Raw genomic sequence first — 286,785 nt, 5'->3', positions numbered from 1 at the left:
GTTTTGTCTGCTGTCCACACATGTAGCAACGCTTACCTCCTGGCTACCTGTAAGAGCTCGCATCCAGTTTAAGACTCTGGTGCTAGCCTACAGGGCAGTGAAAGGAACAGCTCCTTCCTATCTGCAGGCCATGGTCAAGCCCTACACCTCCGCCCGACCACTTGGCTCTGCTGCCTCGGGGCGACTGGTTGCCCCGTCGCTCAGAGGTCCTGGCGGCCGATCGACCCGGTCACGGCTGTTTTCTGTCCTGGCCCCACGGTGGTGGAATGAACTTCCCACTGACGTCAGGACAGCAGAGTCGCTGCCCATCTTTCGGCGCAGGCTGAAAACCCACCTCTTCAGGAAGTGCTACCCTGAGCCTTCCACTTAGCGCTTATTGTTTTCATACTAGCTTGTTGCACTTATTGTATTCGTATTACTTATAGCACTTACTGTTTTTCTTGTTTCTGCACTGTACTTTGGCTCTGAGTTATGCTCTGCTTCATGCTCTTAGATGCTTGTTTGGAAAAGGAAATGTACTTATGACTTCTGGTGACTAGTAGTTCTTTTGATTACCAATGTTGAATGCACTTATTGTAAGTCGCTTTGGATAAAAGCGTCTGCTAAATGACTGTAATGTAATGTAATGTCCAAGATCAAATTTATTTTCTACATTAAGATCTGCTGTAGCTATCTGCACTACACCGATGATAATAACAAAGGAAAAAAAAAAGAAAATAACAAGCAGTGTTAATCAAGGACATTGGGGGTGTTTTTCTCCCCACGTTCATTTCTCCTGCATATTTCTATTTAGCATTAGAACTTTAAGAAAAAACAAATAAGATGAAGGACAAGGACATGGAAAGAAAATGAAAGGAGATAAATAGACCAAGAGTACGTTTTGTTTAAATCAATGTATTATTGTTATGAATGCTTTTCTTTCTTTCTTTTTTCTTTCTTTTAGCTGTTGTCATTCCTCTCTTGAACCAGGAGCGGGACAAGGCCATCGCTGTCTTACTGGTGAGTTCTTTCATTCAAGGACATGCAATATGGTAATAAGTTAATAAACCAAAGTAACAAAAGTCTACAGTCTGCAGTCTACAATGTTACCTCCTCCCTTATGAAAGGTAGATATTTACAGTTGAATAACATACGTGTATTCATTTATTTGTATTTAACATTCACAAATTACACAACAAAAACACAGAGGCAGCACAAACTGCAACAGTCATGGTCATGAACTGAACTGTAATGAAATGTCTGTGTGTGTGTTGTAGGTGGGCTGTAATCCACTATCTGATCAGGATGAACTGCATCTTAACATGCTGGAGAAACATGTAAGCTCTCTCTTTCTCTGTCTTTCATGATCAAAAATATGAATTAAAAAAATTAATAAAAAGCTTGGTAACAGTATCTGACTAACTGGAAGAGTTTGCTTTGTATTTAGCTAACAAACAGATTTTGGCACAGGGCCTTTATCAGCGTGTTGTTAGAAAAAGGGTAAAGCACAGCCAGTATATACTCTACAAGAAGGCATCATTTTTGTTGATAATTCATTGAGAACTAAACGTATAGATGGCCGGCCTCTGAAAGAGGCTGCACTCACAGAACATACAGCAATTACACAACAAAACAATTATCACAAAGTCACAAAAATGTCATCACAGAAGCAAGTTAGAATTTAAGCACACAGTGCAAGAATTACAAAACTCTCTTTTATTAAATAACTAAACTATTGCCCCCCAGTTGTAAATTTATGACATTGCAAAAAGTTAATGTTAACATCAGTCCTAGAAAAACCTTATCAATGTTTTATCTCAGCAATAATGTGTGTTTTGCATTCATTATCCTGTGTAAGACAGGTGATGTTTACTTCCATGGCCTTTCCACTCATTTTTGTCGGTTCTCTGAAGGACCAGACGAAAGCATCAGACAGTATTTAGTCTGATGATTTACTCTCCAAAATTTACTTTCAACTCAACATACTTTGGTGCTTGTGTGTGTGTTTCTGCACACATGCATGTCGTCACAGGCCTCAGTGGCGTGTGCGCGAGTCCAGGCTGTTCAGACGTCCTACCAGAGGCCTCCTCTCAGTCCCTCTCCCATACAGTCCCACAATGCACTGCTGCACCTCAACGTCTCAGACCAGGACTACTGCGAACTGGACCGCAACATTCTGCAACTCTGTGGTATGCACACACAAATGGTTAACAACATTCATGAAGGCATATTAAATAAACCACCTCCTCCACTCTCTCTCATACATTTTATATTTCCTACACCTCGTGTATACAAACACAAAACTGTGAGGCAAACACAATCACACACAATCACACAGACAGTCACACTGGTATATTTGAGGTGAGGTATGTTAATGGGGCTCTTTGAATTTAGATGGACTTCGTCAGTTGCACAAGGAACGTGTGACAGCCCCTGTGTGAAAAGACTGTTTGAAATCTCATGCATAATGGAAGTGGACTTGCTAATGCTGTTCTTGTGCACATACACATTCATCAACATTGTTTTCTTCCTGGTAATTGTTAGCAAATTTGAGTTGGCTTCATTCTCCTCAGTTTTTTTATGTCCAGCCTCAGCTTCACCTTTCTGCTTCTCTGTCCAGCTCCTTTCTTCTGTCTTCATCTGGAGTCCAGGCAGCCCTCGTTCCCCTGTCTTGTCTTCATTATTAGTCCCTCTGTTGGCTGGTTCCCGTTCACCCTTCCCCGACCTCGCTGTCTCCATGCATCCCTCCCTGGATTGCTTTCTGTCTTGCGTACATGCTCTGCATTCCCCCGTCTTCCTTAACGCCAATCTGCCCTTGCTCCTCTGGTTTTTACTCCCATCACTCTCTCTCTCTCCATCTTCTCTTTCAGGTGAGCTCTTTGACCTCGATGCAGCCTCTCTCCAGCTCAAAGTCATCAATTATGTAAGTGGTTGAGATCTTCTATGCTCCCTTGTGCACACACAGAGTTAATGATGTACAGTACATGCAAAACATGAAATCCTTCCCTTCTTGCTGTCATTACCGGTACCACAAGCTTTTTATCACACAATAGTCTCCCCATACTATGCCCCCTCCATATATATATGAGAGGCTTTCTGTAAAAAGGAGGGAGGCAGAGGGAGAGGTGTAATGATGTATTGCAGTGAGGGAAAAGCTTTAGTTGAGAGAAAAGACAGAAAGAGGAGTTATCAGCTGTACAGTATGTGCAGAAACCTGACAACAATGTAAATGCATGGAATTATTCACCGATAAAGAAAACATGAGATAGAGAGGAATAAAGCTAGAGAGAGGACAGAGATCTGAAGGTTATACTGCATCAAAGGGACAAAGTTACAGCTACAGAGAACCTTAATGGATGTACGCACATACTTGAGATTCTTATACTACTTATTGAGCATGAAGGACTTTTTTTGAATTTTTTATAACAAGTTTTGGTAAAGCAGAGCAATTTATATCAGACTTTGTCTCCATATCAAAAATCAAGGACTTAAGATTCATTGATTTCAGCGAGGATTTGCTGAACATCTTTTGGTCAAAATAAGCAATTTGAAAATGTAATCTTGGACATATTTTGACATTTTGACTTTATTCTGACATTTTATAGACCAAACGATTAATTGATTAACCTAGAAAATAATCAGCAGAAACATCGGCAGAATTATTATTACTTCACTAGCACTTGCACTTACGTACCCAATTTACGTAATGTCCAGGAAGATTCAGGAGTTTCAGGTATTCAAAATACATTTCATTTTTAGTGTTTTAATTATCAAACAACAGATAAGACTTTTAAAAATGCATCATAAAGAAAACTAATGTGAAAATCTGATGTTACAAATACCCATCCAAGCTAAAGAACTAAAAGTAGTATGTAATGTAATGTAATGTAATGTAGTTAAAATATTGACCCTTTATCTTGAATTATTGCTTAATGAAATGAACTCTGGTGCATAATCAGAGGCTTTCTTTCACCCTCTTTTAATTTTTCTTGTCATTTCCCTTTAACAAGGACCTCATTTACTGTCAGCAGCAGTGATTTGTGTCCTCTTGCAGCAGAAAACATAGATACCTTTTGATGCATGGGGACATAAACTCCTTTATGAAAACTGGTTTAAAGCAATCGGCTCCTTTTTAAAAATCTGGGTATTTTTCTGTGAAAAGGGTGAAATCTAAACAGCTATCACCTACCTGACCTTTCCTGCTACCTTGACTCTGCAGAACTAGTTCCATAGCATTGAACAACACTGCAGCAGAAGTGCACCCTGCATTTAAAACGTTGGAAGTGTTGCCTCTAAACCTGAATTTGTAGTATTTGTCCTGCATCTGAAGGAAGGGTGGGGGGGAGAGAAGTTGTGATGGTGCAAAAGGCTGCAGGGGTTTTAAAATGTATTTTGAATCAAACATGATTTGTTTCGCCTGTTTATTGTTACCGTTGTAAAAGGGGGTGAGAGGGAGGAGAGGCGGGAGGAAAGGGAGCGGGAGATTGTTGCTTCTGAGGAATCGTCAGTTTGTTGGGAAGTGCTTAGGGCAGCTCTCATGAGATTAACTGTATTTGGGAAAAAAGGGGGTGGAGGGGTTCATTATTATGTGTGGGTGCAGCGACTTGCTTTGTGTGTGTGTGTGTGTGTCTGTGTGTGATTTGTGCAGTTTGTGTGCATGTTGACTGCTTACGTGTGTGTCTGGGGGGCGAGTGTGTTGGCATCTGCTGTTGTATATATCCCTTTCCTGCTTGTTCTCTATCCAGCTCTGTGGATTACAGAGAAGAATGATGTGTGAGGAAACGCAGGTCTTTTGACTGTGTGGGTGTGTGATCATGTATATGCTTGTGTACTAACAGTATTTGTGTCATCGTGCACAGGTGTGTGTGTGTGTGTGTGTGTGTGTGTGTGTGTGTGTGTGTGTGTGTGTGTGTGTGTGTGTGTTCCCACCTCAGCGGGAATTTTGGTCTATGAATGAATGTTTCTCATCTCAAATAACAGCAGAAAATTGGTTGCGACTCTGCAGGTGTTGAGCACACAGCAGAGGCGCAGAGTGCATACACACTCCTTCTTTTAGACACACACAGACACCTATATGTGACTGTGTCTCTGTGTTTATGGGATTTCATATTCAAAGAATGATCTTGTGCTAAAATTCCAGCATGTTAATGTATTTTCTGTTATTTGAATGTTTAGATCACTTCTTAAAAGATGACCATGAGTAAAACAATGCAATATTAATGGGAATATATGACAAGAAATGTAAAGCTGTAAATAAATCCTCTCTCAAAATCTCTAAATTCATTCAAACATTTTTTATTTTTCTGTATATAATAGAAATGAGTCTTTATTCACAATTTGATGCTGCTGCAGAACAATGAAGACAACCTTGAATTCTTGCCCCACCCTAGCCCCAGTCATTTTCCACCATCCACTGACTTCTTATCTTATCTTCACACTTCGACTTCGCTCCAGAACATCTTGAATTGAGGCCTTAAAAACAATCTGACGGAGTCTGATAAAGAGAGCTTTTTTTGTGATTGAATTTGTGTTTGTGTTCTCCTTCAGCTGCAGCAGCAGACTCACTCGCAGTGTTGTTGTTTGCTACTGGTGTCCGAGGACAACCACCAGCTTTTCTGCCAGGTACACACATACACACACACACACACAAATAAATGCCATCTACCATCTTAGCAGGACTCAATTAAATAAGCTGTGACTTTTGAACTCTGTGACTTTTAGGTAGTTGGAGACAAAGTCCTGGAGGAGGAGATCAGCTTCCCGGTGAGACCAACAAATACAATAATTTATTCCTATGAAAAGTCATTTATTTATTCTGTCATTATTTACATTTATTGGTCTGTTCATGTTCTTTGTTCCCTGTTAAGTACACCGTGCCTTCATTCAGTCAACGTTCATTCATTCACTTGTGGTTCTTACACTAGGTGGTACACCAAGTTCTGTTTAAGGGGGCTTTGATTTCATTTTCAATAGGGATATTTTTAACAAAGTGTAGAAGCCCAGAATGTAGGTCTCTTTGATTGACACAATAGAATAAACATAAAATATTATATTATATTATATTTCATATAATAATGACATTTAACAGGCTTTCCATTACGGTGTGAATAGGCCTTGTATCCCAAGCCAAATGATTTGTGAAATCTTAAGAGTAGTTAGTGTAAAGAGATATTAGGTCACAAAAAACACACTTTAGATTTGTGCTTTAACAAGCCAGGGGACGGACTTCTCTCAGAATAAAAACCTTTATTTATATATTTTAGTTGTAAAATAATCTCCAGGGATCTCATCAGTTCTGCTTTCCTCCTGTCTCTTCCTCATCATACATTTTTTCTTTATCTCTCTTCTTTTCTCTCCTCTGTTCAGCTGATGTTTGGACGCTTTGGTCAGGTTGTCGAGAAGAAGAAGTCAATTACACTTCAGGACATCAGTGCTGTAAGGAGACATTTTCTTTCTCATCTATTCATCTATCTATTCAGCCTTTATATTCAACAGATTTTTTTCTGCCTCTCTTCCCCTCAGGAGGAGCGTAGGCAGCTGTCCAGCATGCTGGGCTGTGAAATCTCCTCCATGCTTTGTGTACCAGTGGCCAGCAGGGCCACCGGTCAGGTGGTGGCACTAGCGTGCGCCTTCAACAAACAGGGTGGGCAGAGGTATGTATGTGAAAGACTGTGTTCAAACTGACAGCTATCATGAACCATTTTCCTTTTTGTGATCATAAGTCTGTTTTAACCTCTTAGCTTACCTTTAAAATCACTATAACTTAGGGACAGATGGGTTACTGCTGAAGTATATTTAAAATGCTGGGATGTAAGTCTGAGATGACTTGGCTTTTCCTAATTCCTGAAGCACTGACTCATGGTAGAGACAAAGATTTATCTGACAGCGGCTTACAGTAATTTTGGGATGGGTAGGCCTGATTGGTTGAGCTCAACAGCTCAGATTTGTTAAGTTTTTAGAAGTGAACAGTTTGCTGCTGTTTCCACTGAAACCAGCAGAATGTGCTGCATGCTCCCTCAGGAACGGATGCCTTCACTTTGGAGCTTGTGTCAAATCGCAGTCTGGCTGTGTGTGTGTGTGTGTGTGTGTGTGTGTGTGTGTGTGTGTGTGTGTGTGTGTGTGTGTGTGTGTGTGTGTGTGTGTGTGACGATGCAGATGGCTTTGTGATGATCTAGAGTCAGGTCATGAGTCTAACAGCGGGTGGCTTGGCTGCCTGGTTTGGCACCATGTTTTGGCATGCATTTGTCTGTGTGTGTGCGTGCATGTGTGTGTGTGTGTGTGTGTGTGTGTGTGTGTGTGTGATGCTGCCTGGAGCTATGGTGCATGCTATCTCCTGAATACAGAAGTCTGTAAAAACGTCCTCCAGCTGTGTCTGTTTGTGTGTTTGTTAAAGAAACAATCTGGTAGTGTGAGGAAAGTTTTTTTAGTTTTAGTTTCTTTCTATCTATCTATCTATCTATCTATCTATCTATCTATCTATCTATCTATCTATCTATCTATCTATCTATCTATCTATCCAGCTATCCATCTATCCATCATCCATCCATCCATCCATCTGTCAGGCAGCATGTCTCTACTTATGTTTAAGTGCTGGGAGATTAATGTGTTTTATATCTTTTTATTCCCCGAAACAGACTTCACTCATATGCTTGCACTCATACAGTACAACCCCTCTCCTCTGCATGCTCTCTCTCTCTCTCTCTCTCTCTCTCTCTCTCTCTCTCTCTCTCTCTCTCTCTCTCTCTCTGAAGACTAAGATAGATGAGAGGGGATCATGTCCTATAATTTCTCCCTCTGCCAGTGGCACTGATGACAGAGCTGGCATCTCATTACCATAGTAACAGCAGCAGGATTATAGTCGCAACTGTGCACAAAATGTGATAAATCTATCCTTTGCTTCATCCTGATTTTAGTAGAGGCATATATCACAAAGATGCATCCCCTCATCATATAGATTGCATATTCATAAGCAGTTTTTTGGAACTTGGAACTTGTTCACATGTTGTGACACCAGGTCTATAACTCAGTTTTGGTGCTGGGTAGCAGATAAGAACACTACACAAAAATAATGACCCTGCACCCCAAAAGCAGCAGTCTAACAATTCTTAGACTTAATATTCAACATATATATATATTTCTAATATTAAGTTGGCAGCAATGTTAGGAAGGCCGTATTAGTTAGATGTTGGATTTATTTCTGAGGCAGAGTCTCATACTGAAGCTTTCTTTGCTGTGTGCGTCCAAATTAGACTCCTGCTGGTTTTCATTCTAGCTGCAGAAATTTAGACTTCTTTCTATCTAGACTACAAAAAACCAGCTGGTACAACAGAAGATGATTTTCCAGCCTGATTTACTAGAATGAAGAGTCATAAAACTATGAACTTAATTACCCTTAAATTGAGCTTCTCCGTGCTTTTTCTAGGCTTGGGTCAAATCCTGCCTCCCTTGCTAGGATAGGCAAATAAAGCCCTTGAGCAACACACCGCTCAGGACATCAACAGAATAACGTGCCACTGCCCCCTGTAGGCAAAGCGAGAAAACTGCAAGCAATTACCAGCATCACCATGGTCACTGCAGATAATTTCATTAATCAGTCTTCATTTGCCTGCTTAATGCTGCCAAGGATGGTGACACTCACATTCACCACCTGCAGGAAATCAGAGTTTGATTTGTTTGTTTGTTTTTTTCATGTGGTTTTAGTCAATAACTCTGCATCGTGCCTCTGTTGTAGGGCTGCAACTAATCATTATTTTCATTATCAATTAAAACCGAATTTCCCAATCAACCCATTTATTGTTTGATCTATATAATGCAGTGGTGGAAGAAGTCTTGAGATCTTTAAACTACTTAGTAAAGTAAAGTACAAACTAAAGTGCAGCAAAACTTGTTTTAACTGTCAAGAGTAAAAGTACTCAAAATTATGCAAAATGGCTCAAGAGAGACATTTATCATAATGTTTTATTGGAATTTTACTTTTCATGAATAGTATAATTTCTAAATGTGTAATTTTAACAGATGTATATACTGTTGTTTAGTTTAATCTATAACAATGCACAATTCATAAACTGATACTTTTTTACATATAAAATCTTTTAATTATTTTAGTTTACATTTTTAGTTTACAGTGATATAAAACAGAAAATGCAGCAAATCCCCATTATTGAGAAGCCAGAACCAGGGAATGATTCATCCATTCAGATCAGATTAGTTGCAGATTGATTTTTAAGACAATCAACTAAACAATTAATTTACCTTTTACTGTGTGTGTGTGTGTGTGTGTGTGTGTGTGTGTGTGTGTGTGTGTGTGTGTGTGTGTGTGTGTGTGTGTGTGTGTGTGTTGCCTTGTCCGCTGCAGACACACAGAGGCAGATGAACATGCAATCCAGCACTGTTTCTGCTACACTTCAACGGTCCTCACTTCAACGTTGGCCTTCCAGAAAGAACAGAAACTCAAAGTGGAGTGCCAGGTATGCTGCACTAGCCCACACACATACTCACTCGTACACACACTCTCACACATATTGCAACATAAATATGCTTGAAGTTAAAGAGCTTTGCTTGTCGTTTTTTCCACACAGGCGCTTTTACAAGTGGCCAAGAATCTTTTCACACACTTGGGTAAGTTCTGCCTGTCTGTGAAAAAAGAATGTCGGAGTACAATTTGCGTTAATGGCCGATATTTAAGTGATCACCTAGTGAAACGAATGGCGCAGGTAATTGAATGAGTTATTACCAAAAAGGTGATTACACCCAGGACCATAACCGTAAAATGAGAAGGGCATTAAGTGATGGCTCCACCTCTCTATCGTCTAATTACACTGAGTCATTTAGATTTTAATCTAACAGTAAGCACCAACTGCAGAATAAGTCATTGATGATTCATCGTGATTGCAGGTGCAAAGAATTGATCCACTGGTAGAGCAAATTGCCCTCTCACTGTACCAAACCGCTGATTATAGAAGCTCTTATCATCTTGTACAGCTAATCCACAGCAACTCACTGCATAATCTCTGTTTCCGTCTATCTGGGCTTTGCTGTTATTCGTTTAATTTCCTCTGTTTTCCCTTTTGATCCCCCCCCACTCTCTCTCTCTCTCTCTCTCTCTCTCTCTCTCTAATTCTTTCAGATGATGTATCAGTGCTGTTACAGGAAATTATAGTGGAGGCCAGGAACCTCAGTGATGCAGAGATGTAAGCCCTCTGATTCATCTTCAAAGGGATGTTTCAATGTGTGTTTGAAATAGAGTGTGTTCAGTGTGGATGTCTTTATCTCCATTTGAAAAGGCTATCTTGGCAATTTGTTCTTAACCGACTTGCCGCTTTTAATTAAAGTTGCAAAATGACCTGAAATGAAATGAGATAAAAAACATTCTAATTTTCTCTGCTTTGCTTCGCTCCCCATCAGCCCTCTAACTCAGTCTGTCTCTCTTTCTCTCTCCTTCTCTCTCCTTTCTTTCTCCAGTTGTTCAGTGTTCTTGCTGGATACTTGCAGTCATGAGTTGGTAGCGAAGGTGTTTGACGGAGGCGTGGTTAGTGATGAGGAGGTACGACAGGCGAGCATTCAGTTGCACATACACATGCACACACACACACACACACACACACACACACACACACACACACACAGACAGATGTCTGTGTCTGGAGTCTTTACTGTGACCTTTTTGAGGAGAGATTTCATGTCTTTATTAAAGAGCTGACAGTAAAGACAGGCAGGAAACGATGGGAGAGAGAAATGGAATGACATTCAACAAAGGTCCCCATCCAGACTAGAATGCAGGACGTTGTAATTACAACATCAGCATCATCTCGGTTGCATTCGTTATGCTCTTGCCCCACATATCCTGTCTGACTCTGCTGTCAACAATCAATTAAAAACAAGTGTAAAAGAATAATAGTGTCTCTAGTTTACATAACCAATTGTGTGTGTGTGTGTGTGTGTGTGTGTGTGTGTGTGTGTGTGTGTGTGTGTGTGTGTGTGTGTGTGTGTGTGTGTGTGTGTGTTGGCGTGTGTGTGAGTGCAGAAGGAGTTTCGTATTCCAGCAGATCAGGGTATTGCAGGTCACGTGGCGACCACAGGTCAGATCTTGAACATAAAGGACGCCTACTCCCATCCTCTTTTCTACCGCGGTGTGGACGACAGCACCGGCTTCAAGACTCGCAACATCCTCTGCTTCCCCATCAAAGATGAAAACAATGGTACTAGCAGCAATGACTTACACTCACACACAAACAACACACAAGTTATTTCATTCAACATAAACAAAAAGTCATAACTTTCTTTTTTTGACAAAACTTTGTTTGTAAAGCACCCCTCATGCAGGTTAGTGCAATTCACAGGTGACAGAAATATTAAGCAATGACACAAATTGGAGACTAGATTAGACTCATTAAAAGTGAAAATATACAAACCATGAAATAGATAAAAGACAAAAACAAGAAAACAATAATAAAAGATATAAAGATATAAGTAATTTGTAATTAAGTGTTTTATGGCCATTCTCTATTTAGTCAAGGTGTCAAGTTTAAGGATATTCCACGTTCAGCTTTCAGCAGACTGTTTCAGCAGCTCGGAGCGTAAAACGTTGTTCCTACTGTACTTAAATACAATGTGGAGACATCTGCTATCTGTAAAGGGAGGTGACCAGCTGTCCCTGTAGAGTCCAGTAATGCACTGATAATGCAATAGCGAGGCTACCAATAATATAATAACGAACCAGATTTAGTTTCATTGCACTATTGGTAGTTGCTCCTCCAGTATCCTGTACAGCATGTACCTACTCTTCCTCTTTCCTTTTAAAAACAAAGCTGTTTCCACACATGTGCTCTCTCAGAATAGCACAAAGAGTTGTTACATCACATCCTTTTCTCCTAAATGTTACAGTGCATAGAGTGCAGATTGAAGAGGTAACCATCCTCAGCGTGTTCCATACTTAGAAATTGCATTACTTTGATGCTGCTCCCTACTTCTTGCTGTATCCAAGCAGAAAAACTTCTGTGATTTGTCTCTATATAGAAAACTGTCAGGTTAAGAGTTTGAATTCAAAATCTTTTTATGTGCAATTAGGTTCACCTTCAGTGTGAAATTAATTTAAGTTAGCAGCCCTATTTGATTCAACGTCTGTTCTGCACCTCAGACTGGTGCATTCCGTTCCTCATTTTCCGTCCGTCCTTGACTCACATCTTCCACTCTCTATTTTTCTCCACCATCAATTTTCTCTATTTTCCTTCTTCAACTCATTGCCTCCCTCAATGTCTCACCTTCCTTTTCCTTTCTCCATCTTTACTTCTGTCCTCTTCCCCTTTCTCTAAACCCTCCATCTTCTAGAGGTGATTGGGGTGGCTGAGTTGGTGAATAAAATGAACGGGCCGTGGTTCAACCGCTTCGACGAGGACCTGGCCACGGCCTTCTCCATCTACTGTGGTATCAGCATCGCCCATGTAAGTCTCTACCTGCTGAAATAACTGACTCTCTGTAACCATTTCATTTTCTGACTCTGTCAGTTTGCAGTGTATTTATTAAGTTCTGCCACAACACCAGTCAAAACACCACTAGTTTTTTATACAGAGAATCAAATAAGCCAAACTATAAACCAAGCATATTAAGCATAAAGTACATAAACTACACAGTTGCTAGATAAACATAATCAGTTGCAAATTAATGAACAGCTTGAACGTCTCACTTTACAATAGAAGACGGCTTCTATCACTTTCACTTATTATCTGTTAGCAGCAATAAAAAAGTGTGAAACATTATAAGGGAATAAATGCAGCATGTTTTAAGCTACGCATTCATCTTCATACTCACTGTAAACAATCTAATGTCCTTAACTCTTGAATGCAATGTATAATAATGCAATCCCTGCAAATTCCATGCACCGTAATAAGTTTGACTGCATGAGAGGAATGAAATAACGTTTAGAATATAAGTTAAAGTGTATCCATCCTTAGTCTCTACGTAACGTAGATCTTGTTTTAGTGCTGTCAGAAAGATCGATCCTGTCTGGCAAAATGTGATCCGTTCAGTGGGAGCAAAATACTCAGTCAAGCCTCAAGGGAAATTTAAAGACATCCAGTCTGTGATGGAACTGAGTGGCTTTTATGGTGTAGTTCATAGGCAGTGTATGACTGCTGCAAACCCATTGACACACATTCAGCTACACTAGTGTATATAGCTCATGAAGACGATGATGAAGATAGGCTGTTGTGTTATATTGTCAAGGTTTTTATTGTTGACATTGATTTTAAATCTATCAGAACCTTCACAACCCAGTGGTAATAATCTCACATTAACAGGTTGGTTTTTTTAATTTGCTGCAAAACAATGCGATGATCCAACTTTGTCATCATATTTCTCATCACTGCAGCAACTCTCACCTTTACAAGATCGCAGTAGAAATATTGATTAAAAATGATTTTACTGTATTTTTTTATCCCGCCTCTAAGAATACCATCAATCAAGAATCAAGCAGTCTTGCGATCGATTAAGTAATAATATGGATTTACAGTTGATTTAACATAATGTACCTTAAGAAAGGCACTGTAATGAAGATGGAGTTCAAGCAGAGACCATAGATTAAGGAATGAAGGAAGGAAAAGAGGTGCAGATACAGAAAGTAGAGCTGTGGTGATATTTTATGCATCATTTCCGATTCACCTTCATATTAAGCACCTCTTGCAGCATGTGACTTTTGAAGGACTGCAGGTCACTATAGGAATTTTATCTCTAAACTGTAAAGATATTTGATTGGAAAAAATAATTGCCTTCTAGGCAGCTCGTTAATCATTTAAACAGGACAACATGCATTATTTATCAATGCTCACTGTAAATCACGATGTGTACAGTATGCTATGGGTTGGGACAAAAATGGGTCCAGCAGGATGATCTGTAATAAGCAGACGATATTGTTGCAAATTATTTATCCCTGTTTTGAAATCAAGCTCTGTTGGATGCCAAAGAACGAACACCATCTCAGCCTCCTTAGTTATCTTTTTTAAATATATAGAAAAATAAGGCGACTGTTCTACTACTGGTCTAGTAACTGAACTGTACATCATATAGTAGCCAGTTATATGTGAAAATAAATAAACTGCGTAATGCTACTATAATATGATGTTTGTTTCTCTAGTCTCTGCTCTACAAGAGAGTCCATGAAGCTCAGTTCAGGTCCCACCTGGCCAATGAGATGATGATGTACCATATGAAGGTAACATCACATTTGTACATCTCACTCACTCTCGCACTCAGACGCATTGTATTTACTGACACTGTCCATATTATTTACTCAATATGATTCAGTATGTGTATGTTGCAGGTGTCAGAGGAAGAGGTGACTAAGCTGCTGGTAACGGGGGTTGAACCCGTGATGGAGATCCACCCCTGCTTTGCCGAATTCACGTACACGCCTCGCTCCCTACCTGACGACAACACGCCATTGGTAAGAGACAAGTGAGAAAGAGAGAGACTGAGGGGGGATTAGAGACACAGAGTGGAGGATGCCAAACAGAAAAAAAAAATTAACTGATCCTGTTGTGTGTGTCTGCAGTGCATCCTCAGCATGTTTGAAGACATGGGTTTCATCAACACATACAAGATTGACGTGAATACTCTCGCCAGGTCTGACAAATCCATCAATTCATGTACTGAATATAAGAGCCTGTGTGTATGAATGTGTCCTCCAGTTACTTTAAGTAGTCTGCATTGATGAATAGTTTCTGATTTGCTGTTCATTTTTCACTCTTCCTACCTGTGATTTAATTATTTTATCACTCTGTCGAATCCTTTTCCATGATCACATTCTTGTCAGCTGCTTTATAGTGCGTTGGAGTAAATGGTTCTAGTAACAAAACTGACAAGATATTGGTCTGGGAAAATTAATTGAGTTTGTCAAATTATTCTTTAGCTTGTGGATGGGTGGGTTGGTAGGGACAATTTATGGTGCTACTTCTTCAGCATCGCAGCATTGAAATAAAGAAACAGAACAGAACCGCTGCATAGCTTATAAAGAAATAACTCAATTATATATTGGAAAATCACTTGATTACGTGCTATAAGCAGCATTCGTTGCATGCTGTGTTGTAGATGATAATCAAACTGTTTGGTGTCAGGTTCTGTCTGATGGTGAAGAAAGGCTACAGGGACCCTCCCTACCACAACTGGATGCACGCCTTCTCTGTCTCACACTTCTGCTACCTGCTCTACAAAAACCTAGGGCTGTCCAACTACCTCGAGTACGTACATAACACTTATCCCTCCAGGGACACAAGTAGCCAAACGTTTAGTTGTTTCTAACCTTAATCCTCCTTCTTTCCTCTCTTTTTAGGGATATAGAGATTCTAGCTCTCTTTGTCTCCTGTATGTGCCATGACCTGGACCACCGTGGCACCAACAATTCTTTCCAAGTCGTCTCAGTAAGAGCACAAATTATGTTTATTTATCTGCTTTATTTGTTTTCTTATTCAGCCTTTATTGATACAGGATAGTCCTATTGAGATTTTAAATCTGTTGTCCAATGGACAGCTGGACAAGACTTAAAATCAAAACAGCAAAAAGTTAAAAAAACAACAACACAAATTCAGACTTAACAGTAACAGACTTAAAACAAATAGCAAATTGCATCAACCAATTGATTAGCAGTGTCATTTAGTAACATGTACATTCAGTGTTCCTTCATCCTGTTTTTATAATCTTTCATTCTTATAAAAGAATTTAGTTCAAAGTGTCTCTGTAGCTCACACCAAGATGAGGGTGCAAAAACTTTTAAATCACTTTTGTGATGTTCACGGTAGAACCAGCCTCGGAATAAAAGCCTGTTGCTGTTCATCAAGTCGTTGTTCGTCTGGTGCATAATTACAATACAGAAACATTACAACTTTCACCATAAACGATGCAGGCTCGAGAAATGACTAATTTGTCCGCATGTTTTAGGCATCAGAAAAGAACATAGATAAGGAGGCAGTTTGTGCCTGACAAAGAAAAATGTACCAATATTCCATTCTATGGTTGTATAAGGAGGACAAACCAACTTTCTCATTCAAACTGCAATGGTGTGTATGGAAACCTGAATCATAGACAAATAGTAAAGCAGCATAATATACTGAATCTAACATTTTCAAAGAAGACTCATTCATTATTAGAGAGAATAAGCCTCCCGAATAGAGTGTAGTAGAGCAGCACTGCTCTGCACTGTAAAAAGCAGACAATAAACTGACTTTTACATGCTCAGGATGGAGAATATCAATATTAGCTCATAGTGATATCAGAGTCTGTGTTTCTCCCCATCTGTGAATTTGCCCCAGTGAGACACTAGATGTCATTTTGATTAGAAGCATGTTCCTCTGCTCCACTATAATCATCTATAATCACTATAACCCTCCAGCACCTAAATGACACACACTCCAACTCTCGTTATGCAACAAAGGTCATAACGAGTACGGTTTAAGAGAAGGGTTTTACAGGATAATGTTTCATTTGAATCAATATAATGTGTACTTAATAAGGATTGTTTTTCATTTGTTTGTTTGTTTCTATTTTCAGCAATCTGTGCTGGCTGCTCTATACAGCTCAGAGGGATCTGTGATGGAGGTAAACTAGCAACCAGTTACGTCACATCACAGGGATGTGGGAGAGCAGACTGGAAATCTATCATAGCTATAACAACATCAGGGATCTGTGCACCCTCCACTGTAGTTCTGTTTAGTTCTGCCATAAGTAATACTAATACTATACTATTGAATTATTATCACTGAGGTCATAATTAAAGGTTGTGTTGTACTGGATGTTGTTGTTTCTATTTTTTTGTCCCCTCTGAATATTATGCAGTCCACACCACCGCTAAATATGACATCAATGCTAATGAGTGCATTATAATTTGCAGCATGTAGAATTTAACTTTTGTAGACTGAAAAATATAATTTTCTTATATTTATTTATTTGTTCCTTCCTTGTTAGTGATCTTCATTGTGTGATCTACTAATGTTGTTTTTTACTGGTGCGACACCTAGTGGCCAAATTCAAACTTATATTCCTCGCAGCAGTGATGAGGCACTGGGACACATAAATTGGCTTTGCTTGTTACATTACGACATGACTCAGCATTCCTTTAGAAGCTGCATTTTCAAATACCGCTCTGCTTTATTTGCCATGACAGAGACATCACTTTGCCCAGGCCATCGCCATTCTGAACACTCACGGCTGCAACATCTTCGATAAGTTCAACAGGAAGGTAAGATATAGAAAGACATTCACACAGTACAAATTGTCTCTCACTTTTCATTTACATTTACTTCATTCTGCTTTCCCCCCAAAAAAAATGTTTTAATGTTTTTTTAGGACTACACACGCATGCTGGATTTGATTAGAGATGTCATTCTGGCGACAGACCTGGCTCACCACCTTCGCATTTTCAAGGACTTGCAGAAGATGGCTGATGGTACGTATGCAACAGTAGTTCAGTATGCACAGCCACATCTCTACTTTTGCTTGAAACTCACAACCCCGAACAGCAGAGGGAGGCTTGGAAAGCATTTTGTAGGTTTGCAGGTAAGTTTCTGTTCATTTTTTTTGGCTAAATAATCACTGACAAATATACAGGCTGTACAATTTCCTCTGCTGGCTCCTTTTCACAGCAACACACAAAAGCCACATTCTGACTCTAGATTTTCATTATTTCCTAACTTATTTTTCAGAGATCTGAGTTCAAATTTCTAGCATTCATCACTGACATTCTTAGAAATCCTCTTTTTTATTGAACTCTTAACCCTTTTGAAGAGACAGTTGCTTTTCTCTTTTCTTATATAAAATAATTGGCTGTAACCTACTGCCCAGCGATTTGTTTCGCCTGAATGCAACCAATTATAGGTTATCCTGAGTGGATGTCTCCTCAGTGGAATCAATTGTGTGCTGTAGTTTGAGAAATTAAAGGACATTATAAGCTTTTAAATGAGTTAGTGATTGCCTTGCACCACAGAGTGTGTAACTCGTCAATCACGGACAAAAATTGTTTGAACAAACACAGAATGGAAATTTGCAGTGTTAACGTTAATTTTAACATAATTTCTTCTTACACAAACTGCTGGTCCCTGACATACAGCTGTGGCTTCTGATCATCAATATCTACTATCACATAGTAACAGTCCATTTTGCTTTACAATGCAATGAGTTAAAAAAAAAAATTTAAATGAGAATATTAATCAGTTAAATGTGTTAATCTGAAATTGTACAGTGGTGTGAAGTTGTCAAGAGTCATCAACACTGGTTTTCCTCAGATCTTCACAAAGTTCTGTTTTACTGCCAATGTAAGTGTGTAATTTCAGTTTAGAAAGAGTAATTATTTCTGCCTGTGTTTGTTTCAGACGGATACAACAAAAAAAACCGCAACCATCGCTCTATGCTGCTGTGCCTGTTGATGACATCGTGTGACCTGTCGGACCAAACCAAGGGCTGGAAAACCACACGCAAGATTGCTGTCAGTTCATAGTCTACACCAATATCTATACTTTACATTATAACTTTACATATGTAACCACACATTTAACTAAATGTGTTTAGTTTTAAGTTGGGGAATAATGAACAATATATGAATCGGCACACATATATTTAGGTCTTAGTCCTGTGAACAGCCTTGTTTGGGGTTTGTGCGACACCCTTTGACTAGTATACTGTGTACAATCATGTAAGTATGTCTCAGTATCGCAGTCCAATTACCCTAGTAATGTGAACAAGTATTAATATTTATATTGAGTAATTAGTGTAGCACACATTGCACACTGCATTTAAAAAAAGATTTGATATGAGGTAGTGAAAGGACTTCAGTTTCAGACAGTTTATACACTGTCTCTATTAGTTGACATGCAGTAGCGAGACGTTTCTCCAGAGTGTTGTAGCAACTCCTATTTTCAGCTGCGCATTCCTAAAGATGTTCAATTACCAATGACTATACACTAAAACTGACCCCTTTCTTAGACAATAAAGATGATGGGATTCTTATCTGATAGTTGGAAGCAACCTCTCAATCTATATTCTATTATGTTCATGCACTGCATTTTAGGATTATGTTTAATCTTGGTTTGCCCCCTTTTCAGCACCAAACCCCCTGAACCATGTCCTAAATCTTACACCCTAAATCTCCAAACACCTACAGCAAATTCACTGTAATCCTTTCTCCCAAATCAGAAAAACACATTTCTGTGTAATACATGGCCTGGCTTATATTGGTCTCAGTTGGTACATTATTTTCTCACTGGTCAGAAAATGCTGGAGGATTAATGGCAATCACATCAAATACTGAAATGTCATAAAGGGGTATGACGTTACATCATTCTTGTGATTCAGCATTGTCAAATTACAGTAATAGTTGCAAATATGAGAAACTAAAAACACAGACAGGTTGGCATCAAATATGGAATTATGGTATTAGATAGTAGATTGTAACATTCCATTTTTAAATTTCTTAAATGAAAATCCAAAGATCTGAACTGACAGTTGGTTTGTCCAAAAAATATGCCTTTACGGAATATTTGAAATTATATTTAATTTTTGTTGTGTGACATTACATAAATAAGTGAGCTGTATTTTAAGTAAAGCTTAATCAGTGTCACTGTGAATATGAAACCTTATGAGCAATAACAGGTGTCTGTCTGTTTGTGTCCACAGGAGCTGATTTATAAAGAGTTCTTCTCTCAAGGAGATCTGGTATGTGTCAGTGTACGCTGGCTGTTAAATGGCATCTGAAATTATTTAAGTGGCTGAAGTGTGTGTGTGTGTGTGTGTGTGTGTGTGTGTGTGTGTGTGTGTGTGTGTGTGTGTGTGTGTGTGTGTGTGTGTCATTTCACTCAATAGAGTGCTTATCACGCATGTCTGTCTGTATTGTGTGTTTGTGCAGGAAAAAGCCATGGGGAACAGACCCAGTGAGATGATGGACAGAGAGAAAGCGTACATCCCCGAACTACAGATAAGCTTCATGGAACATATCGCCATGCCCATTTACAAGTGCGTACAAAGAGCTGAAACATTAGTACTGAACACAGGGAGAGAGTTGAACATTGTCAAGGAATCGCCTATCTCCAATCTCCTATCTATCAACTTTTAACTGCTTGTATTGTATTTAGTATATTTAGATTTTTATCATTTAAGACTGCTCTAATCTATATTTTTCATATCAACAATGGCTCAAATGACTAATGTGTAAGGGTTGTTTGCAGTTACAAACAGAGAAAATCACCAGATTCCCTCAGCTGTAAAGAGTATTTCAGCATCTTTCAGCTCATTGTTTTGGTTTAATTTACTGTTTTGATTGGGCTCTCATCGGCTGCATTTGTGGCTATAGCAGGCTGCTGTCTTCAGACAAAAAAAAGCCCTAATAAACTCACTGTACACTACCCAGTAGCCAGAACAGTATCAAACAGCAGACAGACAGTTAGCAACAAGTTGGTGAACATAGTGGAGCATTTAGCGGCCAGATATTTAACTCAAGGAGCAAAATAGAGCTAAAAAGAGAGTGAATATCGGTCTGACATTCAGTCAGGTGGCCAGAAACATGACTCCAAATGAACATCATTGTCTGCTTGGTAGGCAGTTGTTTTTTAACATATTTGCAATATTAACTTTTTAAGGTTAATGTTGTGTTTGCACCCTGTTCCAACAAATCAGTTATTACAGATTAACAAAATGACATGCTGTACACTATGGAACACTGTTGAAGACAAAACATGCAAGACATTGGAATAAAATAAATGAAGTCAAAAGAATATATTATTAAAATATTATTTTTACTTAAATTTGAGCAAATTCTCAAGCTGGCACATTGGAGATCTCTCATTGTAAAGTAATCACGTGGAAACCTTATCTTGACAAAGTATCACGATAACTTCTAACTTTCCACTGCCGTCTGTCCTTTCAGGCTCTTGTCTGAGCTGATACCTGGGGCCACTGAGCTGTACGAGAGAGTGGCGGCAAACCGGGAGCAGTGGACCAAAGTGTCCCACAAGTTCTCCATCCGTGGGTTGCCCAGCAACAACAGCCTAGACTTCCTGGACCAGGAGTACGAGCTGCTGCAGTCCCAGGGTGCTTTCGGAAGCGACGACCACTGCCTCAATGGCTGCCTTGACGATGCAGAAGGAGGAAGGGGTCAGTGACATCAGCGGGGCTGCTGGCGGTTTCTTGAAGTTTTCCGTGGTCCAATAAGAGGTCGATGATACCTTTTTAGCGACCTAAGAGGGAGGGATCTCTCTGCTGTCAATCACTTAGATGCTTAGCAGGCCATGCAGAAGGGACAGGACAAAGTTTCAAACTAACTGAATCCGACAATGGATTGAAACGAGTGGATCCATCTGAGCCGGTTCAGTGATTAGATGCCACATGTTACTTGTGTCTCCAGTTCAGGAAAGCAGAAGGTAGTGACTTTTTCAGCAGCTATACTGGGAAAAAAAAGTTTTTAACCACAAGTTACAAGTTCATTCATACAGTACTGATCCTGATTACGATTGTAAAAACACACACACACACACACACACACACACACACACAAATGTACATGCACATACTGTTTAGACACACAACAGAGAGAGGAAAAAAACAATTCTTATGGAAAAAAGACTACTTCAACTTCATGTAACAGTGAGATAAAGTGCTATTTACTTTCTGTAAAATGTTTCATAAAAGCTTATATTGATTTCAATGGCTCAGCTTTGTTCACACACAAGCAGCTGCCATAGTCCCTCATCTGATGCTTTTGAATGCATGCTATATGGACACCTCATGTATTATTCCTTTTATCTTCGTCAGTGTTGGTTTCTCCACGGCTAAGAAATCAATGCGGTCCATTTTTATACCATCGTGACAGATTTTTGTATTTGGCTCTTCAAAAATATATTTGATTAATTCCTCGTTGTACAAGGGAGATTTAGTTAATTTACTTACACAGCCTTATAATCCTTGTGTGTATTTATTTACTTGTCCTCATTTTTGGGGAAGTTTAAGGGACAAATTGACAATCACTGATCAATTAGTCACAGATCCCTGGCCATAATACCCCCCTCCATGCATAAAACATTAAAAACACACGCCCGGTGCATATAAGCTGCTTGTCACTGCATCAAGTATGCATCTAAACCTCGAACAAAGGTCGCTCATGACCTAAAACGCACCCCCAATTTATATTTCTCTGCCATCCTTCCTACTACCTTCCACCGTTATCACTTCCTTTTACTTTTTAGATTTCTGATTTCATCATAAACCACTTTAGATAGAGAGCAACCGAAGCCCTTTAAAAGATCCATCTCATCTGTTAGTGTAAATGTGCCAGAGTAGAGCGTGTTATATGGAGTGTGTCATTGAGTGTGTCATATGGATCTGCCTTATTGCGCATCTTTGCTGCCTTTCTTAGAGCTTTTAATATATGAAAATTGAAATAAAGAGTCTGTTTAGTACGTATGTTGTATATTTGTTATAGACATAGTTTGAGTATCAATGTGGTGAATGAATGTTCACAATGCTCAAAAGATGTATATTTGTGAAATACCTGTGTGAAGACCTCAGATGTCATGTTCACTTCTTTCTATTTTAAGTTATATAAACAACCACCAGTGGATAATAGGTAGACACAACATATTTTTTTTTTTTAGTTCTCGATGCACCCAAAAATAGTTTTAAAGAAGGAACTAGAGATGTAGCCATCATAGAAATGACTCAGTCCTGACAGCACCAACAGTTCACTATTGCTGCACCCCAAAGGAAAGTAAAATTAGAGTTAAGTTCTCAGATTGTACCTCATATTAAAATAAAAGGGGGTGGGAGGGGCGCATTGGGTGTTGTGTTACAATATGCCATGTTCAGTTTTACTTTAGAGGAAATGCTGCAGAGCTGAATAAGGTAACCAAGGAATAGTTACACGAAGAGAAGCTTCTGTAATAGACAGGATGTAGGCTGTGTGGAGGGATGAGAGTGAGTGAACAAATGAGTGGATGGATGAGTGGGTGAGTACATGAGACAGAGAGAGAGAGAGAGACAGAGAGAGAGAGAAAGGACTGGAGGTAGTTGCGATCAAGAGGGGAATGTTCAGTATAACCGCTCTTTACAAAGCTGGTGTTGATAGTGAGGATGCAGACACACACCTCAAGGGATCTTGCTAGAATTTCTTCAATCGATAATGAAAATATTGCAATCATAGTATTTAAATATACAATTGTTCTTGACAGGGTCTCATGAGGCTGAGTGCTACCCAAATAACCTTCCTCCTTGATGAAAAAATGGTTTGATGTTTGTGTTATACCTACATCGGGATATGCATCGGTGATCTGCCTTCGTCTGCTTCATGGACTGATTATTTTTTACAATAAATTTCTTAAAGGGCGTACAGATATGTTTGTAGACTCTCTCTATTTCTCCAGCTCTTTCTGTCACATGTGATTTCCCCACTTATATTACTTTTAAACCACTGTTTCATATGTACCTGCCTTTTTCATGTGCAAAATGATATGTCTGCCTCTGTTACGTAAATACCTATGCCTCTTGTTAAATTATTATAAGGTCTGAGTTTCCAAAGACATTTAAGTGTTAGATCACAATGTTTCCATGGGGAAAAAATTAGAATGGCTGTGACAATTTTTAATCTAAACTGCTTTTGACAGTCCAGACCGAGGACAGTTGTCTATACTGAGTGTGTATCTGTCCCTTTATGTTTGTTTTAGAGAGTCAGGGTTAAATGTGCCAAGCAAACATTTTATACTTCCTGGCCAAGCTGCAAGGCGAAAAACAGGCATACCTTAAATTAGTTTTGTTCTCTAATGTTGGAGGAAAGTTGAGGGCTGCGTTCGTATAAAACTTTTCTGATACATCATGACTGGTCTGAAATTGCGACTCATTCAGGAAGTATGAATTCAATCTATTTCCCATCATCACAGAACAGCGGGACTCTAACCTGTGATGTAACATCATTGTAATGAAAGATCACCTGTGACATAATCATTAAAAGTGGCAAAAATATATTTGCTGTAAATATCAAAGTTTTAAAAAACAGATATGTTACTTGATTGTCATTACTACAATGGGAAGTATTTCAATTCTGTAATGTATTTAAAGTGGTTGCATTCTCTTTTTTTCATACCATTTTTGAACAACCCCAAGCTTAGACCTTTAGATAGAGGAGATGAAAGAAAACCATATGTGTATTAAGGTTATACATGTGATACTCTACAACAGATAAGAGCCCAAATTAATCTGAAATGTATACATGATGCTTATACTGAAGACTAAATCCTGTCATTTGTTAATTATTATTTTTTTGTTGAGTTCTGAGTGCTGGTGGTCTTGTTCTTCTTCAGATGTAATGAACAAGGACGTTATGGATGAAATGTTGAGATCTTTTCTTTCTTTCTTGGAATAAATCTGGTGAAAGGCTTCTTGGTTGCTGTTTCTAAAAGTGCACACAACACACCATATAATGTAGCATCACCATACTCTGCAGACTGATTTATCACAGTGGCATCTCTCTTGATCCTGTAGGCCTATCTCACATACTGATACTGTATAAGCATGGCCACATTAACACACTGAGGGCCCTGGGGAAAAAATCTACTACAGTCCACTGCTCACTCCTCCGTACAGCAAACAGCAAAATCTCCTCTCCACATTCTTCTGCATGTAGCACATGTGCATGTAGACATGCCCATATTATAATTTGCCAATAATATAATATATTAAAGTTAATAAACCAAATAACTGATGTTAAATTAATAAATCAAACAGAATTTTGTTTGGAAATATGCATCACTTAATAATTTGACACAGGTCCTTTAATAGGGCTTTAAACCCATCTGTATTTAATCAAATTAACCCAGTTGAATTGTGGAAAACCTTGATAAAAACAAAGTTATTTTAATTAAGAGCATTACATTTGGCATCTCAATTGAAATCAGATTGAAGGTATTCCAGTTTGTTAGAGAACCTTTAAATTATCTGTGGGAGTAATATTTGATTCATGAATCTGAGAGGAGGGACAAACGTATACATACTTGCATACAGAGTCATACAAGTGCATATTGCACCAATAACACCACATATATTAGAAATACAAAAAGCAGAATAGTTAACACTGTACATCCCCTAAAAAGCAAATGACTCCCTAACATACAGTAGAATGAAAGAGTCCTAATCTGCCGAGAGGTGCAGCTGAAGAGTTTATCGAGCTGGTGCAAAGACTCAGACAGCACATCATAGCTCAAACCAACCCAAGCTCACCAAATGAAGCTGGAACAAAGAAAACTCAAAACAAGACACAAGTAAATCACAGTGGTAAATGATCTGACCGCAGTAGATTGGAATAGAATAGAACAGAATGCAGAATCAGAAACTATTTTAGTTTACAATATGCACATGCAGTAACACTGACAGGGGCCAGTGTTTCTACTACACTATAAGTACAATGTGGGTAGTTGATGGGGGTGGAGATAATTTTAAGCACAGAATACACAAAAACAATGCATCTTATTTTATGTCATCATATGCTTTATATGTTAAATCTTAACCTCAAAAGTACCAGTTAAATGTAGAGTTACAAGCACAATATTTCCCTTTACTAGCTCTGTAGTTGAGTATAAGTATAAGTAGCTAAAATGGAAGTACTCAAGGAAATAAAAAATGAAGTACAGATACTCGAGTAATTACACTTAGTTACTCTCCATTTCATCAAGCTATTATTATGTATTTACTACTTTTATTTGTAAAGTAACAACAAGATTACTTCCTCCAATAGACTCTACTTCCAGTACAGAATAGACAACTATTTAATAAATCTACTATCAATAAATATGTGATCATGTAAATTATTCATAAGTAGTGTAAGCACAGGTGCAAGTAAAACTGAGAAAATGTTCCACATCATAACTCTCTCGCGGTACTTGGAGTGCGTGAGCTCTGCGCAATGAGAACTGCAGGTAATCCGCCACTGCTGTATGAACAACTATCGGATTTGGCGTTTAGCTGTCAACAATAAACTTGCGGTGTTGCTGGGACGCGGAGCTACGAGGTCGAGTGAAAGCTCGTCGGCCGCTCCATAAACCAGTAGTCACCCCCCGTCACCTCCCTGGAAAATACTTTCATGTGAATACAGAGCCCACGGACGGAAGGCAACCATGTCCAATCTCAGCAAAAGCGGCACCAAGAAGGACACCAAAATGAGGATACGGGCCTTTCCTGTAAGTGCACACCGCAGTAGGTGCTCTGTCTGCCCGACAGGCGGTGACTCGATCACCGTGGTCTGGGCTGCTGGCTAGCTGCTAGCAGGCTAACCAGCTGAGCAGCAGAGATATGACTTGTCTATCCGTAAACAAAGTGCAGCAGTCAGATGTGGTCAAGTCGTCCCCACTCGTGGTCATTTGGTTAGGTGGCTGTTCTGTCATGTTGCCAACAAAGTGGGAAGTTTTATTAATCATTGTCTTTAACGTTTAACTGCCTCACAACTACCCCAAAATGTTAGCTAGCAGATCTGTCGCCATAGCCGATTGCTAACTTTAGCACTGACTCTTGACACTTGTTGTTTTGACTGTTTTTTGGGTTCTTTCTGTATCGCATGCATGACTTCTTCGCCACTGAGCTTTACATTTAGCTTGACTTTTGTGCAATAAATTGTGCCATCATCTAAATTCCCAACTGTGTGCAAGAACAAACGGCGACGTTCACCACAGCTGTAGATGGAGGCTTGGGGAAACAAATTGAATAACCCATCGTTAGTTCTGGATTGCATTAATGAGCTGGATCGGTAGTAGATGCAAGTCTCGTTTCTGTCGTTAACTCGGTGTCACAATTGTGATTTTAGGATTCCTCTCCCCGTCCACCTGGCACTCCCTTTGTCTGCAAGTCACTGATAGACCTCATTTATGAACTGACCTCATTCTGCTTTAATTGAAATTTCAGTCCATCAGTGACTGGCTTGAGTGAGGCTGTTCACCAACCAGATACTTGTTTTCTTACTCCTCTATGAGTCATTTTAGTCCTTTTTTAATTTGTGTGACAGTGACAGTGGCCACATATGTGTTTGTGTTAACACAGAGGACCTTTAGGAGCCCATGTGAAGCCTGTTGAATGTGGCCTAGTCCTGACAGATTTGCTGGTGGAGCAGCATCCCGACATGCATGTGTTTGGGCTTGCCTGCTGAGAAGGAGCACACATTGTTCCTCCTCACTAGCTGTTTGCCCTTATTAAGTTTTCTCCTTTGGGGCCAACATGTCTTTGCTATTAGGTAGTCCCTCTGGGACGACCACAAGAACTTCTTAAGTTTAAAGCTTATTTGTAATTCTAATGATGCACCACAGCTTCGTACTCTGCAGAAATGTTTACACGCTGTCTGTGGTGGCTGGCAAAGTAGAAATTGTGCTCCTGCAACACTTGTTCATCGGCAAATACCAGCTTTTTAAATCCCATTTTAAAAAAAACATAGAAAATTAAAGTTACAATATGTTTCAGTGTGCATAAGAAGCAAATAAGGACTGTACGGTCTCATGCCTCATCTAGAAATGTTTGTAGTTAGTGGATACGACAATACAGAACCTCAATTGAGTAAATATTTAATACTAACTGACCTATATAACAAAAAAAAGGGCCTTCTCATAGTGTATAGATATTGGCATATATCCCTTTAATGTTACACCAACTAAACTACACAGGTGGGAATCTATCTGCGTTGTGATGCTTTATTTAGTAACAAGATCCTTGGTTCTAAGTGTTGGTCTTCTGATATGAGTTGTCTTATTCAACCTATTACCGGCTACCTTTTGCAGATGACCATGGATGAGAAGTATGTCAACAATATCTGGGACCTTCTAAAGAATGCCATCCAGGAGATTCAGAGGAAGAACAACAGCGGCCTGAGCTTCGAGGAGCTGTACAGGAATGCCTACACGATGGTGCTTCACAAACACGGAGAGAAGCTGTACACGGGCCTGCGGGAGGTCGTCACCGAGCACCTTATCAACAAAGTAAGAGTTGCACAGGTTGCATGCATTTGCAGAAACATCAGGATATTTTAGATTTTGAGATTACACAGACAAGGTAATTACTCAGGTTGTAAACATGTTAGTAGTTCTGCAAACTCCCCTTAAAATCCCTTTACTCAGCAAGCAAATGTGCTCCATCAAAGGACATTATAACGCACAGAGAGGTGCACCTCTTCAGCTTGGTTAATTTGTCAGACACTTGAAGTCAAGTGGTGAGACATTGATTGCAAATTGAGCTAAAACATGCTTTATGCCCCTACTTTTGTTTAAAGTATTTGCGACTGCCATTTCACTCAAGTGTGTACTAGATAATTATCGGTACATACTTGTCTTTAGTACGAGATCCTGCTGTGAAAATCTAAGACTAGATCTCTATTTAGAAATGCTGAAATTATAGTTGATACACTAACAGTTTGAGTAACAAAGATAATTGACACGTAGATAGTTACTACAGTAAAAGATAAAGTCAAATTTGAATCAGTTTTTGATTGAAATATGGAATTAAAGTTAAAGTAGCCTACCTTTGCTAAACACAATCTGTCATAGGCTTCATATTAAGATTCATAATACTGCTTAGTCTGCGCATCATCCTTGCAAAACTAAGGTAGTGCCAGAGAACATGAGTTACCATTCACGACCAGCCTTGTAAGGAAGTTTGGGAATTCAATTTCAGAGGTTATTACTCTCGTCTTGTGTGATGGGAGGTTCCCCGTTTCTGTGACTGGCCAGGAAAGTCGCCAGATTTATGGATCGGGTCCTTGAGTTGTAATGTTGGGTTTCAGCTGCACAAGGCTGGTCGTTTGCCTTGTGAAGAAATCCATTTCAAATTCTTGCTGATAAGTTAGAGAACCCTTCAGTGAATGTTGTTCCCAAGCTGTCATTTGTTTTTTTGTTGCACATAATTGGTACCAAATTACGCTCGGCAATGATATCAGTGTACGCTGAGCAGATACCCAATGAGCAGTATTTCAGCGGCCTGCTGTTGAACAGCAGCCAGGTGGTTTAACAGCTTAATTGAACGTACATTCTCAACTTGGCAGGTTTAGTGAATTAAGAAGTCAGGGAACGTCAACTCACGGCAGTTCAAAGACGAGAGAGCCGACAGCCCAGTGTGTTTTTATTATCTACTAATGATCCAGATATCAGTTTCAAAGAAAGACGGTAGTAATGGTTTGCATGCAGACTAAAAATCTACAAACTTATCTCAGACACTGCAACCGAACAATGACAACTTTATGATGTACTGTGAACCTGTTCCTATGTGACAGTCACTCTACTTAGAGTTTGGTTAAACAAAATTGTCTTAGGTTTTATAAATGCATTAAGAATTCTTGAGTGAAGGATTTGGGGATGAGAAATCTCTTCGAACAATAACACCGAGTGTGCACTCTCAGCTCAGGCCTTTTTGCAGTGGTCCATCACATCCGTCTGAATATCATATCATTATTAATATCAGAATCCAATTTGCCAGGTAGGTTTTCATATCCAAGAATTATTGAATAATATGATGGACCAGCAGCTTTAGAAATTGTCAGAACAGATGAACATATCTTATCCGCGCAAAGCAGTTTCTAAGTAAATCACGAGTGTGCATAATGAGTCTTTGATTTAAAGGCATATTCAGATTCATGGGTTCTGGGTTGGCGTTCACCTCGCACCTCAGCATTTGATCTGGCTGTGAGTAAAGAGGAGTTGGTGAGCCTGTGAGGGTTGATCATGTGCATTAGTAAGAGCAGAGGTGATCATTTATCATCTGTCTAGAAGGAGAAAACGAGGAGGTCGGTGTGCCCTTAAGAATCTCACTCTACAGAGACTCTCTCAATGCTGAGTCACACTGCAGTTTGACTATTATCAAGCTGTTGTATGCCTGACTAGTGGAGAAAAGATATTAAAGGAGCAGCAAATTAAAAGACTGCATCAACGAGATATCCCAAAACTTAAGTGTCAGCTTAATACAAGAGCGTTCTTTCTCTTCACCAAGGAGTTTTCAAGTTGTTTGTTGTTGTGCTCAGGCATTGTGTCTGTAGACTAACACTGCAGAACTCGGTGAGGTATGTTCACCTCATTCATGTGCGTTTGTTTCCCCCAAAGGTACGAGAAGATGTCCTGAACTCCCTGAACAATAACTTCCTTCAGACCCTAAATCAGGCCTGGAATGACCATCAAACAGCTATGGTGATGATCAGAGACATCCTGATGTACATGGTGAGTAGCTGATGTTCACACGGCTTAAAAATGTCACACATCCGTGAGGAGAACACGACAGGCTTACACAAATGAATACTAATCATCATTTTAGAAAAACTTGTAGATTTAAAGTAGTAAAACACAGTTATTGGCTGAGATACAACTATGAAAACAACAATACATGCTTTACAATTTGCCTTTATTCTATAAAATGCTTAAGTATTGGTTCTGTGATTTTAATCAGCAACTGTAACATTGCCATAATGGCTTCTGATTTGGAGGCAACGAGTCAAATATGACAAATGACAACCTGTGACATGATTAACCTGTGTTCAAACAAACTGAAGAGAACATGTCTATGCAGGACTGTTGTCAAACTGTGTGGAAATACACTGGTTACATATCAACACAGAACCGTATATGTATTTGAAAATGAACCTGAAACTGTTTTAAAGTTTTTGTATTCAGTTAAACAGCAGTTGAGCTTTAAGGGAGGACACAGAAACACATTTAATGTTGTTTAAAGTTGAGGGGAAGATGCATGTATTCAAGGTTGTCCTTTGTGTTTGTTTGTCTCACAGGATCGGGTGTACGTACAGCAGAACAATGTAGAGAATGTCTACAACCTGGGTCTTATCATCTTTAGGGATCAAGTGGTTCGTTACGGCTGCATCAGAGACCACCTCCGACAGACCCTGCTGGACATGATCGCACGCGAGAGGAAAGGGGAGGTGGTGGACAGGTAGCCGGAGACTCACAGACAGGCTTCATAGCATGATGGCCTAACTTATTGCTAGTTATGTTGACGAGTTGATTTTAATTTTAAACAATGCATAAACAATAACAGAGCTATCAATTACATTTGTGTGTGGCTCGGTCAAACTGACAGGGTCTCTGTAGATGCAGATTTTAGGAAAATGCTGCATATTATACCTTTCAGCATTGCATTAATTTTATTTCTAATTGTGCCTTCAACTGTTGGTCTGCCTCTCCCTCTCCACTAGGGGGGCCATTAGAAATGCCTGCCAGATGTTGATGATCCTCGGCCTTGAAGGGAGGTCTGTTTATGAAGAAGACTTTGAGGCTCCGTTCTTAGAAATGTCTGCAGAATTTTTCCAGGTTAGTGAGAGAACATAATTCCTCCTGACACGTCATTGTTCATTTTTTATTTGGATCCCAATTATTTTGGCTACAGCTTCCTTTTCTGGGGTCCGTATAATTGAAAGGATTAACAACACAATTTAAATATACACTGTAGTATAAGTAGGACAGACTGTTGTGAAAAATGTTTTCTTTTAAACTTAGATGGAGAGCCAAAAGTTCCTCGCAGAAAACAGTGCCAGTGTGTACATAAAGAAGGTTGAAGCCAGAATCAATGAGGAGATCGAGCGGGTGATGCACTGCCTGGATAAATCTACAGAAGAGCCCATCGTCAAGGTGGTGGAACGTGAGCTCATCTCCAAACACATGAAGACGATCGTAGAGATGGAGAACTCTGGCCTGGTCCACATGCTCAAAAACGGCAAGACAGACGGTGAGAAAGCTGCTTATGCTTCACGCCTTTTGGCATTTGTAGTTGGTCATTTATTTCAATTCAAAATCCCCAATGCTCTTTAATGTACTGTGTTACTGTCACTTGCAAGAGACGTATATTTTCCTGGATCAGTAATGCAGTCACAATGCTCCCCTTTCTCATGTCACAGACAATACAAGGAATGTACTTTTTGAGTATTACATTTAGACGAAACTGGGACTGTAGTGCCGTAGCTTCAGAAAATATTTTCACACGAGTACTCAGAGGTGTTTTAGTTTACTCCGCACAAATAAGCCTCCTTGTCAGCTCCTCAGTCCTTCTCAGTTGGTAGAAATATATTCCTAACGTGTGTGTATTCGTGCATATCCATCACAGATTTGGCGTGCATGTACAAGCTGTTCAGCAGGGTTCCCAATGGGCTGAAGACCATGTGTGAGTGTATGAGCTCGTATCTGCGGGAGCAAGGAAAGGCCCTGGTATCAGAGGAGGGAGAGGGGAAGAACCCCGTAGACTACATCCAGGTAAGACGATGGAGCGTCAGGAGATTAGGGCGCAGGGATGTTATCGCTCGGTCTTGTGAATCTGCAGGAATATGTTGAAAAATTTTCAATTATTTTGCCGCAGTTCTGATGTCCCTAGCGCTCTGTTGAAGCACACTATAACCTTCTACCGCATATATTTTAGGTGAATGAGAGAGACCTAACCTTGTTAGAGCTCATGCAGTAATTTCCACTGGCTCTGGCACACCATTGCGTGCAGAGCTCTGACCATAATGTACTTCCATAGTCTCCCAGCAGAGGATAACTGCTGCGACTCCTTGCGTTTGTGGCCACAAGCCATCATGGTCTCTGACCACACTGTACTGAAAAACACGTGAGGTCATTCAGGCCGCTAGAGAGAAGGCACTTCATTCTAAAGTCTTGTTATTTTCATCTTGCAGTGTTTTTAAAGCTCCTGTGTGAAACTGTTTACGTTGTCTGCGGTTCCACTCCTACGTACCTGTTGTTGCTCTCGTCTAAACGACAGCAGCCAGACTTTTTGTTTTTAATGAGACCGAAGCTGTAATAGCTGCGTTAAGCTACTCTAAGCTGCTGTAATATCCATAATCATCCTTGTCTCCTTTCCTACAGGGTTTGCTGGACCTGAAGTCACGTTTTGACCGTTTCCTCCAGGAGTCCTTCAATAATGACCGGCTCTTCAAGCAAACCATTGCAGGCGACTTTGAGTACTTCCTTAACCTCAACTCTCGCTCGCCCGAGTACCTCTCGCTCTTCATCGATGACAAACTGAAGAAAGGAGTAAAAGGGGTAAGTCCTCTAATGCAGGGCATCGCACTTACTTTTTACATTGGTTGCACCGGCCCCCCGTGAATTACTGATATCTGTCAAGGTTGTGGCGTTGCTCAAGGAGAACAGGGCGCGGTTTCACACTCACACTCGCACTCGCGCACACACACACACACACACACACACACACACACACACACACACACACACACACACACACACACACACTCACTCACTCACTCACTCACTCACTCACTCACTCACTCACTCTCTCTCTCTCTCTCTCTCTCTCTCTCTCTCTCTCTCTCTCTCTCTCTCTCTCTCTCTCTCTCTCTCTCTCTCTCGCTCGCTCGCTCGCTCGCTCGCTCGCTCGCTCGCTCGCTCTCGCTCTCGCTCTCGCTCGCTCTCACTCTCACACACAGACCTGCCAAATGTCAGGCGGACCGGTGCAACCAGTGAAAATGTTTAGTCGCACTTGACATATTTTTGGCCACACTCTGGAGACCTTCTTTAATGGACACATGCTCTTATTTTAAGACACAACACAGATGTTTCTGTCCTGCTTATTCAGGATTGTATACCACACTGCAACCTAATGCCAAACCATGTACCACCCAAACAAGCAATGCTATTATTGGCATATTATTTATTATAAGTAGGGAATATCCTAATCATTTTGTAATGTGTAACCCGCTGAAATAACTTGCTGTGTATCCAAGGGGGTTAATCAGATTATTGACTGTTTTATGACCATCCTATGTAATCTGCATCTTCTTTTTTTTTTTTTGTCCAGTTGACAGAGCAGGAGGTGGAGTCCATACTGGACAAGGCCATGGTGCTGTTCCGCTTCATGCAGGAGAAGGACGTGTTTGAGAGGTACTACAAGCAGCACCTCGCACGCAGGCTGCTCACCAACAAGAGTGTCTCTGATGACTCTGAGAAGAACATGATCTCAAAGCTCAAGGTGAGCGGGCATAACCACGTTCTGTCGAGTACAATCATGAGATTTCTGTCACGATTCTGCATGAATGAAAAACCTGCAGCCTCTAGATGAGAACTGGTTCTCTATGAAACTTAGAAATTCTGTGATCTTGCCTACAGGTATAGAGGTGTATGAACCCCTATGTTAGGGACTGCTATGATTAACTAAATGTGATCCTTCTTCTGGTCTCTGTTGCTCAGACTGAGTGCGGCTGTCAGTTCACCTCTAAACTGGAGGGCATGTTCCGGGATATGAGCATCTCCAACACCACCATGGATGAGTTTAGACAACATCTACAGACAACTGGGGTAAGGAGACACTGCACGCCACAACTCATTCTGTCAAAATAATGAGCCAGTCTGTGCGAGGCTGCTTGACTGACTGAGCATTGCTGCGTTGCTCAGTTACATAAGAACAATTATGCACCAAACTATCCGTATCCTTGGAATACATGGGGCTAATTTCTGTCTCTGTCACCAGAGCCTCTTTCACTGTATCTGATTGTTATTGTAGTTTGCTTAAGCACACAGTATTTATCTGAGCACGTTTTTCCTCAGTCTACAGCTGAAAGTCCTTTTAAACTTATTTTTACTAATTCATCTAAATTATTGTCTCGTGAAATTAAGAGGTTTTGATTGGATGCAACACTGTGATCCGTTTCAGATAAACAGCACATGCACCTTTTTTGTGTCATCAGTTAGTTGTTATTTTTTGACTAATTAGGTTATGTCTTTTTTTCTATCTGTTTCTAACCTCATTGCACCAATAATAATCAGTGAGCTTCAGTGTGTGATTACATCAGCGTAGACTTGATTGTGCGTCTTGTGTTTTTCTAACTTCAGGTGTCACTTGGTGGGGTGGATCTCACTGTGAGAGTCCTGACCACAGGGTATTGGCCAACACAATCAGCAACACCAAAGTGCAACATCCCACCTTCACCGCGACATGCATTTGAAGTCTTTAGAAGGTCAGTTGTACATTTAGGAGTTAATTGCTCTTATGTGTGAATGGTTTCATAACAGCACTTTGTTTTTAGACGAGTGGTTTTTGAAATGTGTGATCCAAAAGGAAGGGTCTTACTCGGCCACATTGTGTTTTCTTACAATTGGAAGCTGACCAGAGTAACAACTCTCTTCAGTTCCTGACCATTTCTTTGCAATATAAGCTTGTGTGTATTCCTAGAAATAGAATCATCATATTTCTGTATTGCTGTATTGTTATGGTCTTCTCCCCGGGCCTGTTACAGAACACTTAAGTTGGATTCATTATGCTACATTGGCTGTTTTGAGAGGTTAACCCGGAGTGACTCCCCTCTGCTTGTAGGTTTTATCTCGGTAAGCACAGCGGCAGACAACTCACACTGCAGCACCATATGGGCTCTGCGGACCTAAACGCCACCTTCTACGGTCCCATCAAAAAGGTACGTGCCACTTTTCAAATGTAACATCAGCACATTTCTAAAATACTGCATGCTGTGACTATGCCATAGAACAGATTACGGATATTGTTGATGGGACAGTGTATGTGTTTTACAATCACAAAATGTCATGTGAATGCACAATGAAAAAATAAAACAAGGTAACTTAGTTTGCAATGCATTGTCAATGGGGCAGTCTCATTTTTCCAAAGGTTTGTTTCCAACAGTTGGAGGTCTGAACATGTTTTTCTAAAAAGTGTTTTTCCTTTTCATAGTGTAAGTGGTACTTTTTAAATGTACTGCTAAAAATATCTTTTAAAATTGTTGCTCAAAAAGTAATGGACACAGCTAAATGTTATTAATTATTGTAAAAAGAACTCTATTTTACTGAAAATGCAAAACTGTGAAGTAATTGGCGCTCGTAGACATTTTTATTTAAGCAAAAGGGAAATTTACTATCTACTTTCAGCAACAGAAAACCTGCTTTCTTGTGGAAGCGGATTTTGAATCCTATTTTTAGATTTTGATCTTTTGCCCGAACATATCAAAAGGAGGACGGGTCAGAGGTTGGCGTGGGAGGAGCCCAGGTTACCGGCTCCAACACCAGGAAGCACATCCTGCAGGTCTCCACTTTTCAGATGACCATCCTCATGCTTTTCAACAACAGAGACAAATCCATCTTTGAGGTACACAATTTGACACCATACTGCCCGACGCAGTCTAACAGTGTGTTACGGTCCACTAGTTTGATGAAAACAATTAACCGTGCCAAGAAAGACAAACATCCTGTAGTATGATAGTGGACAATATCAGTAGGAAAAGGCACTTCTAATACAAGTTTCCGATTCCTGCTTTCCTCTCTCTGTTATGCCTTGCTTAATATTTTATCGTGATCCCGAACGTGATCCTTCAACCCTGTAGGAGATCCAGCAGGAGACGGACATCCCAGAAAGGGAGCTGGTGCGAGCGCTGCAGTCTCTGGCTTGTGGGAAGCCCACTCAGAGAGTACTCACCAAGGAGCCCAAGTCCAAGGAGATCGAGAATGGCCACGTGTTTACAGTTAATGACCAGTTTACCTCCAAACTTCACCGGGTCAAGATCCAGACAGGTACACAAAATCAAGACTTAAAGTAGCAGGCCCCTTGTACCGCACGCCAAAAATGTAAAACAACTGAAAATAATACCTTTCACCTCAGTCAAATTATTTAATTCATTTGGGAAAAGTATATGTATACCTTCAGTCACAGTACTTGTCTTTTGCATTTATTTTCCTTTTGTTATGCACCACCCTAGTGGCTGCTAAACAAGGGGAGTCGGACCCCGAGAGGAAGGAGACGCGACAGAAAGTGGACGATGACAGGAAGCATGAGATCGAAGCTGCCATTGTTCGCATCATGAAGTCCAGAAAGAAGATGCAGCACAATGTTCTAGTAGCAGAGGTCAGTCAGCTGAACTGGTTGCATTTGCAAATACGAGTAGTGATGATGATGATGGTGACAGGATGAAAAGTACGGTGTACTGATTTGTTATTGTTTTTGGTTTCTCCACAGGTCACGCAGCAGCTGCGTGCACGATTCCTTCCTAGTCCCGTAGTCATCAAGAAGCGCATTGAAGGACTCATTGAGAGGGAATATTTGGCACGAACACCGGAGGACCGCAAAGTGTACACTTATGTAGCATAAAACACGTGAATTCAATGAAAGCTAACACCGAGTTGAGAGAAACTGAGAGCCTTGTTTTTTTGTGGACTGCTATGCGTTTGAATGAACTTGGAAGTGCTTTCATCATTGATTCTGGGAAACACTGGGAAGCTTAACTTTTCTTCCATTAAAAATGTGTAAAGAGGAGAAAAAAAGGTGCAAGAGATGGTGAAGTTTTCTAGGTATATTAGATTTCTTCGGCTGAGAGAAATGAAAGGAGGGGATCTAGTTTTGTACAAAATCATGTTTCTTGTGGCCTTTGGAGAGAATTGGATGAGCCTGTTTGCCAATTAACTACGTGCTGTAGAGAACGAGCTGAAACATGTTAGAGCAAACATGCAGCTACATGGAGACCAAGAAAACATTTGAATTCACTCCCCTGTTTTAAATGTCGATGTCAATGTGTTATGTTTTTGTTTTTTTTGTGGCACATTGATGGCTGTTCGTGTTAACAAAGACACTCTTGGCCTTTTTTCCTCCTAGAGGATTTTAAATTTAAAGAAGAGGACAACGTGTTAATTGGTACAGACCTGGTTTACAACAGCAGTGAAAGACATTTTGAGTACTGGAGACAACATGAAGAGTGCTTCATTTATGTTGAAAATCTGTCTGTTTTTTGAGGTTGTTTTAATGTCTGATAAGAATTAGGTGCACCTATATTTAATGCCATTTTCCATATTTGGGCCAGGTCTGTACTAGTGGTTAGAGAGATCAAGAGCTGTAGCTTCACAGCATGCTTTTATCTAATGGATCAGTCGGGGGAATAAGACGCATAAAAGCTCCATGAATGGCGTTTGGTCTCTCATGACACATTTTTCACTTCAGGCCTGCTGTGTGATCGGCCAAAAAAACCTATCTCCTCTCTTTGAATGGAAGGTTCCTTGTGGTGCAGCTTTCAAAGAGATCTTTTGGATTTTTGGACCGGTGGAGCCAGTCTAGCACCATGTTCTAATGTGTACAAATTGTAAAATAATTATTGTACTCACTGCAAAGGTGGAATGTACAGGGCCTTGTTTTCATCATAGTAAATGTAGAATAAAAAAAATGAAGGGGTGGGTTTTTCTTTTCTTTCTTTTCTTTTTACATCTTTCATGTGAACGCCTTGGAAAAAGTCAGAAGTACTTGCCTCTCTAACCATAATTAAAGCTAAGTTTAGGCTTCAGAAGGAACTTTCTAGGTCTCTGAAGTACATTGTTTACTACAGTATTTTGAGATGGAAGTGCAACGTTTTCTTTTTCTTTCAAGAAAATCAAACCCAGTTAAAATGTGTAGTTTTATTGAAACTGTTTTAAGAGAGGTGTGGATTCAACGGTCTGTTCTGTTTGGAGGCTGTAGTCTGTTGTTGAATTGTATAATATTATAATGAGATGTGTTTCTAATATCTACCCTCTGATATAAAATGTGTACAGAATTTTAGAAACGACACAAGCGCCACAAACTGCAGCCTTTAAAATGGCCGTAAAGTCAAATCAACACCGTTCTAAAACAGAGATAAAAAATCAATATAAATAGACAAAATGTGTAATATACCCATGAAACTTAAAATAATGCTCTTCTTTTTCAGTTTATTTTAGGTCATTTTTGTCAGCTCAATTAAACCAAAGTCTCTGACCAGCTGGTCTGAATCGACAGGCAAAGACTGAAATTATGAAATTAAAAATTGCTGAAATTAAACAAAAAATGACCTGCAATAAACGATTTTACTGTGAAAAGATGCATGATGAAATAAAACTTAATTATAATGAGTTAGGATTTAAACATGTATAGAGTTAGTTCACAGTGTCACGGTTAAATTTCACATTATATCTATTTATTTCATGTGTTGGTGATTTGATTAACATTGAACACTTGTGAGTCTTCATACATTAAGGTAGGATGTATTTTATCGGGACTGCATCAAGTTTCTGATGGACTGTATATGCACCATGTGACTTATAAACTGGTGAGTGAGTGTCTTTCACAGGACTTGTCAAAACGCGGTGTGCTCCAAAAGCGAGTTTAACCCTCTTAACAAGGTATTAACAAAACAATGTCTTTAATTGTCAGGGTTTAGAGAGCCTGCCCTCCATACGTCCCCTGCACGTTTTAAATCTGCCCAGCCCTTCTGGACTGCCTCCTTTGTCTTCCTATGTTGTTAGACGCATGCCATCTGCTCCATGTTATTACATATGCGGCTTTAGACCGACAGCAGCACACATCTCCTGGGTCCCTTTCGCCCAGACTTCAGCCTCCTGGATGTAGCCCAGCATGCATCTCCACTTGTTTGTTTTGTCCTACTAAATATCCAGTGTCTTTATTTTTAACATAACGGTGTATGGTTGCTCCCTGACGTCAGCGTCCCAGCAAAAGACCCCCCCCCCTTCTTCTTCTTCTTCTTCTTCTTCTTCTTCTTCTTCTTTTACTGGAACAGACTGTGGAAAGAAATCAAACGCGATGCTTCTCTTCACCCTCAGTCCTCCGCACTGCTGCAAACACCGCGCAAACTTTCTGTGCAGATGGCTCGACCACATGTGAAGGAAGGCCTAGCAGCTTCTTCTGGACGATGTTTAGAAGAGTGTCGCTATTAAAGAGGTCCGACCATGAAAACGTGGACTCCGGAGATGAAACTGAGTGAGTCAACTTGTTTGTGTCAGCAGCGTTAAGCTAACGATGCTAACGTTAGCTGTAGCTGCAGCCACAATGGAAACTCAGACAGTAAATCGTACAGAGGGTATCATTTCAAACCAGCAACTAAACTGTGGTTTTTAGCCTCTTAGCACGTTACTACAGGTGTTTATAACTGTTGTCCTCTTTAAGATGTTGTCTCCTAAATTTGTTTGTTGTCATGGTGACCAAAGGTGGCTTCTTTTCCAAACCAACCGCCACAAGATGGAGACAGATGTTTGTCTTTTCCTCCAGCCAAATGTACACCTGAATTAATCACTTACTGTGTACTTCTTTATTTTGTGTTTTCTTCATTCAGATCTGACTGCAGCAGGATGTCATCATCTGGCAGTAAGTATTCATTCACTCATACAGAAGTTTAAGAGGCACTGCTGTAATTTAAAGCGGTCAGGAGACTCACAAGGGACAGATTTATTATAAGAACGGTCACAATTGATACAGCAGAGGCTTGCTAGAGCAATTTGATCGTTATTAAGACTTACCATGCATTTCAAACTTCATTCCACCACCAGCTCAGAAATAGTATGTTATATCACATTTCTAATGTGGGTAATTACTAAATATTATGTAGAAAATAAACCCTGTCTGCAGTTTATGGTCTACTAGTGTTGATGAGACAGGTGTTGAGACACACGCTAGAATAATGACCTCTCCATTTCCAAACACTGATTGTTTTGGCACTGAACTAAACACTAAACCACTAAAGACCTTCTGGAATTTGACGGTTGTAATGTGACTACCTTTGTTTTGACGAGCTGAGTCGTACTCCCCCATCACAAGGAAACTAATCTTGATGTGTGAAATCGGAGGACCTCCTTTAACTACGAGGCATTTGTTGTGGTTTCTACTTAAACATCTGTGCTGCCTGGGTTTAGCACTTGCAAGTTTGCACCTGTCTGAGCTATCTTTGTACACTTATATGCAGTGTGTGTGTGTGTGTGTGTGTGTGTGTGTGTGTGTGTGTGTGTGTGTGTGTGTGTGTGTGACCGTGACCCCAGTTCAGTACATGACCAGTCGGGTCAGGCAGCAGCAGCGGCAGCAGCAGCTCCTGCTGATGAACTTACATCTGCTGGCCAACCCTGGAGACTCACTGCTGCTGCAGCACACCCTGGATCGCCTCCTACGCTGGCTCTGCCCAAGTCTCCGTATCTTTCATGTGTCAGAGAGGGCCGCCCCATTCAGAAGTTACACCCGCCTCTGTTCTGTGTCAGGTAATGATCCTCCGTGTGCTGTCTTGAATTTATTATACTTACATCTTGTTATATAAGTCGGTATTTAATTGATAGGGATGCCAATCTCTGTTGTGCCCGTACAACCTCATTGCACATTGTGCGTAAATAGGAAAATAATCATTTCCATATGTAAGTACAAGACAACCCCCTCAAATGTTGTACTCTTAACTCAATACACCATTTACTCTGTATTTGGAGTAAACATGCAATCCCACAGCGAGCTTCCCATTACTAGAATCTGTTTTTATTTTAGCTTGATTGAGAATAACCTTTTTCCAAAAATGTCTCAGGCTACCCTTCTGTGGCCATCACCTTCTTCCTCCACGAGGCCTATGGAGAGGAGCGAATCCTCAAAGTGCTGGACTTCTTTCAGCGTCCGCCCTGGCAGTACCACCACACTGAGACCTGCGGCAGCCGACCCGGAGGGATCTACATCACCTCCAGCAGCTCTCCAGCCAATGCCATGTTGCGGCCCTACCTCCTGCCCAGCAGAGACTTCTATAGTTTGGGTGCAGGCATGCCTGTGTGGGGGGTTCGACCGGTCCACTGTGGAGGAGAAATACTCCGTGTGACACTGTACAGTGGATACGACAACTACGAGGATGCCGTGCGGCTCTATGAGACAGTGCTGCAGCGACAGGCAGAGGAGCAAAAGACGGGCTTCTGCTGGTTCACTCTCCACACAGGTACGTCTTAAAAGGGTTGTTTTTTTCTTATTTGTATAGTGTTTAAAGCAAGAAAAAATGTAAGCTATTAATCTCAACAAGTGCAGCTTTAAGGCTCAGCTTTTTTATCATGATAAGAAGAAATGCAAAGAGGCAAGTGACACATAATGACTTGTTTTCCACACAGAGCCCGGGCTGTGCCTGCAGCTGGCTTTAAAACAGTTGTCACCAGGGTCTCGGGTGGAGCCGTGCAGCTCCGCTGTACTGCAGTTTAGTGTGGAAGAAATTGGCCAACTCGTCCCTCTGTTGCCCAACCCCTGTACCCCCATAAGCACCACACGCTGGCAGACAGAAGACTTGGATGGCAACAAGATTCTCTTCCAGGTAAGTGCAAATAGAACTTTGAATTAGTTTACGTCATAATTATCTCACAACATAGAGAGTCCAACGAGAAGGATCTCTGTTCTGCTAAAATGTTTTTCGCAGAACGGAAAGTTTTGTACACAATATGCAGCAGGACAGGTTGCTTGAGGGAATAACTTGTTTGCTTTGGAGGGAAAGCATCAGTTGTTTGTGAAGTGAATGAATGTTTCTGTTGCCTTTCAGTTTTGTGTTATTTGTTTGACAAACCGATGATTATTTAACCTGGAATGAATCAAAGAGAAGCTTTTCTTCCATTCACAGTTATCTCACGGTAAACTAAGAGAGAAACATTTAAGAAGAACATAAAAAAATATATACATCAGTTAGTGAGTTGCATGTACAACTTTATTTTCATTATGCAAATCACACTTTATATGATTTGCATGTGATACAAACCCCATTTTGTTGCCAGATGTTGTCCAAGCACTTAGAACACATCAGTGTGAATATAATTGAAACAGATGTTGTACTATTTCTTGCTTCACAATGAGAAATAATGCAACATCTGTTTAGATGTCTATGGAAGTAGATAATAGAAAGAGAACATATTACAAGATCTATGTGAGGATTTGATATTGGAAAGTTAATTTTCACTGAGGATTTGAGATTAGATGTATTTGTCCAAATACAATTATGTACCAAATGACAAAGAGTAGAGCAAGTCATGGAAAAATCATGATATGTGAATGGCTGCTTTTCTTCCCTTGTGTCACAAGTCTTATTGATTAATGCCAGCATCACATCTCAGGTTTAGGTTTTTAACAATGTCACATAACACAAACCTGATGAGACACAGCCCAACAAAGTTAGACATGTTTAAAAAAACTTTTTTAGCCAAAAGACCAGAATTCTTCATCCTGTTCACACAAAAGATGAATCAACTGTTTAGGTTACTTCATGACCTCAGAACAAAGAGATCAAGCTTTCAATTGGTATTAAAATCATTGATTTAGACCAATCTCATAAGATAAAACCGCACCAGTTCAATAATAGAAATGGAAAAATACTTTTCATTCTTCCTGTGATGATGAAATCCAAAAGCCATGTGGTTGCTGTCTGTCACCGAACCAACTCAAAGCTGTCAGAGTAGCCATATGTAAGATGCGCGTATGTTAATTCTCTCAAAGTCACTTAACTTGATTTAAATCTCTGTAGTCCTGTTGTAAATCATAATCCCCCTCCTTCTGTCCTTCTGTCCTTCTTCAGGTGAAAACCCCGGCTCAACCTCAGCGACCTCTGACCTGTGCTTTCCCCCTGATCTGCCCCAGCGTTTCCCCTCGAGGAATGCAGCTCAGGAGCTCGGGACAGGCCCACAGCCTGTCGCCCTGCAGCCTCACCACTCCCCTGCTCTGGCAAACACACCGGCAAGGTAAGTGCTCAGAAGGGCAAGCTGTGTTCACATTGTCTAAAATATTTCACGGTGTCTGCGGGGTATTCAAAAGTTGATAAATCAATTAAGCAACGATTAAGGCCCTTAAAAAGTATTAAAAAGTCTCAAATGCCATCGAGGGATCACATTTTGTAGCTCGTTTTCTCTATATATTTGTATTTGTAGAGGTTGTATGCCAAAGCTTGTGTGAATTTAATAATTGCGTATGTGCGTAGTGGAATTCTGTTTAATTTATTTATGGAATCATGCTAGATCTGAAGTAATCTGAAAAGGACAACTGTTGACTGACTGACTGCTACTTGATAACTTTACGCCCGTGTGTTAAGCTACCTAGAAATGCCAGTGTTTGGAGTACAAGGAGTTTTGAACCATGGCTGAGGCACGTCTTTGGAAATATCCACGAGGCATAATGTTGTGTGTCGGACCAGAGATGCACTTTTTAAAAAACTATACTATAAAACATCATCGCGATGATGTCTCAAGACATATTTATTAATTATTTACTTATAGCGGACAGACTTTACACATTGTTTCACAATTCAGGACAAAATCAAAAGATCATTACCAGGGAAATAATGGATCGTATGTCAACAAAAGGAATAATAAAATACATCAATTCATCAGGTCAAGTTAAAACATGTGCCTGTGATTCAAATTTTCCAGTTGACTGCAAAGATAACATTTTATGTGTCTTTGGTTGTCAACAGGCCACAGGCCGCGCAGTGACTCTCTCCTTGAGAAGCTTCATGGAGGAGGCGGTGGAGCAGAGAGCCAGGGATCAGGAAGCTGCTGTAGCACCCCTCCAGGTAGCTCCTGTTACTCATCACAGCGCAGCAGCCCTGCACCACCCTCAACTACCAACCACCCTGACTCTCCTCTACGCCCCTCCATCACCCGTTCTCTCTCCTATCTCCTTCTGGAAGAGGAGGAGGAGGAGGAGGAGCCAGAAACCAACGTAGACACAGGAGTCCCCGTCTCACTGAAGTCTGACACGCCAGTCAAAATCATTGCTCGCTCTTCTTCCACGGACCTTTTGATGAATCTCCACTCTGAGAGACCTGCAGCTGTTGGGGCTTCAGCTGTTGAGGGTCTGGCCAAGGAGCTGATTGAATGTCTGCCACGGACACACATGCACCCTCAGGTCGCCTCCAGGACATGGGGCTCCGCTGGATGTGCAGATGCAGCCAGGAAGGGCTGTGGCAGCAGGACTGTGGCAGCAGGACAAAGTCCCTCCAAAGGGCCTTTTGTGGAGAACAGGACTACTGCTGAGCTGCTGTCGGCACGCACAAACAACGAGGAGCCAGTCGATGAGTTCTTCATCTAAATGCCTGCTAATACGTCACATGCTGGGGTAATAATAATATAACATATCACATGGAGGACTGCAACAGATGATAAACCTGTTAAAGTGGTTCTGAAGCTATGCAGGAGGACACAGCTGTGTAGTCTGGCTAAAGACAAGTCCTCTGGAGTACAGAAGAAACCAAAGTTCAGCTGCAGGTGACACTTTCCACTCAGAAATGACTTAAAATGGTTTGATTTGTCACATAAGTTTCTACAATATACAGTACAATTGTTTAAACAACAGAGCTGCCAAGAGAGCAGTGCAGGTAATAATATTCTTGAATGTTTCAATGACTTCTATATTTTGATCCAACTACTTATTTGTGCAGCTATTGTGCTAAAATGTAGCTCTGTGAAAAGCACAACATGAAGGAAAAGTACCACAGTCAGAGTTCAGATTAGGTTTCTGTCACATTACTAGGAGAGCTAATGTTTTACTGCTCGATGCCTTTGAAACAGATGATGATCTCAGCCTGAAGGATCTCTTTAATGTCGCTGAAATCTGATTTAGTGTGATTGCTCTCCACAGTGCAGCACTGTCAGTCTGTCACAGGCTTGGCATAGTGAAAGTATAGACTAGCAGCTTTTGATTAAATTTGTTTAAATGCACTTCAAATGATCTTTATTCGTGTGTTGAAATGTACTAGACCTCGGCCCAATTACTGTATTGAAGAGGACAACATTTATCCTCAGCTAGTTAACAGGATTTTCTAAATAACTACTTAAAGAGAACATTTAGACGTTTACAAAAAAACCTTGTAAAATATGTTTTTTTAATAATAATTTAACCATTAGTATGTAAGGTGTCTTAAACAGCCCAAACGTGTCCTGTGACCTAAGAAATGTTAATTACTGTAAGGCTATAAGCTGAGGGATCAGCAGACGGAAACATTTGAGTTCAAACCGTGTATTGAACTGGTTACAACAGATGGCAGTCAAACACACAACAGTTTTGCACAGTGCACATGATCATTGTTGTGATTATAGCTGTTTAGAGACCGGTCTGACAAAAGATGATTATTATTGTGAGGAGGGGACTGTTTCATGAAACATTTAATGAACTTGTACACAGATTACTTGACATCTTCTACATTTATAAAACTTTCAATCTTGGCCATGAACCTTCTGAATTTAACCCACTCACATATAAACCTGAATCTGGCATTCACTGGTGCATTATAGCCAAATCAAATGCATATGATTTAAGGTTATACAGCATGAGCTGCTCCCGTTGAGCTGTTCATTGGTCAACAGGATGCTGCAGGTGTGCAGGGCAGCTAGCCGTTGTTAATGTTTTTAAGGGTTTACTGTAAATGAGAGTAACTGGCAAAAAGACACGCATGCTCAGTCAGGAAGCATCAACTGTGAGTGTCCTTAGTGTGTAAAATGTTGACGGCTTAGTATTAAAAGATACATTAATAAACCATCTTTCTGTTGTGCTCAGATTATGAAGGCTTTGCTGTGTGTTCTGACATGTTTCCACATGATGACAAGTGTTATAATGCCAGTGTCAAAATGAATTATCTGTAGGATTAGTAAACTCTGCTGTGAGCTGAGTAATCAATGATCTGCATTAGTCTGACAGACGGCTGCTCTGCCTGCAGTCATGGAAAAATCCCATGCAAAGTGAATACTGTGATCGGATGAAAAGGTCAGAAGTGAATGATCGATGTCACCAATTTATAACTACAGTTTTGTCAAACTATTGTTGGCCTTCAGTCACAAACTAGATCGAATTTCGTGTTTTATTTGAATTTCAGTGATAAAGACTTAGGCAACAGAACCATAAACCTTAAGTAAGTAACTAGTCATTTCTACAATTTGTTACATAGTTAGTGATACTGCAGAAGAGATGACGCATACCTTTGGATTTCACTGTCAGTGTGCAAAAACAGAGGCTTTTAAAAGCATTGTTCCAACAAAGAAAGGAGCCTGGTCTGCTTAATTAGTGCCCAGTCCTTTCATTATAGTACCTCTATTAATGAGGCTATAATTGTACATCCTTGTACTACAGAAATATTCATTCCTCTGAAGTATACATACTACATATGCTTCAATATGTATAAACCAAGTGGGTTTGTTTTTGGCGTGAGTTTACTGAGCTATGCTCACATTGCAACATATAAACTCAATGTGCTTTAGGGTGTAAAAGCTATAGCACCTTTACAATGTAGTATGTACATCAACACATTACACATTATCTAAAGCGTACAGCGCCCTCTGCTGGTCAAAGAATGTTGTTGCTCAAACTTTTATGACTGACTGTTTTTATGACTTGTTATGACATACGATACTCAGACTTTTTTATGAATGTTTATCACATACTATACTATGACTTTGTCATACTTTACTATTTGTTTTTATGACATACTATACAATTACGTTTTTATGACTTTTTATGAAGAACTATACTATGATTCTTTGTGAGTGACATTTTATGACTGTATGACATACTGTACTATGAATTGTATTGACAAACTATACTATGACTTTTTTATGACTTTATTTGACATGCTACATTGACTTTTTTCAACTTGCTATACTATGACTTTTATGATTGTTTTCAACATGCTATCTTTTACTTTTTTATGACTTATTTCAAAATGCTATACTTTGACTTTTTTATTGCCTTTTCCGACATTTTATTCTGACTCTTTTTGACATGCTATATTATGACTTTTTTGTGACTTTTTTTGACAAACTATACTGTGACTTTTTTCCACATGCTATATACTATGACTTTTTCTGACTTTTTTCGACATGCTATACTATGACTTTTTAATACTTTTTTAGACATTGTATTCTGACTTTTTTTTGACATGCTATACTATGACTTTTTATTGACTTTTTTCGACAAACTATACTATGACTTTTTTGACAAACTATACTATGACTTTTTTGACAAACTATACTATGACTTTTTTTGACAAACTATACTATGACTTTTTTCGACATGCTATACTATGACTTTTTAAGACTTTTTTTCGACAAACTATATTCAACATGCTATACTATGACTTTTTTCGACATGCTATACTATGACTTTTTAAGACTTTTTTTCGACAAACTATATTCAACATGCTATACTATGACATTTTTCGATATGATATACTGACTTTTTCGACATGCTATACTTTGACAACATTTTGAAAACAGACATGGAGAATATGAGATGGATGATGGAGTCATATGACTATGACTTTTTTATAACTTTTTTTGACAAACTATTCTATTCATTTTTTACTTTTTTCAAAAAGATAACTTTATGCAAAGGTCCCTTTACGCCCGTGTGTTAAGCTACCTAGAAATTACTTTTTTCGACATGCTATACTATGACTTTTTAGACTTTTTTAGACATTTTATTCTGACTTTTTTTAGACAAACTATACTATGACTTTTTCGACATGCTATACTTTGACTTTTTAAGACTTTTTTTTGACATGCTATACTATGACTTTTTTATTACTTTTTTGACAAACTACACTATTACTTTTGTATTATGTTTTTCGACATGCTACACTATGACTTTTTATTGACTTTTTTCAATATGTTATACTGACTTTTTCGACATGCTGTACTATGACTTTTTAATACTTTTTTAGACATTTTATTCTGACTTTTTTCGACAAACTATACTATGACTTTTTCGACATACTATACTTCGACTTTTTAAGACTTTTTTTCGACATGCTATTCTATGAGTTTTTAAGACTTTTTTCGACATGTTACACTATGACTTTTTATTGACTTTTTTCGAGATGTTACACTATGACTTTTTAAGACTTTTTTCGACATGTTATACTATGACTTTTTATTGACTTTTTTCGAGATGTTACACTATGACTTTTTAAGACTTTTTTCGACATGTTATACTATGACTTTTTATTGACTTTTTTCGAGATGTTACACTATGACTTTTTAAGACTTTTTTTCGACAAACTATACAATGACTTTTTTGACATGCTATACTATGACTTTTTTCGACATGCTATACTTCGACTTTTTAAGACTTTTTTTCGACATGTATCCTATGACTTTTTAAGACTTTTTTCGACATTTTATTCTGACTTTTTTCGACAAACTATACTATGACTTTTTCAACATGCTATACTTTGACTTTTTAAGACATGTTATACTATGACTTTTTAAAGACTTTTTTTCGACAAACTATAATATGACTTTTTAAGACTTTTTTCGACAAACTATACTATGACTTTTTCGACATGCTATATACTATGACTTTTTAAGACTTTTTTCGACATTTTATTCTGACTTTTTTCGACATGTTATACTGACTTTTTCGACATGCTATACTATGACTTTTATGATTTTTTCGACATGCTATACTATGACTTTTATGATTTTTTCGACATGCTATACTATGACTTTTATGATTTTTTCGACATGCTATACTATGACTTTTATGATTTTTTCGACATGCTATACTGTGACTTTTATGATTTTTTCGACATGCTATACTGTGACTTTTTTAAGACTTTTTTCAACATGTTATATTATACTATGACGTTTTTATGGGTTTTTTCACGACGTAGTATATCATGACTTTTGTCTATACTGTGACTTTTCATGTCATGTGATACAGTGACTTTTTGTGACTTTTTCTTGACATACTTTATTGTGAATTTGAATCACTTACTAAATTATCACTTTTTTATGACATACTTTATCTATTTTTCTGACTTACTATACCATGTTTTTTATTACATACTATACTATAACTGTTTATGGCATACTATTCTATTACTTTTATGAATTTTTCTTGCATACTATACTGTGACGCTATTTAATATTTCTTTATACATATTACTTGTTACATTATATACAATACTTTCCCTTTGCAAATGTTCACGAAAAAAATATATTCTACACACTTGTTAGACTTTAAGAATACACATAATGTAGTATGTTGAGTCACACTGAAAGTTACAAGAAAACACAGTTAACCTTTTAATATTTAAATTGAACAGTTGGAAAGTTTTTACAAGACATGTAGCTGTATTACTATGCAGTTTATTGAAGTGATCAGATCAGAGGCTTCTACAGAAGTGTTTCATATACATTTTCCAGCCCATAGGCCTTTCTTTAGCTCCCAATACTGTCATTAAAAATGTATTAAGAAAACATCAGTCTTATCCTGCAAAATCACCTGCAATTTACCCACCCAAAGGTTATGAAACTGCTTTCTCAAGTCACTTTGAATTGATACTATACAAAGAAACAACACTGATTTCAAGCTGAGTAAAATACAACAGCAAATCTTGTTTTTTCCTTGAATGTCTTTGCATTTTTCCTATTTGGATAGCCAGGTATTAGACAGTAAAGGGGGAGAGAGAGGGGACGACATGCAGCAAAGGGCTGGGGGTCAAATTCAAACCTCGGGCCACAACGGTAAGGACTCAGCCTTTGTACATGGTGAGCACTGGTAGCTCACCAGGTACACCAGGCACTTAAATATCAAAGGTTTCTAATTGCCCACTCCTCCCATCTCCTTCTGGAATAGGAGGAGGAGGAGCCAGAAACCAACGTAGACACAGGAGTCCCCATCTCACTGAAGTCTGATACGGCAGTCAAAATCATTGCTTGCTCTACGGACGTTTTGATGAATCTCCACTCTGAGAGACCTGCAGCTGTTGAGGGTCTGGCCAAGGAGCTGATTGAATGTCTGCCACGGACACACATACACCCTCATGTGCAGATGCAGCCAGGAAGGGCTGTGGCAGCAGGACTGTGGCAGCAGGACAAAGTCCCTCCAAAGGGCCTTTTGTGGAGAACAGGACTACTGCTGAGCTGCTGTCGGCACGCACAAACAACGAGGAGCCAGTCGATGAGTTCTTCATCTAAATGCCTGCTAATATGTCACATGCTGGGGTAATAATAATATAACATATCACATGGAGGACTGCAACAGAGGTTGGACAAGATGATAAACCTGTTAAAGTGGTTCTGAAGCTATGCAGGAGGACACAGCTGTGTAGTCTGGCTAAAGACAAGTCCTCTGGAGTACAGAAGAAACCAAAGTTCAGCTGCAGGTGACACTTTCCACTCAGAAATGACTTAAAATGGTTTGATTTGTCACATAAGTGTCTACAATATACAGTACAATTGTTTAAACAGAGCTGCCAACAGAGCGGTACAAAGTGAGTAATATTTCAAACAGTGCAGGTAATAATATTCTTGAATGTTTAAATGACTTCTATATTTAGATCCAACTACTTATTTGTGCAGCTATTGTGCTAAAATATAGCTCTGTGAAAAGCACAACATGAAGAAAAAGTGTCGCTGTCAGAGTACTTAATGCCAGTTTAGGTTTCTGTCACATTACTCAACTATGCAAGCTAATGTTTTACTGCTTGATGCCTTTGAAACAGATGATCTCAGCGTGAAGGATCTCTTTAATGTCACTGAAATCTGATTTAGTCGGATTGCTGTAGAGAAAAAAAAAATGGTTTTAAAAGCATTGTTCAAACCAAAAAAACTGTTTGGTCTGCTTACTTAAGAGTGCCCAGTCCTTTCATTATCTTACCTGTATTAATGAGGCTAGAATTGTACATCCATGTACATTAATATTCATTGCTTCACAGAATAAATACTATTTGTGCTTTAAAATGTAAAAAAACAAGGGGGTCTATTTTAGTTGAATCCCTTCATGGAGTTTGCTGAGCTATGCTCACATTGCAACATATAAACTCAATGTGGGTTTAGGGTGAAAAAGCTACGGCACCTTTACATTATAGTATGTACGTCAACAAATTGCACATTATCTGAGGCTTACAGCGCCCTCTGCTGGTCAAAGAATATTGTTGCTCTGAGGAGAGTCTCTACAACCAGTCCAGCTCAGATCCTTGGCCCACTGGCCCTCTCTGGTGACTCGAACCTTGACCGGGTCAAATCTCCAGAATTGCTGCTCTCTGAACAGGTAGAGGCGTCCGTCGGGACGGGTCAGCGCCCCATTGGTCCCCTGTGGCACACCCGTCCAGTCTGTCAGCCTGCGAGGGTAGTAGGGCTCTTGGTGCAGGGTTTTGAGGTTCAGCACAGAGTAACGGGAGCCCTTGAAGAGGACCATGTGACCCAGAGGAGCGTAGTAGAAGACACAGTCAGGGTGTCGAGGCAGCCCCAACTCACTGCTCTTCCTGGGAAAGCCCTGGTCCAGCACACTGCCTGAGTAGCGCCACATTCGCTTCCCTGCACCATGAGACGAGGAGAAAAATGCAAAGTTACAAATTCTATGATTCAAAAATAATAAAAATGTGCTGTTAAAATCATCTGCAAAGTACCATCATATTATATTTGATAATAGTGGCTCCACAAATTCATCCAACATGTCACATTTCACACGACATCATACTGTGACACAGGTCAAACTGATTTGGCCACTTGCTCTCTAAAAGACAACAATTCTAAGATTTTTATTAAAATACAAAAATGGACAGAGAAAATTAAGGAGATAATAAGCATACTAACAACAATGTCCTAGCTTCTGTATTTTGCATAAAACTGTTTTGCATCCAGCAGATAGGTGAATCTAGATAACTGTCAGGTTTTTGGCTATTAGCAGGAAAGATACACTTCAAACAAGTTCTCACCTTTAACACAAAGGTGAATCTACTTTAAGATGACAGCTGTGGCTTCAGTGCGGTATACTCTTTAAATAGCACTTTCCTATTTAAAGGCCAAATAGCATCTATTTTGGGAGCTTTAACAGACTTGTGAAGTTAGGCAGTAGCTTAGGGAATGTCTTTAAAAGGAAGTGTGAGAATCCCATTAATGAGTTGAGTGAAGCAGTACCTTTAAAAAAATACCACTTGGAGTCCAGCGGGGAGAAGGCAGCAGCCTCGATGGCCGGAGGAAGGTCAGACCAGCGATGACGGAGAGGCAGCGGGCCGCTCACACCGCCTTCAGCCGACACTGTCCAGTACACACTGCCCCGAAACACCAGCACTGTCTCATTCTGGTCTGTACAATATATATGTACCACATTAAGTTCAATCTTGACCTTTTACTGACAAGCAATACTGTACATTTTTATGGCATATGATACTAGGGCTTTTTTATGACATTTCAATATTTTTTATTACATTCTAAACTATGGCTTTTTCTATGGCATTTTATGGCAAACGTATGACATTTGTATGATTTCTTTATGACACACTGTATTATTAATTCTTCATGTTGTACTATACAATGAATTCTAATGTCATAGTGTGTTATTCATTGTTTATGGCATACTATACTATGCCATTTTATGATATTTGAACAGCATTCTTCATAATAAACCTTGCCTTGGGTTAGTCACGCAATTCATTCCCTTGTGCTTTGACCATGTCTATGTGAATTATGTTGCATTGATACAGTGGTCCAAGGAGTTATCACAAACTATGAATGTTTAGTTGTGATATCTTACATTCAATGTATAGTATATACAATATAAACTGCATCGCTGATGTAAACGGTTAGAACTCAAAGTGGTGATGAGGTCTTACGATGTATTTTAAGGGTATTGCGTCATGTATCACAGCGTATAAAGACTCTGAGATGTGGTTGAAAGTTTCGGATAAAAATCTGGCAAGTGAACATTGATTTAAGACTTTTCTCAAAGAATAAACTGGTGCAGAAAACTTGTTTTAGAAAGATAAATATGATAACAGGAATCTCTTCTGTTTCTGCAAGAGTTTTCAGCTTTTTGAAGATCCACCAATAGCCACAGTCAGGAAGGATATGGCTGAATGTTACATTCAACTTCTATTTCTCTCTGACCTCACCCATGGTGATGGCATCAAAGACACCCTGGCAGTAGAGAGGCTGCCCTGTGGTCTTATGCCCGTTGTGAAGCTCTGTGAACTCCCACTCCTGCAGAGCGGCGTGCAAAACTTGGCCTTGCAGCCTCACCGGGCGATCACCTGACGGCTTACCTGAGGGCAAAAACAAAGCAACAACACTGTGAACCTAAAAGGCTTCAGACAAGGCCATGAAATGAGAATCCACATACTGGCATAATCACTTTGAGTAGGGTTGTTGTCCATCCACCTGTGCTTAAATTTCCCAGGCATAGTTTGTTATTTAAAACCTACAGTGACCAAAAAAAACTGTGAGGACAGACAGTCTAATTTCTCAAGCATGTCAACAGCAATTTAAGTATTTCCTAAATTGGACAGCATGGGAACAATTGGAAAGACAAACAGTGAAGACCTCCTAAAACAGGACTTGGATAATGTTAACATCTAAATTGTCCTTTACGGGATGTGGCTTAGTTGATGTACACTGATGGATGACATTGTACTGCACAGGAAATAAACAATGGACTGTAGATAGAGCGCACACTGGAACCTCAAAAGTACTGTGTTAGCACAAATAAAATCTTTTTTTTGCCTGTACAGCCTAATATTGCAGATTTCTGGCACATGAGATGAAAAGAATAAAGAAAGACTCAAACAGGACAAAAGGAAAAAGAACAACATACCAATGTATGTAAACGATGGTGCTTAGACATGATTACAGTCATTTTGTTTGCAAGGAGTTGAACAAACATTTGTGTAGGAGGTGGATAAAATCAGCACACCCAAGAACAGGAGGAAGACGGCAGGAAAATAGACATACACACACCAGAGTGGATAACACATGAATAGCTGTGTAGCAGTGTGTGTGTGTGTGTGTGTGTGTGTGTGTGTGTGTGTGTGTGTGTGTGTGTGTGTGTGTGTGTGTGGAGCAGTGTGTTGTAAGATAAAGGCTGGTTGTCTGACTTCACCTCCCTCCTTATGCTGTTTACATTCATCAGTGGTGGAAGAAGAATTCAGATATTTTGCTGAAGCAAAAGTATTACAACTTAAAAAAAAGTCTCTCTCTCTCTCTCTCTCTCTCTCTCTATCTCACACACACACACACACACACACACACACACACACACACACAACCAGATATACTCACATTGCCCACAGCTCATATCTTTAAGCAGATGTAGTGTTTTTCATGACGCCTACAGACCTGTCAGTTTTAGTTTCCTATGTATCTGGAGTTGCATGACTTTTATGTGGGAGCAGCTGCAGTCTGCAGAAATGACTGCCACAGGGTGGAAATCAGGATGATAAGCAAACATGTCTGAAGCATGTTTCATTTTGCTAAACTGAGCAGAAGGATCCTGGACAACTTCTTGTCAAGCATCTAAAAAAAGGTTATCAGAGTAAGCTGCCAATGATTCTTTCTTTAAAGACCGATAAGCAAACATTTACAGGTTTAGCCTTCAGTATAAAAGCAAAACACATAGAGCTCAAAGAGCACCTAAAAACTAATCATCTGTTCTAACTGCCATTCTAACTGCCATTCATTAATTCAATGGTAGTATATGGTCACATAGATAAATGGCATTAAGTGCAACAGTTATTGAGTGTAACTGAGCTGAAAATGGAAATGTGTGTCTGAGGCAGCAGAGTGGTGAGTTGCGGTTGTTTTAATCCAGAGTGAATGAGGGAGGCCCTGAGGAATAAAGGCTGGCAAATACCATTTTAGGAAGCTGAAGCCAGAATATCACCAGAGGCAAAGCAGATGGGAAATATCCTCAAATATTAAATACAGAAAGAGGAATCTGGACCCGGCCTGCCTGCAAGCTTCTGTTGATCTCAATCTCAAGTTCTGAGTTAAATTATCCAAATGATTGTGGGACTGTCCTGCAGAAATGCAAACATTCCTGCAGCATTCGGTGTGTTCACTGGCCCTTTGCAGCTGTTCTACACCTCATTTCAGAGTCAAAGCAGTGTAAGCACGTGATGCACTATTTGCATCTTGAACATTCAGCACACCATCACAGAGGAGGTCAAGTAGTGGCAGAAGATACTTTAAAGACAATGTTCTTGTGCAACTGCTGCGGGGAAATCAGCCCCTTTGCTGCAGAGAGGGCACAAGTAATAGAAGAGCTCTGCACATGTGGAAACCTGCCTCACACATGCCAGAAGGAACAACATGTTCAAAGTAAACAGAAACTATTACATTAGTCATGCACACAGATGTATGTAACACTCCACATTCTGCAGCTACCGCAGCAACCTATTACAACAGTGCCGACAAAGCTGTGTGTGTGTGTGTGTGTGTGTGTGTGTGTGTGTGTGTTTCAGGGCAGAGTGTTATTATGACGATCACACCACCTCTGCTACCCTCAGTCCAAACCTACTTTTCCAAGCGGCTGAGAGGCCACAGAGCTGCAACTGATAGAACAAACTCATCGTGCTGTTAGGGACAAGCTCAACTAAAAGCACATAGAGGGTGTTGTTTCAACTCCTTGTGTTTGCCAAGAACACAATACAAAAATAATAATCTGCTCTTTCTTTTTCCATTCTATAGAGAAACCTTTAAGTAATCTCACTTGTAATCACATTCATTGCTGGGAGCTTTGTTTCACGAGAAAGACAAACAGACAGAAAGACACTACTCGGAAACTACATGAAGATAGCTTTCTGGATCCAAAACTGTTAAGGTGATTTTTTTTGTCAAATCTAGGTTTTAATAAACTCAGTGAACTCTCAACAGCTCTACTGTTCTACTCATTCTCATTCTGTGTCTGCAGCTGGTGGCCTTCAGGCTGCCTCTTTGGCCTTTTCACAGATCAGTGCCACGACTCCCGCTTTAATGGGCAGCAGAGTAAAAATTACTCTACTCCTACGATTCCTCAAAGACAACTGGTTTCATAACAAGTCAGTAATTCATGTAAGTGGTTCTCTGTATTTCAATAATAGTCTATTCTAAACTGCAACCTCAATTCACCATCTTTAACCCAGCCGTCCTGAGGCCAGGCAGTGAAGCATTTGTCATCTGTCCACTAAAGCGTTTGCCCCCCCCCCCAACCCTTTGGAAAGGCGGTAAAATATCTCTCTGTCTGGTGAAGGTGCTACGTTTAACACTCCTCTCTCTATTCCACAAATAAATCATTTCCCTTGAGTTGAGCTGTTAAGCTTCTTTTGGCATCTTAGAAATGTTTGAATCTGGACAAGAATTTAAAGTTCAACATTATTGGACAATGCTTGTCCACACAGCATGAGTTTCTAACAATGAACCCACAAGTAGGATCTGCGCCATGAAGAGGTATCATCTCACCGTACAGCTGCTGCACTGCGATGATGTCGTCCCAGCTCAGCACCAGGCTGCGGCCGAGTTTCCTGTAGTACGGCGACATTAAGGCGTGACGGACGGGGGAGTGCTCCAGTCCCAGAGTGTGCCCGATCTCGTGGGCGGTCACCATGAACAGGTTGTGTCCCTTGTGTCCGTTTAGCGTCCACCTCTCAGCCATGTCAAAGTGGGCTTCCCCCCTGCGAGGCAGGAAGGCGTGAGCCAGAGTTCCTCCTGAAAGTCAAAAAGGAGAGGAACAGTGAGAGGCAGTGTGTTGTACAGTATCAGAGTACAGTGTTTGACCAAAATAAATACATTATCAACTGCTGAGTGGTGACTTGAGTAGGTCACTGCTCAGTTGTTGACTAGTTGGTTTATTTTCATTGTTTAGTATTATTTGACAGTGTACAATCAAATATCAGTGAAATTAGTTGATTATCTGGAACCACTATTAATAACACTCTAAATCAGTAGGACAACACAACAGGGTGCAAGATTATCAGTGTAGAAAATAAGAAAACTTCTGATTAATTGGAATTTTATCTTGTCTTTTTTTTCTAGTAAAATATTGTAGTTTTATGTCCAAGCTGCAATATTTTTTTCTGTTAAACTGTGGCCTCAATCAGAAGAAAGACACGTTTTTAAAAGGTTGAGAAATAAAATATACATACATGAATACATGTTTTCTATTTTATTCTTTTCCATATTTTATGGATCAGAAATCATTATATTCAAAGATAAACAAAAACATTCAGTCTTTGAATGTTTTTATGGATCAGAAATCATATTCAAACATAAACAAAAACTCTAGGCAAACATCAAAGCCACATAATCGTGATGTCACGTGACAGCACGATTATGTGGCTTTGATGTTTGCCTAGAGTCTAAATTAAAACCTATAGTAGATTAGTCCTCATAAGCATTTGAGAGTAGCAGAAGCGATGCAGAGTTCACTGAACAGAACCATGGAGCAGAACCAGAGTGAAATGCAAATTGATTCCAAGGAACCTGCAATGAATTTCTACCTGCGTTCACTAGAGGAGCAAGTGAGATGCCAACTATTGGACAGCAAGGCGACTTTCATTGAAACACAAACTAAGGACAGGGTCCTCCTGGATATCGATGAAGACTGTCTCCAGTATTTCCTCGATGCTCTCCAGGAATACAAAGAAGGAGATGAGCATAAGAGGATATGTGGCCTGAAAGCCCAGCTGCGTGAAGCTCAGGCAAAACAAGTCCAAACTCCATCCATGGACACTGAGCTTCTGAAATCCCAGCTGGAAAAGACCAGGACGAAGCTGCTAAACGCTCAGAGCGAGCTTAAGCAGCAGACATCCACTATCAAGGCCGCACTTTCTAAGGCTGAGGAGGAGCTGAGAAATGGAAAGATTCAATGGCAAGAGGAGAAGTCTTCCCTCACAGAGCAGATGGAAAAGAACAGAAGATGCCTGGAAGTTCTTCACACACATAGTAAGCCGGCTCAGCGGGCAATAGAGAGAGCCCGGGCGAGATTCGAGACCAACAGGATCAAAACCGCCCTGGAAAAGGCAGAACATCTGTTGAAAGCTGAGCGTCTCCGTTTTCAGAAACATTTATCTGTCACGGCACAGCTGCAAGAGCATGCCCAGGAGAAGCAGGCAGCTGCTCTTGAATCACTGGAGAAGGAAGCTCAAAAGATGTCCACCAGAAACCAGCGGTCCCAAGCCCAGCTGGTGGAGCAGATATCGACGACCGACTGGGTCAAAACAGCCCTCAAAAAGGCAGAAGATCTGCTCAATACTGAGCGTCTCCTTTGGAAGCAGGAGAGGTCTTCCCTCCTTCAGGTCAGTGGAGAAATCCAGCAGACTCTGCAGGAAAAGAAAGAGGAGCTGCAGATGACCGAGTCCTTGTTGAAGGCCCAGCTGAAAGATCTCGAGAGCCAGCTCACCTTAAAGCAGAAGAAGAAGAAGAAATGGTACAAAGTCTTCTGATGCCTGGCTCCCCATTTTAGTGTTCAAGACTTGTGAAGGGAGTTCACAAGAACCAACGCTTCTGCACTTGTGAAGGGAGTTCACAAGACTCAACGCTTCTGCACTTGTGAAGGGAGTTCACAAGACTCAACGCTTCTGCACTTGTGAAGGGAGTTCACAAGACTCAACGCTTCTGCACTTGTGAAGGGAGTTCACAAGACTCAACGCTTCTGCACTTGTGAAGGGAGTTCACAAGACTCAACGCTTCTGCACTTGTGAAGAGAGTTCACAAGACTCAACGCTTCTGCACTTGTGAAGGGAGTTCACAAGACTCAACGCTTCTGCACTTGTGAAGAGATTTCACAAGACTCAACGCACTTAGTGTGTTTTACACTTCTGTCCATCTAGGAATCCCTCCTCTCTCAGGTTTCTTCCTCTTTTCTCCTTGTTAAAGGAGTTTTTTGAGGGAGTTTTTCCTGTTTCAAAGTGAGGGTTACAATAAATTCCTAAAAGTTATGTCATGCTTGTAAGTCTGTTTGTTCTTTCTAATTCTATGTTATACTACTGTCATGTTTAAAAATAAATGTTGATGTATGAATTCAGGGACAATCCCTGCCTGAAAATATACGGTAAGTTGGCTCAACTGTTTTAACGTTAAACATGTTGGTCCAAATATAGTGTCTGTAGTCTGGAGTTACATGTTGGTCATCTAAAGACAACAATTCAATCACAAACACCTGAACATTTCTTTATGCAACATTTTGCTGGTTTAATACGAGTCTAAAGTGGCTTAAGAACTTAAGGCAAGAAGGTTCATTTAATGTCACAGCACTGCTTTGCAAACGCTTCATGATGAAGCGACTTCAACGTCATAAGGCTTTCCTTACTAAATTTGAGACTGATCTGGTCAACTGGCTAGGAGGAGTAAATAAAAGTATGAAATGTGACATTTCCTTTTGCCAGTAGGTGGCGCTATGAGTTATTGAACATTTTTGGCATTGATATATGCTCATTCTTGAATTAGCATCATGCATATGTAATTTTTTGCAGATTTAATAATGCACCTTGGAGTTATAACAACTTTATTGTTCATGCCGAATGAGGCAAAATGGCCGCCACGCCACGTCAAGGTTCTTCCATGAAAACTCATGAATTTGATCACAAAGGCCTGAAGAGCATCCTGACCAAATTTGAGGTTGATCCCAAAAAGTGCGAACTTTTGATGATGTAGATCCAATAATGATTCAGAGCAAATTTGGTATCAGTCGAAATCAGCGTGTAGGAGAAGTTAGCAAAAATGTGTTTTTCACAAAATTCAAAATGGCGGAAAATCTAAGTAGGCGGAGCTTAAAGCTCTGAGAGGCTTTTTTTAGATCTAGCTGAGGTGGACATGTGTGTCAACGTTGTCGCTTGCTCGGGCCCTAATTATAGAATATTTAGTGCTGGGCAATGATTCATTTTTTTTAATCTACATCAGGGGTCACTAATAGGCGGACCGCGGTCCGGATCCGGACCCAGACGCCGTTGCATCCGGACCCTGGACCTAAAACCGATAGATTATTGAGAATTATTACATTTTGACGGGGCGCCTATATTGAAATGATTGTTAGCTATGCACCATTTCCTCTAAAATCTAATCTGAAGTTAGACAAATTGTCTCATGAATGCGATTTGAAGTTAGCTCATGCATGTGATTTTGAAGGGCTTTAATTTTGAAATGCTACATCAGAATGTCCTGGTTCTCTCTGACTAACACCTTGAGATGGTCTGCTATTAACCTGAGGTGAAATGATTTTGTAACTATGCACCATTTCCTCTTAAGATGCACATTTTTTGAAAGTTTTCAGTTATGTTGTTATTATGTCTTTAATCCAGCCTTTATTTTACTTGAAATGAGAAAAACATTTATTTACGTATTTCTATGTATTATTTATAATCCATCCAGTTCAATTTGAAAACTGAGAATAATAATTGTTAAAATATAATTGATGTACACTTTCTTTATTTGATTTAACAGAGACGTTACTACTACTACTAGGCTTCTTGAATATATATATAAAAATATACATATATAAATATACATATATATATATATATATATATATATATAAATATACATATATATATATATATATATATATATATATATATACACACACATACATACATACCACACTAAATAGCGCAAGTTAGATATTATTGTAATGTTCCGGACCTTTGCACGAGGAGATTTTCTCAATCTGGACCTTTTGGAATTTTAATTGAATACCCCTGTTCTATTCTATTTTAAACCCTATTTATGTGTCTCTATATTTTGTTATCTTGTCTTATTGTCTTTTAATGTACATAAAGCACACAGGACTTGCCTTGTAGGGGCAAGGTGTGTTACTATTGTGTTATTCTGGTCAGTGCAGTGTGTCCCCAAACTATTATCTTAATCCGGTTTATTCACAGTAATCCGGTTATTGTGAAAACACAAACAGCAATACTTGTTCAGCTTAATGTAATCAGGAAGTTGGGATCAGGATCTCATTTACAAGAGAAGTCTAAAGGGCAAATTACATACACAAGATCATGCCACAAAACAATCATCACACACACATACACACACACACACACACACACACACTGATTTAAAGTATGGATCAGATAGTCAGATCCGTGATGACTTGACTCAGTGTGTGGTTGTCCCTGACCTGGTCCGTCGAAGGCATTGCTGGCCCCGTCGTTGTGGTCTCCCTTGTAAAATGCCAGTCGGATGTCTGCGGGGCCTTCGGCAGCCTCCTGGAACACCAGGCCCGACACGTTGCTCCACAGCTGGAAGGCAGCGCGCACCGCCAGTCGCATGGAGCCCAGAGACAGGTGGCGAGGCCAATTCACTATCTGGTAGGTCAGGTGACGTTTGTACCACTTCTCAGCTGGACAATACATAAACACAGAGAGAGAAAGAGGAACAGATGTATGAGACAGGCAGGCATGAAGCTCACAATCGTATTTATCACAGACTTACAGCCAGTGTAAGCTCAAATCACACATTAATAAAAAGTGTTTCTGTGAGCAAAAAAAACCCCTGTTTGTCAATAAAAAACTATTTATTGTAATAATCCAACACAAATGAGTTATGAGAGCTACGCATCTGAATGGCATGGGACAAATGTAACAACTTTAACCCTTTTCCACCGTAGCCATATTCTATTGGACTCATATAAAATATTAGTTTGTGTGACTGAATCTGGCTCATTGTTTTGTTGTTGAATGTGAAATCAGACACTACGTATGTTCACATTAGTGAACATACTTAGCTTTAAATTTGAGGGAATTGTTAGATTTTTCCTTCCGGTGCCACCACACCTTGTAGAGGGCTGAAAATGTTTGTTGGCACTCACAAAAGCAGAACTGTAGGCAGGAGTCCATGCAAGAAATGAGTTAACAGTTATGTCAATACAACACAGGCCAAACGCAAAGCCTGACAAGTTCAAACATAACTAATTCAAATTCATGAAAAGAAGAGGGAAATCAAGTGTAAAACCTGCAGCCTCAGCAAGCTGCCACCTCGCCCACTGGCCTTCCCAGTCTCATCTTACTTGAACCAACGGCTTTTCAAATTTCTGTTACTGAGATCGCATCTGACAAAGTCCTTCAAACAAATAAATACACACTGCAATTTGTTTTCATCCAACTAATTCGTCTGTTTCCTATCTGTTTGTTTGCAAGCTTGTTTGAATTCATACCTGGTGTTTCTACTGGTTTTGTTACTGACATTTAAGGTGGCTTTGAAAAAAGGTTTCACAAACAATTCATATTATTATTACCTACTGTAATAGCTATCTATGTATTTACATCTTGCATATCCGTATTATAAATTTGGATGCCAGACATCCCATGTTCAACTGTGAGGCTTTGAAGTAGAGTCTCTCTACATCCAAAATGATAGGATGTTAACCACATCAGCACACAGCTGGGTAAACTAACAAGCACTCTGAATACACTCTTGACTAAACAATTGACTTCAACACATGTCTGTGGTTTCTCAGCTTAGATATAATTACACGTGCCGCAAACTTCAGAATCTCACATTCGTTTAGGGAGAGATGGAAGTGTGGAGTTAAATTCAGCCGTTCTTTAATTTACAAAAACGCTAATCTCTTTGTATATGAATAGGATTACTGAATGTAGCAATCTGACGACAAAGCAAACATAACAGCAAACAATGCAACACAACAAACGAACAAAGAGGCACCTCACAGGAAACAATCATTAGATAATATGAACCTTCGAGGGAAGGCAGCTGGAGACGCTGGACTGTCCAAGTCCAAGAGTGGACTGTCCATGTCCAAGAGTGGACTGTGGTGATGAAAGAGTTGGTGAACACAAGAGGATAAGAGGCATTTTAAGAAGTACAGTTCGCTGTAATAATCATCTAAATCATCTCCAAAAATACCGAACCCATTTCATATTTTCTGATCTTCTGGTCCTCTAACTTTTTCTTATTGGCAAGAGATCAAAGCTCTGGAGATAATGAAAATATTTGGAATAGAGGATTTTAGCTCTTTTGTTACATTTTACCCAGGCAAAATCCCAAATAAACGTAAAATTCAGTCTGAATATCTCTTTAAAATAATTATATTTTAAATCATATATATATATATATTAATTCCGTTGAAATGGCCTTATGCAAAGTGAACAAACAACACATACAATTGCTCCAACAAGGACAACAACATATATATATATATATATATATATATATATATATATATATATATATATATATATATATATAGTTGATGTTTTTCAGTATTTTATATATATTGTTCTTATCAAAGTCTCAAGGTTTCGAGTCAAAAAAAGGAGATCTCTACAAAAGGTGAAGTGGCAATAACTCTTACAAAACCAGGGTACTGCCCTTTAAAAGTATTTGTACTTGTATTTGTAAGAGGGTTCAAGAGAGGGTGAGACACAGAGTGCTAGAATCAAACGCAATAGAAGTACCCTGTGTGCTAGGGCTTTACAAAGTTACACATACTTTCACATTTGGGGTTTAACTAGAGAGTGGCAAGACAAATCAAGCACACTTACAGTTGTCAAAATATTTAAAGATGCGGTCGGTGTATGTTTTCCCCGATGTGGAGGCCAACTGCAAGTGGGAGGTCTGCAAATACTTCTGCTCACTAATACACGGAGGCAGTCAGGTTTGAGAATGTGGACCCTTGAGTTATTTAGATGCCGTTTGTGCTGAGTTGAATTATACACAGCAGAAAGTCATGTGAAAGATGAGAGCGATATACAAAAGGTATGCACTGCATACTGTGAACCTCAACAGCTCCCTGGAGGAAGGAAAATATTTGGATATCTGGAGCCATTAAGACATGGCGATGACATCAATGTGTGTTTCTGTTTGTGTAAACACACAAACAGAAGTTGTGCTTCAGCAGTAAACTCAACACAAGTCTTGGTGTAAACTTGATCCTTGGTATTTTTGTTGCAACGCTTCACAGAAATGTTAGATAATAAAAGTGAAAGCAGCAGAACACTACAACTGTATGGGAGTGAATAACAATCATTCCATTGATTTGCATTCATTCAAGGAAAAATACTTTGCCTACGCCAACCAGTCAAATTGCAATTTACATCCATATCTGTCCAAAATGTCATGAGATCATCACTTTATCCCATTACACATTTATGCAAAATTGTCATAATTAGCCTATCACAGTGACCCTGACCTTTGACCAAGAAATTCCCTCAAGCAGTCCTGAGATATCGCTTTCACAAAAATGGGACGCATGTTGTCTATAGACAGACAGATGGGTGGACATTCCAAAAACATAACGCCTTTGGCCACAGCTACTAAAAAAAAGGGTGCAAGAAGGTAAGAATTGAACCTCAGAAGTAATTTCCCTGCCGTGACAACATGCATTCTCCTTTTAAAGTCAGATCTTTATACATAAGTGCATATCTGGGACACTGGATGAACTATATGCATTTGGCTTGCTCCCACATGATGTGTGTAAATCTGTATTCTCAGCAGAGCTCAGGCGCCTTCTCTCCATCCCAGACTGCCGCAGAGTAAGAGGTCCCCGAGGACTGCAGGGAAGCCAGGAAGTCAGATACACAGGACATTCCCCGACTTCCCTTATGGAAGCAATTATCATGATACACTCTATAGCAGCGGTGTGGGGAGGGAGGGTTATCACAGACATTAGGAAGTGACTGAGATCATCTGATAGCCAGAGTTATTGTTTGTAGAGGTGCAGAAAGATTTTGTTTGGTACTGGTGTACGCTTGGAGGTTGTTTAACGCAGCTAAATGCTAAAGTCAGCACACTAACATGCCCACCATGAGAATGAAAACCAGTTTGGGTCAAACAGGTTCACCATCTTAGCGTTTCAGCAATTACTAATCAAGCAATCGTGAGCAAAACCCTGAGCTCCAATCTGTGCATTCTGCTGAAATAGTGTAAAATTACAGTAATTGACGTTGTTGTGAAATGGCTAACAGTTGGTTAACAGTTTCCAGGCCAGGGCACAGAATCCAAAAGTGCACATGTAAAACAAACACACACACACCTATCACACTTCTAGCGCTTATCTTGGACATGGGTGGTGGAATGTCAGCTCTGTAAATATCAGTGGGAACGACCATCAGATACCAACACAAGTCAAGGTTTGTTTTACGGTTCCAGCAAGCTCAGAGGCGATCATGTTCACACAAAACAAAATCAAATCACACCACAGCTGAGAGTGAATAAACAAAGCAGCCCATCAGACTCATCTCTGCAGGCTGGGTTTAGCAGCAGGTGTCAGCTATCAATGTCAAACAGCGCCAAGAGTTAGCATTAGGTTTTTGTCAAAGTGATCACAATTCATTCAGAGAATGTCTGTACCAAATGTCATTGAATCCATCCAATTACTGTCAAAACATTTCACACACAACAACAAATGGCGCTAGAGGAAAAGTCCGGGATCGCTCAAGTCAGAAAGATTCATTCCAACAAGGGCTGCACACAAGTAATTAAAAGTGGGTTCACTGGCATGTGTCTGAATCCGTTTGACCAAATGCTCTATCCAAACATTAAACTCTTCGGTAAGATTTCTTCAAACCACGTGCAGAAACATATCTGCTGCAACTGTAGCACAACGCAAACTATTGTTTGAGTACATGGCGGTGGTTACACAGCCTTACTGTAGTCACAATGAAGTCATTACATTGCTAAACTAGATCAGTGGACATATGAAACCAGAACTGAAAGAGATTTTACCTGAGAGTGTAAAATGATCTTCCACCTAACTCTTTGGGTAATAACAATACTGCCACATGTCATATGAGTCATGTCTGGGTCTAAAATAATGGCAGAGAGTTGTTTTCTTAATCAAGAACAGGCTGTAATCCATCCAAGACAGTCAGTCAGCAAGATATTTACTCATTCATCCAGGAAGATTTCTGGCCATTTAAATAGTCAGCCAGCCGGGCAAACAACACAATTCCACCCAGTCAGTTGTGGATGTGTTTACCAGAAGGAACGTTTCAGGTACCGACATGAAGAGGCAGCAGCAAACATCAGCCACCGCTGCATTCCCCGAACATTAGCCAACCTCGTCAGTGACAGAAAGGAATGCAGAGGCTTCACACATCATGAGGCCGGAGGCAAAAGTAGAGGCAGAGGGAGAAGAAAACCTCCTACTCCTGGGGTTGTCACCAAGGACTACTGCTGCTGCTGCTGCTGCGCATTCACAAATGACTGTGAGGAATGACATAAGTCATTAAAGACACAAATGTATAGTGTTAAAATGGAGCCTTTAAGTTTATAAAAGGACAAAAATGCAGTGTATACCAAATAATAATTATTTTCTTTTGAGACATCCAGCTAACGTCCCCAAATTCACAAATACCCTGAGCCATATGGCTTCAACAACCCCAACTGATCCCCATGCATGTGAAGGCAAAATAAATGCAACATCTATAGGGTAAAAAAAAATCCATTTTAGTTTAAAGACTTTGCCTCAGCTCCACTCAAAGTCTCCCACACGTTTATAAAACAGGGGAGAAACTATACCTGTTAGTAATTGTCAAATATTTCTGTAAGATAGGAGGGGACCTCAATTACCCCATGGAGTCTGCAAGAAATCTGGCAGTGCCCAGCTGCACTCTTAACTACTTAAAGCCAGTTTAAATTGCACACCAATGAATGCTTTTATTGCTGAGTTTAGAAGAACATTTGTAGAATCTCTAATAAGAGCCTCACTAATTCTTGAAAGGAATTTAGAGGAACTATCAAACTACACAGACACGAAACTGGTCAAAACTGTAGTATTTCTAGTGCACAGCTTGGAAATATTGAGGATTGTTCTTAAACAAACTTGAGTGGTCTTTTGGACTCAAGGGATTCTCATACTTTCTCAAAACCACGGTGGAGCACGCAACTTGTAAAATAAAGATTTTCAACCAGCAAAGATGATGTAAGAGATACTTTGACTTGCGTAATTGCAGGTATAAGCAGGAAACATCCAGGCTGACGCGTGCAACATCAGACATTCCGCCAGCTTTAATTATACCCTCAGCTCTATTTAGTGCTTTCGTTTATTGGGTCAGACCCTCCCAGTTAACTGTCTTCAAGACCACTCCTCAACAGGACACACAAACCTACACATACAGGACAACAGGGATGCAAAAAGCCAAACATTTTCCGTGGGAAATTAAACTTGGGATTTTTGGAAATTGTGCACGATTTTAATATAAAATGTTATGCTTTAACTGTGAAAATACACATACCAGGTCCAACGGCATGTTTTGATTTAAAGATGCCCTTTTAATTGAATTGTAACCATGCACTGCATTCGACTATCCTCCAGATCCCACCAACGTCAGCTTCCTCCGAATGTCAGTGGTCTTTGTTTGGGAATACTAAAACCAAATCACAAGTGGTGGCCATTAGGGCAAACTCGAGCCATCGACACAGAGCCATCCTTAACTAGCTTGAATAGTGAAGATGAGTGTGACATTGAGGAAAAAATGTTTTGGAGATGGGGGACTTGGGAATGTTTTGTTGTTGCTGTTCAGTGACAGCTAAATCACAATGTTGAATTGTTGCCATTTTAATCACGTTAGTTCCCATGAATTCCTGTTAATTCCGATGGAAAGATTCCACCTTGAAATTTCTCAGCGTTTTGCCCTGCAGGACAATGAATGATGTCACAGTTTCCAATGTTCAGTTTGGTCTTCCATGCACATAAAACATACATGCTGCTATGCTCTCTCACGATACTCAAAAACAAACATGGTGTCTCACACGTGTACATGTTTCACACAATACCTTGCGTAGCAGAGCGCTTCCTGCGGTGCCGTGGTCGCCTGAGAGCGCCGCCCTTTCCGGTGAAGATGGCATTTACTCTCTGAATCCAGATCTGCTGGCTGCCCTCATCCGACACCCCACATCGGGGCTCCGCCATCTGCCTCAGGGTGACGCTGTCAAGCTCGCCTGTGACAGGAAGCCGGGAAAGCCACTGGAACTCACTGCAGAGAGAGGAAATGTTTGCATGATTCTCTTCAGGCAAGTTTAGAAAAGTTTAACACATTGTTCATAATGCTTCTGTCATGTGATTGCCTAGGGTCATGAAGTCATGGTCAGTTTTTTAAAATACAGGAACAATGGTTCAAGAATTTCATAAACTATTTAGAACCATTTATCATTTCAGTGTCTCAATCACACATGACACTTTACATGTTTGTCAATCACACACAGTTTACTACCCAACACTCAGCACAAGCAAAGCTTTTCAATCAGTTTTCATCATTGTACAGTCAGTATTTTGGCCAGAGGGCGAGGTTCTTGGCATTCCTGGGTGGTTCAGAGAGGGTTCAGGAGAGGTCTCTTCCCGTGCAGAAGTGAGGGTGTGTTTTACTGCACTGCACTGGCGTTCAGCTCCGGGGCTCTTCCCACACCGAGCTCACCCTTCCCCCTGATGAACGCACTGAGCAGCAGCTAGCTGTGGTTCGCAAAATGTTGAGGAAAAATATGCATCACTTTGTTCTGAAATCCAATCACATACATTTGACCACCTACCAGATAGCTGACTGCATCTCTACTGCATTGTGGATGTGGTTGTCCTGATGGAGGTAGCCGTACTTTTCCAGAAAAACCTGCAACAGTCGATGTAAAACTTGTTAACACTACTTCAGAAATGCTACAACTAAACACAAAAAAAAAACTTTCTGATTATTATTTTGCACCCAAGATCCCCTCTGTATAAAAAAAACGTGATTATTTCACAGTAACACTTTGCCTCTCATAAGTACCCACGCTGGTAAATCCCCAGAGAGGCAAACCTCCTCAGGAGGGAAAGGAACAAATCATATATAGTGTTAAGATAATTTTCCATTCATACTGTAACTGCTGTAGGTTGTCAAGGCGGATGTATAGATCTGGACCACCCATAAGAGAGAAACCCCTGAGGTGTCCCAGAAAATTCATAGTTATTATTTCTCAAGCATCTCATGCAAACATGCAAGCCGAGAATACTTCAGCGCCTATAAAATAGTGTGAAAAATGAACCAACTGGGTGCATGACAAAAGATGTTGCTGCGTTGCGGTTGAGAGTAGCCTTGTTGATTTAATATTACGATCTCTCATATGGATGTAGCCGGTTTCGTGTTCAGACAACAGCAGGCACAGCTATGATTACAGATGTGGTGAAGGTGGGATAGAAATTAAAATTGAGAAGACAGATGTACTCCAGTAAACAGGAAAGTGCAAAAATGTCCCTTTGTCCCATTAGAGATACTGAAACATGCCAGAAGGCTTTTTATGTTGGAGCAAGAGAAAAGTCTGGGAAACACATGTAACAGCCTAACATTATATGCTCTGTAAGGATGGCCAACGAAGACAGCTGGCAAATTAAACTAGTGCAGTTTAAACCACACTATGGCAATTAAATGGTAAAACCCCAAAGCACCCTCAGACACAAACTGTTGTACTGGGCTTGGTCTTTTTCTGTCACCATATGCAGCACATTAACTTTTAATGTAGACAATAAAGTAAACATGTAGCAGTTGTCAGTATATTTAACTCAAGTAGATTCACAATAGAAAAGTAAAATTAATCCAATGTAGTGTAATACTAAAAGGCCTTGGTCTAATTTTTAATAGACATATCCCAGAGTTCAACCCTTTAAACAAAAAAGATTATATATATATATATATATATATATATATATATATATATATATATATATATAGCTTCATTTTCATCTAGGGTCTGACCAACCACTGCTGTCTGAAATATCTAGAGAAGGATTAAAAGGTTCCCTTTGCCACAAACTGAGCTTGCACAATTGATGGATACAATGAGCATAATGCATTAGTTAGCATCACGTTTTACACATGGGCTATGCATATAAACAATATTCGTTCCCTTTGTCAGAAGTAATTTTACAGTCAAAGACATGTACAGTTTATGTTAGACCTGGCTTATGTTTGAGGTTAATCAGACCGCACAGGGATTTAAAACTTTCATAACGTAAGTCTAAATAGGCTTATTGAGGACTTAGGTCAACAGTCATCTCCAACTATAGACTAAGCACATGAAAATAAATTATTTTGTCTCAACCCCAAACAGTTCAAAATCATGTTTATAGGCAATTTTCATAAAATTAGTACAAATCATTAAGTAGAAAGGCGATAAAACTGTATTCGAGCTGTTTAAGAGGGACAATAACGCAAACATTAGGATGAATTCCAGCATGACACATTTCCCTATAAGCTTTGTTTTTATACACGGATCGCAAAAAAGTAAAGAAAACTCTTTATTCAGCGATAAATATCTTACTACCAAACACCATTAGATCTAAAGACAGGAGTACCCCAGGGTCCGAGACCAGCGGTGCTCCTCCGGCAGTCTGAGCGGTGATGAGGGAGGTCACAGTCAGGATCCAGGCTGCCCTCATGTCCCGTCCAGCTCCACTCCGATCCGGAGGTCGGCGGCTCATTGCGGGACAACCACACTAATCAATACACCGCTACACGCATTTCTGTGGAGTCGCAAATACTTTCTTTCCCCATTGTTGGACGTCCTCACTGTCTACCTAAGAGCATGCTGCTGCTCGCCTGACATCTCCATCACCGCGAGGAGTGACGGAGCCTATTCGTGCCCCGTAGTGTTACAGGAGGAGGGCCAGCACCGCCCCTCTCTGCCCGCCTGCAGAAACACCAGCTTCTCTTCATGTATATAATAGTGCACTTTATAGATTGCTTTTTTTAATGTCTGACTGGATAAAATAATTAATATTGCAAATTATGGGAATAAACTCACAAAGCACAGAGAAAAGATCAGTCTTTTAATATCATTATGGGGAAAAAAAAAAAAAAAAAAAAAAAAAAGAACCCAAGTAAAACATGTAATCCGTTCATACAAAAACAAAAAGATATGAAGTCTACCTCACAATAACATCTGCAACTAGAATCTGAGAGGAAATTAAAAAGATGTACAAAGAAATAAAACAAAAAGCAGAGGGAAAAAAAACAAACCCAAAAAAACAAAACAAAAAACTTTTTTGACCACATGCCAATCAGCCTCAAAGTCCCTATACAGTAGCCCAACACATCCACTCCTCTTCGCTCACATGAGCCGTAATAGTTGGGATGCACTGGCTACAGAAAGCACAAATCAGACTGTCTGATTGCCGGTCCTCCCCCCCCCCCCAATTTCCCCCAAACTAAACCCTCCCTCCATGGTGAACTCGGGGGCTGGGATGGTTTCCATCTGCTCAACACCTAGTATGGCCGTTCTCTTCTGTCGTCTCTACGGTCACCTCTGTAGGGGAAAGACAAATATGTCAGTTACTAGCTGAATGTTTTAGAAAAGACCACCATCCTCTTTGTCATTGAATTAACAGTCCCCATCTAAACAAAGATGAAGGTGAGCCTTTGCCCTTTAAATCTGTAATGGAGAACATCATTTGCAGTCAAACAGCAAACTGTCCTTCCTCTCACAACCCTCGATTAACGCAGCACTTCACCTTCAGTGGGCAGCAATATATCAATTTGAAATACCCAAGACCCTCAAAGGACACAAACACAGGAAGTGAAGGGTGTAGCATGAATATTTAGATACTAGACACGTTTACAACTTGGCTTCTTATTAAGCAAGGAGTTAGAATGGCTTTGATTTAACAGCCTTGGTGCCAAGATGAAGCTACCAAATTTGGTAAAAGAAAAAAAATAAGGTATAGTCTATTTGGTCAGGATGAACAATAAAAGTAATCAGATTTTAGTGTGTTGTTGATTGACACCATTCCTCTAAAAGAACAAAATTGAAACCGTTACATTTCAAGGAAAAGATTCCTGCGAGTATAGTATACAGTTTACTATGAATGTATAGTACATACAGTATGTAGTGTGAAACTGAGACAAAGCACATCTGTAACCAAACTACAGATTCAGTATTTGTCCATTAATCTCAGGCAGAATGCGCCCTCTTGTGGTCGTATAATTAAACTACATTAATAAAGACCCACAGATCATTCAGGGATCCTCTTGCAGAAGGACAACTTGCATATAAAATGTAGAAAATACAAAAAAAAATATAAAACAAAAAGGATTTCACGAACCTTCCTCCCATTTTATATCCTCCTCCGAATCCACCGCCGCCGCCTCCTCCGTAGCCTCCACGGTCTCCCCCACGGAATCCTCCACGACCTCTGAAGCCTCCACCTCTGTCACTGCCATAACCACCTCTTCCTCCACGATCTGCAAACAATCACAACCATCATGTCAATAAAACATGGGGAAGATATTGGCGGGTAAAACAAAGCACTGGACAGACATGCTGGTGATATGTTGTACATGCAAATAGGCAAAGCAGCTTTTCTGGTGTAAAACTTTGAATTTACAAGTAATTTAGTTTTATTTTCAATGATGAGCAGATAGAAGGGAAGCTCTGGGACAATTTTTTGTCATTAGTTCTCACCTCCACCACCATCTCCTGGTTTTGGGGTGCCACACTTGTTACACTCTTGCCGCCGTGCAAAATTCATGTTGCCACAAGAGCTGAGGACAGAAATCAGACAGACATAATATAAATAGAAATTCTACTTCACAATGGGGCCAAATGAGCTCTTCTGATGTATACGAATATCTCTAAAACTTGCATAAAAAGCCTACAAACCTGTTGGGACAGGGCCAGTCACCTCCCTTGATGTCAAAGCTTGGTCCTCCTCCACCGCCGCGACCTCTGAAACCTGAAACCGACAAACAATTGGTCAAAATCTAAACACAAGCACTTCCATTTTGAAAGTAGATATTTGACAATTTGAGCCCTGGATCAGCTCGATCAATGCCCACCTCCTCCTCCGCCTCGTCCTCCTCCTCCCCTGCCTCCTCCACTTCCACCTCCTCTCTGTGTAAACTCAGCTCTGCGGGTGGCAAATGATACTTTGATGGGTTTGCCATTGAACTCCTTGCCTAATATGAGAAGACAGCATAGCACCAGTTAGAGCGACACCGACTGGTACGAGTACACGATAAGAGACATTTCAAAAAAGGTACGACTGTTGTCTTACCGTCAAACCAGTCAATAGCAGCTTTGGCAGAGGGCGGGTCATCAAATGACACTGTACATTCTCCCTTTGGACGACCGGTGCCCTTGTCAGTGTAGATGTTGATCATCAGCAGGCCAGTTTTCTTGTTCACCTAAAACCACAAAATGAACACAGGATTCTGTGACACCCGCTTAGACTCGATGCCACGTATTCAGGCAGGAACACTCAACTGAATCTTAATGCGACTGATTAAGAGTCACAACAATCCAAAAGGAACAACCATCAGTTACCGAATTGTCATTTAGACGTGACAACTTGTGTCGATTTGCGTAAAAAAACAACAACAAATGTCACATTTAAGCAACCGACTAGAGAAATAAGAAAAAGTAGTAGAACAGACATTAGCTGTCTAATGAAGCCTCCAGTCATTCATATGCATGTTTCTGTGTAATTAATTGACAACATGCACTCAGGGACTGATTCAATACCTTGATGATACCAATTTGCTTAAAGTAGTCGCCGATTTCCTGAACGGTGGCCTCTTCTGCCAGTCCCTGAACAAAAATGGTGTTGTTGTCAGAGTTGTCCTGCTCACCAGCTGTGGAAGAGATCAATGGAGAGAAGACGGCAGCCATTATTATAGTGGAGTAATTATATTTGGACATCTACACTGTCCATCACACAATCACATCTAACACTGTTAAGGGGGAGACATATTGCTCTAAGAGTCTCACCTGGTTCATCCCTTGAGTCGAAGTCTCGAGAGCCTGTAAAACAGAGGAGAGTGTGGAAGAGAACACTTGAGTACGGAATTTAAACCAGTTGCTCTGTTTCACACAAATCACTATTAACTTTATCCCTACCAATGCATAATGATAAAGAAAATTTAACAATGTCCATGTTTACAGCTCTCTGATGGGTGTTTTCATACCGTTGCATCACATACCAACACCGTGCAACAAGAACAGAATTGTTCTGAATTTCTTTTGGGGGGAGGGGGGGGCTTACACCAGAAATGAAAACAACCAAAAAGTCTCCAGTATTAGACTGTTTTCCTTCTTCGTCCTGGGAACACCTCTGTCATTTACTATCAGCCCTCGTCTTCATGCAACAATACCATTATTTTACAACTCAGGCTCCATGTTGTTTACCATATCTGAAGTCTTTAAGAGAAACCCTGCTAGGAAGAGGTGGACTCCCTTTGGGATCTGGACATGAAAATGGTGGCATTCACCGAGTTTTTTTTTTTAATCCCCCCTTTTCCTTTCGCTAACTCAACTTCTTTCCTCCCCCACCGACACAGTTCTGATGCTCGTCACTTACCACCGTAATTTTTGTAGCCACCACGGTCACCACCTCTGCAGAGGAAAAATTGGAGATATGATGGATTTTTCCTTTGTCCCAACTGAGAGCTCAAAGCTCCCCTACATCCCCATCAGTATGCACTCCTGCCAGGGTGTGCGACTATGGTGGAAATGTCTCAAACGAGGAATGCGTTAGTCTTAGACAATTGGAGATCAATTAACAGACGACTAGGCAGCTCTGATTGAACAATCAGGTAGATGAGTGAAGACAATCACCACATCTGGATCACCATTTACAATAAATTTGGAACTTTTTACATGACCGGATTGGATGATAAGAGCCAGAAAAACAGCCAGTTGTATTTATTTTTTTTACATGAGAAGCCAAATTCGTGTGAAGAGCAACTGATAAGCAATCTTCCACTGAGTGCGTTTATGAGATCCTTTAACTGAGGTCCAAGTTTTAGTTCAATCACTCTGAACACCTGTAGTATAAAATGTAGATCCATGTTAACACAACACACATGTTCTCCATTGTCATATATACAACACTTGAATGAAACCTGTTGAATGTGAAGCAGCTGAAGCTGTGGCTCTAGGTCTACGGGCATGTTTCAGTCGGGTTGCCGTTCAAAAACTATCAAGCGCTCCTCAGAGCACACGAAACACCAAAATTAAGTTTCTGGCAATTGAAAAAGTATGTGTTAAAATAATAATAATAATAAAAAAAAGTCCTTATATATACACACACACACACACACACACACAAATATGTAGAACAAATACCAAAGTCGGTCTAAAAAAACCAAATGTATAAAACGTATATATTTCTTCCCTCCTCAGACACATGAGCAGATGGGCACCTTGGCTAGAATCCCTTCTAAACTGAGACGCGCCACTTTTGCAGGTCCTAAAAATGGGGAAAGCCAAAGTATCATCGTATGCATCCAAGTGTGGAGAACAAGTTTTTCCATATACAGGAGAGTTCTTATTTTCACATCTTAATGGACGATGTGCTGCAGCATTGTTCTGTTCAGGTTAGAGCTTTTAAGTTCTTTCAATAAGCAAATATTTTGCTTGATATCATACAGCCTCTAAAAATGACACATGGTGTCTCTTTCTGGTTGATGTAAAATCACGGACAAAACCTGTCCCAATGTCTGGTATATGATGTGGTTGTATATCCGGGTCTGTGGTGCCTAGGGTCGCAAAATTCTGGGGAACATTTAAGGTGGAAACTTTCCATGGGAATTAACAGTTTAGGCTGAATTTACCATATCATAAGTACACATAATTAGTTTGTCAAATAAGACTAGCAATGTGTCAAAAACATACAATGTGAAAGCCAACAGATGGTCTGTGTGATAAGTGAACAACTAATTCATAAAAGAAATGTTTCACAATAAAGAATGAATAGAATTAAAGTAATTCAAACTCCTCAATTAGCATGCTTAATCAAGCTACACCCCACACGGTAACCGCTAGCTAGCAAAAACTAGCAGCAGGTTTCATGAGGCTACCATTGGCTGGTTAATTGAAACATGAAAAATATATATTCACCCCAGTAATATAATAAAACTTGCATAAAAGCATGTGGTCCTTTGGATCAGACAGTGTAGTACTGTGGCCTTCACATGTGATAGGCGCACGTTTAATCCCCATTTAATGGAATGCTGGCCAATTATCTGTACATGAGGTGAAGACTGTGCTGCTGAATTGCTGCCCAAAGTGCCAATCTTAATTTTCCTTGAAAATTGACCGTTACAAATCTATTTGGGCAGACATGTTCAGTTTCCATTCATTTACTTAAACCCCAAAGAGAACGAGTAGATTCTCAGTGGGAACAACTCATCCCTAAATAACCTCTTGTGTGATTAGGTATCATAACACCAGCACATCTCTTGTGTAAAACCTTCAGGTGAATCCGGTTTTGAAAAAATAAATCTATAGATTCAAGCTCTTAAAGCCCAATGCAGAGGGGTGGTAAATATTATAGTAATGTTAACTGACAACTTGGATGAATCAGGTTTTAAAAAAATATATATATATATAATTTGCTATAGTTTGGGGATCTGAACCACAATGAGTGATGAAAATCATCTATTGGGATGGTTTGTAGTTGATGAGTGACGATGTGTTGAGTGACAAAAAGTCATGTCTCATATTTCACAGTGTATAGCGGTACCTTGGGGGCAGTGGCACTATGCAACTTACCCCATACCAGGAGGTCCTCCGCCACGGTCGTAGCCACCACTGCGGTCGTATCCTCCACTGCGGTCGTAGCTACCACGGTCGTAGCCGCCACGGCCTCGGCCTCTGAAGCCCCCGCCTCCTTCGGAACGATCTCCTTGGTCACGTCCAAACCTCCCACCCTGACCACCTTCCTCACCTGGTGTATAGAGAGATTCATTGAGTGATTAGCCAACCAGACAGAGTGTGGGCTACAAGTATTCAAATGCCAGTTATCTTCACCTTCACTCCATCTACCATAGCTGGCACCGCTACTGGCACCGCTACCGCCGCCGCTACCACCTCGTGGCCCCTGGCCACCATAGGAGCTCTGCTGTCCATAGCTGTCTCCTCCTTGACCCTGGCTAGCATAGGAACCTTGCTGCCCCTGAGAAGAAGACGACGACTTGTCGCCATACCTTGAAAGGGTTTTTAGCAAAAACCATTACAGTTAGCACCACAGAGATGCCAAATATTTGAATCCATCAATGCGGCTTTAAGCGGCTAAGACAAGCAAGACAAGCAGCTGTAAATTAAAAGTGGAGCAGTAAAAGATAACATTAATTGTCAATACAATTCAACTTAATTGCAAAGTTTATAGACTGGTTTAATAGGCTGGCATTTCAGCTTCAAAAGTGTAACATTATACTGTATAGTTAAATGATGCACTACTTTGTCATTTTTAGAATACTTACATCTTAGCTAACAAAGTCATTTAGAGGCAAAAGAATGACAGCAACTCATGCTCATACTTCACAGAAAAATCACAGAACTGATATAAATTAAAGAGGTCTCTGAACAATGTGATAGTAGTGTCTTACCCAGCTGATGCCTGTCCGTAATTCTCATAGCTTTGTGGCGCAGACTGGCTATAACCCTCTGTCGAAAGAAAAATTCACAAAATTGAGAAACATCAATATGTCTTTCAAAACAATGTATTGTTTAATATCTCCAGCAAAAACACTTTCTGTTTTGGAGGCAATAATCTCAACTAGGTTGGTCTAATGAAAACGATGTTGCCAAACTACCAGTCATTGCTGTTCTGTAAATTGCTTCCATTGAATACCCTGCATACTATACCTTGTGTTGCTGCGGCTGGCTGTCCATAACCACTGTAACTCTGTCCCCCATAAGAGCCACTGCCATTTCCTTGTCCATAACCCTGTACAACAGAAGGTTAGACGGGTTATAATCAGCCAGTTAAAACTGAATTATAACTCTTGCAGCCAACTGTCTGATAGTAAGGGTCTTACCTGTCCACTCTGCTGACCAGCATATGACCCGTAGCTATAAACAGATAAAAGATGTTACTTTCGGTTTTGGATGCACTCTTTCACGAGCCTTTCGGTTTTATGCGTTAGGCTTTGAATACCAATGAGTTAAATAATTTGTTTACACATAGAAAATGCAATGTAACGCTCGTTTTACATTAGCGCAACGTACCTTTGTGAGCCACCGTAGCCTGAATCTGAAAGGGAAATAAAACAATGGAGTAACGTTAATATTTACGTTAAGCAACGTTATTAAAGCTTCGCCGGAAGACTTATTGTTTTTGAAAGACAAATAGCATAATATCAAAGTGAAAAACGTTATGTAGCACTACTAACGTGAGCGTGAACGCCATTAGGGCGGTTATGTTACCAACAGGCCTGTCACCACGCCAATCCAGTAAAAAAAAATGGCGGTCAAAGTGGTACAGGCTTGGGCTAACACTTGAAGCGAGACAAACAACCATGGATTTGTAAATGTAGTTCAATCCTCGGCACAGTTTGCTTTAAAACAGACTGTTAGGCGCGACATTGTCAACTTTATAATAAAAGTACATTCACTCAAGTGCCCTAAATGCGTCTCGTTCAGCAGTAAAACAATAGTGTCGGTATAAACAAAGGCACACTCACGCTCGCTAGCAGACACACAGAGCTAACAGCTAGCTCTAGCTAGCCCCAACAAGGCCCTGCTCAGGAAGTGGTGTTGCCTTATAATGTTACTGCCCTCACGGCACAATCATGGGTACAAAATAATAAGTAAAGTGTGATTACAAATCAAGCACCGTATTGAGAAAGGGGGAGAAAGTTTACTCAAACACCTCGTAAAGCTATTTTTGTTCTGCTAATGAAAGATGAGTCATTTTCCAGGAGATAGACGGAGCCCATTTTTCTGGCCTCGCGGTCGTCCGATAATTTAGCTCCAATGCTATTCGACTTACTTTTCACTATCTAGCTACAAAAAAAATAATTAAAAGACATGTTAACTTACCAGTGGCCATTCTGTGACGTTGTATATGTAGTTAAAAATACAATGAAATCTGTTTCTTCTGACTAGTTGCTAAAAACCCTGGTTGACATCTACGCAGCGCCACAGAATTGAGCTGTACACTGCGACACTTCCCCCTTAATGCAGCTTCTTCTTCTTCCTGTTTGGACAGACTTCTCGTATTCAAAGCTAAATAAAAACACCGCCGCCTAGTGTTAAAAGGCTACAATACAATACACCATGGCTTAGAACGGCAGTTTGCCTACTCTTGTATTAGTTTAAAAACGAAATAATACATACTGAGAATAAAGGGATTAAGGAGCATATTGGTTTCTGCAAGTGTCAGCCCACAATTAACATTGATAAACATTAACCACAAGGCAGAATGAAAGTTATTGTGCATACTTCAGCTACTTGGACATTTAATTGAAACGTAATCAGTCAACATTAGCAATATTAGTTCCACCTGTGCTCTTCTTGCTATGAAAGGTTTATGGACACATATTGATTGTACTGTAAAGTCTAACTTTATGGACAACGTGTCTTATGCTAGAACTTTGTCTCAGATGCAAACATAATCTACAAGTGGTGCAGACCTGTCGTAGGAGTCATATGCACCTAGTCTGCTATTATCCAAGTCTAAGTTTTTCTAATAGATTGTATAATTCATTAACTAAGAGAAAGTGACTTTTTGTAACTCAGAACAGGATTTATCATATCAGTCCTTAGAACAGATTTTGTTCAGATAACTTAAACATAAAGACCATCACACCTCACTGCTACCCTGTGTAAATTTAATCTATCAACATTACTACATCGAGAGAATTAATGTGATGGAGCTGTCTGACAACAAATGGCTAAAAGAGGTAAATATATTCATGAAGTTAAACCTCTTTGAATCACAAAAAAAGTCATTGACCCAACAAATTATTCCAATTTTATTCATAAAAATATGCATGCCTTGATAAAATCAAACTAATACATTATAAAGAGGAATGACAACAACTGACTGTAAGCATGGAAGAAATAAAAACTGTTAAAAAGGCAGTGAAGCATCAGGGTTTAGTTGCTAACTAAATACATAAGGCAAAGGTAAAAAGGCACAGGCTGCACTTCAACTGGTTGGCTGAACTCCTCAAACTCCCCATATTCACAAAAAAGGACTGAGACACACCAAATGTTTTGATATGTCTGGTCATCTTCTCCATGTAGTGGTGCATATGTGATTGGACAAGATAAAATAAAAAAATACATATAACAATTGAGCAGAGGTGGTTGTCATATAGTGTTATTGCCACAATACACAATCCCATTTCATACTCCTCTGCCGTCAGATGCATATCAAATAAACAACCGCCATTTGGGCCAGATCTGGTTTAAAGCACAATATTTAAACATTTTACAAATATTACAAGGTACTTAGATTAATTTGCATCATGATTAAATGCATGCTATAGTGGGAAATAAAAAGCACGTAATCTCACGTTTTTTATCTGTAAATGATCTTCCCCTTTGCATCACTGTTTGTGCCTCTTAAAAGGTTACTGTGACTGATAACATTAACAGCAACGTATGCATAACTTACGTGCATAACATAAGCAAAATCCCTTGTCAAAAGATAAATGCATACTAGTGATTACAATTTATACATCTTGTCTAGAAGATTCAATGTATTTTAAGTACATTCTAAAGTATTAAAAGATCGTCTGCATCCTTCACACTGCACCAGGAAACACACAATGCTTCATATATTCACTTAGACACACGCATGATCCGATATTATTTGCTGTGGTGTTACGTCTATAATCTGTTAATCAATTAGATGAAAGTTACAAATATCGATGGTAAACTGTATGAGCTTTCGCCATTTTCAAAGTAAATATTCATGTTCTCAGTGGAATTATAGTGTAGACCCAGAGTTGGGGGCGCAGTGAGTCCCCGTAGCACTCCGAGTAGTCATCAGCTGCTTATAAAGTTAAAAAGCTGCTTCGATTGATTCATCAATATAAAAACTGAATTTAAAAAAAAATCTGAAATGAGGATGACTCTTTGCTGCAGATGGGGTAACCGTTGTTGGGTGTGAAACTCCAGTGAGGACTCCAGCACACACAGGCTGGTGGTCCAGACACATTATGTAGTACCCTTTACAAAATACAGATTGAATTTGCTGAGTGTGTTTACTAACAAAAGCTGCTGAGGTAGTGTTTGCCTCATGATCTTCTGCTACCTGTAGCTCCCATGAACCAGGGTGATGAACACATGTTTAATGTTTATATATTCAGTCCTGATAAAACAAGACGCACAATAAAAAAAAAAAAAACACATTTGCACAACTGAGTAGTGAGGCTGGGTCTGAAGCTCTTTAACTCCAGACATCTTGCGAGTAGCGTCCCTTGGTCATCAGTTTCTTGATGTAATCTGTGGCCTGTGTGCGCGTCATGCCTCCCAGTTCTTCTCCTATCTCGTAGAGGGCCGCCTGCACATCATGAGCCATGTTCTTTGCATCCCTAAATCAAGAAAGAGATCGCTTTAGATGTCTGGACGTCTTTGTGTAATTTTCCATATTATATATATTTCTTGTTTGTCCATCTACTGGATGATTTTTCCCTTTAAATTAAAAAGTTGATCATTAGCCACTAGCCAGCAATAATGTTCACCTTAAACATGGTGGAAGTTATTTGCTATTGATTCATGAATGATGGCAGTATAAACTAATTCTCACTATTCCACTAGGAGGTGCCAAAGATAATGTGTTTCCATAGTTCAGCATTTGTTTTACCTCCTGTATACAGTCCTTTATATCAAATGGTCACACATTATTAGTGTACCAAATACTATTCAATTCAGTATTCTTTTTTTAAAACATAAACACAATGTGAAAGTTCAGTCTTTTTGAATACGTGTTATTTAATGTAAATCTTTTGCTGGTCAAACGTGTTACTTACCCGCAGACGTAGATATGAGCGTTGTCTGAGTGAATCAGCTTCCAGAGGTGCTCCTTATTTGCCTTCACTAAATGCTGCACGTACACCTTTATTTTGGAAAATGGAAAGAGGAAACATTGTTCATATGTGCATCACATGGTCGAAAAGTTCCACACACACACACACACGGATAAATAAGTAACAAAAGGGTTTAACAACACACAGACATTAATTATATGTCGTGATATTAGATTTTCACCACACAATTATCATGTAACAATATTGTCACCATGTCCATAGAAAATAGAAAAACAAATAATGCTAGGAGTCAAATTAAACTTCAAGTGTAGGAAGGTGGAGAGAGTCTATAACCAGAACTGAGTATTTAAAAAGATTTAAGAGGCGCTGGATTATTTACCCAATATTATATTATGTGTGTTAACATGATAGCAGTATTTCATTTTTATATAGCACAGTTATGGTCAATACCAGTATATTTTCATAGACATTGCATGGCAGCTTGCCGCAGGCTGTACTACTCTGTTTTTCAGAGTAACAACACTAACAACGGTGAGGTAGATGGCCGTACCTTTTGATCCTGGTCTCTGGAGAAGGCAACATTGAGCTGTGTTAGAACTCCATTCTTCTCTGCTTCCTCCAGCTCCTCCTGGTAGAGATAATCCTCGTTCTTATGTCTGCAGCCGAAATACATCACCGTCTCTCCAACCTCTTTTCCTATAAACAAAACAAAGGATATTTTATGCGCGCTATTTATTCAATTCAGGCTCTTCCACTGAGGTTTTTAAAAATATCTCTCATCTCATCTTCAACCGCTTATCCGGGATCGGGTCGCGGGGGCAACAGCTCCAGCAGGGGACCCCAAACTTCCCTTTCCCGGGCCACATCAGCCAGCTCTGACTGGGGGATCCCGAGGCGCTCCCAGGCCAGTTTGGAGATATAGTCCCTCCACCTGGCCCTGGGCCTCCCTCGGGGTCTCCTCCCAGCTGGTCGTGCCTGGAACACCTCCCTAGGGAGGCGCCCAGGTGGCATCCTTACCAGATGCCCGAACCACCTCAACTGGCTCCTTTCCACGCAAAGGAGCAGCTACTCTACTCCGAGTCCCTCACGGAAGACCGAACTTCTCACCCTATCTCTAAGGGAGATGCCAGCCACCCTCCTGAGGAAACCCATTTCGGCCGCTTGTGCCCGCGATCTAATTCTTTCGGTCATGATCCAGTCCACATGACCATAGGTGAGGGTAGGAACGAAGATTGCCCGGTAGATAGAGAGCTTTGCCTTGCGGCTCAGCTCTCTTTTCGTCACAACGGTGCGGTAGAGCGACTGCAATACCGCCCCAGCTGCTCCGATTCTACGGCCAATCTCACGTTCCATTGTTCCCTCACTCGCGAACAAGACCCCAAGGTACTTGAACTCCTTCACTTGGGGTAAGGACTCATTCCCTACCCGGAGTGGGCAATCCACCGGTTTCCTGCTGAGAACCATGGCCTCAGATTTAGAGGTGCTGATCCTCATCCCAACCGCTTCACACTCGGCTGCAAACCGATCCAGTAAGTGCTGGAGGTCACAGCCCGATGAAGACATCAGGACCACATCATCAGCAAACAGCAGCGATGCAATCCTCAGCCCACCGAACTGTAAACACTCCTCCCCACGACTACGCCTCGATATCCTGTCTATGAATACCACAAACAGGATTGGTGACAAAGCGCAGCCCTGGCGGAGGTCAACCCTCACCAGAAACGAGTCTGACTTACTGCCGAGAACCCGGACACAGCTCTCGCTTTGGGCGTACAGGGATTGGATGGCCCCCAGAAGTGGCCCCCTCACCCCATACTCTCGCAGCACCTCCCACAGTATCTCCCGGGGGACCCGGTCATACGCCTTCTCCAGGTCCACAAAACACATGTAGACCGGATGGGCGTATTCCCAAGCCCCCTCCAGGATCCTTGCAAGAGTGAAGAAATGGTCCGTTGTTCCACGGCCAGGACGGAATCCACATTGTTCTTCTTCAATCCGAGGTTCGACTATCGGCCGAACCCTCCTTTCCAGCACCTTGGAGTAGACTTTACCAGGGAGGCTGAGTAGTGTGATACCGCGGTAATTGGCACACACCCTCTGGTCCCCCTTTTTGAACAGGGGAACCACCACCCCGGTCTGCCACTCCCTAGGCACCATCCCAGACCTCCACACAATGTTGAAGAGACGTGTCATCCAAGACAGCCCCTCCACACCCAGTGCCTTCAGCATTTCTGGACGGATCTCATCAATCCCTGGGGCTTTGCCACTGTGGAGTTGTTTGACTACCTCAGTGACTTCCACCAGGGAAATTGATGATGCTCCTCCATCAGCCTCCAGCTCTGCCTCTACAACAGAGGGCGTATTAGGCGGATTCAGGAGTTCCTCAAAGTGCTCCTTCCACCGCCCGATTACCCCCTCAGTTGAAGTCAACAGAGTCCCATCCTTACTGTATACAGCTTTGATGTTTCCCCGTTTCCCCCTCCTGAGGTTCCAGATGGTTTTCCAGAAACACCTTGGTGCCGACCGAAAGTCCTTCTCCATGGCTACTCCGAACTCCTCCCACACCCGCTGCTTTGCCTCCTTCACGACAGCAGCTGTAGCCCTTCGGGTCTGTCGGTACCTTGCAACTGCCTCAGGAGTCCTCTGGGATAACATATCCCGGAAGGCCTCTTTCTTCAGTCGGACGGCTTCCCTGACCACCGGTGTCCACGGTGTTCAAGGGTTACCGCCCCTTGAGGCACCTAAGACCTTGAGACCACAGCTCACCGCCGTAGCTTTGGCAATAGAAGCTTTGAACATCGTCCATTCCTGTTCGATGCCCCCAACCTCCACAGGGATGCTAGAAAAGCTCCACCGGAGGTGTGAGTTGAAGATCTCCCGGACAGGGGCCTCCTCCAGACGTTCCCAGTTTGCCTGCACTACCCGTTTGGGCTTACCAGGTCTGTCCAGAGTTTTCCCCCACCCTCTGACCCAACTCACAACCAGATGGTGATCAGTTGACAGCTCCGCCCCTCTCTTCACCCGAGTGTCCAAAACATATGGCCTCAGATCCGATGATACGATAACAAAATCGATCATCGACCTTCCGCCTAGGGTGCTCTGGTACCACGTACACTTATGAACATCCTTATGCTCGAACATGGTGTTCGTTATGGACAATCCATGACTAGCACAGAAGTCCAACAGCAAACGACCGCTCGGATTTAGATCAGGGAGGCCGTTCCTCCCAATCACGCCTCTCCAGGTATCCCCATCATTGCCCACATGCACGTTGAAATCCCCCAGCAGAACTATGGAGTCCCCCACTGGAGCCCCATACAGGACTCCAGTCAGTGTCTCTAGGAAGGCCGAATACTCTGAACTGTTGTTTGGTGCATATGCACAGACAACAGTCAGAGTTTTCCCCCCCATAACCCGCAGGTGTAGGGAGGCGACCCTCTTGTCCACCGAGGTAAACTCAGACGCAGCGGCACTCAGCCGGGGATTTGTGAGTATACCCACACCCGCCTGGCGCCTCACACCCTGGGCAACTCCAGAGAAGAAAAGAGTCCAACCCCTATCCAGGAGTACAGTTCCAGACCCGATGCAGTGCGTAGAGGTAAGCCTACTGTTTTTTCATTGGGGTTTTTGAACCATTCTTAGTCTGGCCCTTCGCCTGAGACCAATTTGCCATGGGAGACCCTACCAGGAGCTCTAGGGTCCAGACAATTACTTAATTTATATTTAAAAATATAAATTAAGTAATTCTCAGACCGGACTGCACACACATTTATGATGATTTATAAGCATTCTTACCATCTCACAAACACAACCATATGTGGCGGTCTTTGCCCTCATCGTTCTATACTTGTGGAGACATGAGGTTGTGAAAAAGGCCAGACAACATTCAACCACACACACACACACAGTGACTATAAATACCTTGTTGTTTGAGCCAGGCTCTCTCTTGGATGAAGCCCATGAAGGGAGCGATTCCTGTCCCAGGGCCGATCATGATCACTGGGTTGGTGGCCTTGAAGGGCAGGCGGAACTGAGACTTGCGGATGAACATGGGAACGGTGGACTTGTGGCCGTTGTCAGTGACCAGTTTGTTCTTCAGCCAGTTGGTGGCAACTCCCTTGTTGACGCGGCCAGTCGGGGTCTCGTACTCCACCACCACAGCACAGATGTGGATGCTGTTGGGGTGAACCTACAGAACGCGGTAGAGTTACCAACAGCCCTCTGCTTTAATTCTCAGATCTGAGCAAAACTTTTTTTGCTTCTTTGCTGCTAACACCCTTTTGTAAAAGAACAAATTTGTGACAAAAGTTAAAAAGGATATAACTCTGCCTGTCATGGGTGATTTACCAGGGAATTACCTTTGAGGAGGAGGCAATAGAATAATAGCGAGCCTGGAGACGAGGCAGCAGCTCACACAGGTGGTCAACGGGAGGCCTCAAAGAAGGCATATCCTCCAGGATAGCTAGGATGTTTCTACTGGCGCCCAACACCCAACTCTGGTAGAGACCCTGTAGAGACACGGCAACAGAAAGACAATAACATGAAGCATACGAGGTGGGAAAGGGGCATCAATAACATACAGAGATGAGATGTAACTGTAGATGTGTTTCTATAATGTCAACTAGATAACAACTGAATTTCGGTTTGGTGTAAAACATTATTCCAACACCAATTAATCGTTTCCATCTGGCACTGACCTTGCCCTCGGCTGAGGAAGAGGCCATCTTGCGCATGTTCTCCTGGTCTTTGGGGTCGGAGGCGTACTGTGCCAGCTCATAGAGGACGTTGGTGCGAGGGGAGTTTGTGATGTCCAGGTAGTGAGTGAGGGCTGTGCGGTAGGTGGTGGGGCAGGGGAAAGGGTGCTTCTTGTTGGACTCCTCTGCAAAATAAACAAAGAAAATGTTTGTTTTTTTATAACATAAATGTTTAATAAAAGCTTAAAAATCAACACTATAGATCAACTTACTGTTCTAATTAATCTGAGGATTAAATGCTTTCTATGTTTGTAGAGCTTCCCGTCACCTTGACCGTTACATTATTCATTTCAACAATGTGTGAAACATAAGGATGGTTACTTACTGTTTTTCTTGTTGTAGTACTACACTGTGTGTCTATTAAAAGCAGGCTTTAATTCATTTTGATTAGAGCTCACAAAACACATGTCTACACAGGGAGTTACAGAGTGATAACCTCATATTGTGTACAAAGTAATTTATCATGAAGCCCTTACTGTAGTTGTCATGTTCAATAATGTTAATAAACACTGAACGGGAGCTGCATCAACTATCAATTCTGGCACTAAAAGTACATTGATAACCTTCATGACGACAGGAAATTAAGTTTAATTTATAACAAAAGTCAACAACTTATATTACAGCAATAATACTCTATTGCAGTAATGTAACTCCATACAATGCATCCGCTGCAAGTCTAGATATCAAGGGAGGTTTTCGTGAGAGGGTTTCAGGGACGAGTCAGTAAAGTCAACGTGCTTCAGGCTTTCAATGCCATACCATCAAGGTTGTTAAGAGAGATAACCGCATCAAGGTCCACTCCAAGGACTTGTCCCAGCTTGTTCACCAGTGCAGAGTCATTTGTGGGGAAAACGGCAACGTGGTCTCCCGACTCGTATCTGAAATCACAGAGTGACAAATTCAGACTTTGACCTGTATTCATAAATGGACCATGAGCTTTTTTTAATTTAGTCAAAAGGGAGTTAGCTATAGACACATCCAACCGTTCTTACCTGATCTTGGAGCCCGTTATGTCTAGTTCCAGGTGCATGAGATGTCTATCACCGGCTTTGTTGAGTCTGCGGTTGACAGTGACTGGAGCCAGGAACGGGTTTTTCGAATCAAAGGGCCTGTAAATAGAAGAGAAACACTTATATGTAAAAAGGCACTTTCAAAAAGGGTTGAACATAGAGATCACAAGAGAGATGTAACATCTAAAAAAGAAAAGATCTATCACTTTATAAATAAATAATTAATGTTTGATATAAAAAAAAAAGGCTGCGGATATATGTTTCCAGTGTCCACTAGGGGGCAGAAAGCTAAATTTCTTAGAAAGTGAACTCTGGTAAACTTGGTTAAACATGTGGGTGAAATGCGAGCAGTGACTGAGCACAAAGGACTTTCATGATGAATGAGTTGTGGTCGTCAGCAGCATCTTTGCTGAAGTACTTACGGCTTTTGGACCTCAAAACTCTTCAGGCGACCAATCTCTCCAGAGTACACTTTGTTCATGTTGAGATCGGTGTGCTCCTTCAGCTCGTACTGACGAATGCTGTGAGGGAAAATAACATTTCAGTGTCTTCAGACGCTGCACACATACCTGTACATACTGAAATCAGTTTGATTCCTAGTGAAATAAAATGATGTGAAGATGACAGACTTGTTCTTGTTTAGGATGAAGCATGCCCACTTAAAACACTTAATATTCTTGGCATTTGTTCTTGGGGTTAATCATAAATCGGATATGTCCTGATTTATATAATCAGTCTTAGTCAAGATATGGATGTTTAAAAAAAAGAACAAACAAAAAGACTTTGGGTGGAGTACAATTTTAAAACCAGGCCCATGTGAAGCTGATCTTGTTGAGTTGTATTTGGTAATCACAGTGCAGATCACCTCGTAACTTCAGTCTGTGATTCAGGGTTAATACGTAAAACAATCAATGTATATTGTCACTCTGCTTATTTGACCAGCTGTTTTCATCATGGTACGATGTAATATGATGACAGGATCGTCTCATTTCAAACGTTAGAAGATGAGTGATTGTGTAGATGAAATACCAGATTATGTTAAAAATCAAGTATTGTTCAAGGATTATATTTATAATCTTGAAAACAAAATTAAGTATTTTCCAAATTTTTCAAGACTTTGTACAAAACCTTGTGATTATTTTCTTTTCTAAACCTCAGCTGAAGGAACATGGTCAACCTGAAAATATGGCTACCTTATCTTATAAAATAGACCCTATGTGCAAACTAACTTTTATCTAAAGAAGGCAATATATCATGTAACATTTACTTCAGAGCACATAAATTAGTGTCCTGCCATCATCTGTTTAATGTTCCCGGCTTTAAGACGGTCCAGAAAGAGCGGATAAAGACAACTAAAAGACAGAAGGGGACAAACTATGGTAAGTGAAAAGAAGAAAAACTTGAAAGGTGAAAATGTCTGTGAATGAACCTTGAATCATCTCCTAAGGCTTCAACTCCAAAGTGTTCACAGACGGCCGGCCAGAACTGCTCTCTCCATGAAACGAAGTCCTCTTCCAGACTGAAAGACAAACCCAGGAACAGTCAGCAGCGAAAGACATCGAAATACAACTTTATTCAACAAATTAGACTTCTTATTTACAATATTAACATGTAATTTTCACATACTGTATATAAAACTCGAGAATGATGACTGTCATTTTTGACATTTTTTTTCTTCTAATTATTCAGTTGACTTCACTGTTAAGATTCAATATTTATTGTGTACAAAAGAACACGGACATGTTGGTTCGGCAGCCTACCGCGTACTTACAGGTCCACAGCCCGTTATTTGAGCTGCACCGAACACCTTTACGCTCAGAAATGTTTAGTCATCGTTTCCTTTTTGGCACTTACTTGCCATCATCGTCTCCTAAACCGAGGTCAAAGATGCGCTTAGCCCCGAGTTCTTCCAGCCTTTTGTCAACGTATTTTCCCATTGCATTGTAGTGTTCATACGTCTTGTTGCCCAAAGCAAATACCTGGAGACAGAACAGGGCACAGAGACAAACCATCAGTGTGCACTTGGCTTAATCTTAACGCAAACAAAGAGTTAATCTGAAAACTGAAAAGCACGTGAATGTTCATCAAGTTTTTGTCAGGCAATTAACTCTACTTAAATACAGAATGAAAACAACGTGGCATACCGAATAATGTCTGACAAGAGACTCCAAAAAATCTCTGTGACTATAATGTATATAGTGGCTCCAACACAGACCAGAGACAATAGATGAAATACAGCAGGAAGGACGCGACGGTGCCTTGAATTTCCCACAGTCAAGTTCTTCACTAGAATGAGGCCAGAGGCTCTGCACCCCAACAATGACACACACACACACGCACAGACGGCAAGAATAGCTGCTGCAAAGCTGTAGCTAATGGGGATCTAAATAAACTTAAACAGACAACACACAAAGCCCTTTCTTTCACACAAAGGCCGACCCAGCTCATGCTAGTGAAGCCTGTGTGCTGTACGTCAGCGAGGCAAACTGACATAGCGTGACTCACTAAATAAATGGGTTGTGATCCAAACTGACACGAAACAGTACCTCAAGGAAAATATCAAAGGGAAATCATTTGTATTATCATAGTGCAGGGGTTTGGTAGGGAGCTAAACAGAAGTTATTCAGTAAATGTGCACATTGAAAAACGTGGTCACTCATTATAAGTCACATCAACTGAACTTGTGATTTTAAAATGAGTAAACACAGTAAGTCAATCAATAGACCATTCATCAGCATCAACTATTAATAGTTCAGTGATTTGTAATGCCACATGTTGAATGGTTTCTCAGTTGTGAGCAATAAATGATTTCTGGTCCTGGATTACTGTAAACTAAATATTTTTGTTGTATTGGGTTTGTTTGATTTGGGCTTGATGACATCACACTGGGCTCTAGGATATTGTGACGAGCATTTTTCCCTGTGTTCTGATGTCGTATGGACCAAACGATAAATTGAGGAGAAACTAAAAGGATGGATTAATTGACGATTTAAATAATCGTGAGCTGCAGAACAGAGTGTAACACAATGTTTGTACGGTCATTGGCATCATGCATGCTACTGTCCCCTTAGTGGTTTGTGTTGTGCTTATTACATTGTTAACCTAACGCCATCACGTTTATGCACCACCAACGACAACATAATAACTATACAATCACATTTTATGACAATTTAGACAACTCTCAGAGTTCTTGTGAGCTTGTAAGTATTAAAAAGACATAACTTGAGCATTAAGACTCACTGTGTAGGTTAGTCCGGAGAGATCTTCGTCATCGTTTTCCTGCAGCCAGTCGTAGAAGTCCTGGGCGTTATCTGTTGGGTCTCCTTCACCATAGGTGGCCATGCAAAATATGGCGAGGGCGTTTTTAATTTCAGACAGACGGGCCAGCTCCCCCTGGAACATGATGAGACATAATAATAATCAGAGGCAGTGAGCTCTGAAGAACTAATCATTTTAAGGAAGTTAGTCTTCAATATTTGACTGACTGCCTCAATAACTGCCCTGTCAGCAAACAAGTTATTACAAATGACTAACAAATCAAAGTACAGCATTTATGCTTATCCTGGTTCTCAAAGCGGTGTTACCGCACATTCTTGGATGAAGTCATCATGTTTTGCACTTTGAATAACTGGGACTGAAATAACTTGATTATTATGATCCAAGCGTCTTCATGGACTCAATTGCCTGGACATGTTTAAGTACAGCAGAGTGAATGTATAATCAGAAGATCATTATTATTATAAACTCGTATTTGGCTCGGTTACAATCTGCCATGGTTTGTGTATTATGTCATTATCATGGTTACAGATTATAACCACTGAGGTTTAATGATTGCTTTGCCAAAGTAACACAGAAAGAACTCTGTTCATTTTAAAAAGCCGAAGTCTGAGTGTTGTTCCACTGATGCTAAGTACCATTTCATACTCCTCTGGATCGGCAGCCATTCCTTTCATGCCGTAGCGCTGAGCGTCTTTGGACAGTCTGTTAGCGAATTCCTCTCCTGTGCCCGTCTGGGAGCCGTAGAACACGATGATGTTCTTGCCCTGGTAACACATTGACATTCACTTGCATTTGTGCAATTACATTTGCACGTAATTTACCAAAATATATATTTAAAATGCACTTTCTCCCACATCCTGAAATGCTGCATTGCCATCTATAGTGACAGGGAGATGATTGTAGCACAACCCAAACTGCATAATAATATGTAATAAATAACTTCACATGACTTGAACTTAACACACAGAGAAAAAAGACATTTCTCTGACATAAATCTTATCTTTTCACAAACAAACAGCTCCATCTGTGAATGCATTTGTAAAGAATCCCGAAATACTTTCCCTTGCCTACAGTGTTGCCATGATAATTCATAACAAAGAAAACCAGAGACTAAATTAAAGGGCACTGTGGACCATTACCATGGTATCTGAAGTATTTGCTGCAAAAACCACATGATTCAAAACCAAAGTCTTTTCTCAAGGCTGGCTCATAAACTGTGAACCATCAAAGTCAAAACTGTGTTTCTAAATCTAGAACTGCATACAGTATTATCACATAAGCAGAGAAGACCATCATAGTGATCGTATAAGTGATCAACTAAATGAAGTTAGCATTATATTCTTCATCCGCTGAGCAGGAAGAGGTTAAATTTACTAAAACACGACCATCAACAGGTTTTTACTGGGGAACAACATTTCAATACTATTTAAAGTTGTACATTTTCAAGTCCAGATGGCTCAAAGTCTTCTTTTAAAACCCTCAGTAATGTTTTAAAACAACAGCAACAAAACTGCTTCTGGAGAACAACTCTATGATGGAAACATGAGACATTTAACATCGAACACAACTGAAGCAGAAGTGATGGGAAGGGCTAAGTAACATCACTCACTGTTTTCTTCATTTTCTCGATGAAACTGGTCTCTCTTGTGGTGGGTGCTCTGGGGGAAAAAAACAGGTTTGACTTGTTATTAAGTAATAATTGGGCTTAAAAAAAACACAAAGAGACAACTTTTACCTACTAGCAATAACCCTGTTCACAATCAGTTGTGGGACATTAAATGGGAGGGACCAGCTTGAATGTTGTGTTTCCAAACCGCAACCCACAAATCCTAATCTTTATTGTAAACATGGTTTAATTAAGCTCAACTTCTTTCACCAAAGATATACATTCTGTGTCCGCAAAGGGTCCGTGTGATGTACATTTTGTGATCTGCGTAGGGTGTTCTCGTAGACTGTGTGCAGATCTACTGCGCATGTGTGGAACGCGTCCTCCGAGCGGACAGTAACAGAAATACTATACGTCCATCGTGTCCATGTTCATGTCCGTTTGGGAGTATAGCCGAGACTTCTAAGTAAAAGGCTCACAAACAAACAATAGATTAGAACTGGTTGATAAGTGAACATCATCAGTCACTGACTTATAGGGAACTGCACTGTCAAGGCCATATGATCATATTAATCAGAATTGTAAATAATGTTGGCCAAGTTGATGATTCTAAGCAAACTTTCATTAAAAAAAAAAAATGGGGAAAAAAAGTTACTTAAGTTTTTGTTTTAAGCATGTGAAGGGTTTTGTCTGATGTAACATTTCATTAAAGCATGGATTTGTATTTTTATATTTTTTTCCATAATTTGATATACAGTAATCATTTCTAATTAATATTATCATAAATGCAAATTATTGATTTAAACAGTCAGCATCTAAATAAACTCTTGGGCAATGTGGACTTATTGTCTAGTTATCGTTAGTGTTATTCTTACAACGGCAGGAGTAGCAGGGCAGTGACTCAGCAACCGTACAAGCATGAGTCATACTGACTGTGTGTACAGTAAGCATACCAGTAACATTAGGACATCAAAGTGTAACGTGGTTTATACTTTGTTATTACTACTGGCTACACCTCATGGAAATTCAAAATCTGGATTCAGGTTCATCCAGGGAGTAATTAACGGACGGAAACAGATCAAAACAACATGTGCAAACACACTGTGTGAATAAAAGAGGGACACAGGAAGCAAAATCTATTATTGAGCCTAATTAAAGGCAACGCCGCTTCATTCAGCATCAAAGGTCCAGCTGCAAATCTGTCTGCACCGAAAAAAGGAATACAGCTACACATAACTACAAGCAGAGGTAGAATATGTTTTCAGATTTTCCACATCTGAAAGCAACAAAGCTGAGGGAGAGCCATAAAAGCTGCGAGAAATAGAAACAATAAATGTATTTGCGATATCTGACCTCTGCACACCTCTTTTCTGTGGATTCTTTAGGTTGTAAATGCACTTAATTAATGTGTTTTAGTAGCAGGCATGATGCCCAACACGCCAAAATTATGGGCCCCAGTGGTTAATAGGGACTGCACTCTGAAGCGAGGCGTAAATTCCAGATTACAATTTAAAACAGGCCTTTGGCCCCAAGCTGAAGCATTCCTGAGAGCTTTAGCGGGCTTTTTCTGAGAGGTTATCAGCTGAGAGCTTCAGACTAATCCGCCCCACAGACACTCAAGCGGGAGGATCGTCTGAGCATCGTTAGAAAAATAGCCAGTCAGGTAACGAGAGCTCACAATCTTCAGTATCTTAACAATGTGTTAACAAATGCAATGCATCTTGAGCTTGTGTCAAATTAAACAAGAAGTGCATACAGCAAAAGATAGGCCTTTTGGATTGATTTCTCCATCTGTGTAACTCTGAATAAAAACTAATATTTAATGATATTCTGGGACATGGACGATCATCATTTCCCCATATTATAAAAAGTTGTGTTACTTAAATTAATCAAGGAAAATATACAGGAAAAAAAGCACGTAACATTCTGACAAACAAAAACGGGGAACAAATCGTAGTTGACGTGGAACTTCAGTTGCCTCTTCATCAATAATATTACAACAATATTTGAAGTAGACAAAGTTGGCTTTGCATATCATGTGTTTTTAATGTCAGGATTTCTAAAACAGAAATAAAGTAATCCTCTGAGACAGCCAGTTCGGCTCTGATAACACGCACATGGCTCATAATCTTGAACACCTTTTCCTACTAATGCATTAGTGGTTTTCATTATTACTGTTTGAACAATTTACAGCTTAGTCCAAATAGTTCAGAGCTCATCATCTGTATATGCTGTCAGAATAAACTTTCCATTCATTCCTCCATCCAGGAAGTAAAACCTTTTCAAACAAGCACGCTGAGTGAATTCAGTCTTCATCTGCAAACCAGTGACATGTTCTTCATTTTGCAATCTGACCCCAGTAGAATTAAACAAGCCTGAAAATGAATGTGCAACACAACAGTAACTGAGTGCACAGTGTTTGAGGAGCTTGTGGAAAAGAGCGGAAAAAAACGGAGACCCAATAATCATATTATGTTTGGAGTAAAACAGATTTGATGACTATCTTTTACATAACTCACTGGGAACATCATGCTCATCTGTGCTAGAAACAAGCAAATTACACTGTGTAGAGCTAAATCTGGAACCAAGCCACAAGTTGCACACTTAACAAAACCCTTACAAGGTGTCATTTAAAAAAGTACGCGCCCTCCTGTGATCTGTGCCATCACACTAAACAATAGCTGGTGGCAGGAGCAGTGAATCAAACACTTCACTCACCTCTCAGCAGCATCTCTCCTGTCCTCTGGCAGGGAGAAGACACAGCCCATGGCATGCAGCCCTGTAGCTTACCACCGGCAAGGCCACGCCGGGAACCGCCACGCTCAAAATCAAAAAGCAGGACGTCAACACTCCAAAACCACAGGAGGGGGAAAAATAAAAAAACAGTCCAGAAAGCGCGGCCGGACTCTCGCAGGTTCAGAAGAGCTGCTTAGCCTTCACCCTCAGAGGCTCCAGCACAATCTGAACTCTGCCTCTTCCTGTGCTGCTCTCTGAAACCAGCAGCGTCTGTTCTTCGCACACACACACACACACACACACACACACACACACACACACACACACACACACACACACACACACACACACACACACACACACACACACACACACACACACACACACACACACACACACACACGCACACACACACACACGCACAGCCCGACAAGCCCCGTCAGTGTCTGGCAACCGCTGAGGACACAATGGTGGGAAACTGACTTTCCCATAAAATGTAGTCGAGCTGCAGACCCACACACTTTTGACTCACACAAAAAAAAACACACACAATGAAACACTCTCGGGGCTGAAAATGCCTTCCCTCCTCATCTCCGCCCCCTTTCCTCTCCGGTCTGAAAGGTGTTGGGAACGAAAAAGTCTACAAGATCCATTCCGAGTATTTGGCCGGTTATCAGAGCAACTCTCTCCGTGGACCATTGAAGGGGGGGGGGCTGTAAATGGTAGATTTTCTGAAGTATCCCCCGCCCCCATCTCACTGGAGGAGAGAGGGGAATGTCATTGCTATGGCAACCTCATTTATCATAAAAGGATTCTATTTGTGACATGGCCTTTCACCAATGGCAGAGCAGAGCAGCTCAGCCCACACACACACACACACACACACACAAAAAAGAAAAACAGGGGAGTGGGGAAAGAAGAATGAAAAAAAGCAACTCAGGGCAAAGAAAGGGTTGCTTGTCTTTTGCCTCAACTTTCCACCTTTGAGGAGGACTCACAAAAGCAGCTTGGCTCGCCCTCCTCGTTCGCTCTCCAGGGAACTTTCAAAATGGGTTCGGAGCCAAAAACAAAAGCACAGGAAAGACATGGAAGACTACGCCCCCTTCATAACAGTTAGGTAATCACTGCTCCCTATAAGGGGAGGGGAGACCAGCTCCGTGTTCTCTTCCTGTATTCCCGCCTTCAACAGATGCACACTCTTCCTAAATCGAAACGTGCTCCACAGGGGTCTCCCCCACCCCCCCCACACCACACTCGTTCAAGCAAACCTCCTGTTTCCACACAAATGGTCAGGATCTCCCCCCACTTGGACGCCAACACTGTCTCCATTCACAGAACCACGCAAGACCTCAGCCACACAGCGAGTGAGGCTGCCGCTGGCCCGAGGCTTTACTCCGGTGACCAAAGAAACTGTGTTGTGGGTGGGGAGGGACTTAAAAAGTGGCCAGTGGAAGGAGGGTCCGCTGCAATTAAGCCAAGCCTCCAATCCCTCCACGCAGTGATGAGTAAGCCCGTCGCTATTTTTACATAATCGCCTGGTTATTTGAGTTGCCCCGAGATCTTTTTACATTATCGTTAGATTCACAGATTGAAATACCATGTGGGTACGTAGTGCTCCAGTGTTATGCCGCCTAACACACACTCAATACGCAAGACTTCATAGTTTGAAGGCAAGGCAACTTGGCTATAGATACTTTGCACACACTTCACCGAGGGTAATATTGTTTATAAGGCCACTCACATAACTACACAACAACAACACAACTATACCCTGCAGCAAAATCTACACCTGGGCTGGACCGGGGCTCAGCATTAATCCAGGTTGACACGATCTGCATTGGATCAAATTACCCAAAAGCGTAATTTTACGTCCACAAACAGAAGTTGAATCTTTTTTCTTTTTTTTCTATTGGTGAAGCAATGAGACAAAAAAAATACATTTAGTGAGATAAACATGGAAGACAGACACCGACAATAGCATAAAGCAGTTACGATGACGTAGGTAATGAAATGATAAGAGTCCGGGAGTACAGATTCAATTAGATTGGGTTACGTAGGGTGTGTGTGTGCGTGTAGTTGTGTGTGTGTACGTTTGTAAAGGAGGCAACAGCATATGTCCGAGTAGTCTATGAGATGTGTGGCGGAAAGACAAAATCTGGCTCTTTGTGCAACCTGTTGCGGCTCTGGTTGTATCACTGATAGCGTAAAATCCTTTTCTGGGAAAATTGGAAAGTGGGAAATAATTTTTCTTAAGATTTTAGAGAACTGAGCTGATATCTCTCAGTGGATGTCTGCACACCACCTGGAGCTAAAACCTTGACAAGCATCTAAGCTGCTCTCCCGTCTGTGACCTCTCCGTCGCCATTAAAAACTCTGTGCTGTTCCAGATTTCGACTCCGCTCCTGCAGATTATTTCTCCATAACATCAGGAGGACACGTCCAATCCTCACCCAGTAGGAGGTGCAGGTTCTGGTGCAGGTTCTGGTCCAGGCTCTTGGCATCTTGCTCCTACGCTACTGTAACTTACTACTGGATAATGCGTCTGCATGTGCAATCTGAATCCAGAATGCAGCAGCCCGGCAGGTCTTCAACCTTCCCAAGTTCTCAGACATTACTCCGCTCCTCGGCACTGTCTCCCAGTGACTGCTTGAACCTGATTCAAGACACTGGTACTTGTGAATGGCTCAAGCCAATCCTACATCTAGGCCATCGTTAGACCATACACCCCAGCCCGTCCACTACGCTCTGCTACTGCCACTCGGCACTCACTCCGGATAGCAAACAGTCACGACTGTTTGCTATCCGCGCTCCAAAATAGTGGAACAAACTCCCCATTGACATCAGGACAGCAGAAATGCAAGAAGTCATCCGTCACAGGCCAAACAAATACAAATACAAAAAAATGTGTCCTGCCTCCCAGCCCCAGTCTGCTGATTAAACTTTGAAGATAAAATCAAGTGCCCTTCTACATTACTGAACTGTCCTGAACTTTTTTTTCTCTGGATAAGATTGGCCTACACAACAGTTTCAGAACAAGCTATCTAAAATTTAAACAATTGAAAGTCCTTTGCAAACAATGAATAATTTCGCTGAATAGCCACTGAAACGAATAACGTGGATTGCGGTCTACTCGCAAAGCCAAACACAACAGCACCGTTGTGAGACATCAAACGAACAATAGAACACAATTAAATCGTTATAATTTGTATAATTAATCGTGACAACCAGAGTTATGAGGGAAGGGAACAGGCACCCGCGTCAGAGAGAGAGGGAGATCAGATACGTTAAGTAACAGAGATGTTGATAAAGAGCAAGGAGAGCGAAACAAAGGTCGCTACTAGTGGAACATTTACAAGCTTTGACCCGTGCACTCTCACACACTTGTTTCAGGGTCTGGAGGAGCTGAGATCAACAGAGTCTAGATATAAAGGTAGCAACATATTTTGTTATAATAATAGTATGTATCATTATGATTATATAATAACAAATATTTCATGAATCAAAACCAGGATTGATCAAACTCTGAACAGAATATACAGTACAGTGATCAGAATCTGTTAAATCTACACAATCCATAAGATAAATAAAGCATGATCTAAAACATACACACTCTTACCATTAACTTAAGGGCTTCAACTTATTTATTTACCTTGCAGAAGCCTTCGTTTTTGTTTTTTTTAAACTATAGAATCTAATGGTATACTGTGATGGATACTCACGGCGTGTCGAGCTTCTTGAATTCGGGGATGGGCTCGGGCTTCTTGCGGGACACGAACCAGTATACAACGAGGCCGACGATCAGAGAGAAGAGGAAGAGGTCCAGGTTGCTGAAAAGAGGCTCCTCTTCATCAGCCATTGCCTCGGTGTGGGCGGCGGTCTCAGCGTCCATGTCTGTCATGTTGACCCTCTACATAGGGACGGGACAAACAGCGTTAGAACCATTATGTTATAATGACTAAGCAGGCTGTAATTAAAAAAAATCTGTATTCTAAAATCAGTGTCAGTTCAACAAACTGTTGGCTCCGGCATGAAACTGGTTAAAATGCTGCACAGAACCATATGATTGCTAACATATGGGAGCAGTATTCCACATGCCATACCCTACAGTGATGGCTTTTGTGCATGCATTATTGGACAATCGGCTCGATACATACTAAATCATCCTAACCCACTGCTTTCGACACAAAATGACTTTCTGGTCACGTATCCACGACAGCAGCTCTTTACACACGGAGCACAAAAAGCACGTCGTGTTCAGAGCTCTCAAGTTTCAACTTGGTTCAAGGAGTGAAAACAATGGGATTGGAGTTTCTCCCAATTCCCGTAGGCCGGCGAGTCTGCAACTAAATGACAGTTTGATCGACACAGCCGTGAACTCAGAACACACTCGCTCAATACAGCACTTCAACTATGACGCACTGAGGTGCCAAGTAGGTGCATAAGTTACTGCAATACCTGTTTGTGACGCTATTGTCAGATTACAGTCGGGTTTGTACTCCCTAGTTTTGTGATAGCGGATACCAATAGATAATTAAAAGTTAAAAAAAAGTCTGATAATGCAAAAGTGAAAAAAAAGTCTGATAATGCATTGGCTGATGTTCATATTTGTTTGCATAGGCCCAAATAACTTAAAACATTTGAGTTATGATAGCTTCAATTTGGTTATCAAAGACCAAAATATGTACTAAAGAGAACATTTTACAGTCGCAGAGCTAAAACTATCTACACACATCATTCTGGTATAGGAGGAAAAAAAACACTATGTCTTGTTTGTTTTTCTTTAAACCAATTACAATCTAGATTTGGGAGTGCTGCTATTATTATTGAACAGCGGCCAGCCCAGTGTAGAGGCCGTAAAGAAGAGGTAAAGAGGCATTAGACATGCAACAAGAGCCCCCAGCTGGAATCTAACAAGTAACTTAACCATTTGCGGTGCATTTGGATTGCATTGTATTCTACTGAAAGGGTGCATTTTGTCCACCACAATTCTATCAACGAGGATATAATACATATTGTTGTAATAAAATTAAGTCTGATCATCCAGGAGTTAAGGTAACAGCCACAAACACATACAACTACACAAAGAATATGCATGAATCATTTAAATAGTATCATTGCCTCCTGTCTGTTGCGGTAGAGTATGTTGACTACTTTACACAGTGATCTCCCCACAGAGTCAATTAGCAGCCCAATAATGAGAACACAAGTCCTCCTGTCTCAAGTTAAACGTGTCATATATGTATAAAAATAGCAGCTACAACACAGCAAAATAACTAATTATTTCAACCATTAAGAGCTTAATTACTGATTCTAATTGTTTACTGTTGATTTCACACACAGTGGTGAAGGATAACAAGCAGTGTCCCGGGTATAGCCACACAAACCCTTAATAACACAATGTGTATACTGTATATTTCAATAGCTGTTGCCACTGGGAGGTTTGAATGACCAATGAAATCAGACATGGACGAGGTTCACAGGAGTTCATCCTAACAATTCCCCCTCAACTCTTCTCCTTTAAGCAAATAATTATGCAACACTCAAAAATCACGTAAGAGGCACCGGTTTCCCAAAGCGTTAAAGAAAGTTCCACGTGCAATGTAGACACCTGCTTAATTTCTTTAAATTGAGGAATATCCGATTTTGCTAGTTTAGAAAATTAACGACGGCTGTCAAGTAAAACGAGGTAGTTTAATAAGATAACCAGCGGTAGAGAGACATAGGGCCCTGTCTACTGCCTGGACTGAAAACATACACTGTGAACAAAATGACAGCTCGATGAGGAGACTAAAAAGTGTTGTGTAAAACATGACGTGTGCAAAGATTGGTGTTTTTTTAAAAAGGAAAGAAAAACCACTTGCTCCAAGGAGATATAAGTTTCCGTAACAAGGAGTCAGCGCTTCTCTTCAGATACTGTTCCACTGACAAACATGAACTGTAGATTAAGTTTCTAGTTTTGGTGTAAATCTATTCACACTGCCGTGTAATCCCCACAGACTGCCACAGACTAAAGTCGATGCAGAACCAGTAAGATTGGTGAGTTTGGTGCAGTTCTTACCTTCGCCTCCCCTCTTTGTGTCAGGCTCGCACTGCGTCCAACACGGAAGGAAACTTTCCGCCATATAGGATTAAACCAACTCAACCCGGGCGGCGGGGGTGGACTCCCGCACTTCTAACGCCAATAATTTTAATCTAGAAATGGTCAAATGTATTGATACACTGCAGATGTTTGTCTTTTAAAAATACAGTTATGTCTATATTGTCTGCTTGAGTAAAATGTGTTTAATCATCAATTTTACTGACTACGTAATTCAATTTGGATCGGTCTGTACAGGCATTACCTAACACCGCTGAGCGCACGTTACGCGCATTGAGACTGAAACGTTGATACGGAAGTTATACATTCACGGGCGCAGCAGGCCATGGGTCATGGTTGTGTAATTCAAACAGCAGACGTGTGTATCCTCGACAGACTGAAGGGCAGATCCATCAAAAGTGTCCTGCGCTACTTAAAGGGTGTTTTGTGCACAGTTCCACATAGCCCAACAACCTGTGAGGGGTTTCTACCTACATAATAATATGTCAGTAATAAAAATGCAATAGCATACGGTAATACAACATTGACAGGGGCCATTATGCAAAAGTGTTACTTTTACTTTTTATAGTTCAAGTACAGTTTGTTGCTAAGACGCCTGTACTAGGTCTATTTAATGGGGTACATTTATAGCCATGGTATAGCTAATTTTTCTTAAGTATATAAGCTTCTAAATGCTTCTTCAACCACTGCCTATCAGCATTATAATATTTGTTATTAACATTGTCATTACTTTAGACTGCCTGGCAGTTATTACAATGAATCAACTTTTTATAAGATCATCACAGGTATTGTACAATATGCAAAATAATTTGTTATTGCTTTCAGGGTAAAATATATAATATTTCCGCCTGCAATGTAGTAAAAGTAAAAATGTAAAAGTATAAAGTAACAATAAATGTAAATACTCAAGTAATGTACAATACAACACAGGGAGGAAAGAAATGTCCAATGTTACATAATGAGATAGAATGAGATTTACTTTTCAATCCCTGCAGGGAAACTCAGAATTGACACGTCCAACTCAACCACATAAAAGGCTTGAGAAAAAAAGGACTAAGGGGCATTAATCAAACATATTCAAACAAATGCACAAGCACATACTTTGTTGTACCTACAAACAGATTCACAGAGGCTTGTTAAAAGAAATACTTTATTGGAGGGTACTTTTATTACTTTCATTTCACTAAAAGATAAGAACATGGAGATTTTGTGGAGCATAATTCAACCTTTAATGGGGTTTGAATAGATATAAAATATTGTCTTTACATTTATTTTACATGTTTTGTAATGATATTTAAGACTGATAATGAGTTGGTTATAATAGCACAGCAAATAATGTTTATACCAGCAGGAATGATAATGTGAGTTCTTAATTTGGATCATTTGAGACATTTTGTAGACATGATGTTGATGTTTGTTGTTGATGTTTGTTGTTGATGTTTGTTGTCATAGTAGGCTGTCACAGACTCTTTGGTTTCTGATTCCTGCTCTTGACCTTGTGACGGACCACAGCCACAGTGGTGAAGAAGTTTCCCATGAACAGAATGAGGAAGCAGAGACCACACATCAAGACCTGGCATCACAAGGAACAGAGAGAACAATGAGTAAGCATAACAGCTTTCATTAATCATCATTTCCTTAATATAAGCTGGGGATCAGATGGCCATGCAATTCCATTCAAAACCCATTAGAATGTAACACTAGGCTGTCAATGTCTTTGATAAAAAAAAGTGAGCACACGGCTCTAGCCATGCAGGTAATAAGATAATAAGTAAGCAGGGTAGATTATAGATGACTAGAAAGCAAATCTTGAATAATATACAAGCAGGTAAAAGGTGAAATTAGAAAAACTTGTGAGAACACTGACCTGCCATTCTTTACAGTCTGCGAGCTGAGACATTCTGAAGAGAGAGATGCTATTGAAGAGCTGCCAGAACTGCAAGACAAAACAGGAGGACTTCAGATTTAAGTGTTTGTAAGAAAGTGAATGTATATACTTTGGTGTGCAAGCACAGACACGCTAAAGCTTAAGGTATCATTCAGATCACCAAAAACCTTAACATTGTCTCAAATCATGCCCAAAAGTGCTGAATAATATCAAGTCTACAATGATATCAGCATTTTCTTTTAACTGTGTTTCAGTTCTGTTATCCAGTTTAAACCATGACAAAGCATGATTTTTAAGCAGTGCGTAGAGGAAATTTCTCAAGTTCAATTGTGAATCAGAATGTACTCACATGACCAAAAAACAGGAAGGGCAACAGGAAAGTCAGCCCTTTCCACATCCACGACTGAAATCCCTCTAAAAGCACAATTAAAATACCGGTAGAGTTCAAATTATTATCTGTTTATTACAACAGTGACAATAAGAAGCTCCAGACATGCCTGATGGAGCATCTCTGTCTCTCAAAAGTTAAAATCGTCACTAAATTATTTAATTATGATGTGCAGGCTGAGTGAGCCTGTATTCTGTGTCCTTGGTGCGTCAGTGTCTCTCACCCACGGTCAGATCCATGTTGTGTCTTTCTCCCAGGGCTCGTAGCCTGTACAGACATCCGCTCTGATAATAGCACTGCAGACACTGAACAAAACCTGTGAGTTACAGATGAAAGAAACACGCATCAGGCTTTAATTTGATTCTGAAAGGTTTGAACCACGAATGCTTTTTAAGTATTTTGACCTTACTTTGATACAAAGAGTAGGCAAGGAACTGGTTCCTGAATATCTTGTACAGGTTCCCATCTGGCCTTATAGGTGTGAAAAGGAAAACATGTGTTATTATATAGCAAGCATTGTATGAATTATATTTTCTGAATGTAGAGTTTCATTGTTTCTTAATCTGTTTTTATCTTCCTGTACTCACCATGTCAACATTACACCGGACAAAAAAGCTGAGATGTAGTGATGGAAAACCCACCAGCCCTTGATTCTATAATGCAGGATACATTTTAATTAGATATTAAGATTTAATGTTTTACACTTTGTTTAACTTACTTGCTTTAATCACATTTTCTTGAACAATAATGAATAATTACCTTTAATAATGTAAAAAAAATGAAAGTTCAGAGAGCTACCATTATGTTTATTTATGACAAATGTGTCATTATTTTGTTAGGATGGTTGAAAGAGCTGACCTGGAGCCGTTGGCGATGAGAATACTTTCCCTGATTGTTAGTGTACAATAGTACCACACCAGCAGGAAATTGAGGATTGCATCAAGAAATCTAAAATCAGGCATAAAGGACAAGAACTGGATTAAGACAGTAAACGCGGCGTCTGACGTCCTTTTAATAAACTCATTGTAGCTGACAAGGCTGGAGCAGCTGTGATGTGATGACTCTTACCTGTAGCTCACAAAGAAATAGCATATGAAGGAGAACAGCAGCAGGATGACTGTGAGGTACAGCTTGAACTTCTCGTATTCATCTTTGTAGGCAAATCTGACAAGGACGTGATAAATGCAGTAAACAGGACACGGCTTTAATGAATCAGCTGGAAATGTTTGATTTAGGGAAATAAAGCGTTGATGTTAGCGTTGATAGTCACGTCTTACTTTGACTGCTTACTGAGATGAGTGACATTCACATTTCCAAGAACCAGACTGAGGTACAAACTGAAATATGAAGCAATCATATTATTTTTCTTATGTACTTACTGATATTTAATGTTCGATCTGTTTTTATGATATCAACTTGTATTTCAAAAAAAGAAGTCGTCACCCGTTTTTATTGGGAAGGAAAGCTTCCATTTCAAAGAAAGCATTTGGTCGCGTCTTTATCTTCTCATTTATTTCATCCAAGGTCTTGGCATCTTCCTCTGATGGTTCTTTGCTGCATCTGATGGATGTTGTAAGTGCACAACAAGACATGTTTGTTTGTGTGTGGTTGTTGAACTGAGAGGGGTCCACTTTGTACATATCAGTAAGCCTTTCTTTCATGAATTCGTATGAGTGTAAACTTACTTTTTCACGAGGTGGGACACCTCCTTCAGTCTGCTGCACTGACTGGAAATGGAGGAAGAGCAGTTTTTTTGTAGTTTGGAAATTTCCTCCAATTTCTGTAAGTACAGTCTGTGTGTCTCCTGGATGAGTAGAACTTGGAGTTACATCAAGAACCAAAGAAAATGTACATCACAAGGAGCATTTAAACATTTATTTTATCTGGAGCACAAGGTATTCTACATGAATTTACTGACATATGGCAGTTTCACAAGAGAGGTTTTAACAATCATGTGAAATGATTTAGTAAAACAACACCAAGCATACATTACGTTGAGCATGATTTTTTACAACTGCGCTATGAGCATAATCTGACACTGTCATCTGATTTTGGTCCGATCCTTACCAGAAGTTGTTGATACTCTTCTTCCAGACATTTCCACTCCTCCAGAACGACTCTTAAATCTTGAGGCATTTTGTGAACACTTTATCTTTCATACTACTCTGACAGCAGAGACCCAGACCCACTTAAAATAATACCGTTAAGCTTTAAAATAGTTTAGCAACCAAGAAATGGCGTGCACATAATGCCATGTTGAAGTGTGTCTCACATCCCAATGGACGGTTTATTGCATGAAGTGAACTTTGACTGGTAGAAGTGTGCAAGATTTTGACTTGGACATTGTTCTGTGGAACTTCTCCAGTTATTACATTGTTCAGTTATCACTCACAGAGCCAAAGGTGATATGTATTGTTAACTATATTACAATTCAAGTACTAAAGGTCTGTATTTTTGCCATTGCAATGGTTCACCCAGCTTCCTGTAATTAGACTGTGCTTTTGTGCAGTTTTATCTTCATGTTATTTTTTCCGCTCACACAGCTGCACATGAGCAGCGTCTGGTGGATGAAAGGAATAAATCAGTGATAAACTCACTTTACCATAGAGACTGGTGTGGAGGGTAAATGTTTTGGCTGTTGTAATTTGATGGCACAAATGATAAATTGGTGGAAACAATCAATATATTTTAATAGTTTACTATGAAAATGCTATGTGTTTATTTTTATTGTAAAACCTGCACATATAATAGACTGAGAGTAGTCAATCATCAATATATGCTTTTGCTTACATGTGATGTATCATCAGACACACAAGTTTAAGAAAAACAAACAGTATTTTATTCGGTGGAAAACATTTGTCGAAATGCCGCCTTTATTCTGAAATATTTGGGCGGAAATGACATCGTTTTTGCCCCGTTGAGGGAGCACAGTCTTGCGCATGCGCTCGCAGGTGACAGCGGCCGGTGAATGTTTTGACAGAGACAGCTGTGGTGTCGGAGAGAGGGGTGAGGGTGATCCGTTTATCCTCATACACAACAGCTCGCTGTACAGACTCCTGGACACCAGCTCACTCACACTGGTTTTTACTCAGGTTAGTCAACACAAAGAAAGAAAAGGAAACCAAAATAACTTGATGAAAAAGGTATGATTAATCTCGTGTGCTCGGTCCCAGCTCAGCTAACGTTAGCCACACTTAGCTAGAACGCTATCGTCAGTAAACTGGTTATTGAAAGTTAACCTGTTGTTGCAACTGTGTATTGAGAAATAATGTCCTTAATGTTATGTAGTCAATATATTGTTTTAATTTAAATCATTTATCCAACAAAGGAAGCTCAAACTGTCACAATAACAAGTAGACACTGACAAGAAAAGCTGAAATGTAAAATATTAAAAATGTTATCTAATACTTGAGAGGTGCAAACTAGTCTTGTATCTCACAAAGAGCATATCTGGTTAGTTGACACAAATAATGTATTGTAATTTTGATAATTGGTGAATAATTCTCCATAATTTGTAAAGTATGAATTATTATAGGTACAGTTCTCAGATATAAATCTCTATTTATATCAATATAAATGTAATACCTTGGGGCTTTGGCTGTTGGTCAGGGTTAGCAGCCTTAACACTTAAGTCATTTTATTTAGTGATTATTTAATTGGGGGGAAAGTGAGTGTATTAAAACTGACGATATTAACTTTGAGTGGGTTGTGTTTCCAGACGACCGATAGGAGATGTGTGCTGCTGTGTACGTCCTGTCGACGATAACGGGCTACGTGCTCACCTCTGCCCTGCTGCTCAAATGCCCAAATCTATTGCACCGGAAGAAGCGAGAGACTTTTTGCAGCAGGCACATATCCCATCGCGGAGGTGAGTCTGTGTGACACTCACTCTGATTTCAGCATTCATCATGTTCCCAAAATTCCCTTACAATAAAGTTGGTGCATGGCAAATTTATCGCCAGTTCCTCACAAAACTTATTTTTCAACAGTCAGTATTATTCAGGAAGTGATTTTGTATATGAAGATGTTTAATTTTCATCTTATGCCTCATACTCATGTCTGTGCCAATTCAACTGTCAGCGGCTACAATTTTATTTTGTATTTTGTCTGTATATTATCATCATAATCATGTTTGGACATAGTTTAACTTACGAGTATAAGTAATGTGTATTTTACTTTTATCACTTAATAAGTAAGAATAGGCCTATTGTTCAGTGATTGGCTACGTTACCCACCTCTAGTTAGGCTGTTACCATTTTGTTAATAGATTTATTTGCATGGTTTTGGTTATAATGCAATGTATTTATTACTGTGCTTCAATCAGACAGTTTTTTTTGTTTATTGTGGAATGCTAACACACAGAAAACACTGTACCACGCTGAGTGTTTTTACTTCTTTCATTGCAGGAGCCGGTGAAAACCTGGAAAACACCATGGCAGCTTTCAAGCAGTGAGAATAAACCTTACTCACAATGACAAAGTTCTTTCTTTGTCTTTTGTGTGCATCTGTGAAACATAACTGGTGCTTGTGCATGTGATTGTGGTTAGTTTGTGACATCTGAGCTGTGTTTGTGACCACGGTCTGTTGTGTCTCGAGATAATGGTTCATGTCAAAGCCTCAGATGATAAACTGCTGCGGTTGTTTCTGATCGATTTGGTCATGGATTGGGAGGTTGAACTGCTCTGTGGTTTTTATTGAACGTGTACGTGATAGAAGTGGATGGAGTGATGACTACAGTATGTGTACTGTGTGTTGGTCCATGCAGCGCCGTGGATGTTGGCACAGACATGCTGGAGTTGGACTGCCACCTGACGAAAGATGAAGAGGTAGTGGTGTCACATGATGCCAGCTTGCAGAGGGCCTCTGGCATCAACGCCCACATCTCCAACATGTGCTACACTGTGAGTTACTCCTCCCCAATATCCCCTAATTTCCATATCTGACAGAGAAATAACTACACTTAACTAATTTGTAACCTCTCTATGTCCCTTTTGACATGGTTGGCAACCTACAAAAAGGAAACTGTTAATAATTGTGATTCTGACATTATTAAAACATGGAAAAAGTTAGTAGCATCTCTTTCTATGCGCTAGTCTTGACATGTAACAGTTGTCTTTGTGTCAAGACTTCTGTGAATGACGTAACAGCATTGATGGATTGTGTGCAAGGTCCACACCATGTCACCTGATATGTCACGTGACAAACTTTTACCTGATTAAAATAATCCGATCCAGCAGAAATGCTTGGTGAGTCAGCGGATTATTGCTGATCACCCAGGATTTCCGTGTTCTGTGTTAGACATCTTTGACAGCCCACACTTCTAATGGACTATGAAACTTTTCTTGGAGAGGCCTTATGTAATTTGACACCATAATTATAATTGTGTAACTGTAGGGTTGGGTTCACAGCGTCATTGCTCTTTGGCATTGTAGAACAAGAGAAGCACAGAGAACTTTAGGTTACTCATGCGTTGACGTGTCCTTGCCTTCCTCTCTCTTTTTATATTGACCGTGATAAATGTGTCATCGTCCCACCTCTAGATAGGACCTGACCCTACAGACTCAGTCTATGGGCTGTATTTCTTGTCTGTTAACCACTGAGGACTCTGTGCTCTTTGCAGGAGCTCCCTCCATACCTCCGCAAGCTGGGTGTGACTTTTCAGAGAGGTGAGCATCACATATCAATGACTGGTTTAATTACTACAAGGCTAGCACACAACCCACATACAGATGCATATCCGCAACTTCAGCCATCAATAAATATGTTTATTTGAGGTTTGCCAATTCACTAGTAAAAATGGATTAATTAACTTATTAACTAAGTTTACTTTTGATGGATAACTGTTGAACACGGTTGAAATGATGAAAACACTTGTCCTTGTCTGTGCAGAGTGTTTCTGTGAGGGGGGAGAGGACAAACGCATCCCTCTTCTCAGGGACGTCTTTGATGCATTTCCCAATACCCCCGTCAACATTGACATCAAGGTCAACAACGACATGCTCATCAAGAAGGTGTGTGTGTGTGTGTGTGTGTGTGTGTGTGTGTGTGTGTGTGTGTGTGTGTGTGTGTGTGTGTGTGTGTGTGTGTGTGTGTGTGTGTGTCCTATTTTTTTCTTTTGGTACTTAACCCTCGTATAAAACAGCTGTCCTGTTTTTAATCTATCTTTTAGTTTGTCATTTTTCCATGTCTTGTTTATTAAACAGCTATTGCTATTCACAGAATCTGTGCTGTTTTTTTGTTGTCCTGAAAGAAGAAGCAATAGTTGTTACATCATTGTCATATATCAAAAGTTGCTGACGCTGAAACTTACTTTGCAGGTCTCTGAGCTGGTGGTTAAGTATGACAGAGAGCATCTGACGGTCTGGGGCAACGCCAGCAACAAGATTGTAAAGAAGTGTTACAAAGAGGTACATTTACATTAAATGCAAAGTTCACTTTACCTTCAGTACAGTCATTTCAGGGAGACAATCTTCCTTAAACACTTCTACCAGTAATAGTATTATTTCATCATCTAGTAGACCTTACACTGGCATGGATTAGGTGCCACAGAAAGAAAGAACTGTGCTCTTTACAATACAACTACTGAATTGGTTTCAGACTGTAGGCGTTTCACTGTTGAGTACATTTTAAACATCACTTATTATCACCAGTGAATTGACCTTAACTCATAATTGTTTTTGTTTTTTTGCAGAACCCACGTATTCCAGTGTTGTTCAGCCTTCCCAGAGTCTTGCAGCTGTTAGGCCTCTTCTACACCGGCCTTCTGCCTTTCGTTCCCCTCAAGGAGCAGTTTCTGGAGATCCCCATGCCCTCTATTATCACCAAGTAGGTAGACACGCATACAAATACAATCTGGAAGGAAATTAAAAAAGAGATGCACATATATAAAAAAAAAAAGTTCTGGGAGAGGTCAACAGCATGCATCAACCTTCAGTAACACTGTACTGTCAGCATGCTGGTTATTGTGCAACACAACACAGATACAGCTCCTCTACAGTCCTAGTTTGTTGTGAGTAATAACACTACACTCTACCTGAGGGGATCAGTATACAAGTACACAGCAATTTATAGCAGTAGGTCAGTAGGTTAAGTTCACAGGGGTACGAATTATTTCCTCTTTTAATGTTGCTTAAGTTCTTTTAAGTTATAGTTCTCTATACGACAGAGTTTAAGAAGATCAAACTAGAATTCTGCCCCAAACTCTTAAACATTAACAGGAACAAACTTACTTTTTAAGTTTTTGAGCAGCTGTTAGATATAAGAAAAACTTGTACACACATACTACCACAACTCACTAGTTTAAAATCTTACCCTAAAAGGTTAACTTGACATTGGAAACATTTCTCCAGCTCATAGTTCTCAAAATGCTACAATTTAATCTCCAATTATAGTTAAAAAATGTACTTGAATGTGGAATTGAGCTTACGGATCCATTATGGACACTGGAAACAGCTTGACACAAAAAAATGAGCTCAAGGTCTATTTACTTGGACATTTTGTGACCTTTCAGCCACATTGTGGCCTTCATCTGCAAATAGACACATCACCACATTAGACACCAGGGACAAACCCTGAGCTGAGATGGGGGGGGTTACCACATGACCTTAAAGTTTCATATATGCGCCAACTCTATCTGCTGAGGAAGGCTGAAAGCTCTGAGGTCTCATTTATAACTGTTGCGTACGTACAAAACGGGGTCTGAAAGACGCCACTTCCCACGCAAACGTTGCGATCTATAAAAACAAACTTGACGGGAGAATGTGCTCACCTGTACATCATTACAGGTATAATGACAGTGAAACCAGCAGTGGTCTCTGTGCTTGTACTAGTGAGCCATAAACTATAAGCACATTTCAATTATAAAAGATATAAACCGACTAAAACCTCAAATCTAATTTTGCCTAATATTTCATCAGCGCTGTCAGGTCCTTGCACTTAGAATAGTTTGTAAGGAGTAGTTTGTTCTTCATGTGTATCCACTACACTGTTCACTGGTTGTGTCCTTTCTGTCTCTATCTGGGCCACGATGCTGTGTGAAAGATGATCTTGCTCACTAATGAAGTCATTGCAATAAAAACATTCACAGCCTTTCCCTGTGAGAGCGTGATCTCGGGCATAGAGCCGATTATACGGGACATTCATTAAGGATTAAGTGATTTCCTTCATTACACTTCTGTTAAGGCCACTACAGTATTTATGTTGCAATGAATACTAGCTTTATACAACACAATGTAACTCCCTGACACTTTCTTCTGTGTGATCTTGCAGAGTGAAGGATCCCAACAGATTAACAAGGAGTCAGCGGATCATCACCTGGCTGGCAGACACGTAAGTCACTAATTTGTCTGAATATTTGAAACCCCTCTGTCCTCTTTATTGTAATGTCAGAGTGGCTGAATCTATGGGTGTTTATATTTCACACTTTATATCTGCATACTTTATATCTGTGCTTTTTCATTCACTCTCATTGCATGTATGTCTCTCTCTTGAACACTATATTTGTGACATTGGGAAGAATTCTGATAACTCATTACAAAATAATACATACATGACTGCGTGACAAGGATTAATGTGAAACCTTTAAAATTGTGCAACTAAACCTCTCTCTAGCTTTGCTATACTTGCAGTTTTCCCTGAAGATGAGTATTTATTTTTTCTCTCTCTTGCAGTTTGCTGATGAGGAAAGCTCTGTTTGATCATTTAACTGCCAGGGGAATACAGGTAAAGCTGCTGTTATGTATCTTCTAGAGTATTCCTCATAAAAGAGAAAAACCTCTATATCTATCTATATATATATGTATATATGTATATGTGGATGATTGACTATGCAGAGCATGCACATTGCGTAGGAATAATAATGTGAGCAGTGGCCACTATTAAGTCAATTAATCATAGTGTTTTTCTCAGTGAGCTCCAGACATTTTTGCTCCCGTTATAGGAGGATTACTTTCAGTGTCTCCAGTGTTGATATGTGCATAGTTAAGACCAACTAGGGACATATTCAGAATTGTGGCAATATTAAGTCACTTTCCCTGTATTATTTTTTCGTCCAAAAATAACTGCAAAACTTTCCAGAGGAGAAAAATGAGCCCGTCTGCATGCCGATAGCTGTTTGTGGAAGTTGTTGCAGTGTTATGCTTGTAGTTAAGAGCAGTTACTGGGAAATGTCCAGGCTTCCTGCAGGTTCAGAAATAGGCTAGAGTGGCTGCTAACACTGCTCTTAAGAGTACAGACGCATTCTTTAACCTTCGCTGTGTGATGCGTATGTGTTTTTAACCGAGTCCTGCTTCTGGCTTTAGGTGTACATTTGGGTTCTGAACGACGAGGAGGACTTCCAGAGGGCGTTTGACTTGGGAGCCACAGGAGTTATGACAGATTTTCCCAGCAGGCTTAAAGACTTCTTGGACAGGAATGGTATTCCTAAGCCCCAGTGACACGGCAAAATCTGCCTCACCATTCAACCTGACTGACCTGCCAAACAACCCCCCCCACCCCATGTGCACCCACTTCCACTGCATGCATTCCAGCGGGGCTCCTTTCACATTGTGTTTCACAGCTCTGTACGCTGCACTGGCTCGAGGAACCAGTACTGGTGACAAAAACCTCTGTATTTTCAATCACATAAAATACTCTTAAAGGACACACACACAGGTTCTTTGTTGCACACATGACAGTGCACACAGTAACCACATGATCTTTTCAAAAGGTGGTAAACTCAAAACTCATAGCATATCTATCGAGGGATTGCCTCCACATGGCTCTCACGACGTCTGGGTACTTTGATAACCGGCAGTCTAATCATTTTTGCTTCATGCGCCCCATGCTGTGCCCAGTTCTCTTTTTTTTCATCCATGGTGGTGACAGCGTTATCAGATTACACACTAGCACTCACATGCACCAAACGTACACACGCAGCAGGACCGGCTAAGTAAACAAAGCACAGAGAAGCTCGGATACAACACACACGGAGGGAGAGGACTTTACTTTCTGCTCAGGATGCCATTATTAGACTATTTCTTTACATAGAAAATAGTTGTTTGATGCTTTATTAATGCTCTGAATTTCAAATTCAGCACTTTTAATTATATCTATAAAATGGGACAAAATTGCCATTGAAATAGCAGCCTTGAATTTCATAATAGATTGTCTTTCAAATTGAAAATATATAAGTTTTAAAGATTTTTTTTATGCAATATTACTGCGCTAGTTAACACCAGCAGATGCAGTTTGGTGTGAATTTGCCAGCAGCTTTACAACGTTTAGGTCAGATTTTTACATGCAGTAATACACTTCAGAGATTTTTTTTTTGAATGTGCTAGAACATATAAAACATTGCTACTTGTCATAAATACCAGCGTGCAGACAAGTCCTCGGCTACATCGGGTTTCAAAGAAGCAGTGTGAGGACTGAGTGTTGTGTCACTGCTCCAAGTTGACAATTCAAACTGTGGAGTTGTCTGTAAATACAAAAAAACACTGTTTTATATGGTGTTTTTTAAAGACTATGTTGTATGTTTATGTGTATTTGGTTAGTCTCTACATGCTCCTCTGAATCAAGTGAAATGACTGAAACTGATTGAGTTTATCCATTAATGAATCTAAGAGAGACATTTTGCACAAAATGAAACTTTTTTTGTTTCATTATACTAATGAGTCGTACCGTTTTCTACTGTGTTCTGTGATCGTAAACAGAATGAAACTTAGTATTTAAGACATATGATCATTTTTAATGTATGGGCTTTAAAAAGTCAAAAACTTTAATACATGTTGATGGATGCCACTGATGTTCTGTTATCCAGACTTGTGACCACACATTGAGGGTCTATGATGAATGTAGTATCGGTTGAATGTTCAGTATTTTACAGGAAAACAGTGTTGCTGTTTGATTTTCTTTAGTTTGTTGTTGGGCATTTTGTTTAGTTGTTCGTCTGATATTATGTTTTGAGAACACCTGTACATCCAAAATCATTGTGATCTACCAATCATATTACAGATCTTGCATTAGTGAATATTTTTGATGCCATTATCTGTGCTGTACTCAGTGTGCATTTGTGTTGCATGTCTCAATTAATATATTTGTTAATCTTTGACAGAACCAATTAAAATGCCTTTTCCTACAAGGAGTATGCCGTTTGATTTAATGAGATTATCAATGTCAATAAACAAAAATACATGACAAAACAATGACAATGTATATGGATAAATAGTTGATAACCATAGACTGACAGGAGGTGGCGCTGTAGACTAAGGATTTAAGAAGTTTTCCCTGTAGCGGGAAAGTTAATGAGGCTCGACATGTTTGGTTACATAAAAACCATCCAAGCAGACATTTTTACAAGAACCAGTGAGGTCTTTCTGCTCTTCCCCCTGGTTGATTCATAAAACTAACAGTAACGTGTACTAGTAGTGTACATTCATGGAGAATTTAGTTTAAAGAAAATAAATAATTCCAGTAATATTTGTCACTAGCTTCCTCCCTCAACCTCCTCGACCAATAAGCTCAGTGTTGCTATGCCCTATCAGTGTGCTGATTGGCTGATACAGCTGTCAATTACTCACCAAGTCAACGGCCAGTGAGATTTTTGCCAAAGATCAGTCAACTCGGCCGTCAAGATTTCTCCCGTCCTCCGGAATGTCCGCTGTCGTGTTAACAATAACGTTGTTTTTACTCTGTTAAAGTTACCAATTGAAGTGCTCCACACCGTTTGATTTCATTAAAAAGCTGTATTGTGATGGTCAGCAACCGTAAGAAATTCGAACTTTTCTTGGAGGTAGGCCCAGTTGTTATAGTAGGCCTAACTGTCTTGTATAGCTAGCTAACTTCTGGGATAACGTTACAACTTGTAAGAGGCGTTTGTCAAAACTCAACAGCATAAAAAGTCTGAGATAATAAAAAACAACATATTGCAAATATATGTTTACATAATTTTACAGCATTTATTCATCTAGTAAGCAACAATTGCTAAATGTAAACAACTGTCACATTCATATTAATTATGCGTAACACAGTGTTTTTAAATACAATATTAGCAACGTATCACAACAGTATAAGTAACAGACCACTAATCACGTTGCTAAACGTCTCAATGAAACATACACAAACCAGACAATGGTCAGAAACCTAAGAAAATAAGCCATCCTTCCTGTATAGCGGTTGTTCTACGAACACGGAAGTTAGTTGGAGGGAACCCTCTTGCTCCGGCTGGCCGTTTCATCACTCTCTTCTAGCTGGCTCTTCTAAACTCTGCTGGGCATCATTGCGCGTCAAAACATTGCGTCTCTGCAGGACTTGCCAGGGCCGGAGAGAAGAGGAAATTTGCCTGGGAAAGGAATGCGAAAGGCGGTTTAGGATTGGCACTGCCACGAGGAAAACGAGGAGGTGCGACATTTTATGAGCTACGTTGAGAACCGTTTTTCTTCCCTTCAAAGGTAAAATAATTTCCTCTGCGTTATTTTTCAGTGTGGTGCATTTGTTGTTATACGCACACAGCCCATCCAATAGCCTACTTTTTAACCGAGACAACTTTTAACATGCACCCACACGTGCTGTAATATCACAATAACAACACAAGTTTATAGCTTGTATTCTGCGAACAACATGTATTACATGACCGTGATGTGTAGTTATCATGCCTGGACCTTCTTATATACACAGTCTATGGCCTGGGCTGATGTTTTCTTCGTGAATTGGATGCTCAGGTCTACTCTGCAGTGAAGCTACAGTATCTAGTGGTTATTATTAGGGTCACATGCTGTTTATGGTGGCAGCCCTGAATGTATGCGCCATCATCCCCGTGCGCGCGCTTGCTCGTGATGGTGCACGTCAGCGGTGATCAATGCGGGTTATCGTGTAATACGCACATTGTGATCATAAACTCTGACGACAATCACCTGGTTCTCATCGATCTGCAAAAGTCATTGTAGATGTTAGAGCTTTTCAGAGTGGGTGATGTGTGTGTGGGTGCGTGTGTGTATGTGTGTGCAAGCGTGTGTGTGTGTTTTCAGCATTGCTGAGCTGAGGCATCCCCGCCATCTGTGCTGCGTGTGGTGGCTGAAGTTCTGCCCCAGATGAAGTGCGCCACTGCTTACGACCTGATTCAATAAACACACATACACACCCACACACCCACACACACACCCACACACCCACCCACACACACACACACACACACACAGAGTAAACCTTAAGCCATCCTGTTTTGTGTATTTATTGATGGGTTAGCCCACGTGACATCATCCATGCTATACAAGTCAATGACAGTTAGGCCAGCAGGTGGAAATGCTTCATCCCACCCCTAAAAAACACTACTAAATAAAGTCCATGTGAGACAGTTTAAGAAGAGACACTGTTATCAAGTTGCAACCTTTGCACTGATCTATTTTTACTGCAAAGCCTGCATGCAGATAGTTATTGATCATGTGAGGAGTCATGATCAATATTAGAGCGTTGCAGGCCTTGAAAAGTAATCCTTCACAGAAAGGACTTATATACATAAACATGAACACATGTACAATGTGTTGTGCTAACATTTCGACAGGTCTGAGTCACTTTGTCCTATCATTCACTTTGTTGTTTTGTCACCTTTAATCACTACTTTCACAGTTCATCATCAGATAGCCACACACAGAAATTCAACAGGAATTATCAGTACGAACAAACCAGAAAATTAGCATTTAAAGAGTTTCTCTTGGACAAACTCTGCAAGGAAATACACAAGTACAAGTGTCTAAAGTACCTGAGAACAAGCTACAAAATAGAGACAGACAGAAGAATGTGAGTAAAGACCAGCCATAGCAACAGTAACCAGGCACATACACCTGGGATGCCGGAGCATCGCTTCATCAGTGAGATTTGATATGGTTGGGGGGGCAGAGAGGAGTTTTTTCCTCCTCTAGTCAGTGATGTCATGCTGCTGTCGGCTGTTGGCCTCGGCGTAAGACTGAATGGAGAGCAGGAAGAAAGTACATGAAGTACAGAAATCGTGTCGGTGCAGCTTGTGGGCAGCAGCGTAGGGCGAACACAGCTCATCCATTACTGAAGGGACACACACTGCTTCTTCCCTCTTCCTCTCTCCGTTTGTTTAATTCCCTCCTTGTCCCCATCTGACTCTCACCCCCCCTGTATCCCTGTCTTTCTCCTGCTCTCGATCATTGTCAGAAGTAGCATCAGCAGCGGCAGCATCAGTGCGTTACATAACAAAGGTTTTTTTGTTGGGATACAAGGGCCCTTTTGGCTGTTGAGACTCGTGGCGCGTAGCCTTTTGTGATGACACCCAGAAATGACCAGAATGGACAGCTCGGTGACCTCAAACGACCCGCGGCAGAACTGATGAATGGACAGAGTGACGGCAGAAAAAATAAATATACAAGCAGGCCGAGAGGCACAGAGGCAGACGGAGAGAATAAACTGATAAAAGATGGACAAACACATACAAACAGGTTATACAGACAGTTTTACTAAACTTTCCTGCTGTTGAAGCCCGTCTGAATTGCTGTGCCCAGTTCCTCTCGTCATCTGATCATTTATGCAATTTGTTTTTCTGTCAAACTTTGTTTTTGTGTGAAGAGCAGATCCTGATCGACTCTTTGCGTCAGCGTATTACAGCTCGTCAGCATCCTTGTTCCCACAAACAATGTTGCATAGCAAAATGAGTTTCAAGCACGTCCACCCACCAACATGAGTGACTAAATGTTTTGAAATGTCAAACAGCATCATAGTGCAGCCTTGTCCAGATCCAGGATAGTTTCATCTGTTTAATGTGGTAAAAGCCTTTATCTGCTTCTTCTTGTATTTTATGGTTGTTGCCGTTCTCGTCTTTACAGTTACTTATTTCCTTATTAAGTTTTTTCAACGTTGCAGCTCATTAACTTGAAAATGTCAGCAAATACCTAAAGCCCAGGTACCGGGACCAAAAAAGTCACATCGATGTATCTCAATTTCTAGGGCTGCAATCAACGATCAGTTAATATGCTTATTATTCTCACGGTTAATTGCTTAATTGTTTGCCCTATAGAACACAGACATTAGAGACTAAATGCTTGTCACATGTTCCCAGAGCCCAAGTTGAGTCTTGTGTTCAAGTGTTTTGTTTGGGTTTTGGCTGACCAACAGTCCAAAACCCAAAGATATTCAGTTTACAACAATGAGGAGGAACTAATGCATGACAATTTTTGCTTGAAAAAGTATTAAATAACTGATTATCAAAACAGTGCATCACGCAGCGACTATATGACAATGCATTTTTAATTAAGTGTGTGCAGCAAGATGTTGGAGATGTTCTTCCAGTCTGTTGTGGCCAGCGCACTGTACTTCTCCGTGGTCTGCTGGGGGAGCAGCATTGGAGCCGGAGACACCAACAGACTTAAACTGGTTAAGAAGGCCGGCTCCATCATTGGCTGCAAACTGGACAATCTGGAACAGGTGGTGGAGAGGAGGACACTGAAGAAACTATCATCCATATTGGATAACCAGGACCACCCTCTCCACCACCTACTGCAGGGACAGACTCATCCAGCTCCGGATGAGTCTGAACTTACTCTGTTGTTGTTGTTTGTTTAAATCTGTGCACTACTGTATAGTTAGTTAATTTAATATTATTGTATATATTGTGCATTTTTTACTCAATATTTTGTCACTTTGATTGCTTACCTGTATCATAATGCTACTGTAGCAAACAAATTCCCCCTTGCAGGATTAATAAAAGTATCTATCTATCTAAGAGGTATCATCTGTTTTCATCCAAAGCCATTGACATGCACTGGCCCACTGTTGTTATGGCTGTAATCAAGTGTCTCTTCAGAGACCGACTGCAGATAATACACAGAGAGAACCCCACATGGATTATGTATGACCTACAAGAAGATGTGCAACACGTGCACGACTTTAATCCAGCACGGCTTTTTCCAGAGCCCATGGTTTGAGTAAACATCTCGCCTCTCAGCTGTGGCCGACAGGTTCTCATCTATACATCACATTTTAGAAATTTAGCCGCTACATTAATCCTGTGTGACTTGTTGCAAATGCAGGGGTAGAGGCTTAAATGAAGAAATTCCATTAATTCTAATTAAATTAGAAGCTTAAATTCCTAGATTACCTACAATACTTAAGACTAATTACTAAGCTATAAATCAGGCAGCTTTGTGCAAATGTAAGTGATTGTCTTGATTGACCAGCCGTCAGACAAAACTGACCAACTGACAAAACTGAATATATTCAGTTTACTGTCATAAAAGACTTATAAAATCAGCAATTATTCACTTTTAAAAAGCTGGGCCTTGTAAAATATTCCACAGTAGCCAAATATAAAAAAGTGGCAAAAGTCTCAAATTATGTCAGTAAATTGTCAATGTGTCAGTTTTGTAGGGCAGTTCTCAATATTTTTGAACTGATCTCAGAGGACTGGATCCTACATAAACTTCTTCCTTGTCCTCAGTCCTGAAATGACCGAAAGGATGAAACACGCTTTGGGTTGGACACCAGTGTGTGTGTGTGTGTGTGTGTGTGTGTGTGTGTGTGGGGTCACTCCGACAACTGTACTGAGCGTGTCTTTGTGCCCCTTACCCACGCCGCTGGCATCGTGTCAGAGGAGAGAAAACAAGGGCACGTCTCACTGCCTTATTTATTTATTTATATCCCCCGGTCCTTCGCATCAGCACTGGAGCCTTCATCAGCCTCCGACACGAACAACAATCATATTGCAGGGCGGTAAAGTAAAGAGGCCTCTCTCTCTCTTCTCTTGTTTGTTCTGAAGTCACAGAGGCCTCCTGCTCCCATTCAGTATTTTATTAGTTTTTCCAGATGGCTCAGTAAAGACAGACAGGAAGGAAAGGAGACAGAATGGGACGGCCTATTGTGAAGGTGATGAAACAACTCCAGGTATTACAGAATTTTATAGAGCCATAGTCTTCTGAACTATAGAAGTTATTGGTTTTGTTTATTTGAAATGGTCATGTCTTTATATTTTACTGTGTTACAGTCATCTAATGTAGAAAGAATAGTAGCTGAAATAGATAGTAAAAAGGTGCATATATTGTTTCAGTGAGGCTCATCGCAGCTTTATGAAAAGTAGCACTGGGGAGTAGAGCGAGATTACATTTTGCGGTTGATAGGTTGTGTTTAGCACCAGAGCTACAGGGCTGAAACCGCAACTAAAGTTGCATTAAGCAATAAAACCACAAAGATTAAATCTGCAGCACAAGGTAAAGAGCACAGGCCCCTAACCACCTCCTGTACAGTTAGTCAAAACATACTCCTGTCCTCCTGGCCCCGAGCCTCTGGGATGGGTTCCCGGGCCAGCTCAGTAATCTTGTCAGTCACCAGGGCACACCAGCAGAAGTATTTTAAGGGCTCGGTCTATTTGGATATCATGGAGTGAGCGGAGCACGATCCTCGTCGTTGTGCTACGCTAAGCAGATTATCTCCGCAGCCTCACAGACTTAAACACTGAGTGTGGGCTATAGTGTGGCTGCCTGTGTGTTGCTGCAGAGACCCTAGTAAGTGCAGAATAGTTTGACAACAAGCTACAGCTGGGATTGCCTTCATTATTAATGTTCTGCCACATCAGTTCATTCATTTATGGTTTGGTCTGTAAAAAGCCCCAAAAAATAGAGAAAATTGCCCACTATATTTTTACCAGAGTGCAATTTGTCATCTAAAAATGTCCGGCCAACAGTCCAAAACCTAAATGTGTTCAATTAACAATGATATGTTACAGGAAAGCAGCAAATCGTCATATTTGAGAAGCTGGAACTATGACGGCTGAGACTAAAATCCAGCCACACTAGCACCTCAGTGAGGCTGCACTTACAGCGATGCATTGAGCTAAATGCTGAACGTCAGCATGCTTACATGCACACAATCAACATGCTAATGTGTATAATGCAGGGATAATGTTTGCCATGTTCAACATCTTAGTTAGCGTGTTAGCATGCTAACATTTGCTTATCAGTACTAAACACAAAGTAATGCTGAGGATGGGAATGTCATTCGTTTTTCAGGTATTTGATTTGAAAAAGAAATACCTGCAAATACCTGCGTTGGAAAATTTTACTTTCGTCTCGATGGTGGCACTAGAGGAAAAGTTAGTGGATCGCCAAGTCAGGATTCATCCTCTGGGCACCATGAATGTCTGTACGAAGCTTTACGGCAATTCATCCGGTAGCTGTTGAGATATTTCGGTCGAGGGCAGACTGACATTGTCATCCCTAGAACCATGCCACTAGCATGGCTAAGAAAATGACTAACTAAGCAATTATCGTAACAGTTACCTCTTGATTTCTTTTGTCTGTCCCTGCTTCGATAGCCCAAACTGTCCTCTCGACCAACTAGGACTCATATTTGGCCTCTAGAAGAAGCGATGTCCTGTGTGGTGGATGCCTGTACCTGTACCATGTTTGTATCTCATCTCATAAAAAGTAGAACTTCTTCAGTGTTTTATGCTTGCAACTGAAATGTGTAATGTAGTGTCTCAGCGTGGAACACAGGCTCATTAATTATGCATCACTTCACATCATAGCTCTTTGAGGTTTAACAGTTTCAAAGACGCGAGCAGGTCGGAGACTTCTCTGAACACACAGAGCAGACTGTAATCCCATCAGCAGTTACACACCTGTGGCTCAGTTTACAACATCAGTTTAAGGAAGCAGCTGTTACACAACCGTGTAACCATTAGCTGCTCCTCTACCCTCCTCTGTGTGCAGGTGTTCGCCTCCCAACCCGCCGCCCACCACGGCCCTCACCTGTGTGTTGCGGTGCTTCCCTTGTGAGCCGACCTGGGCTGGCAGTCCCTTCTTGCACCGCCCGCCAACTCCGCCCATGGTCAGAATGACGCGCTCCAAGACCTTCCAGGCATACCTGCCGAGCTGCCACCGGACCTACAGCTGCATCCACTGCCGAGCTCACCTGGCCAACCACGACGAGCTCATCTCCAAGGTAAGCTGCTCCGGTGGCTTGACTCATCTTACCAACAGTGGCTGTTCCTGGAAACCATTAGGACAGTACTTTAACTCAAGTTTGTGTTTTTAGACAAAACAAGAATATTCAACGAATAGTTTTTGCCTATTCAATTTCGTAGCACAGTCAATAATACAGAGCAAAATTGACGAGGATTAACACCCATTAAATGACAAGCATGGCAGATTAAAAAAGAGGCTCAGCGGATGAGGATTTAGCAAAAACAAACACCTGTATGTCTGCATCAGCCGGCGCCACGCTATTGCGGTGGATGGATTATGTTATAAACTGGTTAGTGAAGAGGATTATGAATGCACTCTCACTTTATCAACATGTGATAATGAAAACACTGCTCACCTGTGCTCAAAGGCCTTCTGTCGGTCGCAACACATCTGCACGATAGAAACCCGTTTAACGTTACCGTTCAATAGTAGCTTTCATGTTGTGCAAAATAACTGCCTGCAAGGGAATAACTCCATCGCAACTGGTAAAGCTACTTATGCATTATCTTATTATACAAGAGCTTCCATTAAAGTAAAGGCCCGTCTCAAATGAACATGTGGGTATTTTATCTCTCTTATTTGACTCAAGCATTATGGCAATATAACAGCATGCTTATGTAATTGTATAGTTACCACACTGTATGAAAGGGCTCATTCTTGTTTCAGCCTTTTCTTCTTTGTCTCATCTCGTCTCTGCAGTCGTTCCAGGGGAGCCAAGGCAGAGCCTACCTGTTCAACTCAGTGTGAGTATCCCTCTCTTGTTGCATTTCAACCCACCTGGTTCACGTTATGTGTTTCGAAAAACTCTCCTGCAGGCTGGACTTAAGACAGGAGACCAGTGTTCTAACTCTGTTGTTTTAAAATAGGTTAAAAAAAATGCACATTGTTTGTTTCACACAGTAGCTGTGTTGTATTTGAAGCCTCGGTGTAGCCAGCCTGTGCCTCGGAGTCATTATCAGCCGAAATTGAGTGTGAAAATTAGGCTGTTTGAATCTATGCTTCCTGGCCTGGCGCCCATCGGTATGCACTGTGTGAGTGGGTGTGAGGCAGTGACTCACTCCGAGTACATCATACAGTACATGCAACTGAGCCACTTGAGCTACTTGCACAATACTTATTTGGAACTTTTGTTTCTTTGTCTCCAATTCCTTCCTCTCTACTGTCCTCTCCACAAACTCCCCCTCCCCTCCCTCCATCCATCCCTCCCTCAGGGTGAATGTCGGCTGTGGCCCTGCAGAAGAGAGGGTTCTGCTCACAGGCCTGCATGCTGTCGCAGATATCTACTGTGAGAACTGCAAGACCACCCTGGGCTGGAAATACGTAAGTGTCCTTGGCTGATTTTGATGCACAAGCACCGCAAACTGCATCCAAGGGTAGAGGACGATAAATTGGGGAGGTTGTTATTATAGCACACCCTAATTTTATTTGCACCGCAATTATTTTTGGACCTCCTCTTCTCTCGGGGTCAACGCAGTGTTACTGCTGTGTGGGCTGAATTAATTATGAGATATGAAGGAGAAGTCTTTATTTACCATATGTGACTTGATTAGTTTGGAATGTTTTGTGGAAGTGAAAAATATCAGCATCTCATTCCTCACTCAAACACGAAGATCAATGTAGAATTTCTAGGTGTTAATAATGGTAATTAAACATTTAGACACTGTTAGACAGTGTAGTTGATTTGAACCGTTTCAGAGTTAAGCTAACATTTATATTTACTCTGTAGCTCGGCTTATATCAGAGCCACACAGTCAAAGTCTCTGTAAAGCTGTGATATAGCATTACAAAATACACGTGCAGGATGTATTTAGTACAGGTGGTATTTTATGTCTCATGTCAGGGTGAACTTAACAGCATCCACACACGTTAGCCGTCCTCATATATCAACGGAGCTGTGCATGTGCAGCTGTCACTGGTGAACCCCGTCCGCGTGGAGGTGAGAGTTTACACTATAGGGCACATGACTGTATCCTTAAGGAGTTAGCACACACACAAACAGTGTCCTTGTTGTTGGACTTCTCAGAAGCCTCCATTGACTAGCAATGACTCTCAGCCTAACATCCCTTATGCCGCCTGGTATAAACACCTGGCAAACCAGTTTTAAAAGTAGAAACTTTTCTGGGTAGTTTCTATTCCTGTCAGGACCCCACAAGGCAGAAAAAAAACAGAGGTCACATGCATGCACAAGCACAGACACAAGATAGGACTTAATGGAGGGTCTCCATTAATATCAGTTGCAGCGGTATTGATTTTCCTCAGTCGTCAGAGTTCTATTGAGAGGCTTGACCTACTGCACTTCTAAATTAAGCAATCTGATAACGTGCCTCTGCAGCGCTAAGCCAAAATAGCCAAAGACAAAGCAAGACACAAACGCTCCACAGTGAAAGAACATTTGTCAGCCGACTCCAGCTTTCAACAGAGGCCTAAAATGAGTGGGTGGCTTTTGAACAGAGGGTTGTTAATGGACTTGGACACAAAGCAGAAGTTGTCATTTTCTTTAATTCTTATGGCATTGATTAGCAGCTCTGCTAAAAGAGTTTTCAAAACTCAAGCTGTGTCAAAATTATCCCTATAATACAGTGTTTTTTAAAAGGATGTGCTAATAATAGCAAAAAGCGTATCTTAACCTCTTTTCTTAACCTCAATGGTTCCAAAAAGGTATTTTCAAGCTTGCGGCTTGGGTTTAGTGCTTGCTGCCATCATTTTAAGTTACTGGGGCCAGAAATATCCAAATTTGGAGATATGTGAGGTGGAACTGGAACACGCTGTGGTAAGATTAGCAAGCAGCAGCCACCGCAGCTGAGCGTGATCAAGTGACCACCATGAGAGACATCTGTTAGTCAAAAACACTCCCAACACTTTCCTCACACAAGTCTTTTGGAACAGCACTAGTAAAAATCACCATAAAGGCACGTAATAGAAGAAGGAACGTTAGCTATTGTGATAGTCTACAGCAATGTTAACAGCTCTGTGAGGCTGCTGTACTTCGGCACAGCCTTGCTTCATGCTAACGTAATCATGCTAAAATGTTCTCATGACAATGCTAACATACTCATGTTAAGCAGATAGAATGTTTACAATATTTTCCATCTTAGTTTTGCTTGTTCGCATGCTAATATTTGCTATTTAGACTAAACACTAAGTTCAAACAGCTGAGTTTGATGAGAATGTCATTAGTTTTGCAGGTATTTAGCCATAAACCAAAGTATTAGCCATTGGAGAAATTTACAAACTTACACAAGTAGCCTTGGTGGATGCCACCAGGCCTCACTGATCTTGAAGATTTTAATTTCAATAAATGTCTGTTAAGACACTATTGCCCGGCCTACATGCCCAGGGGAAAAAAAACGCTGTATTACAGTTTATATCCAAAAAAAACTTGAGGCTCAAATATCAACGAAAACAAAAACTCTAAGCAAAACTTTCACTGGGTTTAAAAGTATCTCAAAAAAGCCCAGCTAATGACTGTTGCAATCATGCTTTTCAAATGATTGACATTTGGATTACACACCTAACATTAGAAATGCATGTTACTGCTCACAGAAATAGAGCAGACTCTACATCTACGTTAGCTATTGCGAGGCTCAAACCTGTGGCCGCCAGCTTAAGGTATGACAATCCAGCCCGGTCAGAGACTTGGTTCTGCAGGCTCTTCTGCAGTGTTTAGTGACTGACAGTTATATAACCAGCTTCCAGAGAGCTAGCAGCAGAGACAGGCCAGGACTGAGTCAAGGATTTTCATATACGGCTGTAAGGGCCGTCATGAGCAGGGATTTTTCAAATGCACCTTGTGTCTGTTTCTAGCTATCCTACTCTCTGTCAAATACATGAACATGTTATTGTTCTCCGTCTGGCTGTCATTTTAATTAAATCTCTCCTGTCCTCTGCCACACCCTCCAGGAACATGCCTTTGAGAGCAGTCAGAAGTATAAAGAGGGCAAGTTCATCATCGAGCTGGCCCACATGATCAAGGACAACGGCTGGGACTGAGGGACGAGCAACCGGGACACCACTGCAACAGAGGAGAGGGAGGGGGGGGCTGGATGACTCGATGGATGGATGAATGGAAGGGGAGGGGGGGGTGGGGGTGGGTGGGGGGTCATGTGTGTTGGGTGAGTGTGTGACTTTGGTTTGGCTGATTTACCATTAACCTCTGTAACTCTCTGCCCATCCCTCCCTAACACGACTCTTGATGTATGCACGCACACACAAACACACACGTCAAGGTCCCAGACATCCCAGCTTGACAGAGAGGCAGACAGGCCGGCTTGTACGCAGCTAGCAGGACTAGGTGACTGGCCTGCAAGATGTCTCATTATCACGTTGTTTTTTTTACTGAAATGTTATTCGGTTGCTCCTCAAACACTCCTCTATACCTGCTAGGAGACATCTTCATTGTGTGAAATATTCCACCTTGCCGACTAAAAATGTTTAAACCCGTCATTCAGTGGAAATTTAGCCAGGAGGAGGGTGGTTAGGCTGCCCTGGCGGTGTTCATTGGCCTCGGTTGAAGATCTGACGGGCATTCACTCCGTCATCAGCTTGAATCAGATGACCTAAGATGATTATAGCAAATCCAGCTGATCGCCGCCATGCCAGCTGGGCCAGTGATGAAGCCTGGCGCTGAGGCACGGAGGCCCGAGCACATGGGTGTTGGGATGTGGGGCGGGGGTGGGTGAAGGGATTGCCGCCCATCAGGCCGCTCTCTCAACGTGGTGGGGAGGGGAGGATCCCGATCCAGTTATGCAAAGGATTTGATGGCTTCTGGCTTGGATTCACTCCATGTCTTGCCAGTGATGCAGCTCAGGAATGGGCCGAGAGTGAAAGAGATACAGACAGACAGCCACCAGCTTGTCCTAAAAACCTCACAGGAATTTGCCCTCGTGGCAGCAAAGCAGCCCTGGGTTTTATTCCTCCTATGATACAACAAGTTGTGTAAAATGATCCGCTGATCATCCCCCGTGGAGGTCTGGTGTCGGCAGACGCGTCCACCTTTGTTATTTGGCCAGACAGAATTACACAACATAAGCGTGTTTCAGGTGAACAACTTTGGCTGGGACTCCCAAAAGGTTTGCGAGCACTGTGAGCATCTTTCTGCTGTTGGAAGCCGATGAGGCTGTGCAGGCTTGGGGGAGGAGGAGGGGACAGCTAGTGATCGGTCAGATACAAACAAGCCCTGCTATCGTGCAAATAACATTGTGATTTGAAGAAACTGACAAACAAATGGTCAAAGCACGACTGGTCTCATGGTAAAGAAATCAATAGAGAAAGTAATTTGTTACTGAAGTTACGAGGTATATACATAACCACAGAGGTCTGTACTGTAGATGCATATGTATAAAAGGTTTCACTCTTGGACTCTCTTTCAGTCTGGGATGGCTGCTGTTTAACTGCTGTTACACTGATCTTCACTAACTGGCCCTCACCAAACATAACACACCTACTGGGCAACAATATGAAGCAATGCACTAGATAGACCCACTCGCTTATTCTTTTGTTCCTTTAAGCATCGACACGTTATCTTCTTCGGTTTTGTCCCAGTGTTAGATATTGTTTCTTCCGCCTCAGTTCTCCTAAATACTCCCCATTCATCCTTTGAGTTATGACACCTGGAGCTAACATTTGAGGTAACATTAATGGGAAGCATTGCTCAGGTACCTTCATGCTACCTTTCCTTCGTAATGTGCTGGATGTGTTATTATTCTCTGATGGAAATGTATTAGTTTCAAATGAGAGAATCCATCCCGTGGGAATGCAACGTTAACGCATGCATGAAGTGAAACAAGTGTTCTGACCAGTTTTGTGCTCGGTCCTCGTCACATTTTTTGTGAAAAGAACATTTTGTGTGTACCAGAGTTGCAATGAAACCTTGTGCTGTGATACAACAAATCATCAGATCCGCCTCAGTCCATTTGAGCTGTGAGGTCTTTTAAAACGTGATTCTGGTTTAGAGTCAAGTCAAATTAGTTGCCCCGTTTGTCACACATAGTTGCCCGTTGTTGCGAACACTGCTCTAGAAGTTGCCCTGTATATGTTGAGTGCTGTGCAAGACTCTCCGGTTACAACCAAACCTAAACAGATGAACTCTCAGCAGCTGATCGCTCAGTCGGAGGCTGCAACATTAAACCCCGCACAACCAAAGAACCCACCCATCAACAATAAATTGACCAAACAAAAAATCTAATTTTGCTTGGGCAAAGTGTTGCGAAACAAGGGGTTGTGTATAGCTGAAAGCCAAGGTTGTTGGTAGCCTTTCTCTGTGATATATATAATGTATTATGATTTTGTAAACAAAAGATCTTAATATATGAATATATTCTATTTACTGTATTCACCATGAGGATCACCATTCTCGTCAACCTCTGTGCTACAGACTGTAAATAGTGTTAATGTATTGTGTTTTATCTATGATCCATACGATGAACGAATGAATATGATTTAGGTCATGTCATGCTTTCTTTCTGGTACCCCACATTGGCTGTACGATACTACTTTTTTACTGAAAATGTTTCAATTTAATGTCTTTTGTAAAGGAGGATGCTGATGTTGACTATATATCATTGGATCTTCATCTAATAAAATGCACCTTGATATCTGTATGGACTACAGTGTTTGTTTCTTCTCACACAACCTTAAATCTCAAAGTGTTGAGCACTTTAAAGGAGCTCTTAAATGATGCACCTTAATTATTAAATTTGGCGATTCACCCACAAGTGATATTTTGAAAGAAATGTTTAAATCTTGAGCTGACATTTTCTGAAGCGTTCATCGTTAGACCATCCCTGCTCAGTAAGCTCCCCCGCCTTTTAACCTTTTCTGTTACCAATTTAAACCATCTTAAACCAAATTTAAGATTATTCTGTTGACATTTTATTTTCTTATGCTGCAATTTTAGCTTTGCTTAACGGTGACCACAAGTGACAATAAGGGGTATCATTCTAAATGCTAAAATCTTAAAGGCCCTTAGCCAAACTGTGCAGAATTTAAGATTAAGCCACTGTTATTTTTAAGTGGCATTGTAAACTTGATAGTTAAGACGGAGCATCTAAATTGATTTTCTCGGGAACAGTAAATAAATTAGCTGACCCATTTTCAAGTTCATGTGAATTTTTTCCACGCTGTCCCCCACTTCACTGTAGTTACAGCGTTTCGGCTTTGTAGGACTGTGGCCTAATGTCTATCTAAAGTTAGTTAATAATAGCTCCAATAAGCTATATAAGCTACCATAAGTAGGGGTGGAGCATCAAAGCCCAGTGTTTTGAACTGAGAGTTTGTTTTCTTGCTTATAAATTATTTGTTTCATCTGTGAGAGCAATGTGTTTTAACAGATATATTGTCTTGATCTAAAAGCGTGTGCAAGATTGGAGAACAGAGATCAAATGGTCTGTGACATAAATAACTCATGGGGACCTTAAAAAGGTGAATGTTTTCTTTTTGCTGAGGACAATCACATTCTTCCTGAAAGCCACTATTAATAACAGCGATGATGAGAAAAATGAGGCGTTCACAGTAATTACGAGGTGGATGTTTGTGTGAATTGACCAGGCATCCCCAGATAGTGTGGGCACAAAGCCTGCTACGACTGAACCGCCATATCCGATGGTGACATTTCATTGTCCCCATGGCAACAAGTGCATCATCTGTTACGAATATGGAAAAATCAACATCAGCAGCAGCCGCTTCGTTTCGCCTCCATAAGGATGATGCTCATGGTGTGTGCGTGCAGAGGAGGGTTATGGGTGTAAGAGTCACCTTTTAGTCTTGCATTAATCAAGCTTCTCGTCATGCTTACTTTCCTCCTCCTTCCTCCCCTCCCTCCCTTCTCCTAACTCCCACTCCACTCCTCTCCACTCTCGTATCTTGCTTTCCATTTATCTTCCATTATCATCCTTTAGCCCCTCCCCTCCTCCCCCTGTCCTCCCCCTGTCCTCCCCTGTAGTGTTGTTTCCAATGATCCTCCTGGGCTGATTTCCCTCTCACTGTCCGACTTGGCTAACCCACTCCAAATCTCACTGCAGCAGATGGTGCTATGTTTGCATTGGGTGAGGTCTCCTAGCAACCCCGTCACTTTCTCCCTCTCTCTCCCTTTTTCCTAAAGCAGAGCCGTGGAGGAGTTGGGGTCTGCCATGCCCACCCCTCCTCTGTCTCTTTGATTGACCTGACGCCTCTCGGTGTTGATGTCTATGTTTACGTCCGTCTCTCTCTCTCTCTCTCGGATACTAAAGTAGGGCAGAGGCTGTCTGTCTGGATTACTATACATGTGTAATGATTAAATTTGATGTGCAAAATGGGCAAAGCAGGACAAACAACAACCAACGTGATTTGTCCCCTGATGCGACCTAGATTTGTTACAGATGTTCACATATGTTGCGACGGCAGGGAAAGATCACATCTGTGCCACGCTGGGTTTAAAGCTCACATTCATGGCATTTCTAGCTGCCAATTGTAGGTTTAGGTTTTTTCTTTATCTTCCCAGCATCTGACACTTAAAAAGGAGATCATTACCATCCTGGGAGACATGCTGATGAAAACACAGCATCAGGTCTGCATGTAGAGACATGCAACGCTGTAGATACAGTCTGCCCCCCACACACACGCACGCACAGCTGCACTTTACAAAGACAGGAGGGCAAATAAGGACACGCTTGAATCCTTACATGGCATTGGTTCTTGTGCTTTCATGCTACCTCTGGCCTGCAGACACACACACACACATTATTGTAACTGTATACATAGAAGGACCCTAAATATAGCTCTAAACTCTACTTCATTGGCTTATCTCAGGTTTTCAATTAAGGGAATGTAGTAGGATCCACAGCACAAAAGATGAAAAAAAATATATAAACATGTGAAAAAAGTTAATGTGAGATTAATTAAGGTCCCTTTACATGTAATACTATAATAGTACTGACAAATACATTAACTTTTAACTTTAAAAAGTTAATGTGAGATTAATTAAGGACCATTTACATGTAATACTATAATAGTACTGACAAATACATCAACTTTTAACTTACAGTAAGACAAGTGAATACTATAGTGTTGTACATTGTGTCTTTTATCTTTAACGCCGCCACCAACCCCCTTAAAATTATCTAAAAATCAAGATAAAATCTTAAAGGGATAGTTAGTTAAGAAAATCAAAATCACTCGTGTGTATGTTAAATATGAGGCTGGTTAGCTTAGCTTAGCATTAAGACCGGAAACAGGTGGAAACAGCCAGCCTCGCTCTGTCAAAAGGTAACAAAACACTACATTACTAATAAATACATTATATTTAATTTGTTTAATCTATACAAAAACTTAAGTGTAAAAATAACAATAAGCCTTTTTTTTCCAGGGAGTGGTGTGCAAAACCATTTCTTGGCCAGTAACTTCCTGGGGTCTCCATTCACATTTTTCCACTTTGTTTTTTGTGCAGATTAAGAAAATAAAATATAAACATGTTAACTGGTGAGCTTTAGAGCTGCTGGCTCCAGCAGTGTCATATTTTCTGCACAGGTTTGAAAGTGGTATTCACAATCTCACCCAACTCTCTTCATGAAAGTGAAAAAGCATATATCCCTAAATAGATATAGTTACTTTATTAATCCCACAAAGGGACATTTTTAATACATTTTATTTTTATTCCTTTAAACCGTTTCTGCTTGTATTTTCATAAGGTCCTCGCTAACACAGAAGTTCAGGAGCACACTCACACAGAAGTCTGTTTAAAGTCTAATGGCTGACAGAGTGATCATCCATCATGCACAGACAAACAAGCACTCTCTCTCTCTCTCTCTCTCTCTCTCTCTCTCTCTCTCACACACTCACACACTCACACACTCACACACTCACACACACACACACACACACACACACACACACACACACACACACACACACACACACACACACACACACACACACACACAGAGGGTTAAAAACAACACAAACGGCAGCCACAGGCCATGCAATGATGCGGGCTGTCCCTGATTAATTGCTTTAATTTACTTTTCCAGCTGCATCACTGAGACAACACAAACGCTTGATCATTCTCCTTGAAGTCTGTTGACTCGTAGCACAAGAGCAACACCCCGCTGCTTCATGAGAGCGCTGGACATCTTTTTTGTGTGTATTTTCGTTAAATAAAAAAGTGCCATCTCACTTCTAAAAGCTTGTGTTGTTGGCTACACCTAAGTGGCACCAGATATCGATGATCATTACGAAGCATCCCCGAGGGATCTTCTGCACCAGCGTTTAAAATCTGCCTTTGTGGCTCTTTCTTCTTTTTGAGGGGAATCATTGGCCCCTGAGGGAAGCAAAGTGCCCCCTGTTTGTTTGCTTACTCGGGTAGAAGTACCCACAGGCCCCGGCGGAGAGAGGGGAAGGCTTTTTTTCCCCCTCACCCTGTGACCTCATATCTATATCAAGCACTCAAAAGCAGGCCGAGGCCAGCCTCGCTAGAGAGCAATGTGCAAGGCCAGCACAAAACAATGCATTCAAAACGGCCCTGTGTGATGACACTTTGCTGTTCAGATAAACCCTCCCATAAAAAGTAAGAGCGATGCTTTCACAACACAAGGCTTGTTCCTTTTAGGTGAATTTGTCTGCAGCTTGGCTCATTACATGCTCAGGATCCACCTCTCTAATAAGAGATTCCCCCCAATGACCACTCAGGACAGAAGCTGCAGGATGTGTTTTTGTGTGTCCAAGAGCTTTTCAAGCTAATCTGTATAAAGAAAGCTTGTGCACACGTGGGGAACAAATGATCGATACAGAAGTGATTTTTCTTTTCTTTTCCAAGAATCAAGGTATTACCCCAGAAAACTATCCTCTAAATTTAGCGGGAAACGGATGCTGAAGAAAAGGTAATTCATTCTAATCAAAACATCCCCACCTCAATCCAGTCTAAGTCAGCAGTAATTCTGCATTAGTGAAATGGTTCTGTATAGTTAAGCTGTGTTAATTGGGATGAAAGTCCAATTTATTTCCAGTTAGTAAGCCTAAGAAGATGAATAAAACTAAAGTGCACAGTGAAACAATGTGGGATTGAACACAATCACATTTTATCTCTGTACCTGTAATCCATCCACATTGTGCAGCGGCTATCAAGTAGAAAATAATGCTTTAAAGACAGGAGGTTTATACCTATAACATAACGTAGTTTGAGGAAACTATAATACAATTGGTGGGATTTTTTTGTGTGTGCAATTTTAAGTATTTAAAGCCTATTTCTTTTCTTGTTTAAGGTAATTTGTAAAGTTTAATTTTTCTTGATTCCAGTGCAGCAATCTCCTTTTCTTTTCTTGTTCAAAATACAGATACTAATTTCTGGAAATGTCTTGGAAAACAAGTAGATTTTGAATGGAAACAGATTGAAATGATCTTAATGCAATTACAGATTAGTTTTCACTTTTGACGAAAATATAATTTTTAGGACCTAATTATGAGCAGAAAGGACTTGAGAGGATGGAGATTCATTTGCCCTTTAATTATATTTTGGTCTGCAGAGATCAATAAAATCAAATCTGGGATACATGATGGCCTTGAAAGGAAGAATTAATAAAACACATTAATGAAATAAATGAACAAATGTGAACCTTCAAAGAGACAAAAAAAAAAATAAGGAAGTAGAGTAAAAACTAATTTTAGGAAACATTTTGTAGGTTTCCTGTAAGGCTAATTTTAGATTGTCATATCATGTCAACAACAAATTAAAATGCTTTGGATCACACAATGTTTCACAGCCCTCTATATGATGTATTTATTGTTTCAGCAGCAAAGAACAACAAGTTAACAGGTTCAAAATTAACCTCCTGTGCAGCCGACTATAGGTTCATTTCTGTCCACACGACTGACTCTGAACAATCAGCCTGTACCCGTCAGTGAACCTGCTGATTCAAAGCAGATGCATGTGAGGCTGGTGGGTCCCTGCTGGACTCATGTTGGAGAGCAGAGGGGAGACGAACGCAGACGCTGCTGCAGCTGCCAGGAGACCTGCTGTAAGGCCGAGCTCAGGACTGCAGAGACTATAAATAGCTCAGCTCAGCCGTTCACAGGCACCACCCACCACATTACCCATGTGGCAAAACAACAGCACAGAGCAAAACAACACCACTGCATATACTGTACTACAGTTAAAGAAGAGCAGAGGCAGCCTGCTCACTGTGGCCATGAAGTGATAAAGAAACTGACAGAAACTGAAGATTAGGGCAAATCCTTCAGGCTGGAGAATTAAGACCAATATGTAGAATGTATTTTGTCGGTTGTGCTTCACTCTTCATTGACATTTCCCAATTTTCTCAGCCAAATGTCACTTTGACATCAGAAAGAATTCCTCGTAGTCAGTTTGACAAAAGAGCAGAGCATGGAACGTCTTAACTGATAAAATGTAAGAGGATGTTATCAGTTGTGATAATATATATAATTAATTAAATGACGTAAAATGGACTGTAAAAAGAAGTATAAAGATAAGCTTTTGTTTCTCCACCAACCGGTTGATTACATTAATAAATACTTTATTATACTCTTCAATGAATTTCCAATGTGTTTGTGATGACAGGCTGCAGCGTCGCTGTTTGAACTCTCAGCAAGCTAACGCTAACAAAGTTAGGAAAATACGGATAATAAAGTATGAAATTACTGCTACTGAAATCCATAGTTGTAATTAATTTGAATGAATTATAGATTTCATTAACTCATTGGTAGTAAAGTATTTTTTTTTTTTTTTTTTTACAATTTAAGGTTAAAAAGGAAAAGCATACAGCTTTATATTTCTTTTTATTTGTATAAAGCAACTTTCTGTCAGGTAGATATTACTCCACATTATATCTTTACATAGTAAATGCTTATTTGCTACTATAGTAATGCTCCGAATATAATTTATAGAATCTCAAACGTTACCTTCAACCTCAACCGACTGATTAGACATCAAACAAACTGATTGAAAACACCTGTGTGCCTTTTAAAACACTCCTGAATAGTTTTTGTATACGTGTTGAAATTGGACATCTATCTAAACAGACCCAACCTACTTCTACTTCTCTACCAAACCAGGAAGTTAATAAACATGAATTGCACTCACCTGCCAACTGCCTGAGCGCCTCTAGATAAGGGAAGGAACATTTGATTAATCCTCAAAAATCATACATCACTGTAATTAACTACCCGAATCTCTGCAGCAACAGTTCCGCCTTGTTGTTGAAACACTGTTACCTTACTGGATTTTCTAAACTTCAGCTGTTTTGCACGTTTATGGCTCTCGCTGGTGGTTAACGAGAAACACCTGGTCTGCCTGTACCTGACAGCAGGAGTGGCTCGTTAACTGCCAGGAAGTCCTGCAGGACAATCTGAAGTTATTGATGGATTAAAGTGTGCCAAAATACAATACAATGTTCTAAATATATCTTCTTGAGTTTTCTGTTTCCTGTTAAATAAAAAATAAATAAAAATGCAGTCTTGCACTGCAGATACGAGGGAATAAGACTCTTATCAGAAGATGTGGTTGATCCTGGAGCAGCTCAGATTAGGGATTTCTGTAATCTCAGCACAGTGGTTTCAAATTAGGCTGATTTATTTGCTCCTTGCCTCTAACATGTCTGTGCTTTGGGGGTATTTTGTGTCGTAAACATCTACTGCTGGACGAGCAGGCAGGTTGGAGTTAAATCACAACTTTCTGCAAAGTCAATTTTTCCCTGTCTCTAATTTTACAATATCTTTTTTGGAAATTTAATGGAAACAATGCGAGCACTTTGAACTGCATGAGTCAATGCTTTTACTGGAAAAGAATCTTGCCCACCCAAAAAATCAATTAGGTGCATTAGGATTTTAGCTCTGCTCTGATGTAAGGTTAAAAGAGTTATCGAGCCACTTATCTTGCTCAGGCACACACAAACATCTTATTATATCAGCACTAAAAACATTTGCATTAATGACATGAACGTACATATTATCTCCTGCAAAAAAAGCTGAACTGCAACGTCTATTAATTAAAAAACAGTGGCTGAAGTAATTTATCAATCAGCGATTATGTAATATCCATCTTTTCCAAGAATAATACCGTGTAGAGGAAAACATCAGGTGAAAGGGCAGAGACATAACAGTGCTCTCAACTAGCTGACGTAACTCGTTTCCTCTTCACTAATTACATTTCATGATAGCAGACTGTAGCCGACTTGTCTGACACCATAAGAACCACAGTCATATCTAGGTCTGTATTATTGAGTTGAAATATTTATTTTAAAAACTGAAAAAATAAAAACAAACCCACCAACATAGTTTTAGTATATCATACAAAGACATATTTCAATGTTGCTATGTGAGTATTTGTTTCTCTTTGACTACAGTGTGAGGCAGTTTGAAAGGCTGGCTGAGCTGGTAGGACTACAGACACAGACCCAAGAGAGAGGAGACAGAGAGAGAGAGAGAGAGACAGGTTAATTAAGAATATTTGGGCAAAAATACAACCAAACAACCCTCAAGGTGCATTCAATTCATCTTTCTAGACACTTGAAATACTGTATAAAATGTCTTTTTTTGTTTTACATTCCAATTTTTTATGAAAACAGCTACCCAGGTGTGGAAGAAGTGACAGAACACAGCTAAAATCATTATTAAATACAGAGACACCTGGACCCAACAGTAATGCAATTAACACTTGCTGTTTGTTTAACCTGCTTGGGGCAGCAGATAGGTGGTTTCAAATGCGAAAATGTTTTCAAAGTCTCTCTTCTGAAGCACCCATCTGCTTCTGCAAGTGGTTTAAAACTAGTTTTTAAGAATTATTGGCAAATACTATTTGACCAGTGTCTGTTAAATAAACCAGTGTCACAACCTCTTTTTTTTTTTCTTTTTTTTTCGATACACAGCTGAAGCAGAGCATCAAAACAAAGTATGTTAAGACACAGAGAGAGACAAAGAGAATCATCATGGTCGTCATCAAACAGGAAGAAGAAATCAAACGGATGCCTACTCATCTCATGGTTTGCACAAAGGCATGATCAGTCTGCTCACAGTCCACTGGCAACAAGTTAAAAGTCAGTCCATCAGTCTCAGTAGGAACTTCTGTTAAATAACAACATCTCTCTCCTGTGGCTAGCAAGTGCACCATTCCTAATTCAATTAAACTGAATCCTTACATGGAGAGATGCAAAAAAAAAAAAAAAAAAAAAAGTAATGCTATTGAATGCTTTTTAGATTAAACAAAAGCGAAAGATTATTTCCAACAAAAGAAGGCTTGTAGTTTATATACACAGCTACTTGGTCTTTCGGAAGCTATTGAAAACACTGCAGTCACCGTGTGCTGCACACTTTCAGAGTCCATTGTGGTCCTGGCAATGCAGACTGTTAGTTAGTGAAGGATGTATAAAACTGCAGTCCTGCAGGGTTGAAGAGGCAGGATCATGTTGATCAACCAGATACAACATTTCATGAATGATGGTGTAAGTGTCCTGACGTCCGAATCAGAATTTCAAACTTTTTAGGATTTCCTTTTGTTGCTACTGCAGATTTTTCTCTGGCCAAGAGGGGCAGTCCTTTCTTCTAAAAAACCCTCAGTGGTTTTTCATCCTCGCCGTGGTCCTGCTGGCACTACGTCTCCGGGAAGTAATCGAGTGAACGACTTGGATAGCCGTCTACCAGAAGACGACACGGTTAGCAGTCCATTATGTGACTGGATCCCAGCTGCACCTCCACAGCTGCTGCTTCTGTTTAAGTGGCCGATGTTTGTATGCACCAATAAGGGTCTTAAACTTTGTTTAGCCGCTGTTGCTTTAACTGCTGTTGCTTTAACTGCTGTTGCTTATTTTTGTATATAAAAAGGAAGTTTGCCTCCCTCTACCTCCTTTAATACCTTTAACCGATATAAAAAAGGGGAAATGACAAAAATGACCCCACGTCTCTAGAGTTTGAGCAACAACTTTCTCTCTCATCAGTCCTTCCCACGATGCACCGCTACCTCCGACGATGTAGCATGAGGTAGTTGGCAGTCTCAAAGATCACAGGGAGAAGACTGTTGAGAGAAAAAAAATGTCCTTTTCTGAAAGTACTCCTGATTTTGGAGCAGATTTAAGAGTTTCCATGCAAGCGTCCGTTAAAAGAAAAAGAGAAGAAAAAAAAAAAATAGTGTCGGCTCGAGTAAACAGTCACGGTCGTTAATGGTAGAGAGGTGAAAGGCAGAAAGTCCAGTGAACCAGGCAGTGAAGCGGTGTGGACTTGATAAGGTGATAACTCACAGTGAGGAAAGAACAGCAAGAAACTAGGGAGGAAGATTAAGATAGATAGACGGCCTTACAAGCTCACAACACTTGTTTTAGGAAGAGAGCAGGCATGCCATCTATGTTACACAGAGACATGATTTGGGGAATGGGGAGGGGCAAGAACAGTCCTTCTTACTGCTGAGAGTTTGGCCCTTGTGCAGTGCATCCTGGGATGTCTTGAGTAGAACTTGTGCTCTTTGCGTCTCCATTGTGACTCCTCGACGGAGTGCCGTTATTAAAAAAACGGGCAAGAAAAAGACAATAAATACTCCGTAGAACGGATCCACTTCACTTTGACAGCGTTTCATCCAACACAGTCCTGGAGGAGAGGCATGGCATGGAGGGGTGTGACACCATGAAGTCGGGCACTCCCCCTCCCCCAAACCTTCCACTCCTCACATCTATTGGTTCCTCCCTTCAACGCCTCCCCGTCGCTGAACCCTTGGACATGGGTGAAGAAGCAGGTTTAGAAAAAGAAGCACCTTTCATTTTGGCTTCGATAACAAAGAGAGAGAGAGAGAGAGATAAGAAAACAAGGAGGAAAGAGGGTGAAAAGTGTATAAATAGAAAGAGGCAGACAGAAGCTGGTCTTCTGGTAGAGGAGGGGGACGACAGCGCTGGCAGGTCTCAACCTGTGCCGATTGAGAAAGAGATGGATTAATGTTACTTGATTTTACTACAGTATTTGGGGGTGTATTTAAACTATAGTGGTTGTCCTCTGCCTTACCCTCTTCTTGCTCGCCCCAGCCCTCCGCTACTCCGGCCAACTCGTAATGTTTCTTCCTCAGCTCGCCGAGACGCTCGCGCTCCTTCTGCAGACGAGTCTCCAGCTCCAGAACCAGGACCTGAGGAAACACAGACACGAGCAGACGACAAACACACTCATTTCCCGCAAACCATGAAATACCTCCTTGTTTTTATGAGTCACATACAGACAATAGTTGCATGGAGACAGAATAGGAAGGAAGAAATATGTTTTTTTTCTTGGGTCTCATGCAAGACACTTGATGATCTTACTCCTCTTTTCCTTATGATTTGATTTTTATATACAATTATTATATTTTTTAATATAAACACAAAACTGTAATCCAGACGTAATTAAGTAAGTCTGATTTGGTGATTATTATATTGTGTTTCTCCAAATTCTCTTGTGTCTGTGCTTTCCAAAGCCCAGTTAAACCATCATTATTCACTCAGGTTTTTAGTTAAGACACTTCAAATAGAGGGACTCGTGTGTGTGAGCAGGTCCAAACCTTTCTGTGTTTTTCTTTCAGTGTCGGGGGAAGAGGAGCCACAACACAGAGTGAAGTGTTCATATGGGCACTCTCAATGAACGGAGAACAATACACCTTTTAGTCTGATGTGGAAACTTTAGACATAAACTCACATATCATCCGTCCTGATAGATTATTAAATATTGAATTCCTAAAATAGGATTTCCTCATGTTGTGGGCTCAATGGGAGAGAGAATGTTCCTTGCACTTAGCACTTTCCTGGAGTGAAGTTACTTTTGCTTCCCTACATAATTTAAAGCATATTTTTAAGACTCTCAACTCAGCTTTGGGGCTTATTAAGGTCGATATATTTGCTGTATTCTGCTGCTTACCTGTGCGTCCATCTCTTGTCGTTTGATCTGGGTGAGAGTCATGCTGGAGAAGTCCATTGTATCTGCACACAAAGAACAAATTATGTTCAAACACCCAGAGTTTTTCTTACAACTTGTAGCTTTGAACTCCCTAAAAACAATTGGACATTTTGTGTTATGATCAAATAAAGCCTAAACGTACAACACTGCGGACCAAACAATCCTATCTTCCTCACCTTTCTCTTCAATCTGGGACTTCCCAGACTTGGTGGAGGCCACGACCGCTGCGGTGGCCTGTGTGACGCCCCGGGACGCCTTCTGCAGGCGGTGCAGGTTGGCGCTGTCCTTGTCTGCTTTCACCTGGAGAGGGAAAACAGCAGCAATTCAAGAGACATGAGATCTACAACATTGGACCTCTGCTGATAGCTCTATTCCTCTGTTAGCTACCATTTAGACACTGGCAGAATAAAACAATGTGCATTCTTTGCTCACCTTAGAGGCAGCCACTAGCTGTGCTGTGCTGGCAGCTATTTCATGTGAACACACCATCAACTCCTCAAACTTCCCTTTGCCCTGCACCACCAGATCAGCAGCATCCCTGGAACGACACCGTGTGGAGGTTAACACCACTTTGTTCACAGCACAGTAGGAACCACCTGATTTATGAAGGACCTTCCAGGCTTAAGACATGATTTACTGTCTTGTTTGTTCTTCAGTTATTTCCTCGTAAAGGTCACCTCTTTCATTCTTCAGCACATTTAAGACTCACAACACTTTTATACTCTGTAAGAAGGAGACACTCAGGAGGGAGGACTGATACTTACACCATGACCGTGGCGCCCCATCCCACTGCTTTGGAGGCAGAGATCAGGCCCTCAGTCCAGCGGGAGTTCTTGGCATAAAATTCCTTCATGGAGGCTGCCCCCTGGTGGACAAAGGAGGAAATAATAAAATATATGTTTCATGAGACACATTTTAAACTCTCAGGGGCAGGTAATTTCTTAATTTAATCAATTATACATTTTTCTACAACATAGTGAAAAAAGCCGTTTCTCAGTCAAAATTGTTTGACCAACATTCCAAAAAATGTATTTAGTTTACTCCAATTGCAATACAGTGCAATCAAATATTACACGTTGAAATAAATGCAGCCAGCTTTTGTTGAGACTGTAAGGAGTGGCTATTGTTATTCTAGGTCAAAATATTTTTTTCCACCGTTATAAATTCTGTTTTTTTTAATTAGAAAAAAGTAAACAGTACACATTATTTATATATATATATATATATATATATATATATATATATATATATATATATATATATATATATATATATATATATATATATACACACACACACACTATACAATACTGTATCATACTATTCTATATTACATTTTATATTCTGCTCTACTGCTGCATTATTATGTTTGTATAATATAGTATATATTATATTATTAGTATTACTATGATTACATTATACCTTTAAAGTGTATCTTAAACCTCATACTATACTACACTATATCATACTATACCATGTTAATATCATATCATATACTATAGTGTATTTCTATTAATATTAGACACGCTGTATGATTACATGGCTCAAGTATCATTACTTAATCATAGTATATTCTGATGTACACCGTTTACATATATGGTAGACCTGCAGTGATTAATCTTACCGTGTCACTTTATCTTGTAACTTGTCGATTTAACTTGTCAATACCTTGCAAGTTTGTCTTTAATTGCTCTTGTTCAATCTTGTATTGTTTTGTATAGTTTCTACTTTTATATTACTTGTATATTCCTCATACTATATCCAGTCTTATGTTTTACTTATTACTCTATTTATTTGTAATTCAAGTAAAATTAAATATTGTTTGTTGAATCATAAACATTTGTGAATATGAACTGTATCTATTACAAGACTATAAAGCTGAATATTTTAAATCGTTTGATGTTGATGTTGGGATTAGAGAAATGATGCTGAATATTTGATAGTGTGAAATCTGTTAATAATATGACCCACATCTCATTCTCCCTGTTGAAATGCAGAAGAAGAAGAAACTCACTCTGCCACTCTCCACGATGTCCTTTTGCAGATTTTTGGAAGACAAAACAAGCTGCTTGATCGCCTGCATCAGCTCTGTGCAGGAGGCCAAAATCCTGCAGGGGGCGACAGAGCAGAGGAAACAAACACTGACTCACTGACACATTTTGAAGGATGGTGCTCACTACAGAAAGAAACAAGCTTCCTCACTATTTGGAAATACCAGTTAGTTTCCCCACCGTCTAATTATTGCATGATCAATGCACCACTGACCAAACTTGTCAACGTATTATTTGAAGCTGCGGTGGTTGTTTGTCTCTTTTCATAATTATCTCTCACAGCAGCACTGGTGCAGTAGTTACTGAGAAAACAACTGTTTTTTTACATTAATAATTAAGTCAGAGAAATAAAGAGCGCAGAAAACTAAAGATTCATTGGCTTCATTTGCACACAAAGAGAATAATTACACAGACTGGATAAATAAAGATGAAAAGATACAAACCCAACTACTTGATGACACGCACACTTACGTATGAGACAAAAGCAGCAAAATCTAAAACTTACAACTGAACATAACATTGGGTGGTTTAGTGAAGATTTATGTGCATGCAACACAAATCACTCTGAAGTTTGGAGCTCCAAGCTTCTGCACAATAACGTGATCAAGAGATTTCTGAACCTTCTGGAGCCGTTCGTTGCAACGTATAAATAAACCAATGAGGTGTAGGACATCTATGATATGATAACAATTTGTGGAGCTGCTCCGGTGAAAAAGAAATGACATTACCAGTACTAAACCAACAGAATACACACTGAAGAAAACTAATTATAGGTTTGCATGGATGAAAAACTGCAGACAAACATTATGTGCCACACCGGCTTCAGACTTCACAGTTTGCATTGGCTTTGTGGCAGAACTGATCAAATTCTTTGCACGTCAGCCCTGAATGTGTGACCGTCTGCAACTTCACTGAAACATTGTGTAACTGTTGCGCTGCCTTTCTCTAAAAGCATCTCTATTTCCTTTTCCAGTTCATTGTCATTGTTGGAAACCATTACATCTTGTGGTCAGCTCTTTCACAAACATAACAGGAGGCTGGGCTTACTGTATCCATCTATAACAGAGGAATCGCTTCCTCAATCTTCAAATCTTTTTTGTCTTTAACCACAGAGGTGGGTGTTGTTCTGGCTACTGATACAAGTTTACGGTTAAGTTATGGTTAATACAAATGGAGAGAAGAGAAACTAAGATAAAGTCCTAGAAAGAAGAAAGATTTGTTTGTGGGTCAATTGTAGCTCTATTTCAGGAAAATGTCATGTAAGCGTAAAGAGTTTGATCTTTTTGTAAAATGTCTTGCTCGCTCCCGAATCTCATTTAGATGGAATACTCTTTAAGTATTCAGTTCATTTGAGGTGACAGTTTGCGATTATTGTGACGGCAAAAAGTGATTTCAGTCTGAAGCAGTGCATTACCTCTCATTGACTTCCATCTTGATTCCTGTATCAACCGCTCGAGAATTGTTGAGCATTTCCTGTTGGGATCCACAGAGGCACAAGGGACACAACAAAAAAAAGACACTTTGAAGTTAATTCTGCTGGACAGTGAAACAAGAGACAATGTTTTCACACAGCTTACAAAGAGCCGCCCTCTCACTCTCACACACACACACACACACACACACACACACACACACAGCAAGTGCATTTATGCATTTAAATACAAAAACATCTGCCACCAGATGACCACAGCTAAACACACACACACACACACACACACACACACACACACACACACACACACACACACACACACACACACACACACACACACACACACACACACACACACACACACACAAACCTCTATTCTGGCAGCCGCCGACTCCACAGCAGCGGAAGTGGCAGCCATTTCCTGCTCCACTAGATCTCCCAGCTCCCCCTGCTGTAGCTCCAAACCCCGAGGACGCAGTTTCTGACCGAAAGACAGAACAAGAGAGACTGAAGTCAGGATCAAAGCAAACAAATGGAACCCTTTCATCACGGTCTAGATTCAATGAAACTCATTTATGTTTTCCTCAGACAGAAACTCTAGGGACACATTGTCCCATTTTATGTTGACTGAGTGCAAACATTGGTTTGTATGTATGAAGTATGGACCTCTGCAGTGGCCAGGATGGCCTCCAGAGCCGCCCTCAGCTTGCCATTGTCAGCTGCAGACAGGCTGCTCTGCTGCTTCATCTGGCCCAGCAGAGCCAGAGCTTCAGCTCCGCATGCCTTCACGCTCTCTGACAGGGCTGATGGGGACAGAGAGAGGTAGGATGCATGGCATTAAAATAAAAAAAAACAATTTGTGGAGATGCTCCAGTGAGAAAGAAATGACATTACCTGTATTAAACCTACAGAATACACACTGAAGAAAACTAATTATAGGTTTGCGTGAAGTAAAACAGCAGAAAATCACTACGTGCCACAATGGCATTGTCTATTAAAATACCATGTTATGTCTTCTGTAAACTCTGATGTGTAACGATGCCACTAGTGGCTGCAGCTGCAGAGTTAATTATTCTGACATCCCTTCAGGCAAAGTGTCAACTAACAGCTGAAACAGCCACTCAGATGAGAGGACAAGGAGAAACCAAAACTACCTCTACAGCAGCAAACTGTACTTTCACATGCTTCATTCAAATGTTTCGGTACAGTATGGACAGACACAGGGTTTTCAGATCCACAGTTCGAAACCAGTTTTAATTCCATGTTGTCATTTTTTTGTTGCAGTAATAAGACTGCTGGCCTTAGCTTTAATTATATTTAGGCATGTTTAGACTCGTCTAAGCTGCTAACTATCTACAAAGAGAGCTAAATCCTGCAGACATTACTGCTGAATGAAGTCAGCACCGTTGTTTTGTCCATGCAGAATTTGGCTGTTCAGATATAGACTGATACAAGGCATAACCAGAAGATTACACACTAACATTAATGTTTATCCCAGCAAATTATAGAGACAATAGTCTTAACTTAAATCGCCCAACCTTACTTTATATACCTAACACATGAGGAGGTATGAACTACTTACAGACATGTCAGAACGTGTACATGTCTGGGCCCACAGATAATATCAGGAGTGAAGTGGAGAGTGCAATTTCTATCTCTGTCTCACACACACACACACACACACACACACACACACACACACACACACACACACACACACACACACACACACACACACTTACCATCAGCTTGCTCCACGGGCACCATGTGGGAGGTGGCACTACCCTGAACGATGGTGTCGCCCACCAGGTGGCCACACTGGGTCACTACTCGTACCAGCTCAGATACACCTGGACGAACAAATCATTTGAAATCACACCTGCCTCAGTTAACATAACTTCGGTCACTTTACATCACTATTTTATCTTGTTTGATGTTTTCACTTATAATACACTCAGGTTTTTACTAGTATTTATACATGATTATGGTTGGAATGATTTCTTAAAAACTTGAACAAAGAAGTGAACATTGTTTATCACAACTGAGCATTTAGGAGGGACGCTAGCAAGCTAATAGCATATACGCTAGTAGCTAGCAAACAGCTATTGCTAGCTATAGTATACAGTATAGTATAGAATACAGTATATCACCTTAAAATACAGAGATACGTATTTTCTATTAAGGAATTAGCTTTGAAATGACAATTGTTTTTCCTCTTATTATAACACACTAGTACAGCTACCACCTTGTGTCGGCTTTGGCTCTACCTGGCAGCCTGCTCTGTTTTTATGATTCATGTATTAAGGCCCACACATACACCTGTTGTACATCCTCACCAGTGTTTCCACTAATGTACAGACTCTCTCTCTGCTTCATTGACACTTACCCTCACTTACTCCTTAATTATGTCGCACATAAATCATTAAAATTTGTATATTAGTACAGAAAGTGGTGATATCAAATAGTTCCCTGCAAAGCTTCCCGCAGCTTCAACTTGAGCTAATCAGCCAAAACAACGGAGAACACCTGTGTGTGTGTGCAGGGGTGCTAATAATGCTAATTTTAGGGTGTGTGTTTGATAACGACGGTCTTCATGACAATGTTGAGAAGTGAAAGAATGTATAAAAAAGGCATTTACTAGCTTCTTACATATCTTTAGCTCTAATGCTTACCTTTACAAAACTAAACTCTCACCTGTGTTGTCAGCCAGGAAGGCCTCTCTGGCAGAATGAAGTCGGTCCATACAGTCTAAAGAGGCCTGACATCTGGATGCTAGGTAGTCTGTGGAGATAAATAAAAAGAAGAGAGACATGGGAGTTAAGATGTAAACATGTGAGCGTGCACACAAACATCACTACACACAGTGCTAATTAGCATCCCCTCACAGCTGCTCTGACCTGCGGAGCTGGTGCAGCTGATGTGCGCTGGGTCGTCTATCTGAGCCAGCGAATCCTGGATGATCTTCTCTGCCTCCTCCACAGCTCCCTGCAGGCTGGACCAGCGAGCTGCAACCAGCTGGCTCTCCAACGCCTGCTCTCTGCTCTCCTGTGGGCGCAAATACACACAAGACACACACGGTTGAACTTATCAGACAAGCCTTTATTAGCAATGCCAGAAGGTCCAAATGTGAAAATGAATAAGACGTTCATTGACGTGCTGGGTCCTTCACTTGCAACCAAAACATCTGCTTGATTTATTACAGCTAATTAAGAAAGTTAATTGATAAAAAAAAGATTTGTCACAATTCGTCACCTTCTCATTGAGCTGATTCTGCAGGGCTTCTGCCGTCTTCACCCCGCTCTCCCTCTCAGTCGCCAACGAGCTCTGGACTCGCTCTAGCTCCTCCCCGTGGACCGCGAGCTCCGCCTCCACCTTCGACAAGGACTGCACCAGCTCCGCCTTCTCAGACTCCAGGGCGACCAGCTGAGTGCTGAGCACCTCACTCGACTATGTGGACGGATAAAAGATGGAGGGATACAAAAAAGGAGATGATTACGAGGAACAATGAATCCACAGGAAGACATGGTTAGGATAATATGTAGCCGACATGACATTTCAGGATGTGGTTTTAAAAAAACACTTCATCTTCGGCCACTGATAATAACAATATTGCCTCCATTTAAGTTTGCGGAGAGGCGTACTGTCTCCAGAGAGGTTTAGGTTGAGGTTAAGTTTACAATCAAAAGAACACTGGCAAGCTGTGGTTGTGCAACTTGGCTGCAATGCAACAAACAAACTGTGGCAACAGAGTGAAGAGTTACAACGGATCCTGTGTACTGGAAGTTTGTGAAATTACATTTTTTGAGCTATTAACTAGTTAAATACACAGTGGCGAGTGCATAGTAAGAAAAACAAGTGTGAGACTTACAGCCTGAGTCCCAGCAGGTCCGACAGAAAGCGAGAAATGTAGAGAGATGAAGAAGAAACAACATTAAGAATAGGGATGCAGGAGCTAGCGAAAGCTGAAGGAATGTGACAGGAGCGATAAAACGTGGGCTGTGTGTGAAGAGGACTATGGAGATTAGAGAGATGATGGAGGAGTAGGAGGACAGAAAGAGTGACAGAGTTGATAAGAAGTGGCAACAAAAGTGGGACGTCATGAGTGGGAGGCAGAGACGGATGAGAGGTACGCTGCACGTGCAGAAAAACATCAGGAATGGTAAGGCAAAGGGAGTCAAGAGCAATCAGTGGAGTTGTGAGGGTTAAAAGCATGAATTCATGGCTTACTGAACTGTCACTCCCCTTATTATCCCATTCAAAATATTCCTACAGATACATTTTTGCCAGCGGGAGTATACTGAAGCAAGGAAACCAAGCACAAGCAGTTGTTTGGACAAGATTTTACGGCTTGTGCGTTTTCATTCTGGTCTCTTCTTTTTAAAGAAATGCCTTTTCGTTGCCTGTTACAAACATCAACTTGGCTTCTCAGCTCTGCAGAGATGACAAACACAGGCCGAAAGAGGATCAACAGGAAGAGCAGAGGATGAAATCTATAGTGCTGCTGTTTAAACAACTTCCTCACGAAGAGGGGAGATGACATAACAAATGACAAAAAAACTGAAATGGAGGGAGTGACAGTCGTCTTACAGATGAAAGACGAGTTGGGATAATGTGAAAATGTTATCGATATAGAGCATTTCACTTTGGAGCAGGATCTGTTCTCACCAGTTGTAGTCAGGAGGATTTACAATGTGAACAGCCCGATACAGGTTACAGACTGGTATATATTATAGCCTGCGCTTAACTGTTCTTGGTTCAGGTTTCAGAAAACGGGTCCCATGAACAGCTGATCCATACTGTCGACCTTACACAAACACAGATACGTGAACCAAAGATGTAACGAATACCACAAAAGCGGGGTGTAAGTGAGATCATCAAATAATTGATGGCTAGAGTAAGATGGCATGATGCCAGCAGCCCATTTTTAGATTTTATCCAGACTGTGCTCCATTAGGATCACCCAGATTTGTAAGTGAAAAATTCCACATCATTAATCTTTTCACACTTTCCTGCGGCAGCCGCTATTATCTATTTTAATTGGGACCGTTATGAATTAGTGCAGTAACTTTTCACAGCGACTTTGTAGATCCAGTTTAGCAGATTCAAGCCTCAATTTGTGAGAGGAGAGTGACCTGTTGTGACGAGGCCATGGTGGTCTTCAGGGAGTCCAGCTCGGTCCTGCTGGACACCAGCTCTCTCTGCAGCTCCTGAAGCTGCTCCAGCTGGTCCCTCTCCTGAGCAAGACAAGTCAAAAAATGTCCCTTGAGACACCTCACAACAGCTCAGTTTGAACACCATAAACAGAAAAACTTTAATCAAAAGGTATCGAAATACAATTTCTGAGAGCAGTTTCTTCTGTTTGGGTCATTTCATTTCGAAGCCAAATGATTTGCGCTGAGGATCCCCCAAAATCCAATCTTTACCTCATTATTTTAATCATGCATCCTACAGTAATGTGGTTCAGCACTGTTGGACTGAACAGCGAATCATTCGACTGCAAAACACTGAGTTGAAAGCACGGGGTCTGACCCGCTGTGCGTGTTTGGCAGCGATAACAACATTCGTGTCATACTCACCTGTCTGTCTGCAACCTCCTTAGCGGCCTTCACCTTCTCTTGCATCTCTCTCCTCACTGCATCCACTTCGTCCTGTGCTGCCCGAGCCACCGTCATCTGCCGGGTGACCTCTGCGTTCTGCACGCACGCACACACACACACACACACACACACACACACACACACACGGACATGGGACACAGATGCAGATACGCAGAGAAACACACCAAAATAATCAGGGCCGAGGCTAGATCTTCAGCTTGGGGGAATTACAAAAAAGGACAGCTGGAGGACAGAACTTAATTAAACTTGGATGTTTTTTTTTAGGAGGGGACAAGGACACAGAGAAGGATTTGATTGAACTTGAGGATGTAAGACTCATCTTTCTCACCTTCCTCAGCAGGTCGGCATGACTCTGAACCAGCTCCGAGTACTTCTCCTTCAGTTTGGTGTAGCGCTGCTCATTGGCTTGAGCTTTTTCTGGTTAGACACACAACATAGAGAGAGACACACATGGTTATTAGCAGACACAAGCATTGAAAACTGCGGGTAAGTCATCGCTACAACGAAGGCCTAGTTTAATTTATAATTTTTTATTTTTCATGTTACAACCTCTACTTTTCTACTGGCTTTCGCTTTGACTCACTGTTTGAGAAATGAATGGACAAAGAGTTTCTAAATCCCCAACTTTCTGTTTTTTTCTGGTCTTATAAGGTCCCTTGTTCTGTATAAGTTGGTATTATATTGTGTATATTGTGGAACACACTCTTTTATCAGATTTGTTAACTGCTTTTAGTGTTTGTTGTAGCTTAACTTTAAGTCATTGCCAAATGGATGTGATTTGTCAGACTGAACAAAATAAAATAAAGGCAAGAAAGCTTGATTCCAAACTATTTTGATGTAATAAATATCTTCCTGAATCATACAATAATGTGTCCAAGAAGCTTCCTGCTAAAGTTACAAATCTAGTCTTACTCTCTATCTCCGTCAGGCTCCGCTGCTCCTTCTCCGTGTCCTCTCGGACCCTCCGCAGGTCGTCCAGCTCCGCCTTCAGGAACTCGCTCTCTCCTGCAGCCTGCAGCCTCAGGTGGCTCTGCTCTGCAAGCTCCGCCTCCAGCTCATTGACACGCCCCCTCAGAGCCTGACACAAGCGACCACTCTGATGAGGAGCAGAGAGTGCGATGAAAAGAAATTAACTCTTGTTTTCTAGGAATTCCTTTGTCGATGGATTTCTTTGTGTGTGAGACATGACTGATCTGTGAAGAGCGACAAAGAAATGATTTACCTCCAGTCTGAAAGACTCCAGCTCGTCTTTGAGGGCCTGGATCTCCCTGGTCAGCTGCTCAATCAGACGGTCTCTGATGGATAAAGACAAAACATCAATCAAAAGTAAAATCAGGGGTCATGAGTTACTTGTAACAGATAAAAATGATATTCGGCTTGATTTTTGATTTTTGTATGCATCCAATCAAACGTCATATTTTATACAATCAAACCAAAGATCCATATCTGTGTTGTGATATTCGTGATCAGTAGAGTCACATTAAGTTTTTGGTGCAGTATAATTTTGCTTCTTGCCAATTTAAAAATAATTCTGACAACCATAATCATGCAGACACACAAATCGAACATTCTCTGGCCTTACTTGTCGTCCTTCCGTAAGCCGTTCTGACTGTTGAAGTTGAAGGGGTCAATAGCAGCCGTGGTGCCAAACAGGTCGTCAAACTTGTTCTCCAAAGCTGGCTGTGTGTTTAAAACAAGCAGGTTTAAAATAAAAATATTATGATTATTATCCATTAGTCTAGTATATAGTTTCATGTCATCTGGAGCCTCCATCAATCTGCTCATTCCCTAATAATAATCCAGGTGTTTTGCAGCTGGATTGTGGGTCCAAACTGCCATTAATTACCTAATTATTTACGATGTTACATAGACGACAAATATGTTTTCTTTCCCAACAGCCAGCTATGTGAAAGTCAATATAATTAACACCATGACATACCATCATAAATATAAACCAGATGTTGAGAGTGAATGTTACCAAGAATCTGAAAAATATCACGGGAGAGTCTCCTCAGGTAATTTCCTGCTTTATGTCCCTCAGTTTACCACATTGCATCTGTTGCCTTACGACTACTTCCACAAACACAACGTCCTTCTTCAAACCATATACAAAAAGATGAAATGCAATTTAAGAAGGAACCACTCAGGGAAACTTCTCTTGTTTAGTTACCGGCAGCACGGGGACGTCCGTGTCCACCAGGTCGTCCGTCTCCACCAGGTGCTCCGACTCGGGGGACGACGACTCTGCGGGTATCACGACCACAGGGCTGATGTGCTCCGACAGAGCCGACGCACGCAGGAAGTTAGGCGGGTTCTGCCAAAAACACACAGCGCAATTTGAATCACCACATTGTTATTTACTGGGCTTATAACAGGCTTTTGCAGAATGCAGCTAGACGTGTCCCAAAGTGTCTTCACCCTTTGAAAATCTGATCCTCTTTGCAGGTTCAACAACAATAAAGATTGCACTTTTCCCCATTGACATCTAGGTTATATCGATGATTAACTATGATACCACAGATTCACCAAAAATCAATTCACCCGTGCCTCCGTGAAAGTGAGTTAGTAATTCAACAATAGAGATTCAACAATAAAGATAAAAGCATTACAAGAAAACATTATTGACATTTGGGGAAACTGCAAAAAAAGTAATTTGAATATTGAAAATAATTTCCATAAAATGAAGAGCGAAGGAGTTTCAGCTATGATAATGTGCAGGGCATGTTATTGTCACTTCCTGTCAGTGATGGATATTAGTTACATCCTCAAATAGATACAAGCAAATTTAAGGAGCGTGAGAGCCAGAAGTACATATTGTGGAGGCGGCCGACATGTCTCTTTCCTCATTTCCATTCATCTCACATGTAGCAGTGTATATGTGCCATAGCATGTCAGTAAAGTGAAGGGGGTTTGGAAAAAGCTGAGAAGTTGGTATGAAAAGACATTTAATATATAAACAAGAGTATGAAACAATTAGTATATAAAGATAAACTATCAAAAGGCAGAACCTTTTGATGGGAAATGAATGAATCCACCGGGGAACAGAAACCTGAAACAACCGTTGTGGGTCAACTTTAGGCTTATGTGTGGTAAAAAAAGGGGATTTATTGAGGACGGGATCTCACCTCAGGCAACTGTGGGATCTGAATCAGCCTCTTGAAATACTGCAAGTTACTGGAGCGATAGAACAGACCCTTTAACCTGAAACACAGAGACGAAGAGATCAGGACAAACGAGGAGAGAATAGTTTGACATAGAAAATGAATTCAACGCGGTGCTAAGAACTCAGCCCTCAAGGTCACACTCGAAACCGTGACCGGCTGTGTTCCCGCGACCGCAAGTGAACTTCATACTTCTTAAACTGTTCTTGGAAGCGATCTCTGTGGCCCTGCAGAGTGTCTGCTGGAAGGCCTGCAAGCACACACAAAACACAAACACAGACACAAACACTGTTCAGGTATTCTGTGTTTATATGTAAAGTTTGAGTGCACACGTGGATGATGGGATTTCGAGCATGACGGTATCAAAGCTGGGAGGTGAAAGCCTTCAAATCTCCCAAACATCTTCTTTTCAGAAACGGAAAAAAGGCTTGTAGGAACTGAATTGCACGCATTTTTTAGTTTATTCAGCGGAGCTTTGAAGAGTTCCAGGAGGTCTGAAAAAACGTTAAACTCCGAGCAGAACATGTCATCTTTGAACCTTTGAAGTAACGTGTCACACATTTTAAGTATTAACTCACATTATACAGAGCTAAAGGTAAAGCTGCTGCTCAGGAGGCAATGGATCTCATGCAGGAACCACTCATATGAACAGATGTGTTGTGGCTTTTAATGTGTTAAAACATAGACCTGTCTTTTACAGTTCAAATCAATTCAAATGAAATATAACTTAAACAAACTTAGGCTAATGCTAAATTAATATTCTCTTCGTGATTTTATCATCATCGTAGATATTTTTCATGATTTTATTTGCATATCTAACCTTCATTCTGTCTTTATTTCTGACACATCATTGACGCCTGTATTCATATTGTCTACAGTTTTTGTTCTGGTCACATAATACAACTCCTGACTGAAGCAGCAAAGATCTGTTGATCGAAAAACATCAGCCAGCAGGTATCTTGATAATCGATTAATAGTTTCTGTAACTTCAAATCTTTGCTGGTTCCAGCTTCTCAAACATGAGGATTTGCTTCTAGTTTTTATAATGTATGACAGAAGATAAAATATTGATTAATTTCGGACTGTTGGTCAGATAAAATTTAAGGACATCACTTTGGGCTCTGGAAAGTTGTAACGGCGGTTTTTCACAACTGTTTGACCTTTTCTGGTAGAGTAGATGATGAATCATGAAAATAATTGTCAGATTAACTCATAAGGAAATGAATTATTACCCCAATAGAGACACTGCTAAACGTGTTTTCTCTTTGTCTGCTGATTTCTAATAGCAGGACTTGAAGCTCTGCGCTGTGAAATTCAGCTTTTTATTTTTCTTAATGAAGCTTACTTATCTGTTTAGGGGAAATTATTATAAAATCATATCAACGTGCAACTCCCTCATGAATAGGTGGCATTCATCAGGTTGAAACGAGCGCAATACGTCAAGTAAAGAGAGATTTGGGAAGATAATACTGACTAAATGATTCAATTGACTTTATGATAAAACATTTTGAATAAGGTCTGAACTCTGATTTGCACCTTAACAAGTTCATTCCAGCATGACAACCCAACTGATGACCACTAGCTTTGAAATAAAGTTCATAAACAACGACTCACTGCCATGTGTTTCCCTTTAACTGCACAAAAATTTGTATATTGACCAGCACTGAAGAACCTTCACAGTGTACTATTTCTACTTAGCATGTAGGTGTGCAGTTTGACCAACAGGGGTGTGCGTCACTCACAGGAGTGCAGCTTGAACAGCAGCTTGACGGTGTAGTCGTACAGGTGGCTGCTGTCCAGGATGACTTGGATGAGGGGGGCCAGGCGACACTGGCCCGCCGCCGTCACCGACACCGACCGAGACATGTCCAGTGAGCTGAAAACTGGGAAGGGGAGAGAGAGAGAAACACACACACGATCAATAGATGAATCCACAGGATCAATAAACACACACACACACACACACACACACACACACACACACACACACACACAGAGTCGAGCGAACCCGTCAGTTATCATCACACATATCAGTGAGATACTCGTGCACAGGGCTCATACATCATGAATTTTTCATGAATCAATCAAGTTGTTCAGCTGTGCTCACTGCCTCTAAAATGAACTTATTTGAAATAAATACGTTGAAAGCAGGAAAACAGCTCACTCTTGCTTATTAGGGGAAAAAAAAGGTTTAAAGTGGAGCAGCAACCTGAACACTAACAGGATTGTCTGACTGCCTCTCTGCCTCCATCATTACGCCCCTCTTTCATTTCCCTGCTCACAACAACCCCCAAAGCCTGGAGAGCCTCTGTGTTCACTGCAGAGGTGTGGTTTCCTGCACAGCTAGAAAACACACACACACACACACACACACACACACACACACACACACACACACACACACACACACACACACACACACACACACACACACACACACACACACACACACAGGGACACCTCAGGCCTGGCTTCTTAACCCCTGGATGACGTGATGCTTTTAAAATATACCAGACCGAAAGAGGAAGCTGACGAGGGCTTTGAGATTCGGGTGTGAGGTGACATAGACGCTCATGTGTTTTTGTGTATATCTAGTAGAATATCAGATCACAGCGTCAAACACGTAGAAAATAGAAGTCATTTGCGTGCCACATCATAATCTGGCTCAGATAAGCACAGCTGGGAGCACAGAGCAGCACAATCGGACCAGAATAGCTTACCACCCAGGAAGAGGTTGAGCTCACACTCCAGGTAGTCAAACATCTCCACTGTCAACTGGAAGCTGAAAGAGGGGAGACACAGAAAGAGGGATGAACACACGTTTCATATTCCTGTTTGCAACCACAATTTGTGCTTGTATGCAATTATGCCATATGTTTTTAAAACAGGGGGGAAACCTGCTAAAATTATGCAATAGACTCCTTTCCCACTGCCTGTAGATAATGCAGACATCAGTGAACAAAGATTTTTTTTTTTTTTTTTGCATCTATTCCAATAGGAATAGATGCAAACAAAAAAAAGATACGAAAAAAGTAAAATGATATGGCTAGGGCCTCATATCATATTCTTCTATCATGCTAAAAAGTTACATTGCTTTCTTGTGTTTTACACCTTTGAGGGCTTTTAAATAAAGACATTTATTATGAAATACACTAAAAAGAGGTTTTAAATTTCATACACTACCAAGAATGAGAATGCAAGGTCAAATTTATTTTTCTGCCAATGCAGTCCTGTGCCTTTGAAAAGAGCATATTAATTTTGTACATTATTAAATAATAATAATTGCCCAATTTGATTTTATTCATTATATATTCACTTCCATGTGTGTCCCAGCATCGGGCCGGAAATAATTTCCTTCCTGCATTGTGATAGTCTGAGTCATGGTCAAAGCTGGGGTAAAATACTCAACCTGGGAATAAATCTACACGATACTTTTACCTCTTAAGGCCTCAAATCTTTAACAATCAGAGAAGGAAAAATCCCTCCTTGGTTGAACCGCTCACATCTCATTACAGCTGTAACCTCTGATGAGCAGTTTCTGGTGGACATTATCTTATATTAAAGGGTGTCATAATAGTAGGCAGATAATTGTAGCGGCCGGCCCCTGAGCTAAACTGCTTGGAGGGAAACAAAAAAAAAAAAGCAGAACCACTAATGAAAACAATTAAATTAAATCTTTCCTCTCCACTTCTTATTCCATCTCCTTCTTCTAGGCCTCGTGGTTTCATGACAGTGTGAAGAATAAGCTTTGATGAAAGAATGAAATTAAATTATGACTATCTAATTAATTAAATTTGCAAATTCAAAACTTTGTTCACCATTTGAATTTCTAAACAGCTTTTTCTACCGACTTGTGCTAAACAACACCTCTAAAATGATCACCATGAGTAAGTTCTTGTGGCTCTGCTGCATTATGATTAATGAATTCATCCATTTAAATTTAATTTCACACTTTGGTCAACACAGTTTGAGACATAACACTGAAGCTCATTAATATCTGGATCTGGGGTCTGGCCGGCAATAAGCACAAGAACATGCGAAGCTGCAGCAGCAGCGCGACACACTCACAAGTTGTTGACGTCGTTCTCTCCCGCCTCGTCGAGCTGTCGGTTTGACATCTGCAGGTTTCCAGGGAAACGAGGGTTCTGAAAGAGAACACAACAGTCGGAGGTTCAGCCATCCTGACGTCCGTCTGAGACGAACACATGACCGTGTACAGGTGCCTTTATAACCATTAACAGGCTGGAATGTAAAGTACATTAATGCAAGTACAAATGTGAGGTACTTGTACTTTACTTATTTCCATTTCATAATTCATGCATGAGTCGTGTTTCCACCTAATGAATTTAAGTCCAATATTCACTCTCTTTTACCTCTGGTTTTGGTCTCTACCAACTCCTTAGAAACAAGCCTGTCACTTTAGCTGCTAAATGTTCCCCTATGTTCATCAGTTAGTCTGCTGTGTGTTGCTCAGCAGGTAGAGTAAAGTGGGTTTTTAAGTTGGGATTGGCAAGAATGAAACAAAAGAGTAAAGCTGTGGGCCAGAAAACCAAAACAATGAGCTGAAAAAGTCTTTATAAAGCTTTTCAAAGCAGAGGGGAGCACCAGGGTTGAGTAATTCTCTGTTGCTTCGTCACTATGAGCAACCCCTTTCACACATATATAATCACGTGATTCATTATTATTATTATGAAATATTGATTAGAGCAGCATTAAAGGGTAACTTTGGCATTTTTCAACCTGGACCCTTTTTTTCTTCCATGTTTTTGTGTCAGAGTGACTAATGCATGTCCAATAAAAGTGCTTGTTTTTGCCACTGAGAGGCTCAGGTTACTATTTTAAGTGTCTGACAACATTATGGAAACAGAGATATTAAACGGTTTTACCTCATGTTTGCCTGAAGACAACAGTGGAAATGTGAGATTTGAAAAGACGAGTGCCACGAGACACTGGTGCTGTCGACAGTTTGAGTCGGTTGGAGGACAGAAAGATTAGCGTTTAGAGTGTTTTCTAAAAGATTTTCCAAAGTCATGGCTGAATATTTAGCTGATTTCGACGATGTGGGTGCGATGCGAGACTCCTCCTTGAGGGAGGATTGGTTTGTCACAATAACAGACAGACGGGATCAAGCGAAAGGTAAAAAAAACCTGTTTTATTTCTCTGATTCCATCATGTTGTCAGACAGTTATAATCATCTGAGCTCATCAGTGGCAAAAACAAGGACTTTTAATGGCAGTACAATGAAGGTGAGGAGTCGCCCGGAGCATATACATTTCAGCTTGTCTGGTGGCTGCAGCGTTTACCTTCAACACTGGACCAAATAACAAAATGAGTCGCTTGAAAAATTGTGAAGTTACCCGTTAAGTAAAGGATCTGAATACTTCCTTCAGCACTGCTGGTTGCCAAGTTTTTTTAATCCCTCAGGTTAATGTATTGTTTGGACTTTGAACTGCTTTCTTTGATTCTGTCTCAGGAGTCGAAGCCAATCAAAACAAAACCCTTGCTCTGAATCGAACGTACCGTTACGCTGGATTTACATAAAAATGCAGCACTGAACTGTTCTCGTTTCTCTGCAGCCAGAATTATATGAAGTTTAATGGTGGACAGGTGTGAGAGGCAAAACGAAGACAAAAAAGATCCACTGTTGTCAGGTTCCAGCTACGCTTTACATATCACCTCATTCTGTTAATTATGCAAATAATTAGAAATCAATGCTCAAATAAGTTAAGTCTCAATATTTCTTTAGAAATACACTTGTACGATAGTGATAATCTAGCAAGAAAAAAATGATCCAAGCAGATATTCTTTTTAGTTCACCAGCCCTTTGCTTTGATAAGGTTAACATGAGACTGTGTTTACAGGAGCTGATTGTTGATTAATTGACCTTTGTCTAGAGTGTGAGATGACAATTTGCATTTCCTTCTCTGGGAGCTCAGCGGCTATTTTAGACATTGCATGAAGCATATAGATCAACCTGCATGCCGATGTACAAGCAACAAATTTAGCAAAAACAGGGTATAAAGAGTTGAAATTAAAGCTAATCAAAGGTTTCATCTGCCAACGTTACTCCTTTGATTCTAATGTTAAGATTTAGCGAACTGCCCTCTAAAACCACCCTGACACTTTCTTTGGGTTAGAATTTCATCTTCCTGTGATAGCATCAACACTACCCCTCGGTCCCTGTACCGCTCTGCTCTGCTGTCTCATAAAAAGGCGACATTACAGATCCCTGAGAGGCCATTAGTGTGAAAGCCAGAATGTTCTATGAAGCCGGCCTCCTGCTGAGACTCACTGGCACTAAAAACAGAGTCTGAGACAAAGATAATGAGTGATGAGGGAGACCAGAGCTGGATTTTTATAGGCCAGGCCAACTCACTTTGATGTGGAACTCCATTTTGGTGATGAGCAGTTTGAGGTAGATGCTGCACAGCTTCCCATAGCCTTCACTCAGGTGACCCTGGGGAGAGAGAGAGAGTGGGGGAGGAAGAGGGACATTAGGAGAAAGTGGAAAATATTCGTTTCTCCTCCTGGAGGACTTGCAGGTTAAAGAAAGAAGCAAATCATTTGGTGTTTTGAGGAAATCCGTAGCGGCACTTTGGCTGAAGGCAGCATACAATAACCATGAAAGAGCCATTTCATTTTCAAGCTGCAGGGCTGAATCATCTCACAGCAGCCAAAATATTCTCTCCTGCCGCTGCACAGATCCAGAATCTTTCAGTTCACTCTGTGTGAAAAAATGTCCCCGGACTCAAAGTGTGGACAAAGTTTAATAAGAGTAGCTTTGTGGCCAATTGCTTCTCGCTTCCTTTTTCCCTTGAGCCTGGGAGTGTGGGTGGTGATGACACAACAGGAAAGAGAGGCCACAACCTCCGGTCACAGGGACCACACTTCCTGTATCCTCCTGCACAGTGATTTCAGCAAAAACTGAGCCGTAAACCATCCAGGAATAGAGAAGACCTGTAGACCGTAAGCCTGGTCGGACTTTGTGGCTTTATTAGTGCAGTCTTGGCAGGACTGCACAACAAACCTCATCAGAGGTGTCTGCATCACTAGAAACTTGTGCTCAGTTAGATCAATGCAAATCTTATCACCACTGACACTTTTAATCTATAAAACCGCGTTCATTTTCTAGCTCCAGCAGCTGAGAGCAGGGCTTCCCCCACAGAGAAGCCGGTAGTGACGGTTAGTCACAACATGTAGCTGGAAGCCACTTTGTTGTGAGCACTGACAGTCACACTTGGCATGTTTTTACATGACTTTGTATGTCACAGGCCACAATGTGTGTCACTCCGACAGCAGCAGGCGGACTAGTAACAAACCGTGTAATCTGATGACCCGATGATGTAACAAAGAGGACAGTTGTTGGCTGTATTCTAATGATGCTAATAAACAAAATGCAAGCTTCTGTTATTACAATTCTCCTAATTCATAAGGGTAAATAAACACAAACGGCTGCTGCATGTTGCACTTATGGCTACACTCCTATCATGTTTTCAGAAAAGGTGTTTTCCAGGACAGGAAAGTTGTCGTTCCCGGCGACATTTTACCAACTCAGTCTGTTATTTACCCATGTTTAATGTTTTCCTATTCTAAATAGAGAGTCACCGGTAGAGAAGATCCACTTTGACACAAGGCCCTTCTCCTTGTGACAGCATACTGTGATATTACCGCAGTAATATAATAATCTCTGTGTCCTTCCTTACCCACATCCTGCTCATATCAGTTAAGTCAGCCTTGTTCCTCATGGAATCCTTTATCACCTGGGGGGACAGCAGCGGAGACAGAGAGAGGAGGAGGGGGGGACAGAGTTAATAAAACAGGACTCACCGGGTATAATTAACAAAATGAAAGAGGCGTGTGACAAAAAACGGAAGAATGAACCATCAGTCAACTGTCACAGAACACAAGAGACAGAGAAGAGTTCAGATCCGTTTTAGAATATGTGAGAAATGTCGACGGTGTTGTCCTCTTTACGTACGTTTGGATGGCCGTCTCGCAGCAGCTTGTGGAAGACGTGGCAGAACTTCCAGCAGAGCACCGCGTTGCTGGAGAGAGGAAGCCGGTTGACCGCCGCCCAGAAAGTGTGGGCGCCTTTCTCATGGTGGGTCCCCAAGATGCAGGGTGAAGGGGCCGGTCAAGGATCACTGGGCTGTTGTAGTGCAATGACATTTTCTGTGTGGCATTAGTCTGGCTTTTTATTCTCTGCCTCCTTCCCGGGAGTGTCACTAGGGATGCACTTCAAAAACCTCCCTTTTATTTAAAATGTTTTAATCTTTACCAATCTTCATACAAAAAAATCCATGTTTTCACGATCAGATGAAACAGAATTTTCCTGGACTTTTATGGACAAAAGTAGTTGTTTCTTTTGATGGAAGAAGACACTGATTATCACCAAGTCTATTTTACAATGTAGACAGATCAGACAATGCTTTTGGGTAATTGAAGATAAACAAAACACAAATGAGTTACTGATGATGTGTAAGTGTCTGTACTAGTAATATTCAAAACAAACACAAATCATTTCTCAAATCTTCTTTTGGAAAAGTTGAAACCCAAAAATAATGAGCCCTAGATATTTAGAATTTCGTTCTTCCTCTCCCTGGGACTCTGCAGCTTTGCATTTTGTTTCACACATGATTAAATTAGCTCTGCAGGCAGAGCCACGTGTAGACGATGGGGTTACACTAAGTTTGTTGTTTTGATCTTGCACTAACGTAACCCTGCAGCCTCGGAGGAACAGCTCCACACACATGGAAATCAGGACAAACACACTTCTTCTCCTCACACACACACGCACACGCACACACACGCACACGCACACGCACACACACACACACACACACACACACAGAGACAATATAAGGATATTCCTGGCATGCTTCTCTTTGACAGCGACCTCCTGTGTGTTGATGGCCTTATTGATGCTGACAGCCTGAGAAGAGGAGGAGAGGGAGGGCAGAGGTGAACAGAGGAGAGAAATGGAAAAAACACAAATCAGCGCACACAGCTTTTTTCACAAAGTTTACAGGGAAAAAAATATTCAAAAAGTGTTTCATTTTAAAAATTGACACCTTTCCACCTTTATCAAAGATGTCTTTTCCTTTTTCTAACCGGGGAACTGAAAGCGGCAACATTGTTTTCAGGAGAACTTGATTGACCTATTTTCTGCAGAGTTAGTATTCAAGGCAGCAGCTGAGAGGCCCGAGCTCCTCTCTGTCTGCTTTTGAGGGAACTCTACGGAGGCAAACATCTGTCTCATCAAGCGACACATATGTCATCACATCTCTTTTCAAGCATCCCACCTGCAAAAACACAGTCACTTCCTTAAATTAGAGAGAAGCGACAGTGCATGTTAAGTGTATGTAGGAGGCCAGGTGGTTATAATAGATTTAGATTTATCTTCTTAAGCTCTCCTCTTAATATCTCTCAAACACTTCCTTTCAGAGGAAGGAGTTACTGTAAGACTAAATGATATAGCACCAACAGTTACTCACGAGTGGATGATCAGTGGAGTATCTGTCTGTGTTGTGAAATCTACTGAGGAATGTTGGCCAGGCTAAAAATGAACCCCCCTCCAACTTACTTCAGCTCACATTAAAGTATCATCTAACTTGCTTTACAGAAACACTGGGGACTTCTGAGTTATACGTGCGTCTTGCAGACCGACACAGTTAAGGATTCTTATGCACAGTAGCTTCGATGGCAGTGTTAGCTGCTGCAGAGTTGGTAGTGTTGACAGTGAGTCTCCCACCAGTGATAGTCTTTTCATTTATTGCTGAAGTTTATTCATTTGATAGGAAACAAGACAAACGGTCTGGTTTATCATTAAACAAGACTTCAAAAGCTGTGCTAGCAGCTCTGTGCTAACATGCTGATGTTAAGCCGATATGTTTGACCATTTTAGTTTAGCATGTTAGCATTGACAAAAAGTACAGCTGAGGCTGATCGGAATGTAATTCTGCAGGTATTTAGTCAGAAAGTATTCAAATAAATGTAAACTCTGACCTGATGATGGAACTAGATGAAAAGTTAAAAGAGTACTCCACCTTTTGAGCATTAGACTCCTAAAGCATCGTCAGACTCACAATGAATAGTTGCAAAACCAGAGAGAATGTCTTTTTGATTCCACGCATTCCTTCTGGTGCCTACAAAACCCACAATGCAACTCAACTGCTGATAGCTTGTTCAGTGATTCAGGAGTGTTATGCTAATGCTAATGTGGACTCGAGCTGCTAGCCTCAAATAGTGATGAGGAGTGGCCTACAGAGGTCTGGTAAGTTCACTTCTTTCTAACTCCACAGATCCAGATTTTTTTATTTTCAAACTTGTATTCGTCAGCCTCAACTGATGCTGACTCAAGTGTCATCACTTGAGGCAATTCATCAGATTTTGCACAGCTCCCTCTGAAACCTTAAAAGGCTTCATAAAACGTTTTTTTTCACATATGCAGTAGCGCTTCCCAAGAGGATTCTACACATTTAATGGCAATCCATTCAATAATTCAGACGTTTCACTAAAAACCACAACTGTCAACCTCACGTATTGAGTAAAAGTCAGGGGTTCACTAAGGTCAGTAGGATTCATTCTCTGGGGACCATGAATGTTTGTACAAAATATAATGGCAATCGATCCATAAGTTGTTGAGATATTTCAGTCTGGATCAAAGTGGAGAGCTGATCGACTGACATACATCTCCAAAAAAAATAATCACAAACGTATTCTTGTTTTCTTTTCTTTACATCCCTTCATGGTTATGTTAGGCAGCCAAACAGGAAAGCTGTATGATGAAATAAATATGTAAAATGTTCTTGCCATGAATTCCAGGCCCACATTGTTTGAGAGTTTAAGTCGCTTCAGATGCTTTTCAAAACAAGGTGTTCTGGAGTGACATCTGGCCGACATATCATGTTGCACATGAGAAGAAAATCAAACCAAGAAAACCATACATCTCAGCCCTTCAACTCAAAATGCTGAAATTAAAAAAAATAAAGCCAAACATGTCACTATGGTTTGCTTGGTAATCATAAACCGTGAGTGTGGTGTCTGAGGTCAGCGGAGGACGGGAGGCCTGTTTCATAATCTCACTTCCCACAGATGCCCCGAATCTGCTCCTCCTTTTCCAGTATGTGAGCTATCAGGACTGGAAGTCCACCGGGATGAATCATTGGAGGAGGAGGAGTGAGCCGGGAGGGGTGGGGAGGAAAGGAGGCAGAAATGAAGAAGAGAAGAGGAGGAAGAACTTGGGAGCATGGGTAACTATAATTGTCCCCAGGCTGAGGCAAACCCAACACACTCTGCGAAAATCATTAGTTCAATCTCTGAACCAGAACATCCGCATGTTTCTGTATCCTTAAATAAGCTACCAGGTGTCACTGAAAATTCTTATTTATGAACACAATACTCGAAAAACTAAACTGGGATTAGAGGAAAACAATCTGGTATGAAAGTCATCGCCTGAGCAACAGCAGACAATAGACTGCCTCCTCTTCCACACAGCACATCTGAATGACTTATTGCCAGCACCAGCAAGTTGGCAAACACGAGTCTTGTGTCCCCAGAAATCTAATTTACTATCAAGTCCCAGGAGTGGTTCACTAAAGCAAAGTGAGGTCAGGAGGAGGAATGTGGAGCTGCTTCTTTCAACATCATCCAACCGTCTGCGCTCGGCTCGCAATCCTGCCGATGACGAGGACATACCACAGCATGTGTGTCGTAAACGCGACAACTGACCACGCTTCCACTCCTATCGTTAAACATGCACAATGTTGATTAAATAAACATGAGCACCGGAGCTACAAGTGCAACACCTGTCTTATTGCATCAGCACATAACCTGAGCTAAGACTCTGGCTATGTGTGTGTGTGTGTGTGTGTGTGTGTGTGTGTGTGTGTGTGTGTGTGTGTGTGTGTGTGTGTGTGTGGACACTGTAAAGGTCAAACACAGCAGGGCTTACACCGTCCTGTCCAGGCTGTGCATACTAGAGCAGAAATAAGAGCGTGGTCAAAGCTACGGTCTGTTTCCTCTGATCGAGACCACAAGGGAAAGGTCACAGAGTTAAATTTGAGCATCTGCTTGTGTGAGACGTTACACTTCCTGTTTACGAATAAACAAACTATCAACAGAAATTACAAACTCACACTTACTTTTTTATCTCATCTTCATAGCTGGTAAGAACACATGAAACAACAGTGTTGCACTTTGAGCATTATTTAGACGGACAAGAAGCAATTGCGAGAGAATGTTAATTGCAGTGCTGAAATTATTTGCAAAACACAGAGATCTCTAGCACAGCTTAATTCTGAAGATAAAAAGGCATATAATATTATCAATCACACCACACATGTCCTTTATGACAACTTTAAATCTATGCAGTCGGAGCTGCATTTCAGATTGCCTGTGTGTAACAGTACCGACGTTTAGTTCGGCTTTATTCCAGAAGCCATTGGACTTGGGAATAGTCGTCGTAAGAGACTGACTCTGCTTCCTTGATGTATAGATCAATAAATGCACTTAGCAGTTTTTTGTACAATGCGTGTTTGTGGTGATGGACTTTGTTTATTATCATATTTTTTTGTGGGAAAAATGGGACCTAAGTATGGAACTTGGACTATAAGATGTGGTGGAAAGCTACAGAAAATACGAGTAAAGTGGACAGTGAGTGAAGTGATACTAGTATGTTCGCGGTCAAGAATGAACTATCACAATAAGAACATTTAGTACTCTGTTGGTTCATTTGGTTTCGCTGATCTTACCAAGCATAAGACACTGGTTCCTTTCATTGTCAAGTTTCATTCTCACTTTTAATCAAACCTGCAGATAGCGGTGGTGCAATTATTGCAACATACTAGCTCCGTTTCTAATCCCCTCCCCCCCAACACTGACTCTTTATGGGAGGTTATTTTTTTTAAATCTAATTCAGTGTATAGCGCAGCCAAAGCATCTAGTTTACACTCTGACCGCATCTGCTTTGCATTACCATAGAGGGAAATTACTTTTGTGTCATTTCCTGTCACTATTGTCATCAGTACAAAGGTCACGCATTAAAAACGACACTAGGCTTTAACAGAAAACGTTTCATGTTTGATATCAGCTGTTGCTTTGTATTAATATCACGTTTAATGTAAATTTAGTTTTGTCTTTTCTCTCACTTTCACCCAAATACTCAAGGGATGATTGAGAAACTCACGGCGCAACTGGTTCCCACATGAGGATGACCCAATTAGCCCACAGTGAGACTTTGTACTTTGTGTTGGAGTTGAATGAGAGTGCCAGCTGCCTTGGACTCCTGGCTGTGGCTGCTGGCATCGACGCATCAATGACCTATTAGCACCATCTGACAGAGCGAAACAATGAGAAATTAAATCAGAAGTGAGAAGCAGGTGATTATGAGGATGAGGAGCAAAGATCAGCCCTGAGGGAGGCCATCTTAAATTGGTTAATGTGGTCAGAAACCTCAACTTTCTTCCTCCTGATCTTTCATGCTCGGGCCTTCCTTTCATCCTTCTCTTATTTTCAACACTACATCCACCAGTTATAACAAAGATTAAATCCATTACTCACCAGCCGAACTAAAAAACTCATATTTGCATCTACAGAAACGTCTTTTTTCTCTCCACAGCTCTCCTCTTTGAACAAAGTGTTATTGATACAGTGTTGAAAAGCATGTAAAGTTAAGCCTGGCAAGCCCCAATCGGCCCTTCTGTAGAAAGCAGGGCATTGATATGCTGATAGTAGCCTGGCTGTGTCCACTGCATGGTCAGTGCACAGAGCCCAGAGGGAGGAAGCATCTTCTGCCTGCTAAATGAAAACTGCCCTCAGCTCATCGACTCAATTCCCCGAGCAGACTCCTCTGACCGATTCGCGAGAGCATGCGATTGATGCCCGCCGCGGCAATTCAATTTCCATGTTAGTCCCGGAGATATGTCATCGCATCGTGGTCACCCCGCGGTGGTGGTGGCTGGGAAAACGACAGCGTTCTTGGTTATTTTCGTCCCGGTTGTGGAACATTTCATGTCAGCGTTATTGATGAGACGAACCCGCAGCGAGTAGCGTTCCATCATGAGAAAAAACGACCGGAAAACCTCACCAGGGCCAAATGAAAGGGGGCAGAATAAATTCGGAAACACTTGTTCTTAGTGGACGTAAATTCTCATGGTCGAGGGGGTGCTTGTGGTGTCCTTGTGCGACCCGGATGATTTAGTATGAGAGTGGAGTGATTAATCTGACTTACAGCACTGTGATTATATGACCCCAGTCCTTTGGGTCTAGAGGGAGGAGCACACGTGATACACTGTGCTGTGTTTTCAGCTTCACATATTTATCAGATAGTCTTTTCTGATTGCCTTTTGCTTCTATCTTCTGATAGAGAAAGAACATTTTTGCACACTGAGGTGCAATGCAAGTATTTATTCATAAAGTCAAGGATTAAGTACAGGACGTTCTAGATTTATCTCCAATGATTCCGCAATATTTGAAACTTTTATTTATGTTCAGTTTTTGTGATTTGCTGTATCTGTGGGGCTTCAAATGTATTTGAGCTAGAGCTGAAATGATTAGTCCATTAATCGATTAAACCAGTGACAAAAGAATTAAAGGCCAACTTTTATGGTAACGGTTTAATCATTTCAGTCAAGCAAAAATCCCAAATGTTCACTGGTTTCAGCATCTCCAATGTGAGCATTTGCTGCTTTGCTTTGATTTAAATAATTGTAAATTCAATATGTTTGAAATTAACAAGTTATCTGAAGGTATCACCTTGGGCACTGAAAAATGGGGACGGACATTTTGTTTTTGCCGACTTTATCTTAGCTTTTCACCCACACTGCCCAAAAAGAGAAAACAAAACAAAGTTAGTTAGTTGCAGCCTTTATTTAGACCTTGGGAACTAAACATGTGAACTGTATTTCCCAAGTGTACTTGCAAAAGAAAAAGCACAGGGATGCACTGAAATTGCCCAAATATAATATATAATTATAAAGGTAAAGGGACATAAAGTGCAGTTCCTACAACCCTCAACCAAATCAGTAAACCTCCCTCCCTCTAAATTAAAACCTGCAGGAAGTATATTTAGTGCTCTTACAAGCCCTGACATTCTCTTTTGTCAAGCACTTGCCCTAATGAAGACCAAATTTAAAGTAAATACTTGGATTGGACGGAGGTGTTCAGTCTTCCATCCTCAATATTTTGCTTCCTTATCAAACTTACTTATTATCTTTGAAAACTCTCCAAAAACCAACCGGGGACAATTTCTGGTAAGTGTTCTTCACTGTGGTAACTAACTTTCTGTCTCCATCTGTTAATAAATAATTCCAATTCCACTTTTCCATGCAACGGAGAGCTTTTCACACTCTTTTTCTGGAGCTTATAGTGTAAATTTAGACGCCACATCATCGCAGCAGGTGGCAACACCGCTGCGGCTGCTGAGACTTGTCCGGCGACTGTACTGTACAGGGGGACGGGTATATAGGGAGGGGATGGACGGAGGAAGGAAAACATGCACGACTGTCTGTGAACCCATCAGCACTGTAAGGCTGAGGTACGGCGGTGGAGGCCCGGTCATTGTGGCTGAGGAGCTAGGGGTGGAGGGGAGGAGGGGTACAGGCGCTCAGTCAGGCTTCCTGTCTTGGTACACCCTGCACTGCCCATTTCCTGCCTGCTGAAAAGTGCCCAGCTCCGCCCACCTTCAGCTAGAAACCTTGCTCAGTCAACCCAGACAGCGCCTGAGACAGCCAGTCAGGCCGAACACTTCATTCCTTCTACCCTCTCACGTTTCCTGCCAGACTACCAGGTGTCTTTCAAGGAAAACCACCGGCTCATAGCAACTTAGGTCAACTTTATATTCGGAGCTGTGGCTACCAGTCATGAATAAAATAGTACTTGCTAAAGTTAACTGCTGGGATCTGGGCGAACGAGGTGACGTCACTGTAACAGGGGGCAACAAACATGAGCAGTCAGATCTCCTCAACTAACCCTTTGGCTCGGTCACAAACTGTCTATAAATGTGACTATTGGTGTTTCTTGTCCCACGTTGTGAAAATAAGAACCAAGTTGTTACAAACTGTGGATTTTCTATTCAAGCTGAGCTGAATAGACTCTTTACGTCACTCTTGTGTGTGTCTTTACATTGAAGCTGTGCATATTGATAATTAAGAAGTACATGCTACGACATGCTAGTTGGCTATTTGCATATGCAGCAGATATGGAGCAACATAAATATTAATTTGGAGTCACGGTTATAGTCACGAATGCAAGTCGCGTATCCTTTCCTTTTAACTCTGTTTTTGGTCTCCACCCTCTCCTGAGGGAAATATCTGTCTCTTTAGCTGCTACATGCTCCACTATGTCCCTAACTGTGTATATCTATGGTTTGGTGCTGAGCAGGCAGTTTACTCAGAGCTTTTTCATTGAAAACGGCTGCCTGATGCTGCTGAAAACTGGTGAGAGTGAAACCAAAAAAAACAAAAAACAACAAGCTGAAAGATGCTAAAATGCTTGATAGATGGCTGCAGAGTCGGGTGATAATGCACTGTGGGTTCATCATAAGAGCGACTCCTCTCACATACACATAGTAATTATATCCAATTGTTAATATGAAAACACATGTTTCTTGATTCAGTACATGGCTTCTTTACACCACAAACTCCTGTGTGAACATACCTGCAATTTACACGTTCACACATGACCAATTTGGCCTTTAATGTCAGTATTTCTTGTGTACTTGGATGGTAACAGGTTGAAGGAAGGTTTGACCAACAAAAAAAAATCAGCACCCATTTCATAACACAACTCTCCTCACTGTTCAACATGCATGACCAACAATAAGCGCTTGGACCAAAAAGCTAGCCTCACCACAGTGTGTTTCACTCAAACACACATCCTCCCACACCATGAAAGGGCACTTCAGACAAACGCATAAAAAAAAAAAAATCAGATAGTACATGAAAATAAAGAGTTTTGGGCCCAAACATTTTTCCAAAAGTAACTCCACCCGATTCCAAAGGTCACTCCTCTGAACAGAGCCTTCTGTGTTGCTTGTTTAAGAACCATTTTACGTGTTGCATCTGACAAGAACATCCGCTCTCATACAAGAGTCACTCCACACCTCTTGAAAAGGAGCCTGGCTGGCTCCTCTTTCCTGGCTGGAAAGTGGAAAAGCTGGTCTTTTTTGGAGCGGCTATTTTTCCCGTGTACATGAATGCACGCAGGGAAAGACCCAGCTGTGAGGAGGGAAAAATTACCAACTCACATTGGTCACGCTGTACCAGCCAGTGAACGGATCTGCAATGCAATAATTCTGCTTATAAGTGATGGTGAAACAACAGCATCTATCGGTCTTATCACAATCATGAAATGACTCTCAAGAGTTTGTTTTCCACAGAACGCACAGAGCATCTTCCATCTCATTAATAACAGGGCGTTTGGTGATGCAGATAAGCCCGGTGGGATGACGGCGTCTCTAAAGAGCCCATTAAAAAGCATGAAAACATAGAGCTTCCGGATATTTGCAAGGTGTGACCTCAGAGCACCGGGCTTCTGTTACCGAGGGCAGAGGTGGAGGGCAGCAGCTGGTTAAAGACACACACACACACACACACACACACACACACACACACACACACACACACACACACACACACACACACACACACACACACACACACACACACACACACACACACACACACACACACACACGCACGCTGAAGGCCGGGCTCCAGCATAATTAAACTCGCAGGCCAACACCCCCATGGCAGGTTTATGAGCGTCCCCTAACAGGATGGCTTTCTGCGGCCTCGTGTGAAGGAGCCTTTAGCTCTAAAGCTCAGCTTCCTGCAGGGCCGGTGATGTCATGACGACACGTTATAAAAGAAACATCTGTGCAGCTCGGCGAGGCTCCTCAGCCCACTTGCTCATTACACTGAACACGCGTGAACATCACAGAGTTTGTCCGTACACGTGGGGGTGCGTCTTCCTGAAGGACTCGATGATGACGGCTTATGTTGTGATCTGCCACCAATTAAACCGTCCCACAGCAGTAACACTCCTGCAGCAGGCTGTTTTTAAGCACCGCAGTGTGTTTGGCTGGCAAGTACCAGCTCAATTTGTTACATTTGTTAAAGAAACCTTTTGATGTGCGTCGTTAGAGACTTTACTGAAGTTATGTGTGAGGCAAAAATAGCAAACAGTTGCAATTATTAATGACTTAAGCTAATATTTAATTATCTGCATGCTTTTAAAACTCTTCTGTTTCAACTCGAAGCGACAATGTGACAGCATCAGCATTAAAAGGTGCGTCCGCAGTCACTGCAATAACACTGAAAATTCTTTCGAAATTTCAACATCATGCAACTCTCAACAAAACACAAAAACTGTTCATGCAATCAAGTTCCTCAAAACTCTCTAATCCAGCAAGCATTTGGCTCAAATGTGCGCCACCAACGTATACGCGGTGTGGGAATGTAGAATGTAAGTCTTGGTTCTATCTGGACATTTTGTTTTCATACCACCGCGTCTCACTAAATTTCCAAACAGCTCAAAAAATAACGGCAGCAACCAAGCAGAACGGCCCTGAGGAGTTCCTGCACGATACTGAACAGGTTCCCAATAATATCAAGAGGTTTGTCTCAAACAACCTGTAAAGTGCAGCTGAATGGAGATCCAGAGGAAGAGATTTTCCACCACTACACCTACGCCATGTCTGCGCTGTGTGCCCCGGCTGACTTAATGTGGGCAGCTGGGATATGTTTCAGTGATCAGAGTGATTGTTCCCGTTCCAGTTCACAAAAGGAACTGACTGGATTCTGTGCCTCGTCAGACATTTTCTACTATGAATGTTTACCATTTCTTTTATCGTTTCTCAGCATATTTCCTTGAATACAAACTCCTCAGAGTCTCCCTTAGCTGAGGATCATTGGAAAGAGGAGTCTGGGTGTGCTTTCATCACCCACCCTCCCCCACACCTACTATACAAGGGCTAAAAGTACACCCATCCATCCATGTTGGCAGTGAAAGGCCGGTCTTGTTGCTTGGGCTTATGTGCACCTGCTCCAGGACACTCGGGACACTTTAGCCTGCCTGTTAGCCTCCATCACGTCATTCACAGCAAAAAGAAAATACACACAATTTGAGTTTGTTTAGCTTTCACACACACACACACACCGTTAAATATTGTTTTTACTGTCCTGCTTGTGATAAACACAACATGCCATCTTGCTCGACTTTGAATTCATACCGTATCCCTTTGATTTGTGTAACACGCTGATAGTTACACAAAGACACACTGTCTTTAAGGTTTGTTTCCAACAGACATCAATACAACCCTGTAATTGACATTCATGGCACATTTAAGCTGTGCTTTGCAGAGCTTTTTTTCTCCACTAACCTGCAGCTGGAGACTGAGCCGTGTGAAAAAGCGGAACACTCTGGGCAACAGAGGAGCACATCTCAGACATTTTCATGTCTTGGACCCTAAAATAGACTCAGTTAAAGCTGCGAAGGCTCACGTGTTAATGCCCCCTGTCCACAACACAAGACACAGGGTAGGTTTGCTGTTCTTTTTATCAGCCTTGTTTAACACTCTTTGTACAGTGCAAGTACAGAGAAACGTGTGATCTTGGCGTTTCCTGATTATTTCCCCCAAAATATGAGTGGATTAAAACTGCTCTTCCATTTAGCTGGGACCCTGTGGACCTCCTTCAAGGAGCCCGTTTCCCAAGATTGCTGCTCAGACCGTCATGCCTTCTTCCCCACAACAACATCCAAACTTCCCACGGCCACATTAAGCTGCAATAACTGGCACACTACCACAACAACAACAAGCCCCGGCTTGCGTAGAGCATAATTTGCATGTATTCGCGAAAAACAGCCCATGTGTGTGGCAACAGGACTTCTCGGACACCACCTCCACCTCCAAAAAAAACGTGCCAAGCCTCGGTTGTACGTGTTGCTGTTGTCCTTTATCTTATAAAAGAAAAGAAAACAAATCAATTCTTCAGCACTTACGATTTTACTGAGATCCATGGTCGCCTCTCAGCACGGTGAGTGCGGATCCCTGGAGCCGGAGAGGAGACCCGCTGTATCCTAACGCGGAGTAATTAGTAACGGGGAAGCGATTGAGGCAACAGATGCATTTGGGAGGAGAAGGGGGGAGGAGGTGGAGCAGTTAGCTCAACATGTGTCCCGATTTGGTATTAAAATGCTCCCCTATCCTTCCTTACTTCCTTCCTTCAGTGTCCCTTCTCTCTTTTTCCTCCGCGAGCCTTACGTGCTCCCTTATCGGCGAGCACTTCCAGCATCCGACCGCTGTCCGTGGGGGAAAACACGAGAGGACTACCGCTGATTAAACCCGCTCATTTAAAAGCTTCACGTTCACACCCTAACCCTGCTCGTATGCATCAGCCCACGTAGAGCGGCTCAGTCCAGAGAGTGAGCCACCTTTACTTTGCAAATAGCCCGCTCTCCTGTTAGACAATAGTAGCATGGAGCCTGCAGAGAGGGATGGCTTAAAATCCAGTGGTGCCCAATCTGGGGTCCGGGGACCGACGGGGGTCCTGTTAGGAGGGGAGGTGTTCTCCAGGAAATGAGGAAACAGCTGCATTTACACGGTTTAATCACGCATTATTTTATCTGACCTGCAGCAGAAGAAAAAGACACAAACTAGTTTTGAAATAAATAAATAAAGCAAAAATCTTCTAAGGATGTTCCTTAGGGTGATGATGTCAATAGTCATTCATTAAAGGGTCATTAGTAAGAAACCCCTCTCCCTCCTCTCCTGCTCAGTGTGCCACAAACACAATACAAGGCTCACGAGTGGCTATTGTTGTAAAACCACTAAAAACATAAGAATGTATAAGACACCGCCAATAAAACACCACCAGTGTTTCAGTAAGCACACATTTAGATTTTTTTTGTTTTTTTAAACCATTGGCCCCGTCTTATATGTGAATTATATTGGGGTCTTGTTCTCATGTGTGTGCAATGATATTATGAAAAACACATGAAGCCTTGAAATAAGTTTCATAGGTGAAGGGGGGGCGGCTCAACTTCCACCATGAGAGCAATTGTAGGTAGCTGATGCCCCCATCTGGTTTCTCTGAGACTGTCAACCAATATCTTCAATGCAGAGTTGAGCTTGTGTTTGATGTGAGCCTGGTGCATCTAGTTAAGTACATGTTTTTACAATAGACGTCTGTCACAGAAGACATGTAGGAAAATCAAGTGTGAATAAAAAAAATGATTAATATCTGAATGCCATTTTGCTGGTCCTGTTATTGTGCAAGCTGGTTCACTGTCACACTCGCACGACTTATGACACTTCAAACCATTGTTGTTTAATTCAAGTTTAAAATAAAATAACAGAAATTGTATCATATTCACAATTCACGAACCGCACTTGTTTCCTGTTATAGCTGGAGTTCTCTCCTTGCATTTTTGTTTCCAATTTCAATACAATCGTTAAAAAGCAGACACGTATTTATTCGCCAATTTAGTTAAATAGATGGTTAGTAAATGTGGACCCAGCTTTAACAAAAACTGACTATTATAAGTTTGTAAAGTTATAACGTGGTTGAACTGCTGTACTGGACTGTTTTAGATTATGTGTACCTAACAAAGGGGCCAGAGTGTATGTTACAATCAATTAGAACTATACTGACGTATAATATACTGCATTTATGATAATTGTTACAGCAGCAATTTGATACATCATCATGTGTTAACAACATGTTAACATTTCAGGAGTTTTAAGTGTTATGAAATATCCAATGATGTTACTCTTATGTAGATCTCACCAGAAACAATATGCCCACAAGTTCCATTTTTAAATCCAGGCCACTATATTAGCTATACAATCACAGCACATCAGCTGATTGGCCGAGACCAGGCCAGCCACCATAATCAATATGCTACTCATTATACCATCGGGGCTGCACATTATACCTCCAGGCCGCTCAACACAAACGGTCTGACTCCAGACAATGCCGGCTCTTTTCCAGCAAGTCTCTCCACTTCCTGGTACGGCGTGGGCCCTTCGTTGTGAGGGCAGCCTCACAGAGCATTTCTCACATACAGCAGTCCCACTCTGTCTCTGCCTGGCTTCTCACCGAGCCACCCAAAACCCCTTCCCCCTTTTTAGTTATAAAAGTTCACTTTAAAATCTTCATCTCCTCATCACCACTTTTCCATTCAAATGTTTCAGATTTAGAAGGTGAAGCAGCAAAAATGATGGTTTTATCTGACTCGTGTGGATGAAGTTGTGATGGTTTGCAAATGCTTTATTTAAAAGCAACAGAGACTTTGAGTTCTACTCAAAGTCGGTTAAAACTTAACAAATACATGATATGAATCTTAATGTCAAAAAAATGCAGATTCCTAACTGTGGAATTACAAACGTCGTGCAGAATACGTGATTTGTAGCTGACACCCCTGATATCCAAACCTCTAGGTAGAATTTCAGAAGTTGCAGTAATAAAAGTGATTCACAATAATGTACTTTGAACCAAAACATGGTCTGTGTTTATGCAAACGTGCTAAAGCCTGAGCACAGAGGTTAAAGTCCTCCAACGCAGATGTCTCTCTTCCCTTCAGTTTATGATGTGCAAAACCCCAATACAAAGCTGGTCCAGCATTTAGTTCAAAGTGTGAACAGATGTTTTATTTATGTAGATGCTATAGGATTCTTAAATCAGTCTGCAGCATTAAAGCAAGTTTGCAGATGATATTTGGGCTCAGATATCTTCAGACAATGAAGGGTAAACTTCTGCTCAAGTCCTTTGTGCTTATTTCAGCCGTGAATAAGCTTTCCCTTTCATTTGGACTTGTTGCAGTGTGAGTTGGCATGATCAGTATATAAGGGCTGGGCAATAATTTAATATTATTGTTTATCAACTTTAAGTGGAATTATCACAATCATATCATGTTAATCATTCTGGAAACCCCTGTTGTGCTTCTAAGCAAGTAATCAAAAACTTTAGCAAAAGTTTTATTTTGCATTAATGAAAAAAAATGTGTCTGTTGTAATGTAGAAAAGCAGGACAAGTTCATTGCATTGAGCATCAGTTTGAATACTTTATATGTTGATTCGTGTTTTGCCATCAGAAAATATACACATTAAGTTATCCACATTTATTTCAGCCACATCATCCAGCCTGACGAATGTGTTGAACGGCTGAGGACTGTATTTGATGACTATTTAAAATGAGGCCACTCGCATTGAAGCAGGGTAATTTGCATACCACGTGCTTACACCGATGATGTAGGTTTCAGGCTGACTTTTGACCTTTGCTGCATGTGAAACAAAAAGCATCACTCCATCTCCGTCTCTCTCCCTTTCCGCTTTACCGTGCTGTAAAACACAGACGAGAACTCCAAAACAATCTGTAAATCAAAGCCATTGTTAATGCCGCCAGGAACTCATCGGTGCACTTTGTTCCACTTACTGACCTGTCACTCATGTCCAGCTCTATTATTCTACAGCCAGTCAGTGCAATGAGGCCACAAACCACCGCCTGCTGTTTCTGCTGCCTCAGTGCTTTTAATGGTCTCGCTCTCATGCTCGCATGCTTGTCTATGTGTGTGTGTCCTACATGTATGTGGATATCCCTCCATAACTTCCCCGCATTCTGAGTTGCAGGATGTAAAAGAACTCAAGACAATGAGCGATGGAGGGGAGAATAACAAGGCAAAGAGAAAGACAAAAGACAGAGGAGTAAGAGAGGCAGAGAGACGGAGTGATTAAAAAATTCTTGTCTACGTCCGCCCTGCTGAGTCCTGCTTGTGCCCGAGGGCCAGGGCCCTGCTCCTCCCCTGAATTCCACAGCTATCAGGGCACCAAACTGGGTGCAGGGGGACGAGGGGATGAGGGGTGTCCAATAATGCAGGTTCACACACACTGTACACCAGTGATTCCCAGCAAGAAATACTTGCACACCAGGGATTACTTCTGCAGTTGCTATGAGGTTTGTGGGGAGATTGTGGAGTAACTCATTTCATAAAAGAGATATTAATAATTGATTCTTCAAAAATATATTCACATTGAGCAGCTGTAACACCTAAACCCCACGTGTTACAATTGAGAGTGCTTAAAAACTAGTTAGCAGACGAGCAGAGTGGTTAAAATAGCCAAAAGTAACAGACACATTTTTGAAGAATTTATTTAAATGGTTAAAAAAAGATAGCTAAACGTAAGGGATAAAGAGTTAAAATAGTTAGCTACAAGTTATGGATAAATGATTAAAATAGTTGGCTAAAATTAATGGATAAATGGCTGACATAGTTTGCTTAAAGTAGAAGATAAACTGTTGAATTTGTTAGCTTAAAAAAACATGAAAAGTCAAGCTTGTGCTTCTTCAAGGGGTTGAAAAACGGATGTAAACTTGACCAAAGGGACCATAATATTGAGCTGAGCGTTCAATGAGATAGAAACACTGTTGTACAACCACACCAACTGCCAACCACGCATGTACTCAAATACAGACACAAAAAGAAGAAAACTCTGTGTGGACAAGTAAAGGAGGAGGAGGAGGAGGCTGGCAGCCGGTCTAAATTGAAGGCCTTAAATATGTAACATACGATGTGGTGTCACTCCAGGGCTCTCGCTGTCCCAGCTGAGGAACTGGTGGCCCAGAAGTTTCCCAAAAGCACCAATTATGGCTCATGTGTGTCCAGAGATTACTACCTACACCAGCCTTCAAATGAAAAACCTCTCCTGGCCACTGACAGCTTGGAGACGGTTTTACAATTTAGGAGACAGTTGGCATCTCTGACATTTTGAAGCCTTTAAATAAAGCTCATATCGTTTAAGTGTTTGGAACTGACTTGTTATTTACTTGTTGGTTTTCTTCCTGCTATTGAGAACACAATAGAACACCAAAACATCTAATTACGTTTGTTCGAGACAAACCAAAGATTGAATCTCCCCTAAACTCTGAATTAAAGAGTCAGCTGCAATTATGAGGCAAAACATGTCATTAAAAACAAGCGCTGTGTGCTATCCGGCGGCCCTGTTTCGATCTTTTTATAACCCAGTGTGGACACTATGACAGAGAGGATTTTGAACACACCCTGGCTGTTTACCCAACTCAACAGAGAGACAGGCGAGCACTTCTCAGAATCAATGTTTTTATACTACTTTGGCTTTATGCTGCCCTGCTGTCTGCCGTGCACACTACTCATATTCATATTCATGTAACTGTAAAATATTGAAGTCAGGTTCCATGTTCAAGGACATACTGTATAATATATTGTTCACGCTTTGTACTGTCATACTGTCAAACAAATGTCATGCAAAGCAACTGATTATGAAAGTTATTCTGCTCTGTGGTGAACACAATCACAATTATCTCAAAGAGTTTCTTGTTTCAGTCACAATAATGTGGAAGAACTTCCTCATACAGGCTTATCAATATAAACATTCAGCTTTCACTGTACTTTAGGCTAAAACGAGACTGCAGGAGATGACAGACAGACAGACAGACCGATATGCAGACAGACAGGAGGTGAAAGCCAGCCACCGAGCAGATTTAGGCAGCTTTAGAGCACAACAGATCAGATGAGATTATCTCTCGCTGATCCCCTGTAAAGTAGACAGCAGATTCATTGATTCCTGCACCGCCTGCCACGGCTGTGGATCCCCCAGTCAAAAATCAACCACACAGGAAAATATAGGGAAACATAACAGCAACACTACTACAGGGTAAAAAAAATAAAAAATCATGATATATCACAATATTACAGAACTGGCACCATTGGTATCAACAACAAACTGGTTGAATGTGTTTTGTTGGACCATTGATGAATAACTTTATAATGGTAGCAACTGCAAAGCTCTGTGCTTCATTTAAAAGATCTCAAATAATTGAGAGCTAAATTCCTACTCCCTTCTTTTTACTTTGATTGATCAGAACTCCAAAGAAACTTTATGCATGTCTTATGTTGTGATCCTGGAGACCATTCTGCCGTGACACACTTCCAAAGTGTGTGATCTCAGGAGCATGACAGTGACCTAGTGACCAGGCTTGGCTCGGGACACATAAAGCCATGCATGCGTCCCTCCCAGTCTCTAATCCATGCTGCTAATGTCCCAGATGGGAGAGGCGTAAGGGACCGAGCGGAAGGGAGGGCAAAACTGTACGCAAAACCATCCGGACGCAGAATTGACAAACGTGGACTGTCCAATTTAGCTGCTGCTGGAGACGGGAGAGGAGCACGTTGCAGCACTATCGCGGCAGTTTGTGCTGCCTTGATCTGACCTACTTTCTGCCCCCTTTTCCCTCCCCTGTGCCTGGTCTGGGGAAGGGAGAGGGGAGGGGAGACCACCAGGCAGGAAGCAGCAGGCTCCACAGCATAACAGCAGCCTACATACATATGCTCACTGGGAGAGCACTTCATACAAAGTCATGGCATACATTATTCAGCAGAGGACATACCAGAAAACTTAACATAAAGAAAAATCAGTGCATGTATTCAATTTAAATCTCATCATCACCACCATCATCTCTGATCCTGCCTTGAGGCCTACAGAAGGCACTGACAGCCTGTCATACAGGACAGCTCCACACAGCTCCAACTTGCCTCCCTCTTGTCTGGTTTATTCTGCAGATAGGCTAAACAGCACAGTTATCTGAATTCAAAGGGCCTTTGACCTACATTTCAGCAGCTCTTTTGTTGTACAGTGGACTCATTTGTATCTCTGCTGATCACCCAGACGGACATCAGGGAGAGCAACACAGGGAACAGCCCACAATCTGGTGATTATCGATGAAGAGCAGGAACAGTGAAGAAATGGAAGGGTTTTCCTCCTATATGTTAACATGTGAATACAGTGTGTCGCTCCTATCGTCACGTCAGAAAAAAAAGATCTCACAGTGCACAGTTAAATTTAGGAGCTGACAGCAAATATCCTGGCATGACAATCTTCCTCCCACGCTTGCAGGAAAACAACAGTATCTTTTTATTAATCATTACGTGACCCCCTCCTCCTCCTCTGCACCGTACCTGGCCTCTCTCAAAGTTTTCCTTCTCCAGCTCCAGGCTGTTGGCCCCTCCGGTAGTCCGTCGGATCACTTTGGGGATAGCGTTGGGTACTTGCTGCATGGAGCTCTTCACGCGATCCATTGTCGTGTTTTTTCCACAGCAGCAGCGAAACAAAACACAACTTTCGGCCGATAAACAGGCAGGACTGTAATAAAGAATTAAAAAAAAAAACACTGCACTAACTATGGCGGGCAACAGTCCATGCTGCGCTGGACTCGTCGCCCCGTTGGGTCATTTGGCCTCTGTGTCCACCACCCCAGTCAATGACAGGAGCAGTCTGAACGGCACCAGAGTCAAGCGAGCCAGGCTTAGAGGAAGGGGACATTTCCGCTTTTCAAAATAAAGTCCCTGTTGGTTAACGTGCTGCAAACATAGAGTCTGATTGCAACGTTTTTTTGTCTGTAAATTAAATCTGTCTGGCGTGAAAATAAGTCTAATGCTTACATGTAAAATATTATTAGTTATATGTCTTATGTTATTGCCATAATCAACTCGTATGCGCAATGAACTGCAACTGGAAAGGACTGTGACATTTTCAATTATTTAAATTTTACATTATTATTGTTAAAAGACTAATATGGTGGTATGGTGAATTTAATCTAAAAGGCTGTAGGAAGTTTATTTTACAAACACGTTAACGCTTAATGAGCACCAGAAGTGATATGTGCAACAAATTGCGTGAACTTCACAGAACTAAATATCTGTCTTTGTAACAATCAGTTCTTCAGAAGCCTGCACAAAACACACGACGGCCATGGGAAGCCTTCACGCACAGTGTTCTCACACAAATAAAGCGTAAACGCTTATGCTGTAGGTATGAGGACACCGTTCAGCTGCATGCTGATGAGCGTCGCTGTTATTTGGATATTTTCTCTGGCAACTGTCACTGACTCCTCCCAATGTTGTCAGCCACTGGCTGGAGCTGCAGCAGGGTCCGCCCACTCCATCAATAATGCGTTGTGATTTTGATTTTCTAGCTATGTAAAAAAAAAAAAAAAAAAAAAATATTCCTGCAGTCTTATCTTACATATATGAATAAAGTGTTTACAAAAATATGGCTGGGTTGGGGGATTCAGGCGACTTCAGGCACAATAATATTCAGTCAGTAAAAAATACTTTCAGACTGTTGATGTTTATTACTTTTGCTGGAAAATGTTTGAATCGATTTAATTCAATATGATTTAATAAGGAGCTGTGTGTTATCGTGAATAATGACACACAGCCACAAGCCAAACCATTAGAAAGTTGAATGCATTTTAATGTCTAATGCGCAAACATCATTTTGCCAAAAAAGCCCAAAATTCCTTCTCATTGACAATGCAGTGCTTCATGCTATACGCTCTGCAGGACATTAAGAAATTAATTCCCCAATGGTGTCCTGATTAGTTCTAGCATAACTTGTCCAAGTAACAATAAACTGGCACTGAACATTGCCGGGGAAGTGTGCCACTATCAGCACTGTCTGAGTAGTAACAAGAATGTTATCAAGTATTTATTGCTATAAGTGGGAGAAGAGCTTATCATGTTATGTCTTTGTTCCATTTTCCCTTTCAGTCACAATATTTTTTACAAAGGCATTCTCTGGATGATATAGGCAAGCAGTGCATGATTTCCTGTCAGTGATCGTTCCTAATTACAACAACTGCAACAGGCTCAACCGTTGCTCTCAGGCTTAGAAGCATGTTTGCGCTGTACAACTCAAGGCTACCCTCTGTTGGTCAAAGATGGGAACCAGAAGTCAAAACTATAGTGTACATTTAACCAAGCTTTTGTCTACATAGTAAAGGAAAATCCAGTTTTTCACATTCACAAAAATGTATTTTTTTAAAAGTAGAAAAAAAGATGTAATATCAAAGAAAAGCAAAAGGACCAGCTGGACGTTAAACAGTTAAATAAAAGGTTGAAGTACCAAAACCACAATGTAAAAATACACCATAATAAGTAAATGCCCAGCCTTTAAATCCCACTTAAGTAAAAGTACAAAAGTATTATCAACTAAATGTAACTAAACTATACTCATTATCATATTATTAGATTTTTAAGACTAATTAAAAGTTTGACTGCTGACGGAGCAAGTTTTAAAATGGGTAGTTTACGCCAGTCGATCCCAACCTGGGGATCAGGCCCCTCAGAGAGTCACAAGATGAATCTGAGTGGCCGTTAGATGATTAATGGGGTAGGAAAGAACAACAAAAATGTAAAACTGAGTTCTGTAACTCAAATGTGTTCAAATTTTTAATATTCTCAATCTTTCTGTGACATATTTGAGTGTTGCTGTTTGGGCCTCAAACACTTAATAAAACCATCTGGATTGGAAATCATTCTTCTGTACCATTATTTGCTAAATTAAAATGGGACAAGGGACAATGGGACAAGTCTGCTTTTTTGTGCTAACATGTTGGGATCCACTTGTTTTATCTTTAACAAAGCATTAGGCTGAATTTATGTAGAATCCTAATCTGGATTGTAACTAAGATCTACACCTGTCACATAAATGTAGAGTAAAAATACAATATTAGTGATAAGGTATGAGACTTATTTGCTATCTATCTATATATAGTGCAGTACAGTATAGTACATATATAGACAGCGGAAATTTTGTTTCCCTGGTACCTGGTGTAAAAGAAAAATAATTAACATAATATACTCTGGCTAAACAAATGTAAAGAGCAATAAACAACAGTAAAGGCAGAAGATCTTTGGGCTTCTGAGGATATTGATGTAACAAGGTGCATAAAGTCAGTTACGGTCCAATATTGCTGATGGCGTATAAGTATACAGTTGCATAAAATGAAAATACTCAGGCAAAGTAGAAGTACTTCAAAATTGTACTTAAGTATATGAATACATGCACTGTGAGGAACTTCCAACCCAGATGAATACATGTAGAAAAAAAAAATAGCACAAAATGTGCGCACCCATTGTTTACAGTAAATACAGTATGAGCAGCACACTGAGGAGGATCAAGCCCCAAAAAAAGAGAAACTAAAAAAATGAGACGATGAAATCTCGCGAGACTACCACTGTAACGGAGGACTGGGGCTTGGTCTTGAAGTTTTCAGATGCATCTGTAGATGAATCATAACAGCATCAAGATGTCGGGACGAACAGGCCGCGCTGAGACCCGAAGTCGGGCTAAAGATGACATTAAAAAGGTCCTGGCGGCCATCGAGAAGGTGCGCAAATGGTACGTAGGCTGTCCGAGGGGACAATATGGAGGGAAATGTATTAGTGACTGTAGCCTGATATCTGCTGCGTCGCTCAACAAACTTCAGTCGGAAAAGTTAGATGATTGACGGGGCTGCCGACCAATCAATGCCCCTGCTTGACAGGAGAGGCGGAGCTAACTGAGTTTTTTTTTTCCCTGTCGAGAGCTGTCAATATGGCCACAGCCTCACATGCTGCCGTAATGTAACGGCCGTCCCGTAGTCACACAACAGGGACGTCCACGAGAACATTCGGACATCTGTCCTCGCGGGCTTTACACGCGCACGTAACCTAAAGTATAACGATGGCTGTAAAGTGAGCATAGCAGGGTGTGTGATTTAGCTGTCATCTCTCTGCTGTGGGCAGAAAAGGACACGAGCACGTAGCCCCACGTTACAGATTAATGCTATTAGCGGACGGTGTGGTGTTAGACCTACATTGAGCTCATTTAAACAAAATAATGTCTTCACTCATTTCATTCCCAGGGAGAAGAAATGGGTGACAGTTGGAGACACATCCTTACGCATATTCAAGTGGGTGCCAGTAACAGAAACAAAGCAGGTGGGGGCCTCTGCCACGTAAAAAAAAAAACCCGATCATTTTTAAGGATTTCCTTCAATGACTGTTGTGGCGTCAGTGGTCTGATTTTTTATTTTTTTTTACATCCCCTTTTTCTTATCAGATATATCGCACCAAATCCACAGGTGGAGATGCTCGAGGAATGAAAGATGTGGTCCTTGAAAATGCTAACTCTTTACTGGATTTCACTGGTGAGTTTTGTGGCTGTATTTAATAATAAAATAATGTAGCCATGGCATGCATAATGGCCTTTGCGTATATATGTCAAAATATCACACAACCAAACACATAAAATAAAATAAAAAACAACATAAAAACACCCTGATGTTCAGTGCAACTCCTCTATTCCTCAGATGAAAACAGCAACCAGAGCTTTCTGTCGGATGTCTACCAGCCTAAAATGGATAACAGCAGCAGCACCTCCAGCTCGCAGCAGGTCAGCCCTCCACACACCTCCAGCCTCCGGACTGAGGACTCTCAGCCGCCAATGCTGGGCCAGGAGAGTGTGGATGGTATGTGTGATGGCTCTCTGGAGCATATTTACACTCCATTTTTACACATTATTCCTGTAATTTAAAAAAGGTTCACACAATAGATCCTGTATTTGACTATTAAATGGCATCCTAGAGCTAAGTGCTGCATTAATTAGGTTATATTTCCACCCTTCCTTGTGAATGCAGAGCCGGTTCATTTAGGACAGGAGGGGGCCGATGAGCCTCCCACTCTCATCAAGGAGGATCTTCTTTCATCCGGAGCTGTCCGACGGAGCACCCCAGACACGCAGGTCCACTTTCTGAAAACAGGGTTGAAGGATAACCAAAAAATGTTCTTTGATAAATTCATAATTTAATTCCTATCTCTGGGGTCCGTAGCTTGGTGTAAAATGTATCTGAACATTTAAGTGACATCGTGTTCCTTTTTATTCAACAGGAGGAATTGGAGGAATCAGGAGCACCCCCTTTAAAGAAGATTTGCACAGGAGAAAATGCTGTTCTGAGATAGCTCATTTATAATAGTTTTGTCAAAATACACATACAATACCTGTCCTCAATCAGATTAGCTCAATTTAAAAAAAATATATATTCTAAGGTTTTCTTGACATATTTACGCAAACGTTACATTTCAGCAAATGAGGAAAAAAAGTATTTACAGCTAAATCTTTGTTCACTTTTAAAGGTCTTTAAAGTATGCTGTTATAAGTGATTTTTGAAATGAATGGTGGGGAATTGTCCAAACTTTGTGTGGCAAGTCACTGCTGTTGCAGGCAGTGTATTTCAATTTACATGCTGTAAATGTTTTCCTGCAGCTGTTTCCAATTTACTCGTTATGCAGATGAGCTTTATGTTTGCATGTATCCTATTGCTTTATTTTTTGAGGTTTACAGGCCATTTTGAAAAGGTGTTAAATGTGTAGCTTTATGCAGATTGATGTTTAGATGTGCCATTTTTCTATTAAATACGAGGCACTTTCTGGAACAGATTTTCTTTTGGCTTATCACATGCAAGGAAATGTTTTTTTTTATATTTAAAATATAATTTGCCCATGTTTATAACTGCCAATATTGTAAACCATAATAAATGCTACTTTTCAAATTCCATTTCAATTAATTGATCCTGCGATCAGTGCTGTGTTTGGTATGCACTCATTATTATATCTACTATATTATAAAGGCAGGGCCTATTGTTTAATCAGACATGTTCAAAATGGAGACCAGACAATAGATTCAGAAATTAAGTCAATAATTCAAGAGGGAATTAATTCCACAACAATTTTAATCAAATAAATAATCACAAGTGTTGAAATGTATTTTAGTAAAAATGTGTTAAATAGATCATATATAATCTTTATTGTCGTCAGCTGACCTCGAGTTTCTCGTCTATATTAGATGCGGGCGTGGTTTATTTGAAGGGGATATTCTAGTGTGACAGACAGGCCACATCAGCCAATCAGACACTGGTTCAGAGCAATTCGGCGAAGGCGCTTTACTGAGGGAGCCAATGAACGTCGAGAGGGGGCGGGGCGTGCTCGCGACGCTGCTTGCTGCCGGGGAAACGGAGTTCCGATTGCGGACGGACGTGTGCCGGTGGACTAGAAACTCCCGCCATTTCGACAAGGAATTAACCTCTTGATTGATCCAGGTTACTTTTTTTGTAGCATTTGCTAATTCTCTTATCCGATAACAAGAAGCCCCGGCAGTACGAACACGCGGGGAATACAAGTGATTCAACGAGAACAGGCCTAGTTTGGAAAGACTTTGGATTCTTCAACGCGCCATACCTCCTTCTGAACTGAGCAGTTCGGTGTGGTTCATCCTTACATGTTCACTCGGAGGAGCTAAAAGTTTACTAACTATACCGAGAGACAAGTCCGGCAACCTGGTTTACATCTGAGACACTGCGTAAAACCAGCATGGCACCGCTACTAGAGGAGAGAAGAAGGATGCGATGAGGCGGGCGGCAAGAATAAGCGCACTGTTATTGTTTTGCAAGGAGATAGCGTTTGAGCCCGTTTGCGTTAGCTAGTCAGCTAGCTGCTACACGTTGGAGCCGGGCCTGCCGGCGGTAACGTGAGACGTGCTAAGATATTTGCGGGACACTTGCATACATGCTAAAGACATATTACTACATATTATTGTACTAGACGATTTAATTCTACCATTGGCACCCCGTGCCATCTGTGGATTTGGAAATGGCACCGCTTTTAGGCCGGAAACCGTATCCACTGACTAAGCCGCTAGCCGAGCCACCAGGCCCGGGAGAGGAGGTCTACATCATCGAGCACACCAAGGAGGCCTTCAGGAACAAAGAGTATCCTTTAACGTGATGATGCTCAGACTTATCGAGCCACTCGGCATGCTGTATACGTGACTTTGTCTAGCTTGCTAAACTGATGCCCACATAGTCCCATGCAAAGGACCGGAGAGCCGGCTAATGAACCTAATTTAATGTTACCTGGCGGTTTCCCCATTTAATGTTTACCCGCATGTACACAGTGTAACGTTACACTGATAGCTAGCTAGCTAGTTAGCTAGCTAATGGTTACACCGCTTTGCTAATGCAGCTAAGTTAGCTGGCTATTTCTAAAAGCTAGTGATATTGCTGTATTTTATGTGGCACATAGGAAAATATATATGCATAGTTAAATAAAGAGAGACGATAAAGACGTCCTTTCACTTTCAGCTTTCACGGCCCCGCTGACAGCCACCAATGCTAGCGCGGTTATCTAGCACGATGCTAACGTTAGGTATCCCATTATGTCACAATAGCCCGTCGTCTTCTCTCTCAGGCTGAGGATGTTGTTCGGTTGGTAAGAGTTAGCTTTTAACGTTAGCCTCTTTAGAATAGCTAGCCTTAGCTACCGGTGTATTTTTTGTTTTTAGTTTGACAAGAGAGGACAGTAGTCGATTAAAATCGGTTTATTTATTCATGGCAGCATTTTTGGGCTAGATAGCTTTGGTTATGCTGTAATAGTAAATTTACTTTACTTGTTTCGGTGTCCGAGTGAAAACTTTGAACGTCAGAGGTCCTCAACTGTCAGTTATGAAAACCCAACGTGACGCACGCAGTGTGGAAATTAACTTCTAAGTTTTAATTATGGTTACCTAAGTTGTCTTTAGTTCTAGTAGATTTGGTTTTCTACAGTGTCGTAGCACATTTGCTCACTCTACTGTTTTTATCTAACGTTTTAACATCGACATTTGTCATCATTGCGTAAAGAACAGCTATGTGAAGCGCAGGCCTCACTTATACCTCTCCATGCTATCCCATCTACAGTAACAGGGATTTTCACTTTACTGTTGTAGTTACTGCAGTTTTCAGTGGTAGCGCAGTCAAACTTTCTACTTTCATTAACTATTTGTAGAAGTGGGATAACTTTCCACAGAACTTCTGTTCATCATTGGGTAGCCAAGACTCTTTTCCAGCTTCCATCACCATCATCATCATCATTATTCGTTCCTACCTCCCCTTACCTTTTCCCAGTTTTGCATTGTTAATTACACCATTTGTACACTTTAGTTCTTAGCGTATAACCGTGCATTTAGTTTTTGTTATGTCTGTTGGTTGGGTGTCCCTTGACTTTGCCTCTTTCTATATTTCTGTCAACATCAGACCACGTGTGTCTTGCTTGTAAATAGTAAGTAAATGGCTAAATAAGGAGGAACTGTTTCCATATGACTGTTGTAATTTCTTTAACCAAACGCCTACAGAGAATATGAGGCACGCTTGCAGAGGTATAGTGAGCACATCTGGACATGCAAGAGCACTGGAAGCGGTCAACTCACGCACATTGAAGCATGGGAGGAGGAACAAGAAGTCACAGAACTGTTAGTATGACACCCTGTTTGTGTTTGCATGTACGTGATTCTATCCAACTTGTGAAAAAAGAGCCATTAGTCTACTCTCTGCTGTCCAAAGCCTGTACAGATAGGCTGTTGATGGAGTTCTGTGAAGAACACACAGGTACAGTTCAGTAGATGGCAGGGCTTTGCATTCAGATGCCCAGTAAACCTCTTGGTTCCCATTCTCTTCTAAATAGATAGACCACCACTGGTTGTTTAGATGCCCTCAAAAGCAGATTTCCCTCTATGACAGCAGCTCGGTAGTATCACGGAAGAGCCGTACTCTCCCAGTGAAGGTCACAAGGCTGGCTGCTTTGCTATGATTGGATAAATCTGCTGCTCCTCCTCTCATTCTATTTAGAGGGTGTGGGATTGAGTCATCCTTGAATCTGCAATGGCCTGGTGAGAGTTCCTTATCCTGATCTGCAAAATGGGGGCAAAAACAGCCATATAAAATGTAGAATAGTTAAACTGATCTTTGTAAGTCCGCTCATCAGCAACCAGGTGTGCGTATACTATATATATGTATGTATGTATGTATGTATGTATGTATGTATGTATGTCTGCTGTCGGCGAGAGAAAGTTGGACCAAACCATATGTGGCCAATGATATCTCACAGCAAAGACGGGGCAGAACATTGCTCAGTTGCCCGGAGCTCAAGTCGCTGAGGATCACAGGCTTTGTTTAAGCTCTGTCTAATTATATCAGCCAGGAGGATTTACTCCCCCTACTGGTCACTCCCAGCCCTTTGTTGCCCAGTTATGTAATGCTCTCATCCTGGTGACGAATGCGTTGCAGAAATCTAATAAAAACAATGTGAAAGAAATCATGTCAATAGATTGCTTCACACCCTTGAAAAAATTCAATTGTCAATTGTCTGATATGTCAATGGCCTTGTTTGCTGAGCATCAAGGCATTAAAATCAGTGTCTCGCTTACTACAAAATCTGAGCTTATTACGAGGGGAATGCAAGACACTTAACTGTATTGCACTTTCATCTGCATGTATTGTTAAACCTTGTTTGTTCTTAATGCTGATTATTTTCTGTGTGCAGGCTTCAGGAGGAGTATCCCCAGTGGTTTGAGAAGCCAGTTCTGGAGATGGTCCACCACAACACAGTGTCTTTAGACAAACTGGTTGAAATGGCCTGGCTGGAAATCCTCACCAAATATGCTGTGGATGAAGAGTGTGACTTCCTGGTCAGTTTGTCCTTTTCAATTCCCAACCTTGTTTTTTATTTATTTTTTATTTTTTATTTTTATCAACAAATTAGACACCATTTACTAAAGCTTATTAGCATGCTAAGATGAATGTTCTGCCTCAGCAGGTGCTTTCGGTTCTTTTAAAAAAGTGTTAAGAAATTACATTCCCTGCAAAGGTTAAACATAAGAGATACCCATCCTCAGTGGTAGTGCAGTGGAAAGCAGGTGTTTTAAAGGAAAACTTCCTCTTGTGTTCTGAGATTCTCACAAGACTTTTTCACTTCAGGTGGGGAAGGACAAAAGTTTGCAAGTGAAGGTGGTGAAGATCCATCCCCTTGAAAATCCAGAGGGTGAGTCGGGGGAGAAGAAGCTCGAAGGTGCCTGTGACTCTCCATCCAGCGACAAGGAGAACGCAAGTCAGGAGAACCAGAGGAAAGAACCTCCTCCCAGAGAAGAGGAGAACAGGAGAGAGAGTCTCAGTGAGTTCCAATAGATTGTAGTCGTGCACCATGGATATGACAAAACCTGTGGTATGATGATCAGTGTGTTCCTTTTGTACTGTACATGTGGAGTATTGGTTGTAGGCCCAGAGAAAGTTTTTTTTTTTTTTTCTTCAGATGGAATGTTTTCTTTTTCCCAGTTTCCACTTATTTCACAAAGTTTCAGCCACTTTTTCTACACGATTGGGACAGGAAAATGCTCTACTTTTCTTCTTTTTTTTTAACATATTGTTTCACTACCTATCAGGTGACAGAGCACGCCGTTCACCAAGGAAACTTCCCACTGCCATGAAGGAGGAGAGGAAGAGATGGGTAATGCCCAAATTCCTTCCCCATAAGTACGACGTGAAGCTCATCACTGAGGATAAGGTCTGTATCCTGTGGTCAAGAAGAAAGTGTCTCAACTGGTCTTTTGAAACCATGACAGTATATTACTTCCATTTGTGGTTCATGATCTTTTGAGGTCTACCCAGTTTGTATTTTTTTAAAGAAGCTGACGCTGAATCTTCCCTATTGACTTGTCTCACAGGTGATCAGTGACGTCCCGGCGGACAGTCTTTTCAGAACGGAGCGCCCTCCGACCAAGGAGATCATGCGCTACTTCATCAGGCACTATGCTCTGAGGCTGGGCATGGGCGAGAGTGCTCCCTGGGTGGTTGAAGATGAACTCGTGAAAAAATTCAACTTGCCCAGCAAATTCAGTGACTTTCTTCTTGATCCACACAAGGTAATTTACTCATGGTCGTTTTTTTTGCTCCCATATTAGACAATTTTAAAGATATTGCTTGATCTTGTCTCACACTCCCCCCCCCCCCCCCCCCCCATTTTTTTTGTTTAAAGTTTCTAGCAGAGAATCCCTCCGCAAAGCGTAAGAGCTTGTCATCTCCAGAGGGTAAACCGAGCAAGAGGCTCAAGACCCCCGACACACCAGGAGAGGATTCAGGAAACGAGAAGGGAGAGAAGAAAAGGAGCAGAAAGAAAGACTCTTTAGGCATGCCCCTTAGTCCAACCATTTGGGGCCACATGCAGGTAAGCTGGCTTGTATGTACATTATCGCGTGTCAGTTATTACTTTATGATGATGGGGTAAAGTCAAAGCTTTGCTTCATGGGCTCATATTGTCTGTTTTTCAGAAAATGAATGGCTCCCCTCTAAAGATGAAGAACTCTGGAACTCCAAAGAAAGGAGAAGGCAAAGGCTCGGCTCCCACTCCAAAATCAGGCAGGAAGTCCGTGGACAAGAAAGAAGGAAAGAAAACCGGAAAGAGCGGCGATAAGAAGCTCAATGTCCTCAAAGCTTCTAAAAAGGACGGTAAAGCTGGCGCTAAGACGCCGAAAATGAAGCAGATGACTCTGCTGCATCTGGCGAAGAGCACCTCTGCTGGGAGCCCTAAGAAGAGAGCCCGTAGTTCTGGAATGGGTACGCCCAAACTGGGGAAGCCCCTGCACCCTATGGCTCTCCACCTCCTTCGTTACTATAAGGAGAACAAGGGCAAGGAGGACAAAAAGAACTCCCTCTCCTCCCTCATCTCCAAGGCCGCAAAGACCTTGTCCCCAGATGATCGGAACCGGCTGCCGGAGGAGCTCAAGGAGCTAGTGCAGAAACGCTGGGAGCTGCTGGAGCAGAAGAAGCGCTGGGCGGCCATGAGCGAGGAGGAAAAGCAGGAAGAGATGAAGAAGAAGCGCGAGGAACTCCGAGAGAAGCTGCGAGAAAAGGCCAAAGAGAGGCGCGAGAAGGAGATGCTGGTCCGCCGCGAACTGTCGCGCCGATACGAGGACCAGGAGATTGAAGGTGGCAAGACTCTGCCGGTGTTCAAGCTCGTAGACATGCCCGAGGGGTTGCCCAACACCCTGTTTGGTGACGTGGCTATGGTCGTGGACTTCCTGCAGTGCTACGCAGGGCTGCTGATGCCTGATGACCAGTATCCCATCACAGCAGTGGCTCTGATGGAGGCACTGGCAGGCGAACGCTCCGGCTTCCTCTACCTGAACCGTGTGCTGGTGGTGCTGCTTCAAACACTGCTGCAGGATGAGCTGGCAGAAGGCTACAGTGAGCTCGACATGCCGTTATCCGAGATCCCGCTCACCATGCACTCTGTTTCAGAGCTGGCACGGTTGTGCCTGCGGCCGTGTGACGCCCACGGGGAGGAGAGCAACCTGGGCTCGGTGGACACGGGGGCTTTGGGCGGCTTCGACGACGTGGTGACCAGCGAGTTCTTGGAGAAGCTCGAGACAATCGAGGTGTTTGAGCTGAGCCCCGAGGAGAAGGTCAGCCTGCTGGTGGCACTGTGCCACCGTATACTCATGACGTACTCAGTTGAAGACCACGTCGACGCCATGCATCAACGGTCAGCCGAGGTGTGGAAGGAGCGTCTGGCCATGCTGAAAGAGGTCAACGACCGGAAGAAGGCCGAGAAGCAGATGCGAAAGGAGATGGAGGGCAAAGGTAGGCGGGGTTTAGCCGGAGAGCTCTTCCTGCTGTTTTTAATGGAGGAATGAAATTACAAATATGTTTTTATAATTTCTATTGTTAAATCTTCCTTCAGCTTTGCATTAGTCTTTTATTGATAGCACCAATATATTAATGTTTTTTGCTCTTTTCTTCTGGGCTCAAAGGCGAGAAAAAGAAAGAGGGGGCTGCTAAGAAGGAGAGCAAAAAAGAAGTAAAGGTAGAGCCAGAACCGGAGCCGGAGGACATGATCAGCTCAGTGAAGAGCCGGCGGCTGATGTCCATGCAGGCCAAGAAGGACAAAGAGGAGATGGACCGACAGAACAAAGGTAAACTTTGTTGCAAGGAGTTGAGCTGTTAATACATTTCAAATTGTGCTATTTAAAAAGAAGGCGAGCTGGTTAACTGACGAGCTTGATACCACATGTAACAATTCTCTCAGTATTTTGTCTTTCCATCACTGAGATCTTGTGAAAGCGTGCCATTTTTACTGTTAATTACTTTATAGTTTTTAAGTTGCTACACCTCACTCTTATTTGTTTCTGTGTTATTTTCCCAAAGAGCGCATGGAGAAGGAGGCTGAAGAGGAGCGTATGCGTAAACAGAGGGCTTCTGTAGAAAGAGCCTTTCAGGATGGAATAACCAAAGCCAGACTCGTCACACGCAGGACCCCACTAGGAACTGACAGAAATCATAACAGGTCAGTGCTGAACACTGTTTATACTCAGATAAATGTGAATTTGTATAACAAAGTAAATTATAACCGTGGTTGCTGGATGCTTTTGTTCAGATACTGGCTGTTTTCTGACGTGGTTCCTGGTCTGTACATTGAGAAAGGCTGGGTGCATGAAAGCATCGACTACAGCTTCACCCCTCCACCTGAGGACAAACCAGCCGAACCCGAGGTAGAAGAGGAAGAAGAGGGTGAGTCGGCCGCTACTCATGATTCACAAGGTACAGTAACTTTAGTGCAAGTTACCTTCATCGAAATGTTTACATATGTTAAAAAACAAATATTGGCATCAAATCTGCAACCCTTTATCTCGCTCTGAGTTTTGTGCGTGGACATTTTGGTCTTAATAATGATAATGAATGATTTTTGTAGGAGCTGAAAAGGACGATGGCAGCATAGACGGTGCTATAAGTGAGGGAGCCCAGCAGGGAGCAGCAGCAGACGTCTGCATAGAAACTACTATTCCCAACCAAGGACAGAACCTCTGGTTAGAGCTTTGTTTCTGTCTTCTCTTTCTTTTTTTATTTCTTTTCTTTTTACACAATCTTTCATTCTAATATTCTGCCTTTTTGAATACAGGTTTGTTTGTGACAACTCAGCTGAACTGGAGGAACTAGTGGAGAGTCTTCATCCTCAGGGGGTTCGAGAGAGTGCACTGAAGGCGAAGATACAAAGCAGGTGCATACACTCTCATTATAAGAGATGATTACTTTAACAAACGTGTCTACAGCTAAAGCATTACCTGCTGAGCTATTTAAAGCTTTTACATTCTGTTTGGACAGATGTGCCTTATTTTGAAATGATCATTTGTTGTGTTTGTATTAATAGCAGCAGCAAGCTTGTTAAGTTGTTTAAGTGAATACAGAACCCCCAGTGCGTCAAAAAGTATGAACAATGAAAAGAAGCGGGCAAAACAGATATTGTTTTTAACAAGGCAGCAGTGATGGAGAAAATATGAAGCCGTCTCTTCCCTGTTTCAGGTACCAGGACGTCCTCCACTCGGTCCATCTGAGCCGTAAAGGCAAACTGGGCCTCAGGACCTGCGACGGCTTCACAGAGCTGCTCAATTACCTGCGCAGTGACATCCAAGAGGTAGCCTCACGCCTCCATAAGGGAGGCCTGGGATACCTGGACGACAACGTAGACATCGAAGAGCAGGTCATTAGTTTGTCTGTTTACATCTGGCCAATATCAATATTAATGTTCACTGAAGATTCTTAATCTTTCAGTTTAAGTGATTTTGTAGGACCTTGTCAGACTGTAGACATAAAGCATAATGTGATAAAGCTATTTTGATTATGAAGATGTGTCCACCCAGACAAGTGATTTGGTAAAAAAAATGTTTTATTTAAATTTAGTTTATTCATATATATATATAATTATCGGATTAAACTGTTTTACCCATACAGTGAAATTCTACTGATTGTATAATGTATATTTCTGATTTGTCCACAAAACGTTGTGATTGTAATTCCTAACGTTTTTTTCCCCCCCGTTTCATCTGCTATTCACAGTTGAAAGACATGGAGAACTTGAAAGACTTTGGTGAGTGCATCATCACCATTCAGGCCTGTGTAATCAAAAAGTTCCTGCAGGGATTCATGGCCCCCAAGCAGAAGAAGAAGAAAAAGCAAGGAGGGGAGGAAAGCAGCAAGGCCGAGGAGGTGGACGACGAGAAGAGACTGGCAGAAGAGGCCAGGGTAAGAGAACAGAGTTTCAGTGTTCAAGTTCAGTTTTAAGTCAATATGAGATGGCTCACATAACAACATTAAATGCTGAAGTTTGCTCATGAAAAACACTGAATACTTGTACAGGCAGAGCTACCACTATTCAAGTCTTTCTTCACGTGAGTTTAAATAAGTCTGTGCTTCTTCCTCTCAGGTGGCAACCGCGGTAGAGAAGTGGAAGACTGCCCTCCGAGAGGCCCAGACCTTTTCCCGCATGCATGTCCTGCTGGGGATGCTGGATGCTTGCATTAAGTGGGACATGTCTGCTGAGAACGCTCGCTGCAAAGTCTGTCGCAGGAAAGGTAGGCTAGTTTTCAGCTGCTGTCTCACTCATTATGTCTCAAAGAAAAGAATTGGAGCAGTAGAAATAAGAGCATTATGCCTTTTATTGAAATAGAAATGCTTTTGTTATAACATGGCTTTTTTTGTTCAAAACGGAACTGTTGCACCACTACAGTCTCCTGTCTAATAAACATGGTTTCTTCTGTTTTTTCTCATGAAGAAACAGTCAGTCCTTACTTAATAGGTGTGCTGGATTATTGAGTTGCAATGTGAGCGAGGCAGTGCTCCACTACTACCCTTCTGCTCCCTGTCTAGTGCTCAAGCATGACTCGTCTGTGCTGAAGCTGATGGAGTCTAGGCCCAGATCCAAACAGGGCAGCAGGGACAGGCTCAGAGCAGGAGAGACTAGTAGTGTCAGGCAGGTCTACGTACAGAGCAGCCAGCTCCGCAGGCCAACAGGTGAACCTGTAGTGATAAGATGACGATAAAAGAAAACTTGTTTACTTGCACAGCTGCACACACGTTTTGTTGGCCTTTCAGGGAGTGAAGACAGGAACAAAAATATTGTCATACTGAATTTAAAAAAAAACAACTTCTTTAGCTCAGAGCTAAGATTTACATATTGATCTCTTCCAGGTGATGATGAGAAACTTATCCTCTGTGATGAGTGCAACAAGGCCTTCCACCTGTTCTGTCTGCGGCCGGCCCTGTATGGCATCCCTACCGGAGAGTGGCTCTGCCCGGCCTGCCAGCCTACTGTCGCCAGGCGTGGCTCCCGTTCAAGGTGACCGTCTGCCTCACACTTTGTCACTGTTTTCTTTCGTTGTAAACAGTCGTACTACATTGGGGGTGACAGTAACACATTTTTCTTCAATGACTAGCTTATCTGTTTAGGTTTTTAAAACCTAAACAGAAAAAGAAAAAAGAAAAAAAACAACCTTTTTTTTATTTATTTTTTATTTTTTTTGTGTTAACGCATTAACTAATTAACGCCGAAAATGATTTTTATCGAGCGTTTAATTATTAAGCGGACATTTTTAACACAAGAACCAGCCGGGCAGCGAGCGGTGAACAGCTGTTTGTGTGGAGTGTCTTCCTTCTCATCCTGCTTCCTTCACCTACATTCCCCTGGGTCCTAAGACCCTCCAGTACAGCTTCTTATCACCCTTTTATGTACCAACGTACATTTATAACAAATACAACACATAGTACAAGGTAATCCGCGTTGCATATGTGTCTAACCAAAATACCCCAAAAAGCAAAAAAAAAAAAATCATTTAAATTATTTTTTTTGAGTTTTTAAAGTGTTTTTGTTTGTAATATGTATAATAAGCATATCATTTAGTTATCACTACTGATAGTTTAACAAACATAAAAATATGACGTAGATAGGTTTGCAGTTTTCAAGGTGTAAATTTCAGATTGAAAATAACTCACGTTTTCTGCTGAGGTGACGTAAGTTGCTGGTGTTACCAGCAGCGGCATCAACAACATCAAACTTGCAAAACGTCGGATTTTTTAAAACCAAAACACTTCCAAACAGCAGACACAGCTCCTCTCTTGGGCACAGACTCTATTGGTGCATCTCCGGTCTCTCTTGTTCCTCCTGCATCGCTCTTTTCTGTTCTTTAAGTAACGCGACGGAGCCTCTCCCAGCTGTTAGCAGACTGTTGTGCTAACGGCTAGCTACCGAGCTGTACCCAGCATGCTGTTCGGCAGTGAAATTTTATAAATGTACAATTATTAGTGTTACAAATTGTTTATGTGTCACAAACTGTTGTGTGCTGTGGTGTTGCCCTGTTAAAGAGCGTTAGTTGTGGGTTATTAATTGTTGTGTTATAACTATAATGTAGGGGTCCCTCTCACTACATAAGTAGCTCCAACCGTAACGCTGTACGCGGCAAACAATATATTTTGGTTCCTGTTGAAGAGTGACAGCAGTTGTTTCGGCTATGACGGTATATGAAAAACTCATATCATACGGGAAATTAAAACCGGTATACCGCCCAGCCCTAGTTTGTACTCTCCCTTTAATTGAAAGGAAAATGGCAGAGCATTAGCTTTAGTATTAATGACACTGATATTGGACACAAATATAAACCCAAAACCTCTACACTAAACCCTGCCTCTTTTTTAACTACAGACAATTTTCTTTGTAATTTGCGATTTTTTTGATTACCAACCTCTCTGTTGCAGGAACTACAACCAAGACACGGATGAAGAAGAGGACGAGGAGGAGTCTGAAGAGGAGGAGTCTGAGGAAGATGAAGAGTCTGAGGAGGAGAATGACTACAAAGCTATGGGTCACAGCTGTGAGTATCAGCAAGATTGAGTCCAGATCTCATAAAATAGTCCCGATGATGATTCTGCATAAGGGTTTCAACCAGAAGAAGTTCATGTTTCAGTCTCTTTTGACTTCTATGGACCAACTCCAGACTGTAATCTTTGCATCATCAATGCGTGACGTTTTGTATTAAAAACTATGGCAAAAAGAGAATGCAACAAATTTATTAAGTCGTCCGAAAGTCACAGATTGTGTTTGGTTTTGGAAATGAGGGGTTCCTTGGTGCTGACGGTTGGGAATGAGAGGAATGCTGACGGAGCGTTAAGGCCCTCCTCTCTATTGTCTGGACCTTTTTGCTTTGAAGCCACGTTTCTCTCCGGCTTCCCTCAGAGAATGCGACAGGATGATCCCCGCTGTCGTTTCAAGCCTGCATGTCAAGGATAACGATTAAGACGTTTGATGCATCAATGCTGAACAGTTCAAGAGAGAACCCTAAGAATCTTTCTCATTTCTAGAGTGACACTTTGTCATAGTTCACGACATTGCACGCTGGGATTGAGTTGTTCGAAATAAAACTATAGAGAACAGTTGGGCATTAAACACTTTCAAACAATATCTTCATTACAATAATTACCTATCTGCAGGTTGTGTGACAAATTTACAGATAATCTTCTTTACACATGGCAAAATTTGTTTTGTTTTTTTTCCGCTCTACCTTTTTTATACCTCCTCTTCTCGTCTTGATCACCTCTCATTGTTTCTTTACAGTGAGACCGAGGAAGAAAAATAAGCGGGCTTCATCTCGGCAGAAGATTTCAAAAAGTAAACCTAAGAAGCAGTCGTCTTCAAGTAGTCAGAGCAGCAAACAGAGGACCGGCCCCAACAGCCCCGCAGACATCGATGAACTGGTAAGAAACCAGCAGGACTCCCTCGTACAGAAGCTACGTCTTGATTCTCAGAAGTATTGAGGAATATATTATATTTCAGAAACCTTCAGTCAGAATAAATCAGGTGTGTGTGTGTGTGTGTGTGTGTGTGTGTGTGTGTGTGTGTGTGTGTGTGTGTGTGTGTGTGTGTGTGTGTGTGTGTGTGTGTGTGTGTGTGTGTGTGTGTGTGTGTGTGTGTGTGTGTGTGATGTCTTCAGGTGCGACAGAGTTCCCAAACAGGAGTGCGCCGACAGGTGCTGGAGCTGGAGAGGTGCGAGGAAATTCTCAAGAAACTGACAAAATTCCGCTACAGCTGGCCTTTCAGGTGAGCAGAGAATATGATCTTTTGAATGGACATTCAGTTTATTCTGGAGCTGCAGCAACTACTTGCATTTCCAGATTATCCTTGAGAGCTATGTTGCAGATGTTGGTCTCTTTAGACCCATGAACAAAATCAAAAATGATTTTCTGCTTTACACTTTTGAGTTTGTTGTAGTAAATAGACATTTCCTTCTACTTGAATGACTTCAGACACCATGAATTGTTATGATCTCACGCTGTGCTCCTTTTTCACAGGGAGCCTGTGTCGGTGGAGGAGGCAGAGGACTACCTGGAAATCATCTCCCAGCCCATGGATTTCCAAACTATGCTGGGGAAATTCAGCCAGGGCTCGTATCGCCACGCCCAGGATTTCCTGGAAGACCTGAAACTCGTCTTCTCCAACGCAGAGGAGTACAACCAGCAGGGCAGCACGGTGCTCTCCTGCATGGTGAAGACGGAGCAGACGTTCACCGAGCTGCTCCAGAAGCTGCTGCCTGGCCTCAGCTACCTCCGCCGGCGTTCACGCAAACGCATCAGCCAAGCCCCTGCAACATCTGAAGAGGAGGAGGAAGATGATGAAGAGGAGGAGGAGGAGGAGGAGGAGGAACCAAAAAAGAAGATGCAGAACGGCAAATCGAACAGGAAGAAAACCAGTAATGTTCGAGGACGGAGGGAAGAGGAGAGCGAGAGTGGTGAGGACGATGATGAGGATGACGATGGCAGGAGGAGGAGTAAGAGGACCTCCACCACCTCAGGCAGGAAAGATTACAGGGAGCAGGATAGCGATGGCGAGCGGGACACACGGAGAACTCGTCAGCGGGGGGGCCGGGGTGATGCCGGCGGGGCGAGCAGTGACGAGGACCGGTCCAGCCAGCAGCGGCATTCCAAGCGACAGAAACGCTCATGAAGTCCAGGGTGCTTTTTTTTTTTTTTTTTGTCGTCTCTTTGATTTAAAATTTCTGTCCCGCTCTTCTAAATGATCAAGAGCCCTCCTCCTCCTCCTCCTCACAGCCAGCGGGACTTAATCCTCAGAAGGACTTTTTTGTGTTCTTGAATTTCTGTTCATATTTTGAAAAACGACAAAAGAAAACTGATTTATATTTGTAACATGTTTAATATAGGTGATTCTTTTTTTTTTCTTCTTTTTTTTTTTTTTCAACAAAGAAAAATGAGACATCTGAGATAATAGATGGGTCCTTGTAGCCCTTAAGACTCTTTGATTTGAATTTCTGTTCCAAGTTGAGACACACACACACACACACACACACACACACACACACGTGTGTAATTTGACTTAAAATTTTGTCAGTTAAAGAGATGGTGTCCATGTAGCCGAAACCCTCTGGGAAATCTTTTTGTTAAAAAACAACGCTGATGACTGATAACTCCTTTCACCTGTAAATCGCTCTGACTACTAAGCATCTTGACACCAAGATTATCTTTGGTCAAATGCCAGTCTATAGTTGAACTTGATAGGGTTTTTACTAGTTTTAGAATAATTTTTTTTTTTTCCCAGCCCAGGTGCAGATTTAGTGTCAAAAGCTGGGTCGACACTTCAGGTCACACGTGTAGTCGCGTCAATTTCGTGCTAAAACACAAGTTTCTTCTCAGCTCTCATGGTGCCAAGATGTTTTCAAAAACACGGACTGGACTTGGAGTCTGGTTCTTGGCGTGTGGAGCTGAGCAGCCTTTCCTCTGTAGTGCCCTGCCACTTTAAAAAGAACCGGTACCTCAACGGTCCACCAGTTTACACTCCTGTGTAAAGTGCACCTATTATTATGCCAGCAGCTGCAGGACCAGACTTTGTTGAAATTATGTGCATAAACATTTGTAAACAGTGTTTAAAAACAACAAATGTGACATTTGTTAAGAAAATGGGCATTTTTGAATATTTGATATTTTTTGCACATTTTTATTTGGTATTGTAAAGAATAACTTGTTGATCTTAATCACATCAAATAAATGGCAAGGCTTTGAATAACCGGGGGGCTCTCCCAGTCAATGAAGAGAACACGGCAAAGATAATTTAGTCACTTGTACATTTTGTAACTAAAACGTTATGTCGCTCATTTAAATTTTTATTTAGTGACGCACACATCGAGGGTGAAACGGCTCCAGAAAGGCGAATGAAGGCTTCCCTGCATGTCCTGGTTCAGTCACCAGGTGGTGCTCTCTGAACACTCTTCGTCCAGCAGCAGTTCAGTGACGGTGCTGCTGTGACTCTCTGCTCATCAAAGGACTGAGGGAGCTCCATGGCGCTGGTGTATCTTGGCTCTACAACTTCTTTTTGTAATAACTCCTACACAGTCACGACGTAACACACCTTTTTGAATGTGCAGAAGTTTGTGTAGTTTGTGGTGAGGTTGCCAGCGATGTATATGTATCCTGATAAGGCTGTGGTTGGTTTGACCTCTTCATTCTGTGCCGTTCAGTGTTTTTCTAGTGAGGTTTTCATCGTCACCTTTCTGATTTCACTTGGCCACCGATTGCCTCCCCCCCCCCCTCCTGTTTTTGTTTAATTCCGGCTTTGTTCCTGACAATTCACAAATTGTTTAAATCACTGTTGTAATTGTTTGACATTTCAACGAACAAACTGCCCTTCTCAAGTTGAGACCTGACTGTAAATGCTTTCTTTGTTCTTTGGGGAACTGCAAAAAGTCTTTTACACTTCCTTTTTTTATATATATATATTTATAGTCTAAAGCTGGGTTTGGGCAGGTTAGGAGGATTCACTTGTAAAGAATTTCCAATAAAGGCTATGGACGAAGACCGTAGTTCTCCCTGTTTTATTTGAGCCGGTGAGCGTCCCCCTGGTCACACATCACTGCCATCTGTAAAGCCTTGTATTAAGACGATGATTGTGGAGGAAAACGGGTTAGCCGTGACTGCCTGTCTAATTTTACTTTTTAATAAAATATCAAACATGGTCTTACTCTCTGATGTGGACTCTTTTCTCAGGAGCATCTCAGTCTTCTAATAGAAGCCAAATTAGCTTCAAATCTGTTTGTGTTGAAACAATCAAAAGTGACGTTGCAGAGGAGAAATGGCTTCAATATTTACAAAGGAGGCTGAGCAACTTGGACTTATACTTATGCCATGAAAACATTTTGTGGAAAATGTTAAGCTTGGGATGATTGAGTTTGGCCTTAATCACACAACTCTGGCTCTATAATTCACTTCATATTTAACTTTAAGGAACAATATTAATATCCTCAATGCACTCGGTTTACAGAAAAGACCAATAGAAAGCTGTGGACACAAGAAACTTAAGATATTTACACAAAGTTATTACCGTGTCTAGACTAGACTGCCATTGAATTTGGCTTCTTATAGACCAAAATAATGATTTAGCTGCAGTCGGTAGTAGCAGGTTTCACAGGGAGCTCTCTCCACAAACGTGCCCGTACAGGTGATAGGTGGCAGCAAAGATAACTAAAAAACTGGAAAGTCCCAAAGTTATATAGACTATGAATATCATACAAAGGGTGTGTCTGTGATGCATGCAGCAGAGGAGAGTGCAAGGAGGACAGCAAGAAGAAGTGCTGACAGCCGCTGAGCCATCTGTAATTTGGCAACAGGTGTTTGGGGCTGAGATGGATCAGAGAAAAGGTCAGAGATGTGGAAAGTCAGTGGAAACGTAACACTTGATTAGTGAGCGTTCAAACACAGTGATGGCTGGATTCAGCTATTATAAACATAAATATAAAATCCAATTTTGGAAATAAGAATGCAGACATGATTTAAACTGACATTCCTTGAAGCTCTATATTTAAAATGAAAGTGTGTCGTTCCTGTCCATCTTCCCCGGAAGTCTTTGCAACTGCAGCATTTTGAGCCACAAAAGAAGACGGAGGCTACAGGTCCGTGTTCTTGACCCACAAGAAAAGAAGTTGATGGCAGATTGAGGACATTATGAGTTACGTGCCCTGAGGCGTTGGGAGGGAAGTCACAGCTTTTGTTGTTATTTCTGAGTCTTACTGCTGACTGAATCGCTGTGACAGCCAGTTTTCGGTGGCTGACTGGTTTGGGAAATGGAGCCAAAACAAACTGAACATTTGCTTGAACTCACTTGCATGATTTGAGTGAACTTCAAGTGAACTCAAGCCTCTTTAGAATTCAAGAACTCGTTGTTAACCTGAATAATACAATACAGTCGTGATGTATTAACTTTTAGAAGTCTGGCGGATTTATAAGGGTCTCTCCAAACCCATGAAAGGTGTTTTAAGTATTGTTCATTCCTCACATGGTGAATCCTACGCAGTGAAACATAGTTGAGACATGCATTAATCACCAAACTTCTACTCCCTGTTGAGTTAAAATAGACATCATCTAAGTAGTAAGACTTAGAGGCTCAGAAATAGTTACACAGTTACATGATCTGAAAGAATCCTATATGAAGAAACTTGCTGCAGACATTTATGCCCTCTTTCAGGATGAAACATTTTGGTAAAACCCTTTTACTTTTCCTCGCGCCAGCATTACGTTGAAATGTGTCCAATACTTTAGTTTAGGACCAAACACCTGCAAACAATGATAGTAGCCTCATCTGTACTTTGCTAGTGCAAATATTAGCATGCAAACACGTTAAATATGAGTGAGAAAATTCACACTTTTGTCTATTTTGTGTGGAACGTGGAAAAACTTTGCCAGAGTGAAAATAATGACATTAATAAAAGAAGCAGATGACTCCAACCTGTTGGAGAGCAGTAAAATGTATTGTTAAGCGCTTTACAATCAATATTTTTTACATTGGGGACAATGTGAAAGGCATCACTTGTAGTGAAGTCACCCAACTCTGCAGCTCCTCTCAGCTTTACAGAGCTTCATATCATGCTTCAGCTCATTGTTGAGCCGTCCCACCTTTTAACATTACTGTTTTGGCTCACATTCACTGCTCTCAAAATGTTGTTGTGCAGTAGAAAGGCTCTGAAAACGCACTCTACACTACCGGCTCAGCACCAAACAACAGATAAGACACAGTTAGAGACTACCTTGTGAAAATACTGGAGAATTTGGAAGCTGAAGAGCCAGACATTTCCCTCAGGAGTTGGTGGAGACCAAAACAGAGCTAAAAGGGGAGTGAATACTGGATTTACATTCATCACTTGGACACAAACAAGACTACAAATTAAATATATGTTGCTCTATAACTGCTGGATGTGTAAATAAGCAACTGTTTGAAAAAAAAGATTCACCATATTGGCTTGAAAAGTGATATGGGTCAGTGTTGTGTTCACAGCTCATCTCACTGTGTTTAACTTCTTGTAGCAGGTGGCTGTGGTTCGACAAGATATCGTACACTTATTAGGTTTTATGTTGCCTCCACTATTATGTCACAAAGTCTGACCTGACAGGTTGAAGCAGGAGCAGCAGGTGCCTCACTCTAAAACAAGCAAACACTGGCCATGCGCTGAATAATCTTTGAACCCTGAGCAAACTGACAGCAGCAGCGTACGGCCGAGGCATCCACACAGAGTGTGTGTGTGTGTGTGTGTGTGTGTGTGTGTGTGTGTGTGTGTGTGTGTGTGTGTGTGTGTGTGTGTGTGTGTAACAGCAGGGCTGAGCAGCCCACCCTGTAAATATTTACTCCTGGTCCAAGTCGGTGCAGAGGGCATCTGGCAAGGAGCGAACAAGTGTTTCTCACTCTCATTCCAGCAAACATGATGTGCTGCATGTCTGTGGAGTGACTTTACTGTGACCACATTAAAGGACAGTTGAAGCATTTCAATTTAAAAATTAAAAATGTTTGTTTTCTTTGCTCATCAATACAATACTCAAATGAAAATGTTCATTAAATCTAATTAATTTATTACAAGTTCCCTGAATTGGTTTTAACCTCTTATATTTTTGTCATTTTACCTTCCTTATGTCCTTTTCTGTTTGTTGTTTCTTATCTCATCATTACATGTTGCACTGTTAACTGTCTTATTTTACTTCTGTGTTAATTGTGTGTCTTTGTGTTTGACCTCAGTGGCAGCATTAGATGAAGCTAATCGGGACCCAAAAAAAATGTTTTCACCACAATATCCCACATCCTTTTATCTTCTTAAATTTTTATTTTGATATGTTAAAAATGTTTGCCTTAAAAATGAACTGTGGCGGTACGGATTCTTCAGATTTCAGTTGATCGGTACAAATAAATAAACAGAGAACCAGTTCCCAACTGCTTATTTAAGAAATATTCACCTGGAGAAACAAATATCACTGAAGTGCCTTCACAATGAAAAAATGCCTCCTTAATGATAAACAAATGTCTCTTTGATTATAAGGACATGTGAACAAATGGGGTTTCATTGAATTTGAATCAAAATAGAAAAGAACTAAATAAAGCCTGAGGGTGTTACATTATCATTAGGCAAGCACAGTCTACTGTATTAAAGTCTACCCTGATGCAGGTAACCAAGATAAAAGGTGTTTTTTAATATTCACTCTAGTTTGGTTTCAGAATGCTCAAAATCATCCTCAATCAGAAAAGTTCAGACAGCAAAGAAGAGTTTCTGGCTGTCAACATCTGCTGAAATGAGTTCTGTATTAATGAAGGATCAGAATATCCTGAGCATTTGGTTCCCACCTCTCTTAAGCCCTAAAGAAAGGGCGTCGTCACACCTGATTGGCCAAGAGGGGAAACGCACCAAGCTGCTCTCAATTGTTAATTAGGAGCTCTTCCTCACACAGTGCACAGCAGGTGATCTGAATAACCATCCAATCAACTCAGGGGCATTGTGACGTTCAGCTAAAATGAAATGGGGAAATAAAAAGTACCAAAGAATGAGGGACTGCTACAGAACTACCATATTAATACAGGTAATATCTTGGGTGAAGGGCTGTCATGATATCTGATTTTTACGTGATTATTGTGGCCAAAATAATTCATGATAATGATATTATCGCGATATCTATGAACAATTTGAAAAAAAGCAATGCTAAGTGATCTTTAATTTTGTTTACTGTGCGTTTTGTCTATTTTTGGCCAATTAATTTCACTCAAAATATGACAGTAGGGAGGTGGAGAGAGAGTCCGTAACCATAACTGTATACATACAGTAACATAATTCAAGAGGCATTGGGATATTTATACAATATCATCATGTTTATTGTTAACATGATATCAATATTACATTTCTGAATATCTTGGTTATTTTTACTATTGATATATTGCGACAGCCCTACTTTGGTGTTTTATAGTTATTGTTGTAGCTGCAACAGAGTTTCTTTACTTCCAAAATATAGATATAAACCACTGGAGGTGGTTTAACATGATGTAGAAGTGTGCTGCAGGGTGACATCAGTGTTGGGTGTGTTTCCATCTGAGAGGTTAGTAATGATATATGTACAAACAACAACTTAAAGGAATATCCTTAATACAATAGTGGGGATGCCTGGTGAATGGTTTGGTGAGTATGAAATGTCAAAACACAAATGGACTCAAATTAAATGCAACACTCAAGAGCAAATATCGACAAAGACAATTTATGGTGAGCAGAAGGGGACTTTCAACCACTATATCGATGTTCGACAAAGTGTTGTTGTGGCTTTGTTGCCTAAGCCTAACATTCATGATGGGTTTCCTCAACCTAACTCAGTAGTTTTGTTGTCGAAACCTAACCTAACTTACGCTTTGTAGCATAATGTCGTCCTGAAAAAAGAAGTTGTGCCGAGCGAGACAAAAAACCTCCCCAGACAATTTGTGTCCCTCGCACGGAACCAATAGATTGCATTTCGTGACTATTTCACTAACTGAGTCACCTCTTTAAACTTGTTACCTATCGGTACCTTTATTAGCTATCACTTTCAGATGACTCTAGGGATCGAGTCTTTATAAATATCTCTCTCCGTGTTGAACAGGTCTACAGCTTGAGATGAGGTTATACTGAGGCCTACTTGCTGCGTTTCTGACACCTGTCCCGCCGGTGCCGTCACATTAAAATGACACACGAGTCACGCTCTCCTGCTGGAGTCGAGCGTTGCGATGAAGAGGGTTTTTGAACTGGAAGAGTAAACTCGATTTGTGTCATATCATGGTGCACTTCAGAATGAGCTCAGTCAGTCTTCTATCACGCTGGCAGCTGCTGGAAAGCACATAGAGAAAATGAGGACAAGGGGGAAAGAGACAGAAAAATCCTGACAGTCTGCCAAGAACAGAGAGAAGAGAAGTAACATAATCGTTCACCGAGCGTAAAGGTGACCTGAAAATTGAGTGCCAAAATCAACTTATATGACCGCAGCGGCGACATGCCCTAAATTTCTCTCTGCTTTAAGTGCAAGCACAAATGATTATTAATGCATTATTCACAAAACAGAGCCTTCTCCCCCAATTTCCTCCACTCATGTGCGTCCTCTCCCTTTGATGATATAACCAAAGTAAAAGCGGAGAAAAGCGAGGGAGTGCAGAAACGGAGGAGTTCTGAAGATGGTTTTTCTCTTGGGAACACAGAGCTCTCACCCCAAAGGGGATCCTGCACTCCTCTGAAATAGTCTGAATCTTCCTGCAGACCAAACAGCAGCATTTACATATCAGTCATATATGATCCATGCCATGGCTGCAACCAGGCACACCAGTGCCAAGATACACACTTGGACACGCATACTCCAGGCTGGCTTTTCATCAAACGGCTAAATGTAGGGTATCCCCGTACACGTTGCTTTCGTTCTTTATCAATAATATAACTATTCAAGATTTAAATGAAGGCACAAATCGGAAAAATGTTAAAGGCAATCTGAAAAATGACCAGACGGAATAACCTCAGAATCACCCAAGGATTTCTTTGAACTCGGGTATCCAGATATGGCACCGGCAACAATTGGATGAGCGCGCTACGGGGAAGATGAAAGGCAGTCAAACTCGTAGACGTAATAAGTGGGCGGAGGCCTTTCATGAATCACACTGAGGCTTCATCTTACCGTTCAGTCAAGCTAGTGATCCCAAATGTTGAATAGGCTTATATATATCTCTGGATTCTTTGTAAAGCTTAGCAGTGGATGATAGAAAGCCAATTAACTTCCTCCTCACTGTTCTGAAGGGGCGCATAGAGCGGGTTTTAAAAGAAAAATGCTCAAATTATGACAAGATCTCTGCACAACACATGCACCTGAGACAGAGCTGCAATTAATTGAATTTCACTGTCGACTCTTATTTACACCAAGAGACAATTTATCTTTTTACAAATGTTTTCTATTAAACTGCCCAGACCCTTCACTCATTCATTCACTCATTCATTCATTCACTCATTCATTAATTAATTCGTTCAGTAATTCATTCACTCATTCATTCATTCATTCATTCATTCATTCACTCATTCATTTTTTCATTCTATGGTGTTCCATGAAACTAGTCTTGTCATTTTAGACCCAGTCACATTCACCTGCCCTCTGATCACCTCTTTCCTGTCAGTTTCACCACCTGACCTGCTCCTCCCACTTGCTCACCTGCTTCCCATTTTCTTGATTACCCCAGTAGAACATAAACTGGCTCACTTCTACTTGTCCTTTGCCAGATTGTCTTTCTACATTACGCTAAGTTTTCCCTGAATTCTCTTCACTTATTTCTTTGATACTGCCTGCCCAAAACCCTATTTTTTTTTTAGTTCTGCATTTTGGCCAGCATCATCTTGGTATTTGGAACAATCAAAAAGACAACGAGTGCAACCCATGAACTGTATAGGTTTAAGCGGAAAAAAGCCATAAATCAACCTCCACAATGAAGACGAGGGATTGTAATTATCCGTAAACTTGTATCTCATAGTCATGGACGACTGTATTGCCTTTAAAGCATTTAAAAGCGAATTGACCTTCTTCGTACAATCCCTAGACATGTAAATAGTGCTTTTATCAGTGAACTATTTGTCATGTAATTGCGCGCGCCAAGTTACAAAAATTCAGAGGTGCACGACCAAGGCTTGTACAGGTCTTGATTGTTGTTGATTGTTTAGTGCACCACCCGTCATGTCAAATTCCATTTATGTGCAATACCTTGGCAATAAATGGTTCTGATTCTGATTCTGAAGTGCTGCAACTTGTGCCCACTACACGACCCAGGCGGCGGCCATGATTACGTTATTTTCTGGCGCCCGCGCCTTGCGCTGGCTTTACTAGGGCGAGTATAAACTAAGCTTTTGAGGTTGCAGAGCAACAGCAGCTTCAGAAGTAGGGGGTAGGAGGTGTGGAAGGAGCCATTGGGGCCCCTTCCACATTACACCCCTGGCCCGTTTTGGTGTCACGGCTGGTCGCAAGATGGTCTCCAGTTTTACATCTATATTTTCTCTTCTTTCTCTCCAAATCAGATCCATCTTAAGTTACATGATGGCCTTGCTGCTGTCTCAGCTCATGTTTCTCTGGAGTGTGCATATGCCCAGTGAGGGGGATGTCAGCAATAAATAGATTAAAGTGTGTAATGGCCCAATAACCACCCCTGGTACTGCTCCACCATGCACGGGTGATTCACTTAAAAAAAAAAACACAAGAAGGCTGCAGCTGTTGGGGCTGATTTAAGTTCAGATTTTTGTTTGAGTAAGAAACTGGAGGTGTGTGTTTGTATACCATATATGACTATGGGCAGATAAAGAGAAAAAGACAACACATTGTATATGGAAATACCTATTCAAAGGTAAGCAGGAATGTTAATGTGTGCATGAGTGCAAAGTGTGTGTGTGTGTGTGTGTGTGTGTGTGTGTGTGTGTGTGTGTGTGTGTGTGTGTGTGTGTGTGTGTGTGTGCGTGCGCCTAGGTGTGTATGTGTACAAAGTGTGCATGTGTCTTAATAGGAAGCAGTCACAGGGCTGCTGACGGCTCCATAAAGGAGCCTTTGAATGGCTTGGCTCTGGTAAATTCATAGCAGATGTGAGGGAAAGAATATCCACCCAGGTTGAGTGGTCCTTCTCTGGGAAGGCGACAGGAGTCCAATCCAGGGGAGGCAGACAGGAGCCAGTAGAGAGACACACACACACACACACACACACACACACACACACACACACACACACACACACACACACACACACACACACACATATTGGGTGAACTCCAATCAGCCAGGAGGGAACTCTGCACGGCACTAAACACTAGCAAGGAGTTTTTCTTTGCGCCACTTTTAAATTGAAAATAATTCTCCCTTTTATTTCTGAAAGAACGACTTCCCTGTGTTGGTCTCTGGGCAGGTTTTCCATTCAAGTGTACAAGTACAGGCCAGGTGTGTACTTCAGGGATGGCCTCCCCACACTGGATCATGCCTTCTGGTTCCCTCTGGACCCACGGAGTCTGGAGCGCTCCGAGACCAGGCTTAATGCCACCTTTCCTGGCTCGGACTGACGCCACAGGAGGGGTGGGGAGAGACTGGCGCCTCATTGCCAATTAGCATCCTCTCACACTGAGAGCACGGCCAGGTAACACATGATAGGCCAGACTCTTTCTAGCAAAGAGAGCGGCAGACAGTCAGGTGGGGAGAGAGTCATTAACTTATGCATGCGCTGGACATCTGTCGATACTGCCCTAGGCAAAGGTGAGAGCCAATGATGGCGTTCGCTTAGCAAAGAGACTAGAAACAGGGACAGCTATAGCTTGGCTTTATCCAAAGGTAACACAATCTGCCTACCAGCATCTCTAAAGCTCACACACTCAACACACTTAAACTAATTTGTGTAGTCAGTACAAAAAGTGACAATGTCGACAGGACTACAGGAAGTCACTGCGCCCAGGCAGGAAATAGTCCGGCATATAAGTCCCTGTGACACCACTTCTTGTTGTTTTTACGCTTTTATTTTGTACAGATTGAACAAAGAGAATGTAACATGTTAGTGAGATTTATTATTTATAATTTTATTATTTTCAGACAAAGCCAGGCTAGCTGTTTCCCATGTTTCCAGTCTTTATACTAAGTTAAGCTAACTGCTGACAGCTTCATATTTACCATACAGACGAGACAGAGGTATCGGTTTAAGCATGTTTCCCAAAATGTTTAACCATTTCTTTTAAAAGTCACATGGACACCCAGTTCCGTTGTTTTTACTCTTAGGTTTTTGTACCTTTGGACAGACTCAAACTAGATGTTTCCAGTTGCTAAGCTAATCAGCTGCAGGCTGTAGCTTCATATTTACAAGATTTGTATCATGTGACCATGCGTATGGTCAGTGTGATGACTAATTGTTACAAAACTAAAACTATGTCAATTAAGTTTCAACATGTAGAAATCATCGTGTGAGTTTTTTAACTTGACAAATGGTAAAAGTTCCCTGCTCTGTTAGCAAAACCAGCCCTGACTTTAATTAAAAGTAGTCTGGAACATTTATCACGTGGGAGCACTGAAGCCCATTCACACACTTTCTGTCTCCTAAAGGCAATTAAAACTGATAGATGGAAGTTTGAGCTTTATTACCCGTGTTGCTATTAACAATGTGTACGTACAATGTGCTTTTTTTAGTTTAAAGTGATGAGGGGCTCTGTGTGCCAACTCATAAATGAGGCCCCAGCAGTTTGTATCCGGAGGCGATTGGTAAACACAACATGAGCTCAGTCTCGCTCGTAAACTGCTGCTCTGACTGTGACAACAATGCAAAAGCTGCAGCAGTGTCGTTATCCAAGATATCTTGCAAAAATCTTTCCAAAGACAAATTCTCCAAATCATTAAAACTACAAAACAGTATGGATGGATGGATGTATTGCGCTCTATTTTCCTGGTTCTGGGTTGTGAAGGTCCGTAATGTGCTCTAAGCCAGTTGACAGAGGTGATCTTGCATGCAAGGGTGCTTCTGGAAAACCAGACTCTGGAGAGTAAGCAGATTTTTCTGTAAGCAATACGCCCTCCTCTGTGTGTGGGAGCAACGGGCACTTTGTCTCTAATTCAGGCTGTTCCATCTGACTGCAACTAAAAACAAACAGCAAGAAGGGAAATTTCACACCTCCTGAGTGATAGATTACTCTTTATCTCCTGTCTGCATCTCCTCACCTACATGTCTCTGCGTTTGTTTTCTGCCATCTGTCTCTTCTTCTCTATAGTTTTGTTTTTCTCCCTTCATTTTACTCTCAGATGAAGCTCAGGGGATAGACAAAGCTTGCGGGGGTTGGCCGGCGGGCATGACTTTCACTTTTAATTAAAACTTCACACCCAAATAAATGTAGCTGAGTATCACACCCACTCATATCGCCCTATGAAAAGAGCCCGCCGGGGCCAGATGTTTGCCTTAGCAAGGATAAATATCTAAGTGGCAGCTTTCTCTGTAAGGGAATCTGCTCCCTCTGTCGTTTTGTCAGATTAGCCGGGGTAGGGAAAACATGGGGATCGTGTTCCGTGCGTTTCCCACTCTCTGGCTGTTCAGCATAAACACCACGAGTTCTTGGCCTTCCTCACATCCGCCTCCTCAGCTCCTCCACCACTCTCCTCAGCCCCTGGGGTTCCAGCGCAGGGTTTGTTTTAGTAGCATAGCCCCAGAAGAGTGTTTGGTTGTGTTGTGTGTCACACTGGGTGAGTGTTTGATTATGTCGAGTGTTACACGGTGCTGGTGTGCATGAGCAGAAAGGCGGGGGACGCTAATCCCTCTCTGCTTTGTCCTCTGCTGCACAGCTTTGGTCTTTGCAGGACACTTCACACTGGAGCTGTGGAGGAATTCATGTAGCTGCTGCTGAGAGAGAAAGAGGGGCCTGTGAGATGTGAGGGTCTCACGGTTATGAACACACAAAAATGAAAAGGAAAGGGTTACTTGCACATGCACAACCAGAGGGAAAGGATGAACCAAGGACACCTCAGTGTGCTCAAACTGTTTTCAGCCTTGTATGGTCTGCATTTATTGGCCATGCACAATGCAATGAACTTCCGCTTAAAAGATCTGGTGATCATCAAAAGATCAGCAATTAACTGATTCTACTAACAAGTGTGTGTATCCTGCTATACTGAGAGCTCCATTTTGTTTGTTAAAAACACGTCGATGAGCGACACTGTTGCACTCCATGACATGTTCCTGATGAATGTGGGCTCTTTGGTTTCGATCCCACAGGCACATTGTCTTGCTGCCGTAAATATTCACTAGCATACCAAATGTGTATTAATCCGCAGCTTAAAATAGTCCCCAACTAATGTACTATTTACTCCTGCTTACAGAGCCTTTCTTTTTTTTAAATTAATTAACAACGTTTTTAAATTAAACTATACATTTCTGTCAAATTTTTAAAGATGTTCACTGGTAACCAACAGGTTTGGGAGTGAGTGCCAAAGGTGGGATAGAGAAGTTGAGAGAAGGTTGATTTTGGTGTTTTCATGGGATGTGATTATACCAAAAATATAGAATATCAACTTTCCTCAAATTCAATGTCGAATTTGACAGATCACCATGGATGATAAAACGTTTCAGAGGGGGGGGTATTTGGCAAAGATGAACGATGCACACTTTTCTAATGAGTAAGCCCATTTTAACCCTGTTTGCGTGAGTTGTGGAAATCAGGCTGTATCATGAAGCACCTGGCCCAGTTGGGTTCTGGTTTGGGGCTACAGGCCGGCCCCACTAATAGGCACTTGAGCCCCTCCACATCCGTCTAGTAACATGTTCCACTTAATGAGGCTCTACCCTGGGCTGTAAACAAGCCCAGATGCAACCCCAAAACACACACAGGAAATGTCTCATGACCATAACAACACAAGGATCCTGCCAGCTCATGCATGATGGGGTGTGAACAGGAAGGCTGATCCTTGCAGGTTTTCTCCCGCTCTGCTCTACAAGCAGTTATTATCCTGAGGTAAAGGGCTGCATGTGGTACTGCTGCTCCAAGCTCTTGCTCTACATGCCAAATCCTCACCGGCCGCCAAGATCATCACAGACCGCTGCCTTGCTCTTTTTCCACAGCCTACAGTTACAGTATGTACACAAACCACAGTTTATTCAGCACTGTGTTGGACCTGGCATGTCAGCCTTGACACGCCACAATAGGAACAATGTCTGCTTCCACACAAAGAGTATCTCTCATGCAACAAGATTTTTATTTTACTTGTAGGGGGGCTGAGACCTTGACAAAAGGTCCAGTGTTAGAGTGAGTGTGGCCCCAGCTGGTTCCTTTTACTACACAGACTGGCTCATGTACAGTGATCAGCCTGAGTCAACAGTCCTGACCGGAAAACGGGCTTAATTGATGATAGGAAATTTTTGGGCCAAATGTGTTTGAACCCCCTCCCCGAAAAGTCTCATTGGATTTTCTGTCTCATTTTGCTCACAAAATACAAACAACCCTGGACAACCTCAGTGGATACTGTTCAAAAAGTACAAATTTGAGTTAATTAGCATGTTCATTTGGAGAAACCAAGAGCAGAAATACGATGAGGACAACCCCAAACACATACACACACACACCACACACCACACACACACACACACACACACACACACACACACACACACACACACACACACACACACACACACACACACACACACACACACACACACACTGGCACCGGAACCCACACAGCTTCTCCTTAATTAGCCAATTACATCCCACCATACAACCTTTGAGCTGGTTCACAAAGGACTTTTATACCTTTGCGACAGTCGGGTCGTTTAAAATGCCTCCTCTGTTTGAGTCTGCTTCATGTGTCCCACTCACTTTTAAGAGAATAGTTTATTGTTTAGAACATTTTGGGAAATACTTATTGGCTTTCTTGCCAGGAGTTAGATGAGTAGATTGATAGCCTACCACTCTCATGCTTTGGGCAAACAGTGTCTGGTCTGTTGTGACAGGAAATTGTTCTTCATTTATTCCCTTCTATTACTATGATTATTATAAGATTAAAATCTCTTCACAGTGAAGAATGAGAGATTTAGATGTTTGTCATCTCTGCTGAATATCAATAATTAAAATATTAAGTATAATTTAAAAAAAACTAAATAGTTTAGGGCTCCACCCAATTTCAATATTGTACAGTTGAAGCTTCCATTGAGGTTTTCAAGTGAAACTTTGAATATCTGTCGTCAGCATTCAAATGTTAACGTAAAATTAAGTTTCCAAGCTTGGAAATAGTCCGTCCAACCCTCAGTTTGAGATTTTAAAAACTACTGAGCTTTCTTGCTGAGACTTAGATTAGAAGATTCATGTCTGTACATTAAACAATAAGCTGCTGCTGCTGCTAGCTTAGCCTGGCTCTGTCGTAAAATAACAAAATCCGCACACCTCTTAAATTTAGAAATTAACATATCTGTAAAAAAAACAACAGAAAAGAAACATACAAAAACAAAAAAAACATAGCCCCCATAAAACCACAAGTTGCCGTTTTTACATTTTGTTGGTTTTGTACCTTTAGACATCTTAGCTTAGAAGAAAGACTGGAAACAGCTAGCATGGCTCTGTCCAAAGGAAACAAAATTAGTTAAATCTTATTTATCTAATTGGTACAAAAAGTGAGTACAATAACCTCCTGTGAAAACGCAACGTGAGCGTAAACTCAACTATTTATGCAATGCTAACTTACAGGCTGTTAGCTGTAGCTTCATATTTAGCGTACAGACATGAGAGCGTCAGAAGCAACAGTACAGTGCAAGTGTTGCAGAATGCAGAATGCACATCGTCTGGATACTTCTGAATCAAGACAGTTGATATGAAACACAACCGAGTCAAAAAAAGTCAGGAAATGTGAAGACAAGAACAAACTTCAAAACTCCAAATCAAAGAGTGTGAAATGCAACGGAGAATAGCAGATCCTTACAGAGCCCGGGGCCGGGTGGGAGGGAGGGGATCTGTGTGTGTAGGGGGGTGGGGGGGGGGTCTCCTCTCTGAAAACACAGAGCCGAGGGGGGAGCCTTTGATGGCTGAGCGTGACATGAGCACATTTAGGGTGGGGGTGCAGTGGCAGTGTGACAGCAGACACACTTGCCAGATGACCGAGACCCCGGATCTGGTTCTGATCCATTTTGGTACCTGTTGACAGAGATTTGTGCCACAATCCGGACCCACATCAGCCGTCCTGCTCTCACTGACCCACTGGAACATTTAGACTGCACTTGTTTTTGAAAGCCCGACTCGAGATTTGAAATAATGTTTCCCAGCATGCCCAAACCGGTGCACATTAGGATGTTGAATCTACCCTGCAGTTGGAGTTGTGTGATTGGTTGATCATCCTTCAGTGATTCAGTCAATGGCACAAACAAAACCACGGGGGTTTAAAGATGTTCAGCAGGGCCAGAGCGGGTTTCAGGGCCGAGCTTAGACTCCCACATCCTGTCCTTTTCCACTCCCTCCCTTTAGAGTGCTTCTAAAAGGAGTCCTTGCATGGGTTTGTGTTCTTTGTTGATGCTGTTTTCACATTTTTTTCCCGTCCTTTGTAACTCCTGCTCCCTCTCTTTTTTCTCCGGGGAGAGACTCTTTGGTACAAGAGATTAGAGCGGGTGCTGCCTAGCAACTGAATAAAGATGGCAGCTACAAAAGGGGCGCTCTCACTCTCCAATGTCTGACCTACATAATCCCAAGCCTCTGATCGTGCAACATAACAACACGATGAAAGGCCCGCTGTGATTTAACCCTCAAACAAATACTTGCCATCACTGACCCCCTGGCTCAAACAGCAATTTCTCCTGCTGCAGAGCACCAAAGGGTGACTTCTGAAATCTTGACGATGCCTAATTAGAAAGGAAGAAGAGGCCGTGCACGCTATTGGAAATGAGATGGATGTATTTGAGGAGATGGCAGCAGAGTGGCAAAGGAGATTAACAGTGATCACAGCAATGCTGTTGGCTTCAGAGAGCGAGCGAGAGCGGCGGATCCTCCCTCTGTTCACTGATTCATCTCTCCTTCAGCCACAGGCAGACGGAGCACAGGAATGAGTACAGGGGGATGAGAAAGCTTTACTTCTCTGTCTTCTGCCTATTGATCAAAGGACATGAAAAAAAAAAAAAAGATACAGCAAAAAGCTGAAAACTTTTTCTTGAAACTTTCTCCTCTTTCTCCTACTGCACTGTGTCCTTAAAATAATCTGCCAGGCCTTTAGTCTTCGATGTTACCACTTATTTGCATCCATTTTGACCTGCCTGCATCTTTGACAGCACGTTACATTACATTCATTTGGTAGATGCTTTTCCCCCAAAACAATTTTTTAATATATGCCTTCAATCACTGCAGGAGATAAATCCAGATTGCATCAAAGATTATAAATGTGTATTATCCAGATAAACAACTAAGAACATTTATAACAGACATACTGTAGTTTGAAAGGCAAGATTTTCAGCCTGTGGTTCCAATATTATGCAATGAATTCTATATTCTTTGCTATAATTCTAATGTGAAAATATTCTCTTTTTATTTGGGTTTTCACTTCCTTGAACTTTTTGTCCTTGGTCAAAAATGTATGTATTTTGTGTAGTAGCTCTCTCTATAAGTCTTTTTCTTTACTTTTGATGTGGAATGACCTTCTTAACAGTGGCACCGGCTTCATCCCTGAAATGTTTATGTAAGTTCAATTGCTGGTAAATTGCAGTACTTGTTTTTACATGTTTTGATTTCAGGTTAATTGTTCTTTTTGTGTGTGATATGTGATTTTACCGTTGTTGTTTATAAGGACAGAGGGTGGCGTATGCTGTACAGATTGTAAAGCCCTTTAATCAGGATTTCTGATTTCGGGCAATATGAATTAAATTATCTTTATTTAAGTTAATTCAAGTTCAAATCATGTTTGGGGTCCTTTTTGCTGAAAGTTTAATTCAAATTTCACTCTGATTAAAATTTAAAAGCACAATCCTTCCAGTGGTCTGAATTCACTCTCTTATTATATCGAGATTTAAGGATAAAGTCTGGAAATTGAGACTGAAAAGTGATGGGTCAGGAAGAGTGCAGTTACAACTTGGACTTGATCCACACTGAAGAGCATCTATATGTTAACTGATTAGTATAATTGAGTCTCAATATCTCAGTCTTTAATAGTAAAGGACATCAAACCGCTGGTGTGGGGAAATTATTTCACCTCATTCCAAGAAACTTCCTCAGAAAAAGGCTAATTTTCTTGATACTGTAGCAAAATGCTTTACTTCCACTTCTCATGTTCTGAGATAGTGACACAATTTTTTTTAAATACCCAAAATAGTTGAAACTATTTAATATATCTATTTAATCTAAGAAGATCTAAGATCTAAGACAAAACGGAGAGTGAATATGTAAAGGACTTTTGATTAATCTAATTGTACATACACTCCTGATAGATGTGTTGCTGTTGATTAGAAAACATGTTATTTTGAATGGAGTAAAAACCTTTGTGTATTTCTTCCTCTGCGGTGCTTCTGAAATTCCAAGACACTGAACAACACAGACAATCCTCTGTACTCTGAAGCAGTCTTTTAATCTCTCAGCCTTTCATTTCACTGACATGATAGATGCTGCGGAAGAATCTCAGCTGCCGTATCTCTTCAGCCACTTCAGACACTTGACACTGTATCCTCATTTTAACAAAAAAAAGTCACTGCAAAGCCAAATTCTCCAACTCGCATGTAAGTTTTTTTTAGTGGATTCTTCTCAGAGGTCACAGTGTAAATGTTTATGTCTGCATGATGTTATGAGTCAGCATGCGTCGGTACAATAGTGTGTGTGTGATTTTATGTTTGTGTCCCGCTCTAACAGACGAGACAGCAGCGGCGTACTGGGTGTCTGATTGGAGTCCGGTTGCGAGGAGTGGTGAGCTGTGTGAACTCTGCTGCTCTCTGACTGCCGCATTTTCATGGAAAGCATCTCTTTGGGGGCCTGCAGGTTTTCAATGCACTCATTTACACATCAAAACAGCACAGGAAAGGGATAGTGCTCAAGTGGGGTGAGGGACTGCAGAAGGAGGGAGGGCAGGGTAATGAAGGATGCTTTATTTTCTCTCTTTTTTCTTACCCCTCAGGGGTGGGCAGCGGTTTAAGTCTATGAGGGAGACGCATTGATGCCATAATGATCGCCTTTAATCAGACCCATGACCAGATGGAGGGATTGCTCCTCAGCAGACAAAAACATGGCGTCAGCAACTAAAGCGGGAAAGGTGTTTTTACGCCTCTTTATAAAAAACAAATGCACAAATCCTGGGTAAATAGACCCGTTCTGTACTACTTTAGAACAAATAAATACACCGTTAGGCTCACAGTCAACACAATGAAATATTCCTGAATAACCTATACGAGGAAAAATAAAGCCTTTTCTGAGAGTAACCTCACTTTTTTTGGCCCAGACAAACTTGCTGCTCAGTGTGACTGACTATTTAACCTCCTGAGCCAGAATAGAAGAAAAACAGCGCAGAGACTCAGCCAAACTAAATCTTTCGAAGCGAGACCGAGCTTACTCCTGAAAATGGACATTACTGGCAGTTGGGGTGGGGTCTTCTTCACAACAAGCTTGGTGTTGATTGGCTGCTGCTGCTCCTGTACTGCAGACCTCAGGTGTGTGTGTGTGTGTGTGTGTGTGTGTGTGTGTGTGTGTGTGTGTGTGTGAAGGTGTTCCTGGCAGCCACATCTCTGGCGCCAAAGGAACCACAGCTCAAACAAACTCTGTTTTTGGAATGAACGTTTCTTTCTTGCCTCTATCTGAAGCTCTGCGCACCACTGATTCCTTTCCTCTGCGAAAGAGAGAAACTAAAAATAGCTTCCAGTGACCTGGAAATGTAGTGATAGAATTCATACTTGTGGAAAAGGAAAACAGAGCAAAGACATCCTGCTGCTGATATAACAAGTAATTTCTGTTGACCTTTGTGATTTAAAGAAGAAAAAAAACCTGTCTTAGTCATATTCAGCCATACGTGGAAAAATTAAAAAAAGAAGTGCAGAAAGGGCAAGAAACTGAAAAAAAAGAGAAATGCTGAGAAGGGAAAAAAAGATTTAAACAAAGCTTTGCTGAAGAAGACAAACTTGCCCTCTGTACTACCCCCGTGTCCTTAACCCTCTGCGGCCACCGCCTTCCTATCTAATCAGTGTAGCTCAGCGCAGGTGGGACAAGCTGGTTTGTGTCTCACACAGCAAGTGTTTGGCCTCTCTGGGTCATGTCACTGGAGTGTAAACTGGGGAGGAAGCACGCGCCCCGTTCAGGCGCCCATGAACTGGAACATGTGGCTAAAAACACCACCAGCCGAGTCTCTGGCTACGCGCGAGCTCCAAGCAAAACAGGCCTTTTTAAACAGTTAAATGTGATCCACACGGTGTCAGAGTCCAGGACTCGCAACGCTCGCCTGCCAAGCCATGGACAACGTCTACAATGGCTGAGTAATGAAAACAACAAAAAAGGGGGAGGATGCTGGTAGTTAACCCGCATCGTGTTCTGTGGAGGGAAGGAATAAGTAATTTCAGTTAACTCAGGCGTTGCACAGATCCACGCAACACCGCACCGAGTGGAAAATGTGGCTAATTTACGACAGAGACATTATGCAGCTTTGATTTAGACTGAAGTGTCTTTAGTAAATGAATACTAACGTGTGCTGTAGTACATGGATCTTATTATGCCTCTGCTGGAATGCAAAGGAAAACAAAACCATTTTTAAGCTCTGGAGATGTCAGCGAGCACACGCCTGCTTCACACTGCTGAGGTTCTAATAACGTAATGAAAACAAGCTCCTGGTCATCACATTTTTTTTCCATGCTATCACTCCCATGTGCTGCTGCTGGTGACACAGCACACAATTACACACAGACATAATAATCAATCCCACTGCTGTCAACTGTAATTTTCACTGTGTTTTGCCCGTGAAACGACTTGCTGTGTGTGGCTGCAATTTACGTTGGCACTTAAATTGTTAAAGTCCCGTAATGTAAAAGCTATTTATTTTCACTTTTTTTTATGGACCATGTGAGAACACAGTGGCTCTTGTGCTTAATAAAATGGACTTTATTACTGAAATGTTAGTGGCAAGACCTAACTTAGGGTATTTATTTAATGAAAACAATGTTAAGCATTCTTTTTCTCTGAATCAGTCAGTGAATATTTATACCTGATGGTAGTTTCTTTCACCAAACAAAAGGCCTATATCAAATTTAAACATTTACACATCTTGTATATAGTGGAACTTCCTCTATTTATACCAGAAATACAGCTTCCAAGAGCCACAACCCACATATAAAGTTAAATATTAAGTGAAATATCCATCTAATCGATGAACAACCACAATTTTGAGTGCCTGTGCTAAAATTAAATCTGCCAGTGAAACCATGCAATAAGGCTGAAATCCACTTCAGACTCGTCCTCTCAGATCAAAGTGCTGAGTGTTTGCACGAGGATCAAATGGAGCAGCGAGAGGGCAACAACAATGATGTTGGTGGGAGAATTAAAGCAGCCATTAATTAAATATATTCCTCCGCTCCTGCATTTTTAAGACGATGATGCAAACATTAATACTTGCCACGGTTTGCCACTCTATTCATCAGTGATTCTCTTTGAGGATTATTGTTGGGGACGCCTCTGGGGATGTGTAGCATCATGCACTTAGAAGACAACACACTTGGCAGGGAGCCCCGCTGCAAAAAAAAAAATCCCCGGAGAAGAATGGCAGGAAAATAAAGAAAACAAGACTGAAATGAGCAATCATTTGTGACTATTAAATGTGAATCAGTTATCGACTGTTATAATGGTTAAACATTCATTAGAATGTGAGATAGTTACACACAATAACACCAGGCAGCGAGGAAGGTGAACATGAATTCAACAAATTTATTTTCCTCCAAAAAGGCCAGAACCAGAGTTCTTATAAAAGGCACTTCAATTCCCTTTACCTTTTAATAAATGCATCTAAACAACAAATCTGATAAGAGACAACTTTAAATTAAATCTATTTACAATAAATAAAACATTTGTACAGATTTATACAGTTAATCATGCCACTTTTGGGGAGGAGAATATTTCCCAACATACCTCCCATAACAGTCTTCTTTTTGCTTTGAAACGCTGGGCATGTCTACTGCACAGATCACTATGAAACAGAAAAATATGGGTAACAATACTGAACATTTCCCTTTATGCATTGAATACTGTTGATAGATTAGTTTCTCATAGTGAGGCCTGTGTGTCCCCCTGTCCCTTCGGCAGCAGCAGAGCAGCAACGGACAGTTCAATTCCACCACTCTTCTTACAACGTCTTTAGCAGCTCCTTATTCAGGGCATAGGTGTGTGTGTGTGTGTGTGTGGTTGCATTTGTCAGTGTGTGTGTGTCTGTGTGTGGTTACATTTGTCAGTGTGTGCGTGTGTGTGTCATGCTCCCTCTCAGACATGTGTAGGGTTGTCTGAGTGCAGGTCCGTCTTGGCCATGTGCAGGACCACAGCAGGAGATTTGTAGTGGCAGTGTGTGCTGCCACAGCTGACGCCGCTGCAGGGTTTTCTACTTCTAGTCCTGTCGGTGAGCTTCCGGCTGCACAGGCCCTGCCAGGTCTGCAGGGTCTTAGAGCTCCACACCCACACGCCGCTGGTGATGCCGACCACCAGCGACATGAAGATCTTCAGCATGAACACGGCCACCGTGGGCACCGACGTCTGCAGCGAGCAGTCGCCGCTCGGCCCGCTGAACGACCCGCACTTCATCTGCAGCCCCCTCAGCTTCCAGTAGTCCATGTTCAGCCTCTCGTAGAAGTAGCAGACTATGACGCAGGTGGCCGGCACGGTGTAGAGGATGGAGTAGATGCCGATCTTCACCATGAGCTTCTCCAGCTTTTCCGTGTTGGTGCCCTCAGTCTTCATCACTTTCCGGATGTGGAAGAGAGCCACGAAGCCGGTGAGGATGAAGGAGGTGCCGATGATCAGGTAGCAGGACAGAGGGATGAGGACGAAGCCCGTGAGCGCCCCGGAGTCCATGCTCCCCACGTAGCACAGTCCCGTCAGCTCGTCTCCAGCCACCTTCCTCATGGTGAGGATGACGATGGTCTTCAGAGCCGGGATGCCCCACGCGGCCATGTGGAAGTAGTTGCTGTGGGCTTCGATGGCCTCGTGGCCCCACTTCTTCCCTGCAGCCAGGAACCAGGTGAGGGTGAGGATGACCCACCAGATGGAAGAGGCCATGCCGAAGTAGTAGAGGACGAGGAAGACGATGGTGCAGCCCGTCGATTCCAGTCCCTCCTGGATGATGTACAGCTCTCCGTGCTCCCGGTCGCAGGCGATGTTCTCGGCCCCGGCTACCGAGCGGATGACGAAGGCCACGGAGTAGACGTTGTAGCACATGGAGAGGAAGATGATGGGGCGCTCTGGGTACTGGAAGCGGTGGGGCTCCAGGAGGAAGGTGAGGACGGTGAATGCGGTGGAGACGAAGCAGAGGACAGACCACACCGTCATCCAAATGAAAGCGAAGTCCTTGTCCTGCCTGGACCAGAAGACATCTACAGCCGGGGAGCAGCGGGGGGCACACGACTGGCTCTTCTCCACAAACTGGAACTTGTCCGGGTTCTCGCAGGACCCCATGCCGCCCGGAGAGCGGGCACTGCCCGGCTGCCTGGGGCGAGGGGGCACCGGGAGCATGCCCTCGCCTTTCTTCCCCTCCGTCCTGGTCTCGTTCTCGGGGGCCTCCATGCACAGGGCGTTGGGGTCGTTCCTGGTGGGCAGCTTGGAGCAGTCGAGCGAGTCCGGCCAGGTGTAGCTGAACTTCTTCATGACGGGGGCACACCTCTCCCTGGCCTGCTCACACATGGGTCTGCAGGCGGGGATGGAGGTGGACACTTTGTCCGTGCACATGGGGGCGTAGAGGGAGCAGAGGAAGAAGCGGAGGTGCACGTCACAGCCGTACGCCACCAGTGGGGCAAACTCGTTCAGCTTGATGGCAGCCTCCTTCTGGTCGTCGTGGTCCATGAAGTTGGGCATCCGGGTGAGGTTGTAGCCGATCCCCTCGCACATGGGGATCACGATGGGCTCGCACTTGGCCGGTCTGCCTCGCTCCAGGTCGTAGGAGCCGATCTCGAAGCTGGAGCCAGAAATCACCAGCAGACACCACAGAAAAATCCCCACCTTCAGCGACCAACCGTCCATGCCCATTGTTTCAGTCAAAAAACTGAGCTCTGTCTTTTTAGAAATGATCATGAAAGAGTCAGAAACGCGGGGTCGCTCGCGGACAGATCCCCCGCTATTTCCCCATGGCGAAGGCAGCTCCAAATGTTGCCTTTACCGTTACTGCTCCGGCAGAAAGAAAAAAAGAAAACACTCCTAAAAAAAAGCTGCTTTAAGTAGCGAAGTGTTCAATTATTTAGTGTTGAATTAAAACGATCGCTCCAACACTCCGTACCTCAGACGTGACAGTCGGAAACTTCGACAAAACAACGGAGGAAAACCATCAGAATCAAACACGGAGAGCTGAGTGCAAGTCCTCAAAGCGACCGTTAGTAACCGCTGATAAAAAGCAGTTATCAAAGCGGAACGTTTGCGCCGTTTGTTGCGGCTCCAAAAAAAAAGGGCTGATTAGCTGCGACTCTTGTCTGTCTGTCCGACTGACTGTGTGTGTCTGTCGGCTCGCCGCTCTTCGTCCTCCGCTTTCAGGCTCGACACTGAAGTTTGAGAGCCGCTCAGTGGGACTTCAGTCGGGGAGAGACCGAGAGGAGGAGGGGGTAGAGGAGGGGGCTCCGTGACGCTCACGTTTCAACCGGCAGCACCACACAAGGAAAATTATCAGACAGATGCTGGAGGATGGTCAGATACCTCTCACGTGTCTGCTTTGAATTTCATGCAGAGACCCTTAACTTGATTAAAATAGCGATGCAAAAATGTGTGAATTGTACATGTACAGGTAAAACTAATTCAAAATGGCCTGCTTTCAAGTAGGCCTACTCTCTTAGTGGGTTATCACCCTATGGGCTGCTGACACATTTGAGGTTCTTGCATTTTACCTGAGTTTTTCCATTTCATACATGGGCTACACTTCAAATCCACTACAGAGCAAACATATTTTAATCCTAGCCTACATAATATATTAGACAGACAATTTGCTCTACTATAAATTAAGATTTTACAAAGGCAACAAAACAGCGTTAAGTGGTTCAAGTTAGCATCATCCCAACAAACTACAGCAATAAAATGCTCCTTAGATATCGATGCATTAATATTATTAATTAAGCGATATAATTGTATTACACTCACAGGTTTCTTTGTATGATGACTACTTTCAGTACATTTAGCTTCTGTAACAATTGGAATGTAGGATGTTCACAATGTTGCTACTTTTATTTAAGTAGAAGGATACTTTTTCTTTTTGCAGAATGGCTCATAAACAGTGGAAGCAGAAGTATACTCAACTGTTGCTTAGATAAACGTAGAAATGTAAAAATACTCCATTCTAAGTAAAAGTCCTGCATTCAAATTTGTACTTGAGTATCTACAGGGCCGGATTCACCTGCTAGGGGACCTTGGAGCAAAAAATGAGCTGTGGGCCCCAACTCACCCAGATCTTTAATCATATACTTGTATGGATTAAGATTGCATTTGTATGTAGTAAAACTAGATGACTAGTTTGAGAAACTTGAGTAAAAGTAAAATATAATCAGCAAAATACTTCAAGTACAAATTAAAAGTACCCATGTGAGGGAAAAATGGCCCCTGTCTTGTTGTATTTTTTATGTGATATCAGTGGATCACTGAACATTTTGATAAGCTGTTCTAGAACTAATTGTAACGACTATATCATGTATTATGTTCTCTTATTTTGTTAAATAAAGTTTTAATTAGCAAAGTAAATGTTTCTAATTTTTGGATAAATATAGTATAGTAAAAAGTATAAAGTAGCATGAAATTGGAGCGATCAAATAAAGTAAAAAAACCCCACAAAATTTAAAGATTTTAAAATCTTAATCTGCAAAGTAACAACAGCGGTCATATAAATGTAGTGAAACAAGTACAAATATTTACCTAATAAATGCATTGGAGTAAAAGTACAAAGCAATTTAAAATGTAAAAGTACCTCTGAATTGGACTTAAGTACAGCACTTGAGTATTCAATGCTTTAAGTTACTTTAGACCACTGGTGGGTGACAACGTCAGGTGCAGGCTGCACAGTCAGTTATCAACAAAAAGAGTAATATTTACAGCCATCAAAAGGATCTGAAACTTATATTATCTTGAATTAAGCAATTATAAGAGCTATTAAGGAAAATAAAAAATGTGATACAAAAACTTCATCCTTTGCTTCCATAAGACTTTATCTGTGCTGCTCAAACACCAGTATAGTTTTTCTCCAGTATAGTTGTAGAGAAAAGTCTGCTCCTCTTGTAAAACGATAGTCCCTGTGGCGTTTTACTGTTGCTGCCTCATAATTACTCTGTCACCATTTTCTGCTAATGTTTTCAAGCAGTTTAACATGAAACTTTATTGAGCCCTGCAGGTCAGTTCTCTTCTGTTAAACAAAGCTCTCCTGCAGCTGGTAGGGGGTTTCATTGGCTTCCTTAAGGACACTTCAGCGGGGGGGGGGGGGGGGGGCAGGTGCTTCAAGGGTGGACCATGATGAAGGATGGTCCCTCTAAAAACACAAAGACAATGAATCCGTAGATAGGATGATTTGAATTGGCATGATGGCAAAAGGCAAAACAGTGCACAGAATCAGGCATAACATGCAACAAATGGATACAACAGGGATTGTGCGGTGCAGAGGACTATTGTTTCCATCTAGTGGCTGAGTGGGGTGAGCCTCCAGCTCAACAGCTGTTGCGCTGAGCGTTTGATCTTTTCTCAAACAGGGCTGGAACTCAAGGATTTTGGCCTCTCGCCCTGCAGGACTGAATTGGCTGTCAACTGCATATTGTCTCTATTAGCCTCCCTGTTAAAACTCTGCTGAAGGCAGCATTGCACTTGTCTGGTCTGAAAGTGACTTGTGATGTTTTAACATTTAGATCAATGCTGGCAACATGTTGAAGGTGTTGACAAATAAGTATGATGCTGTGTTGCCTCTTGCACATTAACTAAAATCGCAAAAAACAACCAATTCTTTGAAGGAATAGCTGAACATTTTGGGAAATAATATTCACTTGTCTGTCAAAGTGAGTTGAGAAGATTGATGCCACTCTCAAGTCTATATGCTAAATATAAGGCTAGAGCCAAAAATCATTAGTTTAGCTTAGCAAGCCTGAAAGAGCTAGCCTAGCTCTACCCCAATGGTGACTAGCTAGCAGTATGGGCGTCTGAAAATGTTTTAAAATGGAGGAAAGATACATAATTGGCAGGAGCCTGAGGGTCCTCCCCTGTAAAAGGAAATTGTTTTTCAGCTAAGCTAAGCTAACCAACTGCTGACTCTAGCTTCATATTTACTGTACAGATATGATATCAATCTTCTCATCAAGTTCTCAGCAGTAAAGCAAATAACCATTCCCCCCAACTATTCCTTCAAGACGACTGTATCCCACAATATTACGATCTTGTCCAATGAGGTGTGAAAATGCTGCTGTTTAAATATTGCACATAGTATAATAGGGCTATACATTTGCCTGTGCCTTATGAAAGGAAATCTCCTCCTCTAGATGACAAATTGAGCTCGATGAAGGCACTGTGTGCTGCTTTATCAGATCTGGCTTCAGGTAGAGAAAAAAAAGCCTTCAACTTCAAATTAAGCCTGATGGAGCGGGGGAGGAAATACATTCCAGACTCCGAGATGATATCTCATTGTACGTCAGCGTTGAGGCTTTTGGTGAATCAAATGAACTGAAGTTCCAATACTACTCAGCAGCCTCTCCGCTAAAACGTTTTCAAGTTCACACTTCAAAGACGAAGGGTCATTGGAGAGGGCCTGGAGAAGCCTGAGTGTGCCCTTAGAAGGCCTCAGATTATTATCAGACCGATATCTTTCTCCAAGGTAAGCAGCACATTTCAGGATGCATTAGCATCCAAGTCACAAAGCCTCTGGTGGATCAAGGTTCAACCCTCAAAGCAGTTTGGATTAACTGACCCTCAGTAAGTGTCATTGACGGTTATCTAAGAACAATAAAGCAAACTGATTTATGTTTTATTTGCACAAAAACTAGCTAGGCTAACTGGTTCCCCCCATTTCCAGTCAATATGCTAAGCTAAGCTAACTAGCTGCTGGCTTGAGTCTGAATGAACAGATACAGTATGAAGATGGTATCGATCTTCTCATCTAACTCTTGGCAAAAAAACCCCCCAAATAAACATATTTTCCAAAATGTCAAACTATTCCTGTAATCCATTAACTGAATTGATTTAGAAATTAACAATTGTGCACATTTTTCTTTAATCTGCATCCCTGTGGTGACATCCATGAAGAATAAATGGCACTGATCCGCTGATCAGTTTAGGAGACACACGGTCTGACCGCACCACTGCTAGAGTCCTGGACTCTACAAAAGGATACCATTGTGCTTTCTTTATGTATTTTTGTTTCACCTAATCGTGTTATTTTTCTTGACCTGAGCGGAGAGTGGGGAAAGGAGTATGTGCAACTAAGTATTTTGATTTGGACATTCGCTGGCTTGCAGTGCATTTGTTTTAAGAAGGTCAGTGCTATTTACTTTGCCATTTGGTGGAGGAAATGGATATATGCTATTTATCTCTCCCCCTGCTTGCGCTCTCCCACTCATAATACTGCCGTATGTTAAACCTCTGAATGGCTTTGTAATAACTAGCCTCCACAAAGAACCCCCCGTCTTTTATTTCACACATTCATCAGGCGATCCGGTGGAGTGTGGGCCTTGTAATTACTACTTCTTACTTATTGGTTATCATATATCAGGCACAAAGCTATAAACATCCTGTGGAGAACAATGGGTGAGCCTTGCCACAGCCTGACATGACATTACTATCCAGAGACACGGGCTGTCTGAGATTGTTATGAGTGTAATAAGAGACACCTCACACTTAAAGCCATACTTCTGGACCAGTGTGCTGCCTTTGACAGGGAGAATAAGGGTAAGTTGTTGAGGCTTGGATCATGTAATTTTCTCTTTGTTCATATTGTGTAGTAATAATTGGTAATTTATGCAGTGCCAGGGGAATGAGCAGACACCGGAGACGAGTGAAAGCTAGCAGCAGTTTAGTTTTCTTGTTTTCTAATCACGACTGCAGCGTTATGATGTCTCTTTAATCGTTCACTTCTTTCCAGATCCACAAGTTAAAATGGTTATTTGCTGTAATGAGAGGACAGTGTGCACAAAATGTCTTAGTTTCACTCTCATGCAATTTTTTTATGTAGTGCTATTAGGTGACCGAGTGAATGGGCCTGATTCATCACCTCGGTACATCTGTGTTCCTCATCCTCCAGTGTTTTGAAATGAGATAATGTCCTTTACAGCCTGTGGCAGGTAGCAAGAATGACTCTGCTGTCATATCCTCAAGATGTCAGCCCTACTGGAATTAAACAAACGGATAATCTAGCTGCCAAAAGTTTTTTTTGAGGTGCGTTTCTATACAAATTATAAATGTGTTTTCAATATTGATGCATCCAAGTCAACTTACTGTTTTGGTGGTATGTCCACACTTACAACTTACAAAGTATGCTTAAAAAGGCCTAAATGGATACTATAATCACTTGATTTATGATTGTGCTGTCAATGGTCCCACAGTGCAATACACAACGGAAATGGAGGAGCTACTCACAGCTGGAATAAAGGTGAAAATACTGCGAATGGTGGTGCGATGGGAACAGCAGCTCAAAACACTGAATTTAAAGTAATAAATCCTTGGAAAGCATTTTTTGGTGATGTTGTTCCATACAGGCATGTCGGTCGGTGCAGATCTTTTATTAATAGTAAAACATCACTTTTGTATAGTCATTTCTTGTTCTTGTAACGCCAAACAGTGTTATGTCAACCTACAGTGTATGCTTTATAGTCCAAACATGTATAATAAAATAAGGGCACAGTCACTGCTATATATTTTCAGTTATATTTCTTAGCCACCAGCTGGCTACAGGCAACATTTTAGCAGTGTTGCCAGCCCTCTTTCAAGGACAGTGGCTATACTTGTTGCTAAAAAGGTTTCAATAAGATGCCAGATGATGGTTTGTATAAATAGGATATATTTATGAGTGAGTGGGGTTGCACAGTAGCACATCAGAAGCTGTATGATCCCATCAGGGTTATGGGTTTTTGGGTATACAATTAGCAGTGGTTATGTCTTCTGTGAAAAAGGCTTATTGTCAGCAGCTTTTCTTGTTGTCCCACAGTCACCTGATCATCACCTGCCTGCACACCTGTCCCTCATTCACCTAATCAGCCTCCCAGTATATGTATACTGTATATACAGTATACTTTACCAGCAGTTTGTAGTTGTTTACCCTCGCTCCCTTTTGGGTCTGGTTTACCTTAGCTGACTGCTCACTGGTGGTTGACCTTGCTTTTGAATCAACAAGTGACCGTCCTTTTAACTTTGTCAGCTCTGCATCTGCCTCCTGCATCAACAGCAGAGAAAACTGGAAATCTAAATATGTGAAAAGGTTCCAGATTTGTCTCTAGTTGCTTTCAACAAACTGTAAAAAAAGCAAGAACTACTTCTAAGTTGGCAACACTGGACTCTGAGGAAAAGTCTTGATTGCAAGTGCAACAATCAATAAACATTTTTTTTTTAAATCTGCATCTTAAATACCTCAAAGCTAAAAATCCTTCTGCAACTGGGTTCTGTTACTGTTTGTTTAACTTCATTAATGATTTACCTTAATTAAAAAACAAACAAAGTTGCTATGAATAATACAAGGATTCATCACTACAGATAATATGTTTAAGAGAGAACAATAATAGTTTGTATGGAAATATTTGGATCTCAACAGCTGGCCTTACTCTGAACCCCGACTGTGACATAAGTTTAAAATGGCTCCTGTGGGAAAGAGGTCTGTAGGGTTTCAGTCCTACAGCTGAATCATCAACTAAAAAAAGCAAACAGATAAACACAAAAATAGAGTTGAAGACATTTACTGTCGGGCAAATAACCACTGAGTGTTTTGTGATGAAGTTTTCTCACAGTATAGAAGTAGGTAAAGTTAACATATTTAATATTCATCAGTTTCCACATACAGTCATTGTAAATATGTCCTGAATGAGAGGTGCCAATGAGAGCAGAGTATTTTAAAGTATTTTCTAAAATAAATGGGCTCTCCTCCTGTCAGAGGAATTCATGAAAGTATCCACAGTGTCCTAAACGTTTGTATAAAATAATAATAATTTAGAAAAATAAAGAGGTCCAAAATTAAATAGACTACTGATGCATGTGTGTTTATGTATGTGTGGGTGTTTGCACTGGAAGGCTAATGCTGAATGGCTCAATTTGCAACAGCTAAATGTCTCTGCTTTGTTTTTAAAGGCTGAAGTTTCTGGGCACACTCAGGTCCACTCTCTGATGTCCTTGGGGAGCAATGCAGTTGAAAGCAATACTACTGCGCGGTCATACAGCCGTAGTGGAGAGAGGTGGGGCTGTTTTGAATGGCTGAGGCTTTGCACAAAGGGAACATGGGGTCAGAGGATTTAGAAATATTTACAGATAAAGTTTTTAGGGGAGGGAAGCCTAAACAGTGACATTCAGTTGTTTAAATTGTTAGGATGTATGTGGGAGGATAAGAAGAAGAAACAATGCCTGTATGGTTGTATAACTGGAGAAGACGTTATATTCTTCTTTCCCAGAATATGAGTTCCCCGCAGGCGTCTTGTACTGGTAAGTGCAGGGATTGATTATATTTCACTATGAGTCGCAGTGCAGCTAGTAACGACTTTAGACTGTCAGCCAGGCCGGCCGGGAAGGACTAAAAATGGACTAAGGGGGGGTTGTTGGATTGAGCAAGGTTAAAGGAACAAGTAGCATATCTGACTTGAAATAACACTTGCAGTCGCTGTTTATTTTGTCAAGGCCTGTCAATCAGCTTTGGAAACTGTACTTATAGAATGAAAAATACATAAAGGAAGGTTGAATTTCAAATATGCTCAGTAAATCTGCTGAAGGGGGTGAAGTATTTGGAATTTTGAGATTCACTTTATATCAATAGTTCAACATTATGGGAAACTATTTGCTCTCTTGCAGAGAGCTGGAAAAGCAGCCCTTTAGCTTAGCTTAGCATAATGGCTGGACACGGGGAAATGGCTAGCCTAACTCTGTGTAAGTTTCTTGGGCGTGAAACTGCAAGTTGTCCTTTCGACACTTTGGTTTTCATACGTATTAAATGTAAGATATGACAAGTTATTTAGTGAACTTTATAAGATACTGGTCAACACATTCTCCATCCCAATTTGTCAAATACCGACACATGGTAAGTGCCGCTTGGCATTGCAGATCAATGCACTATGTACCTCTCTGGCATTAGTTTTCAATGCATCGGGACGTCGTGCCAATATCATTCGTTATATGCATAGTGATCTTTCAAAATAAACTTCCACCTTCACAGGAAGTTAGATTTAAGGAACAAAAACGCTTAGAAAAAGAGAGTGGCTGACACTAACTTCACTTACTGGCGACTCCCATGACTACCAAGTGACAAACAACTGATACAACTAGCGATTGACAAATGAGTCACGTAACTAATTTGACGAATTGGGAGTGAGAACAGGTTGTGCTGGAAGGTGGATTAAGTTAAATATGGGTAGAGCCAGGCTAGCTGATTCCCCCGTCTCCAGCCTTAATGCTAAGATAAGATAACTGGTTTCTGCCTCCAGCTTTATATTGAGCATGAGATTGGTATTGATATTCTCATCTAACTCTCAGCACGAAAGACCATAATACTCTGGATTATTATAAAAAATAAACAAAATAAAAAGACAAAATCCAGTCTAATAGTAGACAATAGCTGGTTATAGAACCTTTGATAGTAACAGGCCCACGTTAAATGTTAAATGTTATATCTGTTTGTCAAACTGCACCAGTCTGGAAAACGGTACACAGGTTCAAGTGTAAGCCCCCTCAAAAGTCTCCCTCCTCTCTTTCCCTTCTCCTCTCCTTCATCTCCGTACTGTTGGAAAACTAATAAAATACTGACGGAGGGCGGGCGGATTGCTCGCTCTTCTTTGAAAAAAAAAATGAAGGGAAGGGATTATTCCTCACAGCTGTGCAGTTGTGAGACCATATCTAAGGAGCCGCCAGCGGAGAGGTCAGCTCTGTCGCAGTCTCACACTATCCTTTAAATCAATCACATGTCAAGGCTGTGAATAGCAGGCCAATAAGCTCAATTAACACCAAAATACTTTGAATCCATGCCCTTCTGCCATCCGTCACCACCTCCAGGGAGAGACCTCTCAGATCTCAGGACATGAGAAGACACCGACAGCCCGCCCCACCATAGCTGCCCGCCCAGCCGCGGCCTCACAGCCACGTACAGCCACTATCAAGCTATAGCCACATAACTTAAGCCTGCACTCACACACAAACAGCTCGGTGCCTATTTATACATCACATCCTGGCAACGCACATGGGAAAACAAGACCCCCCGCACTATCAGTGTATCCAGTGTTGTCTGCCTCTTACTGTTCTGTCCCCGTCTGATGTCGGAGGGGACAGAGACATAAGATAGCTGCTTAGGATGGCTGAAAGATGGCTGCTTTCGATAGCTGGAGATACCAAAACAACTTGATTATGCGTTTCACAGCAGGGAGCAGTTGTTGATATTCCAGACGTTGCCTTTCTTGCCGACATTCCTGTGCATGTAATTGTCTGCAGTGGCGTGCTATCAAATTATTGTCAACATGCGTTTGCTACGATAAAACAGCAAGACGCCATGATTTAACTCCGCCTGCATTGCTTTGTGCTGCAAATAAAAAGACACAAAAGATTCTTTAACTGCTGTTCTTTATTTGGATCCTGATTCAACCGATACCTCGATCAAAAAAAGACTTCATGGCACAAATAGACAGTGATATGTGATAAACATGTGGTAGACCAAATAACAGAAACACCTCACAGTATATAACAGTCCAATATACAGAAATATCTCTGCAATAAATAGGAAAACTGTGTTTGGGCTGTCTTACTGGACTGCATTTTACTGTAACAGTTAATTTTCTACCTCTTCAGCTGTTAAGGTCAAGTCAAAATATGACTCATGTCATCTGAATTGTGTCTATATGTGTACCAAGAAATACGTTTAATCACAAAACCAGCAGTTAAAAAGACACAACAGGTGCTGTAACGCCTTTTCTCCTGCACTTTTAGACCCTCAGTGAGGACTGAAAAACTCTTAAGACATTATTATGAGAAGAAAACAGGCCTGTTCATGGAGGAATCCCAGGGTGGTGTTGTGTTACAAAAGGACATCTGTGTAATTCCCTTCTCATGTTTGATTTTCTCATTATTACAAAATAATTACTCAGTAAGCTTGGCATAACAACAAAACTTACAACACAAATGTACTTACTTGGTTTTTAAGATGCTGTAATTGCAGCCCACTTTCCCCAATTTAATGAAATCAACAGAAGACATTTATATATATATATATATATATATATATATATATATATATTTAGTTATCTCATGAAACAAGTTTGTTATACGTCAGATTTGTTGATGAGAATATAAAACAATAACATAAGATTGTCATTTGCAATAGGTGCTGAGACTAAACAACAACAATTACCAATACCAACAAGTTAAAATAAAAGTTAAAAAATATCAGTCGTAGGTTTGCCATTCACCTTGAGAATAGCGGTTTGACAAAACACTCTTAAAAGAAAAGTTTTGGGGTACACACAAATAGATATGGGGAAACGGCTAGCTTTGCTCTGTACACAGGTAACAAAATACGAGCATTTGAGCTCGTATTACAAGCTTCTCCTGGAGCTTTTCAAGGATGCCGTGAGCAAAATCCATCTGTTTATGGACACTGTGAAATTTGGAAAAAAGATAGATAGATGTATACTTTATTTATCCCCAGGGGGAAATTTGTTTGTAGCAGCAGCAAACGAAGTTACACAGTAAAATAAAAATATTAAGTATGAAAAATGCTCAATATATACAATACAATAAAATAACATTGCAGAATCTATTAAATAAAAAGGTTAGAAAGTTGACCATAACTTAAGACTGTTTTATCCAAAAATATAAACTTGTCATTTGCAGTAAGTTCGACACATCTTATGCAATTGAAGAGAAGCTAATGCATGTAAATGTTTTTTAGAATGTTACTCTGTAACTTTGTCGATGATCTACGTGACACTGAGTGACCCAACCGAGCACATTTTTTTTATCAGTGTGTTGTGTTAACTGTCAGGACAGACTGTGTTCAAACCCGGGTCTGCAGCCCAGCATGGGTCCTCTTGTCTTATCTTCATTACTGTTTTATCTCTGTTTTCTTACCGGAAGAAGCCTCCAACATGGCACCAGGAAGTTTGATCAGGCTTGTTTGGCTTTAGAGGTGGATCAGCACTGATCACACAATGTGAGCCAAAAATGATAAGACAGGGTTTAAAATCAATTTGTTGTTCCCCACTCACTTTGACTCTGCATTTAATCCGGCTGATCTTCTTTAATCTTTTTAATCTGCATATCCCGTTTCTCAGAGACTCTCTTTTGGGAAATGTGCAGGCCAAAAACACCATAATTTAACACATGTTGACTCAGTCTGTGCTTCAGCCAAGTGTGTAGACATGTTCAGGGGGCGGGGGTTAGGGGTCCACTATAATTATGATGATGAAGCACAAATATCTCCTACCATTTGTCATGTGTCTGAGCAGTTAGATTACAAACTGTCAGCCGAGCTCCAGCTGAAGAGAGACAGTGAGAGAGAGAGAGTCTGCAACGATGATGATGAAGCACAAATACCTCTTGCCATTTGTCATGTTTTCATGCGTTTGACCATTTCAATTACATGCTGTCAGCTGTAGAGAGAGAGAGAGCGAGAGAGAGAGAGAGAGAGAGAGAGAGAGAGAGCGAGTGCATGAGGGACAGAGCGCATGCCAGAGAGAGTGCGAGTGACACATGTTGCACAGAGTGAGTGAGGGAGGACACATGGCGAGATAGAGAGGAAAAGAAAGAAAGCGAGGACAGAGTTGCATGTGAGAGAAAGCTGGCAGAGAGAAGAGGGAAGGGGGGTTATATAGAGAGTGAGAGCAGTTAGAGGACAAGCACAGGGATATCAACTATCTTTGACCCTCCATCGCCTTCCAAAAACCCCAGCCCCCCCCCCCCCCCCCCTCCATCTGCCCACCCTGAAAGCCTCTGCACTGGTACGTCAAACGAGTCCTATTTATAACTTGTGGATGGATGAAGGAATCAGGTGGACTCTTCTCTGGAAAGCGTCTGCATCTGAAGGGCTTGTGTATGTGCTAATGTAGACGTGTGCGTATTTGTCGATGTGCAACAGGAATGTGATACTGTTGTAAATGGGAATTTTAATTGTCTTTAAATTAAATTAATTAAATGGAATTATTTAATTTTTAATTACATTTTTTTAAATTTTCTTTCTTCTTTCTATTTTGTTTGTTGCAGTAGGATCCTTCCTTGGTCTCTCAGACTGTCAGAGCATGACGCAAAGACAAACAAAATAATTAGTTATTAGTTAATCAGTTATCAATCAATACAACTGATATATGATGTTAGACAACGCAAATGTATGGCGCTCTCCCCATTCCTTTCTATTAAGACTGGTGCAGAATGGATTTGTTTCTGGTCAATGTGGATGTTAAAATCATTCACTCATTCACTACTCCCTGCTCACCATCTAGGGAGTTCAATGTAGAGGAGGATATGAGCTTATTGGCAAAATGAAATAACACTTTCGGACACTACTTAGGTGATTTTCTTGCTGCTGCACAATTGAAACATGGCCAGATCAATGTCGACTGTTGGACCATCCATAATAGATTACTTATTACCAACCTGCAATTTGGTGATAAATGGATATTGTAGGCTATTTTGTTGAGTTGCCTCTTATCGAAATGCTCTGAGTGAATTTAAGTTCCCTCTGGTCATGCAATGTATAACTAGAGCTTTTATTGTGAAAGGTATGAACGGAAGGAGTAAAGCCCCATACAGGGACAATAAGTGTATTTTCCCAAATTAATAAATACAAAGCACTTTGTGGCTCTTTGTGCTGTGAAGCATTAATGCTTCAAAAGTCATAAAAAGTGGTGTTCATTTGTGAAGATTATCTTGCTGAACAAAACAAGGAAGTATCATTAGCTTGATGATTAGCTCGTGTTTGCCACAGAGTTTATTTTCTGCTGTAATCCCAAAAACAATGGACAAATCCCATTGGCCTTTTTGTCCAGGGAACCAGGGATATAGTAAGATACTTTGCCTACACATTCCTGCAGCACTCACCCTGATCGCCTTGATCTCTTCCTGTCTGTAATTTTTCCTTCAGCGCATTGCATCATGCTAACATATCTCCTCCATTCCTTTCCTTGCTTTTGACGATAGCAGCTGTTTGCACTTGTAAACCTTGTGTCAGAATTATAGCAGTTGAATTATAGAAGCCTACATTCAATGATTAAAAAAAGTAATATCAAGGTGAAATGTAATTCAGGAATGTGTTCGGACAGCGCCTTAAGAGAAGCTTCTCAAGTGCTTTGATCTCGCATTTGAAAAAATAACGACAAGTTAGTTACAAACACAAAAGATACAGTTAATTTGTAGAGTCCCGTCATGGTTTGAGGTTATTACAGCTGTGTCACGCCTCTTTTTACGTTTAAGACTTCCACAAAGGATACACCAGTGTTTCCTCGCTCTTTGGCTCCTCAAGGTCCATTTAAGGGATTGGAAGATCCTCCATGATGTCAGAGGAGGAACGATCTCCAGGTCCTGGGAAGAGAGAGGATGCGAGGAAACAGAAGTTAGCACAATGAAATGCATCCCCTGGATACAGCGTATGAGGCGGGCTCCCGTTTATTGCTATGAAAGTTGCTCAGTTGTGCATGGAGCTAAAATGGCTCTAAAAAAGGTAAAAGATTAAATTACCCGGATTTTCCGCCAATCATATGCATTGATGGGCCCATAGAGCAATGCACAAGTATTTTCTTTAACCCCACCTCCAGCACGGTCTCTGGAGGAAGAAAAATAACTCTGGATTTGACAATTTCTAAGACCTAATGATGTAAGTCTATGGGGAAAAAAAGTCTTTTCCACACAACCTACCCGGAAGTTGTAATTTTGGTCGGCAAGGTGAGGAACTGAACTTGAAAACACATTTCTTGTGTTGGTGTATGTAAGGTGGTGGGTTGGCCTGCTAGCTTTGGTAACGCTACAGCTCATGCTTTGTTTGGTTGGTGGGAGCTTTGTTGTAGCTAAGGTTTCATCTTTGTGTTCAGTGTCTTGGGACAACTTGTTTGGCAAGTGAGCCTTTTCTTTTATAGGAACCTTTTGGTGTGCTACTTCAATTTAGCACCTATGTGTTAACTCCAGTTTTGTGTGTTTTGGTAGCTGGAATTAGACGATTAGACTCACCTGGGCCCTTTGAGCTGTGTAAGTTAGTGTAATGAAAAGCACCTGTCTCTCTGCTTCCTACAGCATGAGAGACAGGCCACACATGCTTTACACACAAGCATACATCTTTTTTGGATGCATGCTTTGCTGATCTACCCACTCCGTTATTGGCCTGGTTTAAGAAATTATGTGTTGAAGTGTAACCTTGCGTATACACTCCCTTGTCACATTCCCTGAGCCAGTTTGTGACATGACAATAGTGGAAGCGGTGTAGTTTACAACTGCTTTCTGCCACAGCATGCAAGTAAATTTTGCTCTTGAAATCAGATCTTACTGCTCGGGTGTAATACACTCTAAAAAAACCACAAAGCATTACATGAAAATATGCTGACTTTTGATTATGTCTTGGGACAATATGTCTTGTTGTTTAAGAAGAAGCCTAACTACATGAAGACATTGGATTTTACTCAGACATTACATAGATTGGTGATAGTAAACTTAAAAGATAACAACTTCTACAAACATGTGAGAAACATGTGTGAAGATGCTTTGACTTCTTCTCATGGATCCGATTGGTTGTTCTTTGTGAATGATGGATCTGCAGCATAAATGCAGCTTTGTCATTTAAATTCCCGACGAAGGTTAATTTTGCTTTTGTAGGAATTAAACATTTTCCAAACTTGATCTCGTCATCTCTTCCTCAGCAGTTCCTCTTGCCACAATGAGTGTGTGTCTGAGGCAGAGGTGTAAGGCTAAACCTGCGCTAACACTCGACAGCTAATAGGCTCATCCATCATGGAGGAAATGAGACAGGACCTGCCCCGCTCTCTCTCCTCTCTCAGCCAACTCTTGAGCCCAGACATACATTAAGGCGAAATTACTGCAAAGTTCTCCACCAGGGTATCCTTTCATTATTATTCTACGTGAACAAGGGGGCCCTTGATAGTCAACTTAATTTATCCAGTGTCTCATTTCGGAATAAAAAAGCTCAAAAAATGAAGCGAAAGGAGTGAGAAGGCCATTGTGGTTAGAAACCTCCAAACCTCAGGCCTTCCTGAGCGGCCTGGACGTGGAGCCGAGGCCAGGGGGTCATGAGGAGGCCCATTCAGTCCTGGCTCTGTTTTGACACGGGCAAAAACACAGATCCATCAGTAGGACCATTTACAAACCCTCACATTCCTGCACTTTGTTCCCCTTCTTAATAATTTTCTGGCCCGTAGTTTCAGAATATTCATGGCTTTGAGAGGTTCTGACACTAAAAACATTTTAAAGATCATATTTTCTCAACACAGCATGAAAGGAATTGGCACAAAATGTTCAGCATATTTTCCGGATGGCATCTTGATTAAAGTTTCTTCACTGCAACTGATGACACTAAAACTTTAACTGGGCTCCAGAACTCGTGGTGCCTGAGGAAACAGGGTCTAATAAAAAATGTTTACGGCTATGGTGTGTGCCTCATGTGGTACACTTAAAAAAAAAGGAACAGTTTGGGATGTTTAGCTAATTTGTTCAAGAAATCAGTTTGTACATCCTGGAGGTTTTAAGTGTCAGACACACATTTCCTTCTGTTTTTTTATGCATCAAGTCCTCAGCTACTCCCAGCATTAATGCAAAGGACATAAAGAGTCAATAAGATAAAGGCACAGGTCATCAGTTATATTAACGATGAGAACATCAGATCATGTGCAAAATGTTTGGTCTGTCAAATTAAAAGGTTTATTTGGAAGAAGCAAGAACCCAATGATAAACTTGGAAATAGCATTAATCTAATAACATAAATCTCAGTCTTCAGTCCAAAAGCTCTCATATAGGATGGGGTAGCCTTGTCTTTAGAAGACCAAGTGGGTTATTGGTTGAATCATGTGATGACTATAAACATCGTATAATCAAATAACAACTTACCAAATCGGAGCATTCTGGGGTCATTAAATTGAGCAATTCCACTCGGCGTCCTCGGCCCTTGCTCTGCTCAGATGTGGTCGTCCCCTGTTGAAGGTTGATCCAGGTCGTATACAGTCCACCATGGAAGACAGAAAAAACACTTGTACTTGTACTTACCTTGACCGTGTACTCATTCCCACTGACAGAACTGACTCAGTCGTCGTCTGTCTGCTATTCAGATCTGTATTTGGACTTCCTCTTTCTTTTTAAGGGCCATAATTAAAAAATATATATGTGTGTCTCTGTCTCTGTAAAGGATTACGTTGCGTGACAGACAACTTACCTGTCAATCTAGGTGTCATTGAGGCCTAGGTCTACTGGAAATCAGTGCTAACATTGGCAAGGTAGGCTTAACAACACTTTCTGAGTGGAGGTGCGTTAGGCTAGCTTGCAGAATAGAAATAGCACAATGATTCCTCCCAAATAATAAATGGACATATGTCTCAAAGCACTATTGACCAGTACTATGTGGACAAAAAAACGTCTTAGTTTATAGGAAATACACGGCTACAACATGCTCAATTGTTGCCATGGGAAACATCCCCTCAGAGGGCCGAAGCCTAGACACATTATTCACAAAAATGTAAACAAATATATTTTCTCTTTTTAAAAATGAAAAAATATGCTACAGTATAATTATTGTTTGTGAGAATAAGTGAGAATAATTCAAATTTTACTTACACTTTGTTTGGTGAGTGTTATACTTTATGTATATATGCAAGCATGTGCAAGTTACACACACACACACACACACACACACACACACACACACACACACACACACACACACACACACACACACACACACACACACTCAAACACATAACGTTGTGTTTTTATGATTTTTGGGGACATAACATTGAATTACATTAATTTCCTGGAGACTTAACCCTTAACCCTAGCCAGTATCGCAAACAGCCTAACCTTTACCTTAACCTAAACCTACTGTAATCTTAAACCTTCACCTCTAAGTCTTCACCCTAAAATGTAATGATTTACGTTATGGGGACGAGATCATTTTGTCACCATAAAGAAAGGAGTCCTCATAATGTGATCGAGTAGACAGAATTATGTCCCGACAACTGGGGTAAAACATGCCTACACACACACACACACACACACACACACACACACACACACACACACACACACACACACACACACACACACACGTGCACACACACACACACACACACACACACACACACACACACACACACACACACACACACCTTTTGATGGTAAAAGACGCCTTTGATTTTTGTTCCAAGTGTTTTACCCAGAAGTGTATGTTTTCCCAAATGCAGGCAATTCATAAAAAAAAGTCCAGGTTCCTAAATCACTGTCACTCAAAGAGTTTCTTTCTCCTCCTCTCTCTCTCTCTCTCTCTCTCTCTCTCTCTCTCTCTCTCTCTCCCCATCTCCATTCACCTCCCCTCCTGCCAGCCCCGCAGTCTCCGACCCTTTCCTGCTTCCACCAGCAGCAATGGGGGCTTTCTCTTGTTTCCTGGTGCTGGCGCTGCTGGATAAACACACAACCTCCCCCTCATATAAAGGCTCAATTCTTCTCCATCATGTTTAAATATGGATACAAAGAGAAACTTGTATGATAATTTTTGGCATATGGTGGTGGGGGTCAGCGGGTGGGGTGTGTGTGTGTGTAAGAGAGCGGGTGGGGGGGTGCAGGCTAGACAGAGTTCTGCCTTGTTCTGATACTTGTCTAAGATTTCAAGGTTTTTGTTTTATGCAAGACCAGACCAATGCCATCTGACAGAGTGACTGAGTGACTGAGCAGCAGTGTGTGTTTGAGCGTGCCTGAAAATGTGAGGTTTAACAAACTCCCGCCAGTCGCATGTGCTGATATGATAAGTGTTGGCAGGGTGTGTTGCAGCAGAAAGCGGCACTGGTATGGAATTTTGGGTGGCATGTGGAAGCACACTGTGAAGTCAGAGATTAAACATAGACTTAATTGCAAAACTCATACAAAGGAGATCACTTCGCCTCTCCGATGGCGGGCGGGTCGTTGTCTTTCATCTTTGATTTTGCGATGGAGTAATGGAAGGAGAGTCAGAATCTGGCTCTTGGGTTGGAACATGCCAGAGATGACACATATACCTTGGATGATATTGATGATACCCTGTAGATCACTTTACTGCCCCATGTGCCAACAGCAGTAGACAAGTACAGGCCTCTGAGGAGCGCGATGTTACCCTCCGTGGATGCTTCAGAGGCTTCCAGTAATACGACAAAGTAGCTTGAGGCTGCAACAAGAGTTGTTGGTTATTTCACTGTATTAGTGGCATACTTAATAAAGGGTATATTATATATATTGTGCTACTATTTAAATGTATCTAGATGGTATTTATACAATGGGAAACTCCCATTTAATCATTCCCCGAAAAAATTTTTTTTTGTAAAGACAATATCTAAGGAAGCAAACTTCTTTTTTTTACAATTAACAATAAAACGCTATACTGCACGTCATTAAGTGGAAGGTGGTGGACGATTGGCTGAACAAAGCAGGTGACTTGTGACAAATGTCCTACTAACAGTTAATATCAACACAATAGTTTGGCATATCTTTGTTCTATTTAAGGAAAATGTGCATGTATTAAGCACAGCATTTAATTCTTGAATTGGGCCAAATAATCCAATTATTATGTTTTTCTGGATCTTACTAGCTACTATGTGGACTTCAAGTTGGGATTTTTATGTCAATAATATACTTTCATGCTGAATTTATAGTCCAACATGGGCGAAAAGTCCTAAAAGCGCTAAATCATAACAGCCACTGAGCCAACTTTATCCGCTGCTTAAGATGCTGAGATACGATTGGGTAATTTTGGATTGCACTGGCAGAAAAATCCATTTTGCTGCGTAGCTATGAGGTCGATATAATATTTGATGCTTATCAACACTTGAAATGGAAGTTAGAGGAAAGGCAGCGACCAAAACCATCAGATAGGAGCTGGCTCCAGGATTCTTTCTGGTACGATCCTGGTGATAAAACAGGATCAGCTGGGATTTGAGTCGGATTGAGAGTGTGACAATGGGAGTATAGGTGATGGTTGAACTCTCACTAAAGAGGTAAAAAAGATGGGAGGATTCAGATTTAGATAAAATGATAGCAGTGCATGATAACATTACAAAATCCTCTCTGTGTACAGGGACTTTATTGTTCATTGCAGGAATACTGTATGCACTGTTGTATAACTTGACAAGGAATACATGTGCGCATGGAACTATATATCTTAATAAATTCTGGTTGTTTTTGCTGCAGTGTGATGAATACCTATAATGATTGGCAGCTCTGCACAGAGGTAATAAAGCAGTTCATTCTTCTGTCTGTCAGGACATAGAGCACACATTCACCAGCCGCCAGCGGACACAGTCTACTCCGGTTTGCTGAAAAGAACGTATAAAAGTCCTGTTTCTTTTGTAATCGTCCCAAAAGCCTATTTGATATTTTAATTCAATCTCACCTTACCGCCATGTCTAAAAAAATGAAACCTGGAAAGACAACAAATTAAGTTTATATTTGGCTAAACCCTTTCCATTTTTACTTGTTCCAATGAGAATGTTTGTATTTTTGTGGAATAAGTAAAAAATCCACATCAAATGGTGTATAAATACTCAAAAAGGGAACTATTGACTATCACAGCTACAGTTGGATCCTTGTGCAAGATTTCCAACCAGAAACGCTTGAAACCTTTTATGCAACAGAGCAGTCATTTCCGTGTATTTAAACTGGACCGACTGCTGATTTTTACTCACAGTGTAAAAGCTCACTATCTGCCAGTGACAATGTTTCATTCATCCCTCATGCTGGTGAAACAAATAACAAGCGGTGAGCATCAGAGAAGCAGAAGCCGCATGTGCACTGACACAGACTGTCTACACTGTGAGGTTTATCGTTCTGCAAACGAGTCCAAAGTAGCAGAAATACCAGAGATGACTTCATCTGGGGTGGCTTGTCCGAGCAGTGACCCTTTGTGGTGTTTTGAATTCATTCACATTTAATCTGGTTGTAATTACAGTCCTATGCAGACAAAAGAGGTTTATACTTTTAACTCAACTGTATATGAGTGTGCGTGTGTGTGTGTTGGGTCACCTCATGCCCTCGTCAACACTGAGGCACTGTAGGGAGCATGATGTGAGATAAAGTGCCCCTATGCCAAACTGTGCACCAGAAAAAAAACTGATCTCCGAGATAATAAAGATTGAAAACACTGATGTTCAGGTTTCCACTTGGTAACTCTGACTCATAACAACCTTCTCGGTAAAGCGGGCATGAAAGAAAAACCTTGAACAGTTTCGACGTGTACAGGAGAGAGAGATAGGGTCAGCGGGAAAGGCAGGAAGCAAACACACAAGGATTTCTTTTCCAGTATTCGTCAAGAGTTTTATATTTGATAGAGAGTGCTGTGTACAGAAATATTTACTTTTTCTTCACAGTTGTGCCACTTTAATCACCGAAGACTATGACAGTTCCAAATAAAATTGCCTGGCAAAATATATTAACCACTAGTCAAATTTTTGGCAAATATTGCTCATTTTCATTCCAATCAGGATCAAAAGCCTGAAAAGAGTCTTTAATTTGTATCATTATTTCTAAGAAATTGCAGAGGGTTGCAGGTGGTAAAACCAGTTTTAACAACACTAATAACTAAAAATACAGCCTTGAAACAAAAGTGTTCTCAACAGTATGTTGTGTAGCTCGCTCCAAATGTTCAGATAACAACTTTTTTCTTCTTCTTTCTTGGTGAATTCCCAAAAGCTCTTGACCTTTGCTGGATAAACGTCATGGTTCGACAGAAGTGACGAGTCTATGGACGAGTTTAGGGGTCACAGCTCAGTCGTGTGTAAAACCGAGAACGGAGAAGATAAATTAATGGTTGACAGGTTTGAAGAAACAGCAGTCTAACCCTAACCCTAACCCAGACATAGCCGAGAGACCAACGCGACATAACAGGCTATTTATCTGTTTAGTAAATGGATTATTCATTTGTACTTCTTTACACTAAAAGAAGAAATTTGGAGGTGTTGTTCTGTTATTAAGCAACTGTTTTACTCATCCAGCCCACTTCAAGTTGGGCTCTTTATGGTCAATGAACTAAAATGAGCTTGACAGCTCTGTCATTAGACAGTAGAGATTATTAGAAACTTTGAAAAAAATACTTTTATCGATATGGATGAAGCTTAGTTACAATGACGTAAGCACCTGCGCTGCTGCGCCTTTACATTTACATAGGAGCTGTAGTTTTTTTTCTGTGCTGACAAAGTAATCGTTTTACTTTGACAAAATCACAATGGTTTCAACTTGTAATAGCAACCACTGTAGTGGATGCTGATCTGTCTTAGAATATGGAAAGTAAACTCCAGGAACATGTGCATTTTTCCAGAATGACAGACGAAAGAAATGAGAGATTATATTCCTATTATGGCTAAAGACTCTTAAACTGCATTTTTGCTGGGAGGCTTGCCTATAATTCTCCTCATCCTCCTCATCATCCTCATCTAAATTAACAGTGCAGGTTAAATTCACATTTTATTTCTGTGACTTTCTGACTTTTGTGCAAAGTTGGTAATCTTCACTAAATCTGGGTAAATTCAGGCCAGAGCAATATAATATTTGCACTCCCTTAAGCATATGGGTGAATAGATTCTCTCTCTGTACATACGTTGTCTCAGCATGTCAATGTAGTGATATGATTTTGGGAAAGCTGCCATTGTGCAGTGCATTAATCAGCCAGAGCTTAGCCTGTCAACATTCAATAATGTACTTCACTGTGTTCTTGATCCTATAAAGCTCCAGCCAGCATAGTAACTTCCTCAGACTCAACAGTGGGATGGCGGATGAGCTAAATTATTGATGGCTCTCACTTCTCCAAATCCTGTTAACAAGAATGCTTCATAAATCACAGCTGTTGGATGGAAAACCTTGTGTCTCCGGGAAAAACAATGTTGCAACATTTTTCACATGGAGAGCAGGGTCATAAAAGACTGAGTTAGTGCATATAAAGCAATGTAACTTTTCAGTTTGGTTTAAGATTTTCATCCAATAATTGAGCGCTCACTCCTCTTCAGATGAAGTGCTGTTTCCCTCCAGGTTAAGCAGATGTGAGTTACGATGCATGTTCACCGACAGGAGAGTTTTAGCTTCCTTAGGTGTCATTATTCTAGCCTGTTGATTTACAGCACATGGCTTGGCTTGCTGATTTACAGCACGTGTCTCAGAGCGACCTGGCTCATGGCTGGGGGGCTCTCGGCCAATCAGGGGCCGGAGCGGGGGGGGGGGGGGTCTGTGGATCCACGCTGGGCGACGTGGTTCCACAGGGAGGAATGCTGATGTCTAATAAAGCTCCAGCGTGTCTGAGAGCAGGGAGGCCTCAATCCATAGGGGGGACTCAATCTGTCATGGCCCATCAGTGAAGCCCTAAAGCACAGCAATGGCTGTATTCCTAACAGCTCACTGGGGTAGTGTTTGTTACTGAGCTGCTACTACCTCTACTGCTGTCTCCACTCTACAGTCCATCCCACAAATATTAGACACAATAATGACCAATGCGCCTGCTCTGTGATGGCTGACATGGCTTAGCCCTAAACTGCATGAGACAACTGATGTTGACTGACAAACATTGCAGTTTGTAAGCAACAACAAAAAGTAGCACATATTGTAAACTCCTAAACTTCACACAAACAAGACTATTGTTTGTGAAGTAAATCGTTTTTGCTGGATTAGAATAACAAAATCATGATTTAAAGGAATAATGCTGGCAATATTAAAAACAATGTTGCAGACTAAAAGTCCCTCTCTTTATACTTTGCGATATTAATTTCCCTTCCTTGACTCTCTCTCTCTCTCTGATAGGTTGCAGTGTGTCAAGATAGGTAATATCCAGTCCTCCTTTCTCTCCATTACAAAGGCAGTTCCCTATGGTTACGTCCTTGGACCAGTCTTATTTACTATTTATATAAACAATATTACCTTTTCATTGCACAATTGTAACTTCCATCTTTACGCAGATGACACAGTCCTTTATTCCTCTGCAGGTTCTATTCATGCTGCCACTCTAAATCCACAGCTATCATTTAAACTCCTTCAAAAACACCTTTGAAACTGTGCAAAAACAAAAACTACTGACAATCAAAGTTCTTAAATGTGTTCTACATAATAGAGAGACTACATTATTATTATTTTGTCTATGAAAAAACACACTTTTCCAGTCCATGTTGATATGTTGATATGTTGTTAGCAAAGCTTAGATTGAAATTAGGCTGTCTTTTTAGAAATAAATCTTTCTTTCCATTATTTACAAGAAAAACAAAATCATAGCAGTGAAACAATGTGACACTTTGAATGTGTTTTTAATTGTGTTTAAACAACAATAGAGCTCTATGGCTCAGAGGAATGGTTATATCTAGTTTAGACTACGGACAATAAAGTTTGTGGTCAAAACCCAAAGATATTCAATTTACACACAAATAAGACAAAGTACACAACAAATTCTAAAAAGTAATGTTTGACATTTTGGCTTGAAAAATGACTGATTGACTAATTGATTATTACAACTGCAAATATTTTTTCTGTTGATTGAACAACCAATTGATTAATTAATTGTTTCAGCTCTTCTCATAGTGTTGGTGTGTTTTTATATGACCAAATCTATCAAAGCTGAAGTACTGCATTGTAGGATTTTAAGCAACCTAAATGCTACTGATACCACAGTGTTCGTACTATTGTTGGAATTTCTAAGAGTACTATTGCACAAGTGTCATATCACCACAGGGGGTGCCAAAGTCAGACATTTTCAAATGCTACCAATGGTGGCTTTAATCTCATAGTTTAACTCTGTGTAGCCTCACAAATATCTGTTGGGGTTAGTCAGTCTTCAAACTACTCAAAGATGTTGTTGCGTTGCATCGGCCTTCAGATAATTTACTGTGAAACCTATACTCTACAGGTGGTTTGAATGACATCTTGAAGGAACCCTGAGGATGTGTTTCAATAGGACCCATACTGTCCCCACACTTACAACAGTTTGATGATCCCACAGCCCCACAGGCCTGAGACATGCCTCATTTAAAGGAATACTTGACTGCTTTTGAACCTTATTTCCATGCATTAGTCAGAGTGGTAGCAGGTCTGTATCTTCTACAATACTTGCAAATGCTCCCTGCAGCCAGGTGAAGCAGCCGAGTTTCTTCTGTCATCTCCTAATGAGTTTTGACTTCAATGAATTGTGGAAGAACTTACAGAGAGAGTTTGGCTCAGATGTGACTTTTTCTTTCTCTGCCAGGGTTCTGGGGTCGTCACTGCAGCTCAGGGTTGAAAAAGGCATCTTGGTCAGCTAAAATGACATCCTACTTCACATTTTATAGCATGTTGCTAGGGACAGTTCATATGAATGTATGAACTGTAGCAGAGTAGAAGACAGACTCAGGCTGCCACTGCTTTGCCACTGAAGATACAAGTCTCCAGGAGCTGACAGGTAGCGTTTGCGCTCCAACTGCTCACCAGTGCCAACTCAAACCAAGTCACTGTGCTGCAATTTCAAAGGGGCTAATAGAAACAAGAGGGCAGTTAGGGAAGTACGTTTTTCTGTTGAATAATACTGGGTTGTTATATCTGATGCATTTAACTTTTATTTCCATTTTAATTATCTAAATGTGATTTTAATTTCTCTGTTCTCTGCATTTTGGTCAAGTCTTGGTGTTTTTAAATGTGCGCTATGTAAAAATTCACTGGACTTGACTATGAATTGGTCTTGTTATGAATACTACATGTGGTTAGAGTATCTGTAAAGGGCACATATTTACTGTTTTAAGTTCCCCATCCCAAATATACCAAAGTCACTGTTCAGTAGTGTGCATGTGAAGCCTGCTGTGTTTGCACCCTGGTCAGATGAACGGAAACACAGTTTCGGAAAGTTTGATAAGGAATACTCTGAGGTGATTCATGTTTGCCACTAGTCTTTTTTTGTTTTGCCTCCAGCTAACACAGTGACATAATCATCACGTTGGCACTAAAACGGTCTATTTGATATACAGATAATAAATCCCTATGAGGCAAACTTGAGATTTTGTTCACATAATAAGCTCAAAGGTCCCTTTGATTGTCAGAGAATTTGTCTCCATTTATGTTATAGCCTATAAATGCGCACATAATGGTTTATTCATAAACAATTTAATTCAGCCAGCAAACTGTGAAACAAGACAACACTGAGTTGATCAGAAAACATGTGATTCAACAAATCATTCAGATTTGGCTTCCCTTCCTATGTCACATTGACTCATTAAAATATACCGCCGCTCATCTGGATATCTCCACCCACGGTTTGATAACTACCTTTGCAAAGGTGCATCGTATTTTGTTTGCAAGCCAATCAGAGCACACGGGGCTTTTTAGTAGGGGGGCTAAAAGCGGCAGGCACTAAAACGGAGCATTTCAGAGGCTTACTACAGAAAGACAGTATTTTGAACATTAAAAGCATGTTAGTATGTTTGAGAAAAAAAAAATATATATGTATGAACCTGAAAATGAGTATATGACCCTTCAACACCAATTGAATAAGACTGAAACTAAGGAGCCTCCTACAAATGCTATTTCCATGTTTAAGTGTAGCTGATACTGAGCTGACAGACACGCCTTTCCTCTCTGCAGCACCCCCCACCCCCAACACTGTCCACTATGTTTTCAATGAACGGAGGAATGCTAGCTTGACTTCCCCACATCTCACTGAGGTCTTCCCCTACGGTCATAAAGGCCACTTTATACAGCTGTACATCTGTGACCCAGCCTGTGGAAATGTCACACCAGGGCTGTTTACGGCCACTGTGCTGGGACACACGCACCGCTGTTACACCCTCTCACCCACAGATGCCAGTCAAGGATGACCGGGCCTCACTAATACATGCTAATACATTCAGAGTGGAACATGTGCTGCGAACCTCACATTTCTCTGAAGCTTGATTCGCCCTTTACGTCGATACTAATGTTTAAAACATTTGACCTCCAAGTCTTGATATCAGTGCAAAGCAAAATGAGTTAATTCTGGCTTCGGTCGCTGTGATTGGCCCAGTGACGAGACCCCTGCAGCATGTGAGTAGTGCCATCACGGAGCGTATTTGTGAGGGATTACCTCGATGATCTGCGATAAAGTGCTCAACTGTTTTCCACACACTGCTCTCATGGCCACAAGGGCATTAGAGGCGGACAGAAACAGAGAGAGAGAGAGAGAAAGAGGGGAGGGAGACAGAAATAGTAAGCAGGCAAGATGGACGCACAGACAAAGAGTGACAGAGAGACATTGAGAGGTAGAAACAGAGGAAGACAGAAGGCCGGGCAGAGGGAGAAATGAGCAGTGGCAGAAGTGACAGACTGCAAGTATGAGATGGCAGAAAGGGAGAGTGAGAGAAAGAGGGGAACAAAGAGCATATTGTCAGTGCTGGGCGCTAATCGTCCCCTCTTAGGCTGCCAGAGACAACAGGTGAGAGCAGTTTGACTCCCTGCAGGCTCCACGAAGCTTTCAGGGCTCTGTGTGTGTGTGTGTGTGTGTGTGTGTGTGTGTGTGTGTGTGTGTGTGTGTGTGTGTGTGTGTGTGCATGGGGCCAGGGCACCTCAGGAGAACTCTTCCAATGCCAACTCAAACGGCAAATGAGGAGTGAGGGCCGCACAATCAAAGGGCTCTTTTCAGACATGCCAGTGCCTCGGCTGTATGCGTGTATGTGTGTTTAAGTGAGTGTGTTTAAGTGTGTATGCGTGTTACCATCTGCATGTGTATTCCGTGTGTACACATCTTCCGAGAAAAATGAATAATGGTATACAGTATGTGTTCAAAGCAAAAACTAGGGGACGTTGCATCGACATCAAAAAAGAAGAGGCAGACTTTGATGTTAACGAGTGCGTGGGCTTTTTATGTGTTAACAATGCGACAAAGCATGTGACCCAGAGCAGCTGTTTGCAGATCTCTCACCTATAAGAGCAAGGACAAGATTAAGAAAGAAACACGAGAAGAGTAGTTGTGATTTTAATAGCAAAATACATTTCTGAAGAGGTATTGAAGGAATCTTTTAAGTCCGTCCATTAAACCCCTTTGTTAATTTACCATACCATGACGCCAGAGTCGGAACTAGAGTAGATCTGGAGATGACTTTGTTGGGAAAATTGGGTTTATCACAACTTTTTTATTTGTATAGCTCACACCATCAGTTTTGTCTTGAGGGGCAGGGGTGAAGAAAAAGAAAAGAAAAAAGGGCACCAGCTGCATTTTGGCACCAACGGCCGGAAAGTTTTCTAGCATGTCGGGCATGTCGGCATGTAGGGCACTGCAATGCGTTTTCTCTTCTGGAGGGAACCCTAGAAGGAACTTTGAAGTCTGATAGCAAGCCTACGATTGAATAGAGCCCTTACACACCTACAGTCCACCCAGGTGTTTTCACTCATGTTCCCTGATTACAGGACTTTGTGGAGTTGATTGACAGCTCCGCCCAGTCTCCTGTTGGCTCTGTTGCACCTGTTAGAGCACCACAAGTTACCTTGTTATCATTCTTATCACAACATAGGGTTTTGTGACATCGATATCCAACTCCTAAGGTTTTATTAGTGCTGATTAAACTTTAACAAAGCTGCATAAGAGTAAAGTAAAAAAAAACTCTTGCAACAACTCTACTGAGTGCTCATTTGGATGGTACTTTGGGGACACATGCCATGACATCTCTGATCCTGGAAATATGTGATTGCTGGTGGTGTTTCATGCCAAAGAGCAGATGTGTGACGAGCACAGTAGCATCTTTTGGCAAAGCATTGGTATATGTGATTTCAGTCTCACCATATGTCCGCCAATGAAACATTAATCATTTTATTTCAAAGTATACAAGAAAAAGCAGTGATCGCTACCATTTCAGTTGCACTAATATATATTTCTTTGTGTTTCTGTGGTGGTTCAGAGGTGAGTGGAAAAAAGTGTCAGTGGAAACGTGCAGTGCTCTGTGGTGCAGGGCATGGAGAGTTAACTATGCATGCAGGGATAAACAAATGTACTGGCGTCACAGCAGACCATGTCAAGAAACATCTGGGGGCAGTGTGTGCATGTATTTATGCTGGCATATGTGTGCGTGCGCATGCATTTGTGTGTGGGATCCTGCTGACCACATCCTCATGATCATCACAAGATATTAGTCCATCTTACTTGTGAGTATAAAACCATTCACCAAAGATAGAAATAAGAGAGATAAGGTTACAGTGTGGAGTTTTTAGATTTGAGGCGTGTTACCATTGAAAGCATTCTCAACAGATACGTTATGGATGCCGTTACTTGAGCTCAGTTGGGTAATAAATGCCAAGAGATGGCCTGCAACAAGAAACTGAAGTAGTACTGCCTGTCACAACAAAATGTAGTACCTCATGTAGCTTCCAGGCAGTGTTTTCTTTTCCATTTGGGAACCAACATTATCAATCTTTTTTCTCACAAACACACAGAGTTTCAGGCTTAATAGATAAAAAATGCTCAGCAGCAGTTTTGGCCAGTATTTCATTGGACTACAACAACATATAATTTGTCATATGAACCTGAAATTACATTATCCTTATCCATTCCTTTATTTATCCATTATGCTTGTAACCAGCTACCACATCTTGTTTGATTCCAGCAAACACTTTTTAGTCACTTTTTTCACATGGAATACACTGAACTATTGATTGTTTTTTGCATCTGAAGAGCCTCTTTTTTGTCAGTATGAGGGCAATTCTTTCCATGAAAAGGGACTATTGAGTTTGGCTAAATGCACCTGCTTTACACTTTTTTTATACCTAAAGGGAAAAACCTGGCTTGCCATCCTTTGTCTCTGCAAACCAGCACTAGAACATGTGCCACTTGGTAACCCTTCACCCGTGGCACTGTGAGTTCTACCAGGATCACCTTATCTTCTGTGGACTACAGAACGTTTGCCGGACATAGTTAGCGTAACAAAATGTGAGATACCGTACCTTAACTGTATCACTTGTGGCAGCCGCTTCTTTCTCACCTGGGGCAAATTTCAACCGCTTATGAAGCCATAAACATGACATCATCTGAAAACAGTGCCGAGGCCAGGCTGCTGTCACCAAAGTGGAGACTCTCCAGGCCTCGGCTACAGACTGTCATCCTGTACATAATGAATGAAAAAAGTTATACCATGCTTTTTTTTAGGAGACTACACCTTTTTTTGCCAGGAATCTGAATATACCTCTTCCTCCTCTTCCTGCTAGTGAGCAGGGGCCAAATGAGTCACGGTATGTGGAGTACCTGTGAGGAAATACCACAGAGTTTGGTCATAGTATGAGGAGTATTTGTCTCTTTTCACGGACCCAACTAGTTCACACACATCCTACGCTTTTCTTTATTACAAAAACAGCTTTGCCGATTTTTCTGTATTATTTTATCCGTTAGCAGCAGTGTAATGACACACCCCAGATGTCAAGGGGTGGTGTGATAACACACACACACATAGATATTGAGAGTTTGAAACAGCAGTGAGAGGCAGGTTACAGAGTCTGGAAACACACACACTAACAGCAGAGATGGTCTTGGACTCCGTCCAGACAGGCTGCCGCGCCAACTGTCAGTCATATTACACCGCTAACAAAGAATGCAATAAGTACCAGCTAATTAAATCAAACTGGATGCACTCTTAGAAACTAATACCACCTCACAGCTTATATTTCTGTTTTTGTGTGACACTGTGGAATCGATTGATTTTAAACCTGCTTCTGAGCTCTGATTCACTGACACACACACACACACATGCAGACAGAGTAGTCCACACAAACACAGAGGCCAAAACCCGCTCGGTCAGTGACCCCTGAGGCAAAAGGGTGTACTGTAATTAAAGTACATTAACACATGCACCACAACTGTTTTTTTCCTTCTCAGTTCAGCGTCAGGGGTTGTAAAGTGTTTCCCCTCATACAGTATTCTGTATCATTATAACCCTCTCCCTTCGTTTGATGTGCTGATCCTCAATCACCCTGCAGTGGAGGGGTGAGGAACATCAGAAAGCTTTGCACTCTGGCTAACTCGGGTTTCAGGATGCTGTAACTTTTTGAACGTTAAGCCGTTTCCATGGGATTTTCTACTTGTGGGAGAGAACTTTATTCCTAGCGACAGGTGACCGGAGAGATGTGACAGAGTACTGATCGTGGAAATGGGTAAACTGAAAGTTAAGACGTAGAGTAGCAGTTTAAAAAGTTTGGTGCAGTCCAAACACGTATACAGCAGTTGCCAGAAGGCATGTGGAAAAATTGTAGAGGGGTTCAATTAATTTGAAAAAAGATCAAATAAAATTATAACTTGATCAAAACAATGTCTCAACATATTAAATAAGCCGTAACCCCTAAACAAGTGAGTAGATTAAACAGTTTAAATGCTTAAAGTAATGTACAAATGGCTGAAATAGACTCAAAAATATGTTATTGGGCCCCTATCAACCTCCTCCTCTATACATAGGGCCTCATTATTTCTCCAAACACCTACTGTAGACACCAACCGGTCCTATACTGGAATAATATTACCTGGTCCTAGTTTTTTTGTTTCCAATTTCATAAAACCCTTTTAGCAAGTAAGGACACTTTATTTAGGAATATGCACCATGTGAGCACAACATAAAGTGAAATAATTCACTAGATTTTGACACAACTACTCTCAAAATTACTAGGGCCATAAGGTGAGGAGATATCTTAGTTGATATTGAACTTATGTGGTGTAAATGCCTCAGAAAAACTGCAATTAGTTAAGAGACGTACAACCAACTGATATGAAGTAAACCTGGGCCCTCTCGGCAATTACCTGCTTTACTTGGTTATCCAGCCTTGCAAGAGAATTATCATTTATTTGGCAAAAACATAGTTTTCTCAGCAACTTAAGTCATTTTCATCAATTTCTGAATCATAAAAAAATCTGTTAATGTGGAGAGATTGATTCCTCTGCTTCAAAAACAAATTAACTTGTGTCAGGAATTCTGTGCAAACCTGACATTTTCTTGATTCTCATGCCATGCAGTTGTGGTTCAAGACATTGATACTCTTTTCTAAAAAAAAATCCCAAAACGTGGTTTTATACAGGGAACTATTCATTATTTGGCCCCACTGGCAGCATTCTTTTTTATTGTTGAAAGAAAAATAAATGTTGAAGTCTGAACATGAGATTAAATGACATAGACGGACGAATGTTGCAGTAAAGGGACCAAACATGGTGCAGTGATAGGACGAGGGCTAAGAGTGTGGGACTGTTTACACGTGTGTGTGTGTGTGTGTGTGTGTGTGTGTGTGTGTGTGTGTGTGTGTGTGTGTGTGTGTGATCAGGCTCTATCCATGACGTTGTCCAGCCCCTGGCAGTGGAAGGGGTCTGAGGTCTGGGCGCCATGGAAACTGCCCATTGGGCCTCAGTGGGGAAGAACATCATGCATACACACACGCACACACACACACACACACACACACACACACACACACACACACACACACACACACACACACACACACACACACACACACACTGTTTCTGTTGGATGGCCCTGCAGGAATTCACTTATTTGTGGAAATGTTAAGAATTCAAGCAATGAAGCATAGAAAATTGAGCGTTAACCAAAAAACGAAACACTTCCTAAGCAGCAGCGGGGTCACGTAGGTAGAGCTCAGTATACAACACTCTTTTTGATTCTAATTTATTTAACATTTAACATTTTTGTCACAAAAAGGGCACAAAGGGGAAAATATTTTAACCGTTGAAAAACAGATTTAAACCCAAAAATCACACTAGCAGTGAGCACGAGTCCAGCTCTTACTTTCCCTCAGCAGACAATGACCTCTCTGTTTCGACTGTTTAACCACTTTATCACCTATCCTAAATGCTCACACACACACACACACACACACACACACACACACACACACACACACACACACACACACACACACACACACACACACACTCCCTTGTGCACACACAAATGCATATATAGACACAAATCCATTTTTATGTGTACATCTAACACATAATCACACATGTGTACCCACAAATACTGACACACTCACAGCCAAAGAAGGGAAAAAGCAGCAATATTGCTGGTGTGATACAGTCCTGAGGATGCCAGGGCTGAGCTGAAGTGTGGCACATGCCTTTGATGTGAATCCAGAGCATGGGCATGTAACAAACGCAGATACCAAATTACACCCTGTCCTGCTTTGATCTCTAAAACCCCATGCCTGCTTCTACAGAGGTAATAAGATTGTGTGTGTGTGTGTGTGTCAGCATGTGTACTGTAAGTGAGAGTGTTTATTTAGATGTGTGTGTACATCTTTGCCTGCATGATCAGTGTTAACACAGATGCATTAATGTGCATGCATGTGTGTGCATCTGCATGCATGAGTGCAAATGATAAGGGCAGTGTGTGTGTGTGTGTGTGTGTGTGTGTGTGTGTGTGTGTGTGTGTTGTGGAGTGGCTTGTGCTGTGTTTGTGTGTTGGAGGGCAGGAGTTACAGCGTCGACCCGTGGGGAACTAAACCCTGGCAGACGCTTGTAGGCACCTGGTAAAAACATGTTCCTGGAGACCTTCTGCAGACTTTGTCTTGTCGTCACGTCGTCCACAGTGGACTCCCCACTCTGCCTTCGCAGCCGACGATGATCAGGTTGCATCTTGGATTTCCATCCGAAACACCCTCTAATCTCATGACAGTTGAGCGTGAACAGAGCCACTTCTCAGTCCTGTAAGGTCAACCCCTTACAGGAATTAGCACATCACATGTTTATCTGTCCCTCATTACCGAAATGCATCTCAGGTTTTGGAGTGACAGATGTGAATCAAATATTAAGGGTGATGTCATGTTGGGACTATGAATGTACTGTGGTTACTATAAAGAGACAACCATCTTCCACTTTCAGACTGACCCCGGCTGTTTGGAAATAACTTTGAATGTCATCGCTATGAAGACAAATTTGTTACCAGTAATCATTTCAGCAGCAATGCATAAGGAATTGCTTTATTTAACTCAAGCGTTTTGAAAATTTGCTTTGTTTATTTTCCATCACATCTCATAAAAATTGTTGTCATCGGCTTGATCGTTTAATTAAAAAGAGCACAAAACATTATTATAAGAAACTCATGCATGAGGCAAGAAAGAATCACAAAGCTACATGTGAAATCAATACAAGACAAAAAGGTCACATAAAATATAAGAACATGTTTAAATCATCATTATAAGATTACAATTTACATTTCAGATTTTAATATTACAAAATGTTATTGGCACTGTTACATACTGACAATGCAATTATTTGTGTGAGTAAAATTAAAAGACATGTTTGACATTGTAAATGTTCATTTAAGAGTTGAGGACTGGAACAAAGTAAAACTGAGGTAAAGAATTATGATTTGAGTCAGGAATAAGACACCCGGGGCATCCTGGTTGCCCAAAGGTCTAAGTTGCTGAGATGATGAGTCTCGCCAGAGACCTTTGTCACATGTTAGTCCCTCATTTCATATCAATGCTCAATATAAATTAATGTCAAAAATACCTGAAAAACACCTACAAGAAAAAACAAGTTTCTCAAGTAATCATCTGGGATAAAAACTCAAATTAAACAATATATTTACTTACAACAAAAAGACATGGAACTCCTGAAACCAGAAGCTTTTGTCATGCAGTTGGAAGCGGGAACTAAGAATAGCTAAATAAAAAGTTTGTTGTTGCTATGCTTTAAGTAGTAAACATCACTTTCTTAGGTATGGCTTGTAAACACATTTGGGGGGGGGGGGGGGGTAATAAAGGGGGTTAGTATTGCCTTGTTAAAGCCACAAATTCAATGTTATTTGTGCAGAGAAACTATGACAATGTGTCGCCTTCATTCCCTTGTTAAAGGTGAACGAGTCATCCAGTGCTTGTAAATACCTGAGCAGCACAGCCAGGATAGTGGGGATGATGAGGAGTGCTGTGGGAGTTCAAACGCACTTCATGGGAGTCTGGCGGCACTTAGTGGTGAACGTCTGCTACTGAGAGACTTCACTGAGGTCGCGTTTCACTGTCCACTCACGAGAGCGAAAGGCAGCCATGGGATTTATGTCTGTCTAACAAATGTGGCACATTTCTGTGAATACTCGAGAATAATCCTGCTGCTATTTAGTGACACACAACCATTATGCTGCTTGTTTACAAACACATGTAAACACTTGCCTGCCAAAATGGCTGAGTGATGTAATGGAAACTATGCGTGCACTAGGATCTGCTGCCTCACCAGGAACAGAGGGCAAACTATAAAGCAGCAGTTGCAATGTCAGCGTGTGTTTCCATCCAGGCACAACACTGAGGCAGATGTCTTGAGGAAGAAAATGAATTCAGATAAAGGCAAGTAAAATGTTTAAAAAAGGTACCTGAGCTGCTCCATTTGGTATAATACCAGGCACTTTGGTAGTGTGAAAGGAATTAAATTAATGGAAATTTGTGTGTTATTGTTTTGCCCAGTTGCACATATTGGTGAGCAGATAAAATGCTTACACAACGATGCACGTCCTGGATTCCCACACCGTCTCACGGCCGTGGCCATTCAGATTGGGCTGGTTCAGCTCGTCAAACACTCCGCTGTCGATCATCTCCTTCTGCCAGCGGATGGAGACTGCGCCTGTGCTGAACTGCTTGTAGAATTTCTCATCCTTGGCCTCAAACTTAACATCCTCGACCTCGGAGATGTCCCTGAACCTGTCCGTGTCGTTGGCGTACACCACGTTGGATTTTGGAATCCAGGGGGGCTCCACCAGGCCGGCCTCCAGACGACGGAAATTGATGCTCTTGAAAAACGCGTGGTTTCGTGGGTCATCGCCACTACTGTAAGAAAAAGACACAAAAGACATTTAATGATTGGACTGCAATAGAAAATTAGGTTATGAAAGCATGAGGCAGGTGAAATGATTGGGCTGTAAAAGTGTTCATATTTATGAATATTATATTCCATTTCTTCCAATAAATCCCCCTTCATTTTACACACTGCTCCTTTAAACATAACATTGTACCCTTGGGCCTGTTTCTTTAAGGACTGCATCACACCAAGGATAACAGTGTGTTTTTAGGGGTGAAAAAGAAGTTATACATTTTCTTGATGGATGATTCCTTCCATGAGGTCTGCATCAACTTCATCTGACCAATTTGTGCCTGGGAAAATTTAGCTTTTTACTCACCGGCACCCAAGGCGAAACGACGGCCTCTTCCTTAGAAAGCGGCGGATGATATCTATGGTGGGAGCGTCAAAGTGTTTGTGTTCAAACTTGCAATCGTCCTCCAGAGTGCGACGAGTCACCTCCTCATTCTGCACCTTTTCTCTGAAGTCTTTGAAAGGCAAACGGGCGGCAACCATCTCATAGATGCTGCAGCCCAGAGCCCACCAGTCCACAGACATGCGGTAGCACTCTTGCCTCAGAATCTCAGGGGCCATGTAGCCAGTAGTGCCAGCCTGACAACACACAGAGGGGGGATTTTATCTTAAGCATCCTCCATATTTCTGGGGTTTAACTTAAGCAAAAATTGCAATTTCTGTAAAGGTATTCAGGTCTGGTTAAATCTGGGGACCAGGGAAAAGACTGAACCACCTGGTATATTTGCCAAAGTATACCTGCTTCGGGACAGTTATTGGGGGGGAAGGGGGGTTATGTATATATTAAATTTTTTTTTTTGCATAAGGGAGTTGGCGCATTAGCAAGGGAGGCTCTATTTCTTCAAATACCAAAATAATGCAAATCATTATACCATTAGCATATACATGTTTGTGTTCGGGGTAAACCATAAGCCTCTTTTGTTATTAATGGTGATTTGAGCTTTTGATATTCTGTTGTGTTATTATGAGATATTGAGATAAAGTGTATTTAATTTAACTGCAGCAAACTTTCTTGACCAGCTTCCATCACATGATTGAAAACTAAATTAAATAATACAATTAATACAAAAATACAGACACAAGAATGCAACGTGAAACAATACGACACTGTGACACCAAATATGGCTGTTAACTGGCCTGCATCAGCTCATTTGGTCATTTGGTCAGCTGACAATTGACGGAGACATTGTCGTTCAGTCTTTCTCCCGTCTCTAGTGAGTGGAGAGCCTGCTGTGAATATCCTGACTCATTTCCTCGGACAGACACGTGGAGGCCATATCTGGTATTAGTAGAGCAAAGATTAACTAAAGCTAACAGCATCCAAGTAGGGATGAGGTCAAGCGCCTTTTAAAAAGATTAATTTAAGTCACAGAGGGTTATACTTTCTTACGCTGTCTGTCAGAGCAGCTCTCAGAGCCATCATATCTATTTCTGGTAAGCTGCTTGTAGTGGTGGGTGGACAAATATACCGTGTAGGGACATTAAAACGAGAGCAACTATTGACTATTTCTCTCTGTGTGAACAATATGATCAGGAGTGAAGAGCCTTTTTGGCCTAACACAAACCACGGTGTGACTTTGCAAAGTGCATTTCGGTGCAAACGTCTGACAGCGAGCGCTGCGGTTAATCTAGGGACGGGTCACCACACTAACCTTCTGGCAGATCGTTTTGCCCTCTGGCAGCTCAACAGCCAATCCCAGGTCTGACAGCCGGCACTGTCCTTTAGCATCCAGCAGCACGTTCTCAGGCTTCATATCCCGGTACACAATGTCCATAGAGTGCAGGTGGAGCATCCCAGTGGTTATCTGGGCCATGTAGTAAACAACGCGCTCCATACGGATACCCCGCTCCCCGAGCTCGTAGATGTGGAATCTGAGGTCTCCACCATTCATGAGGTCCATGATCAGGCACAGGTGAGTCTTGTTGTCGTAAGCGTAAGCCAGGTTTACGATGAAGAGGCTGTTGACCTTCTCCAGGATCTGTTTCTCCAGAAGGGCCATCCTCTCGCCACCTTTCTTCTTCAAGCAGCTCTTTTCCAGCTTCTTGCAGGCGTACATCTGGCCTGTGTGTTTCACCTGCACCGCACACACCTGCAAGACAGAGGAACATTACTTTAGTTTTTATAAAAGTGTTATTCAGTACATGTAGTGGTTTAGTGTTTGTTGTTACTGTGTCATCTTGAAATACATTTCTGATACTCCTTGCAGGGACTTTAAAACAAGACTGTATAACATTTACTGGATAGCAGCCGCTGTGTGTAGCAAATACAGGATGATGATGAATGTTAAAACATAATGCAATAGTAATAGTGGCACAAGTAGAGGAATTTCTAATGTCAGAAATACAGTGTGCTGACATTAGCTTCCAAAATCTACAGGTCACACCGGACCAAGTGAGGCTGTACCACAAAAACCTCTCAGTGTATTAAATTGAGTTAGGGTGCTTTTAATTGCTCATGAATTCAGCTTTTCATTTGTAAGAAATATAATGTAATTTCTTCTGTCAAAACTTAACTCAAACATATTAGTTGTAAGTCCATGAAGCAATCAGAAATGTACACTTTTATTCAGATGCTGGGATTTCTGTCACCTACCTCGCCGAAGCCACCTTTTCCCAAAGTCCTAAATTCATAAAAGTATCTGTCACTGATCTTCTGCTTCTCGTACTCCTTCCACTGCAAGAACCTATAAAAAAAGGGACTATTCAGATACTCCGAGAAAGGTTTCCCCCTCAGGAAGTCTCTTGTGGCTTCTCTTATCTGGCCCATTATCACGTCAAAGTTTTTGTCTGACAAACTCTTGCATCTTTCAGCTGCTTCTCCTGTAAGGTATGAGAGAAAACTCCTGGACTCAGGTTGACAGAACTGTACGAGGATGCTCTGTTTGGCTTTCTCTCTGGCTTCATCTTCGGCAAAGCTCCAGTCACTCAGCTCCTCCAGGAACTCAGTGGCGACCCTGTACTGCGGGTTAGAGGCCCTGAGAAACTGCTGGAACAACTTCCTCCCAATGGGCTGTCGCTCACACAGTGACTCGTACTTCCTCCCCACTGCTGCCTGGAGAGCAGAGGACATCTTTGGTTTGGGCAGCGTCAGAGAGAGCCTCTGTTTCCTCAGCTCGTCACGATGTACATGCTGAGCCTTCAGGTAGACCGTGTTGGCCACCAGGTTGTTCAGTCCCGGCAGGTCACCCATGTTGCTTCATACAGGCAGCTTGGCCTGATCAACTACAACTAGCTCACTCATCTGCAGATTCCAGGCACAACTGAGACCCTCAAGCACCTGCATCCTGAACATCCTCCACCTCTTGTGCCACGCCTCTCGTAGCATTAAAAGTACCACCGTCCACTGAGATTTGTTGTTAGCTAAGTGTCTTTGCACGCTTAGTCGTAGACGGCACTAAGGGAGAGCAACTTATGTGGTTTGAAGTTAAGAGGCTTTGGGCTCATCTATTCTTAGGAGATGCAGAGTGCCTGTGCGGTAATAGGCTACCAGCATGACATGATGAGGTGGCAGATCCTGGCCCTAACAAGTTGCAGCTGATTGTAACTTGTTGTGAGATAAATAAGGCACTGAAAAAGCTGTTTGAGTATAATATGTGAAGTATATGTACGCAACCTTTGTTGCTTATCATAGGAAAGAGAGTGAAGGCATCACTAAATGAGCCCTAATTGGTTAAGTAAGCAGCCTAAGATATTGATTTTCCTGACAGAAGTAGCTGTCAGGAGAGTGAAGGCTGAACACTCATACTTGAGGTTTTCAGCTGCTCAGCAAAACAATTTGTATATATTTGTAGCTGGAGCAGTTTTTAAAAGTACATTTTCATCTTTAGTCACTTTAACCGCATCACTGGCAGAGAGAATGTGAACAAAATAACATGAACACCTGCACAAATAATGCAATTGACTACAATAAACCTGCTTTTGTTTTAAGTTTTATAGACCAAAGGATTTTGATATAATTAGCAGATGAACTGAGACTGCATAAATGTGAGTGCAGAAAATCAGTAAAACATTTATATCATGTTGATGCTTTCTGTATGCTAGAAAAAGGATTAGAAAACATTCACCCATATGACAGTTAATCATTCCACCCATTAGGTTTGGTAGATCCAAATCCTAATCAAGTAAAAGTAGCAATTGAACAATGTATACACATAAATATTAGCAGCAAACTGTACTTCAAATGAAGCAAAAGTACTTAATTTGGCTCCATTCAAAGTATTACATATTATATATTCATTATTTGAATCTATTCCTGATTCACCTCTAAGCAGCTAAGTACAAGTACTTGAGTAAATGATCTTAGTTACATTTTATCACACTTGAGTTGAATCAGTAAGCGTGAAACTGGAACAAGGCCAACCTCACCATACATGTATAACAAGTGCTAGTGGTATAGTGGTTAGCATGGCCGTCTTCCAGGTAGTTCACGGAGACTGCCAAGGTACTTACGGCATTAAGGTGACTTAAGGACTTTAGATCCTTTACTGGACATTCATGTTTGATTACTAAATCATTGTGAACTCCATAGATGATGTTCATATTGTAAATGGGCATTTGTTCAAAAAGTGGATAAGCATTACCATAAACCGTGTTAGTGTTTTGGAAGTGATAATACAATATTTAAACGCATGAAAGAATATTAACAAGTTTTGCCACAAGCACTTTTTACATTTCCTCTTTTGGCCAACCTTCTGGAATAATAAATGCTGTCTAAACACAAGTAGCTGTTCAAGAAATCAGTCTAAAAGTGTTAAAATTATAAATCTAATGAGAAACTGAGTAAAGAATAAGAGATAATTCGTATAAACCTTGGTTGCTACTAGATTCTAATTTTGAAACTTGACAGTTTGATTGTTGGTGATGGCACCTTTTTGTCAGTAGCACAAAAGCCAAACCAATGTGATCTAAACTAAAACATATGTTGTAGAACTACATTAATACCAATATCCATAATTTCAATTGTTTATAGGAATTATATACTGCATCTATTAAAAAAACTGGATGAAATACATGTTTACAGCTATATACAGTTCTTTATTTTTTTTTAAAAGACAGTCACATATTCAAGCCGTGCTGAACACCACCACAGACAATAACGTCAAGCTAACATGTGACCAAACACCGTAACCAGGTTCATCCTTCTCTTCATGATACCTCCAGACACATCAAGCAATCAGTGACCAAGTCTGCTTTAATTTAGTCCACCGTCCTCCTTAGACATCAGGACTACTGGAACATGCATTCATAAGTAGGACGACAGTTGTCGGTGTCAGTGGCACTCTGCACAGGACGCTGCAGTGATCATTGTCAGGTCTGTCACCACTTTTGGGTGCACACAGGTGTCGTTTGAGACTCAGGCCATCTGGACTGTGGAGCTTATTTGCCGATTCTCTGAACCACCCAGTCCTGTTGGCAGAGGGGGCAGCGGTTGTTCTGCTTCACCCAAAGGGACATGCAGCAGTTATGGAAGGAGTGGTTGCACTCACCCCATACAACTGAAAAGAAGATGAAGATAGAGGACATAGGGAGAGTATTAAAAAGGGAACAGCTTAGGTTACACAGAATATTAAAGTACAACCTTGTTTATTTTAATGGTGTTGAATACTACTTTACTTTAAGTTAATCTGTGCTTTATTTTATTATGTTTCAAGACATATCTCATTCTTTTCCTAAAGAAACATCCTTGCCATCTATGTCATGCTTCAGTAGATGGTTTTCAGACTATGACAAATGAGGGAGCTCACACGGAGACTACTAAAAAAAAAGGTGTATCTGCTATCGGGTAGTTGTAATAGTTTCTTAAAAAGCAAAAAAACTAAGTACGTATTAATCTTGAGAATCAGTGGTTTACAATGCAAGTATCCAGCATCTCTAAATCTCCTGTCATAATAACTGACAGTGTGGAGCGTCATTCACACTAAATCTAGTTAGTCATTTACTGAGGCGTTGCACTGCACTGTTGATTGGTTAAGGTTTTCGGTTTTTAATTCACACTAACGTTACTTTACTTTTGACATTTGTTCTATTATAATTATGTGTTCAGCAGGTCAAACGTAGCTAGCTCAATAATCTGTTAACAGGCAATTTGCTCTCACGTTTTATTAACTAAATAATTGTGTTTTCTCCTAAAAATACACGCTAATGTTATGTCACTCATTTGGCTTTACTTGGAACGAACACAACGAATTAAAACCCCTCCCACTATGATAAACTGGCTAGATCGGTTTCTTTGACAGCTCTAACTACTAAACTAGCTAGCGTTAGCTTGTTGGATTAACCTGCTAACTAACGCTAAGTGATTAATTAACGCTGCTATAACGTGTTTCATTGCAGACATTGTCTTACCAACACAGTCCTCCTGTTTGTTTTCCGCTTGGCACCGCAGACAAGCGTCTGCAAATAAAGAAAAACATGTTACAGTGGTGCCAAGTATGCCACAGACTTCCTGTTAACATCTGTTAGCTACGTTAGCCGGTGTCCCAGTCAAGCTAGCAGACTAGCAGCGTCTGAACCTCGGACTCACCCATCACTTGTACCCGACAAATGGCACACGTATCACACTCAACGTCCCAGCTCCACATAGCCACAGCGTTCCACTTCTTAAGGGAAAACATCTTGTCCCCGCTGGACTTAGAGCCTGAAGAAGTGTTGTGCGAGAGGACTATCGCCGGCTCGTCACCGTCATCCATCTCTGCTGCAGTATCGTCAGCCAGCTAATGTGACGTTAGCTAGGCTAGCTAGGCTAAACAAAATGGACGAAACCGTTATAGGCTAATGCTAACGTAAGTGCTAATGCTAGCCGGTGCGGCGAACATCATGTCTCCATAGCGACAAAAGATGGCGCTGTTTTCTAGGAATTGAAGTCTGTAATCTTGACCTAAAATATAACGTTACACTTCACAAACACTTGAATGAAATGCAAACATACGAAGACAAAAAAACAGAATAAACAACAATTTACAAATAGCAGAAGCAATAGCTTTCTTTTTGAGTTCCTTTTGCTTTTTTTTTCCATGAAAGTTACAAACATTTGAGAATACTAATTCGACCACCTGTGTATAAAGCACATTTTCATCACCGTGGTCAATAATTAGTAATACTTGTATCACTGTGTTTGCCTTTTCTTCTGTCACATAGGGAAAAATAAAAAAGTAATTATGATATGATATGCAGATGGTGTCCAGGATATGTAATGTCTTTTATGATGTTCTTAGCCCTCATCACACACCAGGAAGATGTTCTTGTGATGGCAGCTCAATACCAACAGTGTCCTGTGCTGTTTCCACAACACGCCAGAGGGCTTTTTTGTCCTCCTTGGTGCAGCTGCTGTACCAGACTGTCATGCAATTTGTTGGGATCCTCTCTGTTATGCATCTGCAAAAATTGACAACCAGCTTTTTGGGAGATTTTGGTTCCAGTGCTTGAAGTGAAAAGAAGTACCCAGAAATAATCTGGATTTCTACAGTGAATAAAAGATACTTCTAAATAATGGGTGTGGGCGTCCTCCCCAAAGAAAATATGAAGGTTTTGAATTAAAACTAGGCCCATATGCAACCCTGAAAACAGATGTGAACATTGTTTGGATAAATTACAGCACCCTTGTTTTCACCCCCCTCTCCCATGTTGTGCATCAGCTCATCCAGATTCTCTCTACATGTTTTTATGTTTGTGTTCATGTACATCAAACATTTTCTGACTACACAGACATGAATGGGTTGAGAAAATGTAAAGCTTTGAGGAGCTTTGAGAATGTCAGTTTGGGAAAACCCACACAGAGTATAATGGATCCAAATGTTTCCTCATCACCATTCTGTATCAGCTCATGTTCGTGCCACCGTCCTTGTGAAACTGCATACAGGTGAGTACTGGCAGACTTGGAGCACTGGTCGGTTGGATTAGTATAGACTGCATCTCAAACACTTCTACTTGTAAGGTGTGTTAAGAGGGTTTGCCAAAACACGTGAGTACATACATCTGAGTATGCCCTGTGAGATATATCTGATCCTCCCCAAATATAATGTACTGGTTAGATCTCAGAGCCACATCTTGGAGGTATTTTTTTATTATTTATTAATGTAGCTTTGCCATGGAAAAGGGAGCTAATAAAACATGTCCTCCAGTATGTCATGTTTCCAACACTGCCGATCGGAAATGAAGCTGCTAAATACCAGAGGCCACTGCAATAATTTGTCCCAGGAATAAACGTTGACTCTAACCATTCTCTCTCAAGACAAAAGCCAGATGTTAGCAGGTGTTAGTGGGTTTTTTTGTCCACACTTAGTTGCCTATGGAATGCTAAAAATGTAGAGGAGTCCTGTTCTACGAAACAGTAAAACAAGAAATTAATCATTTTGGACACAACCACACAGTGGTTATAGCTATTGTGTTAAATTTGGCCTCCAATAATGGTAATGATATTATGAATAGTGGATTCATATTATCCACATATGTAAAGTTAACTTTAGTTTATCACCAGTTTATGTCACTACTGATACTTTTGTAGTCTAAGTGAGGGGATTACTTACTTTGTTGACTGAAAGAAAGTCGACTACTGTCGCCAGTTGTTCCTGTAGTCATCCATCCTTCTCATGAGTGTCAGCCATCTTTCTTCTTGTGGGGAGATTGATGCAGTGTGTATAATCATGATGGGTGGGAGAGTGAGTAAGATGAATAATCACTTAAAACTGACAATGATAATCGTTGCTTTCCTCACAATTCCACCTCAGCTTCTTTGCTCTTATCCGCTCTGAGTAAGGCCTGAGATTGATCGTATGATCTTTTGGAAGCTGAGGGTCGACCTTGTTCAGGGTGTTCCGCTTGCTGCCCAGGAAGATCCTGATGCTGAACGGGACAAACACTAAAATGATCTGTTGTCATCATGCATTCGAAAAACGTCTGAATTACTGGATAAGAGGGGAGCAAGGTCAGATTGTCATCCTCATCATCTTCAAAGTCCTTTTTTTCCTCTTAATCCTCATAAATTCTTAGTCATACCCAGAATCTTCGCTTTCCCAGTCAGACAACATGTCATCATCATCAGTGTCTTCACCGTCCTCCTTGTGGCCTTCATTAGGTCATTGCAGAGGTGGGACAATATCATTGTTTTGCAAATCACAAGTAAGTTTTCAGTCTTTTCATTCAAGTCCCAAGTCAAGTCCCACATCAGGACAGCTATGTCCCAAGTTAAGTCCCACATCAGGACAGCTATGTCCCAAGTCAAGCCCCACATCAAGACAGCCATGTCCCGAGTCAAGCCCCACATCAAGACAGGCAAGCCCTGAGTCAAGTCCCACATCAGGACAGCCATGTCCCGAGTCAAGCCCCACATCAAGACAGGCAAGCCCTGAGTCAAGTCCCACATCAGGACAGCCATGTCCCGAGTCAAGTCCCACATCAAGACAGCCATGTCCCAAGTCAAGCCACACATCAAGACAGGCAAGCCCCGAGTCAAGTCCCAAGTCAAGTCCTTAGTCAAGACAGGCATGTCCCAAGTTAAGTCCTAAGTCATCACATCAATCCAAATACAATTAATTAATACAGAAATTAGGGAAAATGTGAAGTGATGATTTCAAAGATTTAATTCACCTTCTCTTCTTGAATGACACTTTTAAAATGAGAAGAAAAGCTGGTAACTAAATTAGTTTGGGCACGACCACATCGTATATTTTCCATACAATCACTGGAGAATGTGATTTGTGGACTAAGTCTGGAACTGGGGCTTAGTAGAGCGGACTCCTCTTATCTCTATTTGTTAACCTGTCTGCTCCAAGAAAAAAAATAAAGATTTATTGCACAATAACTTTCTTCCCAGTTTCTTGTAACTATGTCCACCTGGCTGTTGGGATTTGATTGATTATTTTAAGGATTGGGTTGTCTGTATGATTTTAGACCCTCTCGTAGAGGCTACGCGATCATTGATAATAAGCAGATAATATAATATATAAAATAATAAATAAGTCATCTGTAAACTTGGTGCATCCAAGAAATTATGATATATTACCAAAACAAATCATTTTAGCTGCTTGGTGCATTTTCCTTTATTCATACAGACAAGACTCAATTACCAAATGGGCAAAGCAGGCAACTGTCCTGAGGCTCCAGTTCTCAAGTGGCCCAAAATGCTTATTTCGGTCATCTGGTTTGTGCGAATTAAATAGAACATTTGTTTGGGAATATGCACCAAAAAGTCAATTGACAAGACAAGGGCGTTGAACATTGCTGCTGCTTCTGTAAGAGATCTTGAGGCCCTGGACCCTATAAACTCCAGTTTAAAGTTTTTATTATTTCACGTCTGTGCTTTCATGTTGTATATTTCCAAATGAACGGGTTTAAATAAATACCGCGCAGCACATATGGGAGCAAAGAGAGCATTGAATAACATTTTGTAGAGAGAATGTTAAGTGGGGCCCAGCTTTTTTTTCTTCTTCCTACTGTCCCTCAATCGAGCCAAAGGCAACTTCCACTGACCAACATCTGTTTTAAACGGGAGTTGTGTTCACTTGCCATGCACATGTTCTCCTTCTCAATCTGTTGTAGCAGCTCATTCAGCCCAAGACCAACGTATGTAGTGTTTCCTTGATTTATAATCACAGTTTAAATGTTTATAATTTGAAAAGAGCGCTTATAATTGTATCTTGAATTGTAAGTAGTATTTTGACAGCAGTATTCACTTAAGTTTCCAACCGTCCTTGAATGCAGCACAGGCCTGAGCATTATGCACTGACACAGCATATGAGCACTGAGCTGCAGTGAAGTAAACATCCAAGCAGTAGATACCCGTGCTCCTCGGGATTCTCAAAGCTTTGAGAGAAGGTTTGTAATCCTGAACTGAAACCTGAACTGGACCCAGACTTGAGAGTGGATCTGTCATGACTGCAAGGATCCAGGCAGCGACAGGCTGGGACAAACCAGAGCCCAAGAGCCGAGCAACAGGTAATTATTAAAATACAAGGAGTGGGGATGTTGATGTTGTTAGGTACATGAGACAGTTATACTGGCAGCTGCATATTATGTGTTTCCTTAATTACCATGATTATGAGCTACGTTTATTCAAGTACTGTATTTATGTACAACTTTTATACTTCTACAATACATATCAGAGGCAAATATTGCTTTTTACTCCACTACATTTGTCTGAGAGCTTTGCAGATTTAGATTAATTATACAAAATATAAATCAACTAATAGATTTTCATATATTGTTATAGTAGTTTATAAAGTAGCTGAAATTAGCCCCACCTTTACCAGCAACAACATTACTGATGTTTACATAACTGCATCACTAATTGTAACCCAGTAACATAATATATATTTAGCTGAAATTAGTCTTTTTGCATAACGATTACTTTTACTTTAGGTACTTGGATTTGTTGCTAATAAACTACTTTACCTAAGTAATATTCTTAATGTGAGACTTTTTTTTACATGGTGGTGTTCCTAAAGAAACTTCTGTTATTCGTACACTTATTTTTAACCTTATAAACTAATAATAATAATGATCAAAGAGGGTGGTGACACATTTTATATTCTATACAAATGTATATGATGACATGAGGCACCCACTTTAAGTTCATTATAAAAACTCAATGGTGTCATCATTAATTGTGTAATCTGTTTCCTGTGTGCATCTCAGTATGTTACCTCAGAGTGCTGAATAGTTTCACAATAAAATGTTTAGATGGTGTTCATAATTAGCTTACAGAGAGTTGTACTGTTTTTATTTCAATTTGTAATTTCCTTATAGCAACGTAATAATCATAGGACTGTGTGTTAGAGGGTTGGATTTGGTTTGACTCTTATATATGACTAAAGTGTGTCTTTGAGTTTCAATATTGAGGAAATAGTGATGCTGTTATACGTTTTGGCATTTAATCTTTTACAGTACTACTAGAATATTTGAGCAATATTCCTCCACATAAAGAAGTATACATTAATGTTTTTCCTCAATTAGTTATTCTAAAATGAGGATTACTGCACCAGCTTTAGGGCTGACACTTCCTTAGAATCATTTCCAAATGAGGTAAATAAATGCTATTTTTGCAATGTTTTTCAGTGTATATTCAACAGCAAGTATGTTGACTTTGTGGGGTTTTCACTGTTATTAAAGCTTTGATGTAAATGTAAAAAAGTACACATAGGGACTAATGAATCCTGTCTTTAATTTACGCAAGACAGAAACAAAAATTGGGATTTAAAAAGCCCGAGAGTTAAAAGTTGGAGTTTGTTTGTTAGATGCATTTGACCAATATCATTAATTACACTACTTTGCTCTAATATGCTGGGTCGAAAACATTCATGACATTTGAAGTGAACAAGACGGAGACATAGGGATTGGATCACAGGTTTTTTAATTGAATTAAGTTAAATTAAATTAAATCAAACTAAATTAGGTTTGTCTTGTCGACCCTTGACATCAAACTAAAAATATGCAGGTAGGAAGCTGCCAAGTCTTGTTCATTGGACTTTATTTACCAAGCACTGTGCCATATGTGTGTGTCTCTCTCTCTGTGGGTGGCAGAAATGATGGTGAGGGTCAGGAGAGCCCTGTGGCTGGTACTGGGCATGCTCAGTCTCTCCCTGCTGTTGGTGGTGCTGGGAGTCTACACAACGACTCGAACAGAGAGCCTGAATGTGACTGGCTACAGCTCTGGAGTTATTGTAAGTTTCTAATTTGTCTCTCGATGATTCCCCGTCATGGTTTATTCAGTGAGATACACTAAGATGACAGATTGGGTCTGAACTTTGCAGCTTCCAGTAAATGAGGTGGGAGTTTAAAAACATCCCAAAACATCCTGTAGCATGCAATCTACGTTATGGAATTTCAGCTGCAATTCTTTAGTCTCACAGCACCGGCCAAATGTTTTGCTTGCTAGAGCTTCTTGAGACAGAAATAATATTAGGTGGACTGTGAAATTAATGATTGACAGCTCTGTGCTTCAGTCAGACATCCACATGGCCTCTTTCTTCAATAGCTGACATTCCAGTTTTCTTTCTTTTTTTGAAACTGGAAGAACATAGAAGGAAGTATATTGTAAATTGTCCCAAATTGTCATTTAGCAGATGCTTTTATCCAAAGCGACTTACAATTCAGTATCTATTGTAGACGCAGCTACGGGAGCAATTTTGGGGTTAAGTGTCTTGCTCAAGGACACATTGACATGAGACTAGCTGGAACCGGGGATCGAAACGCCGACCCTCTGATTGAGGGGTGGCCCTGCTCGCCACTTAGCCACGGTCACCCCCCATTGTATCCACCAGAATCAGTTTCTGGATATATCTATGGGAATATTTGGGCCATGCTGTCAATGATTTGTTATATATCTTTCGACCACCCTTTTCAACAGTACTGTATGTAACATAAAATGTAATATATGTTTTTGAAATTGTACCACAAGAGCCATTTTTATAGCTGTTAAGTGCTACTATCTTGCTGAGTTATTTCCTTGGAAGAGAGCTAAATCAAAACAAAATGTCAAAATCCTTGTGAAAATTAACCATATTTCTTTATTTTGCACAACACTTTGTGTGGTCATAAAATGATCTTCTTTGCAGCTCACCCTTGGATCATTTCTGGGACTTTTGGGACTCCTCCTGGAAGAAAACCGCAAACAGCTGGTATATTCTCACACCTACATCCTCCTGTCATAATTCTTCCTTAAGTTTTCCCTGTGCACACCCAGCCCCAACCTCCCAAAGTAGTGTGCTTGGCCAAGAGAGATACATGCTAGCTTGGTGGCCAGCAGTGCTGCTCTGCAAGTAGCAAGACTTTTAAATTATATCAATGAGGAGGATGCAATTCTCCTTTTCATCTTCTCAGACTTTTTTAAATGGACAGACTTTTGTGGGAGACAAAATTATTAATCCTGGTTGGCAGTTACTTTCCACTCAACATTACTGACTTAATTATTTTGTGGGATTACTGGTTACAGCATAAAAGGGGGCCATCCCTAACATATTGTGCTGGGGAACAGTAGATACACTCCTAACATTAGTCACTATTTCCTGCTCCTTATTGGATTAAATTGGAGAAGTTTACACAGTCCTGGTTCTGGTTCTCCCATGCCACCCTACGCTCCAGCCAGCCCAGCAATACAGCCTTGGACTCTAGCAGCATGGGACCTGTGCAGCAGTGAGGCAGAGCTCTCCTCCTCCCGCCGGAGTTCCGACTGCAGACGGCAGCAAATCCGGGTCTGGGTCAGTCTGCTGCTGGCTGGTTGCTGCCCACTGGAGTCTGAGCTGAAGGAGTTTCTGGTGATCCTGCAAGATTTCGTCTGAATTTTTCGTGCCATTAAGAAGAACTTTATAGGAATAGCCAATCTTCTCGCTCATGGTCTCTCTTACTTATGTGGGTCATATAGAGGCATCAGTATTAAATTAAGACTTTTTCATAACCTGTTAAAAGTTGGTTATAGTAGCTTTAAAATGCAGCTCCAGATAAGGAAACTTTTCCTAATGTTAATTCAACCTTTGTAAATTTATGAAGCTGCTGATCACTCTTTCCTGCTCACCAATAATATATTTTTGCTATTCTTTTAACAGCAGACCTATTACATAGTAAAACTATTTAAAGAGGTACTATAACAAAAGTGCATTAGCTAATGATAGCGGTAAAGTAATGTATGGCTGTTAGGTAATTTGATTTGTTTAACAAAGAACCATGTATGTGGCTCTAGTAAAGGCGTGTGCCTAAACTGTTCCCTCTCAATAAACTGTCCAGAAGTTAATTATCTCTTCCTCCACGTATCAGATGTCATGTCATTGTCAAATATTTATACATGTTATGTATATCACATACCTTTTCCATCTTATTTTGGCACTGATCCACAGTTCAAAATTACAGATTTCTACAAAGTGGACAAAACTAATTCCAAGTATAAAATACAAAATACTAGGGATGCATCGATCCAAGTTTTTCAGTTTCAAGGATCAACATTTTCTGTTGATCAGTATATAAATAATCACATTAAATCTTTATTTTACTGTTGCAACCTACTAGGCAGGAAACCATGAACACGTCCATGCCCATGTAACCTACTGTTAAACTTTTTGTGTCAAAAACTAGTGCTCAGATTGGTTTGGTATGACTGTTGAAGACCCGCAGAGCATGTTTGAAAGTGAAATTTCTAATATGTCATACTCAATTTATTCCACCGATTTGTATTTTTCCAAGATGTGGTATATTGAGATTGTGACGAATGAAGCACAGTAATGAGTGTAAGATACAATGAGTCTGTTTAGACTTTCCACCGTCTGCAGCTACAGAGTGCTAACACATATCTCTTGTTTTATTTTGCTCCCATAGGCAGGAATAACATTATGATATCGAAGAGTCAGAGTTTAAACAAAGAGGACTATCCTATTTCTGTTCTGATATCAGGCCTTCAGCAGAAAGAAAATAAAACCAAACAAAGCAAATACACTGAGAATAAGGCTAAAGGACATGAGCACAGAGGAAGTAAAGATAATAAAATGAATTAGATTAGATAAATAGGAATAAGAATAGTGTAAATAATAACGTAAATCAAACATTTCGAATAGCTTTCACAAATAGAAACGTTTTAATGCGAGATTTAAAAGACGCTGGAGATGCTGTGTCTGAGTTCAGTAGAAAGAAAGTTCCATAATGTGGTTGCTCAGATAGCAAAAGCCCAATGACCCTTTGTCACAAACCGTGACCTGGGAGTAACCAGCAGGGCTCCATCACGGATTTTATGAGGAGAAGGCCCATACCAGGTCAATAAATCAGAAACGGGCCAGGCTGTTTGAGGCTGTTTGTAAAGTCAATTTGAAAACCAACAGGGAGCCAGTGTAGGCAGGCAAGCACAGGGAAGGGTGTAGCATGAGCCAGGGAAGAACCTGTTAAATTTTGGGTCAGATACGATTCACAAATATTTTCGCTTTCGTTTCCATTGTGAGACAGGATGTTTGTCCTTGGGGAGGTTTGCACTCTCCGACCGCCCTTCTAGTTCAAATACGTCTTTGTAGTTTTTAGAGGGGAGCACAAGCTTTAAACATAATACATTTTAAAGATCAAAGCAATATTCTCTTCAGTAAAACTGAAGAGAATGCTGCAAAAAAACAAGAAAGAAATAATCAGCTATAATCTGCATTCTTGTCAAATTGTGCCTCCATTACCCTCAAATAAAACGAGTTAATCGTCTTTGTATGGAAAGTCTTTCATTTATGCTTTTTGTTTTTTCTCTGTTCCTTCTCCAGCTGACGGCTGCGATCGTATTCCTCAGTTTCGGGATCATCACCTCTTTCCTGTGCCTGGTGATCGATGGCGTCTGTATTGTCCTAACCATGGTGAGTTTTGCACTTGCATGCATATACTGTGACACCCGATATGACTGAGTGATGACACAAAGCAGTAGAAGGCTATGAAGCAATAAACCACTGCGCTGGTTGACTGTGAGCCTCTTGGACCGCACTTTGTTGGCAATATTGACGCGATTTTGTTCATGAAATGAGTTTGCTCAGCCTTTATAGCATGGGCCAGCTTTGTTTTTTTGTTTTTACACCATAAGTAGAGGTTGTGAAAGCCTGATGTGAGAAAACTCAGTGGATTGGACCGAGAATCACCATCAGTGTAGAAATGTTGTGGAACGTTCAGTTGTCTTTGGCTTAGTACATGATGCAGTTACTGAATGTGATTGATGTTGCTGAAATAGACAGCGAGATGCCGCCCGAACAGAACATTTTACAAGTTAATAAAACAAAGCTGCATTCCTGTTTCCAACCTCTAAAGTAACTTCAATTTGGATCTGCTCAATAAGAAAAGACTTCCTCTCTTTTCAGAAAGGAGACAGCTTCATATTTATATCACTAAGACAGAGTTGTATCAATCCTCTCTTCTAACTCCCAGCATATTTCATAAAATGTCTAACTATTGAATTAGGTTTGGTTACATTTGGGGGAAATCATTTTTTATGATATTTCGCCTTTAATTGAGAGAGGACAGTGTAGAAATGAGAGAGAGAGAGAGAGAGAGAGAGAGAGAGAGAGAGAGAGAGAGAGAGAGAGAGAGAGAGAGAGAGGGAGAGAGAGAGAGAGAGAGAGAGAGAGGAGAGAGAGACAGAGAGAGAGGGAGAGAGAGAGAGACAGAGAGAGAGGGAGAGAGAGAGAGAGAGAGAGAGACAGAGAGAGAGAGGGAGAGAGAGGCACTTTGTGTTTTTTTCTCATGCGCTGTAATCACTCGGCTACCAAGGCACTCGTTGACCTTGTTGTTGCTGCTTCCAATTTCTGATTGGTGGGTTCTTCTTGGATCAGTGTAAAGAAAAATAGTTGCACACTCAAAGTCACAATTCACACAGTATTTCATAATTGACCAACGTTCCGACATGATAGTCTTCTTCAGGGTAGTGAATGATCTTCTTGGATCAGCCATGGACGCATTGCACAGTGACATCAGGTCAAGGTAAAATTACCTCCGTTTTCAAACACAATGATGGCAGACATTTGTTGAAATGGTCAAAATACGTTGAATATAAAACAGTACTCAATTTTCATTTTAATTTTTCCAAACTGTTACGACAGGTGATGGCACTACAATCATAAAGAGCTTAGTCCTTGAAAATATAATCTCAAGTTGGAAAGTACAAGTGGTTCAGGAACTAGAAGTACATGCAGTGTATCGTAGAAAAAAGGCATTGATTTACTAAAGCTATAAATGGCATCAGTGCTTTCTGTTTGAAGAATGAGATGATATACAATGTTTAGTTATAGCAATGTTGTGCCAACAGTATAAAGAAGAGTTATGAGTGCTTTAGGAATAAATTCTCAAAGTTGCTGTAATTCATGTCACCATACTTTAATGTGTTGAAGGTCGCTTCGTGAATCTTTCACTGAGTCTATTAAGATTGTAATAAATTATAATGTACAAGACATGTCAACCTTTTTTCAACTTATTTGAAACCAGATAAGGTTGGTATATAATTTTAGACCATACGGTACAGATGAAGATTTCAAGAAACGTTGGATTAAAATGTGTTTTGTCTTTGGCGAGTGGACTCCATCCTGAAGTAGGATAATAGAGGGGTAGTGGTGCTGAGGTCAGATAAGGCAGAATTCCCCTGGAGTCCAGACACTGATGAAGGGAGTTGCTGCAATCCGATGATGAATGAGGAGCACGACTGCCGACTGGAGGTGACCGGTGTGGAGGAGGGTCACATCTGAATGTGCTGAACTGACAGTAGCAGAGAGGAGAACATTTTTTAAAGTTTGACAGCAACGATGTGATAGGCTTAAGTAAACTGTGCCGAATCTGGTTGGTTAATTTATAGTGAACGCTTCCCACAAAAGAACTTTCAATAAAGCCACAGTTGGTAACTTCAATGAAAATAACTTCATGTCATATTAGCTAAAACTGTCACTTTATCCTGACAGTAGTAGATGAGACGGATAATTTGTAAAAATAAATAAACTGAAGAAAAGCAACCAATCAGAGCGGAGGAGTGTGTAACTCAGCTTTCAGTCACTGATCATGGAGCTTGTGAACTCGCATCAAACTGGCAGCGCTGATCAAAAATAAGTGAAGATTTTGTTACGTTTTTCAGAAACATATTTTGGTGTTTTGTTTAGCTGTAAAGTGAGATTTATTTTCTCTGGTCGGTCCACAGTGCTTGGTTTTGGCTTGACTGTTTCAACAATTGTGCAAATGTCATTAGGAGCACTACTTATGTACTACTATGAGGATAAAGTGACAGTTTGAGCAAATATGAGAAAAGTTATCTTTATTAAAGGAACAGTGTTTAGCATTTAGGGAATCTATTATCAGAAATGGAACACATCCTACACACTGGACCTTTAAAGTTACCAACTGTAGTTTTAATCAATGCAAAAACTGCATATTTCCACCTGTGTTGTGTTTTATTTCCTCAACTTCAAATGTAAACACCTTACAGGGGACAGTGATGGAAGTTAAGTCCGGGACTTTGTCTGATATGTTGTGTTTCATAAAACATCTCAAAATGTGGCCAATAAACCAAACCAAAACCAAAAAGCCACCCAGGAGTACTGGGAATTTTACTAGAGAAAACACTTTTGGTTAAAATAATCAATTATTTTAGCAATTTAAAAGCGCAATAAACTAAATTTTGTTCAATGTGGGGTGAGTGAATTTTGGAAATTGATCACAGACTCTAAACTCAACACAGTTTCAATTCTAATGTGTTTTCACGGACATCTGGATTCTCTCGCATGAGATTGTTTTTTTTAAATATCTTGTTTTTATCCTCAATAAAGATGGATTGGTGGTGGTTTGACATCCTGTGGTTTATATTTCTTCATATATTAACTTTTGCCAGGACATGCGTCCACTGAAAGCACAGAGATGCCAGTATTACAGCAGCGGCGGCAGCTACATCTATGAGAACTTCTACACTTCTGTGAGTAAAGATGTGCTGTCCTGGAACAGTCAGTAGCATTTCCATTGAGTGTTGTTTTTCTCATCCATCCAAAGATGCACCGTATGGTTTCCTCAATAGATCAGCATTAAATAAATATGTTGTTTAGAGGGTATGATTTAAATTTAGTTTCACATGTATTGTCATTATTATCTACCCAAGATCTTCGTCATGTCAATGTTTTGGTTCATTTTCTACAAAGAAAAACATATAATTTTACATGTTGTACTACCTTGTCATTTGTAAGTGCCTTCAGTGTTAATTGTCTCCAAGGAAAAGTTTGTCGAGGCTTCTCTGCGTTGTATTTGCAGGTAAACAGTGACACATTTTGAACTTGCGTACATTTTTCAGGTGTCGTGTTGGAGTCCAAAGGAATCTTGTAGCATGACAGTAAGAAGTGGGACCTGCTACTGCTGCGACCTGTACGACTGTGCCAAGTGAGACAATGATATTACAGCGATGTTATCTCAGTATATTGTTGCCATGTCATCACAAGAGTTGTCTTGTCTTTAATTAATGTTCCTGCCCAACAAATTAAAAATCATTAGTACTAAACGGAGCTGTTGTTTTGCTCTGCAGCGGAGGCTACCTCAGCAACTACTACGAGTTTGTTGGAGTACGAAGCTGTGAGGAAGTTTTCACTCTGTACATTTTGATTTGGACCCTCGCCGGATTGAACCTTGTGGCCTTCTTCATTGGCATCCTCACTACAGCGGTGCTGGGCAGCATCAAAGACCTGGTAAGACACACAGACTCAGACACACATCTATAAAGGTCCTATATTGTGAAGCTTCAAGACAGAATTGGTTTCCGTCGTATGTGAACGTGTTCATTTTCACTTTGCAGTTTAGCCTGAATGCAGCTTTATGCTGAGGTCACACCAGAATTGGCGAAGGCTTATTTCCTCTATGCAGCAGCCTTCCTGTTATGCAATGTTGTTGTCTTTCACCTCACAGATTTACAAGTAAGAAAAGCCAACAATTAATACTTCCTGAATGAGAACTCACAGATCAACTGTCAGTCAGATTGAACTCTGCACACTGTGAACCGAGGAAGTGACAGCCAAATGGCAAATGGATCTATATGCACAAACTCTGCCATGGCAGTGAAGATTGATACTATCCAACCACAACTTAAATGATGAGCTGATGAAATGGGTTCTTGAGAGGCCTGGAGTTCAGATTTCAGAGGTGGAAACACAGCAATAAATCCAACAACTTGTCTGAGCTTTTACTTTAAGTATTCAGGTTTACAGCATATCCCTCAACTTTATTTATCTGTAAAAAAAAACAATTGCTTCACCCTAATCTGACTGCATATTTTAGCATAGTGAGCCATTTAGTAGACATATAATTCACATATTTGGTAGCAGGAGGTTCCATGCTACTTTACTGTGTATGTAATATCAGCTAAGAGCTGCGCTTGAGTGTTATTACTCAGATAACAGATGGAGAAAAGAGGTGAAACAGAGGAAAACGGAGCTTTCCACTTTTTGAGATATGTGGTGTTTTCAAATGATCAATTAAGACAGTTTTGAGGCAATTACTCTACAAATGAAATCTGGTAATACATACATACTATTGAAAGGGTCACTGTCTCTGTTTACTGCTTCTTCCAAATAAAATGTAAACCAGTCTGGGTGTCTTATTGGTCAGATAACAGAGGGAAGAGAAAATCATTCAAATAATTTTTAAAGCAAGATCCAGCCAGGTTGACACCAAACCCATCTCAACTTTAAATCCCCAGAGCAGCTGCGTTAATCCCACTGACAGGTGTTGCACATTGAAAATTGCCTCCATCAACCCTGCCTATACTGAAACACCAGAGAATGTTTTTATGGTCTATGAAGAGCTCATTGAGCTTCACGTTGTCAGAGATTCATCTTATCGGTCCTGAGTGATACGAATGCTGCAGGAGTTTACAGCTAATAGACCATATAGTACTGCATTCTGCCAAAACTACTATTATTCTATTTTATCATGCACAAAGTATTCTTCTTGTAAATAACATTATCTGGTCATTGTTATCTTTGAAGTAATGTATTGAGATTTTCCTTCTCATGTTCTCAATTCTAATATGATTAAGTTCATCATTGATCACTTAATATCTCTCCCACATTCCACATCCTTCCCTTTTCTGTGTATGGTGTTTACATACTGGGGGTTTCTCAAAATCCAGGATGCTTCCTTAGTAGGACGCGTCCTTCCAAGTCAAGTCTTACAGTCAAGACTCCTTCCTAGCATTCTAGTTGGAATATTTTTGTATTCCTCAAAATAATATAAACTAACGTAGGCTTATGAAAGATACATAAAATCAACAGGAATTTGGACAATTATTATATTTTCTAAACGTACAAAACATACAATTAATATGCTCTTTTCAAAGCTACCACACTCCCATTGACATAAAGAGTAACTACAGGACTTCATTCAAACACGACAGAAACAAAACTGTCTTTGTGTCTTTCCACTGTTCCAACAATCACCATCTCTGGTTTGGTCGAAATAATCCCTTATTTCATAGAGTTCAATGTGAAAATATGCTGACTCTACATGCTGTTTCTCTCTGCTGGATTAGGTCACTGAACGAGTCCATCGCTAAGAGACAAAAATCCGAACAAACTAAACAAATTAGGCCTTGTAGATCTGAGTGAAGATTCAGCAACTGGATTGCCAATTTCTCTCCTCAAATCTGTTCAGAAATATATTTTGGGGGACTGCTGAGCTGAAATAACAGAAATTCTGTGTGCGTATTTTCCTTGTTTCCAAATCATTGGACGGGAAAGGCATTTTGCGCATATAATTGCGCTGAGACACACATGCATCCTTGAAAATCCTCTGAAAGAAGAACTCCGTCCTCGGTAGAATTTGATGATCCTCGACATTGAATAAAGTCCTATGTTGGGATTCGAGGATGTAGCGTGCTTAAAAATCTGCCTTTGACAGATCCTTCCTTGGCTTTGAGAAACAACCCCATTCAATGCATTTTCCTGTGCTGTGTAAGGCTTAATATCACAGTCAATGTGTTGCTTGTTCTTATCACAGGTTGTGTATTTTGTGCAATATCTGCCCTTTGTGATGTTACTTCAGTACATGTTGCTTTGATTGTATGTTGTTTCTATGTTATTATCACTACTATGGAGGCTATATGCTATACGATAGGACGGAGCATCACTATACAGGAACAATAGAGATTTGTTCAGATTGGCCTGATGGTTATTTGGGTGCAGACTCTCCATGATCTTGGCCAAAACAATGATGTAATCACAGACTCTGAATCATCTTTATCATTTGATCTGTAATGGCTGTTTAATTTTATTGTACACCAGAGCACATTGCAGCCTACTTTTAATAGCATTGTGTGTGTGTGTGTGTGTGTGTGTGTGTGTGTGTGTGTGTGTGTGTGTGTGTGTGTGTGTCAGAGGAGTAGCAGCCCTGTGATAGATCCCTCTGAGAGCACAGCATCTTGTCCGACAGCCCCTCTGCTGACAGACGCCAACACACACACAGTTCACCAGCTCCACCCGGTCAGTGTGCGGTCAACACACACACACACACACACACACACACACACACACACAAGCAAATGATATTTGGTTTAAGACTCTGGTGCTAGCCTACAGGGCAGTGAAAGGAACAGCTCCTTCCTATCTCCAGGCCATGGTCAAGCCCTACACCTTCGCCCGACCACTTGGCTCTGCTGCCTCGGGGCGATTGGTTGCCCCGTCGCTCAGAGGTCCTGGCGGCCGATCGACCCGGTCACGGCTGTTTTCTGTCCTGGCCCCACAGTGGTGGAATGAACTTCCCACTGACGTCAGGACAGCAGAGTCGCTGCCCATCTTTCGGCGCAGGCTGAAAACCCACCTCTTCAGGAAGTGCTACCCTGAGCCTTCCACTTAGCGCTTATTGTTTTCATACTAGCTTGTTGCACTTATTGTATTCGTATTACTTATAGCACTTACTGTTTTTCTTGTTTCTGCACTGTACTTTGGCTCTGAGTTATGCTCTGTTTCATGCTCTTAGATGCTTGTTTGGAAAAGGAAATGTACTTGTGACTTCTGGTGACTAGTAGTTCTTTTGATTACCAATGTTGAATGCACTTATTGTAGGTCACTTTGGATAAAAGCGTCTGCTAAATGACTGCAATGTAATGTAATGTATGTAATGTAATATTATTACAAACACATGCATGTGTGTGGTCCAGTTTGTCTCCACTTTTGATCTCTCTGTCTTCACAAGTCTAGCCGTCTTACAGTCGCAAATGACCCAAACCTCTTCATCTCCACCCGACATCCATCCTATAAAACATTCCCATAGTCAAAACTAAAGCTGTTCTTTAGACGTATAGCATGTGGAGTTTTCTGACCACTATAGTTGTGCTGTATCGTAAAATTTGGATGCGCAGGTTCATGTGTTTGCCTGCAAGACCAACACTGGACAGTAACGATAAATGTGCCAGCAAAGGCCGGTGGAGAGAGGAGGCATAGAAGAATAATACTATCTGATGTAAACAATGCAGGATTCAAAACTTTAAAGTTAGAATTCTCAACATTTTCATAAAGTCTAACCCTATTTGTTATGGAGGACTTTTTAAAACAATGATCAGAACAATAGTTTATTTTATTAACTTTCTTTATAGGAGGTTTTTCTTCAATGTGCTGCATTTCCCATGCTGGATTCAAATTGTCATCGTGAGCTCAAGGGACAAACCCAACTGTTAGTCATAGTCACTCAGCGAGATCAAAAGAAAATGGCGACTGTTGTTATTTGCTATGGGGACATCACATTTCAGTGGGGCTGTAAAGTGTGTCATACTCAAAGTTTGAGACTCTGTTTGAGTCTACCATCCACATTAAGCCAGTGTTCTCCTTTTGTCTGTCTCTTGTTGATGCTCATCGTGTAGCAAATTCTCAATTCCTCTTAGCAGCAAGGCAACGGAGATAGTTGTTTGTTTTGTCGATTTAGCCAAAGTAGTTTTGTTGCCTAAAATTTGCAAAGTAGTTTTTTAAAATGTTTCTGTTTTGTTTTGTGTGATAACCACTTATTGGAAATGATTTAAAACTACGATCGTTCGGTTTAGAAGAAAAGAAAGGTAATTGAGAGTGCAGTTTAGTCGTTTGAGAGCCGAATTTTGAAGGAGACAGGGTTTCCACTGCTTTCCACAAAATGAAATTGTGTAAAAAGACCGTTGAGGTCTCCTCACCTGACCACCCACATCTGATCAACTTATTTGGTTGTGGCATTTTAGTCTTCATCTGTGTGATGTTTAACACCAGGAATGCTGTATTTTCATTAGAACATTAAACCAGACTTTATAATCTTCAACAAGGCTGTTTACTGGAATTCACATAATTAGAGACTAATTGAAGGTCCAAGTGAATCTAAATCAGCAGTTTGATTAAAAACAGTGAGATGTGGGTGAAGGCTTGTAAAAAGCTTGTGAACTTGTTGAGTCAGGAGATTTTTCTTCAGGCAAATTATATCAGATAGATAAATTCATCTATTCATGTTTGATAAGTGGCAAACACAAGGACTATGTTTTAACTTCGCTTTTCGTCGGAGACATCGCTAGTTACAGTTGTTGTGAATTATCGCAAATTGCAGTTTTTAGTTAACTCAAAAAAAGTCTGACTTGCGGTCTGTGGTCAACGTCTTTCTTTGTTTCCTTTGTCCTTTCCTGCTCATCCAGGGAGCCACGATGTATTTCCCTCCAGCAGAAGGGACAGCTGCCTCACAGAGTTTCCCTTCATCGTCGAGTCCTCACACCGAGTCCAACCCTCCTCCCTTTGCCCCCCTGACCAGCCTGTCGCTTTACAGGGTCCACGGCAACTCTGTATGAGCATCAGCAAACATGACCATAAAATGAATGTGGAAAGGGATAAACAGATGTTTTGTAATTCTTGTTGGTGTTGTTGTGAGGACTGGAGGAACAGTTGAAGAAACATATGTTGGAATTTGTTTTCCAAAAGTCTTGTTAATATTATAACATATCTTAATGCATTTTGCTCAAAAACAAATATCTTAAGTTGTTTAATGTGTGTACATGAAATGTTACATAATATAAATATGTCGACTGTATGTGCATAAGAGGTTGTATATGCTGTAACTCAAACTTTAACTATTGCAAAAATCAGTTAAACCATTCACAAGAGTGTGAACCTCGTGAACATAAATGAAATGTATTATTTAAAATATCAATAGCATAGCACTTGGTGGCTGACTGTGCTGCCACTAAACTGAAATGAGGCAAGTGTAACTAAAATTGGATCTTAGTGACACACACGTTTTTTTTACAGGTTAAACTGATTAAATAAATGAAATAAAAGAACAGATTGGTCTTGGTGGTATATGTGGTACTGTAGATAAAACAAAAGTAGGTGTATAAAGACACTGCATGTTACCTAAAGACATTTGTAGGTTGTTGACATTTTAGTCACAGAAAAATGTGTTTTGGTCATGAACATGAAAAGTTACAGTCACACTTATCATGGATTCAGCTGCCTGTCCGGTTTCCTAAATTTGTTGACAATCAAAGAACCGTTCACGACAAGATCATCCACTTCGGTGATCAGATGGTATAGTAGTTAGATGGTATAGTCTTGGCGTTGAACTATATCTTTGCCGCACCAAAGTCCCACCAAAGTCAATTATTGAATGACTTTTATTATATACACCTGGGATTTAATGTTTGGTTGACTTCAACTCAAAGTGATGTTAACAGCACCAAATTTAGGCAAGACAAGTTTATTTATTTAGCACATTTCACCAATGAGGCGATTCAAAGCACTTTACATAAAACATCAAAAGCATTGAGACGAAGTGCAAAGGAGACACATTATAAAAGGACATTCAAATACAATTATTGAAATAAAAACAAGCCAAATTAGAATAATATGGGTATATAATACAAGAATAAAAAAAAAAAAAAGAGTTGCAGCGGACCTGCAGTTTTCTGGCAGTTTGTTAATTTGAATTGGCTCTGTTGTTAATTTGTTTGTTTATTCATCATATTTTATTGTACATTTTCATATTTTCTATTTTTAAATTCCGTCTTTTATTGTCACGGACCAATCACAAAGCGTAACGTATGTGTAACGTACTTGGCAATAAACCGTTTCCGATTCGGAAAATTGTGACGAGCCAGGCAGGAGCTCACGTTTCACTACATTTGGATGAGGTGCTGGGTTAACACACATGTGCCATCTCTCTAAATCACATAAATCAATATTATACACCAGAACATCTTCATACAACTCTGGACAGAACATTTTTGATTGACTGCAATGCTAATAATGTAACAATATATCAACACTTGCTTGTTTGATGTGTTTTCTGTGGCCCAGTTTGCTTCATGTTTATGTGGAAGCACATGAGGCACAAAACAGTACATGGCAAAGCCTGAGGAATCGGAGGTAGGTCTGGCAGCAAGATGTTGGGGAAAACAAGGACTGACAGGGAGCCAGCTCTGTGGGGATTACAGGGTACTTTGCCTCTGTAAAATGCCGAGATCTTTGTGGTGGAAAAAAATCTTTTTAACCTCCCCGTGAGAAATAACCGAGATGACAAACTTCTTAAAGTGTTAAAATCATATTTAATGAACAGACAGTTTGTAATAATTCAGCTGAATGGACAGAGCTCTTTTCCCTCAGATGGTTCGGAGTTCTAACAACAAGGAACAGTATAACAAAGTATAATATGCACATTATCTCGCCCCCTTTCCCCCTCCCCCCCTTCGCAGATGTCCTCTTCCTCTGCCTGCCGATGCATCCACCAAGGCCGAGTTCCCAGCCTTGGTATTGTTATTGAGGGAAGAGGGTTAGACATTAAAATACATTTGATATGATAACATTTATTATTTGGGTTAAAATGAATATATGCAGGTTTAAGCCATATAAGTTATAACTAAGAGAATGGTATGATACATTTCTCCAACAATCTTGACTTTCAGTCAAAGATGATGAGCAATTTAGGCAAATTGTCGGAATGTATGGTGCTGTGTTTGCCAGAAGTAGACAGATAGACCCATAAACATCCAAGCTGAGGTAAAGTCCTTGGCCATGTCAGCTGGTCGCTCTGTGAGACTTTATTTTGGCACAGCGGTGCTTTAAGCTAGTGTGGGTTAACTGCCACAACTGGTTATTTATGACGAATGTTTACTAAAACTAAAAGAAAAAGGAAAATAAGAGGAACAGACAATACAAGCCAACCACCCTGGGAGTATTTTACCAGTGAAAAATATATCATAAACCAAAACCCACACTTCAAATAAAAGCAACACCGCAGCACAAGAGAAAAATGGGCAACAGAATTAGAAACCACGAGCCTCCACAATAATCTGTGTTCGGGGCAGTAGCTCTATCTTGAATTTCCCCAAGAAGGACTAATAAAGTACTTCCTTCTCTGCTTGACTAATGCCTCTGTATGGTCCTTCAGTATCGTCAGTGATTTAAATCTGAATCTGTGTTTTCATATTTGGTCTCTCTCTTTTGTGTGCATGCAAAGCAAACAACAAAGAGGAAAGGGAACTGTGCTGTGCTGTAAAATTTAAACTGTTTAGAACCCAGTTGATACCAAACTAAGTCATATCAGTGAAATCTACACAGTAATTGGCAATAATCTTTACATCTTAAGTGTAATGATCCCACACTGGAATCAAACTAAGGAGCAGAGCCAGAGAACCACTAGACCACCAGATTTGAAGTCTACTACATCTGACATTAATGTTTAAGGCCGGTATAGTTGTAGCAGTCCCTCATTCTTTGGTACTTTTTTC

The 286,785-nt window shown here is 41.1% G+C and overlaps 16 protein-coding genes and 1 long non-coding RNA gene across 29 annotated transcripts in view; 9 read left to right on the top strand and 8 right to left on the bottom strand.

The window, feature by feature from the left end:
• Window positions 1-24,376, top strand: part of LOC137871498 (cGMP-dependent 3',5'-cyclic phosphodiesterase) — a 141,512-nt gene extending 117,136 nt beyond the window's left edge. For all 3 annotated transcript variants that reach the window (XM_068709347.1, XM_068709331.1, XM_068709339.1), the window contains 26 exons: window positions 944-999; window positions 1,257-1,316; window positions 2,012-2,168; window positions 2,850-2,902; window positions 5,527-5,601; window positions 5,701-5,742; window positions 6,346-6,414; window positions 6,502-6,632; window positions 9,335-9,446; window positions 9,558-9,597; window positions 10,106-10,169; window positions 10,441-10,522; window positions 11,003-11,177; window positions 12,307-12,419; window positions 14,108-14,185; window positions 14,294-14,416; window positions 14,525-14,595; window positions 15,087-15,209; window positions 15,302-15,389; window positions 16,516-16,563; window positions 17,129-17,203; window positions 17,311-17,410; window positions 18,333-18,445; window positions 19,633-19,671; window positions 19,862-19,968; window positions 20,879-24,376. In XM_068709347.1, coding sequence (XP_068565448.1) covers window positions 944-999; window positions 1,257-1,316; window positions 2,012-2,168; window positions 2,850-2,902; window positions 5,527-5,601; window positions 5,701-5,742; window positions 6,346-6,414; window positions 6,502-6,632; window positions 9,335-9,446; window positions 9,558-9,597; window positions 10,106-10,169; window positions 10,441-10,522; window positions 11,003-11,177; window positions 12,307-12,419; window positions 14,108-14,185; window positions 14,294-14,416; window positions 14,525-14,595; window positions 15,087-15,209; window positions 15,302-15,389; window positions 16,516-16,563; window positions 17,129-17,203; window positions 17,311-17,410; window positions 18,333-18,445; window positions 19,633-19,671; window positions 19,862-19,968; window positions 20,879-21,113 — 2,429 coding nt within the window. In that variant the 3' untranslated portion in view covers window positions 21,114-24,376. The remainder of the gene's footprint in view (window positions 1-943; window positions 1,000-1,256; window positions 1,317-2,011; window positions 2,169-2,849; window positions 2,903-5,526; window positions 5,602-5,700; window positions 5,743-6,345; window positions 6,415-6,501; window positions 6,633-9,334; window positions 9,447-9,557; window positions 9,598-10,105; window positions 10,170-10,440; window positions 10,523-11,002; window positions 11,178-12,306; window positions 12,420-14,107; window positions 14,186-14,293; window positions 14,417-14,524; window positions 14,596-15,086; window positions 15,210-15,301; window positions 15,390-16,515; window positions 16,564-17,128; window positions 17,204-17,310; window positions 17,411-18,332; window positions 18,446-19,632; window positions 19,672-19,861; window positions 19,969-20,878) is intronic.
• A 1,529-nt stretch (window positions 24,377-25,905) lies between these two features.
• cul3b (cullin 3b) lies at window positions 25,906-38,149 on the top strand. Of its 2 annotated transcripts, none has more exons than XM_068709319.1 (16): window positions 25,906-26,171; window positions 27,753-27,950; window positions 30,060-30,173; window positions 30,737-30,897; window positions 31,160-31,274; window positions 31,461-31,689; window positions 32,065-32,210; window positions 32,820-32,996; window positions 33,769-33,939; window positions 34,158-34,265; window positions 34,800-34,924; window positions 35,281-35,377; window positions 35,926-36,060; window positions 36,296-36,482; window positions 36,668-36,813; window positions 36,925-38,149. In XM_068709319.1, exons 1-16 carry the CDS (start codon window positions 26,109-26,111, stop codon window positions 37,054-37,056), a joined length of 2,304 nt encoding a protein of 767 aa, XP_068565420.1. In that variant the 5' UTR covers window positions 25,906-26,108; the 3' UTR covers window positions 37,057-38,149. The 2 variants fall into 2 exon arrangements, with proteins under 2 accessions (XP_068565420.1, XP_068565412.1); XM_068709311.1 differs by having other exon boundaries at window positions 26,094-26,171; window positions 35,929-36,060.
• Window positions 38,150-38,978: 829 nt separating this feature from the next.
• On the top strand, window positions 38,979-46,172 carry LOC137876898 (protein FAM124B). 2 transcript variants are annotated; one of them, XM_068716668.1, is made up of 8 exons: window positions 38,979-39,016; window positions 39,528-39,684; window positions 40,037-40,068; window positions 40,737-40,949; window positions 41,261-41,656; window positions 41,823-42,019; window positions 43,265-43,427; window positions 44,156-46,172. In XM_068716668.1, the coding sequence occupies exons 2-8, from the start codon at window positions 39,617-39,619 to the stop codon at window positions 44,770-44,772; spliced, it is 1,686 nt and encodes a 561-aa protein (XP_068572769.1). In that variant the 5' UTR covers window positions 38,979-39,016; window positions 39,528-39,616; the 3' UTR covers window positions 44,773-46,172. The 2 variants fall into 2 exon arrangements, with proteins under 2 accessions (XP_068572769.1, XP_068572813.1); XM_068716712.1 differs by lacking the exons at window positions 38,979-39,016; window positions 39,528-39,684 and adding an exon at window positions 39,755-39,843.
• A 3,575-nt stretch (window positions 46,173-49,747) lies between these two features.
• Window positions 49,748-71,089, bottom strand: mmp28 (matrix metallopeptidase 28). 2 transcript variants are annotated; one of them, XR_011102809.1, is made up of 9 exons: window positions 70,711-71,089; window positions 68,916-68,992; window positions 68,166-68,365; window positions 61,549-61,770; window positions 56,892-57,137; window positions 53,573-53,722; window positions 52,599-52,766; window positions 51,337-51,995; window positions 49,748-51,238 (listed from the first exon to the last, which is right to left on the bottom strand). XR_011102809.1 is itself a non-coding variant. In XM_068709276.1 (8 exons), the coding sequence occupies exons 1-8, from the start codon at window positions 70,834-70,836 to the stop codon at window positions 51,601-51,603; spliced, it is 1,584 nt and encodes a 527-aa protein (XP_068565377.1). In that variant the 5' UTR covers window positions 70,837-71,089; the 3' UTR covers window positions 49,748-51,600. The 2 variants fall into 2 exon arrangements, 1 of the variants encoding a protein (XP_068565377.1); XM_068709276.1 differs by having other exon boundaries at window positions 49,748-51,995.
• A 112-nt stretch (window positions 71,090-71,201) lies between these two features.
• On the bottom strand, window positions 71,202-79,321 carry taf15 (TAF15 RNA polymerase II, TATA box binding protein (TBP)-associated factor). Of its 2 annotated transcripts, XM_068709292.1 has the most exons (16): window positions 79,176-79,321; window positions 78,363-78,387; window positions 78,173-78,206; window positions 78,000-78,081; window positions 77,741-77,798; window positions 77,163-77,338; window positions 76,905-77,079; window positions 74,710-74,744; window positions 74,121-74,153; window positions 73,875-73,984; window positions 73,408-73,537; window positions 73,190-73,309; window positions 73,014-73,086; window positions 72,816-72,895; window positions 72,457-72,595; window positions 71,202-71,660 (listed from the first exon to the last, which is right to left on the bottom strand). In XM_068709292.1, exons 1-16 carry the CDS (start codon window positions 79,183-79,185, stop codon window positions 71,621-71,623), a joined length of 1,320 nt encoding a protein of 439 aa, XP_068565393.1. In that variant the 5' UTR covers window positions 79,186-79,321; the 3' UTR covers window positions 71,202-71,620. The 2 variants fall into 2 exon arrangements, with proteins under 2 accessions (XP_068565393.1, XP_068565401.1); XM_068709300.1 differs by lacking the exon at window positions 74,710-74,744.
• Window positions 79,322-80,097: 776 nt separating this feature from the next.
• On the bottom strand, window positions 80,098-101,652 carry porb (P450 (cytochrome) oxidoreductase b). Of its 2 annotated transcripts, XM_068709252.1 has the most exons (16): window positions 101,579-101,652; window positions 99,240-99,427; window positions 92,788-92,836; window positions 91,814-91,942; window positions 91,140-91,292; window positions 89,754-89,878; window positions 89,329-89,418; window positions 88,322-88,420; window positions 87,882-87,998; window positions 87,649-87,767; window positions 86,833-87,014; window positions 86,494-86,643; window positions 86,057-86,324; window positions 82,686-82,831; window positions 82,118-82,203; window positions 80,098-81,679 (listed from the first exon to the last, which is right to left on the bottom strand). In XM_068709252.1, exons 2-16 carry the CDS (start codon window positions 99,416-99,418, stop codon window positions 81,535-81,537), a joined length of 2,037 nt encoding a protein of 678 aa, XP_068565353.1. In that variant the 5' UTR covers window positions 99,419-99,427; window positions 101,579-101,652; the 3' UTR covers window positions 80,098-81,534. The 2 variants fall into 2 exon arrangements, with proteins under 2 accessions (XP_068565353.1, XP_068565362.1); XM_068709261.1 differs by lacking the exons at window positions 99,240-99,427; window positions 101,579-101,652 and adding an exon at window positions 95,503-96,174.
• Window positions 101,653-102,750: 1,098 nt separating this feature from the next.
• LOC137871418 (ion channel TACAN-like) lies at window positions 102,751-106,178 on the bottom strand. Its single transcript, XM_068709232.1, has 12 exons — window positions 105,961-106,178; window positions 105,579-105,697; window positions 105,337-105,453; window positions 105,171-105,230; window positions 104,962-105,057; window positions 104,752-104,841; window positions 104,481-104,546; window positions 104,303-104,364; window positions 104,117-104,209; window positions 103,855-103,919; window positions 103,485-103,553; window positions 102,751-103,190 (listed from the first exon to the last, which is right to left on the bottom strand). The coding sequence occupies exons 1-12, from the start codon at window positions 106,027-106,029 to the stop codon at window positions 103,077-103,079; spliced, it is 1,020 nt and encodes a 339-aa protein (XP_068565333.1). The 5' UTR covers window positions 106,030-106,178; the 3' UTR covers window positions 102,751-103,076.
• Window positions 106,179-106,860: 682 nt separating this feature from the next.
• Window positions 106,861-115,012, top strand: gdpd1 (glycerophosphodiester phosphodiesterase domain containing 1). 2 transcript variants are annotated; one of them, XM_068709242.1, is made up of 11 exons: window positions 106,861-106,985; window positions 107,612-107,761; window positions 108,300-108,342; window positions 108,659-108,794; window positions 109,514-109,559; window positions 109,783-109,904; window positions 110,211-110,300; window positions 110,585-110,718; window positions 112,162-112,221; window positions 112,563-112,614; window positions 113,193-115,012. In XM_068709242.1, exons 2-11 carry the CDS (start codon window positions 107,626-107,628, stop codon window positions 113,325-113,327), a joined length of 954 nt encoding a protein of 317 aa, XP_068565343.1. In that variant the 5' UTR covers window positions 106,861-106,985; window positions 107,612-107,625; the 3' UTR covers window positions 113,328-115,012. The 2 variants fall into 2 exon arrangements, with proteins under 2 accessions (XP_068565343.1, XP_068565344.1); XM_068709243.1 differs by having other exon boundaries at window positions 106,861-107,036.
• A 1,136-nt stretch (window positions 115,013-116,148) lies between these two features.
• Window positions 116,149-126,910, top strand: LOC137876802 (protein yippee-like 2). The gene is made up of 5 exons (XM_068716625.1): window positions 116,149-116,321; window positions 122,592-122,823; window positions 123,546-123,589; window positions 124,058-124,166; window positions 126,747-126,910. Exons 1-5 carry the CDS (start codon window positions 116,284-116,286, stop codon window positions 126,834-126,836), a joined length of 513 nt encoding a protein of 170 aa, XP_068572726.1. The 5' UTR covers window positions 116,149-116,283; the 3' UTR covers window positions 126,837-126,910.
• A 10,132-nt stretch (window positions 126,911-137,042) lies between these two features.
• Window positions 137,043-180,286, bottom strand: hip1 (huntingtin interacting protein 1). 2 transcript variants are annotated; one of them, XM_068709219.1, is made up of 31 exons: window positions 179,983-180,286; window positions 161,860-161,923; window positions 160,970-161,112; window positions 160,695-160,751; window positions 159,368-159,448; window positions 157,060-157,136; window positions 155,712-155,773; window positions 154,734-154,874; window positions 153,184-153,241; window positions 152,956-153,031; window positions 152,001-152,144; window positions 151,413-151,510; window positions 151,053-151,125; window positions 150,743-150,926; window positions 150,159-150,247; window positions 149,789-149,905; window positions 149,345-149,446; window positions 147,465-147,659; window positions 147,110-147,257; window positions 146,907-146,993; window positions 145,955-146,062; window positions 144,879-145,015; window positions 144,583-144,693; window positions 144,195-144,253; window positions 142,744-142,837; window positions 141,494-141,594; window positions 141,162-141,267; window positions 140,906-141,029; window positions 140,691-140,752; window positions 139,812-139,929; window positions 137,043-139,716 (listed from the first exon to the last, which is right to left on the bottom strand). In XM_068709219.1, exons 1-31 carry the CDS (start codon window positions 180,100-180,102, stop codon window positions 139,712-139,714), a joined length of 3,141 nt encoding a protein of 1,046 aa, XP_068565320.1. In that variant the 5' UTR covers window positions 180,103-180,286; the 3' UTR covers window positions 137,043-139,711. The 2 variants fall into 2 exon arrangements, with proteins under 2 accessions (XP_068565320.1, XP_068565326.1); XM_068709225.1 differs by lacking the exon at window positions 179,983-180,286 and adding an exon at window positions 172,993-173,440.
• Window positions 180,287-183,056: 2,770 nt separating this feature from the next.
• Window positions 183,057-185,393, top strand: bcl7bb (BAF chromatin remodeling complex subunit BCL7B b). The gene is made up of 6 exons (XM_068716532.1): window positions 183,057-183,208; window positions 183,714-183,789; window positions 183,911-183,998; window positions 184,161-184,319; window positions 184,488-184,591; window positions 184,738-185,393. The coding sequence occupies exons 1-6, from the start codon at window positions 183,096-183,098 to the stop codon at window positions 184,807-184,809; spliced, it is 612 nt and encodes a 203-aa protein (XP_068572633.1). The 5' UTR covers window positions 183,057-183,095; the 3' UTR covers window positions 184,810-185,393.
• Window positions 185,394-185,883: 490 nt separating this feature from the next.
• baz1b (bromodomain adjacent to zinc finger domain, 1B) lies at window positions 185,884-201,496 on the top strand. Of its 2 annotated transcripts, none has more exons than XM_068709214.1 (21): window positions 185,884-186,614; window positions 188,015-188,131; window positions 189,202-189,346; window positions 189,636-189,828; window positions 190,097-190,218; window positions 190,379-190,576; window positions 190,690-190,878; window positions 190,982-192,293; window positions 192,464-192,625; window positions 192,858-192,996; window positions 193,087-193,220; window positions 193,402-193,516; window positions 193,609-193,707; window positions 194,010-194,187; window positions 194,544-194,729; window positions 194,911-195,058; window positions 195,675-195,822; window positions 197,235-197,350; window positions 198,091-198,230; window positions 198,467-198,573; window positions 198,825-201,496. In XM_068709214.1, the coding sequence occupies exons 1-21, from the start codon at window positions 186,496-186,498 to the stop codon at window positions 199,474-199,476; spliced, it is 4,719 nt and encodes a 1,572-aa protein (XP_068565315.1). In that variant the 5' UTR covers window positions 185,884-186,495; the 3' UTR covers window positions 199,477-201,496. The 2 variants fall into 2 exon arrangements, with proteins under 2 accessions (XP_068565315.1, XP_068565309.1); XM_068709208.1 differs by having other exon boundaries at window positions 193,087-193,250.
• Window positions 201,497-221,171: 19,675 nt separating this feature from the next.
• On the bottom strand, window positions 221,172-223,900 carry fzd9b (frizzled class receptor 9b). The gene has a single exon (XM_068709200.1). It carries the CDS (start codon window positions 223,529-223,531, stop codon window positions 221,735-221,737), a length of 1,797 nt encoding a protein of 598 aa, XP_068565301.1. The 5' UTR covers window positions 223,532-223,900; the 3' UTR covers window positions 221,172-221,734.
• Window positions 223,901-249,975: 26,075 nt separating this feature from the next.
• On the top strand, window positions 249,976-258,676 carry LOC137876652 (uncharacterized). Its single transcript, XR_011103453.1, has 3 exons — window positions 249,976-250,202; window positions 257,967-258,091; window positions 258,209-258,676. It is a non-coding gene; the product is annotated as an uncharacterized lncRNA (long non-coding RNA).
• grk7b (G protein-coupled receptor kinase 7b) lies at window positions 258,215-261,801 on the bottom strand. 2 transcript variants are annotated; one of them, XM_068716242.1, is made up of 4 exons: window positions 261,205-261,801; window positions 260,264-260,701; window positions 258,919-259,190; window positions 258,215-258,568 (listed from the first exon to the last, which is right to left on the bottom strand). In XM_068716242.1, exons 1-4 carry the CDS (start codon window positions 261,799-261,801, stop codon window positions 258,238-258,240), a joined length of 1,638 nt encoding a protein of 545 aa, XP_068572343.1. In that variant the 3' UTR covers window positions 258,215-258,237. The 2 variants fall into 2 exon arrangements, with proteins under 2 accessions (XP_068572343.1, XP_068572431.1); XM_068716330.1 differs by having other exon boundaries at window positions 258,215-258,565.
• A 1,823-nt stretch (window positions 261,802-263,624) lies between these two features.
• Window positions 263,625-265,429, bottom strand: rnf7 (ring finger protein 7). Its single transcript, XM_068716109.1, is given in 5 exon segments — window positions 263,625-264,106; window positions 264,957-265,004; window positions 265,135-265,324; window positions 265,326-265,388; window positions 265,391-265,429. Coding segments are annotated over 5 exon segments (459 nt in total). The 3' UTR covers window positions 263,625-263,987.
• Window positions 265,430-269,380: 3,951 nt separating this feature from the next.
• On the top strand, window positions 269,381-284,313 carry LOC137876353 (transmembrane protein 255B). Of its 2 annotated transcripts, XM_068715892.1 has the most exons (9): window positions 269,381-269,543; window positions 271,128-271,267; window positions 272,162-272,224; window positions 274,826-274,915; window positions 277,915-277,995; window positions 278,365-278,450; window positions 278,593-278,752; window positions 281,435-281,539; window positions 283,702-284,313. In XM_068715892.1, the coding sequence occupies exons 1-9, from the start codon at window positions 269,480-269,482 to the stop codon at window positions 283,849-283,851; spliced, it is 939 nt and encodes a 312-aa protein (XP_068571993.1). In that variant the 5' UTR covers window positions 269,381-269,479; the 3' UTR covers window positions 283,852-284,313. The 2 variants fall into 2 exon arrangements, with proteins under 2 accessions (XP_068571993.1, XP_068572079.1); XM_068715978.1 differs by lacking the exon at window positions 281,435-281,539.
• Window positions 284,314-286,785: the final 2,472 nt, after the last annotated feature.

This window comes from Cebidichthys violaceus, unplaced genomic scaffold (genome assembly GCF_023349555.1).
Source record: "Cebidichthys violaceus isolate CVI_PGR_0920_01 unplaced genomic scaffold, fCebVio1.0.p SCAF_1, whole genome shotgun sequence".
In the NCBI taxonomy this organism is placed as follows: domain Eukaryota; kingdom Metazoa; phylum Chordata; class Actinopteri; order Perciformes; family Stichaeidae; genus Cebidichthys; species Cebidichthys violaceus.
This window is presented reverse-complemented; position numbering and strand designations above follow the sequence as displayed.

Excerpts from the sequence above, each read along its gene's own strand:
- LOC137876898 (XM_068716668.1), top strand. The coding sequence starts at position 39,617 with ATGTTTAGAAGAGTGTCGCTATTAAAGAGGTCCGACCATGAAAACGTG. Across the intron at positions 40,069-40,736 it reads CAGGATGTCATCATCTGGCA|TTCAGTACATGACCAGTCGG; the intron begins GTAAGTATTCAT and ends CCGTGACCCCAG. Across the intron at positions 43,428-44,155 it reads CTGGCAAACACACCGGCAAG|GCCACAGGCCGCGCAGTGAC; the intron begins GTAAGTGCTCAG and ends GGTTGTCAACAG.
- grk7b (XM_068716242.1), bottom strand. The coding sequence starts at position 261,801 with ATGGGTGACCTGCCGGGACTGAACAACCTGGTGGCCAACACGGTCTAC. Across the intron at positions 259,191-260,263 it reads GCAAAACGATCTGCCAGAAG|GCTGGCACTACTGGCTACAT; the intron begins GTTAGTGTGGTG and ends GTGTGTTGTCAG. Across the intron at positions 258,569-258,918 it reads TCGTTTCGCCTTGGGTGCCG|TAGTGGCGATGACCCACGAA; the intron begins GTGAGTAAAAAG and ends TTTTTCTTACAG.
- gdpd1 (XM_068709242.1), top strand. The coding sequence starts at position 107,626 with ATGTGTGCTGCTGTGTACGTCCTGTCGACGATAACGGGCTACGTGCTC. Across the intron at positions 108,795-109,513 it reads TCTCCAACATGTGCTACACT|GAGCTCCCTCCATACCTCCG; the intron begins GTGAGTTACTCC and ends TGCTCTTTGCAG. Across the intron at positions 110,719-112,161 it reads ATGCCCTCTATTATCACCAA|AGTGAAGGATCCCAACAGAT; the intron begins GTAGGTAGACAC and ends GTGATCTTGCAG.
- taf15 (XM_068709292.1), bottom strand. Across the intron at positions 78,082-78,172 it reads CTGGTCAGCAGAGTGGACAG|GGTTATGGACAAGGAAATGG; the intron begins GTAAGACCCTTA and ends TCTGTTGTACAG. Across the intron at positions 71,661-72,456 it reads GGATATAAAATGGGAGGAAG|AGGTGACCGTAGAGACGACA; the intron begins GTTCGTGAAATC and ends TTTCCCCTACAG.
- porb (XM_068709252.1), bottom strand. The coding sequence starts at position 99,418 with ATGACAGACATGGACGCTGAGACCGCCGCCCACACCGAGGCAATGGCT. Across the intron at positions 88,421-89,328 it reads GCCTTAGGAGATGATTCAAG|CATTCGTCAGTACGAGCTGA; the intron begins GTTCATTCACAG and ends TTTCCCTCACAG. Across the intron at positions 81,680-82,117 it reads GCTCATATCTACGTCTGCGG|GGATGCAAAGAACATGGCTC; the intron begins GTAAGTAACACG and ends TTCTTGATTTAG.
- LOC137871418 (XM_068709232.1), bottom strand. The coding sequence starts at position 106,029 with ATGCCTCAAGATTTAAGAGTCGTTCTGGAGGAGTGGAAATGTCTGGAA. Across the intron at positions 105,454-105,578 it reads GTGTCCCACCTCGTGAAAAA|ATGCAGCAAAGAACCATCAG; the intron begins GTAAGTTTACAC and ends AACATCCATCAG. Across the intron at positions 103,920-104,116 it reads CAACATGGATCTGACCGTGG|AGGGATTTCAGTCGTGGATG; the intron begins GTGAGAGACACT and ends TTGTGCTTTTAG.
- fzd9b (XM_068709200.1), bottom strand. The coding sequence starts at position 223,531 with ATGATCATTTCTAAAAAGACAGAGCTCAGTTTTTTGACTGAAACAATG.
- bcl7bb (XM_068716532.1), top strand. The coding sequence starts at position 183,096 with ATGAATCATAACAGCATCAAGATGTCGGGACGAACAGGCCGCGCTGAG. Across the intron at positions 183,790-183,910 it reads CAGTAACAGAAACAAAGCAG|ATATATCGCACCAAATCCAC; the intron begins GTGGGGGCCTCT and ends TTTTCTTATCAG. Across the intron at positions 184,320-184,487 it reads GGGCCAGGAGAGTGTGGATG|AGCCGGTTCATTTAGGACAG; the intron begins GTATGTGTGATG and ends TTGTGAATGCAG.
- cul3b (XM_068709319.1), top strand. The coding sequence starts at position 26,109 with ATGTCCAATCTCAGCAAAAGCGGCACCAAGAAGGACACCAAAATGAGG. Across the intron at positions 30,174-30,736 it reads GAGACATCCTGATGTACATG|GATCGGGTGTACGTACAGCA; the intron begins GTGAGTAGCTGA and ends TTTGTCTCACAG. Across the intron at positions 36,061-36,295 it reads GAGACAAATCCATCTTTGAG|GAGATCCAGCAGGAGACGGA; the intron begins GTACACAATTTG and ends TCAACCCTGTAG.
- mmp28 (XM_068709276.1), bottom strand. The coding sequence starts at position 70,836 with ATGAGCCGCCGACCTCCGGATCGGAGTGGAGCTGGACGGGACATGAGG. Across the intron at positions 68,993-70,710 it reads CGCTGGTCTCGGACCCTGGG|GTTTTTCTGGAAAAGTACGG; the intron begins GTACTCCTGTCT and ends CGACTGTTGCAG. Across the intron at positions 52,767-53,572 it reads CTTTGATGCCATCACCATGG|ACCAGAATGAGACAGTGCTG; the intron begins GTGAGGTCAGAG and ends TATATTGTACAG.
- LOC137876353 (XM_068715892.1), top strand. The coding sequence starts at position 269,480 with ATGACTGCAAGGATCCAGGCAGCGACAGGCTGGGACAAACCAGAGCCC. Across the intron at positions 274,916-277,914 it reads TCTGTATTGTCCTAACCATG|GACATGCGTCCACTGAAAGC; the intron begins GTGAGTTTTGCA and ends AACTTTTGCCAG. Across the intron at positions 281,540-283,701 it reads CAGTTCACCAGCTCCACCCG|GGAGCCACGATGTATTTCCC; the intron begins GTCAGTGTGCGG and ends CTGCTCATCCAG.
- hip1 (XM_068709219.1), bottom strand. The coding sequence starts at position 180,102 with ATGGATCGCGTGAAGAGCTCCATGCAGCAAGTACCCAACGCTATCCCC. Across the intron at positions 152,145-152,955 it reads AGATCCCACAGTTGCCTGAG|AACCCGCCTAACTTCCTGCG; the intron begins GTGAGATCCCGT and ends TGTTTTTGGCAG. Across the intron at positions 145,016-145,954 it reads GCCCGTGGAGCAAGCTGATG|CCCTGTCAGAGAGCGTGAAG; the intron begins GTAAGTGTGTGT and ends TGTCCCCATCAG.
- LOC137876802 (XM_068716625.1), top strand. The coding sequence starts at position 116,284 with ATGAGCTACGTTGAGAACCGTTTTTCTTCCCTTCAAAG. Across the intron at positions 122,824-123,545 it reads ACGACGAGCTCATCTCCAAG|TCGTTCCAGGGGAGCCAAGG; the intron begins GTAAGCTGCTCC and ends TCGTCTCTGCAG. Across the intron at positions 123,590-124,057 it reads GCCTACCTGTTCAACTCAGT|GGTGAATGTCGGCTGTGGCC; the intron begins GTGAGTATCCCT and ends TCCCTCCCTCAG.
- baz1b (XM_068709208.1), top strand. The coding sequence starts at position 186,496 with ATGGCACCGCTTTTAGGCCGGAAACCGTATCCACTGACTAAGCCGCTA. Across the intron at positions 186,615-188,014 it reads GAGGCCTTCAGGAACAAAGA|AGAATATGAGGCACGCTTGC; the intron begins GTATCCTTTAAC and ends AAACGCCTACAG. Across the intron at positions 189,347-189,635 it reads ATGAAGAGTGTGACTTCCTG|GTGGGGAAGGACAAAAGTTT; the intron begins GTCAGTTTGTCC and ends TTTTCACTTCAG.